Here is a 249534-nt window from a genome sequence, read left to right on the forward strand (position 1 = left end):
ATAAGGGTTATACAATATATACACAATAAGGATAATAAGAATCAGTGCAGAAGTCTGCAATAATGCAAATGTATTGAGACATCATTATAAGATGTGTGGTGACATGGGGAGCAGTTTTAAACAGTTCCGTACAGAAATGTATTGATATTGATTACAGATCCATTTACATGTACTCATTAGTTTAATGTAGCTGATCAAGAGGGTGCATGTCTTGACCACTTAATTTTCTGTTGGGTTGTAGGCTATAATACATATCTTATAGACTAATCATAGGTTAAGAGTACAAAGTACTCAGTAAGGTAAAAGTAGCACATAATACAGGCCACAATACTGTGACAGTAATCATTTTTCATTTAAATATATGTGATATTGATTAAATATCATTACAGTCACTGTGCATACTTGTGAGATTTGCTTAGGATAGCTCTCAATAAAAATGTTTTTAATTAGCTTTAAGGGTCTCTTTACATTATATAGCAGTTTTTAAAATACTACTCTCTCTTCTTGTGAGTAGTTTTGGCCTGTTCTCTTAATATATGACCAGGTAGAGGGGTCTTTAAACCAACATGGGTTAATTTTAAACTGTATGAGTTAGTTATGGGCTAAATAAAGCGGCAGTCACTGTGTCAACAAGGCCACCGTTGACCGAGGAATGCGCTTCGTCATCACAAGTTTCCCCTGGGGGTAAGAAGAAGAAGAAGGAGGTCGGGGAAGAAAGAGGAGGAGGGGAGTTCTCAGCAGGGACTTTCCTCCCTTGCCTCAAGAAAAAGTTGAATCCCAGGGCACCGTGCCGGAGATGTTCCCCGGCGTCGCCACGCAGGAGGTATGCGGACCTGGTGGGGCCGCGGTGGTGTCCTCCGCTCGGGAATACTCCTTCTCCTGATCCCGCCGTTTCTTTTAGCTCTCCAGCTCCTCGTCGTCGGGCCACGGTTGCCTCGTGCAGGGAGGGCGGGCGTGGAGGAGCAGGAGGTTGCCTTTTCCGTTATCAGCATCGAACCGGAGAGGCACTCACGCCACCGGGGATCCCCGTCCCGGCGTCCGGGTCTGGAGGATGAGGAGGAGGAGGTGGAAGATGGGGAGAGGAGGGAGGGGGCACGAGCTTATGAGGATGAAAACGAGATACTCTCGCGCCAGGTAAGTAAAATAACACGACACATAAAGCTTTATTGAAATGAGTGTTTGCACGGAACATATATTTATTGCATTACAAACTAGTTACAGACTTTGTGTAAAAAAAAAAAATCAGAATTCATTTTTCATCTTCACCTACAGCAGGCCTATATATTGAACTGATTTAGGTGAACCTATCTACCCAAGTTAATTTTAGGGCTGTATATTGGCAAGAATCTGGTGATAAAATAGATATCATGATACAGGGGATAGCCTACGATTCAATATATTATGATATTGTAGATAAGGCAATGTATCGCGATTTTTAATATAATTCTAGGAAAACTAGAATATGTAAAGAACACAGCATAATATGCAATAAATCTAAGTAAAAAGTCTACTTTTAAAAAGTAAAAAGTTGCTGTAACATCTTGTTTTTGTTACACATTTTTGTTATTTTTGTGCAATCTCTGCTAGAAATCTCTGTGTGTAAAATGTTAATAAATAATAAATTTGAGAATCTATAAAATCTTTTAAAAAAGCATAAAATCACAATACTAAAGTGTATGGATATTTTTTTACTCCCTCAGTCCATTTTATGACACATTGCTTACTTTAACGTCAATTAAACTTAATTTTAAATGTGCTGAATTTGAACTGAGAGTCAGTAGGAGATAAACACCGTTGCCCATAAAGTTAGAATATTTTGTTTTTAGACACAATCCTCTGTTAATAGTGATATGCTTGAAAGAATAAAGTTTTGAGAAGATATACACTCTATCTGCCAATAATAAATCAAATTGTCGCAATCAATCACATTCATAGAAAGAGGTAAAAAATATTTTATTCCAACTTCATGGGCGACCGTGTATAATTTCATTCAATATACTGTACATGCTCAGCTTAGGGATACAGATGAAAAAGACGACCCTGCTGCTGAGGTTTCCTCATCTTGTTTATTCATTATGCTGGGCCAGTTTGTGCGAAGCTCTATGAAACAGGTGAGGGCAGGAGGGTGAGCACAGTGCTGACCTCAGATCAGAGAGAAGTGACAGCTGTTCCCTCTTTGCCCTTCAGACGCACAGAGCTCCAACGTTCCTCTGTGTTTGTGTGTGTGGGTTCATCTGTCCTCTCTTTACCTCAAACTCCTCCAAACTACCTCTCTCTTTCATTCTCCTTTTCTCTAACTGTCTCTTTTTCTGCCCAAGGCTAAACTCTCTGACTCAGTCTAGTGATTCATCAACCCCCCCCCACTCTACTCCCCACCGGGGTTGCCATGGTGACCACAGGGTTCAGTCTGATTCGGGTGGGGGGCTTTGTTCGAGCGTGTGTGTGTGTTTGTGTGTTACAGTGCCTCAGGCAAATATGTTACCAGCAGGACTGAGGTCAGAGGCTGTGACCCGCCTACTCAGCGCTCATACCTGGGGCCGGGCAGCAGCAGACACTCACATTACTGTCATGCCTATCCATTATTCAAAAACCCTTTCAGATCCCTTTGAATCTGTTGGTATTCCTTGCACTGTCTTATCAATATATTGATATGTATGTTTGTTTTCCCAGATGGGACCCATAGCACTGGAGGTGCAGCCGTGGGCGACAGACAAGCCGTCCTTCACAGCAGAACTCGATCGTATCATCACGTATATCACAAGGCCACAGGTAGGACACACAGAACAACACCTGAAGCTCAGAGATGTCGTCAATGTGTGAAGTGTCTGAATGCCCCTAATATCATAAACATTACCTCATGCAATTTGGACAGTTCTGACTGTTCTGTTTCAAAAATGTAACTATACTTTACAGACTGCAAAATAATACAGATAAGCAGGAAGAAATAACAGGATGAACAATGAGAAACTCTGAGATTAAATTAAATTAAAAATGTAAAGCTAGTGGTAAAGCTTATTTTAGTTGTCAAAAAATTTCTCAAGCACCATCTCTTCAAAAAGGGTTTTGGACTTATTTAACCCCTTCAACCCGTCATCGATGCCCAAATTGTTTTTGTCATCCTACATATATATATGTTTATATATATATACATATATATATGGAGTGTATCTAAGTACATTTACTTGTACTTAAGTGCAATTTTGAGGTAATTTACTTGAGTATTTAGATTTTATGTAACTTTATACTTCTACTCCACTACATTTTGAGGCAAATATTGTACTTTTTACTGATAAAATGTAAATGCTGCTTACATGAATGCATAAATAATAATAATAATTCAACAATATATTTAGAATATATATATATATATAACAACCTGAGTGGGGCCATTCTGCATAATGAGTACTTTTACTTTTGATACTTTAAGTACATTTTGATGCTGATACTTTTGTATTTTTATTTAAGTAAGTTTTAAATGCAGGGCTTTTACTTGTAGTGGAGTAATGTCACAGTGTGGTATTAGTACTTTTACTGAAGTAAGAGATCTAAATCTTGAAACTTGATCTGGCTTGTGCGTGCATTTGTTTTGCAAAGTGAGTCAAAGGAAGATACAACGTCCTTTAATACTATTTTTCTTTTGTTCTTTGGCCAATTCTTTTCTCTTTTCTGATCTTGCTCCATTACCAGCTCTAACCACAAAACACATCGTCAAAAATACAATTCTCTAAAGAAAAATCTCCTTCTGCTTCCTTTTAACTGGTACTACTCGTTGCCAAACTTTGCCTGGGAAAATGCAAACTAAGGATCTTCTGGTCTGTGTGCCTTAAATCGTTTCCTGTGGCTCACAGGGAATTCAACCCCAGAACAGGCATTAAGAATAACGATATAGAAATAGTCAATCTTCTCGCTCATGGTCTCATTGCTCATGGAGACGCACAAGTATTAACTTGTTTAATTACTGGTTAAAAACTCCTTGTAGTACGTTTGCTTTTGATCGTTCATCACAGGTTGCATATAACACTGAGCTTCAAGCAACTTAACCAATATTTCCCTTTTCAGATTTATTTATTTAAATATGCTGTTACAGAGAGAAAAGAAGTCTTTGTGATAATCTTGTGACCACTCAGACTTATCCTGTGGCCCAGCTGGTGGTTGGGTGGCTCCTGACCGTCTGGTTGAGAACCTGACGGTAAAATATTTTGGGCCCTTCCTGAAAGTCTCAAGCTACACTCCGGCTCACAAGGGATCTACAGATACTGTAGCCAGGAGTGAGATCTTGCCAAGCGTTAAGAGTAATCAATAAAAACTTCACTTTTTCAACTACTTCAACTGCAGACTTCTAGTGTGGGGGTTAACATCGCAGTAATATGATCAGTCAGGCGCTGTCAGTATCCTGGCAGCTGAATTCTGCAAAATCTGAAGCCAGTGAGGACTTTCAGTTCCAGACTGGAAACTCCCATACAAGATTTAAGACTTATGTAACACCAATGCTTTGGAACTGGGAAGTGGAAATTATTAAACCAAGTATATTGTGTTGATTTTGTTGTGTAATTATTCAATACCTGCGAGAAATGATAATGACTCTCAAAGCCTCTGAAGTTAAATGACTATTTTCAGCTGAATCTCAAATTTAAACGCCATTTTTAAAATAATTTGCTTTGTTTAAAGGCACTTGGAGGCAAGACAAGCTTTCACACAACTTCTTCTTTAACTTCTTCTCTTTTTAGCTTTATGCATAAGACTTTTTCTCAGTCATCTATCCAGCCCCTCTCATGTGACCCTCCCCTCTCCTCCCCTGTCCGTCTCCAGCTGAACTGCTCCAGGGTTTTGTCTCCAGGTCAGGCTCAGGCATCCCAGCCCCCTGCAGATTCCCCCCACTGGCTGCTGTGTGCTGAGGACTGGCTGCTTCCAGCTGCAGATACACCGTGTGTTGCATACTCCTTTAGGTGCGCCCATAAGTCTGTACACTTTGTCCGTGTGTCTGTGCATGTGCTGCGATGCTTAGGCATTCATATCGCTGGCAGAGTTGAAATAAACAATGCAATGCATATTTAATCATGCATGCAATAATCTTCAAACCACCTCTGTGCTCCCTCTGCCTCTCTGTCTGTTTGTCTTTGTCTCTCTAGTATGGATAGAGGAGACGCAGACTTTCTGAAGACCGTGTCGGGGCTGGGATGTGAAGTCCACAGTTTTGATCCCAGCAACTCCAATGCATCTGGTGGTCACCTTGGCAACAGTTTGGCCAGTAACCATGGTAATGGAGGCGTCGTCAGACAGCACAAGATGTGGCTGGAGTGGCGAGTTCCAAGGAAGCGCAAGAAGACGAGAGGCAACCTGGGCAGTGTTTCTCTAACACTGGCAGACATCATGGAAGCTCTGGGACATCACACAGTAGGGCTTGGCGCGCATACACACACACACACACACACACACACACACACACACACACAAACACACACACACACACACACACACAAACACACACATTTAGAGAAACAGTGCCGAACAAACATACCTAAGAGTCTTTTCACCCCAACGTACCCAGAAAGCTCTCTCTCTTACTTGTATGTTCCCATAGCAACAGGGCTCTGCGCCATCCCTAGCTGCCATAGCAACAATTTAAGTGAGTGAATCACACAGTGGCCCAGTTACATCCTGCAGCCACAAGAGGGAACTACCCACCTATAGTTTGAATATATGTGTAGGTCGAGAATATACAGTAAGAAGTTTCCAGACCTCCATTTATAAATATTCAGTTAAGTTTTTCAATTATTGAATAGGGTTTTGTTGTGTTTTTACTTATAGATGTCACCATCAAGCTTCCCCAGTTTGTTATGAATCTTAAGGCAATATTTTTTTGCATTTCAAGTTTTCTGAAATTTTACATTTAGATATGCTAATGAGGTGTAAACTTGTTAAAAATGCCATAGTCTGCATCTATAATTCCAGGACATAAATCTAAACATTGGATAAAGCAAACTTCAAAGTTATAATTTTATTCTGTTAATTAATTAAATTAAACGTTTTTTTTTGCTAGAAAGAGATTTCATAATCAGAAAAGCCATAAAAGAATAAATTGTCGTCATATTTTAAGCAACAATATGTTCTGAAGGTTTTTACTGAGGGGTTTGTCTATATATAATTCCCACCCTGATTTATAGAACATTTCATATACTATATTATAAAAAATAATTTTGAGAAAACCTGCCTTTAAAGATTGAAGGCTAATTCATAGCAGCAATAATACAGAACATGTAAAACAAATTATATAGTGCATGAGAGTGGGAGCTTTCAAATGATGCCTGTGATGACGAGGTTTAGACTACATTTGCTGTACTACACGGATCAAATATAGTAAAATATACACCTAAATTTTTGTTTTGGATGTCTTCTTTCCACTATTCTGAAAGAAGACATATTGTGGGAGAAAAACAGCCCAAAACTTCCAAATTGACCAGTGCATGAAAAAACAATGTTTTTGCCTGTAGTGTAAGTCTAAAACAACAGTCGTAGTATTGAAAGCAGAAAGCTATAATATGTTGAAATCAATAATAGTAGCATTAATTGTCCTGAATATCAACAAAAGTTGAACAATGTTTGTTAATTCCAGCAAATGTCCAAAAAGATGCACAATGTTTCTAGGATGGCTGTCTCATATTAGTTTTCTGGTTTGGACATTTCAAAACTAATTTATAAACTGCATTGTGCTTTTTATTTTTGTTGGGAATACATAATTGTGTAGTCCTACAGGCCAATATTGAATCTCTTTTCTATATTCTCTTTAGGTTCACTTCCTGTATGTTGACTTGCTCAGTGCTGAGTGGCGTGTTTTCCAGAACTGGATTGAGTCAGGAACTCTGCAAAGTGTGCACAGTCTGGTTGCCACAGTGCACCTGCAGTGGGCAGGGTTTGAGGTGGGAGGAACCAATGAGGAAGTGCTCCGCTATTGGTTCAGTGTCCTACAGGGTCTCCAGGCTTCTGGACTCAAGCTGGTCCACAGCTCTGCGGGAGAGGGTCACAGTATCCTCAAACAGACAGTAGCGAATGGCCACAGCTCCTACAGACTCAGCTGGACCAACACTCGAAGATGACACTCACACATGAATGAACGGCCTCAAGAAGGAGAAGGTCAAACTTTTCTTACAATGTATTTTTTTCCAGCCATTTCAGACTACACAGTTCTTATGATAACATCTCCCTCTAGTGGAGATGAAGGGACCTTCCTTTGTTTGGCGGACATGCTCTCCTGTTTGTAGATAACACAGGCTGATTTGACCAAATATGGAGCAGAAGATGGGATCTCTAGTTTAACAGGGCAACAGCACAACAATATAATAATAAGATCTCCTGATTTGATTTTATCTCACTTGGAATATAAAAAAACAGAAGATAAATGTTTAGCAACAACTGCTGGATTGTGTCTTAAATAATCCTTAATACCAAATGGCTATCTGTCAGGTACCAACACACTTTCATTTCATATTATATCATACCATACAGTGTGACCCGTTTGCATTAATTTGATCCAGCTGTACTTTGAATGTAGATTCAGCAGGTTATTTAATGTATTTGTGTATCTCTGTTGGCCTTAAAATGCTTTTATGTGCAATATTTTTTTACATTGAAGAGAAGCTTAAATTATATCGACACTAATAGTGTGAAATTCGTCCTTTGTACTGATGCATTTTTTGCACTCCACTGTGTACTGTATAACAAAGAAGAAAACAATCAAATGGTGATAAAAATTTGCATTAGTACGACAATAAAAAAAACAAATGAAGTCTTTGTCTGTCCTTGCAGAAACCGGATAATCCCTGGTGTGTAAAACTTCTCAGATTTTGGTTATATATAACACATATACATCACTTGACATCCGTGGTATCTGGCAGAAACTCTTTCTTAGATGTGTATATGAGTTGAAAAGGGCAGTTGGATTAATGTTGAATGAAAGGAGGTAGATGAGCTAATTAATCATCCCTTTTCCTCTCTATAGAGACTCTGCACCTACATGCAGACCAAGGCAATTCACCCTTTGATATAGTGTTTATTATACACAGTTAAAACTCATGACTTCATATAGAAGTTGTTCTTTTTACGACAAATCAAAGATTGACATAGATAGAGGGGTATGTTTAGCAGATAAAAGCACAGGAAAATAATTGTAATTATGTATAAATTGATCCTAAGTGTAGGTATTTGTTTATTTCCAATAAAGTAAGTGTTTAAGTGTAGCAATTCAATTCTAATTTGTAATTCTCTTTCAACATATTTACACTTAATCCATATAGCAAAATAAAAGAAATGGCTGCAACAGTGTCTTACCTGTTTATTCCAACACAAATAAGTCTATTATGTAGTCACAGTACCGCAAGACAAGGCTTTAATTACTATGTTATTGCAGCATTCAAACAAACAGGTTGACTAATACACACAGAGTTGGGTATACTTCTTACATGTAATCGAGATTATGTAATCAGATTACAAAAACAAGTAACTATAATGATATTTCCCTATTACCCAGATTATATTTGACAAAAATGCAGTTGTAGTTACATTACAAGATAACTTGATTACAGTTTTGATTTTTTCTTTAAAATGTGGAAAAAGGTTTCCTTGTAAAACTGTAAATCCAAACATATTTAGATTAGATTACTTGTATTGTCATCCAATGGATTATATCACTATTTGAAAAGGTTACCATTCAATTTGTATTCAGTAACTGACTGGAAGTAATCTGACTCATCCCTAAACACATGTTCCTGTACATGGATAAATGACTTAACCTTTACTGGACACTGCTTCTCCATCATAAACCTTGTGCATTTTCCAGTTTGAGTTGAGGTGAAGGATGCACACAAAACCAATCAGGGCCCACATGACTGTTACTTATCTGCATAAGTGCTTCCCTCCACAGTGAGCTCTTGTGCATTAAGGCCAATGCCAGTCATTCCTCGGACGCGTTCCAACTCGCTCAAGCGGACGTAGGAATGTGCTTCAGCCGCCACCCTACGTTACGCAAATTACGCACAGATGTTTGCCACTAGTCAGGGTGGAGTTGCGCTTTTTACGTTGAAATTTCCACATCCTGTTCTTCGCAAAAACAGGCGACAGGCGCGACAGCCAATCAGCTTTGAGGAACTCAGTCGCTCGACCAATCAGAAGTTCACAATCCCGGGACCTAGGCGATCTGTTTAGCTCGTCCCTGTACTGTACCGCTTAACATTTCTTGTGGAAATCTTGAGACAGGACAACAACCAGACTATATAGAGAGAGTCTACAGTTGACAAATTTGACGGTAAGTAATGTGTGTTTAGTCCGTGTTGGTTTCACAAGGTGAATAATGTAAACATACTTCTGTTTGGTTGTTTCTTCGATTTAAGAGGCGCCTACAAGTTACTTCCTGCTCTGACAAGGCCGAGATCCCAAGTTACATTTAAGCCCATTTTAGCTAATGTTGTGGGCGTAAAAACGGACCGTTTCAGACTGTTTTGTTCTCTTGTAGATTCATATATAGGCAGAGCTTATCTAGGAAGATGTTAAACTTATTATGGGTAAACCATTTATTATTCTGTTGTGCCACATTGACAGAACGGTTAATGCCGAACAAGTCACTAACCACACAGTGCTCATCTGTTAGCTTAACCCAATACAGCTGTAACAAGTTCCACTTTTCATGACTTACAGCATCCTCGATTTATAAATACGCATAACCAGTGGTGTAAAGTAACTAAGTACATTTACTCAAGTACTGTACTTAAGTACAATTTTGAGGTACTTGTACTTTACTTGAGTATTTCCATTTTATGTCACTTTATACTTCTACTTCACTACATTTTGAGGCAAATATTGTACTTTTTACTCCACTACATTTAGCTGACAGCTTTAGTTACTTTTCAGGTCAAGATTTAACATAAAAAACACAATAAATTTAGGTGATTAGACACTTTTTAAAATAAACCTCATAACAGCATATTAAGTAGTCAATATGAGCCCTACCTTGAGAATATTAAAACGCTGTATACATAAATGCATCAATAATAATAATCTAATATAATATTTGGAATATATAAAAAAAACTAACTGGCTCCATGCTGCATAACGAGTACTTTTACTTTTGATACTTTAAGTACATTTTGATGCTGATACTTTTGTACTTTCACTTAAGTACATTTTGAATGCAGGACTTTTACTTGTAGTGGAGTAATTTCACATTGTGGTATTAGTACTTTTACTTAAGTAAGGGATCTGAATACTTTTTCCACCTCTGCGCATAACAACATGCTTGTCAACCCAAAGAGAAGGGGACACTTGAACCCACCTAGTACTGGTATTTGTATGATGACTTCACCATTCTCTGAAGCCCTAATGTTAACATAAAAAACTTGTAATTAGGCAACCGAAACTGGGCATAGGAAGCGCTGCAGGGTATACTTACAGTAAGCTAAATTTTGCCTGACTGTACAGTCTTGGTAGCAGAGAGTCTGCAGTCACTGCACATTTCTGAGCACCTATGGGAGTTGTCATTTTCTGAACAGATGCCATATGGCACTGTAGAGTTACTGCTCTGTGTGTGGGAGTCCACTGTGTTACACTCTCAATGTCATTTGTCCAATATAATCTGAAATATTTCCACTAAAGTTCCACTGACAATTAAATATGTATCTAAAGTAATCACACAAGTAAAAAAACAAATATACATATACAAATGTATAAATATAACTTGAAAATATGCATATGAATTACAGTAATATAATTTTTTTAGTCATTGCAAGTGTAGTGCAGTTCTGTAAGCGTAATGGTGCACAAATCGTTATCCCACTAAAGTTGGGTGTTTTCTGTGTGACAAAGCTTTAGTTTTGCTTCTGCTTTAGCTCTGTCTGGCTCGGGGTTTATTTATAAATGTGTGCTGGGGTCACATGAGCATGTGACTCATTTAGGGATAAAAGTAACAATTATTTTCATCATTAAGTAATGTTAAATGTTTATTAGCTTTTGATCAATTATTAAGTCTATTCTGAACAGTCTAAACGCCCCAAAAATTAAACAAAAAAGCAAAATAAAACAAATAAATTGCTAGACAAATTACTTAAAATAATAAAGATTTTTCCAAATAAAGGCTGTAACTCATGTTTACTTTTTGCTTTTCAAGTTTAAACTGATGTCTTCAGATGTGTAAGATTAACCAAGAAAAAAGGAAATCACCATATCTGAGAGGCTGAAAATAGCATTTTCTACCATTTTTTTTTTCAAATGAACCTCCTCTTCTGTATCAGGGTTGGGCCCCCCTACCCACAACACCCCACCATGCCTCTGGTTACGAGGAACATAGAGCCGCGACACGTGTGTCGTCAGACCATCCCTTCCAACATCCGCAGTGAGCTGGAATGTGTCACCAATATCAGCCTGGCCAACATCATCCGCCAGCTTGGCAGCCTCAGTGAGTGTCTATGTCTGTCATTCAAATGTGGTGAACTGATTAAAAACCCATGGTGACTATATCTAGCCTGTATAACATGTTTATGCAAGGTTTTATGTAAAGCTAGCTGTGAATAAGGGTGGCCAAGATTCTCCAAATCTGCAATTCTATGAGACTGTTTTTAGACTTTGGAGTCTTGATTCGTCATTGGTTTTATGCTCTGACTGTCATTTACATTTTCAGATGATTCTTCTTGCCATATTCTGTTTTGAAAAGTACCACACTAAAAATCGCCAGTCCTTCAGATTTTGATAACTGAAATAATAAATTGATATTCATGACACCCGTAGTTGCCATTAGGCATTTATTGTGCGTATGTGAGACGGATACTTTATTGAGGAAAATCATAAAACAATGTGTTTATGTGTGTAGGTAAATATGCGGAGGATGTATTTGGAGAGCTCTTTGTCCAGGCTGGAGCTTTTGCAACCAGAGTAAACACACTGGGGGAAAGAGTGGATCGTCTGCAGGTTAAAGTCACGCAGCTGGACCCTAAAGAAGAGGAGGGTAAGTACTCCCACATATTACTGTTACTACTGACGTTAGTCAGTGTGTAGTTTATTATTTTGAATATGGCTAAATGTAACTTAAATTCCTCCAGTTTATTTTAAAACCTGTTTTACTTATTAATAGAACCTCTTTCCTTTGAGCATAATAAATATTCAATAAAATTCTCTCTCTATGTCTGTTTCTCTTTCAGTCTCTTTGCAGGCCATCACTACCCGTAAGGCCTTCCGCAGCAGTCTGACCCAGGACCAGCAACTGTTCACCAGGCCATCACTGCCGATGCCTGTACAGGATACCTACTTGACCTGTAACCCGCCCCCACCACTCAACTACCTCAGCCAGTACCGGTACGGCTCAGCAGATGCACAGATGCATGACTATCATGTTGTGTGTTTGTGTAAATGAGGTTCAGTCCCCAAAAATACAAAATAACTTACTTAACCCTTTATCAGGCAAAGAACTATATTTGGTAACTTCAGGTAATATTTAGAGAAAAAAGTCGCAGATTTACTAGAAAAAAAGTTTTAAGAGATTTAAAGTGGCAAATCTGCGCGAAAAAAGTCACAGATTTACGAGAAAAAAGTGGGAAAAAAGCAACTTTTTTCTCCCAGATTCACCACTTTAACCCTTAATAGGGCACTCATTGAGATACTTGCAAATTCAAAATTTCAACCCTAGAGAATATTGGAGGATATTACATACTGCCAGAATGTGTAAAAAAACATACGAAAATAATATTTTGAGAAAAAAAATTACGAGGTTAAAGTGGCAAATCTACGAGAAAAATTTCTTGTAGATTTGCCACTTTAATCTAGTAAATTTGCAACTTTTTTCTCGAAATATTACCTGAAGTTACCAAATATAGTTCTTCACCTGATAAAGGGTTAATACCAAGAAAGTGTATAAAAATTTGCTGGTTAGTTTGTCCCTTTGTTCATAGACATGTAGCCCACTGCTCATTGAGATTCATTATGCTGATTCAGAACTTGTTGCTATTGTTTGTTAGTGTGCCAGCATGATGTGAAAGAGAAACTGATTTAGATCTCCTTATGTCCAGGCAGTTTTTGTTTTGTTTTGCTGTGTTTTAAAAAGCAAACATAACAAATCACGCTAAACTCAGACAAGTTTAATAGCAAAAAGAAGAAGTTCTGTGGAGAAATCAACCATATGTGTCTCAACCCACCTGACACTTTCTTGAGATCTTGAATATTTATCATGCACGTGGCATGACCTGCCATCGCAAGCAGGATTAATTAGAAACCAGAACAGAAGGAGGTTGTGTAATCAGTTACCACAGCAGCAGCATCAATAATAAGCAGAGAGGAAGTGTAAGCTTGTCTAGTTATGTTGCAAAGACTCTCTGAACTGGTTTGAATGTTTGTGGTTGTGGTTTTAATTGGACAGACCTTTACAGGCCATATAACATAGAACTTTTCTGCATACAAGGTCGTATGTGTAAAAAGAAGATGTCCTGTTTCTTTTGTCGAGCTCAAAGGAGAAGTGCTATGTCTTGTTGATATTTTGACACATATGGGAGATAAAGATCTGTCAGTGGGCCTTTTATGGTATTTACAGTATGTCTGTAGCCACAAGATAACACCAAGTGTCAATGAGAACCAAATGTAATTGTAATGTTTGTAAAATGGTTGTCTACAGGGATGATGGCAAGGAGGCCCTGAAGTTTTACACTGATCCCTCATACTTCTTTGACCTGTGGAAGGAGAAGATGCTGCAGGACACCAAGGACATCATGAAGGAGAGACGCAAGCACAGAGTGAGACGCATAAACATCCTTAAACACACAAAACAACTAACACAACAGTCACTAAGCTGGAACAAGTGGCCAGCCCTCCATGACTCCTTTCTCTCTTTCTGTTCTGAGTAGAAGGAGAAGAAAGACCATCTTAACCTACGGACACTCAATCCACGAAAGATCAAGACCAGGAAGGACGAATGGGAACGCCGTAAGATGGGGGAGGAGTTTGTGGTGCCAAAGAATGATCTGATGTGAGTTAAGAGATTGTCTGAGGTCAAAGGCCCAAGAGGCTTCTGGATGCATTTCAGTTAAAAAAAATAGCTTGAATTCCTTATTTCTCTCTCTAGTTAACACAGTAAAAGTAGAGAATTGACACTCATAGTAAATTCCACTCTGCCCAGTCTTATCAGCTGATCTGTACACAGTGATATGGGCGGCATGTCCTGTCTCAAAATGTTCTCAGGGGGCTGGGTGTCGAGTAAACAGAAAATTGAAGTCAACAAATGAGGTAGACCATTGGGTAGTGTTTCTCTACTTCATGTTATTTATTCTTCGGTGTTAATAAATGAAAGAATGTAGAAACAGTTAAATAACCAATACAGTAAAAAGTACATAAACAACAATCAGTTATAACCCTCCCCCAAGACGTTTCAGGGTGTTCCTGTCACATTTAACCCACTGTGGCCTTTTTTTGTTGTTGCAATATTTAAGTTCTGCACCTCTATTGAAACAGCATAAACATGGCTAGAAGTAGAGAGAACTAAAAATGTATTTCATGCAGTATTAAATGCCATTATACAGAATCTGGGGAAAAACAGAATCTATATACACAAAAACTTCCAACAACTGTTAGCAAAATTGAAGAAAAAAAAAGGAGGCTCCACATGCTACATTTTTACGACCTCTACTTGCAACCTCCCATGTCCTCTCCTCTCTGCTCTGTGTAACAGCCTCAAATTCAGTCAGTGGCTTCGAATTTTGTTACACTTGACTGTTGGTCGAGTCATCCACTGTCTCCCCGTTGCACTGAGGAGCACATCATTTTTTTATTTTACAGGATGTGGTTATTGCAAATGGTTCGGTTTTGACAAAATGTGGCGTAGAATGTAGTAAATTTGATGAAATATCAATTTAACAGTTGAATTGTTATTTTTCCAGATGAAAGCATTTGCCACACATGATCCATTCAAGGACCATCACAAATGTGAAAATCTAAAGATACATTCTCTTGTCACAGTTTCTGGCTGTGATAAATTGTATCATATTGGTATTTTTAAAAAAGTTTTTCAAATTTCCTAGTGGGTTATGGGGTTCAGAGGGTTAAAAGTGATTTACGATTTGATTTACTGGCTTGTTTTTAACTCAAGCACAGGCCAAGCACGATGAGAGAAATAGCTTTTAAGATAAAGTAAAAAAGTCAATAAGATTTAATTTCAGGCTTTTAAACTGAAGGACAAGCCGAACTCTTGATGCTGTGTGTGAGTGACTGCACGTTGTGCTCCTTTTTTAGCTGCGTGAACCAGTCAACACAAGTGTCAATGTCACTATTTGTGTCTGCTGCTTTACATGCATCTGTGATGCTCCTAAACAAATAAGCGAAAAGTACATGAGTCACATCCTCAAAATACAGAAGGTCTGTAGAGGCTTTTATTTACCAAGGTCATTCCCTTGTCAGCGTTTCAGCAAATAAAGATTATTTATTTTTGGACTGATTGTGATGTATTATATTTATTTTTAGGAATTCTTCTGAGGGTCTGAATGGCAGCATTGGATCTGGAGATGGCTTCAATTCTGAAGGCCTCGATCAGAGTACCAGCTCCTATGCTTATGATCCTGGCTCCCCTCTCTCTCCGCCTGGAACCGATGACTTCCTGCCTCCTCCACCTCCAGACATGGCGTGAGTAGCATTTTGCATATGAGCCCACACATGCTGCCGCCCCTGCCAACATGTGCTGAATCCTAAACACATTTGCTGGGAATCATAGGTTTCAGCAGTGACAATTAGATTATAAAGCTGCTGTTTACTGCCAGCCTCTTTAATGAGTCTTAGCTGTTGAGATTGCAGCTGCAAAGCAATTAAAGGTTGATTAGATGTGAATCCGTTTAGTCATTTCACCTCTCCTTCTCCCTAACTTCCACTCTGTCACTTGCAGGTATAATGACGGAGGATACGGAGCACCATCCCAGAAGCGTGTCAGCGTGCTGAGTCCCAATCACCCACCTCCTGCTCCCCCCATGGCCTCCTCCCCTCCCAACTCTCGCCCCAACCTCGCCCCTCCCCCTGCTCCTCCTCCCCCCCCTCCTCTCACTGGCTTAGGGGTCCCCCCACCCCCCTCTGGCTTCGACACCCCACCTTCCCCTCCACCGCTCTCCTCCTCTCCCTCTGCCTATCCCTCCCCACCTGCACCTCCTCCTCCACCTCTTATGTCCAATGTCTGTCCTCCTCCTCCACCACCTATGCCTGCAGGTGGTGGTGGTCCACCACCTCCTCCTCCTCCTCCACCTCCCCCTGGCCCTCCTCCTCCATCCACTGCCCACTCTGCTCCCCCTCCTCCCTCTGGTGGTGGGGCGGCACCCAAACCTCAGCCAGAGCCTGAGCCCGAGGATGATGCTCGCAGTGACCTGCTGCAGGCCATCCGCAAAGGTAATGGATCAATATAAATGGATTTATTTCACAGTTTAGGCTACTGGATACTTTTCAAATTATGATTTGAAAACCTCTAGTGAGCATATTAAATACAATTAATTTTAATGCAGTAACCAACAGTATATGAGATCGGCTCTACCTCAACTGGCACGACGTAAAGTTGCTGCTCACACATCAAGGCATCAATGCTAATTCTATAATATAATTTTAATATAAAGCTGATGCGGTGCCTGCTGCATTATCAGTACCTCTTGGCTGGAGCCAACATGTTTTTAGGCTGTCCCTCTGTTCTTCTGTCTCATTCTTGTGAATGAGATTTCTCAGGGAAACAAACATTAGCAGCAGCTTGGCTCACAGCCCCTACAGGACAATCCTGCTTGTCAGACAGCGTCAGAGAAACACTGACTTTTAACGGCTTTATTCAGTGTTTCTGACTGGTTTTAATCACCTGGTCAGTTTGTTTTTGAGAATAGGAGACCCCTTCAGACAATTGGGCTCCCGGTAAAAACCTCCTGAATGATGAACACTTGAGGCTGACTGCAACGACAGTAATGGTGGTGAAGACAATAACTCCCATGATCCGCTACGCTACTTCACGACATTACCCAATTCTGCTTTTTGTTCTTGTGTGTTTAAATTACATCTTTTATTGGGAGCGCAGTTTTCCACCTATGTTATATAATGAGGAAATATAATAGAGATAATCAATTTACTGTTGTCACACACTCACTGTAACTGTCCTCACCAACCAACTTTTAGGTTTCAACCTGCGTAAGGTGGAGGCGCAGCGGGAACAGGAGAAGAGGGATCACTTTGGCAACGATGTGGCTGCCATCCTGTCCCGTCGTATCGCTGTGGAGTGCAGTGACAGCGAGGACGACTCCTCAGAGTTTGACGACGACGAGTGGTCTGAATGACCGCCTTCCCTTTTCACCTTCACTACCGCCTCCGTTTCTTTCCTTAAACAACAGCCTTTTATTTCCATTCAAATCACATTCTTAAGCACCAGTGAAGCAGAGACCCACGTTCTGTGTCAGATTTTGAGTGTATGCGCACATTTTACTGTAAGTGACCTATAACGAAGCACATTCCTTCAACCATTTATTCTATTTATCCAAAAAGATTCCAATCAGAGGTGCAAAAGTCCAAAGATTGAGAAAGAGTCTGAGTGTGCCTGCTGGTGTCCCCATTTGCCACTGCTTCGGATGACACCGCGCTGTCTGTGATGAGAGAGTGTTGTGTGACGTAATGCACGTCTCTCTGCTGAGTCTGTGCGTCAGCACATCACCTCTGTCCTTATCTTTGTGTCTATTAGAAGCAGGTGCCCTCTGCTGTGGGCCAAATGTCTGATTTTATCTGCTTTAGTATATTATGACAAAGAGGGAGTGCACACACAATCTCCTAACAGTATTCGTATGTACTCAGCGGAAAGACACAATGTGTTGATGTCAAAACATTCTCGCTCAATCATAGATTATATAATATAAATGTAAAGTTTATATAACATATTGAATCGTATCTACTAAAGTTTAATGCAATCCTTTTACATCTCTTTAAAGCACAGGTTTTTTTTAAATCACTTTTCCTTTTTATATTCTGTCTTTCTTTTGTGGTTGTCATGGGAACAGTTGATTTGTGGATGAGACACGGTTGTAGTTTATAAAAATGAATTAATTATTGAGTATGACAGGGGAAGTGCTGGCTCATGGCAGACACCTGGGGTGTTTGATGTGTGATCACCATACTGAACATATGCTGACATTTAACACATATGATTCATTCTGTATTGTGTTTCAGATCTGCTGCGTGTTTCTTTCTACAGTTTTTTGTTTGAACTGTTCTGAGGATCAGTTAGACTCTGATGCTTTACTCACTGCACTCTATGCAGAATAAGTGCCTTTTTTTATACCGCATCTCAGTGTCAGTGCAGGTTTATTTTGGGTATCCACACTGATCGCTGATCAGCTTCTTCCAAAAATATAATCATGCTGTTGATGAGTCAGATGTAGAACCGACTGATGTTTAGTGTGGACCATAATTCTCAAGTGCCTTTTATTTTGTGTTAAAGCACAATCACACCGCATGCTTTGCCAAAGCTTCTCCTGCCTTAAATTTTCAAATGATTATAGTTATTTCAATAAAGGTCAAGTGAATTACAGTGATTGTTGAGAGTTCTTTCCTGTGAGAACAAAGTGTGTGTACGTTGTGAGTGTTACATAACAAGTTCCCAATAATGTCCAGCCCTGGCATCAGACTGCTCAGGCTTGATCCATGACTCATCGTCTTCATATCAGTGGTGGACACCTTTTCTCAGTGCTGACTGTGTAGGGAGTGAGAAAATTATTCAATTGGATTAAAGTTCTGAAAATGAGTAGGAGGAGAGAAAAACCTCTTGCATAATCATTTTGTCCTGATACCAAGGCTGCTTTGTAGATTTCCAAAGGACACAGTGGATGCAGAGTGATGGTAATAACATTGAAGATTGCTTTAGCCACCAAATAATTTAGGGCTCAGGAAAAGAACGTAGCAGTCTGTGCCTAATTGAGTTAAAGGGTGAGAGATGGAGAGAGACAAACACACTAAAAGCCTTAGCAGCCGTACGAAGAGAAGAGTGCTGACATCGTCCAGTAGAAAAAAAAGCATATTTATTATTCATCGGTATAAAATATTCATTCATTTCAAAAAAGGCTGTGCAACATGAACATATGGTCAGTACTTTTCAAAGTGCCCTTAACAGCATGTGCAAAATAGACTCAAAGATCTAGAACATTGTGTTTTCTAGACATTCAAGTAAATCAAATTGGGCTTTGGATCACATGTCATTACAATGTGATAGGCTTATATTTAAAACCCATCCCTTCCTCTCGTCTTAAAGTGCCAATGGTGATTAAATCCACTTTCTATGAGTGGGAATACATATAGAATCCCTGTGATTGTTTCCATTTGGGGATCCAGTGGAGCTACAATTGACTGAGGATGAGGCACAAAGTACACACAAGACAGTACGATAAGTCTTTAGTCCCAAGATGGCGGCGAGCCAGTACAGTCCAGAACATTCTGGTTTGCAGGAGGGACTTCATCTCTTTGAGAAGTGCTTATTGCATGTGTGGGAGTTTGTGTGTGTGTGTGTGTGTGTGTGTGTGTGTGTGTGTGAGACTTCATGTTCTGGATCTGGATGACAGTCAATGCAGCTCTGTGTGTATCTTGGCACACAAACAGTGATATGTCTGGCATAGATCGTGTAGTGGTTTGGCGAGTTTTGGCAGTCTACACATCAACAGGGTAGTGTATGTGTGTGTTCTGTGTGTATCTGTGCGGGCAGCAGGCCTGGAGCAGCACCTTGCGAATATCTTTGTTCCTAAGACTGTAGAGGATCGGGTTCAGCAGCGAGCTGCCTGCCGCCGGCACCAAAGTGGCATAAGTGTACAGAGGAGGGCTGGAGGCGTCTCCCAGCAGCCCCCAGAGGGAGAAAGGCATCCAGCAGCCCACAAACACGCTGAGGACCAGGATCAGCCGAGAGAAGCCCCTTCCACTGCTGTGTTTGCTTGCATATGATTGATTGGCAGGGAGGAAGTGCCTCTGGGTAGCGATGGCGTGGGCGTGCCGCCTCGCCACGCGGCAGATCCCGGCGTACAATTGCAGAGTTACCATTACAACCACCAGGAACCCACCACACAGCAGCGACAGGTATGTCCGGGTCAGAGGTCGTGCTACAGAACAGGAGTTTGGCTCTCCAAGACAGTTCCATCCCATCGCAGGCCCCGCCCCGATGACACACGCACCCAGCCACACCAGCAGCAGGAGGAGCGCAGCTCTGTGACGTGATTGGCTTGAACCATAGGTGAGGGCGTGGCTTAAAGACAGGTATCGGTCCAAAGCAACACCCATCAGGCTACAGAGCGAGGCAGTCAGTGACGTCACCAGCAGTCCTGAGATCAGCAATTCTGACCAAACACTGGGCTCCACGCAGAACAGGAAAAGGAAGTGCAAGATCAAAGCAACACCTGCCAGGAGGTCGGCCAATCCAAGGCTCGCCAGCAGCAGGAAAACAGGGGCACGAAGGGACGGGGTGGCCAAGATGGTCGTGACAACTATTGCATTTTCAGTGGCAATGAGAGTTCCTGAAATGCACAGGGCCACGCCCCACACGGTGAGGGGCGGGACTTCATATGCTGATGAGCTGTCCGTTTGGTCCAAAGGGAAGAAGGGGTCAGCACCCGAGGACTCATCCCAGCCCAGGTCAGTGGCGTTCAGTATCATGGCTTCTGAGCGGTCACACAAACACAACCTAAGAGAGAGAAAACAGGAGAAACATGTTCATTAGCTCTAATGACCCATTAATATCTCCATCTGTCCATTAAACAGCCTTTACTGGACCAGAAGCTGTGGTTTCAGATTGTGGGGCTGCTGGAGGCCGGATGTGGCATCCTGCAGAGAGGGAAGACTTAATGTGCTGATGGACAATTTAAGATCTTATACTCTTGTAATCTAAAGCAGTTAAGCCATAAAACGATAGATTAGCAGTAGTGCATAAAGTGTTATTTGTGATTGTCATGCCCTGTGCTCTCTTTTCAGAACACAATCCAAGAAATTTACAGTTAATGACAAGCTAAACCAATTATTTTAAAATTAACCATTTTGTAAATGCGCCTCTTGAATAATACTTATTTAAGCCAAAAATATATATAAATATATAGCCTATCTTTTATTTATTTTTTAAATATTTCAGTAATCCGGCTCGCTCCTGAAATGTCAGTGACGTCACAATTTGAGGGAAGTCACACAAATAATAATCAATTATTGATTTAATCAATCAATTTGCAGGCTTAATTGAACTCAATAGATGGTTACCAATACACGAATGCACAACGAGGCTGTCATTTTTTAATTATTATTAATTATTAATCCATATGTCTATTTTTAGCACGTCCCTCTGAGTGTCGTGTCTCTCACTGGCGTCCACTGTTCGTTTTTATCCTGCACACGTTTCAGGAGGTGTTCCCTCTTGTTAATGTCCAAACATGACCGGAGGGAGACCACACTGTGAAAGACAGATTCCTTATGCACCATGTAGAGCTTCATGAATAAGAAAGCCTGTGTTGTTCATTGGGCTTTATAAGGGATTCACCCGTTACAAGGTTAAGATGCTCTCTGGCATGTTATCTGCTTGTTCTTTAGGACATGTCAAACTGTACTTCACGCCTACTGATAGCAAATACCACATCGTGAGTGTAATAGTCTACATTCGTGTTATTTTAAGGATGATTTATTTTTTGCTTGTATAGGAGGAGGAGGGAGTCATTCATCCTTCCCTCTCTGGCATCTCAGTGAGGAGGTATATCCCACCTCGTGAGGACCCTGTTGTATAACACTTGCAGCTCCATTGCACCACAGAGGATGTCCCCAACACACACACACACACCAACACACACCGCACAGACTGTATACATGCATACATAATAGATTATTAATCTTACCTTATTAACGAGATTTCTTTGCAAGAGTTGAACAGATTTGTTTCCCTTCTCTTATAAGATCCAAGCCAAATGATGGAGCTGTGCTGATGCTGTCCGCAGTGATGCTCGGTGTGAATAAGAAGGACAGTCCCTGTGTGTGTGAGAGAAACACCGCTCCGTGCTCCCGTCTTCATCAAAGTTGCTCCAAACTCTCACTCGGCGTCTCTCGCATCTCTTTTTCTTCAATCTCCCCGCGGCGCTTATGGGAGGCAGAATGGATGCTCTTGCGCGCGGACTCATGCAGAAGAGAGCCAGTCTGACGTCAGTGACTGGGGGCTCGACCAATCAGGTGCCGACATAGAGGATGCGGGGAGGGTAGGGAGGGGGGGTGCACAGGGAGTAATTTCATTCAGAAAAATGCGGCATCTCTATCGCCCCTCCCACTGCGGTTCACTCTTGCTCTCATTTCTTGTAAATAATAGCCACCAATAGACCCCCCTCTTCTCTCCAGCACACATAGATTTTCTCAATCAAACCCAGTGGCCTTGTTAAATGAGAGGATATTGTTTTTTTGTCGGGCAGGGCTCAGAGGTGTCGAGCTGCGGGGAAAGAGCTCAGGGATGGAGCTGTCCACGGTGCTGAAACCCATCAGGATGAGTCATGGGGAGATGTCCTGCAGAGCAACAGTCATCTGTGTGAAACACACACTTCAGTGAAAACTATCCCCCTACATGAACCGTCAAGGACGTAATCGCCCCCTTCACAACCCAAAACCGGGCCAAGACGTATATCTTTACATATTATTATTATTATTATTATTATTATTATTATTATTATTATTATTGTTATTATTACCACCATCATTATTATTAGTGGTAGTAGTAGTGATAGTTTTTGTGTTGATAGTATCAGTAGCATTTGGAGTTTATACACAGGGATTGGCAGAAACAATAGTTACATAATCATAAATAATTGGATTTGAATAAATGTCAAATTACACATTTTTAACAATGTATAGTAATATAATAATGATAATAGAAACAATATAATATAATAGTATCAATAAATTAATAATTATTTATTACTATTATTTTAATATTATTTATTTGACTATTTATTAAAAATGTTCATTGTGAGGTACACACATGTAGTAGTAATAATAATAATAATACTTATTATTATTATTATTACTATATAATAATAATAATAATAATAATAATTATTATTATTATTATTATTATTATTATTATTATTATTATTATTATTATATAAAATAATTCTAACACTATAGAATAACTGAGAAATACACCCCTGTCTGTATGTTAATGGAGGAGTGCTTTCCAGTAAGGAAACAAACCCAGGAATGTCATTTATTTAGCTTGTAGTCCAATGTATCAATTATTCTTTTGATTGATCATGTTAACATACAAACACAGCCCTCCTCCCTGTCTACCTCCAGTATGTTCCCAGCAGCAGGGAATTGAAGGCTTCCCCGGTTTGATAGTGAGCGTGGGTGCTGCAGGACGGGCTGAACAGTTGTGTACGTGGTCGCGCATATCAATGCGATAACTGGGGGAATCTCGTCCGGCTCGAGCCATATTAGGACACATCCTGCCATTAACCGCCTCCTACGTCACAGACAGGATCTGAAGTGCAACTCTTGTCACCTTCAAAAATATCAAGCTTCTGCGAATTTATGCTATTTAGCCCACATCAGTTTTTCTTACCTGAAGACCTATTTTTTTTCATGACACGTTTGATGATCCCATTAAATGTATGTAAATCTGATTTACGGGAATATTTTACTTAAACACTAGACATTGTAATATATTCGTATTTTAAGCCCCTACACTAATGCGCAATTATTTCAGCTCTGACACACTAATACCAACAGGTCTTCTCCGCTGGCTGTAAATTGCAGCATTATCAACCAGTTTGTCGCTGGTGTATCGATTATTTGCCAGCAGTGGGAGCATCAGTGGAGGAGGAGATCGTGTCCGACAGTACTGCGGAATATCCCTTTGTGGGTTTTTTTTTTTTTAGCACGCCGACACACAAGACAGCCGCCCCGTGGAGCTGCACAGAGGCACCCAGACAATGTGTGAGAGAGCATAGGAGATGTGGGAGTTAGACATGAGCCACGACTGTGTGAGTGTAGGAGGTGGTGGTGGTACATTCATTGCATTAAACTGAACAGAGTGTCGTGATTCTGGACTCAATGCACCTGATTTTGAGGGTTTGCAGCCCTGGGGCTATGACTCAGTGCATTTACATCACAAAGCAACAATGTGAAGGTCAGAACACTTGTACTTTCTGTACTGGTGCATTTGCATGCGTGTGCAACTAAGTACATTTACTGCAAGTACTGTGAGCACAAGTTTAAGGTCCTCGCACTTTCCTTGATTACTTGATTTCCATTTTTTGCCTACATTTCACAGTCAAATATTTTTACTATATTATTAGTCTAAATTATTATCTGTTATATAATATCCCTTTAACTTTAGTTACTTTTCAGGTTCAGATTAACTATACGAAATATTATCAAAATATAAAATATTTTTGTTTGTTTGTAGTTTTCTTTTGTGAATGTTATATTTTTGTACATGTCTTGTACTATCAGCGCTCAATAAAAATAAATGTGAAAAAAATAAAAATAAAATATCATGTATTCAATCACGAGCTACCCAGCAGTATATATAGATAAATGATAAGCCCCATATTTACTAGTATTACATTAAATTAATGCACATTCTAATACAGACAATAGTTATGATTCAATTGCATAAAATACATGAGTCTTTAATGGTCCATTCTGCATAATAAGTATTTTTAATTATGCAACATTTAAATGAAGGCTGTCACAATTTTGGATTTTCATGGCCAAAAACAATTCATGATAGCAATATTATCATAATATCTATAGAAGATTAAATGCAAAATATTGTGGTTCTTATCAACAATTTTACCACACCTAGTACATTTCTTCTTGTACATTTTGAGTATTTTGTTCTTTTGTACTTTTACTTCAGAAAAATCTTAAATTAATTCATTTTTTTATTAATATTTCTTCACTGCAGCATTGCTACTTTTACTTAATTCAAAGATCTGTGTACTTCTTCCACCTCTGGTACATATGCAGGGCTATAGCTGGAGCCAATCCTATGTAATGCACTATGAGCCTGATCCTTTTAATGTCGTCCTGTTTCCTCATCACCATTCCACAAAGTGGAATCAGACTTCTAGACGTCGATCAATATAAATAATAGCCTTGTTCAGACTTTCTGTCTTGTGTCCAGTTGCTGTATATCCAAAGTCTGTCTAAAAAGTTGTCATCACTGGATGAAAGTGGCTTAATTAAACTTGCTAGAGAAACGTGTGGTGGTAATTTTTGTGCACTTTATATCAAAACCTTGTCTGAGTTGTTCATCAAGGCAAGTCAATTATTGATTGATTGACAAGTGACAGCATTTCAACACAGTCAGTGACACATCTGACGTGGCACTAGACTACTGACGCACAGGCTGTCCACTGTAAACGTCGACACATGTCAGTGTCGACAGTATAAATATAGCTGCTGTTATTGGAGTGAGTCACACAACACACATATTATTAACTGCTGTATGAGACACAACCCTGAATAAAATAAGCACCCTGATTGTGTTGATAAAGTGTCTTAACCAGACGTTTTCCAGCAGAAGCCTGTTTAAAAATGCATTTGTTGGAGTCTTTGCAAAAACAGAGCAATTTTGATTCCTGCTGGAACAACGGTTGCTGCCTTTAATTGGCTTGTGAGCGCTTAAAATTAAGCTACTTGACACCCCTTATCACAGGCTGTGGCCTTTGAGTGAACAAAAGATGTATTTTTCCTTCTCAGGGTGTTTAATTTCAAGGATTTGTAGAGGCCTGTAAGGTGAAAGTATCCTGTTCGTCACAAGAAAAAAAAGTCTGAAAATATTAAATGTTTTCTAACAGGAATATATTTTTAGACATGGTAGCAGTGGCACTCGCTGGTCCTCACTGAAATACCACAAAATCTATTGGATGAGATGGATTCGTAGTGCTGAGAAGATACATTTCATTTGAACTTTGATGCCCTAATGACTAGCATGACTATAGAGTAAAGAAGTCTTCCGATCCCTCAGATTTATCTTTAGGCCACTTGATCACTCCTGGGCTGGGACCCATTATCTTATAACAGACCCTCTTCTACGTATAGTGTATAATATTCTGTTGCATATTCAACTGAGTCTTAAACTGGGGAGGCCTATAGCACCATGTAAAAGCATACTTTGCTATGCTGCACAAAAATAAAACTTATTGACTGACTAACCCAAAACCAGTTGGTCAGTTGAGTCTCTTGCTCAAGAAGCTGTACAAAGACCCATTGTGGCTCACAATAATGTCCATACTGTTGCACACTTGAACAATAAAAGGGATTTCCAGGTGTGCATAAGTTCAAAATAAAGTTTACTTGGGTTTGGTTTCCTCTGCACGTATACACAAGCACATTAGCATGATGCTGCTCACTGTTTATATTTTAATTTGACATGCACGGTCTTCTTGACCTGTATAAACTTCATTTACAGACACTCTAACTTTACCTGATCAAAACTAGCTTCTAATGTGAAAGGACATAGTGCATGAGTTAATTAAATTAAATATTACAAAAATAAAATCAGGAACAAATGAATTAAATTCAGAGAATAAAATAGTACATTAACATTATAATGGGGGATGTACTCTTTTAACTGTTCATTAACATGACCAATAGTACTATGGGTCCCACAATACACTTGGGATAAAAATTCAGTTAATGGCCAATGTTTTCCCTGCAATAACCCTTAGGATCCCTTAGGGGTCACAGACCCCTTTTTAATGACCCAGATCCTAGAACACACACCCAGAATCTGAATTGTATGAATAGAAAATACAAAATAATGATAACATACACCTGAAGGCCACAAGCTATTTATATACAGATTATTTGCACATTAATATTCCAGTTTGTCTAACCATTATTTATGTGTTCATAAGAGCGTCTTAACACAGGTGTGTGTGTGTGCACTGCCTGCCAGAGTAAACAGGTGTCACTCCGTCCAAACTGGTGTGCATTTCAGGAGGGTTGAGGTGGGCCAGTCGGTTGCTTAGGAAACCAAGTTTGGGTAACGCTCATGTTACACAGACCTGTGTGTCTTTTCTCTCTGCGTCCCAACCAGGAGCCATATATCTTTTTGCAACTGTTGGTTTCCCTTTTGAGGACTCACAGAAGATATTTTTTATTGAAACCTTTTGTTGACACTAATACTTCTCCGAGTCTTCAGCTGTCAGTTGCAGGTGCTCTGTGGCTGTCAGGATGCAACAGCTGGTGTTCCTCTGCTCCACACTGCTGCTTCTAGCAGTTGTGCCCTCCGTGTATCCACAGTCAGGTACGTGTCCATCCGCATGTCTTACATTTATTTTCTTATTGTAATGTTGACCATCCTAGTGTATTTTTGTCACGTCAGAAACCTGTCGTCACCTCATGTCTCCTTTCCTTGACTCCGAGTTTCCACCATTTGTCTCTCCCTGATAACATCTTCTCTTAATAGCTATGATAATGTAATTCTCCAGCATTTAACACAAGCTGACAGTAACTAGAATTTGAGAGGTGAATGAGAATCTACTATCTTTTCTTTGGCATTACTTGCCAAGTTTGACTACTCGCTTTTGCTTATTCTGACTTTGTCAAGACTGGTGGGAGTCAGACATCTTGCAATAATCAAGCAGTTTAAATGTGTAAAATGTGGGAAGATAATTGTACGTCGGCCAATTAGCTGGTTTAAGTGACATTTCCAATTGATTGGCAGTTTGGTCCTTCCTACAGATTGTTCTCAAGCTGAGTCATGTGACCTGTGCGTTGGCAACTCCATTTACAACCTGACGGGCTGCGTCTGGAGATTTTGTCCAGATGGTGACGTTCACGCACACACATGCACACATGCACACACATGCACACACATGCACACACCCACACCCCTGACCTCTGATAGTAATTCAATCATCAAAGCTGCTGTAACATAAGCTTTACTGGTTTGTACAAGATGACTGAATTATTTAGTATGCCAGGAACGCACACATGATACACACACACACACACACACACACACACAGACACACACACACACACACACACACACACACACACACACACACAGAGACTAAAATGCCTGCTCTCTCTGTCCCAGGTGAAGATACGGGCACGTGTGTGGTAGATGAGGGCATGGTAGCAGACACTCGCTTGAACTGCAGCTGGACTAGAGTCACTGAATTGTGCACAGGTAGAAAACAACACACAATAAAAGTTAAGTTTTTGAATCTGCAAGCTCACTAAATCCTGTTTCTTTGGCATGTTTTCCACCCAGTGATAGAGACAGTAGCTTTGGACGAAGGTGATGGTGGTGACTCAGGTAAATTACCCCCCCCCCCCCCTCCCCCCCACCCTCCCTCCAGCTCTCTTGCGTCACACATTTATTGTTCCCATCAGAGCTGAGTAAAACGCTCCCCAATACTACTCAGTCATTTCCTACAGCAAGAAGAAAAACACTCTCTTCTTTCCATGGAGGACCATAAGTGTCGAGCAAATAGTAATAAGGCACTTCATTAATTTCATCTAATTATACAATAAAATGGGCATTAATAAATCCACTTACAAACAAAGTTATTATGTATAAATTAATAGACTAAATAACAAATAGATTTATGATGAAATACTTTGATGGGCAGTTAAAAGATTAATTATAAAGATAATTCTGGGTCTTGTTCATGAGTGAGAGTAATATGGAGTACAGCAGTGAAATATAACTAAGTACATTTACTTTAGTACTTAAGTACAATTTTCAGGTACTTTTTTTTCAGTACTTCCATTTTATGTCACTTTAAACTTCTACCCCACTAAATTTTGAGGCAAATATTGTACTTTTTTATTCCACTACATTTTACTGTAAGCTTTGTAAGCTAAGATTTGAGATAAAAAACATGATAAATTTAAAGTGATTAGACATTTAAAAAAAAAAATTAAACCTCATAACAGTATATTAAGTGGTTAAGATGAGAATCTTTACAGTTTTGTGCGTTGTCAGCAGTGATGCAGATGCAAAGCTCTCGATTTACCAGTCCATCTACATTCACCCTCACCTATGATCACAAGCTTCGGATCATCACCAAGAGAAAGAGATTGTGGTTACAAGCAGCCAAAATGAATTTTCGTAGCTGGGCTTTGCTTAGAGATTGGGCCTTGTGCTTGTCAAACAATGCAAAATTAGCCATGAGATGTGAAAAGATCTCTCTGATTGGCTCTCTGATAACCTGGTATGTCTCGCCTACTTTGGATGAAACCACGGCCACCTCTGTGTAACAAAAGTCTCAATGCAGTGTCAGGTCATGAGTATTATTTTTATAAATTCCTTTTAATCTAAAAATTATTTTGGTGATCTTTTTATTGCTAACTAAAATTACAAATGATGAATAACTTTGTAATTTAGTTAAATCTGTAGGAGGAGTTTGTTAATGTATGTGACATGGAAACGCAGAAAACACCATATTCAAATAAAGATGGCCGACTTCGTGTTGGGTTTTGTGTATGGCTCCAAGAGGCTTTTTGGTGTGTCTCCACATGATACATATGTGTACTAAATTTGGTGTCTCTACTTAAAACCTACTGCTCGGGCTAGATGTGCAACATGTTACTTCCTGTTTCCAGCGGGGGGCGCTATGACTATTTGTCAATATTGACATGTGGTTGTGTTTAGGGCTGGACCCTCATCACATGTGAGAAATTTGGGACCGATTGGACAATGTATGGTCAAGTTATACAGTCTCGTGTTTGTTTACAGAATGATATTTATTTTTAACACATTTATAAATGCCTATATTTATTGTACAGTTAGTGATTCATTAATTAAATGTTTTTTTTTTATACTTCCATGACACTCACGGTCCTCCCTACCCTGCTTTTATGTAATTTCACTTCAAACCTGTCAGACTCTAGACGTCCTTTTCTCTCCCAGCAGGTGGTGAAAAAAATGAAAATGACACACCAAAGTTATCCCAGGCCAAGTTTGACATGTCCAGCTTCATCGGAGGCATAATACTGGTGCTGTGTGTGCAGGCAGGAGGCTTCTTCGCAATGCGCTTCCTCAAATCCAAAGAGCAGAGCAGCTATGACCCCATGTGAGTTTGTGCACGTAGGTGTTAGAGGACAGAGAATTTAGCGTGACTGTATCAGTTTAAGTGTGTGCATGTAAATGTGTGTGTCATTGAGTTTAGGGGTGGTTTGTTGGTGTAAAAGCAACCTCTGGTGGCAGGAGTGATCAACAGCACCCAGTGCACCCTGTGATTCACCTTTAACATCCCTCAAGATTGTATTTGTTTGTGATCCCAAACCCCATCTGTTTAAATCAAAATGCTGCCTGTCTTCACACAGAGAGCAGCCACAGTGAGGACAAGAAGCAGGACGGAGAGGACGGAGGAAAAGCAGAGCAGTGACTCATCAAGTTCTGACGACAAGCGTTTTTTTTGTTTTTTTTCTGAGTCCCTGTCACTTTTGGTTTGGTCCCCATGTGTTCCCCTGGGGGATGGGTGTGTTTATGAGAGGACATTTTTCTCAGAATACCGCATTATGTAACGAGTGTCTGTGCATGTGTTCATTGTGTTTGTATAGTATTTATATTCCAAAGGCTGATGAACAACAAAACGGTTCTGATTTTCTCAGTCAGTGTTCCTGCACCTCTTCTTAAGTCAAATTCAAGCACATTTTAAAGCATCTTCAAGGTACATTTTCAATCTTTTGTTCAGTTATATACAGTACATATATATATATATATATATATATATATATATAGCATATGCTGATTATTTCACTTCTTCGTCACATTCAATTAGATGTTATTATGCTACAAACAATCAAATATTATGACAGCAAACTACACAAGTGTGATAAATTAAAATTTGATGTTTAACAATGTTTCACATCTTATAAAACTTCAATTTCAAGCAGTTTCAAGCATGCTATTCAAAATGCAATCAACTTTAAGCACCTCGAGCACTCATTGGAACCCTGCTCTGTGCTTTGCAGTGATTCATCTTTGTGACCAAACCCAACATACATTTTCACCATACAAAGTGTTTGCTGTCTTACAAACAACAAGCAGCTAGCTGTATCAAATGAGCTGTTTCAACTGTGTAAATAGTGCTGAGTGATATAATTTCAATGTAGACAGGAGGCCAGACAAGGTCATAACAGGCAACATTTTTCATGAACCTTAAAAAATGAGACTCTAAAGGATTTTGTCTATCATCTCTGAGGATGTGTGTGTTTCCCATGGAGTTGAATACTTTACTAGTATTTCTTGAAACCAAAAAGTTTAATATTTACTTTATGTAGGTTAGATTATTATTTTAGTTACTTGCAGTGAGTTATTTAGCTGAGGACCTCACCTTTGTCCTACTCTGATTTTTGTGTGTTTTTGTTTTGACTTGTCGATAACTCAGAATCTTTTTTTTTTTATAAATACATTTTGTTGTTGATTGCTCATATTTATATTATATACATACCAGCTGTGACCATTTCATAACAGTTGAAAGAAATTTGATGTGACCATGGATGGATTATTGAACAGGTCTACGAGGCACATGCCCAGAGTGTGTTAAAATAATTTGATTATTCTGCTTCTCTTTGTGAGTCCCTGGTGTATTTTCTAACAAGTGTCAGAGGCCTCCCTGGCCTGCAAGTACAAAATGTCAAAGAGACATGTACCAACCCTGAGAGACTCAAAATTACCATTAAATGACTATAAAGTGTTGCAAAACAACCTCAAAGCGACTCTAAATGACCACAGAGACAATACAACTACAGACAAAAAAAAATGCAAAAAGACCAAAACTGTTACAAAGAGACAAAAAACAACAACAAAGAGAGGCTAACCAGCTATAAAGTGTGTGTCTTGCTCCTGTCTGTGACTTGGGGCCTGTTTTTCTCATAATACGCCCATGGTTATTTACTCATATTAATGGCAGTTAAGTTCAATATGAGCTGTTTGATCCTTTTTTTTTGTGATGCCATTGGCAAAAAAAATGCTTAAAACGGTTGGCAGCCTGAATAAATTTAGGATTAACTGTTTCTCTTTGTATTTCATGTCTCCGTTCTTGCATGTAAATGAGGAGTTGCTAACCGCTAATCACAGTAGATTGCACAGTGTGTGTTGAGTGCATATTTGCCCATACCAGCAGAGTGAGTGAACCGATTCTGCTGTAATCTGGGCGAGACCAGAGAGCAGTATCTGCAGATAACAATCACTGTTTTAATTCTCACATATCTGGGTGTCAGTCAGCACCCAGCATGCAGCAGGGACAGGGTGCTGGTGGAGGCCTTTAGGGGGAGCAGCAGGATGGCTGGTTGGATGCACCAGATGCTGTCTGAGCCAGGACCTACACAGGCTTGAATAAACCCACACAAAAAAGTTTCCCAACTGGCCACTGAGTGTGGCTGTCATCCAAGTCTGTTGACAAAGGACAGGACTGAATACAGGTCTTTCTCACTCTGAACGCACCCTCCCCCAACACACACAAACACTTCCAGTGAGAAAGGGCCTCACAAACACATATTTCCACACTAAGGTTGAGGCAGGCTTCATGTGCTGCTGGCTATACTCCCTTTAAAGCAAGCAAAGATGTGTGTCGTGTTTGCATATGTGTGAGTAGGTGCAGTGTCAGAGTCTGTGCCAAATGTGTGCTTAACAGGTGTGGACAGCCACAAGAAGGAAAGTTACATCCCACCTCCACCCTGCTATTCGGTAAAACATCCGTGTGTGTTTATGTGTGTGAGTCATATCGCACAGTCAAACAAACACACCGTATCAATCGGACGATGTAACACACACACACACACACACACACAGAGAGAGAGAGAGAGAGAGAGAGAGAGAGAGAGAGAGAGAGAGAGAGAGAGAGAGAGAGAGTTATTCTCCCTCTCTGTGTTTTCCGTTTGTTCCGCCTCATGCTCACCTCCCAGCTGACTGCAGCCTCTGTGCGGACTGAGGGCGTGTTCACTCCGTTTACTCCGCGACACACACACACACACACACACACACACACACACACACATCGCTATCTGGACTTAAAAACTTTTCAATAAAACTTTTTCACACATGGAAGAAGCGGAAGCTCACAAGTAAGGTAACACAGCTCGGGTTTTACGTTTCTCTGTGTGTCTGTTTTCAGTGTGAGAGAGGGGAGTTCAACCTTTGAGCCAAAAAGGAGAAAAAGTGGCGACAGGTGTTTTCTCTCTCGCGCTGTTCATTATGAGGAAAGTGCTGCATGGGCCTATTTCCCTAAAGGGAAACTTCATGGAAATTATCACGAGAAATTTTAATTAAATATAACAGCCATATTTGGTTGTGTGACAAAAAAAGAAAGCAACTGTTAAACCAGTTTAGATTAGTGCATCAATGCAAACCTACATACTTACAGGAATATTATCATGAGGCTATACTTAACATGATCGGCTACACGCTAATATTGTTATTTTTGTTTGTTGTTTCAGGGGGAGCGTTTTGAAAGCTGTGGTTTACTTGTATGATATCCTGTTTGCCAAACTCCTAACCACAGGAGGATCGCTCTGCGCATGCGTTAATCACTCAACGGTAACTAGCCTCAAGGCGCGCGCGCGCGCGCGCGCACACACACACACACACACACACACACAGACGCAGACACACAAACACATATGATTATATTGTGGTGCAGCAGGTTAGTTTATTTGCCTACAGACGTTTGCTTTCCTCTTTTTTTTAAACACCATGCTCCTCAGTGACAAATCAAGTAATGTAAGCTAAAATAATGTTATTAAAAGGACAGTACACCTCAATTTAAAAAACAAAACATTTTTCCCTAACCTGTAGTGCCTTTTATCCATTTAGATCAGCTAGATGATGAAATATATTGAAACATAATAACTTTTTATTTCTAGTACATGAAACTGCTCACAACAAACTTTGAGGATAATCTTGAGTAACTGAGACATTGCTGTTTATTTTCTAACTTTTTGTAATTAAAGAAGTTTAGAGAGACTACAGTCATTAATACCAGGGCTATTGGAGGACACTTGATTTTACAGTGTATTTAATAGTTTAACAATGTGGAACCAGAAAATAAACTTCAGAGATCTCAAGATATTTTACAGGACTTAACACGTCTGCTATATGAAAAAGTGTATTATTTACTGACACATCTTTGCTTCTGAGAAACGTTTTTGTATCATACAGGAACATATTTAAAATAACAATGAATGTGTTAGAATTAAACTGGCCTGACAGTTTGGTTTACAGCAGGTTTCTGTTCTGCAGCACGTAAAAGACAGAATCACATTGCAATACAAAATAAAGAGACAAGACAACGAATAAAACATAACAGATACACAGACATTACAGATGAGAGGTGAAGTGAGCAAAATGTTCGTTTGAAATGTCTGATAGATGTTATTGCCGTGATATAATATGGGATAGCATTTTATATTTACTGTGTGTTAAAAAAATGACATATCACCATAATTGTTCTTGTTAAAGCTAGGGAATAAGTGCATGCAAAACTGATCTAGTGGTGTGTTCCTGTCTTGTGTTTAGGAGGTAGAACAGTAGGACAGATTTTGCTAAGTGTCTCGCCTTAAAGAAGGAATAATATACTCACAACTATTTGACATATTCGTCATATTGGGGCAAGTTTTAATTTTAAGGAGTTATAGGGCAAACAATTTTGGAACTGGTCTAGCAAGCAAAAATGTTCCCAATATATTAGTTAATATATTGTGTTATATATAAATATGATTTAATATTAATTTCTTGTGTTTTTACTGTCTTTTACTGCTATTTTGTACACTTTTGTACAGCACTTTGGTCAACCTGAGTTGATTTTAAAAGTGCTTTATATACAGCCTTCTGAGATATACAACTTGTAAATCCCTGCAACAAGAGCAATTTTATAAGGACATAACTGTGATATATATCATAGTAACATGTCATTAAGGATGTATGCTTAAGGGTTGTGGTTTTGGCTGTCTCTCAGGGATGGAGGGGGAGCAGGTCGACTCTTCTCTTGACTTGAGCCACCTGACAGAAGCGGAGCGGTCCACTATCCTGGAAGTTTTAGAGCGCGACTTGGAGTTGCGTCGTCGCGATGAAGGACGTGTAAGGTCAGAGGTGACTGTTTATCCTTTTTAGGTGCCAGTTTGGTCCAGTGACATACAGACAGTTAAAGGGTTAAATAAGTTAAATAAGTTAAAGGGAAGGCAATAAAACTCCTCAGTAGGTCTCTGTCTACGCCATTCTTACAAAAGAAAGCACTTAAATCACAGGGTTTCCACTTGTTTAAGACCCTGTGACTGCTTTACATCATATTCATTCTCATGGAACCACTCAGTGGGCCCCTGTGTACCCTGCAAATGAAAGCATTGTCACCCATGAGGATACATTTCTCATCTGAATAGAAATGTGTCATCTCTGGTTCAAGGCGACCTCTAAGAAGTATTGTATAATACATCCAAAGGGGTCGAGCCAAAGAACATGTTAGGATAAAATGCCTCATTTATTTTATGTACTACTACTCTCAGGATGCATCTGTATTCTTTGTATCATATTTAGGGGTTTCCTTTAATTCATCTCCTGTCTGTATGCTGTAGTTTAAGGCTGAAAAACACTTTTTGTACGACACATTTTGCTGAGTGCAGGTTTGTTCAGTGACCATTTGAAATGTGGACGTAGGAAACATTAAAGCTCAGCTGAAATAAAAAATATTTTGATGCAGGGATGCTCTTTAGTGTGAGTCAGGTTAAAATAAGATAATAAAGCATGCAGGACCCAAGGCTTTTTTCTTGTTGGTTGATATTGTGCTTTAATAATGCATGTTTCCAAACAAAATTTTAATTTATCAAATAACCACAAATAATTTGCTACGCTGGGGCTTCTGGGAGTCTGGAGCCCAGGAGCAGCTGCCCACTTTGCCTGGTTGGTAATTAAGCCTTGTCTCAGTGGGAAATGTCAAGAACCGAACAGTGAAATTATTTCTGCCTGCAGAGCGGAGCAGCTCCAGCATCTGTGAAAAATGATTAATCAGTGGTCACCACCACATGGTCAGAGAGCCTGCAGAACCTCTGATTTCGGTCTAATAGTTAACCTGTTGTCCACTGTTTGGCATATTTGTATTGATAAATGTTTAAACCAGGTACCATAAACTTTTAAAAATTTAACCAATTCATTGATTGACATCATAGTCTATGAAACCTCGGAAAATTCACAATTTCCTCAAACCCAAGACAGAGAGAAGATAATCTCGTTTGAGAAGCTAAGACCTGATAATATTCTGCACTTTTGCGTAACAGTCCACCTTTTAGAAAATAGCACAAACGTCCACTTGGACTCGAGGATGAATTGATCTGATTTTGCAGATCAAAGGTCACCGTGACATCACAAAATACATTTTTGGCCATAACTCAAGAATTAATATGCTATAACTAGAAGGGCACTTCTATTTTTAAATTGGGGATCTAGTTTGTCCTGATTATTTCAACATCACATGAATGCTGCACAAATGCTGTATCTCAAAATGTTAACGAAAGTGAGAAATAATTTATGTATCCACCGCATGATTTGCATCTAAGGAGAGCTGATCCAATATTCATCGGACGGATATTGGCCAAAATCAATGGATCTGATATCGAAAGAAAGAAAAAAGAAGTATAATCCGATCTATTAGCCTAAACTATTATGTAGATACTTCACTAAACTTTGGGCGACCTGCCGTAGAGAGAGGTGAGCAGCATGTGTCACGTGGACAGTTTGTGTTATATTGATTGTTTTAACAGCTTGTTTAGGGAAAAAGACGGTATCGGTATCGGCAGTTGCCGTATAGGCCTGAAAAAGTGATATCGGTCGGGCCATCCCTATTTGCATCGGCATGAACTTTTAATTTGTTCTTTCTTGGCCAATGCTTCACCCTTCCACTAAGTTCCATGAATCAGGTCTGTAGTTTTTCTGGAACCCTGCTGACAAACAGACAAACTGAAAACATAACAGAACAAAAGGTGATAATAATGACACAATTTCACACCAATGTCTAATGGGATGAAATGATGACATTTTATATCCATAAGTTCAACTTCACTGTGTCATCAGTGGAGTTGTGATCATATCTCACATTTGGTCAGATACTGAATAAGTGACACTAATCTTGGGTTCCCACCTTAAAGCTGTGGTGACTGTATAGAGAGCGCAGTAATTCTAGTTTATTAGTAGAATCAGCACGTTTTTGTCTTTTAACTGTTGAGTAAGTTACACGACAGTAGTGACTGTTTGGTTTGGAGGATGACATCAGCTGACTTTTGCAGATGTCTGTTTGCTGTTTAACATGGCTCCATTTTAATGCTGCAGGGCCCTCGAGGATACAGAAACAGACCCGACACGTTTGCGCTTCCTGTCAGGAGCGTGGTTCAGCGAGGAGCGTGGAAAACGCCATCACAACGGGACGTCGGTGTGCTCGATGGTCCACGCCACCATACGCCACAGGAAGACCAAGAACAGAGGTCAGTTTTCAGTTAAAGCAGTGCTACAGGTCTGTGGGGCTGTTTTTTTTTTTTATTGTTATAGGGACATCCCTGTGATGGATCTGTTGTTGTCATGGTAACAGATGTGCCCCTGAGTGGATTGTTCAATGGAGAAAAAGAGGAAAACACCGTCAACAACAACACCTCTCCTGAGGCAGTGAGGAGACTGAAGGACAGCGAAGAGGAGAGCGGAGGGTTAGTGAGGACGTCTGCTACAGGAAAATCATTTCACTTTTATAACATTTGTGTGCATTTTTCAACATCATGTTTGTGTTTTCAGGACTCAAGGAAGTTTGAAACCTGCACCCACACCCAGAACAAAAATCCCTGTAGGGCAGGTCTGTGTACATGCTTGTTTACTTTTCTCTTGCTTGAAAAACATATCGTCTAAAGATAACGAATCATATTTAATTTCAGGGTCTGCAAAGAAAAAGTTCCACATCTTCCAAAGGTATCCAAAGTTTTTCTCTCAGTTACTCTCTAGCTGTCTCTTAGTTTTATTATTAACTCATTCTCAACTCATTCTGCTTATAGAGTACGAAAAGAAAAGTAATGGCTACTCAGAGGAACATGAGGTAAATCATTTCTTCAGCTCTTTTAATGGTAGAGTATAATAAAGTTAAATAGTAAAGGCGAGACACTACAGGCAAAAACACATTTATTTTTTTCATGCGCTGGTCAATTTTGGGATTGTTGGGCTATTTTGCTCTCACAACATGTCTTCTTTCAGGCTAATGTAAAATATCAAAAATACACATTAAGGTGTTTATTTTATAACATACTGTCAATTTGTGTCTGAAGATTTCTTCAAAATTTAGCAAAAGTTAGCATCATAATTTATCATTTGCATATTTAAACATTATATTTTAGAAAACTTGTAATACAATTTTTTTTTGTCTCAATGCAAGTAATCAACTGAAGAAATGTCATGGTGATATCTATTTGTTTCCTTTTTTTACCCTATTTGTCTATAGTGTTGTACGTGTATGGAATTTTATAGTTCATATCTTTAAAAATAAAAATATTAAAAAATCATAAAAAATCTCTAAATCAGTTGCACTTAATACACCAAACTTTCCAGCTTCATTCCAATCTATATTCCGTATTCGAAGATTTCTACAGAGGGGTTTATTTATATATAATTCATAGATTATTTATCTAACATTTTATTCCTAAAAAACGTTTTTGTTAAATCCAAAATTCCCTTTTTAAAATGTTTTCTCTAATATGTCAACAAAATGAAACAAGAATTTTGAGTCGGGGCTTGATCATATGTCAGATTTCTGTTCTGGAAATGTATGCAAAGAAGCACATATTTAATAAGATAATGCCCCATTTCCATAATTAAACATACATTTTCAGAAAACTTGTAATACAAAAAAGTATTGTCTTCATGTAAGTTGTCAACTAGGGAAGTTTCATGGTGATATCTGTTAGTTAACATTTTCACCCTATTCACCTGTAGTGTCTTGCCTTAATGGACATGATGTATGCAGGGAGAGTGTCCCAGATGTTTGATGATCAGTAGTGACGCTGTTTCTGAGAATAATTGCTGTGTGCCTGCGTGTGCATTTAGGATGAGTATGACGGTCACAATGGAGACTCTGACTCTCTGAGCAGCTGCCTGACCGAGCCGGATCCAACTTCTCTGAAAACCAGCAGCTCCACCGGCAGCCTCCACTCAGGCTACACGGTACATACACACACACACACACACACACACACAAAGAACACACAAAGAACACACACACACACACACACAAAGAACACACACAAAGAACACACACACACACACACACACACACACACACACACACACACAAAGAACACACACACACACACACACACACACACACACACACAAATATATGCACACACATTTGATTAATTGACTATCCAGCGACACACACACACACACACATATACAAAGAACACACACACACACACACACACACACACACACATATACAAAGAACACACACACACACACACACACACACACATATACAAAGAACACACACATATACAAAGAACACACACACACACACACACACAAAGAACACACACACACACACACACACAAATATACGTGCATGCACACACATTTGATTAATTGACTATCTAGCGACACACACACACACACACACACACACACACACACACACACACACACACACACACAAAGAACACACACACACACACACACACACACACACACACACACACACAAATATATGTGCATGCACACACATTTGATTAATTGACTATCTAGTGACACACACACACGCACACACACACACAAAGAACACACACACACACACACACACACACACACACACACACAAATATACGTGCATGCACACACATTTGATTAATTGACTATCCAGCGACGCAAGATGACTCAGCTCTGGACAATGACGTAGGAGCTGATCTCTGTTCTGCGTTTTACAGCTCAGTGGAAGCATGATGAGTCTGTTCAGCTCAGGGGATTTTGGAGTGGTGGAGGTGAGGGGCCGTATCCAATTCTCATTGGTTTACGACAGCCAGAGGGAGGAGCTGCAAGTCAAAGTGTGCCGATGCGAAGACATCGCTTCCGCACGCAAGGAGCGTTCTGACCCGTGAGTGACAATGCATGTGTGAAAGTGCATCTTGCACAACGTCACATCCAAAATGAGTAAAAAAATGTCTGTATTTGCACTTTGCACAGATACGTCAAAACCTATCTCTTGCCGGACAAGTCGAGTCACAGTAAGAAGAAAACTGCAGTGAAGAAGAAGACACTAAACCCAGTCTATGACCAGACTCTCCGAGTGAGACTCATTTACATATACATAAAGTGGCAGCGACAGAAATCCTCCACCTGCCATCTGCTCTCCTCCATGTGTCCTGCAACATGCACTGCAGACACTTCCCCAGTCTTAGTCCCCAGTCTTGCAAATCCTGCCAATAAATGAGCAGATTTAAAGTTTATGTTGGTGGAAAACTTGTAATTCTTTGTCCTGCCCTTTCCTCTTCCATCCTTCCATATGCCTCCCTTGTCTCCTCTTTTATAGTATAAAGTGCGGATCGGGGAGCTCAGAAGCCGGACCTTGAACCTGTCCGTGTGGCACGCCGAGCCCCTGGGGAGAAACGTGTTCCTGGGGGAGGTGGAGGTGTCTCTGGGCCTCTGGGACTGGACCTGCACTATGCCACTGTGGCAGAACCTGCAACCACGGGTACAGAAGAGCAGACATTAATCATTTACATGCATATAAAGGCACATAAATTAGCATGCACGCTTGAAAACAATATTTACCAAAACACTATGATGTCTGGATCTACATTTGTTTTGCAGTGTTTGTGTAGCAGCACTGTGGTAGTTTTGTTGGAGACACAGAGTACATGGAGGAGTGTGTCTTGTGTCTGGGAGAGCTGAAGGGAGACGAAGACATGCTGTGAATTTCAACTAAGGTTTTATGTAACCTTAATCTTTTCCTGCCTCCACACTTCTGCCTCCCTCCCCCTCGATTTTTCTTTCTCTTGCATCCTCTGTCTTCTTCTCTGCCTTTATCTTTTTCTCGTTTCTATTCCCCCTTCACCCCCATCACAGGTTCTTTTGAATCCAGAATCCATCAGCAGCCGCGGGACCATCTTGCTCTCTATTAAGTTCATCCCAGATGGATATGAGGGTGAGCTGAGAGCACACATATCATTGATGCAGCTCATGTCCCACCATGTGTCTCATACATTGTGTGTGTCTGTGTGTGTGAAGGTGGTGGCCTGCCTCTGACAGGAGAGCTTCACATCTGGCTTCGAGAGGCTCAAGGTCTCCTGGGGCACAAAGGGGGCGCTATAGACTCCTTTGTCAGAAGGTATGTCAGCTCTGCAACATGTTTCCTGATATTTTGTCATCAGTTATCCTCCTGGCAGCAGTTTTACTTGTAAAATATTATTTGTGTAACAGGACCAATAAGTCACAATTCTTCCCCTTCAGGTGTATATTTATGACTCTTTATTTACTGTGTGAATTTAAGGTTTTGAACACATGCACACATTCTGTCCTGCAAGGTACAGAAGCATAGCCAAATGTTTTATTTAAAGGGAGACTTTGGATTTTTCGAAGTGCAGTTGTATGAGTTTTCTGTCCATAGTCATACAATAGATGCCCCCAGTTTGGAGAAGTACTAACACGGAAACTAAGCAATGTACTGCTGTGGATGGGGACAGCAGCAAAAAGTATTTTAACCATCTAGAAAAAAAATCAATATCAGTTTAAGTGTACAGTGTATGTAGAATATTTTCTCTGCCTTATCTTGCTGTCAGACAGCCTGACAGTTTATGTGGGGGGAACTAAAGCTGTTATTTATGCTGCCAGAATCCATTGACAAAAACAGTACTTTAAGCTCACAGAGCTAAGAGTTTCTGGTTTATCGCTGCCTCTATTGGTTGGTTTGTTATAGGCAGAAACAGACAGAAACAAACAGAATCAGCGAAGGCAGCTGTAGACCAGATACGAGATATGAGATAACTTGAACAGGTCTGTCTGACAGCAAGATAATGCTGTAATAATATTCTAAATATAGCAAACACATAAACTGATGTTGATTTTTTAAAGTTTTGCTGTTGCAACCGTCCACAGCTGTACATTGCTTAGCTTCTGTGTCAATGCTTCTACCTGCTTCTCTAAACTGCGGGTGGTAGATAATGCACTGACAATAGGTAAGTACCTCATCCAACCACACTTCAAAAAATCCAAACTATCCCTTTAAACTTCCAATCTGCATATACATACCCACAATATCACAATAAAACATAATCTAAATTTGGCTCATGATCGTTATCTCCACCCCTCAAGCTACATCCTGCCAGACGCCAGTCGGCAGAGTGGTCAGAAGACGCGGGTGGTGAAGCGCTCCATCAGCCCGACCTACAACCACACCATGGTGTACGATGGCTTCCACTCCAGTGACGTGAGAGAGGCCTGCGCTGAGCTGACTGTCTGGCAGCGCGAAGGGTTAAAGCCACACATCCTCGGAGGGATTCGTCTGAGCTGTGGAACCGGTGGGTGTCTCCACCCTGATGCACGCTCAAAGTCACAAGATGCTTTTTCTGGGTGTCTGGGTATTTTGTTCTTTTTATACAAGCACGCGAAAGTGAAAATTCTTAACCCTTTATATTTGCAACTTTGATCTCGTCAACTTTTCTACCATTAATTTGAGATTTTTTGGTCACAAATTTGGAACTTTTTTACCGTTAATTTAAGATTTTTTTGGTCATAAATTTGAGATTTTTTTCCTCACAAATTTGTAACTTTTTTACCAATAATTTGTGATTTTTTTGTCATAAATTTGTAACTTTTTTCTCAAAATACATATTCTATATACATATTACACATTCTGGCAGTATGTAACATCCTCCAATATTCTCTAGGGTTGAAATTTGGAATTTGCAAGTATTTCAATGAGTGCCCTATTAAGGGTTAAAGACTGCTTATGGCTCCTTCTAGTTTCAGTAAGCCTTCTGTGACAGAGAATATAATAGGCAACCTGACAGGGGAACAGTGCTGCTATCTTTGCCTTGTTCTGAAAGCAGCAGTCAGTTTGGTGATTAGGGACAATGTTTGTTCTCCTGTGCTGCAGTCCTTGTGGTCTATATAGAGGATCTTATCTTATCTCCTATCAAGTCACTTTCAGTTCCGGCCTATTGTTGGCTGTGTGCTTTTTATATTTACTCACTCTCTGTTTATCTCAGGCTGTCTTCTGGAAGTCATTATGTGACTGGAGACTCAGTGTGACAAAATGTTTGCAAGGTTACAAATAAAGTGCGAGCATCTCCTGTTAAAATTTCAGCATTTCCGAGCTGTAATTAGTGATTCAGTGCTATCTCACTGACATTTCTTAAGTCCGTGGGAGGGCAGCAGCTTCTGTGTCAGGAGATGACAAACTAAGGGAGTTGTTTTATTGTTTGCTTTACTTTATTATCAGCTTCGTAGAGGGTGTGCTTCATCTGCAGTGGTGCTTTGGAGTGGTGTGGTGACAGTATTCCCATCTGGTGCTTCATGTTTCATTTTGTCCTGTTGGCATTTCAGGCATTTCATATAGTCCTGTCATTTCTAGGTGAACAATGTTACTGCACATTGCTAAGTACAATTTATGGATAGACATGTTGGGTCAAATTACCTTGAAATATAGTTACTGAATATAAATTACATGTGATTAGTAACACAGTCCATTGGATTACAAAATATGTAATATAATCTGAATAATTAGGAATACTTCAAAATCAAACATTGAAAATATTGCACTTTATACTAAATAAATAAATGCAACCTCAGACATTTGAGTTCTCAAAACATTTTCAATGCAGTTTGCATATTCAGCATTTCCATTCAAATTAAGAAAACACTACCGGCACAAACTACAGGTGTACTGTGTGTATTCTACAACATGTGGGATGCTGTTTCTTTTGTTGCTGCTGTTTTTAATCAATTACCAAATGGAGGACTATGCTCTTGTAACATAAGAGGAGAACTCACTCAAAATGTTTATATTGAAAAGAAAAGGAATGATGAGTCCATTATCCATAAATAAATTAACATAAAAAATAAGTCACCATTCACAGAACTAGCAACTCAAGAAGAGTAACTTACTTTTATATATACAAGAAAATATTTTCCATTTTAAATTGGTCAAATTGAATTATCCTGTCAACAATTGTATATTTAAGACATGATCAAAAACAGAATAATCCTTGATGATATAACTAGAATCTAATCACAGATTAAATGTAATCTTCTCTGATTTGTTACTTTTTTGTAATCTGATTGCATAATCCTGATTATATATAATCCATTACTACCCAACCCTCTTGCTTAATATGTGAGCAGTTGTGGAAAACAATTCTTATTTCAGATAATTTAGTTGTTGAGAAGCACTTCTTAATAGTGTTGTTTTGCAGTTGGCGCTGGATAAGTAATGTGTCGAAGTCAAGGTCAGATCACTGATAGAGGGCAGCCTCTGTCTTTGTGTTTTCTGAAGGAAGATGGAGTCAGTGGAGTGGTGTGACCTGAAACTTTGATGAGGTTTTGTTTATTGTGAACAGACTTTGAGCATAAAGTCACAGTATTCAGAGGGCTGGGCATACTTATGTAGGCCTTGGTCATTGTTGTTATTGCTTTCATCTTGTGGTAGTAGATGTGTGTGTACTGGAACATTAGTCATTTTTTTAAAAATCTTCAACCTAAACAACTGTGTGTGTTTTTTTAAATGGCAGGTCAGAGTTACGGGGAGGATGTCAGCTGGATGGACTCCACAGAAGATGAGATTGCTGTGTGGAACTCGATGATCGAAAACCCAAACCGCTGGGTCGACGCAACACTATCAATCAGAACTAACCTGGCACCCCGGTCCACATGACTCTGATGCACACAAACGTGCGCTATAGTGGATGGACTGAAAGGACACCCCCCTCATATATATATATTTATATATATATATATATATACAAACACACTCAGAAGTTAGTAGTTGTGCAATATTGTAAATTAATGACATATATCATGAAATACTACCTTTAAAATATTGTACTTATATATATGTTTTATGTGACAAAATTATTGTAATCCATTGTAGTTTATTAATTAAATATCCAACCCAACTGATGAATCACCCAGAGTTCTTCTTTACTTGTTTTCTAGACCTCTTAAACTCTTTGGATCATGTCGGATATAATAGAAAAGGTCTACAGTTGCATGTATTTATTTTGATCCTTTTGATAGATTACATGACTGCCACCTTGTGGTGAGACTTTATACTAACTCAATACAGTATACTTTGTTCAGAAGATTACAGAGAGCACAATGAAGAATAAGTTAAAGAGCAAAGAAAATAAAATGTATATCTGTATGTCTGTTCTTCCTTTTAAACATCATACCAAACTTTTCTACATCCCATTTATCATCAACATGTAATGGAGTAAGGTATTAACCCTCCGAGTCGGAGCTCCTGTCCAGCAGATGGCGAACTGAGCATTCCTGATTCAGCCTGGAATGAAACCGGAAGTGAGGTCTTTTGAAAATAAAAGCTGCATTCCAAATGGAACATTTTTTTCCTTTTAACTTATATTACGTATTGCACGTGTCCTTACAAAGTAAGTACTGTTGCATTTAGTATTTAAAAAATTTAGACATACTTATTCATCATAACATGGTGCCTTGAACTTTGATCCTAGACATGCTGCACAGAGGACTGTAGCTGGTTTGCATACTAGAAAAATGTGACCTGATGTAGTGGGCATTGCAATTGACAAAGTTTTTATTGGGACATACTTAATATTTCTCTAGCATATTAAATAGACTGATAATGGGTATTGGAACACACAGAAGGTCTAGAGAAGGGTTTTGGTTTGGTCTGGTGTGATAAAGCTCTTGGCCTTTTTTGCAGTAATAATTAGCTGCACTGCTTGAACAGCAAGAAAATCTAGTAATTGCTTGCAGTGTTAATCCAATAGATGGTGGGAATGCAAGATTTTGGATGTCAAACCGTTATTAAAAACCAGAAGAGAAGAAGAAGAGGAGGTTCTGGGTTTATGGTTTTAACCATTGCACTGGATTAATCTCTTTAAATGTGAGGTCAAATATGTTCTTCTCATCTTTTTCTTTGACTTGACAGCAGACACTGACGCTCCAGTGTTTTGCCTAATCACGGTAATACCAGTCTTACATTATTATTATTATTGTTATTATTATTATTATTTTTATTAGTAGTAGTAGTAGTAGTTGTTGTTGTAGTATAAGTTATATTATTATAAATTATATTATTAAATGTAGTATCTTGTAAAAGTTTTGACAATAATCATTAACAACTGTTTTTAGTCTACTTTCACTGAATTTCTAAACCAACTTGCTTTCTTAATAATACTTTTATTTTGAAGTGTGTAGCCGGATGACGTGCCCTCGTGTTTCTGTGCAGCTTGACACAGACACTGATGGGCTGCGTGCTGTAGGTGAGGTTGACAGATGATTAAAATGTCCCAGATGCAGCTGCTGAGGCTGTTCATCAGTGAGCGGCTGCAGGCGGCTGCAGAGGAGATCTTCTCTGCGGTGCAGAGGACGATAACGGAGCACGAGGAGGAAGATGCGCGCTCCCAACAAGACGGAGACCAACATGGACTTAAACAGGAAGTACATTTACACAATGAAGGTTTGTTTTCTTTTCTATCTGTTCTTACGTCCTAAGCATAGACTGTATAAATAAGTTCGAAGCAGCCCTAAATGTCTGTATACGTGTCTCGAGGAGTGCTACTGCACATGTGAAAGTGCTGCTGAATTGTATCACGTTACTTCCCGTTTCTAATGTTTTTTCCCACCTCATACAGTGAAGGTTGACTAAATAACAGGGACACATGGAATACATTTAATCAGCAACACAAACTACATCGTCCAAAATGATCATAAAGTCTAATGAACACCTCAACAACAACTGAACATTATGACATTCATGGAAGTAGGTACAGTTGAAACCATAAGTTTACATACACTATGTAAGAAGACTCTTTTTTTTTTCTTCTCACTGTCTGACATGAAATCAGACAATCACTTATCCTGTTTTAGGTCCGTTAGGATTACCAAAATTATTTATATTGCTAAATGCCAGAATAATGAGAGAAGGATGTTTTAAGACAATTTTTTATTACTTTCTTTAAAGTCAGAAGTTTACATACACTAACATTATTATGCCTTGAAACAATTTGGGAAAGCCCAGATGATGCTGTCATGTCTTTGGAAGCTTCTGATAGGTTTATTGACAACATTTGCGTTAATTAATTAGTAACATCATGGGAAAGTCAAAAGAAATCAACCAAGATATCAGGAAGAGAATTGTGGACTTGCACAAGTCTGGTTCATCCTTGGGTGCAATTTCCAGATGCCTGCAGGTGCCACATTCATCTGTTCAAATAATTATACCCAAATATAAACACCATGGGAATGTCCAGCCATCATACCGCTCAGGAAGGAGACGGGTTCTGTGTCCCAGAGATGAACGTGCTTTGGTCCAAAATGTGCATATCAACCCAAGAACAAAAGCAAAAGACCTTGTGAAGATGCTGGCTGAAGCTGGTAAGAGTGTGTCATTATCCACAGTGAAACGAGTCCAGAGACATGGGCTGAAAGGCCACTCTGCCAGGAAGAAGCCATTACTCCAAAAGAAACATAAAAAAGCCAGATTACAGTTTTGTCAGACCACAGGACATCTCCAAAAATTAAGGTCTTTGTCCCTGTGGCAAAAAGGGAGCACAAGAGTTTTAGAGTGTACTTTAAAGACCATAGGCCATACTAAAAATTTCACAAGTATTTTTGTTTTTATTAGATGGTAAAGAGCTGACTGGAAATAAGAGGGTGCCATGAAACCAAAGCCCCTGGACCAAATCAAACCAGGACGGTTGACACTGCGTGGTCACAATCTTAAAACCATTGTGTTAAAGAATTATGAAAATTGACTCCCCCTATATCTTTTTCACACAAACAAAACTGGATAATACAATGTTTGAATAAAGGAAAAACTGTAATCCATGAACAAAAGTTGGCAAACTGAGTTTAATTTAATTTCTCCCCTTTCCCTTTAAACAGACACATCGCAGGTCTTTGTCTGTGAACGTGAGCAGAAGCAGTTCGGGCAGGAGTGGAGTCCTGACAGCTGCAACAACAACCCTAGTGTAGGCCAGGAGGACTGTGGACTACTGGTCCCAGATCTGTCCGCAATCAAACAGGAGCAGCCATGGAGCAGTCCAGAGGGAGAACAGCTACCGGATATGGAGGAGTCTGAATCCAGCACTTTGAAGTTGACACCTACCTGCATGAACAGTTGCATTTACCCAGACACAAGTGAGTTACAAACTCATGATACAGACAATGAAGACCGAATGCCTGTACCTCACACCTCAGCTGACCACAGAGGTGTTGAAGGAAACACTCTGATTCGCAGTGAATGTTGGCCTCTTTTGCCAGATTGTTCTGTCACTCTGAATACCATGGATCCTAAATTCGGTTTAGCAACATTGACAGACTACAGTGTCGGTAAAGTTCACACACAGAGTATGACAGGGAGAAACCAGCTGACTAACAGCTGTGAACCACACAGCCCAACTACTCCACCAAATAAAGAGACAAAGAGAATAAGCAAATTCTTCTGTCGTTATTGTGGCGAAGAATTCAGCCACATGGCACATCTGGCCACACACACTCAAATCCACACAGGTGAGAAACAGTTCACCTGTGAAGTGTGTGGCAAAGAGTTTCGACATAGCAACAGTGTGACAGCGCACATGAAGATTCACACAGAGGAGAAGCCATACCGCTGTAGGATTTGTGGCAAAGAGTTCCGTCATGTGGGCAACTTGAACGTACATACCAGAATCCATACCGGAGAGAAACCGTACGCCTGCACAGTGTGCGGGAAGAAGTTCAGTCGAAATAATCTGATGACAAAACACATGGCTGTACACACAGCCGAAATGAGTTTAAGAACGAAGAGCTTGTTACGAAGAGGTTCAGTTGGCATGCCTTCATGAGAGTTGGGAGCTGCTGTAATGGAAGATTAATATAATAAAATAGACAAATTTGCCCCTTCTTTATATAATTGGTAAAAGACATGATGGGTTACAATAAAAAGCTGTGATTTGTTTTTATACCCTTTTTTCTATTAATATTGTAAATTATTTATAGTACTAAACATCAAGTTATCTTTATATGTGTAAAGTCCTGCCATTTAATACATTTCAGATAGTTAATACTTTCCACCCCAATGTGTAGTGGTTCTTCACTTGAACAAATCTAACCAATGATGCAGAAATATCAGATTTAAGTGCCTGGCTCTTGTTAATAAACTCTTAACCTCGATTACAATGTGATTTTTTTTTTCCATTATTAAGTCATTATTGGCATCATAACTTTTGGGACAAAATGATTGGTTCTTTGCTTTTTAAAGAATGTGACAGACAGATTAATCAAATCAAATCAAATCAATTTTATTTATATAGCCCAAAATCACAAATCACAGATTTGCCTCAAAGGGCTTCACAGACTGTACATGGTACGACATCCTCTGTCCTTAGACCCTCACATCGGCCACAACTCCTTAAAAAACCCTTTTAGCAGGGGAAAAAGAAGAAGAAACCTCAGGGAGAGGCGGAGGAGGGATCCATCTCCCAGGACGGACAGACGTGCAATAGATGTAGAAGAGTAGAATAGAGTAGATGGAGAAGAGAGAGCAGAGAAAAGTGTGAGTACTCTGGGAAAATAAAAGCTTGTGTCATGTATTATTGGGACATCAGAGAGAGAGAAAGAGGGCCCCGGTGTATCGTGTCCCCCGACACATTGGGCCTATAGCGGCATAACTAGGGGCTGGTCCAAGGCCTCGGCCAGCCCTAACTATAGGCTTTGTCAAAGAGGAAAGTTTTAAGTTTACTCCTGAATAAAGAGAGGGTGTCTGTCTCCCGTACTGAGACTGGAAGATGATTCCACAAGAGAGGAGCTTGATAACTGAAGGCTCTGGCTCCCAATCTAGTTTTAAGGACTTTAGGAACCACAAGTAACATAGAATTTTGGGAGCGTAGTGCTCTAGAAGGGTAATATGGCATTATGAGGTCTTTAAGATATGATGGTGCCTGACCATTTAGAGCTTTGTAAGTAAGAAGAAGGATTTTAAACTCAATTCTGGATTTTACAGGGAGCCAGTGCAGCGAAGCTAGAACAGGAGAGATATGATCTCTTTTCTTGGTTCTTGTTAGTACACGAGCCGCAGCATTCTGGACTAACTGAAGAGTTTTAAGGGATTTATTGGAGCAGCCTGACAGTAAGGAATTACAGTAATCTAACCTTGAAGTAACAAAAGCATGAACTAATTTTTCTGCATCCTTTTGAGACAGGATGCATCTAATTTTTTTAATATTACGTAGGTGGAAAAATGCAGTCCTTGAAGTTTGTTTTATATGGGAGTTAAATGACAGATCCTGATCAAAGATAACTCCAAGATTCCTTATGGTGGTATTGGAGGCACAATGGAATGGACAAAAAGTCATGAGGGAAAGTTGATTGCTCACCACAGTTTACTCCTTTAATGATGTTTGCTACAATAAAGAAGGGAAAAAAGTTTTGTTTTTTTGGGAGGTAACTTTAAATTACATTGCTTAAAACAAACAAGCTGAGTGTCTGGTTGTGCATTACTGTGTGTTTAAGTGATAAATACCTTAATCAAATACTTACTTAAACAATTTATTATTTAACACATTTTTAAAGAAAATATGAGGAAGTCGTTAATGGGGACAGAGATGTTTCTCCATGGAATGACCCATGTATTTTTCCTTTTGCAAATCCAGCAGAAAAATAAGCCACTTCAGATTACTTCTTCAAACGCTCTACTAATTTCCTCTTGAGCAGTATGAGATAACTTTCTTGTTTTGGGGTTTACACGTTTTACTCGAACGGTCCAGTTTACGTCATGCTGCGTGGTTACCAAGGCGACAGAATATAAACACCACGCTCTGTCCGTCCCGGTGTGCCACCTCTAAAAATGCCAGAAATGTCTGCTATGAACAGAAAGTTGATACAAACTCTCGCTGAAACAATCTCAAAACAAGTGGAGCACTGTGAGTATTCACTTAGTTATCTTATGCTAAGCTACTTTTCTCCTTATTGTTATAAGGTTCACTTTCCGCTGTTGTTGTTTGTGTTATTGTTTTGAAATGACGCTACCAGCTAACGATCGTCGATCATGATATAACCAGTGGTGGAAGAAGTATTCAGATTCCTTACTTAAGTAAAAGTACTAATACCGCACTGTGAAATTACTCCACTACAAGTAAAAGTCCTGCATTCAAAACTTACTTCAGTAAAAGTACAAAAGTATCAGCATCAAAATGTACTTAAAGTATCAAAAGTAAAAGTACTCGTTTTGCAGAATGACCCCACTCAGATTGTTAAATATATTCTCAATATATGATTTGATAATTATTATTGATGCATTTATATAAGCAGCATTTTATTTTCTCAAGGTAGGGCTCATTTTAACTATTTAATATGCTTTTATGAGGTCTAATTTAGAAAATGTCACTTTAAACTTTAAACCGATCATGTTTTTCATGTTAAATCCTGATCTGAAAAGTAACTAAAGCTGCTGGCTAAATGTAGTGGAGTAAAAAGTACAACATTTGCCTCTAAATGTAGTGGAGTAGAAGTATAAAGTTACATAAAATGGAAATACTCAAGTAAAGTACAAGTACCTCAAAATTTTACTTAAGTACAGTACTTGAGTAAATGTACTTAGTTACATTCCACCACTGGATATATAACACCATGAACTTTAACAAAATGTAAAGCAGCTAACAAACAATGTGAAATATTATCCACTCGTCCAATGATTCCAGTCAACAAAACAGAGGTAGAGTGCCTTATTCGAGAGTTTAACGTACTTTTGGGAGAGCCGACTGTCCCCGGCAGAGCAGTGACCGGCCTGGACAGAGGGAAGTTCAGGAGCATCCTGCACAACACCTTCGGGATGACCGACGACATGATCATGGATGGAGGTAATCTGTCTATTTCAGATCGATGATATATTATATTCAGTGGCGGTTCTAGACCAGTTTTACTGTGGGGGCCAAGCAGGGGCCAGTGTTTAATCAGAGGGGCCCATTCAAAATCGTCAAAAATGATATTTAAGCACTCAAAACCTTTATTTTAGCTAAACTTCTCATATTTGGAAGAAATACATTGATTGAAGCAATGAGACTTACCAACATTAACAGTTATTTTTGTACGACAATGACATTTCTCATTTTTGTGCACAATTACTTTTATTTTATTTTGAAAGTGCAGTACAGTGAGAATGATCTTTATATTTAGCTTTTATTGCACAATTAAACTATTATACAATGTACACATTCTGGGTTCCTTTTGCGTACAATGAGATATTGTTTGAACAAAATATAGGTCAGAATTGTTCCGTCGTTCATTGTTATAAATTGATCATTTTATTATTAATTTGACACAGGAGCCACAGCAGGGGCCAAAGGCTTCTTCACAGGGGCAGTGGCCCCTGGAGGCCCCTGTGTAGAACCGCCACTGATTATATTACATTCATTGTATATATTAATATTTCATATTTGCAGCGGTGGAATGTTACATTTACTCAAGTACTGTAACGTTAACTTGGTAAACGTAGAATTTTTAAGGTAGTATTTCCAATTAATGTAACTTTATACTTCTACTCAAACTTATTTTTTTATGCCCGAGGGGAAATTCAGTTAGTCTGGCAATTCTGGAAGAATGAGACTGAGTCTGATCTACATTTAGAGATAAATTATGTAGGCTTACTTTTTACTCCACTACATTTAGCTGACGGATTGAATTACTCTTCAGGTCGAGATTTAACATGAAAAACATGATTTATTTAAAATTATTATAAATTAAAGCACAAATCAGTATAGTAGTAGTTAAAATGAACCCTACCATGACAACATTAAAATGCTGCTTACATAAAGGCATCAATAATAATAATCCAATAATATATTTGGAGTGTATAAAACAATCTGCATTAGAGTACTTTAGCTTTTGCTATTTTAAGTACATTGTGATGCTGATACTATTGTACTTTTACTTCAAGTACGTTTTGAATGCAGGACTTTTACTTGTAGTGGCGCAAATTCAAAGTGGGGTATTAGCACTTAAAGTAAATGATCTTCCACCACTGCATATTTGGATAACCAGAAGCAGTTTGGCTTCAGATTATTGTAATTGTTGTGTTCTAAATGTTGCTGATAATCTGTCCCCCAGTCTTTAGGACATTTGACAAAGACAATGACAGCTTCATCAGTATGAGAGAATGGGTTGAGGGACTTTCTGTTTTCCTCCGAGGGACCTTGGATGAAAAAATAAAATGTAAGCTCTTAACCTTACTTTCAAAGCTCAGACTTAGACAACTCATACATACAAAATCTGAAGCAATTATCCAGGTAATAACTCTTTCCTTTTTTGTGGTTTAGACTGCTTTCATGTGTATGACTTGAACGGTGACAACTACGTCTCCAGAGAGGAGATGTTTCACATGCTGAAGAACAGCCTCATCAGACAGCCCACAGAGGAGGACCCTGATGAAGGAGTCAAAGACCTGGTGGAGATCACACTCAAGAAGATGGTGAGGAGATGCATGCTGCTGGCCTATTATTTTAAATATCTATGCCTTGATTCACTCCTGCATATGTTCTCTGCGCCACATCTTCAAACCTCCAAACAAATGTCAGGTTTGATGAATTAAAACCATTTTTGTGTCTGTATTTCTCACTATTTATTGATAATATTGGCAACAAACATACTGTTTATTCTTGTAGGACCATGACCATGATGGCAGACTATCGTTCAGTGACTTTGAAAAGGCAGTAAGAGAGGAGAATCTATTGCTTGAGGCTTTTGGAACATGCCTCCCCGACACCACGGTAATCACAAATCAAAAGCAGTTGGAAAAACTGTGATAACAAATATTTCTTAGTCAGAATTTCTTAATCTTACATTCTTATTTTTCTCTTTTTTCAGAGTATTGAGACATTTGAGCAGCACGTATTTCAGGAACAACTGGAACAATGAAGAAGTCATTGGTATACAGTAGGCTTTAATAAAAAATGTTAATAGCTTTTTAAATTGTGGTACAAAATGTTTAAATAAAAACAAGCTGCCAAGAAACTGTTTGAATGGTTGTTTTCTACAGTAAAAGCAATATATCTGCATATATTCCAGCATCACGGCAGCTTGCTTCATCAAATCCGACGGCGTGGTTTCACCTTTTTCTCCACTGGTTTGAGGTCAGGAACTGAATCCACCTGAGAAAGATGACAAAACTGATTTGACTGAAAATAATATGTATAAAAGCTACAGTGAATATTTTTTGTAGTGAATTTCTATCAAAAACATCAGATGATAGGCTACCTGTTTCATTGTGTTTCTGATCAGCGTGACAGTTGTGTTCAGTGACACATCCTCCATGTCCAGTTTTGGAGGTTCTGGTAGCTTTGGCCCAATAAGTGGCTCATTGTTTCCAGTAACATCAGTCTGTGAGTGCGCTGCAGCCTCTTCTATCTTGCGCTTCCTGTTTTCCAAGTGTGCTGTCCTTGGGACAAATCGGGCTGCCGCAAAAGACTGATTTGAGGTGAGTCTGTGTTCTGTGCCTTTGTCTCTGTCTGAAGAGGTTTGGCTGCAGCTCAAACTCTGCGCTTGCTGCTGTTTTTTGCCAATGATGGCATTATGTAACGTCCCCATTTTGTCCTCTGTTGGTACAGCGCTGTGGTGATTTCTATGTCCGTAGTAATGATATTCCTGGGGAGGTAATGGCAGTTGAGGAAAGCCTGAATAATGGCTGATGTTTGAAGTCTTCCCTGTATTATGATTGTCAGAGGTTTTATCACAGCTGGTGGTGACGGTCTGTGATGTGGTGGCTGTGTCTGATGATGTGGGCTCCTCAATCGCGGCCTCCTTCTGTTCCCTTTCTCTTGCTTTGTAATAATAGAAGTAGAAAAAAAAAACCAAAGTGTCAATAAATACTTCAGGTTCATTTTTGTCATTCCAAATACAAAAAAAAGACAATAAAACATCTGCAGCATATAAAACCTTTAGTGCAACAAATGAATTGAGTTATTTCAAGTAAACATGCATTAACATTAGAATACAAATTAGACAGTATATTGTCTATATGTACAATGTCTCTATATTACATAGGACTGGGCAATATCACAATATATATCATCAAAACAATATGAACATTTCTGATATATTTTTCTATATTGTTTCTCTCACAATCTGATTTGCGTTATGTTTAGGCAATTACACAATGCTTCACGTTCTAATATATAGTATTCAAAAATAGGTATTACCACGTGGTCAGTTAATGTAGACAATTTATTTATTGAATTACCAGAACACATGCTTTATTGGGATATCTATAGTTATCTAGATATGATATTGCCTTTATTGGGATAAAATATGTTGGCCACATAACCCTAATATCACATATCATTTTTATTTCTTCAAGATTAAGTCTATGTTTGAGTATACCTTGATTCTGAACAGCCCTGATCACATATCTCCTCCTGTCCTGCAGCTTCAGCCTGGTGTCCTCCACAGTCTCATATTCTGGGACGTAGCACACATGCAGCACACCCCCGTAAAAACTCTTCTCATCCATGTTTCTTTTGGCTGCTCTGAAACACAAAGTTTAAAGCAACAATATCAAGAAAGTGTATTTGACTTTACCATGGCAGTATATCGTGAGTAGGTCAAGGTTATTATAGTTAACGAAAACTAACGAAATAACGAAAACTAGAATTGAACAAACATTTTCGTTAACTGAAATAAAAATAAAAACTAGAGTTTTTAAAAAAACGATAACTAACTGAAACTGTATTGTGTGGTTACAAAACTAACTAAAACTAACTAAAATTAGAGTGAAAATGTCCTTAGTTTTCGTTTTTGTCAACTTTTTTCATTCATAATTCAGTGTTTCTATTTGAACATGCAACACATGGTGAATATGTTTACTGAGACTGGGATGTCTACACTAGAACCACAATTCAAAACACCTAGAACTGTAAGAGTTAATAACCTTATTGGGGCTGAGATGATAAACCAAAGGAAATAAAGGAAACATTTATTATGACCTCTTTGAATCTGGCACCCAACAAATACCCCATTACAAAAAAACTACAAATAACACTAAAACTAATAAAAACTAAACTAAAACTAAGCATTTAAAAAAAATAAAAACTAAACTAAAACTAGCAAACTCACTCTAAAAACTAACTAAAACTAACTGAATCTGAAAACAAAAATTCACAACGAAATTAAAACTAAAACTAATGAAAAATCCAAAACTATTATAACCTTGGAGTAGGTACATCCTATACCTGGCGCTGGTGAGTTTTTGGAACTTGACAAGGTAGACCTCCGTGAACTCCTCAGCAGGGTACTCGTCCAGGGGCCTGTACTCCTCCACAGCTCCGTACAGGGCGCACAGTTGCACCAGCTCTGTCATCACTCCAATGGCTGGGACCCCTTGGACCATCAGGTAACGAGACTCTAAATTTATGGTATACACCTGGCGATGCACAAGACGAATTTGAGGACACATTATTATTATTATTATTATTATTATTTCGAGCGATATTTTAAGACACGTTATCCTCCAACCATGGATCACTGCATTATAGCTTAATATGGTGTTTTTCCTACTTATATTTAGCGCATTCTTACCTTAACAGCTCTCTCTTTCCTCCCCTCTCTATATTTAGGTCTAGAAATACATATTTTCCGCTGTTCGTGATGTTTATAAACATCTGGGACGGCCCAACAGCTTCGACTGTTGTTTTTAGGAGCCGCCATGTTTCTAGAGAAACATTTCCGGTTAAGACACTTCAAAATAAGAGCCAACTCTCTCTCGAATACGCATGGATCGATGGCGTGCCCATTTGAAATATTTTATTTTTTAAACCCGGTATCAGGTGCTTTGGTCTAGCTAGCCACACTCAGAGCACATCGATCGGCTATGAGTTGTTGCACATTTAATGCTAGCAAAGTAACCTGACTTGCGTTTACAGAGCTAGTCAGGCTATGTCAAAATAATGTTTAGCCATCAGGGTATTCAACCTGTAACTGTTGTTTTTAACAACACAAAAAACTGCTTTCTTCACCTCCCATCGAAGTTGATATCACACCTTTCCCTGAACGAGGTAAGTTAGCTTAGCTAGCTATGCTGTCAATGTCAGCTAACATTAGTATATTAGTTTGGTGAAACAACTTTCGAGGAAATATATATATGTATATATATATATTGGCTTGTCTGCAAAACAAGTTTCTCTTCGTTTGTGAGCACACATTCGTCGTTTTCCTTTATCATTTTTAAATACGGAATTAATGTAGCTGTTAAAGTTAACTCCAGTTGTCAACATTACACTGTTACTCAAGGCTAGCCTCATTAGTTCCATGTGCTCACTTGCATAAAGTTTTCAGTGACAAATGAAGTGCTCTGCCCAAGACGTCTTCTTTAAGACAGCAATCAGAGGATTTGATGTGCAGTTAACAGTCATAAAAATGCACCCGCCAACTTCAGAAAATAAGAGTTGAGTGTTGTCAGCAGTAGCAATGAGAGATTGAACTTGGATGGTTTCTACTTTGGTTTAATGACAAGCAGCAGATTTAAAAAAATAGTCTTATCAATGATGCCACTGATGCAGTAATTTGTATTTTCATCTTTTTCCTCATCGCCGTTAGTAGTAGTTCCCTTGCTGTCTCACTTGGTGGTGACAAAACTCAACATTTTAGATGGAGGCTGGGTAAATGCCAGAACATATTTATAAATGACTCAATGTTCTTCCTGTTTCCATGTTTCAGGTTTCATTGTAGTACATTTGCATCTTTATAAATCCACAAACAACACTATCTTTGAGATGATGTGAATATGCGTACATGAGATAGATCACATGGGAATTATGGGCTGAACAATTTTGAAAAATATTTATAGCTATTGTCATTTTGATGTGGATGTTGCACTTGTCGATATTGCAATTCTGATAAAATTCTGATTAATTGTTCAGCCCATGACAACTGTACAGGCCTTCCTCCTTTTCTGTTTGGCTGGTTGGAGTGGAGAATTATTGACTCAACATTCCTCTCCTCCAGGTTGACATCTTTACACAGCAATCTACCTTGAGTTGGCTGCATAATTGAAGCTGTGTAAAAGGCCTTATATGAGCCGAGTCTGTTTGCTCGCAGAAAATGGGGGACAATTATAATCCAGTTGTCTTATAAAGTGCCATGGCAATCCTAAAAGTACAGCAGCAAAACCTTTGTGTGTCTGTGTTCAGAACCAAGCTTTGGAGTTGTCCTGGGGCGATGGATCTCCAGTGTTCCTCAGCTGGACTCAAAACAGAACCTCCTTCAGCCTGGACAGCCATAAAGTAGAGCTGTGTCGACAACTGGGAGAAAAGATGGGCCTGAAAGATGGCGAACAGGTACGGTTCCTTTACGAGTAGTTTGTTCTGTTCTCCCTTTCCCATTGGGATAGTCCATATGCTGTTTAAAGTGTTTGTATTGACTGAGTGGTTGTGTGGTTATCTTCAGGGTTTCCTGAGACCATGTCACCAGGTCTTATCAGTACATCAAGTGTTTGTGGAGCCTCTGTCGTCTGATGACTGGGAAATTTTGGTGGGTAAACAGAATAGTGACTTATTTAATAACATTAGCAACATCTACTGTATATGTAAATGCATTTTCTGACAATCCTCCCACTAGAAAGGAATACTCTAGGGATGGACTTGTGACCCAAATTCAAATTAAACAATATTTAACTGTTTATTTTCTCTAACCGACACCCCCAGGAGCTCCACAGTGCAGCGCTGGAGCAGCAGCTGTTGGATCAGATCAGAGTTGTCTTCCAACATGCCGTGTTTCCTGTGTGGGTGGACAGCCACACAGTCATCTACATCCAAATAGGTCAGAGTTAATCTATTAATTATTATCTTTTTGTTGGAAACACATAGTCTGTTTAATCTGCCTTGTCTTCTTCCAAACCAGGAAATTCATGGGGAGAAAAATACAGATCATGCACTCTAATGCCTGTATGGCTTGTATCAGTGCCCTGAAAGGCACATTTTGAAAAAGTAAAAATTTTATGTTCGATTGTGTGATAGAACTGAGGAAAAAATGATTTTATCAATTAATTCAAATTCATGGTTTAGACTGATGTTTAAAAATGAAAATTTACTCTCACTTTGAAAACACTAACTTTGTTATTTAGCATGCAAATAACAAATGTTTAATTTTATTTATGAAAGTGTTGGGTTTTTTTAAAGGATACACTATATTCCTCCAAGAGGTCCCTTTTTAATTTACAGTTATTAGAAAAAGGTTAACTTTGGTGAAAGTTAGGTTTGCCCTGGTGAGGTATTAATCCCAATAGGGAAAATTATCATTGTTTGTCTACTTGTCTACTACTACTTTTGGTAATATTTTTTACTATATAAAATATATATGTAAAATATCAACAAATAAACAAGCAAATATTTGAAATGTTCTGTTTCTTTTGTAGTTTAGAAATGAAGGACGTGGTGTAAAAAATATAGAGATTGTATCTCTAGGCTATCGTGCTCATATTATATAGTAATCCTAAAACCTTGTGTAATGCTGTGGCTGCAGCTAGTTAAGCCTGCTTAAAAAAGCATTTGTTCAGCTCCTATTGTTTAAATGTGATGTATTGTTCATATCCCGGGACACTATTCATGAAAACAGTATTATCTGTTTTTATCTCTGTGCAGCATCGCTTTCACCATCTGCGCCCTATGGTCGTTTGGAGCAGTTTACAGAGCTTATTGTCTCTCCAAAGAACCGCCTTGGAATTCCCAACCTCAGTCGTTCTCCAGTGAGAAACAGCGAGAAGCAGCATTTTCACAGACAACAAAATATGGATCTTTCCTCCCACTCAGGACCATCATTAGAAAGTACCTGCCATGCCCCTCAAAGCCACCAGTGGGGCGGCATAGCTGACCTGAAAAGCCTGCTACGATATATGATAAAAGGTACCTATGACCCGGTTAAAGAGCTGCCAGCTGTACCTGACATCCCTGACCTCCTCACTGACTCGATCTACAGAGTGTGTGGTGCACCTCCAGACTCTCTTTGCACTATGAGTCACGTTGCAACTGCCGATATTCATTTATTTCCGTGGAGCCATGGGTTGAATGCTGGGCCTGCTGGAGGTCAGTCATCAGTGACTTATGGCCTGCTCTCCAAAGTTCTCTCTCCTAGAGAATCGAGGGACAGAGCCAAGCAGGAAATGGAGAAAAAGAAGAACGCAGGAGGTGCTAGGGTTGTCGAAGAAGAGGAGATGAAAGGAGATGAAGCTGTGGTGGTCAGGGTGGTGTGCCATGGTACTGAGAAAGAAAGTCACAGCAAGGGAGAGATCCACAGTGGAAAAGTATGGGTGAGTATGCTAATAATCTATCCATGTCAACCCTTAGATTAACTATGGTACTTTTACTGTAGCGTGCCCCCCTGCTTGTGTATATGCTGTCTCTTATAATAAGAAGCATCCAGCTTCAGGTAGAGCTGGGTGATATGGCCAAAATCTTATGTCCTGAAGAAACAGCTTTTAGTTTTTTTATGCCACCCATAGAGTAGCATGCTGCTGCAGCACCAGAGGCTGTACTTTCAGTACTGCATTTCTAGGGTTGTAGTTTTTCCGTGACACTGCCCATTATTCTAACCCTAACCCTAACCACTACAACGTTAAATGGAGTAGCTGTCATGAAAAACTAGAGTCCTATTAATATGGTCCCAGGGCTGAATTTGTAGCCTTCGGTACTGCAGGAGCATAATATCATCCCCACCTGTGGGACAAGCTTCATGATTACTACTGTGGCTTTCCAGTAAATTATACATTACTTATTTTTAATCTGTAACTATCTATTTGCTTGCTTTGGCTTTGTTCTTATTGCCCGTTAAAAGCAATTTTAATGTTTTCCTAATGCCTCATGTTTAATATATTTCTATGCCCCTGTGTAAAGCACTTTAATTTGCCTTGTGTCTGAATGGTGCTCTACAAATAAGCTTGCCTTGCCTCATAATCATTTTGATTTTCAGATCCCACAGCCCCTGGCCATCAGGTTGAATATCCTCCCACATTCAACAGTTAGAATCAAGCCAGTCAAATCAACTATCAAAATAGCCTCCTCTATTTGTCTACAGCCTCTAATACCACTGGTGAGTGCTGGAGTAGCTATATGTGCTTACAGTGTGATGTTAGTTTCTTTTTTTATATGATTTATTCAGCTATTTGTCCTAAAATTAGTAAATTGTCAACACTACATAAGATTTAATCTACCTCTCTCCCTTATGTCCACATGATCTTTGACATTCTTTCTTCAGCCCGAGGAAGACGATGAGATCCAGACAGCTTTTCTTGGTTGGCTGCACACTCAGTGTCATGAACCTTTAGCCTGTTTGACTGCACGGTCTGGCACCATCCTCCTACATGGGACCGATGGTGATTCATTTGCACTCCTCTTTTACAAGTTATTGTACCACCGATGGCACTATAATAAAAATGACTAATCCACTGAATAACAAAGGGGCTTAAAATCACATAATGCACACATCAGTTTTCCGTTTTACTTTATTAGTCATGTGTAGGTTAACACAGGGTCAACGGTACGGTGAAATGTATCGGACCAAAGAACGAGTTGGCTCAGCAATAAAAGCAATAAAAGCACTAAAAGCACATTAAAATAACCGTAGATTTACAGGACTTTTAGATGCAATAAAACATCACTGTTCTCTAACCTTTTTTCTTATTTATAGCAAAGTTGGAGTTTGCTTTAACTGTGCTGAAACCACAACCAGAGAGCGACCCTCCAGACCAGCTGTTTTCACTCACACCTGCTGTTCTCCAGAAGGAAAACATACAGGTACAAGCATGCCTGTCATGTAAATTTCCTTTTAATATTCAATTATTTAAAAAAAAATCTACATCCAGTTCTGTATCTTGAAACTTATGTGATGCTGCCATTGTTTCAAAAAGCTCTGTGTCACCCACAGGTCAACAGAGAGCCAGTAAAGATGCCAGCTGTGGACTCTATAGCTGAAACACCAGACTTAGAGCTCCCCTCCCTTAGTAGTCTTGGGTAAGCGTGTAGCTATTTTGAACCCATACTCCGTTAAAACAAGCACTCTCTTTTTAGCAGTTATTCCTCCCTAAATCTCCCGCTCCAACTCACTTCATCTTTCCCCCAGTGGGATCAATGAGCTTAGTCGGACTGGATTTGACTTCATCTCCCACAGCCTTCTGGGTAGTCCCCTCTCAAGAGAGCTTGGTACCACAGGATGTGGACTCCAAGGAGGAGCTCTGCTCATCACTGGTGCTAAGGTATCTCTTTACATAACCAACATATTAATACTGCTCACAGCATTGCTATTTCTACACTTCATGCAGATTAAATTAAAAGATCTTCAATAATTAACAACAACTGAAGTATTGACTCCATCAGCCTAAACTTGTCAGACAGACAACAGTAAACATGTATGTTACTGCATTTTTATCCTTAACAATATTGTTATGTTTATTACATGGGGCATAATGTAATGTAAAGCAAACTTTGACTGTAGTGAAAATGTTTTTGAAAGGCTAAATGCCAACAAACAGGGATTGGATCAAATGGGCAGACCATTTGATTTAAAAAAACCAAAAACATTTTAATAAACAGAAATAAGAAATACCAGTTTTAAATAAAGCAGCAACCTCCACAGCTTAAAAATTAAGTCAAGAATTGTAATTTCCTCAAGCGGTCACTTTAGGCTTGCTTCAAAATTGAGTCAATGCCTCATTGAGTGCCATGTTAAATTGCCCAAATTTACAGCAAAAATAAACATTATGACAGACTGGTATGTTTTTGGTCTTTTATAGCGAATTTCTCCATTTAGGACAATGGTACAGGGGGTGAATTCTTATAAAGCTTACCCATTTATATTAAATTGAGGCTTAAAGTTATGCATAATTAGGGACATGGCTGCTTCGAGTCACAGGTGGTTTGATGCTGCATTCAGCCCACCTCCACTCACGCTCCACCTCTTTGCCCATTTTTGGATGAGTCTGGAGTTAGAAGGAGTCAGGCACTGCCAAGACATTATATTGAGCTTCTTCTCTTCAGGAACCTATCGGTGACATCAAGGAAACTAGACTACATCCATATTTTATGCATATTTTTGTATTTATATAAAGTCTTTAGTTTAACAGAATGGAAATAAAAGCTGTGCAGCATTTGAATGTAAATGAAAATGAAAATGTTAACATCAGCATTAGTTTCAAACTGTTCATTATAGCCCTAATCTGTGTACCATATTCTGTTTTGTTATGCATCCTTACAGGGAAGTGGAAAGAGTGCTCTATCCCGAGCCCTCTGTAAAAAAGCTAGAGAAGATATGGATGTACATGTGGAGCTGCTGGATTGCAAAAAACTACAAGGTTAACACAAACTATGTAGATACTTTATATCAAATAAATCAAACTGAATGTATTTATTAGAGATACTGTTGTGTTTCAATTTCAGGCAAAAGGGCAGAAACGGTGAGACAGCTGCTGCAGGACATTTTTGAACAGGCGGAGTGGAAGCAGCCTTCAGTTGTTCTACTTGATGACCTCGACCATATAACCGGGGCACCAACCTCACCAGAGCATGAGCATGGTCCTGAGGCACTGCTGCACCTCTTAATTGCACAAAGTAAACCATGAATTCTTTATCTCGTACATGTGCGGGTGAATGTCTGCAGTCATGTTTGTTCACAGGCAGGATTGATGATCATCACAGGCCTTCATGCTGATTCCTCTTGTCTGCTTGTGGCTGCAGGTCTGATGGATGTGGTGGATGAGGTGCTGGTTCACTCCAGCCTGGTGTGTCTCATCATCACCAGCCAGAGTGAGCAATCCCTCCACCCCTCCTTGACCGAGGTGCAGGGGTCGCACTTCATCCAGGGCTTTGCACGCATCCAGCCACCGGACCAGGTACACTCACACGCACACACACACACACACACACACACACACACTGGTAAAAGTAAAGAGTAAAAATAATTAGCTACCTTGTTTGCTATCGTTTGTAGGCTCAAAGAGCAGAAATCCTGCGGTGTTTGATACTCAGAAAAAGCACCCTATCTGAGGAGACGCTGCAGACTCTAGACCTGGCAGCTGTTTCCAAGGAGACGGAGGGATACATGCCCCAGGACCTTGCACTACTGCTGGAGCGGGCTGTCCATGCAAACACAGTACAAAGAGGACACAGTGACCAGGGTAACAGATTTTTGTGACAGTACATTTCATTTCAATTCTTTCACAATTCATTCCAAGTTAATTTCCAGTTCTGTAACTTCTACTTTACATGTTTCTAATCAAGATATTTCTGGTTTGTGATGCCAGTTTCACACACTTTATTTGTGCTCCGTATCTCTCAGGTGGGTGTCTGTTGTGGAGGGATTTTGCGCAGGCCCTTAAGGGATTTACACCTCCCTCGCTGTGGGGTGTAGACCTCCACACCCCAAGTGGTGTTGGGCTGGAGAGGGTGGGGGGGCTGAAGGAGGTGCGCCAGCAGCTGATGGACACCATACTGCTCCCTGCTAAGGTCAGTGTCACCAGGTGTGTTTTCAGTCAGATCAAAGCAGCGCTGTGCCTTTCAAGACGAACAGAAGTAATAAAATAAAATAGTCCAAGTCAATTGAATGACAATTAATTTATCAGCAATTATCATTTTGACACCATAATTGCTATTTATTGTTGTAAGTGTAAATGGTAATTGAAGACAAATTGATTTTTATTAAAACAGAAACACATTTATTAAATTAACATCTTATTCTTATTCTCTTCCAACTCAAGTCACTTACTGCTACTTTCAGAGCCTCTGAATATATTTATACCATTCTGTTTCAGCCAGAGCACTACATGTGTAAAAAAAAAACCCGGTGGCACACCTGGTAGAGCGCATACCACAGAGGCCCAGTCCTCGTAAGCAGGCGGCCCGGGTTCGAATCCGGCTCGGAGCCCTTTCCCGCATGTCTTCCCCTCTGTCTCCCCCTATCACTCTCAATATCTCTCCTATCAATAAAAAGCTACAAAATGCCCCAAAAAAAATCTTTAAAAAAAGAAAAAAAAGAAAAAGTCTGTTGTTGTAAAAAATACAAAAAAATGTATATATTATATTCATTAATTTACATAATTCATTGTGGGTCTTTGGTGTGTTGCAGTATCCCATCCTGTTTGCCAATCTGCCTATCCGCCACCGTTCAGGAATATTGCTGTATGGAGCTCCTGGTACTGGGAAAACCCTGCTAGCCAGGGCCACGGCCAAAGACAGTGGCATGAACTTTATCAGCATCAAGGTAAGCACGGCTTTGGCTCTGACAGTCTTTCTTTATCAGAACGGCCTGTAAATGTGACTGACGCAGGATATTTTCCTCTCTTTAGGGACCTGAACTCCTGAGTAAGTACATTGGAGCGAGTGAGCAGGGAGTTCGTGATGTCTTTCAGAGGTTCGTCAACATTTACACGCCGTCACTTTCTTATGACTCCAGCAGCACTTTATAGCTGCTAGTTATAATGAGGAACATCAAATATTTATGGTAATTATAAGCTCCACTAACAATTATTCATGGAGATTCCTCTGTTTGCTGCAGGGCACAAGCTGCTAAGCCGTGCATCCTGTTCTTCGATGAGTTTGACTCTTTGGCACCAAGACGAGGCCACGACAGCACAGGTGTCACCGACCGCGTGGTCAACCAGCTCCTCACCCAGCTGGACGGGGTGGAGGGACTGCAGGGTAGGTCGTATGGCAGGATACTTTGAGTTCTGTTTATGGACAATCCACTTCAAAAGAGCTCAGGGCACAGACTCTGTTGGCATGTTTTACTAATCAGCGCTGCAGTCTTTTTTGCTTCCTTCCTGAGATTTAGATAAAAAGATAAATACCATTCAACTCTCTCCACAGACTGTTATTGAGCTTTATAGGTGCTGTTAGACTGAAAACAGGGGAAACACCAAGCCTGGCTCTGTCTGCCTAAGTCATAAGACAGCTTTTCAATTAATTATGTGCTGGATATCTGCTAAGACAAACACATAGAATGAATTTAATTCATAATAACGTTTCTTGTTATGGTATGACTTAAGAACAGGAGAAAAAATGGTCATTTAACCTTTTATTCATCTGTGTAAACGGGTGAAAAACAATTTGGTAGTTCAACTTTTGTATTTGTTGTTGTGAAACGCATTGCTGCCACAATAGGCAGTCTCGTGTTTTAAATTGGACTAAAAATAGTCATATAATAATATTCAATTTCTTCCATATGGGTTTTAATTTCTCCGTTTAGAAAGTTATAAAATATAACATACAATTACTGTTATGTCTTTTAATCTGCCAGAGGTTCACAGCTGGGATTTAGTTTCACCTGTTCTTAAACGCAGGAGACTAAATAATTTAGATTACACTTGGATCAACATGGATCAACAGGTTTTTTGCATGCCTCTCATGGCTTATGTATATTTCCCTAAATGACAAACTTTTATTTTTTATTGAAATAAATAAGACTCTTTAATGTTTGCACTTGTAGGTGTATATGTGCTTGCAGCGACGAGCCGTCCAGACCTGATTGACCCCGCCCTGCTAAGACCTGGACGACTGGACAAGTCCCTCTACTGCCCCCCTCCTGATCTGGTCTGTTGTTTTAAGGCACTTTTAATTATCTTCAATCACCTTTATTAACCCTACACTTTGTACTGGAATTGAGATATGTCTATGTGCATAAATCTATAAAAGAAACAAAATGAATGTCCAGTGATTATTGAAGACTTGTCCTTGGTAGTAAATCCATTATATTTCCAGGAGGCTCGTGTGGAGATCCTGAAGGCTCTGAGCTCGGGCATGGCTCTGGCCGCCGACGTGGACCTGGAGCAGCTGGCAGCAGCAACAGAGCAGTTCACTGGAGCAGACCTGAAGGCCCTGCTCTACAACACCCAGCTGGAGGCTGTCCACAACAGGGGCTCCAACACACCGCATGTCAGTCTATTGTACTAAGAAAGTCACTGAAAAGCTCATTTTGTGGAGCCCGGGTTGCCTGGGGCTAATAGAGCAGGAAGCCAGGGAACTGTTGGCCAGTCAATTTTCAAATTATTTATGGCTCATGCTGAAGCAGCCAAGCTCAGTTTTTTTTGTCCCTCTGGGCTAATTAAATGAGGAGTTTTGTATGCATCTCAGCATGCTCTACTTGTTATTTCATTATCAGTTTACAACATAATTCAAACGATTCCCAACCATGTTGACAAGGAAATGATTGAATAAGTTAAATAGCAAGGGCTAGCAGAGGCAGGACGAGGCCTAAATCAAAGCTTTAATAACACAGTGAAACCACTCTGCTCGTCAGTGTAGCACTACAAAGCCTTTTGAATCTCACATTTGCTCTTCTGTTTCTGTCTGATAATCAGGAGCTGACCTCTGGCTCAGACAGCGACATGAGCCTGTCCTCTATGATCTTCCCGAACAACAGCAGTGGCTCAGATGATTCAGTGGGGGAGGGGGACCCAGGCGTGGGGCTGGACCAGTCCATGGTTCTCCTGGAGGCCAGTGAGCTCCAGGCAGAAGACGAACAACATCACGGCAATGTCTGGAGACTTTACTTTGGAAGCTCTTACGAGTCAGAGTTGGAGAATTCACCGATTTCTGGACTGGTGAGTGCTGGCAAAAAGGGTTTTTTTGTGCATACTATAGGATTACACAGAACATTAACCCATAAGAACCCACGGTGACACGGGTGTCACAAACATTTTAAATGTTCTAGTAATGTTCGTGTATGTTTTCTCAAGTACATAAGTTTGTTTTTCAGTGTTCTACAGCTACAGTAGCTTGTTGAGAAGCCGTCCAATGAGGCAGTGTTATTTATATTTATTTATTATTGATTTATTATTATTATTTTGTTACTTAAAAACAAATCTGAAATGGAATTTGTTGTTCAACAACACTATTAATGTCACAATTTTTATATATGTTGTGGAGATGCAGAGAAAAAGTCAAATTTGTGTTTCTGTAAGCAGAAAATGTGTCTAGTCAATTCTATTCAATTAAAAATAAGAAATATCATAAACATAGATACCATAAATGCCCATTGTAATGTATATGTCACATTACAGATCTTGGGGGTAGTATTTTTTTTTTTTAAAACATCCCTGCTGGGGGCGCTGTGGAGCAGAGCATGGAGTAAGACGCCTTTCTCGGGGCTCCTGCAAAAATATCAATAAATCCTGACTAAAACAGCAAATATAACTGGAAAATTAATAATTGATCTATAGTAAACACCGTCGGAATACTAACAAACGAGTAGGGAAGCGGTATCAGCTTGCATGGCGGAAAAGTTAAATAAATACAAGTTCGGGTCCAGTGCGCCGCGGCCTGCAAGAAGCACGAGACAGACTACGCTAACGGCTAGCCCACCCTCGCCCACTCAGACGGAAAGTTCAGGGATGGCAGCCGACGAACTAAGAGCGGACATTGTATCATCCATCAGGGGAGAGATCTCTTTAATTATCAGAGAGGAGCTCAAGAGTGCGCTGGCGGAGGATTTCAAAGCCCTAAAGTCGGAGCTACAGGCGATGCGGTCGGACATCGCGAACAACACAGCCGCCATCCGCACTGAAATCGAGCACATGAATGTGGACATTCAGGACATGAAAGGCGGACTATCGACATGGTCAGACGAGGTGGTTTCACTGCAGTCTACGGTAACCAGTCTTCAAAAACAGGTGGTCTCCCTAAAAGACCGATGTGAGGATATGGAGGGCAGGATGAGACGGGGCAACATCAGAATAACCGGCATCGGCGAACAGCCGGACTCGAGCTCACCGACAGCTGTGTCAAAAGCTATTAGAGAAGCCCTGCAGATGGACCGGGACATCAAAATAGACCGCTCGCACCGCATCGCAACTCCCCGGACAACGGGAGACCGGGAGAAGCCACGAGTGATCATCGCCAAGCTGCACCATGACGGAGACGCAACGGAGATCCTTCGGAGGGCGCGGGAGAGAGCTCCGCTGATCTACAATGGAAACCGTATTGCCATATTTCCGGACTACACCTCCGTCGTGGCCAAGGCCAGAGCTGCATTCACGGATGTGAGGAAGACACTCCGGGGACGAAGAGGAGTCCGGTATGGTCTACTATATCCTGCTAGACTCCGTATTTCATACAAGGATGAGGACAAGGAGTTTCTTGACCCTATGAAGGCTATGGAGTTCGTCCAGAAGAAGGTTATCCCATTCACAGAGCCTCAGGTTTGAACATATCCACACATGTATGGATAATAACAGTATGGTGAACATTGATATCATTACTAAGACTAATACTAAGTATCACCTGTTATATCATAGCAATATTTCACTTGTTGCTCCAAGTTTTCAGATGTTAATGGCCTACTTATGTTGAACTTAATTATGTGTGTAAGTGGAGTCGCGATACTATATTAAGAAGATGCTGAAACTGTATTAGAGTTTGCAGGAGCCCAAGAACTTTTCTTTTTCTTTGATTTTTGCCCTAGTGTACCCCAAGCACAGTCAAATTCAACCTAGACGTGCACTTTTGCTGCTCATTTCTGCGGCTAAGGACTTGGTCCCACTTTTGTTCTACCAATGTTAGCTAGCTGTGGTTCCGTTAGCTATCTTGTTCTTTTGGTTGTTCTGGTCCCTCTGTTCTTTGGGGACCCTGTGACAAATACTGTGACAGCAAGGGCAGCAACTTTTTTCTACATCAGGATTCTTATTGATTTTGTTAATGTTGGAAATTGTGAATTACAGCTGTAGTTATTTCTTTCCACCCCCTCTGTACCCAACCAATATCACTGCTTACTATGATCCACATAACAATGCTGAAGAGTGATGTGCAACTAAGATATATATTATATAGACCTTATAGATAATGGACACACTAAAAGTCATAAGCTACAATGTTAAGGGTCTTCATAATCCTATCAAGAGAAAGAAGATTTTGCACCAGTTGAAACAGGTTAACTGTCAGATAGCATACCTACAGGAAACCCACCTGCCTGATGGGGAACATGAAAAGTTGAAAAAGTCATGGGCAGACAAAGTATATTACTCCTCACACCGTTCTGGGAGAAGTAAGGGGGTTTCCATACTTATACATAGACAAATCAACTTCACGCAAACGTTGGTGCACAAAGACACTGAAGGAAGATATGTTTTGGTCAACGGATCAATTGATGGCATAGAGGTATCCCTTTTAAACGTATATGCACCCAATGAAGATGAGCCAGGCTTTATCAAAACACTGTTTGATATAATATTACAGTATAGCACTGGGTTATTGTTGATGGGAGGAGACTTTAATTGTGTGATGTCACAGTTAATGGATCGGCAACCTGCCTCAAAAGCTCCCTTGTCTAAAACGAGCAGAATGCTTAAACATCTATCCACAGAGTCAGGCTTTGTGGATGTATGGAGGAGCAAATTTCCAAGAAGTAAAGACTTTACCTTTTACTCAAGTAGGCACATGTCCTATTCAAGGATTGATTATTTTTTCACGCCTAAGAACGAGTTTTTTAGGATAGTAGATATTGAGATATTACCTATTACAATCTCAGACCATGCACCCACTGCGCTTAAGTGGAATATAGGCCACAGACCAACCTCCAAGCAATGGAGGCTTAATGCATCTCTTCTGAACGATAAAGAATTTGTCTCCTACATCACAGCAGAGTTTAAGGAATATTTAAATACCAATACTTCGCCTGAAACATCACCACTGATACTGTGGGATTGCTCTAAAGCATATATCAGGGGCCGAATTATTTCATTCTCGTGTGCCAGGAAAAAACAAAAAGAGTCTAAACAGAGAGGACTGGAGGATAAAATAAAAGAGCTTGAACAAAAACACAAAAAATCGTCTTCAACCAGTATCCTAAATAATTTGAATGCAGCTCGTAGAGAACTTAATAGTTTACTATCGGACAAAATTGAGGGAACACTGAGATTCACCAAGCAGCGATACTATGAATATGGCAATAGGGCGAGTAGATTATTAGCATTTAGTTTAAGAAAACAGCAAGCATCTAATACGGTGCAGAGAGTAAAGTTACGGGATACCTTTGTTACAAAACCTGATAAAATAGCAGAATCCTTTGCAGAGTTTTATAAAGGTTTATATAAGAATACAGACACTTGCCTAGATGACACGAAACTAGCAGAATTTCTGAACAACATAAAACTGCCTGAGCTGACAGAGAGTGCTGCAGAAGAGTTAGATAGGCCAATTGAAGAATGGGAGATCAAGCAGGTGATTTCATCTCTTAAAAACAATAAAAGCCCAGGCCCAGATGGTTACATTAATGAATTTTACAAGACATTCAAAGACTTGCTATCACCGTTGTTACTGAAGGCATACCAGCATGCACTCGGATCAAGAATTATGGCACCATCCTGGAATGAGGCAACTATAGTGGTGATACATAAGGAGGGTAAAGATCCCACTGAATGCCAATCCTACAGACCAATATCACTGCTGAATGGGGACCTGCGTATATTAACGGCAGTCCTGGCCAGGCGAATGAATCAGATAATCACTCAAATAATCCATCCTGACCAAACTGGCTTCATCACTGGAAGATACTACGGAGATAATGTACGCCGCTTACTAAACATAATATCTCATCAACAAGATAGGAAATTAGAATCAGTAATTATATCTTTAGATGCCCAAAAAGCATTCGACCGTGTATCATGGCAGTATTTATTTCAAACATTAAATCGATTTAGGTTCGGCCCTAACTTTATAAATTGGATACAAACACTGTACTCGTCACCACAGGCTGCTGTTAAAGTTAATGGCTGTAGATCAGAGAGATTCACTTTGGAACGTGGATGCAGACAAGGATGTTCTTTATCACCCTTGTTATTCGCTGTTAGTATCGAACCGCTGGCCCAACTTATAAGAGATGATGATGATATAAATGGAATTGTTATTAATGAAGAGGAACACAAATTATCGCTCTATGCTGATGATGTAATTCTGTATCTGACAAAACCAGCGCTAACGATGCCACATTTAAAAAGGCAAATCTCGAAGTTTGGGTTTTATTCAGGATACAAGGTAAATGTGGAGAAAACTATGGCTATGGATATAAACGGCACAATCCAACATAGTGTAAAGCTTCAGAGTGGATTTAAATGGCCCACGGAAGGTATTAAATATCTAGGTATACACATAACCTCATCTCTTCAGAATCTGTTTGATGCTAACTATGGCAAAATAATACGGAGCATCAATAATGATTTAGAACGGTGGTCTATGCTCCCCCTGTCTCTGCTGGGGCGCGTTGAAAGTATCCGTATGAACATTCTACCCAGATTACTTTACTTGTTTCAGATGTTACCTATAGAAATTCCCAAATCTACATTTGATAATTTGGAGAAAATGATGTCAAGATTTATATGGCAAAAAAAGCGCCCTAGAGTCCGACTTAAAACCCTACAGTTATCTAAATCAAACGGTGGTCTTAAACTCCCAAATCTAAGATACTATTTCTGGTCTGCACAAATGAAGCCTATGATAGCGTGGCTTCAGAATAATATAGAAACATGTTGGCTTAGCATAGAAAAAAGTCTATGCTCGCTGAAATCTCTGCAAGACCTACCCTTCCTAGATGCTCCCATAAAGGAAATGGCAACTTGGACTAAGAACACTCTTAAAATTTGGGTTAAGGTACAGTCAACTTTTGGATTACCAACACAAATATCGCCATTAATCAGCATTGGATCTATAAAGAGCTTCATACCTAATAATTTGGACATTGGCTTCAGAAGGTGGTCAGAGTATGGTTTGGTTCATCTACATCAGTTATTCAGTCTTGGTAGTCTAAGAACATTTGGGGAGTTGAGAAACTGTTATGGTCTTCCTAAGACAGATTTCTACCGATATCTGCAACTTAGAACATTTCTGACAAAGCACAAGGAATGGGGAAAACTCACAAAAATTTCTCCTATCGAACAATTTCTAATAGAAACACAAACAGGAAATGGAGACGGGAAAATAATTAGTAAACTCTACAATATATTTTTATCTTTGAGTACACAGAACTCCTTACAGATAAAGCAGAGATGGGAGGCAGAAATGGATGTGGTTATACCACAGGAAGCCTGGGAGGAGGTGTGTAGTGAGGCACACCTGGTCACAAACTCAAATACATGGAGGGAGTTTAAGTGGAAAGTAATTGTTAGATTTTTTAGGACCCCAGAAATAGTGTCTAGAATGAGCCAGTCATATTCCAGTTCATGCTGGAGAAATTGTGGATCTCATACTGCCAACCACACCCATATATTCTGGTTATGCCCCAAACTAAAGACCTTCTGGGGGGAGGTATTTGATGCTCTTAAAGAGGTCTTTCAACAAGACATACCTCGAGATCCTACTGTGGCTTTATTAGGAGTGATGCCTAAAGGATTGAATGGGAGGTCCAAGAAATATCTTTTGAATATATTACTTACTGCAGCACTGAAGTGTATAACTATTAGATGGTTGAAGCCAACTCCCCCTTCATATAACACTTGGATCCAGAAGGTTTGGGACCTCTATCAGATGGAGCACATTACGTATGTATTAAGGCTTCAAAAGTCCATCTTTGCTAAGCGATGGGGTCCTGTCATGTCTTTATTAATACAGTAAGACTGGTTAGTTCTCCCCCTCTACCACCTCTTTTTTATTTTTATTTATTTATTTATTTATTTATTTTTATTCTTTTTATTTTTAATCTTTTTTGTTACATAATACGCACAGTGCACTAAATCCTGCTGGTCCCCTGGATGCCTATCTCTATATGGTTTGTGTATATATGAACGTTTGAATATGTATATTTGATTTGATTTGTTTAATGTATTTAATTGGGAGTGGATATTTGTTCTCGTTTTGTTTTTGTTTGTCTTATTTGCTTGATATCCTGATTTGGACATAATGTACAATTGTCGCCTACAGCTGGTTACAGAATGATGTTCGTACTGAAATGTTGTCACTGAAAAACTAATAAAAAATAAGTTCAAAAAAAAAAAAACATCCCTGCTATATCCCCGATAATTTTCCTTCAAGGATAACTGGGTCTGGGTTCTTATGGGTTAAGTCTGTATCTGTTCAACATTTTGTGGAAAAACTTTCATCCATCTTTACCTCGACGTCCAATAGATGTAGATGGTCAGTACCTACGGTGGCAACTCTCCAATTTACTTAAAGGAATAATTCAACATTTTGGGAAAATATACTGATTTACTTTTCATTAATGGGTAAGGTCAAATGTTTTAGTAGTAGTATTATATCTGTGACTATGGAGCTGTAATATGGAGGTGGTTAGTCTAGCATAGCATAAAGGGTGGAGACAGGGAAATAGCTTTGCGAAAAGTAAAAGAAACACCTTCCATCACCTCTTAAATTCACCAATTAACATGCTTTATTTTGTTTATTCCATACAAATACAGCATATCACTCCCCCTAAACCACAACTTATTGTTTTCACATTTCTGTTTTTGTACAACATATAAATGATGTAATTGTACAATTTTATGTTGCAATCTAAACTACTGAACAAATCTGGTTCAAGAAGTAAACCTGTACAAATTCTGTCTTAACTTACAGAGGCATGTGTTATTATACTGTATCTTATTTTTTTGTCTGTCCATTGTGTCTCTTCTGCCTTTTTTGACAGAATTCCCAGTGCGTCTCTGGACCGAACTCCATGACTCATGGAGCATCAGGTCGGGAGCCTGGCGGCTCGCTGCCCCCTGCCTACATGTCCTCCCTCCAGAGCGGGTACGAAGAGCTCGGCCCAGAGCAGCTGGAGCGCCTACAACAAGACATTGATAATATCAAGAACAACTACAGGAGAGCCAATGTAAGTGACAACAGTGGACATGAACATATCTAAATGTTGTTGTTTCTATTCTCAGAGTGTCCATAAGGTCCTAAAAAGTATTAAATGTTAATGTAATCAATTTTTCAACAACTAAGGCCCTAAATCTATTTAAAAGTATAACACTTTATAGCTTGTTTTCGATGTGTATATTTGTCCAAAGTGCCTCTATTCTGAAGTTCAAGAATTGAATCATTCTGTAGGCGCGTAGTAATTGTATACATATACTTTTACATTTTTAGGACTTTTTTTTGTGACATACTATGAAAAAAAATATATAAACGACATGTTAAAAGCATGTTATACTATGAATCATTTTTATGGAATTTTTTGTGATGTGCTATATTATATTATGACATTTTCAAATCAAATCAAATAAAACTTTATTTATAAAACTAATAAAAGCACCTTAAAATCGATCCTGGAACACACGGGGAGCCAATGCAGCGATTCTAAAACCGCTGTAATGTGCTCCCGCCCTCTGGTCCTCTACACGTGCAGCTGAGTTTTGGAGTAATTGTCTAGTCAAGTTATAGATGGTCTTTTTGGGAAGACCAGAGAGCAGGGCGTTACAATAGTCTAACCTGCAGGAGATAAAAGCATGCATCAGCACCTCCGTTAGCCTGAGAGAGAAACGGGCGGACTCTGGCTATATTCTTAAGATGGTACAAACCTATCTTAGTTACATTTTTAATGTGAGGAATAAAACTTAGCTCAGAGTCAAAAATGACGCCCAGGTTCTTAACAGATGGTTAAGGTTTAAAACCTTGTAGTTTTGATAAAAGTTTCTCTCTTGCCTTCAGGACCAATAACTAAAACTTTTATTTAGTACATTTTGAAAGGCATACTAGTGCCATACCATACTATGACATTTTAATTGCATTTTTTTTTACATACTATATTATGACATTTGAGATACTTTTTCCAGTCATAATATATGCCATGACAGTTTGATGGTAATTTAATGACCTAGTATAGTATGACATTTCTGGAGATTCAACACTGCATCAACCAGTGTTGTTATTTTGCTTATGTAAGTCACTTTGTGTATGATTACTCATGTACTTTGTATGCAGGAGGATTGTGTCCGGCTGCATTCGGGCTCAAGCCAGCCAGGCCTGCTGCTGTGTCTGGCTCATGTGAACTCCGCCCTGGCTGTGACTAGACCATCTCTCAGCAAAGCCGACTGGAACAGATACACAAAACTGTGAGTATGAGGACACCAGATTGGACTGCACTGCAGCAGTCACATCATTTCAGACTGCAGTAATATTGATATATCAAACCACTGTTACAAAACTGTTTGCTCTACAGGAAGTAAAGAAATCGTTTAACAGATGTTCATTTATCTTGGGAAAAAAATGAGCTTTTAGTGTTTCAATTGGCTATGAAATTTCTCAAGCACATAATGAGCCATTTGGAGGCTCACAGGACGAAATACAACATTTGAAAAATTGGTGTTTGGAAGCTGTTGCCAAGTCGCAGTTATGGATGAATATGAATAATTATCATAATCCCTATCATAATATTCAGCATTTTTTATCATATCAAATAACTCTATTGTGCAGTTTATAAAATCACTGGAATTACAGCTGAGCTGGAGCAGAGAAATTGCATGGTCAACTATATATAGCTGCTGAATCATCTTTCCTGTGCCTTGGCACAGGAAAGATGATTCAGGAACAAATGACTTATTCAATCTGGAACAACAAAAAATATAATAGATCATTCCTTGTGTTTGATCAATCTATCCAATCTGGTCTTTGGCATTTTACTGTAACTGAAAGACATAATGCATGCCATAAATAAACTGTACTTTTCTTTCTTCTGTTTTAGGTATTCAGCCTTTGGCGGTTCTGGAGATGGAAAATCTCTTCACGCAGTCACATTTAAACCTGGAGAACGTGTGACATTAGCTTGATCAGACATGCTAGTTTGTGTCAAATTAATAAAACTTGTGGTGCATTAATATTGTAACAATCAATTCCGGAGTTTTGAAGACGTGTAAATGTATAAAACGTTTGCTTTAATGTTTCCTACTGACTTGATTCTGTGTGAGACATGTGTCTACATAAGATGTAATTATTGTACATATGTATAATGCCAGAGAATGAATTATGTAATAATTGCTAAAATTAAAAATTAAATCTTTGTGCAAATCTTTCCTGCGCTTCTTGGTTGAACAATGAAAGTGAATCAAATTATTTTTTTTATTTTTTTTTACAGCTTGTGTCAAACATATGGTATGGTATTGCTTGACATATGAGAGGAAAGTACTTTTTTTTGAGAGGGTCATTTTTGGACATCCTTAAATATGGTGTTTTTCTGTTATTTGTGGCCATATTATGCTCTAATATATATCAACAGTCTATAATTGACCTATTTGAAGCATTTTTAGGCATTTTAAAAATATATAAAATATAATATAAATATATAAAATATAAATAAATTGTCCCAATTTCGACACAAATCGACATACTATAGTATCACTTTTGAGGGTGTTATTTTTTGACATCCCAAAATATGGTGTTTTCTGTAATTTCTGGCCATATTATGCTGTCATATGTATTAACAGCCTATAATTGACCAATTTCTAGCATTTTAAAATTTGACTAATTTTGACAAAAATCTCCATACTAGAGTATGACTTTTTTGAGGGGGTTATTTTTTGACATCCCAAAATATGGTATTTTTCTGTCATTTCTGGCCATATCATGCTCTAATATGTATTAACAGTCTATAATTGACCCTTTTGAAACATTTTAAGGCATTTTAAAATTTGACCATTTTTGAAAAAAATCAACATACTTTGTATGACTTTTTTTCTTTTTAGACATCCAATCATATTGGATAAATTATACTATAATATGTATCAACAGGTTTTAATAACACCATTTCAAGCATTCCAAAAATCTACATACTATAGTATGGCAATAGGTCCTATAAGGCCATATTTAGCATATCAGGACATTTTAAAATGTTATGACCCTTTAAAAAAAACATACTAGTATGGCGTTTTTTCTTTCTCAATTTTTGGGCATTCAATAATATGGTGTGTGTATATATATATATATATATATATATATTAATGTGTAAAAAAAGTCTTGGTATAGAATGCCATAAGAATGAATTGTAAGAAATGTCATACAGAGTCATAATGTAGCCTGTCATTACAAATTTCATAGTATTGACTAATCTTAAATATGTCCATAAAACGTAAAAACAGAGTAATGAATAAAGTACCATTATATTATCCATAATATTTTTTATATAGTTTGTCATACAAAATCATAGTATAGTATGTCAGAAAAAATATAAATGCATAGTAAGGCATGAAAAAGTCATACTATTGTACACTGTAAAAAAAAACTACTGTAGTGTGTCATAACATTTCATTAATTGTCTTACAAAGTCAGTGTAATATGTAATAAAAATGTCACAGTATAGTACGCCATAACAAAGTTCATTGAATGTTATAATGTTAAACAAAATGTATACAAATTTCATAAATATGTCATTTCACAAAAATAAGTCAAAAAAAGAAAATACTTCCGTCATAAGATTAATAAAAAAAAAAACATAGTTTAGTATGTCATAAAAACAGATGTCATTTAAAACTCGCAGTATGAAATCTCCTAAAAAATGCCATCATGTATTTCATAACAATGTATGAAAAGGGAGAAGGGAAAAAGAAATCAAATACTGCATGGGATGTCCCATTTAAAGCTCCTTTGCTGCCTCAGTTCTCCCCCTATCGGTCCGGATTCAAACCTTTAGAGCAGAAACTTCCTGTAGCTCCATAACTCTGACAGAAGGGTCCCAGGGCATCTCAAAAACTTAAGAGTCTTACCTGGGGTTGCAACAGTAATCTTCAGTCTGTTCCTTGGCTGCTGCAGCGAGCCATCTTGACAATATTTTCCTATTGAAGCGCTATACTTGCTGCCATCCTACACACACTGGCACTGGCAGCTTCTGCTGTGGTAAATATAGACGAACAGGGCTGCATTTGGCTCGCCTTAGTCTTGTGTCAATCCCACACAACGCTGCATGAGAAAAAATGGCCCAATGGGAGGTTTTTCAGTTTCCTCCTTTATCGATCTCTGTTTTTCTTTCCTCGAACATCTGTGATGAGACAAAGACAGAAACGTGTTACACTGGTAGGACATTCTTTTAAAATACACAAACGAGAAAGAGAGATAGATATGACTCTAATGAAAAGCATGTCTGTCTCATAGAACTGCCTGGTAGGTGAGACTACTACATTTTTGGACCAACTATGCTATCAGAGTTATCAGGGGACAAAAAGCAGGAAGGGTGATTTTTGAAATTTTTGTTGTATTGGCGAATTCTTCAAATCTTGAAAAGTGTAAAATACAGCGTTTCTGTGACTTTTTTTGGACTAGCAATGGTATCATAGTTATCAGGGGACTTTTCTGGGATGTTTTGGTGCATTTTAGACAAAAAGTAGGATGAGTGATGACTAAAAAAATCTGTATTATCAGAGAGAACTAGACAGACTTCAATGAGAGCTACATCCACAACATCATTTGTTGGTGTAGTATTGTGAGAGAGGACATTAAAATAGAGCTAATTTCCTGCTTAACATTAATTCCATCACTTTTTAAAATAAGTAAATGATATGGTTTTGAGCTGCTACTGTTCATGTTATGATTAGACTATGTTAATGTGGAGTAAGTCAAATTCACATTCCGAGTCTACTTTTCTTTTTTTTAATGTGAGATGCCATTTTAGCAACAAGGCAACTCAGTGTTTTCTGTGGAACACATTTCTGGGCAGGTGCGTATGCATGCACATACATAAATCCCCTTCAAAATAAAACTAAAAATAAAATGTACTGATTTCTAATTTCCAGGTAACCTAACGCGGGCCGGACAGGGACAGCCACTGGGCCGGATGTGGCCCCCGGTCTGCCTATTGCCCAGGTCTGGTATTGAGGAACAACAATGGTCATGTACAGCCGGGTAAATCAATAGTGCTGTCAGACCTGCAAGTTTCATATGCACACTGCAGGCCTAGGTAAGGCTGCTAATGTAGAATTCAACGGTGGCTGTCCTAGAGAGGGGCTTAGGGAAGGGTCAGTCAGGAGTGTTTCTCACTTGGTCTTGAACCCAGAAAGTCACACTACCCATCAGGCATTTGTTTCATTTGGTGCAGCCTTGGGTGGGGCTAGCAGTGGGGAAATCTTAAAGATTTATTGGTGCATCAGAGAGACATCCCCCGTGGTCTTCAGCACATCACCATCCATCTTTCATTCCCCCCACATGTCTTTTTTTTTCAAAGCCCGACACCGCAGAACATATGGTGACTTTCGAAAACTCAGGAGCAATTAGAGGAGAAAACCTCACGGTCCAAAAACAGACACCCGAGGCAAAGTTCAGCTCATTTGTTGTCTCCTCTTCATCACGTCCCCCTCCTCAGTGGTGCTCTTGCTCTTCAAAGCCATCCCGAGTGATTCATGGGCTCCGGTTTACAACAAAGTGCCCGTCCATTTTACAACATCAAGAGGTGTCAGCCTTCACCAGAATTAGATCCTGAGCGACGCAGAGGAGAACAAAACACTTTCGTATGACATGTTCACTTGCTGAGATGGCTTTTCACCCAAAATAGAACAAAAGATTTTGATGTGCATATGTGTGTATGTGTGAAGTATAAGTGGAAACAGAGGAGCGATGAAGGAGGTTTAGTGTTATGAAGAGAACATAAAAAAAACTATTCAGTGGTGGTTTTTGACTAAAATGTACACTTTTAAAAAAAAAAATGAGTGAGAGAGAGAGAGATGACAGGTGACTGTGGGACCATTTTAGCTCTGTTAGGTTTTGTTTCTTCTTGACAGGTGTGTTTCCTACAGGAATATGACAAAGGGTGCAAAAAAGTAAGGCATTTTAGAAATACAGACACCCTTGTTCTTTAGCTATTCAAGCTGCCATAATTAGAAGACAACACAAGTTCGGGATGAAGTATTTCCCCAGTTCACATAGTTTTTGATATGCACTTTTTAAAAATCTTATTCAAACTTTGACGAGGAAAGACTTTGACTCAGATATAGGGAGTTTGGTTTCCAAGGTCAAGAAGGAACTTTGAAAATGTGGTTTTATATGGAGTAAAATAGATGTCCTTAAAGTGCTCTAAAAAGGAAAGTTGAGACATTTTCTAATCCAGTGATATAATTGGAAGCTCCAGAACAGCTGTTGTATATTGTGGTGAGATTTTTGGCTGGAGCCGTGAATGTCAGACTCAGCCCTTTGAAAACCAAAGTCTGTCACCGAGGGAGTGACAAAGTTACAGCATTGGTCAAAGTGAGAGATGACGGTCGAGTTGGAGCTTCCCCCATCTTTCAAAATGAATAAGCATCAGCATAGAATTACAATCAGATAGAAGGGACATTTCATTGTTGACTGTAGTATTTGTTCTGTGGTTTTAGTTGGCATGGTGACAACACACTTGTGTGTCAGAAAAGTGTGTCAGCAGATTCTGAGTTACTGTGTTTTCTATTGTCTGTGTCTGGCTGCTCTCCCTCTACTCTCTGTGATTTCTGCGTTTCCTGATAGCTCACTGCTAACTGCTACTAACTTTGATCGTCAATGCTGCAAAACTAACCTTAGGTTTATTTTTGCATGTGTTCGCAACTTGCAGATTACTGCAGTTAGGCGCTACAGGGGTCACAGTTCTTTTCAATGGCATTGGTACAGGGGGGCGCCAAAGATCCACGGGGGTTCGCAAAGCCCTCTTCATTTTAAGGGGTGTAATAAATCTAATGGGTTAAATATAACTATAAATTTGAAGAAAAAAAAACAATCCACAAGCTCACAACACATGGCAAGGTTTCATGCAAGTTTGAATGTCTGTTTTTTTGCAAAAGTAAGTAATTTAGCATAATAAATTTAACCTCCGAAAAACCGAAAGTCCACACAAAGTTGGTCTTCTATTCTTCTTTTATTTTCTTCTAAATTTGACCATTATTTACACTATTAACATCATATTGTCTTGAAATTTGTTTTCTTTTACTAGCGATTGAGACCATAGCGTTGTCCTAAAAAAATTTCTGAGGAAATGAATCAAGTCAGGCATTTTCTCATTTTGTATTGAAATGAATGGACCGAAATGCTTTTGCAGCTGCCGTCAACACCCCCTGTTGGAATTTATAGTAGAATGCAGCTTAAGGTGCTTCCCGGTCTGCCTCACTGCTCAGACCAGGAGGTTGCCGCTTGATTGGTACACATAAGAAAGGTTGCCACTCTGAGGCACTACTGTGGCAATGTCATTACCTCTGTGATCGCAAATCATTTAGCCAATCCACTTTATCAATTCTTACAAACATTACTGGGACCACTACAGATGTACATTTAATATCTAGGAATTCACATAATTGACACCACAGTAACAATTTGGCCTCAATTAAGCACTTTGACAGGCTCTAGCCTTATACTAGGTTTTGACTTAGTCTTGTTTGCTCAACTTCTTTTTCCAAGGTGGAGAATAAGAAGAAAAGAGCTGTGTCTATTAAGCAATTGGTGACACAAATCAACTTGATTCCCTCCAGTATACAACAGTTTTTCCCTCATGCAGAGTGAATAGATCTTGGCAGACTACTCGTCTCGCCGCCCATTAGAAATGCATTAGTCCTGGTGTGCTTGTATAACTCTTGTAAACACTGACTGACTGCAGCAGTCTCTTCCATCAATCACCACACAACCACCAGCGAAGATAAGACTTTCGGATTCATTACCGAGATAGCTGAGATTAAGCAACTGTTGGGGTGGACATGGGAATCAATTTCTGAGTTGTATCTGTTTATCTAAATCACAGTTTCCCACTCTGCTGGGATGATCTTTGTCTGGGTTAATGCAATCATTTCGCCCTGCTAATCCTGGCCTAGGGCCCCAGGTGCTGCAGCTGGAGGAGCAGGCACAGCCACTGCTCATCTGCCTGTTCAGGAAATGTATCAACACTAGATTTATGCTGTTAACATGCAGCTCTATTTTGGCATTACTCAGCTGATTTACCCACCAAATTATCATTCAAATATAAAGTAAAAGGCACCATAAAAGTAGTCGTACAACAGAAAACTGAAAATCAGTGCTTCTAGCCGGTCAACAAGTCCTACAAGCTATCATCCCAAATAGGTTCTTTGCTCCTACCAGAGGGGAACCTTCAGGGCCTTCAGAGAAGGCCTTTAAAATTCTAAACCAAAAAATATGAGTATTAAATAATATATGTATATTTTAAAAAGCAAAACTATCTCATTTAATTTCATACAATACATTTAATACATTTTTCTCTCATCTATCTTCTAAAGTTAAGTTTACTGTCAAGTTCACATCAGCAATGAAAGGGTTACTGTCCTGAAACATGTTATCCAATCAGAATCGTCCGTCTCTATGGAAACCCGGTTAGCTCACTCATTAATTGGTTAGGACTTCACGAATCTCGGGGAAGGCCACGCTATGTGTTTTGGTTTGGAGAGTGATGGGAAATCACACTTTGACCAATTGACCAATTGGCCAATCACAGTTTGATTTTAAGTGGGCGGGACAAAGACAAAAGATCGTAGGCCTTCGTGAAGTCCGAACAGCGGGCAGAGTGGTGAGAGCGGTTGAGAGACAGTTAAATGGTGGAAGACGAGAGCGACGTAGTGGCTAGCTTGATAGCATCACCTTGGGTAAAACAGCAATTATGAACACTTCATGCTGTTTAGTTAATTTTTTTATTTCTTTTGGATTTTTGTGCGTATTATGGAGCCATTTTGGTCCATGTTTGTAAGTATTTTTCCCCACATGATTATATTTTCTAAAGTTGCAACAAGTGGGGATGGCGAGACTTTGTGTTTATTCGTTTTAAAACATGAAAAATGCAGAAACAAGAGCCGGTTGGACTACTGAAGGCCAAGCTGTAGTGCTCACGGTTCGCCACTGGTTCCTACCATCTAATATGACCCACCAGAGTGTTTCCTAAATGAGCTTCCCTACTGTTGGCAGTTCAACCTAAACACCCTCAACGATTAAGGGTATCCATTGACAGAAATGGCCTATGGCCTATGAGACCAGATGGAATGACTGACAGATATTTCAACAAGATCTCCAAAATAATCGACAGAATAAACCGTTTGTCAATACCACCGATAACGCCACATATAAGCGCTTGTCAAAATGACCCATATTATCGTTTCACAGTTCACGGTACGTACAGTTCGCGGTTATAAGTAGTATAAGCAGGCGTTATGAAAGACATTTTAAAAGTAAATAAATGTACGCAAATGCCTGAAGTGAAGTAGTTGCAAGTGTGACGTGAGCCATGGAAGCTATGTAAAATCTTGTTTACTTTGGTTTTCACATGGGACACGAACCCCGTTCTCCTGGGTGAAAGTCCACTATCTGTTCAACCCCTCCCTTAATCTCTGCATTGCTGTCAATCACTGCTATTACATCAACAGGTGGTGGCGGAGGACAATCTGAAACATAAATATAAGTTGTATTTTGCTGCCTGTACAAACACCCTATATTGACGTTTTTGAGGAGAGACCAGTCTGGACATTTGTAATATCAAATTACCAAAATACATTCAATGTTCAATGGACAACTGTGTTGTTCATAGTGACAAGTTGATAGAGACACTGGGTTTCCAGGGCCTTCCCTGAGTCATTCCTCTATTGTGTTTGGATCAAAACAAGACAAACATTTATGTGGTCTAAATCTGAGTTATTAATCAATAACTCTGCTTTGTTCAGCACCTAGAGGTGTCAGTCACATTGATGTAGAAAAATGCTGCACCCAGCAAGGTTCTGTCTGCTGCACACTGACTGAACAGTGTTGCTCTCGGGTCAGGTGAATAATAATGTACAAGGGATATGGATCTGTCCTTCCGTTAATCAATAACATTAGTGCAGCAGAGCTCCTCTCTGCGGTCTCTGATGGGTCCACATTGGACAAATGTCTTCAGTAATGAGAGACTCAGAGAGAACAAGCCGAGAAAACAAGTCAATACAAATGATGGGCAAGAAAAACTTAGAACAACTGCACACACATTTCTTTTTACCATCTGGCCCTTTAGCTGTAACTTTGCTACCATTAGATTTGTGATTTACTCCAGTAAGATGACATTTTGTCAATAACACCCAGAGGGAACAGCTGAACTATGGCAGTCGATAATAAAAGACGAGAAATAGCAAGTATAGTTTCTTTGTTTGTATTGGTTTTACCCTTAATCCTCCCCTACTTTGAAGATGGTTTGATGATGTTGCGTAAAATCTTTAAATGTTCACAAGCTTCCTGACCTTAAATGTGATGCTTCTATAATGCAGACGTAGAGGCAAGAAAACAGCAGCACGCAGCTCAAGATCGATTCTGACTTTGAGAAAATGTTAACATGTAACAAACAAAAAACACTTTCTGAAAGGAAAATATAAGATTATCTGCAGTTTTACATCTGCTGCCACCCCAATATGGAGAGGGAATTAAATTTTATATAATGCTAACACTGACGGCATTGGAATTTAGCAATGCCCTAACTAACAGCCCTCACTATCTGATTCGAAATATTGTCTTGTTAGAAAGTCGTTGTTGGCTAAACTGACCCTTAAAACAAAAATCGGTAACGCTTTATAATAAGGTCCTTAATAACCATTAATTAACAAGTAATAAGGCATTGTTCTCACTTTAGATCCGGTAGTTGCAAAAAGCATAGTTAACTGATAGTTAACTTATAATAGATGAGCAATAAAGTATATTTTAATATCAATAAGCAAACAAAATAAGATTAATAAAGGCATGGCAAAGACATAATGGGTGGGTCATGGGTGTTTGTAATGCCATTATTAACACTTATATAAGCTTATAGACACACAATAATGTTAATAAGCATCTTGTAAGGACTTACAAGGGCCTTATTACTTGTTGATTAATGGTTGTTACAAGGACCTTAATATAAAGCGTTACCCAAAAATCAAGTTGACACTATTGAGGGCAGAAGGCAGGAGGAGTCTGAATGTGTTTCCAACTTGTCCTCTATTAAAGTATGTGTGCCAATATAACCAGTGCCGGCCTTAATCTGATTTGATTATTGCGTCCTGCTGAACTAGGAGAGGAGCTGCACCATGCTGGCTAAAGCCCTCAGGCTGCTGTCACACACGCCGCATGAAGTCTCAGAGAACTCGTAATGAGGCCAGCCAAGTCTTTCCTCTCCTGTCTTTCACAGGCGAGTGTGCATGGAGACACACTAACACAAAAACACATGCACATACACACCTGAGAACTAGTACCTCAGGGAATCAAGATATGGTAAGTACATAAAAATAGCTACTTTGCATTGGACTGATGCTTTGCTAGGTTGTTTTCTCCAGGAGCTGTAGAGTATACACATTTACATACTGAATATGGATTTATAAAGCCATAAGAGATATATTAGCATTTGTCAGACACATCTGAATCAATATCTTGATAAAAAGGAAGGTTTACAGCGAGTGGATGAAAGAATAAACATGTTGTTCTGCAGTAAATATTTGTTGATACTGTCAAAGGGTTTTATAAAACATAAACATATTTTTGAGTCAGATCTTTTTTTGTATCTTGTTGCTTGAAGTGTCTTTCAGCCACTTTTGCATTATGTTGTCGTGATAATTTCCACTTTTCCTTCTGTCAAATACATTTGCAGTTCAGAACTGATGCAACAGCTGCAGGTATGCGGCTTCTTTTAAACTTTTATATTTCATGTACATACTTATTCTGTTCTGTTGATATGTAAAGTACATATTGGAGGTCAATATATTTATATTTATAAAGCTTTTTGTGGTGAAGTTGTCACAATCTCAAATGTATAATTTGGGTCTTTTTCGGTCATATTTTTCGGAGTACAGAAGACAGATGGGGTCCAGGACCTTTATACTGCAAGTTGTGTCTGCTGTTTTGTCCAAACACTAAATTTGTCTGACTTCTCTTAATGGGAAACTCTGCCGATTTTCAAACATCTGTGTGACTGCAGAGATGGATGAAAATCAACAAAGTTTCCCTCCCCTTCCCTCTTTCTTTGTCCTTGTTGTTTTTCCTTTTTCCTTTTTTCTAAAGAGCGGCTAATAGAGTTTCATCAGGGCCAAAAGCTCCAGTGAGTCACACCACAGCTTCCCCTCCCAGGACTGCAGTCATTTAAGTGTGACTGCTGACATATCCGCATGCTGTGTGTGAGCAAGAGACGGGGTGAGTGAATGAAAGACTGGGTGGCAGGCAAGAGAGAGTGTTTTCTTTTTTGCCCAAGAGAGTGTGAGACAGATGCTGTGAGGAACTGACTTACATTTCTAATGAGCACAGGGGCATCAGTATCCATTCGTGAGTGAACAATCTTCCCCTGAAGACGGAGCTCAGTGGAGGTTCCTGTGCTGGGTGGTAGATAGAGCCGTCAAGCAAGAAATGGTGTCACACACCGAGGAGTAAGGGACTGCTACGACCTGTGCACGGGGAAATAAATATCCTGTGACACAGCCAGGCATGTAATGGGAAAACCCAGGCACCAAAACCCAAGGACGCACACTCACAAAGACAAACCGAGCTAAAATATTCAGCAGGAAAACAAAAGGAAGCTCCTCACTCATTCTGGGTCATCAAATTAATTGTGTTTGACGGATTTCTTTCCATATAAATATGTAAGGAAGATGACAGCTTTTGCAGTGAGAATAATTTGAGTTTGGCATTTAAATACTCCTTAATTAACTGTCGTATTGAGATTCTAAGCACATTCTATTGATCAGACCTTTTTAAATAGTTTCTTCTGCCCACTTAAGTGTTAAAAATGTCAAATGTATGTATAAAAAAGATCTAATGAAACTGACAAAAGTGTTGGACAAAAGTGTTTAAAGACAACAACTGTAAAATGATGATATGTGTTGTTCTGACTGTTATGAAAATAATTTATGGGATTGTTTTTTAAGGTGGTTCTGGTCCATTAAGACCACAGGGGCCAGACTGGGACCATCACATCTTTCAGAGGAGCTAAATTAACACTTATTTTAGCAGTGACAAGGTTTAGGAACCAGGTCAGACTAGTCCCCAGACTTGCACTATCCTGTTGTGGTGAAATATGCCGAAAAAACAAGCATCGGAAAATGCATATATCATGACATGAGTTACACTGTACGTTTCTTATATATTTTCTAATAAACATTACTACAAAGGTTATAGAGGTACAGATCAACAGCATACTGCATATGCAGATTTGAAAGTTATGTCCACATCAAAAAGTATAAATGCATGTATCAACTACAGCTAAAGGCTCATTATACTGCACAACTTCAAACAACAAATCCAGGATGATAAGATAACTGAGAGCTACAAGCAAACCTGATTCATCGCAGAAAAAAAACACAACAGGTGAGTGAACAACCAAGCAATGCAAAAAAGTCCTGATGATACTCACTGTGTCTGCAGACATCAACAAAACACACAACAGCTTTAGTGTACAGGCAAACAAAGCACAGCACATAACAACATGAGCCACTGCACAGCAACGGTTAATACTCACAGACAGAACCACATGACCGTCATCATGACTCCAAATAATAACTGATGCACGATTGGAGGTGACACTGTTTAACACCAATACTATAAAAACAACTTGATAACCAATCACACAAATTAAACTCACCATATAAATGTTATTGACGTCAGTGGGTCACAGCTGCAAACCGTCACATCATGCTAGTCATCATGTGACGTCATCGTCAGACTGATGAGAGCCAGGTTACTTTATTTATAGCTTAACTATTAATATTTGTTGATCAGTGGCAGTTCTAGACCAATTTTACTGTAGGGGCCAGTGTTTAATCAGAGGGGCACATTAGCACATAAAAAAATGGCAAAGATGATATTTAAGCATTCAAAATATATATATATATATATTTTTTAGCTTATTTAAACATCTCATTTAAGTATATTTGGAAGATACAAATACATTGATTTAAATAATGAGACTCACCAACAATAACAGGATTTTTTTGTATGACAATATAAAAGTGCAATAAAATATTGTGTGTATATATATATATATATATATACACACACACACACACACACACACAATATTTTATTGCACTATTATACAATGTACACATTCTGGGTTCCTTTTGTGTACAATGAGATATTGTTTGAACAAAAAAAAGGTAAGAATTGTTCCATTGTTCATCGTTATAAATTGATCATTTTATTATTAATTTGACACAGGGGCCACAGCAGGGGCCAAATGCTTCTTCACAGGGGCAGTGGCCCCTGTAAGCCCCTGTGTAGAACCGCCACTGTTGTTGATTGTTCTTCTTGACAGGGCCCTGGACAGACAGTTACAAAAATAATAAGTACAATTAAAGAGAATAAAAATTGCCCTGACAAAGGAGACACTTTGAACCTCAATGGTTCCTCGTGCTTACATAGCGACACCTGTGTGATGTGTGTGACGAGGAGCAACCTAGAGGAGTCTTTGTTACTACAGACTGACTGTCAATGCAACACTGGGGCTGATTATTATTATTTTGGGAGAATTTCATTTTCCATCAAGTGTTGAAAGACTTATTTTAGAACTATATTTATTCTTAGTAGTGGACAATAATTGCAGTGCAGCCTACTTTCTATGTAGAGGTTTTTTTTTTCATAGGTGCTTTTGACATATAGCTTTGGTTTTAGATTAGTTATCAATTACCTGAAAGTGTTAACAGCTATTAGGGGGATGGGGTTAGGGACATGTGAACAGGGCATGATGATTAAAAGCTTAACATAAGAGTTTTTTAGTTAAAACAACAATAAGAACTTTCATTTAGTACTTATGTTTTGGCGCCCCCTGTGGAGAAAAGTGGAAGTGTTTCTATAAGCACCACCTCTTGCTGTAGTGGTCATAATTTGGCAAGTGTATGCTTTTATTTTGGAAGTTAGTGAGAGAAACAAGTCTTTGCAGTGTTGCACTTTGCAGTATGCAAGGCGATGAGGTAACGTTTTATATGTGAAATGAATAACTGTTATATGGGAATGGTGAAAAAAAGTAAACTTTGACACATAACCCACCTTGTCTTGGAGAAAAAGGGGACATTCAGGATTAGTTCTGAATCCTTTCAAGTCCAGCCATTCTCTCCATTTCTTGAATGACGACTGAGGTTGAGTCATGTTTCCACCTGTGCACTATCACTGTCCCTTTTTGCTTTTTTTGTGTCAATTCTTATCTTTTTCATTGTGATGATCCTGCATCAGTATCAGCCATAACCACACATTACAACATCAAAAATCTCACGCTTTCTTTTGACTGGCTAATTCACAACTCACTGCCAAACTCTACCTGGGAAAATGTGAACATAGGCTCTTCTGGTCTGCATAGCCTACCACAAATAGTTTCTTCTGATTTCAGAGGGGGCCTGACCCGGGTACAGACATTGTGAATTACTACACAGAGTCAGTCTTCTCGCTGATGGTCCTGATTGCTTATTTAAGTTTAAAGAGGCATCAGTATTAAAATGAGTCTGTTTCATAACCAGTTAAAACCTTGTTTCTGCTTTAATTATGTTTCAATTGCTTTTCTGTGAAAACAAAATTGCCTCTGGGATGATTAAAGTCCTAATCTATACACCATCTGCTACTCAACCATTATAGGGACATTCTGCACACACAGGTCTATTTGAGAGATTAATCAGCAGAATTACTCAATATAATTTAACTCAATAGTGGAAATCAAGAACTAACCTTTGACCTGCATGTTCAAAAACCCTGCTATGATCTTTTAAATGCACGTGGTTCATGAATAAAGAGAGACACAGAAGGAGAAAGAATGTACAGTTCTTAACTCTTTAATGTAAACAGCAGTTTTGAGGGGCTTTGAAAAATCCTAAAGAAAAAACATCTGAAGGTATTAAATAGGAAGGGGAAAATATATAAATCATACTAGAAATAACAACCATGATCTGTTTTTAAATTAAAAAAATACATAAACTTTAAATTTTGTGGCCATATAGTCCTGAACACACACAAAAAAATCACAACTTCCCTTGACCAAAACACTAACATCCCCTTTTTAATACCAACTACTAGGCAGTTTCACAATTTTAAAGTCTTATGACCATCTTACAAATGTTGAACAAAAAAAAAGCTCAAATATTGCTTAGGAATGTTGTGTACAGCAGTCATAACAACAAGAGAGACTCAAATGAGGGAGAGACGAGTGTGTTTGTATGCGTGTTTCACAATGGTGGTGATTTTACGGTTGTTTTTGGCAAAGCCACTGTGTAGGAGTGTACAATATGCAATAAGCAGCGGTGGGATGGAAACATTAACATCAGAATATTTCAAAGAAAGGCTTTTTACTGGAGTACAGTGCCTTGATTTTGAGGATCGACTTATTCTAACAGTCTTTAGTATATGTGTAGCAGGACAGAGCAGATATAAGAGACTCTTTCCATAAAGTATTCCTCTTGAAATGTACCTCAACCTTCCTTTCAGCCTCTTGGAACACATTTAGCTGCCACAAACACTGTAAGGGAGTATGTGACAGGGAATACTGCTGGAAAGGTGACGACAAAACACAGAACCCCGTCCCTCCCTGCTCCTGAACTACACAACCATCATCCCCTCCCCCCCACAGAAGCCCTGAGGAAAAATAATAAAGTAAACATAAAAAAAGGACAACAAGGAAGCTGAAATTCTACGCATTTGTCTACAACAATCTTCAAGCAAAATGACAGCGGGCGCCACGGTTGAGAGGAAGAAGAAGTGACTGTCTCAAAACATCAGACACAGGAGGAGAGTGAGAAAAAGATGCAGGACCACCTACGACAGGCCAAACAAATACTTCCTGGCTTCTCTTCTCCATGGCAACCTGATGACTCTGCAGCGAACCCGAGTCCCCTCAAGTGCAGCAAACCTATTAATATTCATCATTTTCTCTCTTATGAAGGTCTACCAAGAGGAAAATAGTTCTTTCAATCCTTTTTCTTTCAATCACAGTTCGGTTTTTATATTATATGGTTTCATTTGTTTTTGTTCCAGTTTATAAGAAAAGGGGATTGGTCCAGTGAGTACAGTAGGTGCTGGGTGGGTTCGGGCTCGCGGGGTCGTTTGTCTAGTTACAGTCGTAAACAAAGTCATAGTTGCTAGGTTCTTTAGGAATCGGGGGCGGGGCCTCGGGAATCTGGATGTTCTCTAGATCTAAGAGGCGGAGCTTCATCTCCATGGAGAGCAGGGTGTCCATGTCGGATTTGGTGTAATCGCTGGTCATCTCCTTACCAAGGAGGGCGTTTAGACCGTCTGTCCACACGCAGTACTGCAGAGACACGGACAGAGAGTTAACACAAATCAGGCTCGAAAATCTACAAACTATAATTAAGTGTGATGTGTTTTTGAATGTTGACACCAGCAGGCAGAGAAGAAGCTAACCACCAAGGAGGGAAGTTTGTGTACACAGTGACTCAGGAGAAATAGAGCAGGGACACCTTCTTCTCTCCTGTCCTACATACAAACTTGTAAGTCTAAAAAAATATCTACAAAAAGTTTCTGAAGTTACGCATCGAGAAAATGAAATGAAGTCTTTGTGTAGTGTAAGCATAGGTGTCATTTACACAGAGGACACTGGGGACATGTCCCCACCACTTATTTTAAATGTCATAATTCAATGTGTTTGAGTAGTATATATATCGGAGCAGTCTGTTATTTCTGACAATAGAATGCAGATATTGACCAATCAAGATAAGAGTATTCAACAAAGCAATGTAATACATTTTGATATGGTAGTATAGCATTACATACACCATGATGCATGATTTATCCATATTCTGGATCTCTGAGTGCTTCTTATAAAAATGACAGCATTTTAGCATTTTCCTTTAAAACCTGTGTAAAGTGTTTTATTTTATATTGCTGAGTTGCCCATAAAGTTGGAATAATTTTGTTTTCAGACACAATCTTCCGTTAATTGTTAATTTAATTTCATGTTTGGAAGAGATTTATTAATAAAGTTTTGAGAAGATATACACTATTTGTCAAGAATAAATCAAATTTCACAATCATCAAAAAATAACTTTATGAGCAACCGTGTACAAACATGTTTATTTCACTGTGTAATAAAACACCTAAATATGGTAAACTTATAATACACAGCATACTTGTCCACAAAAGAGAAATCTTTCTCTCTGTGTGATCACACATGTTCATTCTGTCTGACACTGTCATCAACAGCCGCAGGGTCCCTGATGATGGCTTACCTCATGCTTGTCAGGAGCAATAAAGTTTAAATACTCGTCCGACTCATAGAGGACAGAGAAGGCCAGCTCTAACACCTCCTGCAGAGAGGACAGAGAGAGAAAAGCACAGAGGGAGGAGGTGGGGGAGGAATATGTTGCAGAGAAGGAGTGGAGGAGGTGGGATGGAGAGATAAGAGAAAAAGAAGAAACAGGTGAGATTTACACCAAAATGCTGCCATACCAGTGCAATCTCCCGCTCCTCCTCACATCTTGTCACCATCTGTTACATCAGCTGCACATCAACTCATCGGGTATCAGCGAGGTAAGAGCTCAAAGAGAGAAATACCTGGATGCTCTCAGATGCTAGATATTGAAAAATGCCTGGGGAGGCTGGGAATATGATGTGATATGTTTTCGGGTGTATTCCCTCAAAATCCACTATGCTCTCCTGCAGGCGATGAATTAAATGCAGCGGGAGGACGGAACAGGTACACCCAGAGCCACATTTGTATACATGAAAGCAATTAATTAAATGCTCGCTTGCAATCTGTGTGAAATTAGCATCTGATTTAGTAAGGCAGCAGGTAATTACACCGTCAGAGACTGACACTGCAGCTTGTGAGGGAGAGCTTTAAAGATGGAGTTGAGTGGTGGGATTTGTCTCAGATCAGGATGCTGAACAGAAAAGATGGAGTCATGCTGAAATAGAAATACTTATTACTGAAGTAGAGGGAGTTCTAAATGTTTACTACAGCCACAATTAAATTAAATAAACACTTATTTTGACATGCATCACTCAATATACTTTGACTTTTCCATCCCATGCAAGTAGAGTGGCTGCAGACAAATAAGTGGGTGTTGATGTGGATGACACTGATACAGCCAGAGTTGTGATACAACTGCAACCAAATGCACTTTTGTAAATGAAATAAGTGTTGTCCCCACGGTGCATTATCAGCCTTGTTAGCAGTTCAACTTTATGGCCACAAAGCTCTTTATATGGTGTAATAAAAAGGATATTGTGCCTATTTATCAATGCTCTTTTTTAACTGTTAATTTTGGTTTCTAAACTAATTAAGTGCAACCCTCCTTTCTTGCAGCGGTTTCTCTATTGAGCTTTCAGTAAAATACTACTTAATTAAATCTCCTACTCCCCACCACAGCCTTATTTTAATACAGCTGCACAAATCTGCATCCACTCTTTAGATGCAGAGGATTTTCCCACACAAAATCGGACCCGTTGTGAATTGCTCGAACATTGGCAAATACAGCAGAACGTGAAATCATGCACACTTATCACATATCCTCCAGTCATCCTCCTTTTAAATGCATGTCCAGTGCATAAAGAGGAAAGACGTGCTTCAGTAATGAGATGCAAAATGCCACACAGGCGAGAGGCAAGCTGCACTTCCAGGTCGGTGTGCCAGTTTGCTAAATAACACACATGGCTTGAGGCACAGAAGGTGTCTGAAACGAGGTAAATATAGCGGTGCGTATGTGAAATATATGTGTATGGGGTAATTAGAGAATGTAATGAACAGCTTATGGTGAATACACTAGGAAGAATTTTGAAACACTGCTCGCCACCTCATCCTCCCGCCTCTGTCTGAGTGTCCCAAAAATGGTCCACCTGCCAGCTCTGCTCTGAAGCCTGTAGAGGTGACTTTGGCTGGCCTTGTAACAGTGAGTAATGAAATGTGCTCGTGTTCTCATTCACAAGGCTGGGACAGGCCTGCTAGACGGCCTGCAGACCACCCTCGGGTCATTCCCCTAGACCTGCGCTTATCGACAAGATAATAAAGGAGACAAAGCAGGGAGGAGGCGTGCTCCTTTGTCTTCATGGCTATTTATCCAAGATCCAATATATCAGAGTCCTGTGGGTGAGGAGGGGGGTGAAGGTTTGCAGAGGCAAAGTGCAAGAGAGGAAGGGCTGATGTGTACACAGTCGCAGACAGGCCGGCTCTTTCATCCTGCTTAAGGCACTGCCAATGTGTTACTTTCAAATTTAAACAGCAAAGAAAAGATGGCTGCACATTTGTGGCACCTCTTGTGAGATTTGTGTCTGCAGCTAAAGGACTATTCTGAGATTTTTTTCTCCACACTGCCGCTGATGGATACGTCTCTATCTGTGCTGAGCAATGAGACGCAAGTCATTGTGTTATTTCCCAAAGCAAAATTATGTAACTCACATCATGTTATGCAACTCTCACGCACACAGAACTACGTTCTCTCGCCTGGATACACACCCACCCACCCACACGTATGCACGTGTTCACACGCTTGTGCACGCAGACACACACACAAACACACACTGTATACACACACACACACACACACACACACACACACACACCTTGTTTTGCTTCAGGGCTCCCTTCTCCTTCATGTGAGGACAGTCTTTGCCGGTGATAACAGCTTTGATATCAGCCACAGGCACTGCAGAGAGGACAGAAGTGAGTTCACAACAACATCATCATCATCCTGTGACAACTGTGCCATCCCAGATGGGTGATTGGTTTAGTGATTTTAAAGTTAAAATTCTCCCCATGTAACTGTGAGCATTCAGAGGTCAGTGTCAATGACACTTTATGTATAATTTCAGTGAGGATAGACTGTAGGAAATACATATTTGAATAAAACATTCAAATACTTATGTGTCACAAGCCTGGTTAAGATAAAGATATTTGTGCATCCTTAGGGACATTTCTGGCTTTTATCATGTTTGCCCTATAGAGTAAATACATGCCATTTTCCTTGTTTCCATTCTGGATATTGCTGCTGTATTATAGAGCACATATTTGGAGACAAATTTGCCAAATCCCTCTTGCATTTACTATACAGAGTTTTATTTATTTATTAGATGTAAACAATGTGTTACTTAAATTTGAATTTATTTGGTACCTCAGTCTGAGTGGAAAATAATAGTATATCATTTTATTGCAGTTTCTGACAGACATTTCTGTGCTCAAAGTTAATGAGAATTTTTTAAGGGGATGTGCTCGGGTTAACTTGACACTCACGTTTGTCCTGCAAAGAGTCATGGGGCACCTCGCCCTGAGGGCTCTCCTCCAGATCTCCATAGTGCAGGACTTTATGGTTCGGAGACAGACGGCAGTACCAAAACTTATCTGGAAAAAAGCATGAGGAGAAGAGAGAGAGAGAGAGAGAGAGAGAGAGAGAGAGAGAGAGAGAGAGAGACAGAGAGAGAGAGAGAGAGAGAGAGAGAGAGAGAGACAGAGAGAGAGAGAGAGTTATGAAATAAGTCAGCGGCTGGCATAAGACATCATATGGGATTGCATGAGTCATCAACAGGAGAGAAAATTAGCGTGGCAAAAAATCTGTGACAAAAAAAAGGAAGAACAGCCTTGAGGAAAATCCACAGATGGGCCGTGATTCTCTGCATGAGGGAGGGATCTTAATGGGCAACAATAGACAGTTGGCCTTCATCATTTTTATAATGATTAAACAACAAAACACACACTGAAGTGAAGACATCCAGGGTGTCTCTTTACAGCTCAAACGAGGCAAAGATGAAACATTAAGTGTGACCATGTATTTTCTTTTAATAAGGATAACACAATTAAAATAGTACAAGGTCACCAGCAGAGACAAAAAACTCTATCTACAGGAAGCAACTATGGAAGCCCATAGGGGACTTAATTGACATTTTCTACATATGTATGTTTAATTTGCGTAAACATTTAAAAGAATATTGTTTACTAAACAAGAGGGTAGAACTTAAAAAGTCAAACTGCTTTTCCATTTGATATGTTCATAGAAGGCTCAGTATGTGAAAATGAAAAAATTGAATATTGCATTATCATTTATTTACAATATTATCAACTCATTTTAATTGTTGATTTTAAATTATTAAACTTGTTTTTTTTTATATGTGGAAAACTACAATGGTGTTGTAAAATGACACTTTTATTTTGAAGTTTACATTATCATTTTAATACCTTCCCTATAGCAGTAAATTGAGCTTAAAATGTACACTGATATAAATACAATGGGAACTTCTAAACTTTCATATCCACCTTTTAAAACTGTAAAAAAGTGAGGATGTAACTATTGTATATGGCCATTTTAGAGGCTGTACTTGATGGTTTTGAATCGAACAATGGGCATCATATTACAGACTAGAAAAAAAAAAGTTATGTGATGCAGATTTCTTCCATTCTTAAATGAGAATCAGTTTTAAGAGATAATGTTTTCGTGCCTTGGCAAGAATGAATTTTTTTTTTTTTAAATCTATGTGACACAGTTTCAGGTTTGAACAGAAAGCTCTCAAAATGTGTTTTATTTGACATTTTTTTATGGTCAGGTTTTGTTAGAAGCTGGACAGATTTTAAACAACATATCAAATACTCGAAAGCCCATAAACGCTAAACAAGTGTGTTTTTCTCTTGGCTGACGTGGTGTGTGATCCTCCAGCAGCCTGTAACTACCAGCTGTGTCTGTAAAGCGCAGCTCCACCGCCAGCCTCTGCGGCCAGCCTGGAATTCTTTAGTGGTTCTCTGCCAAGGTGGGTACCGAACTGAGCTGGCAGTGAGCGGGCACAGACTGGGGAGGTCCTCCTGGCGTGTGCACGGGTGGCACAATCCAAATCCTAATTGCTGAAAATAGACAGTTGGCGTTGCCAGGCCTGGTCCACGAGGAACGGACAGAGATGTGTGCGGCGGCTGCAAGGACGCCATCAACTGTTCAGCTTAACTGACTGATTTCTGTGTGCACGTGTGTCTATGCACAAGCACATATGTTCTTCCTTTGGCTTCAAGACGCTGCATCTCTATCTTGGAGCACATTTCATTATTGTATAATTTAAACTATAATTGTCTTGATTCTGCTGTGTGCACATGTGACAACAACACAGTAGGATTCAACAGAATGAGGCCAAATATCTAAGTTTACTTTTGCTTTAGTGCAACATTTACACAAAGAACGCTCTCTTGAGTCCCAAGTTACCTGCCAGTACCCTGCACTTAAAAGACTGAGCAGGTACTATTTCTTCCAAACTTCAAAACACCATCAACCTGAGCTTTTAGAGAGAAGCATCCCCTTGTAATGGGCGGAATGGCACTTTGGAAGGTAGAGAGAAGAGTCATCTGCACTGAAGTCAGCCAAATTAATATTTGATGTAGGTACTTGAGTCCCTGCAGGGTAGAGGACTTTGAAATAGTCGTACAAGACGCTGAGGGAGAAGTGAGAGAAGGAGAGAGGGAGGGAGCAGGGGAGCACATTTTATGTATGTAAAAAAAGATAGCACAGGACATATAAGAGTAGATAGAAGAAGAATAAGTGCGCAGAAAGTTTGTCTGGGTGCAAAAGACAAGAAAAAAAAATGACACTGATAAACCAAGTTTCAGCATTATGTATGCAACACACTGGTTTGGATTTAACATCTAATTTCATGTGGAGCCCAAGTGCAAAATTAGACTTGCTATAAGGCTCCCTTTACTCTTTTTCTGCTCGCTTAAGTTCTGCAAGACAAAGTGCTCTCCACATTGTCAATGCATGTATATACCGCATATAAGTGGAGGAGAGGGAGGAAAGGACTGACACATAAGGGCAGAGGAAGAGAGTGAGGAGAAATAATAAAAAGGTGGTTCACACATGCACAAGGAGAAAAATACAAACAAACAAAGAAAAAAAGAGTTTAGTGGAGAAAAAACATGTCCTTGACTCCTTCAGGAGTCCTCAGAGGCAAAGACAGCTCTCTTGTAGCAGGCAGACGACTCCCCGATAAGTCAGCGCGCTGTAGCAGCAGATTAAAGTCAGTGTAACCCTACAGGCTACTGTGCTAAATTAGATCCAGTGAGGCTCATGAACTGCTTTATATACGACCGTGTGCGGGTGTACTGCTCCTCAATGGCTTTATTTCTCTGTTTAGTATATGTACTGGTGCATGCATATGCGCGTGCATTCTCCTCTCCCTTTTTTTTTTAGGATCTCCGAAGTAACAGCCGTGATATGGTAATATGAGACTATTTCCAGCATGTCGCTGCGTAAAAGCCAGACAAGCATAAATCAGCCGACCACACACACAGCGAGACGATCAGATACTCGATCTGGGTGATGCTTTCCACCTGAACATCTGTCCTGCAACATCGTTTCTGCTTCTGCATTTCTTTTTAGTTTTTCTATAATCCAGCTTTCATGACATCTGGATGACAGCTGCTAAAAGAAATCGTTACGAAGCTTCCAAACGCCAGAATGAATCGGTGTCTTTAGGACAAACTCCACCTGGTTGTGCTCAAATTGATTCGACTTATTGGAAGTACAGCTCCTGCAGGGAAGCTGGTGACAATAACAACAAAGTAGCTCACATCCCAGGTGCGTCAGTGTTTTTTTTACTTCATGCATTTGTATATGCAGACAGAGAGGGGTGAAGGAAAGTGCAAGAGGGAGGACAGGAGAGTGAAGGGATCAGGTCTCAACCAAATTAAATCCTCTTTGACTGAGGAGCAGTATATTATAGAGGCTAAATGCTGCTGCTGGAGCTCCTCTCTTCCCTTGCTCTTTGCTTTCTAGTGGCAGTGAGTGTGAAACACGATATTAGGCAGAATGATTCGAATATGGCCCCGTCTAAGCTGGCTGCTGCGGTTTTCACTTTCCTTCTTCCACTCTTCTCCACTGTATCGCTGTGAAGGAACACCATACATAGTAACCTTACACTAAATCAGGTTGAAAGAGTAGAGCCCCTTTTCCACCGCAGGAACTTTCCACAGGGACTAGGGACATTTTGCAGAACTCAATGCATTCGACTGCAGGTCTAAATTGAGCTACAGGATCATTTTCCAACACATTTTACCCCCAAAAACGGCCGTGGTCTGGGAAGTGCTGAAAGTATAGAACATTTCCAGGTGTGGTTTGCAGGGATTGGTCAAACACACAGCAAGGCAGCTTCAACCTGTGTCCCACTTCATTCATAAAACATGGACATACTCTCGGTTTGATTTAGGACATTCCTGAGTCGTTTAAAAAAAAAAAAACAGAGAGAAAAAGAGAGAGATCATGTGATTGTGCTGAGCCAAGAGAGCGGAGCGAGCAGTAGCAGAGAGAGAAGGACAGTGTGATGGTGCTGTGATGAGAAAGCCAGTGAATGACAGAAATTAAATGTTTTGTTTTTATTGTTTCACATCAGTTACGTTCTAAAGGACAAATAAATAACCATCAAACAGTCAACAGATGATTTACTATGGAGACAGATGCCCTTAGTTTCATCTTTCTCCTCTGTATCTCATTCACCACATCCAACATGCATCAGTGAGGTTAAATACTCTCTTAGACCACTATGAAAACAGCAAGGTCTTAAAGGAACCTACTATCTCCTTGAGAAGTAGTCCTAGCACTAAAATGACCAGGAACTTCTTTCTTGGAAACACAGCTTCGCTGTCTATAAATGCACAAAACATTTGCTTCCAACATATCATGGCCTGCATTTGAACGTCTCAAAATATCCTCTGAAGCAGAAGTCTTCGACATCCAGCTTGCCACAAATGATCCCACTTGTTTTATGTCTCAGCAAAGCACACACTGCTTTATCATCTCACTCCACTCCACCCCTCCATACTGTATTTATTGTAGAGCCCGGGGTTACCGCAGTCTGCTCTTTTGTCATTCTTTCATTTCTCCTCTCAAAGTGTTCTCCAGAATTTATCCTGACAAGCGTGTATAAATGTGTGTTTCGGCTTGGCGTATCTTTGTATTTCTTTGCGTGCCGTATATCTGTGTATGCAGGGGCAAACCGATAAGTTCCCTTTGTGCATCTCAGGACGTAAAGACATGTGTACTGCATTTCTGTATGTATTCGAGTAAAGGAGGCAGCGTGTCGCTATATGTCTCAGGGGCTGACAGAGCCGGAGAAATCTGTGTGAACTATCATGACAGTAAATCCACAGCGGCTTCAGAGATCTCCTGTGATACACATTTCCTGTGGGATTTTCGTAAGGCAGTGGGAATAAGGCGTGAGCTGTGGTGCAGAGGAGGGATGAAGAACAAACAGACTCTGGAGAGAAAGGATTGGCCTTGGAACACAGCATGTGAATTTCCAGGATGTGAACACATGTATGTTTATAGGAAGAGTGTGTTCATGTGTCTCACCTTGCCTCCTGCGACTACTGATTTTCCTGAAGCAGGTTCCCTCACACAACCTGTTGAGCCTCTGCTGTTTGATCAACTCCATGATCTCGGGCTGGATCTTCTCTCTCAGCTCCCTTAAAAGAAACACATTATTGGTTTAAGATAATTATCGTAATACATAATCCACACCCTTCCAGATGTGGAAAGCAGAGTGACAGCGAGGTACAAGATGCTCCGAGATCTGGAAGTGAATTATTCTACATTTCCCGGCTTTCTGGCAGCGTGCAATATTCATCTTACTGCCAAAATCCCCAGGATTACGACTGTCAGGAGGGAACAGAGAATGCCAAACACACAGCTAGACTCACACACGTGCATGCACATGAACACACACTCAGAAATATGTCATATAGCGTCCCAAAAAGCTGATCAGTGGGACTCTATGCTGCTTCAGCTCGCCCTGTCATTTATTCATGCTTCTACATGTATGTGAGTCTGTGTTGCATATGAATGTGGAGCACACAGCACTAGTCAACATTAATTATGTATATTATCGGCCCGAGCACTGCCGCTGCTCCCCATCTTTTATTTCTCATCATTATAGTTGAGTCTTTTCTCTTCCAATTTACCCTTTTATTCTTTTTTTTTCTTTAGAAACATGCAGCCTTTTACAGGATTTCAGGTTCTCCAGTCACATAAAAGATCCACATTTCTATTATTTTCTTGCATTTCTCCTTCGTGATCACATTTTTGTCCTCCTTTCTCCTCCGTCTCTCCTTCAGGCTCATCCGCTCTCGTCTCCCTTCATCTATCTCTCCCGCTCACCCTTGCTGTCTTATGTGCTTGCCTCATCAGTGACTCCAGTCATTACATTGATCTGTGGTCGGACCTTTACTCTGGCATCTTTAAAGAAGCAGCTAGTGGGGAAGGCGTGGCTCATCGCTTGAAGGATGGATGATGATGGCTCGGCTTAACCACCTCGGGTGCTATCATTCTGGCGGAGGCAGACACATGTGAGACTGTTCTTGTCTGGGAGTTTCAGGTGGTTTGGCTGTGAGGTTTTCTTAGGAAGCAGCTCTGGTTTCAATTTAAAATGATTATTTCTGGCAAATGCAAAAGAATCATAGGCAATTGAATTAAAGGGCTGAGGCGTTGTACTGGTAGACCTCCATAAAGGAAGCACTCTGGTTGGTATCAGGTGTTCAAATGATTAAAGCAGCTACAAGGAAGCTTCATGTTGTGTTGAGTTTAACGGCTCTTTGGGACAAAATCAAGCGTTTTTAAGAGCACCAGACTCTTAGAAAACCTCTCATTTTACTGCAACAGGGTCTGACAGCCTACTCTGTTCAGTCCTGGTTCTGGTTCTTCTGTGTTTCCCTTTAGCGGGGCCAGCAATATGGTGTGAGTCACTAGCCACATCGTTACATCACTGTATACGTCTGTATATGTCTACCCAAGCATAATAACAACAATGGCGGACTACATCGTCTCTTTACAAATGTTGCTCCTGGCTTTGTGAGCCAACATTGGCAGCCAAACATTACTGGTACAACATATTTGTTCTGCTCGACTTTAATGTCGTGGACAACGATAACGTCCTTATTAACACTGAATGAAAGATGTTAACGTTAGACTTGGTTTTAAGCTAATGCTAACATTAGCCTGCTTACATTAGCACACTAACATTAGCCTGTATCAATCACATTGCAGTTAAATAAACAAAAAAAATCAATAAAATGATTGATACACTTAAAAGTTGGTCTTGTTGGTCAAATAATACAGTCCCCATCCCCTGACGCTAGTGGTTTGTGGTTTCGAGACCAGCAAAGAGTTGGTGCTGAGCGCTCTGGAACCAGTTTTCCTGGCCGGGAGCCAGTTCTTTGGCTGTCGAAACACTAGGTACCTGTACCTAACACATTAGGTACAGGCTCTGAACCGCCACTTGAGCTGCCTTGTTGGTAAGGGGCATCAGTCTCCTGTGGAGCTGCGACTGCAGTTTGAAAGCAGCAGAGAAGTTGTTCAGTTCTGTCCACTGTGGCCTGGTCGCTGCTGGAGGCCTCGCTTGAGTCTGAGCTAAAAGAGTTTCTTGTAAACCTGCATGATTTTGTCTGATTTTGTGCAATAGATGTCACCATTACAGGCGTTAAAAAAGAACCATAACCAGTTAAAAGTTCCTTGCAGCTGCTTTAAAAAAGTGAGACACAAACACCCATTTCCAGCTTTGTATAAAAGCAAAGTAGCTACCTTCACAGTATATGAGTAAAATATTTAAGCAGTGGTGGAGAGGCGAATCAATAATGAATTACGTTAAAACCACTTTTCATCCTAATTTTCTGGGGACTGCATTAAAAATAAGTTCTGTATTAGTATTTTCTCACATCCTCAGCAGTTCTGAGTCGACCTGCTGCATGAATTCTTCACGCGTTTCAGTTTTTTTTTTGTAAGCAACTTTCAGTAAATAAAAAACTTTTCTCATACTTTGCAAAAAACTGCATTTTGCTAATTATAGCTGATATACCTCAACAAGTCGACATGATATAAGGTAAGAAGACGCTCTGCAGCAGACGCAGCTTTGATCTGGAGCCATAATAGCTCCTCTTCACCTCCTTTTGATGTCTAAAGTCAGTCTTTACAGTAACTGATAGCAGAAAACTGGCAGCACTTGTAGATACAGAGCTCCTTTAAATCTGTGGCCTGACATGCTCTGCTCATTATGTTTACAAGTCATGACTATGCTGTATTGATTAGAGGAAAATTCCACCTTCGTGTAGTCGGACACTGTTGAAGAGACACTCATCAGCCTGTGATGTTCAATGCTTTCCAACAATCATTCTGTGATAAGATGTTTAAATGGGCTGTTTCATTTCACCATTTAATTCATCCTGAGATTAAGTGTGAACTGGTTGCGTTCGGCTAGATTTTTCTTGTTAATGCAGGAAATTTAGTGTCTTATACATAATAAAAGAACTGTAAGCTTATTTTCAATGTGAATAAGATATCAACATTGTTTAAGAGTTCATTTTTTGGCAACTTCCGTCCCTTTTGTTCTGCTTTGCCCAATAGGATTAATTGGCTGCTAAAGTTTGGTCTCTACCCTTCCAATATCGATTCAATAAGCCCTTGGCTCAGCATTGATTACTGTTCAGAGGGACAAGCTCTCTCTGTGAAACGATTTTCCAATAGTGCTAGCTACTCCATTAAATACAGGCAGGACAAAACAATGTTCTCCATTACAGGCCCTGCATCCATGATCAGTCAATGAATGATCTATTACAGACTAGCTCTCCATGCTTAGTGAGCTGGAGGGTCGTTAATGGAGTATTCACTGGGAATGCCATTTGCAGACAATTTGAATTTAATGCATATTTTCAATCATGAGAGGAGAGTGCAGGTGCAACCTGCTTCATGCCAGTAGCTGGCATTTGGTTGACAAATGGGAAGCAGAAAAAAGAAGCAATTACAAGCATATTAATGACCACGGCTCTTTTTTGTAGATGCAAATTATGTTCTCATTTGAGTCTTAAGACATAATTAGGTAGTGGAGGAAAAGGTAATATCACTGAGCGGTTCCTCCAGCTCCACAAAATGTTGTACACTATTCAAAGTGCATTGTTCTCTAAAGAAAGGTTTCAGAGCTGCAGTATGAATGAATAAAATGTTTGTCTATAGTATTCACATGAATGAGTAGTATATTCAATGTATTCACATTACAGTCATTGCAGTTAGTTATTCCTTTAGGTTAGGATTCCTTCAGTCTTCACTGTTCAGGTCCCGGAGTCAAATTATCTGTAGACCAGGTGAACCAAAATAAAGCAGTTTCACTTAAAAATAATCTGTGTTTATCCGACACTGTTAGGCAACTGCAAGCAAGCTGCTGCTTAAGTCTGCTCAGCTCGTCTCTCTGATAACTCCAGACGTTCAGGAAGTTTTTACCAGGAGCTGAATTATCCACAGAGGGCTCCAATTCACCAAAACAAATGGACCCGGTGATTTAGAGCAGTAAAAACACTGAATGAAGTACTTTTATGTTAAATGCTCATAGGCTGTTCCATATTATGCTGTTGGAGGGGCTGCAAGCAGAGCTGATGTCAATGTTTGCTCAGCTTGTTTCTCAGATAACTTAAGATTCAGACATCTGACAACAAATAACTGTTATCCGGTTAAAATATACAGTTAAAAATAATGAACATAGAAAAAGTTTATGGTAAAAATGTGCTTAAAAGTTGAAAAATAAGTCAATTTATGATAGCTTCTGGCAGACAACCACAACGCTAACCCGTAATGTAAGTACACAACTCTTCAAACTATATAACAAAGTTCTAGTCATTTTTTCGACATTTTAAAGCAGAATTATTATCCGTCTATAAATTAAATATTACACATTTAAGTTCAGCATTTTGTTGCCATCTCAACTTCCCGACAAGCTTCTTTAGGACACCAAAATAACCCTTTCTAAAAACGTGTCAGCATGATACTGGTGATTGACTACTTGACTCACAGGATGGGGCGGGACTGGAAGTCTTCCTGATTCATCCTTTCGGACTGGCGTATCTTCAGGATCTCTGTGTAGCTCAGGTTCTGCAGGCGACTCTTGAACTGGTCCAGAGAATTAGGCTTGAGAGTCAGCGCTCGCATGATCTGCTCCCTCACCACCTGCATTACCTGCAGAGGAGAAGAGGAAGAGGAGGACGTGAGATCATGGAGCCATACAGGATGTAGAAACAGCCACAGATAAGTCAGTACAGTCAGGAAGTCAAAACTAACCCCCTCCCTATTTTGGGGGGTCAGGGGAGCATATAAAATTCTGTTCAGTTCCCCACAGGATTAATGTTTTTTTCAGAGCCTGTAATCCAGTCTGGTGCACTGAGCCTTTAGAGGAAAAGAGCAAGGCAGAATAATTCAATGGCGGCTAGTCAACTGTTAGCCTCAGTATCATGCATCAGTGAAATGCATGATAGAACTTGCCTATAATACCCCAGCTAGCTAATACCATTAGTCTGGCTGTGGCTGCAGAAGCATGACATAAGTGCTGTTCCAAGTCATCAATCCCACTCGAGGGGTCTTTGTGATCAACGGAGGTAAGAATACAATAGGAAGGCACTCCACAGCAACACATAAAACACTTCGCGCATGTCTAGATCAATTAGCCGGCCGTGAATGCATTGCTGTCAGGAGATAATTAAAGTCTACACACAGAACTGTGTGTGTGAAAATCAAAAAGCATCAGCAGCAGCAGCAGTGAGCAAACAACATCAATTCTGTCAACTAACACACTGGGAGTGAGATATCATCTTACTGTATGTTAATGTGGATAAAAAGGAATAAAAACAGTAGACAGTCGATGAAAACTAACAACTAACCTAACTAATAATTAATAACTTTTTAGTTTTTAGTTCAGATTTAAACAACGTCCATACTGCTTCCATTTCTTAATGATGGTTTAACTGAACTCTGTGGGATGTCCAGTGAGCTGGACATTTCTTTGTAGCCATCTCTTGATTTATACTGTACAATGAACTTTTCTCTGAGTTGCTTTGAGTGTTCTAGTGATGAACCAGAGACTGGACCTCCCAGACACAGATGTTTTTATACTTTGATCACTTGACACACATCAGCTGCACTCAGCTGATCTCCATTTCACTAACTGTGACACTGCTGCATCAGCTAGCTGGAACTTTGTTGAATTAAGTCAGTTACTTTAAAGGGTATGAATACTTATGCAATCATTTATTTTACCTTATATATTTTTAATTAACTGATACTATTTTGTAAAAATCTGTTTTCACTTTGATATTAAAGAGGGTTTTTTTGCAAATTATTTTTTAAAAAGTCCAAATTATATTGACCATGATCATAACAGTTGGCACCTAATTGACTAGTCAACTAATCGCTGCAATTCTAGATGGACCAAACAAAACAAGGGCCATAACTGAGCAGTGCTTAAACTTATAATGGTGTGAAATGGAATAAAGAACTAGAGCTACTTTGTGACGCTGATTTTTACACAGTTAATAAAGCATTAATTCTTACCAAAGTAAAAAATCTCCTCTCCTCTTCTGCAAATACACTTGAGCCTCCGTAAAATGAGTCCTAAACTGAAATTTTCAGTGACAGCTGCTTCCATTTAGCTTTGCACTCTGACAACCTGATTTGCAGTCTGCATAATTAGAATTTGAACACTAATATAACTCAAAGACAGATTCTCTGTTTGTGAAGGTGTTCAGCCCACACACAAGGGACATGACTGGCAGCAAACATAATTTCTAATGTGCTGAAATTGTTCAAACACAACAGGACATCACCTGCAACAGTGGTTTCCCCTCAAATCTGAGAGCAGAGCTGGGACAGATGTGGGCCCGGAAATCCTGCCGAGGGATATTTGGCTAAAAAAGAAACTAGACTTGGCTTTTCTCCGGCCGGGTCGAGCGAAGCTGTTCTAGTTAACTGCAGACGGTGTGATGGTAGACGTGACAAGCAGCTCTGATTCTGGATCAGCCTTGTTAGCGGCCACCTCCGGGCCTGCAGATGCTGATTCACTGGATCAGATCATACCGAGGTGACAGAAAGAAATAGACTGCCTTCTCTTCTGTTCTTTTTGATTTGACTCTATTGTATTTCTCTTTCTTCCTGCATGCCTTGTTGATCAAATGCTTAAGGACACAGAAGTATTTCCAGCCTCTGCAAACACTTCCTCGCAATGTGTCGACTCTATTTTAACAAGAGACAGTGAGAATTCAGGATTAGGAGGGTTTTTTTTTTTTGCATGTTTGTACTCAGAAGAGGATGTTTTTGGACTTTCCTTATAACTGGTGTGCTATTCTGTTTCATCTGGGCTTCTCACCCTTAACAACCATGCCAAAACCCAGTGAGCCAAGATCCCAAACATGGTCTTATGTAATATTTTTCTCGCTGTTTGCGTTCACTGCAAAGCGATTACTCATCAACTTGCTAACCTCCGAACTCTCAGCAGTCAGACTAAGCCAGGGGTGAGAGCATCAAAAATAGACGATTTGAGCTGCCAAAAAATGAAGTATGAACAGCATAAACCTCCACCCGGCACCAGAAACCCAAGACGACAAAGGCAATCGAGGATAATCCTCTTGGATCAGCACTGCATTCACCGTGTAAAAAACGCATTAAGAAGTGGTCTGTGCTCAAAGTCCCCTTTTGTGACACTGTGGCTGTACAGTAAGAGCGCCACAAAAAGGAATTAACCCATTTCTGCATATCTGATAAGCCCCGGAGGTAACACTCCCACCACACAAAAATACTGGAAAAAGTCATTTTCTCACTGATTACACAATTTAATCCAGGGATAATCTTTTGGAATGCAAATATGCTCAGAGGTGGTAATCACAGTGTATTTCCAAACAAACAGGCAACAAATTGACCTTGGAAAATAAACACATGACATTGGCAACAGAAAAGAGGCAGGTTGAGTCAAACGGAGGGGTTATTTAGAGAAGCAAGCATGTGGCTTTCTGGCACCAGCTGATTCCCAAAATAAGCTTTAGTAGGCATTAGTGACCAGATATGCCAAAGCATTTCAAGAATCACATGCAGAGTCGAGATTTCGACCCTGAGTAGCACATGCTGTCTGATTTATGTCACTGCAATGCTCAAGGCCCAAATGCACTGAAAGCAATATATATGTTCCTGCAGTGGCAGAGGCTGCACTGCTAGGATCATAGTTTTTAATGACACTGCCCAGCATTTGGGCTGTAAAGGAGTCAGTTGACTATATATATATATATATATATATATATATATATATATACTGTTTTGTACTTTCTTCAGTTGAATTAAAGAATTAGAAAATCCAAATCGGGTAAAAAGTAAAGTATTGTTCAATAAATGCATGATGTTTCTAAAGTCAATGACTCATTTTGTTAAATGACAGTGAACTCAACGTTGACCATGATAATCATGATTATGATTTTTGTCATAATAACTAATAGCTCAGCGCTATTTAAAGAAAAGCAGCAGAACCCTCCTTCCTTATAAAATACTTTCCATGAAATGATTGTGTCAACATGATTTATTATTGACAGATATTGTATAAACATAAGTGTATATATTCTCAAAACTGAATTAATCAATCTCTTCCAAACACATCACAATGAAAATGAAACCACAATTAATTGTGTCTGAAAACAAAATCATTCCAACTTTATGATCGACCGTGTATGTATCGATCTTTTCCCAGAATACTTCCAGTTCTGTGATCTCGGAATTCATTCATTCACATAATGAACAGAAAATCAATGGAATCAACTGTAATATACAAACATTTTGCCTCAATAGTTTCCTAAAATACTGCCATTTTCTTGTTGTTGGCATTTCAAATCCGATGCCTGCAGTGCGCCATAAAGAGGCATCAACTGACACACGTCACTTTCAGTGTGTGTAAAGCTTCAGACAAAGACTCACATCTGTGCTCATGAGGTCTTCTTTCAAGTGATCCAAATCTAAGTGGCATTAAGGTTGATGCAGAACATCAGTGACTCAGCACAAGTACATCCTTCAAATCCCCTCTGACAGAGGCAGACAAAAGTAAAGATCATGATCTTTGTTGTTTAAAAAGGAGCTCTGCTCTTGGCCCTGTGTTCAGATTATAAACCTTTTGGAAACCAGTGTGTAATGGTCACAGAAAACCACTGACCGACTATTAGAGGAGGGGGGACATTTTCCCTTTCTGTCAGTCAAGACTTGTTCTAGCTGACTATGTGCAGATACTGAAATGTAGGCTTGTGGTAGCCAGTTATATGAAGGAGGACTTTGAGTTTTTACTCATGTGTCTGTCTCTTCTCATCCCTCCATCGGTTCATCCATCCATAAAGACAGCTGTCTGTTTCCCCCTCAGCTGAAACAGCTAGAAACATATTTACGGTAGCTCTCGACACACATCGGCATCATCTCCACGGAAGGCTGTTTTTCTGTATCCTCTCTGTAATATGTACGCCATATTGTCATGGGGAGAAACAGGTGTCCAGCTAACAGCAGATTTACAACCCCCAGGACCGGCCTTTCAGCCTCCTCCTCCTGTTTCGGCTGAAAAATGAGCAGATAAATGGGTGAAGCCACAGCTTGCAATCATGCTACTAGAGATTCATCACTCCTGTCCACTACTTTTAATCACAACTGCACAGAGTTGCCTATCATAAATTTTCACACACATACACACTCCTATAATCCTGATAATTAAGTCTCAAATTAATTTATTTTCCCATTAAGATTATAAATGGTCTGTCAGTGTGTCTGGAAGGAACATTCTTCCCCTGAAGGCGAGACACTACAGACAAAAACAGTGTTTTTTTCATGAACTGGTCAATTTGGAGATATGGGGCTATTTTGCTTCCTTAACATGGACTCTTTTAGATTAGTGGAAAGAAAACATCCAAAATACACATATTTTACTGCACTTTGTCTTTTTGCATCTGTAGATTTTTCCTAAATGAACCAAAAGTTAGAATTAGATAATGCCTCATTTCCATATTTAAACATAAAATCATCCAAAACTTGTAACACAAGCAAATAGCATAGTATAAGTAATTAACTGTAAAAGTTTAATAGTGTTAGTAGTTAAAACTTTTACCCTATTCACCTAGTGCCTCCCCTTATAAAGCTACTTAAAAATAAAAGGAAATGATAAGACTTTACCACATAGAGTGAGCTTTGATAAACGTTCCAAAATGATCCCTGTGTCACAGAAACTGCAAAAAAATTCTATTTTAATTTTTTTTTAACATAGACGTCGTCACCTACAGCTCGCTTTCCACCCTCCACGAGCGCCACCCAGCCCGGTGTTTCAGCAGAGCAGTCCCAGGGGAATGTTCATTAATATGCCTTGTTTGCAGTCGTGTCTCCGGCAGGAAAACAATTCTGTTGGCCCATGTGGCTGCACTCATGCTAATTAAAACCGTGAATATTCATCACATTTAATACGAACACATGGTCCTTTCACAACAGGGCGGAGGGGCATTATGAATATTTTATGTTCATCCTTCTTTTTCATCTGCTGATTGTGCAGAGAGCACCTTGGTAGAGGTGAGGTGACGTCACCGCTGGAACAAACTTTGCAGGCTGAGATCACTCTCTGGAGAAATTAGGTTCAGTTTTGTACCGCAGTCGTCTTAGCTGATCTAAGTGCGGAATCGTTCACTGCCCGCTGTTGATCCAAGATTTATCTCCTCTATCTTGTCCACCTTTATTTCTCTACATTCCCTCTCACACTCCCTAATCTCTTCCAGACAACAGGCCATCATTCTTTCTTGTAGCTCTTTGGAAGGGAAGTTAGACAGCAGAGCAAGTGTCAGCAAAAGTAATTAAACGCCATCCCATGAGCCATCTAGGACACGTAATGAAGAGCTGGCCACACAGACTTGTCTGCCACACTCCCCTCTTCCTCTCAGTCCGTTCTCAAACAGGACAGTCGGGCACTTCCTCGTTCCTGAAGTCGGCCAGGCCATCCATCATCCACGACGCATCAGCCGTAACAAATTACCCCCTCCCTCGCCGACCAATCGACTATCGCCGCTGCTCCATTTACCTAAGAGGATGCTAATGGCATCATTTACCAGCTGTCAGTCAAATGCTCACCCGCCACTCAAGCCTGGGTGGTGAAATCTGGAGATTGCTGGAGAGGCACTTTGGTTGGCAAATAAGGCGGTAATCACAGAATAATGACTTTGCTGATACTCCCTGAAAGCAGTCAAAAAGTCTATCTCACATGGTGATAATGGGATCGTCGGTGGGGTGTGTTACTTCATTCAAAGCCAGAAAGCAGACAAAACATGCATGTGTGCGTACATATCATATAAAAGGAAGCAGTCGCACACATGTTCTCATCTGTCAGATTTTCTTCATATGCAGCAGGAAAAGAGAATAGAGGGTATCCATTTCCCTGTGATTGAAATGGTAATCACATCTTCCCTCCCTGCCACCATGCTCCATGTTCAATTAATAATCATCTCCTTCAAAGTTGACCATGATGTCATTAAAAATAAAACAATGCCACAGAGATGGACATGAAAGGATGCCTGTCTCTCATCACGCTGCACAGAGAGAGGAGTGCTGCCACGGGCTGTATTAAATTTAGAAGCTGATAAAAATGCATTGAATAAAGATGAAAAAAAAAAATTGTTTTGGAAGCTGATAGGACTGAAAATATGACAAAGCTGTCGCAGAAGATTTATGGCTCTAATGCCAAACTTGAGGCAAAGCTGCCCTTGTCACTGTTAAATCATTATATATTCTGTTGCATCAAACAATTGGGCTTTCAACCAGCAGTACAGCGACCAGGGTGGAGCGTAATCGCCAGGGTTGAGGAGAGCCTTGTTTGTCCACTCTCTGTGTAGGCGGCAGATACTGTTGACTTCTGGTTTCTGTTAATAAAATGATAGTGACACTAATCTATGCCAACAATGCCAACTGGGGTGGATTTTGCCCCGTGAGGTCTGAGTGAGAGGACGTTTGGGGAAGCACAACAAAACACAGATCTCAGTCTGACAGCACCACTACAGCTCCACTTTGGTCACAACACAGTGTAGCGCTTCAAAGGCTTCACACTTTGGCTCAAAGAATTTGTACGGAGTAGGGATGTCAAGAAAAAAACACAATGATGGACAATGATATTGTGGTTGGGGGGTCGTCTTATGGCCTACTCCTATAAAGGTGCTATCATTTTAACTGACTAAACTGTGAAGTTTGCATTCAAACATTACATTAATGAAGAAATATTAAGGAATCTTGTTCCTTCTCGCTGCACTTTTCTATTTGTTCGGCTGTGGCTCAGTTGGTAGATCAGTCAGTTGGTCGGCCACTGAACGGAAAGTCGTGGTTCGATCCCTGACCATGGCAGCCTACATGTCGAAGTATCTTTGGGCAAGATACTGAAGCACAAATTGCTCCCGATGCTGCGTTCACCAGTGTATGAATGAATTCCTGATGGTGGCAGGCTAACCCTAACCCTAACCATTTAGAGTAGCCTCGTCCACCAGTTTGAATGTGTGTGTGTGTGTGTGTGTGTGTGTGTGTGTGTGAATCAGGCGGCAATCTCCGTGTCTGAGCATGGAGGCCAACCAGGAAGTGCCTTAAGCCTGCAATCCACCGAAATATCCAGTAGGGGGCGCTAAGTTTGGCTGCAAAAAAAATCTGCCCATTCATTTCAGTGCAAAATTTGAAAACTTCTCACTTGATTTATTACCTCAGAAATTTTTTTCAAGACAACACTATGGTCTCAATCGCTAGTAAAAAATCATCTTCAAGACAATTTCATGTCAATAGTTCTAATAATGGCCCCATTTAGAAGAAAATAGAAGATTAAGAATCGTATGATTTGGGGCGGGGCTACCTTTGATTGACAGGTCACTGACAAGGCGAGCTGTCACCAGGAGAGAAGCAGAGCAATGCGTATCCACGGCAACGAGTCAATAAAGTTATATATAATGTTATATAGATAGAAAAGAGGACGTTTACCGATTTGGTCTCATAACTTTGACCCTTTCACTGTATTTTCACTTAATGACAGTTTATTTGAACGTTTTGTTCAGTAAAAATGTCTTGTTCAGTGTTTGGTTGGACTAACAGACACGGAGTCGCTGTTCAGTTTTCTGAGGTAAAAAACATAAATTTTGTTTTGTTTTTTATTAGGGTATGCACTAAAAAACATTGCCAATCGACATTTAAGGACATCACCCTGGAGAAACTGGGACCAGACTTTTGCACTATAGACCAAATGATTAATGGAGAAAATAACCAGCTGATTAATTGTTAATGAATATTTGCTGCTTTTGATATTGGGCAGCATAAAAAAAAATCAGCATTGCTTTTGAATCTAATCTTTGCACACACAATTAACTGATTCCTCTGAGAAATTTGCTGATAGCTAAAATTTAATTTTTTTCCCCCCATTTTATATAATTGTAAACTTTTTATATTTGAGTTTTAGATTGTTAGTTGACGAAAATAAGTAGTTTGAAACATCACCATGGACACTGGGGAAAAATATACTCAGCATGTTTCATTAGTTCCTGACATTTCATAGACAAAATTATTAATCGATGATGAAAATAATGGTTAGTGGCAACCCCAGCAATGACCTTTCACAGAATAATGCTAAATCTTTGCAGTTCTATCTCAGACATTTATGTGGCGGCACCTTCACACCGCTTGAAGTATTGTATGAAATGCCAAACAAGAGACAGGCAGAGTGCCATTTCATAGTGGGTGAAGAACGAGAGGTAAACGCTGCAGACAGATTCCCGGAATATATTTAGTATATTCAGCTTTTTCTTGTTAGACTCTCCTGACAGCCGCGTCACAGCTCTATGTTAAGTCTGCTGAGAGCAACTAAGTGGAAAGGCACTACTTTCATCCATTAAAATTTCAATTATGCATCTACCCCCCACGGCTGGAATGTAACGAGTCACTGTATCTGGGTATTTCAATAAAACAAAATCGGGTGGTAAGGGGTAAATGTGACTCTAAAGCACAGTGAAAAGCAGCTCTTTTCTCTCTTAGTGAAAGCCTCAGGGACCTGTTTGACAGCATTACTGCACCACAGGGAACAGCACATACTGTATCGGTGTCAAGACAGATACGCTCTCTCAATGTAGACACTTATGCTGCACACATACTAATTCATTCCCTCTTTTACATGCATTTTACAGTATGAACAAGCAGCAACGCACACAAAGCAAAAATGTAAATTCCCAGTCTTCCCATGCACACACATCTGGAGAGCTCCCTCTATCAATCCTATTCTTCATTCAGTGTGAGTGATGCAGAGTGGACACCGGCTGTTGCTGCTAGCTGTTGTTGCCATATTTAGAGTGCTAGAGCTGCATGCCCAGACAAACTGTCAGAGGAGCTCTTTTTCAACAACCGGCTCCACGTGTGGTGCAGCGTGGCCCATATGGATGACTGGAGAGCAAAGTCGCCTGGGAAATCGCCACTTACTGCGAGTCAAGAAATGCTGATGAAAGCCAAGTGCTGACCTTGGCTTGTGCACAGCTTTGCATTAATGAGTGTTTTATTATGACACGGTTGTTGCAGGAAATATGAACATTCTGCATTAATTGTCCCTGAGGGATGAGTAAATTGGTTGTGATTAAACATCCATTCAAGGACATCAAAACAGGTATTATTTCATTATATCTCGTGTAATAACTCCCATCAGGGACGATCCCTGTGCTAGAGTGTACTCATAATGTAGGTTTTTATCTGAAAAATCAGTTTTAATACCTTTTTGGATCTGATTGAAGTTGTCTGAAAAACTGAAGTCAGTCAAGTTCTCATGAATAATGCAGACAGAACCCATTTAGGCTAATTAAGGAGCTTAAATGCCATTTTTGGCGATGGAGAGAGCTTCACAAGCCACATTACTCAGATTTTTCATAAGAGGTTCCATGCAATTGAAGCGTCTTCCACGGTTAAGGTGCTACCTAGCTGCTTTGGTACGTCTACCAAGGATGTTATGCATTCGGTTTGGTTATGGAGAAACCAATGGCCAAATTTGCATGAAACCGGGTCAAAGAACAAACCATTACATTTTGAAGCTGATCTGAATCACAGACGGTCACATAAATTCATTTTCCCTTTCATGAACATAGTGAGACAGGGCATTCGTGTTGCATTAATGTGATGTTGGAATAATCCGAAAATGTTGTGCCTGATCAAATTTCATGGCTCACATGATCGGTTTTCTTTACCCGTCGTTGTCACACAAATACTTTTAACAGCTTACAACAGCTTCTTTTTTTTTTTTAGGTGCAGCATGCGATTTTAAAATTATGATTGCTGACTCCCATTTCCAGGTCATCATATCTAAGGAGCACCATTAGCCTTTTGTGTGTGCCCTCTGAGTGACACTCTACTATAATTATGTGCTGCTCTTATTCTACACACTACATCTTCCTATGTTGAGCCTGACACACTGATGCAAGATTCAAAGAGAGTAACTTAATTTATACAAGTGTGGCTTTGGCCCAGCCGACCACTTGCCTTTTAGCTGTTCTGTGAAGGAAGGTAGACCATCGAGAAACACCATAACACCCAGACAGAAAACTACTGAGTAACAGATATCTTCCTTACATGCGTCATCGCCCTCACACTGACAGATGAAGTGCTTCAAATTAAATCCAGATTCGAGCAGTGATACATCAAATTATCAGTGATACTAATGATGAGGCCGACAGCAGCCGTATTCCAGCGCGTATCCACAATAAGTAGCACACAAGAGCCTTTGTGTGGACTGCTGTGCACAAAAATGATTAAACGCACACATTTGTATCACAGAAATGCACGCTCACTTAGACTTACACAAACAGATGTAAATAACTGAATAGATTGATGAATAACTAAATCAAAGGACAAGAAAACTCGAGATAACTTTTCTTTTCCCCTGATGATTTGCAGCGAGCTGCTGTGAAGATGAGACGACGGTATCATTATGTCGACACACAACAAAACAAAATGTTAGCTCTGCATCTCTGCTCATGCAACTCTGATGGTTTGATGCTAATGGCTGTTGATCTCTCTGGTCTGATTAGTGAGCTTAGCTTCTGTGTTCTGAGTGCGAATGGGCCAACGCTGCCTGAGATCAGAGACCCCCCCCTTAGGCACACGCACACAAAACAAACATGAAAAACGAATGCACGACAGAAGAAAAAAAACAATAAATCCCCGCGTAGACACAAAGCTCAGCATTCACACTCTGCTCTTTCTACACACTCATCAAAAACCCATACAAACAAAAACAAACTCATAAAACCATGCACACACCCCTACAAGGACTCAAACACACCAATTTGTTGTGGCGCATGTACAAACACACATTCACGCACTGTCCGAGCGTGCGTACCCTCGTGCAAAAACAATAAAGCAAACCTTGTTAAGGGAGTGGGAGGTGAGGCAGCCAGGCAGAAAGATATAAATAGCCTGTCTGAATTCAACAATAGAGGTGGAGGGGGGTCGAAAAGAGGGAATGAGACCACAGGAGGGAGAGAAAGAGAAATAGAAAGGAAGGAGAGAAAGATCTAGACTGTTGTGGAGGTAAATGAAAGCAGTATGGAATAAGAAAACAGCGTGCCTCGTTGCAGGAGAGGAGAGGAGAGGAGTGGGGGAGGGGCTGTGTACTGTGTCCAGATACCAGTCATAGATGTACCGCTTCATGCAAAGCACGACAGCAGCACTCACAGTTGTTGGCATATGGCAGCGTGTGCAGCGCTTGCACCAACTGTCCCAAGCTGCTTCATGGAATCCAAACATGGCATCCACCCAAAACCTTTGGCACCTGCACTCACATTATCATTGTCACATCACTGCTGACCGGACACACGAGCACCCATTTAATTAATCATGTATGCGTGCATGTTAACCTTCTGGCAAAGAGGAGGAACTGTCCCGTTGTTAAAGAGCACAGACAGAAATCATTTGCATTGATTTGCATTAAGTGTTCTTAATTGATTTGCAGAGAGGAGCCTCAAATAAAACTATAATAGCGTCTTAATGCAAAGTTATATTCTTTAATGGTAGCGAAACACAAAGGGATGTGTGATGGTTGATGAGGATCACACTGCTGCTGCTGCTGCTATGAGAAGAATCCCACATGGGACTGGTCCGTCTTCAACACGCTTGAACAAAGCAGATTATCTACTATCCTCTGCATCACCTCAGGCCAGAGCAGAAAGGTCAAACACCACTAAAAAAAAGGGGGTTTGCTTTACATCTGGTTTATTCAGCTGAAGTACGAGGTGACCAGGTTCAAGGTCTCTGGCTCAAGGGCACTTTTACAGGACACAGGCAGAGACAACAATGGGTTCCTTAATGATTGCTGATGAAATGAACTACCGTACATTTTTACTGTTGATTAAATGAATAGTTTGGCATTTTGGAAAATACACTTGTTAGCTTACTTGCAGAATAAGAATGATACCATTCTTATATGAGAGTGGCATCAAAAAGTGTCTTTTTCCATCCATCTGGACATTTTTCTGTCCTTTGATTTTCCCAGACAGTCATTAATATACTCGCCTTCACATTTGGCAGGTGTATTTCTGAGGACCTTTGCTCTTTAATCTACAGGACCTTTTAGCACTTCGTTATGTTAGGAGTTAAGGGTTTTTTGTTGTTATTTTCTTTACCACTTTTCCTTCTTCCCCTTTCCTTTTCTTTCTGGGCTTGTTTTTCATTTGAGAGCTGGAGGTGAGGCTGGTTAAGTGGAGTGCACAATCCCTGAAGCTTCAGAGAGAACGCAGCCCGGAGAGACACTAACTGTTGGAGACACCACTACTGACACACCCGACTTCACACTGTTCCAGCCCATGGAGTTTGTTGGAGCAGCTATTTGTTTTAGTGGACACATCCAGCAATCCAAAACCCAGACTGGACAACAGAGACCAAGTTCATTGCCCGCAGAGAATGGAATCAGCATCGGCGCCAGTTGCCAACTGTTAGCGAGCCAGCTTACAACAGCCGGTAAGCTAACCCACCTCGGCGCTCTCTCTGATCTCTGAAATCAGTCCTCTTATTTGAGTTTTTACCATCATCAGCTCACTCCAGGTTAGGGCCTGTGTCAGAGCCTCATCTTTAAACCCCAAGACATTACTAGTGTGTAACAGTTATGTTAATACCGTGTACTGTATTAAGAGTGGACCCCAACTGTTACACTGCAGGACGGCAAGCTGGGTACAGTTTGCTCAAACTCAAGAAAAGATGTAAAAAGAGAGACTGAAGAACATTTTAAGCATCTGCGATGTAACTCTTGGAATAAATGATCTTGCTCCTGAAAGAAGCCTGGTCCCAAATAGCTAACTTTAAGCAAATGACGTGCTGTTGCTGCAAGCAGTAATACTGGAGGCAAGCAACTGGCTTGTTTGGAATGGGAAACTCTTTCCTTTAATGTCATTTATTTTTGTTTTTTCTTCAGATGAATCAATTATTTGTTTATGAAATGTCAAAAAATATAAAAAATGGCCAGCACAGGTTCCAAAACTTTTCAATTTGTTTTATATCATTGTAAATGCAATGCAATGCAGAGAAAAACACATTTACACAATTGACAAGCAAATGTTGGACACTATTTCTGCACTAATGATTCAGGACTTATCAAAAACACTTTGCAAAATTAGAGGGTTTTTTTGTCAATCGACTGACTACCTGGTCGCCAAGACAGCGCTCCTTCCTTCAAAACCAGGCTCAAAATGACTGTAAGTGGATTCAGTTGTACAGTGTATTGCCCAAAACAAATGAAATCAGGTCCTGGCAGTATTTCACAGACTCCGGCTCTACGGTCCGGGGCTGACCCCACTCTAATCCTGTGTCAAACCCCTCTGGCTAAAGCACTGGTTGAAGCTCATCCAAGGCTGAGAGACACGGTGTGGAGTGGAGGAGATCAGTAGTAGTGGCATCGAATTCCTCTGGTGACAAACGGTGGGTGTTGGTGATGTGGAGTAATCCCATTCAAAACAACAAAGCCCAACCCCCCACCACACACACACACACACACACACACACACACACACACACTGACACACAGACACACACACTGTACCCTGGAATACAGATGCCCAGAGTGTGATGGGGGGTAGGTGGTGCACATGTGGGTGTGCATTGGTGAGGGTGCAATTGTAATCTAGCAGATTATGTGTGTGTGACTGAGTGTGTTTGTTAATGAAAAGGCTGATCTGGGTCCTTGTCTAACCTGCTTACGCCTCGCCGAGTCTACACAGCCCCATCTGTCCCCCCTCTTTCTCTTCCGCTCTTCCCCTGTCCCGTCTTCTCCATCCCTGCCTTTTCTTCTCCTCTCCTTCCACTCTCCATCCTCCTCCCTCCCTCTTCCTCCTTCTCCTCCTCCGCAGCCAGGCAACAACACAAACAGTCTCCCTTCCACCTTTTACTACCACCTCCCCTCGCTCCCTCCATCCATCCATCCATCCATCCATGCTAATTGGAAACCACTTTCTCTTCCTCATTTCCACCCTTAGTACTTACATGTCACCTCCATGTTTCCAAGTGTGGTGTGATACTCTCCACAGTGACTGGTGAATCCTCGTGCTTTTGCCAGAGAAGGAGTTTTTTAGCGCCCGATGGGAGACAGGGATGGATGGAAGGATGGACAGAGGAAGCAGATGGCTCCTTGGAAGAGCGGTCTAGCTGATTGTGGACAGTTAGCTTTTAGCGTTAGCCACAATAAGGGAAGACTCGTCTGTCAACACAGCTCGTGCACCTCCTCCTTTTGCCTTTTCCTTTCTTCCTGTCTTGTTCCTTCAGGTTCCCTGTTTGATTATCTCTTTTAACAGATTTCTTTTATATATACATAAAAAAAAAAAAAACTAACAACAAACTCTCACTCTTTCTTCTTTAACTCTACTATGATATTTCTGTATGTCTCTCTATCTGCCTTCCTCCCTCCCTCTGTGACTCTAAGAGCATCAGCCAGGCTGCTCTGCTTCGCTTATGTTGATCTCCGGGCTTATGCCCTGATTGGACACACGCCACGATCAGAGACGCCAATGGTGATGCAGCAAGTGGATCACATGATAAGTGTGTGTGTGTGTGTGTGTGTGTGTGTGTGTCTGTGTGTGTGTGAAGGGTGGGGGACAGAGAGAGAGGTTTAGACGGAGGGGGAGGGAGGGATGAGAGAAGAGGAGGAGAAGAAGGAGGAGGGGTATCGTGAGTGGCTGCAAGCCGCTACATCAGTGAGGGATTTTTTTTTTCCTTTTTCCTCCAAGCGCCTGAGCAGACAGAGATGGAGTTTTTTTTTATTTCCTCTGGTGGGGAGGTTGAGGAGGAGGAGAAACTCTCAGCACAGACGTTTGGATGAAGAGACAACAGGCAGCCGTACAAGAAAGAGTCTCTGATAGACGCGCACAAGCACTGACGCATATAAACACAAGCATGTACACATGCAGCGCAGAAGTGGCTCCATCTTACCGAAACAGAGCCAGAGTAGTGCAGCACAGCAGCGGTAATTGGACAGGGGTTGCTATGGAAACAGGGGAAACGGTTGCCTGACGGTCGGAGCTGTGCCCTGGGAGCATCAGACTAGCCTCCATTAAACACACACATACACATCACGTACACACAGCACACACACACACACACACACACATACTTCTTGTTCTCACTTCTTTTATTAAACACTACATTCAGAAAGCAAACAAGGCAGAATGCATACTGGATCTACCATGCTGTGTGTGTGTGTGTGTGTGTGTGTGTGTGTGTGTGTGTTTGTGTGCGTGTGCGTGTGCGTGTGTGTGTTTCATTGCCACAGTGTTTTTAAGCTTCATTTAAGCCGGTGTGCCTTTGTCTTTAATGAGCATAAATTCATGTAAGCGCCTGTGTGTGTGTGTGTGTGTGTGTGTGTGTGTGTGTGTGTGTGTGTGTGCGTGTGTGTTTGTTCATGTCTTTGTGTGCAGGGCCGATGCTCAGTCAGCCATGAAGAGCCAGCGGCTGAGAGAGCCTTCAGCGTTTAAGAAATGCTCATACACACACATTTGCAAGCCAGAACACCGCACACATCCAAATATCGATAAAACCTGAACGAGGCGTTTTAGTATTCCACACCTAGGAACGCTCTGTGCTGTCGGTGTTTGGCAGCGACTGCTGGAGCTGAAGGGAAATCTAGCTGTACAACTAGCCATGCTTTGAAGTGGACGCCCTCAGGATTATCCGTCATGACGCTTATTATCCTTCCCCGCAGCCTGGAGAGGATATATCCTCATATACTTTAGGCACATGAGGAATAAAACGCAGCATTCACATTATTGTTACACACTCGTCCTTTTACAACACAAGTCTGTTAGATTGTTGCTTACCAAACACCAGAGCATATTTGTCAGTGTCAGCGTGACTATTATTTTCTTCTGATGAGTAATGTCGACTCATTCTTCATCAAGGCTTCATAAAAAAAGAAATTTCTTAGTCGACTGACACCAATAACCAATTACATGAGTGATTGCCTAAGACGAGGCTACAAAGTTCAATAGTCCAGTTTAAATGACCAATTGGTTGCAGTTAAAAGGACAATAACTATGCTTCAAATCAGTGGAAGTGGTATGGGCAGTATTACTTTTATGTATCACTGATCCTAGACTCAGTTATGCCTCCACCATTCATCACCAGGCGAGTCAGCACTTACTGTTAATACGGCTCAATATTATCTTTGGCATTATTCATCGAAACTTGCAGAAATGCAATAAATGTTATGAAAAGTCAGTTTCATCCCTTCAAGTTTTATGTATTCTGTCCTTTCAAATGATTATTTCATTATTTCCTTCTTTTTCTAGTCCGATCCCTTATAGATATATGCCCCTTTGTGGAGCATTTAAACTAAAAATGAATCGGATTGGAACCCAAAAAAGTTGGTTTTCAGTAGGGATAAAGACATAGCAGGTTTTCCTTGACCTAAAATGCAAACCGAAGTGGGCGTGTCATATTCTACAGACTGGAATTTGTAATAACAGAAATAAAGCTCACAGGTAATCAATGTGATCTGCTACTACTGATTAATTCCATTGTGCATTGAGCGAACCCCTCCGATGATCCTTGGTTACAAAGGTTCCACTCAAAACTGGTGGAAACCTGGGTTAGTTCGCTAGATAACACCAAGGTTTCAAGAATCCTGAACATCACCAGTTAACAAGAGCTAACTTGGTGAAAAAGTGGTGCCAATGAACTAAAAAGCACATTTTCTAAGTTCTAATGTCTATGTCCCTCTGTTTATTGTTCAGTTATCTGTTGGTATTTGCCACATATATGTAAAAAAAAGTTTTACAATATCTCTCTTTTCTGTGCTTTTAAAATGCTGAAATACTTCAAATGTCTCATCATTTGGGAATATACATACTTTATATTCATGTATATTCATTCAATCAAACATAATAAACTCTGTGAACCCCAGAGATGTCAGAGGCAGCAGAAGGTGAATTTCTGTTGGTAAAAACTTTATATTTTTATTTCCAAGAGAGTTTGGTTGTGCTCTTATTTATAACTATAACAAGTGAGTCCCAACTTTGGTTCAATCGAATGTGAAGGATTTGATCAAATTACATTTTCACTCTTCCAGCTACCAAAGCTAGGCTTAAAGATGCTCTGACTGCTGTTCTGTGTTGATTTTTGTGATTTGCATTTTCCTCTTTCCACTCATTTGATTACACACTTTACTGAGCCACTACTATTTTGTCATTTTTATTTGCTCATACTACTGCTCATGATTTAGTGAGAGTTACACTGAGCCTCCCCATCTTTAGGAAATCTTCCTCCTCTCCATCTTGTAGACATTTTGTCTTACGAAATGTGCAGTCAATGACTGTTTCACTTACAGATAAACAACTCAGTATCTTGTTGACAGTATTGGGTACAAAATGACAACTTTCAGACATCATCAGAGGGGCTGATGTCTCCAGAGTGCTTCTAAGTTCACAGCGAATACGAACTGAGACACTCAGCGTTCGAGGCTGGAAGCGCAGAGCTCCGCACGCACCATTTAGCTGATAGGAAGCCCTGGAGACCAAACAGTCTCACTATCGACAAGCTGCTGCTGAATTTCAAACTCCCAAGGTAGCGTGTGATGAAAGATGAGGTCGGGGAGGAAGGAGGGGAGAGGGAAGGGAAGCATCATCTATCCCAACTCAATCGAAACTGACTCTCGCCTTCAAGGGAGGTGTTTGAAGGATGGGATTGGATAATAGGATCGCTTGCTAGGGGAGGTGTGTGATCGGTACGTGTGCTGAATTCTCCCTCAAGATGAACCAGAAATACAGCTTAACATTCCAAGCCTATTAGAGGTGGTCGCATCACTCCCAGCGATCACTCTATCATTAAATAAATAAAGTTTCAGTTCATTATTACAACATTTAGATAATGAGAGAAACAGACATGACACTTTATCTTGTGTCACAATAAAATAATCCTTTTTTCATCTCTCCATTAAAGCTTAGAGACCCACATAGAGCTATTTTTGACTTTTTAGTTGGGGATCTTTAGGGGAAGATAGCAGGTTAACAGAAAATGCCACATAGAAGTGATGTACAACATCTGAAAGCTTGAAACCTGGAGATTAATTTAGGATGTAGCGCAGCACTGTGTGTCAAGTTTTTCTCATCATATATCTGTAGCACACATTGTGTTATGGTCAGGAACACATCTATATCTAAATGCTGAAGTTTAGAGTGTAAAGGGGTTTAGAATATTGTTATATAAGTATATGGAGACCGTTGAATCCACAAGAGTCTCATTTCCAATCATACCCAATTTATGCAATTCCAGGACTGATTAGAGACTAGAGGTGGGGAAAAAAATCGATACAGCATAGTATCGCGATATTTTGCGTGGCAATATTATATTGATTCATGGCTGCCAAGTATCGCTATTTAGCGTTCCAATTTGTAATTCATATGTAATTTATTTATTTCAAAACAGGGACAGCGCACAATAAAACATTAATCTTGTACAACAAGAGAATATGCATTGTGCCAGGTTCTAGCAGATTGCTATTTTCCACCTGTAGTCCCTGGGCAGGTTGATGGAACAATACATAAAAAAATGAGTATTAAAAAAAGAAAATGATTAAGTAAAATGCAATCAGTGCGCCGTCAGTATTTTCTTCTTTTTTTTTTTTTTTTTCAGAGGCCATAGCGGAATAACTTTTAGGAATGTACTGAAGATACAGATGTCATATGAAACTATAAGATGTATGGAATTTATAGGCATCATGTGCATCAGGATATCATGTCGTGGGAGTTCAAAAAAATTCAGAGCAGTGAAGCTTAAAGTTGAGGAAAGTGCTGCAGTTGTTATCGTCCATACATGTTTGATATCAGTTCAGTTCAGTTTGACTGAACAGTTTGTTGGTCGGTCTGTGGGTTTGACTCTCATGTGGAGAAATAAAAAGACTGAAGTGAGATGAAGAGACGGAGAATTTTCTCTTATTTGACAAAACAATTCTTGATTTGACTTAATAATATGGACATAAAATGCAGGTAAACAGTTAAATTGCAATATATTGTATCGCAATACTCATCATATCGCAAAATGCATAAAATAGAGACCCAAGTGTGCAGAAATATTCAATACACCACTCACAATAGGTGAAAATAGCAAATTTTTACAGCATGAGAAAAATTGTGGTTTTGTGCCCAAAAGCTGCATGGGATTTGCATAAATTGGGCATGTCTGTAAAGGTAAGGCTTGTGATTACTGCAAGAACCCATTCAGACATCATGAGGTCAGAGGTCAAGGACAAAATTGAACCTTACTTCGGAGTGTTATTTAGGTCATGACATGACCTATTTAGGTCATGACATGACCTAAATGGATGGATTTAACCCACGTGGATTCCTTGGATCATCTAGTTTCATATGAGACCAGTATCGTCACTGTTGTATAAATACTGAGCCCTGAACTACAGCTTCTTAAAGACAATAATGTCGGCTCTCAGCCACTTAGCAGGTCTCTGAGGGTAAACCAAAAATAAAATCTTGCTCAGAAATGATTCCACAACCAAAGTTTTTTTTTAGTGAGTGGCAAAAGTAGAAACACAGATGGTGTTGAGGATTACAATAGACTGTAGGTGGATTCAATAACGGCTACAAAGGATCACTACATTTTTCAGTTTTTCCTCTCGACTACAATATGTTATGATTCTCCAATTGTAGCCTCCTGCGGTAGACCAAAATGCTATACCAAGTCTCAAAACAACAACAATACATTTCACAATCACTCAGTTATTTCCTTTGCGAAAGCTGAGACCCAGACTTTATTCACAATCTTGCATCCCAGCACAAACTTCTGAGTGTAATAACAGACTGGCTTATGAAACCTACACTGCTGTCTTCCATCATTTTACTCATAGTGAAATAACAGAGCGTGATGCAACTCCAGCATCACTTCTTTAATGCATATGAACCGGCACTCCATTCACAAACAAAAATAACATGTGCAAACTGATATTTCATTTCGTGCTGTAGGCTGAATAAGCAATTACAGTGTCACTTTCATGTTACACAATATTTGCCCATTTACAGCAGTGTGACATATTGGAGCTGCAGAGCAAATGTAGAGGCGAGGAGCGGCTCCTTTTCTAATCAAAGCCAGCAAATATTAGAAAAGGATTCAGACCACAGCTTGGACACGGGGTGGCTTGTAGTTTGTGTCAGTCTGGTATTTGACACCGTAAGATAATCATAATTTGTTTGACAAATCAGGGAAAAGGGATACGGCGTCTGCTACATCTGATGCCCAATTGAATACACAACATACAATATCGGTCATAAACACCTCATTACTATCACCGTCTGGCAGTGCACACACACAGACTTCCTGTGTGAGCTGACTCAACATTAGCCAGCTTACAGGAAGTTTTTCATCTTCATCCAGACTCAAATGAGCTCCAAATGAAGATGTAGTAGCTTAATCAGTAGCTCAGCCAATAGAGGCAGCTAATGTTTCATATCCGAGAGAGAGAAGGGGGGAAAAAAACAATGTAGAAAAAATTCAAATTCTAAAAAGCCCCCGAGATGTGTATGCAGTTCTTGCTCTGACTCTGCGCCCTTAAAAGAAAACGCCTAAAGCACGTTCATCTGTGCAAACAGGGAAAACACATTTCCATGTCTGTGAACCTTAATCAGGCCTGCTATTTGCATGGGACTCTCGGCTATGCCATTCTAATAACTAACAGAATTTGAGATATGATTAATACCGCTGTAATTAAAAGTGAGCTGTTGACTCCTGCCAGTTTCAACAACGACACAAAGTCAATGAAGCATGACACAAATCTTTCTGTGCCATAATTCTTTGTGAATCATAATTATTCTGAAAATACACTGTCTTGTTCTCAATGTCTTCATCTATTCGGTGTCATTTCAGATTCTTAACTGAAGCCCAGATTAGGGAACTGTACAAGACGATCAAAACAAAATTTAAAGGTATACTATGCAGGACTTTCCGAATAAACAACCTGTCTCATTTATCCCTGATGACCCACTAAATGTGGAGGGACCCTGCCCTCTGCCTGGATCTTCTTATTTTGCTGTGTTCTGGACGTTTCTGGTCATCAGCCTTTTTTCATATACATATACCTCTTTTCCACAAAGGCAGTTTGAGGACTGGTTTGGAGCTGATGCCTAATCTTGAACCAGTTCCTCACTTTGACAGCCAAAGAACCGGCTCTTGGCCAGGAAAGTTGGTTCCAGAGTAGCAGCAACTCTTTGCTGGTCTCGAACCAGGAACCGCTTATGTCAGGGGCTGGGGGTGGGATTATCTGACCAGTAAGACCAACTAAAAAGTGTATCATTCATTTTATTTAATTTGTTTCATTGCAAAGTGATTGATACAGGCTAGTGTTAACGGGCTAGCTGTAACCTACAACAAAGGCTAACATCAACATCTTACGCTCAGTGTTAATAAGAATGTAACCACTGCCCAGAGCATTCAAGACGAGCAGCACAAAAGTGTTGCATCAGTCATGTTTGGGTGCCAGTTAGGCTCGCAAAGCCAGGAACAACATTTTTAAAGAGACAATCCCAAACAGGTTCTGAGACAGAACCAGCACCAGCCCAGCTGGTGTAGGATTGGGTTGGTCGAAAAGGGGTAAATGCTATGGTGTGTTCCACTCTTAATATAGCATTTATCTTTAGTAAATGTGCTTTTGTATAAGGTTTCTCTTCTTTGGCGTGAAGATGTAATCCTGGCCAAAATGTTCATTCCAGATCTGATAATGCACAGTGTATTGGTCTGAGTGTTATCATTCATTTGTAGAACAACCAAACACATCCTATCTTGGCACTCGTCTCTTCTCACTCACATTTCCACTGTTGTCTTCCAGAAACAAGTCATCTCTCGTGAGGTTTCAAAATGTCACTTTCCAATATGTTGTCAGAGACTTACAATCTTCGCCTTTCAGTGGCAAAAACAAGCATGTTCAGCTAACGTGCATTGACACTGCCAGTTGGCCCGTGTGATTATATTTTAGCTGCAGCACTCTCTCTTAATACTGGACCAAATTCAGTATGAGTTATCCTCATTAGTCACTTAGACAGAAAGGCATCGGGGAAATAGGGTCCAAGTTTAAAATGACAGAAATTCCCCTTCAAAAAAAAAAATGGATCAGAGACACACGCACACTTAGTTTTATCTGTCCTTTTGTTTTAATCCTGATTCTATTTTACCAGCTTGTTTGTTTGACTTTTTAATTTATATTTAAGAGCCAGGTACAGAGCTGCAAATTAGCTTCAGCTAGATGCTTCTGTTCTGTTGTGCTGCTCATCTGTATATAACAATGTTTATCTGTACGATAAACACATAAATAAGTTATTTTCCATCAAATAGGAAAGCATTTACACTTCTTAGATTAGACGTTTCATTTTGGATTGTACAAATATTCATGCTGTGATTTTTTCTTATGATGTTGCATCTTCCAGTGTTTGGTTCTTTTGACATTTTTTAATTAGTCAAAGATATGAGCTGTGTCCCAAATAAACACTGTATTATAAAAACAACTCCCATGAATCAAACTGGGACTTTGAAAAAGCTACTGCCAATTTCATATTTGGAAAGGTATAAAATGTTCTTGGAGCAGTCTCATCTGTGTCTACAGTGTGTTTTAACGTTTTCCAGCTGTGAGGAGTCCATCAACAACAAATCAAACACATTTAGTTTGCATACTGGCATCGAGTGAATGCACAACAAACTCAAAACCTAATTATGATCAGTAGGCAGCATGGAAATGGGACACAGTAATGTTTCCTATACATCTCTTTCTATCTCCCCAAAACACATATATTCAGCGTACCTTGTTGAAGTCTTCACTTGTTGCTCTCATCTCTTTCCAGGTTTTGTTGAGCAGCTGAATGCAGATGCAGAAGAATTCCTCGAAGGAGCGATCGTGGGTGAAGAACATGGGGTGGAAGTCGTGGCAGTTTTCACTGGCTGTGGACACAAGAGAGAAAAATTGTTAAATAAAAGCTGATACCAGTGCATTTACTGAGTGACAGCTATTTATTATGACACTTAATTTAACTCAAAACAAATTACTTTGCATTTCATTTATTGGCTATTCATTAAATAGTGGTTAGTGCCCTTAAAAATGCTCTAATGAATGCAAAAATAACCTTGCATTCATACTGCAATTTTTAGCCTAAAATGTCTTATTATTAAAACTAAGCACCACTATAAAATGATTTACTAAGTAATGGGTCAGCAGTTGGTTTCATTATTAGCAGTCACGTCTGCCACAGCTCCACAGCTGCTGCAGTTTTTAACAGACATCAATTTTGTGACCACTGATGCATCTGAAAATCCATACTTATGTGCTATTTATTGGGTTAAAACAGTATATCATATAGTTTTTCATATGTTAAAACCAACCAACCAACCAGTATGAAACCAATAGACTGTCCATTGCATATTATTGCTGGGGAAATGCTGTAGAATGCAGACACTGGACTCTAAAAGCAGACCACAGCAGCTCTTCTGTTTTTATAACACCCAAAATATTCCAACAGAGGTGCAGAAAAAAAAATAAGGTTCATAATTCTTGCTGTCAGGTATAGAGACAGAAAAACCACGCCTCTTGAGGGGGAAAAGCTATCGCCACAATACACAATGGGCTGAAATGCTAACAAAATATTGGATTTAAGCATCTCATATGATTATTTTAGCACTCTGTATTCCAGAAAGGACAAGTTAGCCGTTGGCAATCTATATGTTGGCAAGCTAAGGCACTTAATACTGCATAGCTTACTGAATTACCACATTCTACTACAACACAGTTACATAGTGTTGAAAGCTTAACTTAAATGTAGTTAGCTTTAAACTTCCATTGGATATATGCACTGCAAAAAAAGAAAAGTTGGGTGAACTCAAAATGTCAAGGCAACAAACTTCGATAACATTTTAAGTTGGATAATTAAACTAAGTTTTGTTTTTGAGTCTGCTCAACTCTGAATTCTGATTTTTGTCAACTCAACTGTAAGTTGTACTAACTTATAATTTACATTGTAATAACTTTTAATCCTTACTTCTGCTAACTTCTGCAATGTGCTGAATTGGCACGATTGTAACGCTGCTATGAAATGTCAGCTAATGTCGCGACCACAATTTTGAGTTAGCATTGATACGCTAATGGCTACTCTTCTAGCTGTAACAAGCAGCGCCGCTAGCATCAGTTAGCCGCTAGCTTTCGCTAATGAATTTCACCGCTTTCCCGCGTTTCACAACAAAGAAATAAGAGTTAGAAGAACTTTTGTCCCTTGTTTTGAACCCCAACTTAAAGATATAAGTGACAACAACTCACAAACTTGTTTTTGAGCATACAACTGGCTTCCTTTGTTGTGCTAACTTACATTATTGCCCTAAATGTCAATAATTTATATTTCTAAGTTTTACCAACTTAAATCACTGTTTTAGGCCAAAAAATACAAGTTGGCTTTTTTGCAGTGTGACTTAATAACAAAATGCACTGCACAGGTAAGCTAACTTTAAGTACACTGAGTGTCAGGATCACACAGCTTTAGTAACAGCTGATGTCTCACGTCTGTGTCCACTTTTATCCTCTTCTAAGTTCAGTTTTTTGGTTTGTCAGCTTACAAAAAGTTAGTTATGGGTTATTTTACCCTATTGGTAATGCATTCACCATACTACAGCTTTTACATATTTTACTGTTGTTTGTAACACTATGGATTGTTTCCCCTCCAGTGGGGGCGGGGCTTAAATGTGCTCTGTCTCTATTCCAGAGTGGAACTGAGGTTGACACCACTGCTACAGTTCTCCAACCGGCAAGGAGGCTCTCAGAAAGTGACATATTTAGTGCAAGTAAATATTAACAACTCCCCAAATGTCTTTGTCGGATTAGTACGTTTTCTTTATTAGCCTATAGTTGTTTAGCGATTAGTGATATGTGAATTGTTGGTTTAGTTTGTCTATGTTTACTGCTCTAAAATAAGCTGCCTGAGGTTTGTGTATTACTAATACAACACTCTAAGTGACTACTACTCTTTACTTTACTCTTGGAGACTAGAATAAGTAGTAGTAGAATTAGTAGCAGCTAATTGCTATGTTGTATTTCATTGGATAACTTAAAGTTGATCTAATGTTGAACAAAAAAGCATATTTCCTAAAATGTAACCCCTTCCTTTATTGCACATAATGTGTCAGAGACTCATCTGACCACAATCTGGATTTTTTACTTGTATGTTAGCACTGATCCCCTTCGTCAGAGAATAATAAATCTAATCTTAATAAACCTGATCCTGACTCACATCCACTACATGTCCACATACACCGACACATAGATAAAAGAAGAGCCAGTTGGCCTGCAAAGGTCCATTTACTTTTTACTCTCTCCTCCACTGAGCCACTCATGCCATATGGTGGCCTTCAATTTATAAATATGCAATTGGGCCTGAAGGAATGTGGCCCCCAGGCTGGACCCGAACACCTGACTAATGCACAACAACAGGGCTGAGCAGCCCACACACACAGCTACTGCAGGTAAACATCACTTAGCTAGAAAATGTTACGGATGAAATCATCAAATAACTGCTGCTGAAAGGTTCTGCATTACATTTAAAGTGACAAATGATCATTCTGACACTTCAGCATCGAAGAATAAATCATCAGGCTTGTGCATGCTAGATTCATATTCATAATACTGTACAACATTTTCCAGAAGATAGAGTACAGAGTAATATGAGATGTGACGGACTGCTCATAAGAGATAATCTGATTCTGTATTTCAAGCGTTCTAGAACGTTGATGTGTTTATAGTTTATTTCATAGAAACAGCCGCTGAGAATGAGATTCAGTTCCCCTACAAAGCAAGGCCGTGTGTTATTGAAAATTTAGCTCCTCATCAAGTTCAAACACAAAATACCCCTCAGAGACAAATTGTGACCAGCAAACACTGTTCCAACTGGATTAAGTTGAGATTTTTCATTTTCCAAAGCCAGAGGTGGTTTATTTTCTTTATTAGCGGAGCACTGAAGCGCTTCAATTCCCCACTATTTGTGTGAGAGTGTGTTTGAAATAAGAATGAGTGGGAAGAGGAAAAGCCAGGGCTCTTGAGTGCCCAAACCATATTAACCAAAAGGTAGAATAACAAGGCTTGACATTCATTTGAACTAAATTCGTCTCCCTCTCGTCGTCTGGCTGAGATGAGTGGCGGCCTTGAGCCAAAGGTTGGTTCATTTAAAGAGTCTCAGAGCAGAGCAGCAGGGGCACTCGCCCACCACGGGCAGCCATGAAATTGGATGGAAGGGGTCAGGCGGCAATTGAAACTTCACAGTATAATGAGTGATGCCCGCAGGCCATGGGCACGGCGACCTGGGCCTTGATTTGGAGCGATGGATGGGAGATTAAGGGGAGGCTGAGGGGGAGAAATCCGGGGGGATGTGCCACCGGTGCCGGTAGTCAATCAGGAAACTAATGGAGGTGAGCCAAAACAGATGCTGACTGGCTGCTTAGTCAACAGTACATTGCCCTTCGGGATGAAAAAAAAAAAACAGGAAAAGATGAAGAAGAAAGCGTGAATTTAAAAAAAAAAAAAGGCAAAAATCCGACTGGTAAAAGTTGTCGGGAAGGCTGAAGTTTGCAGTGACCTCTGAGCTAAATGGGCTGTTTATTGATAGGACCAACACAGCCCTGAGGTGGCAAGGTGAGGGGAATTACATGTCAAGGCTTATTTGGGAGATACAGACAGTGAGCAGTCTCATGTGGCTCTGCAGAAATTTCTCCATCCTCAGGTTTTGCAAGGCATGCTGAGTCGCAGACAGTTTTATTACCTCTCGCAGGGCTCAGCAGGACCTGAAGCAGCACAGCGATGAGGCAAGAAAAAAAAAAACATTACAGTGTGTTGATGCTCCAAATAGTTCACAAACAGTGTTCTGCATTGTAATACTCCTATTGCAAATGGTTACAGAGTGCGGATCACTGAATATTTCATCAAACAAACATAATTCATCCATGCTGAGGAAATAATTTAAGAAGGGGAAATATGGGCGCAGCTGCTCTGCATTTTAGACTCCTGAGATGAAAACGCAATTGTATGGTGGTGTAATACTTTCATCTATGGGAAAATATAGTATTACACGAGATTTCAAATGACTTGTGGATATTTTATTCTCACCATTGGGAGTATGTATAAAAAAGCTAGAATTTCATTGATTAATAAAATGTGGATGCAAACACCTGAAAATTTCAGCTGAAAGTCAGCAACTTAGCCTCAGAGTTGCGGCTCCAGAGGAAATCAATACTATCCCAACACTTACAGACAGCACTAGATTTCATCAAGCCTTTAAGAGAATGAATAGTTTCTGCAAAAGAATAGTCCACATGGAGGGGGGGGAATCAACAATCTAGTGCTTTCCTTTTCAGCATTTCCGCTGCTTTCCAGCTAGCTGAAATGTCACGTCTGAATCATTCTCACCACTGCACAAATGCACTAAAAAGTTTCTGCATGGACGGACATGGCACTGTGTGAGTGCAAAGTCATGTTAGTGTGATTAGGTAACTATTGCTTTAAGCCTTACAAGCATTAAATCTGCCCTTTTTGTTGTTGACCAAAGCGACGCTTCAGCATTATTCTGACTGACACAATTAAGAAAGAAAACATCTGCTATATAATAAAATACTGCACCACCCATAACACTGACTGAAGAAAGCCACACAGTTCCTCTTTACTCGGAATCGTTAGGCTGCACACAACCTTAATCTGGGGCTGACCGCAGTCATCCTGGGTGTGTATGTTTGATAACAGGAAACCATTAGAAGACTCCTTTTGATAACACGAACCATCATCACTGTCTTATATTAAGGACGACTGAGTAGTGAAGCTGCCTCATAGAGATGAGTCTATACAGAGACACATACCGTATCAAACATTCAGAAAACTTGAGGTCTTCCTCCATTGTGCAAAAAATACAAAGATCTTGCCTTTGTCAGGACAGCTGATGTGCTAAATGGGAAATAGAAAAGCTTTTGCAGAGAAAGTTCAAACATTTGAGTCGCATGTCTGATCAGCTGTTTCCTCTGTTGTGTCTTCCAGGATATTATTCCCCATTACATTCATTTTTTGTTGCCTCCGGACAGCCCAATTAAAACAAATTCCATCATTTGTCTCTCTTAGAATTTTTTTGACAGCCAAGGCTACTCACTTTGTTTTCCGTTCACAAACTGACAACCTGCTGACAAAAAGGGCTAAAGCCTAGTTTATTTGCTCCAAACCAGTTTTGGAAATGTGCCTAATTTAAATATCCAAAAGTTCACTTAAAATTCACTCGACAATTATGAAACACAACTAATGGTTACACAAAATGATAACTGACGAGTGCCTGAAATCACAGTTTACTGCTAACTGTACGGCAAACTAGTGACTGTATAATTTAAGGAGCAGTGAATGAGTAAATCAGTAAGTATTTTGTCTTTACATTTAAAACAGCTGCTGCAGTGTTGCAGAATGAGCGGTACCATAGACAGAACAGTCCAAGAATCTGTTCTCTTCCTCATAAGTTCAGCTGCATTTGCCAGCTCACAGCCCTTTCTACTGGTCTTTTTCCACTGCTGTTGTTACATTAAATTCTCTTTTTTTCTGTGTGAAAACTAATAGACATTGAAAACTGCATTGTGCCATGGCCCATGTCCTTAAAACAGGTTAAAAAAATCCTGAGGCTAAGCACTCCTGAACGGCTGTGAACTGGACCATTAATTGGTTGAAACAGGTTATGTAAAACCTCTCTGCCGTCCTTCCTTTCTACCGAGGAACAGCCTTCTCTTCCACAGGCAGGCTAACATGGTCATGGAGATGGGGTGGGCGACTGGACACATCAAGAGCCTGAGGAGTCTGACACTTCTCGATGGATGAGTCACACAGCCAGGGACACACACACACACACACACACACACACAGACACACACACTCACAGCTTGTAGCTGGATGACATGCCACAAAACAGCGGGCTAAATATGAACTCTCTCTCTTTAAATCACAATTTATGACTTTTTTCGGCCGAGCATATGGGACCACAGCAGACCATTTAGATGGATAGAAAATGGGCTGTAATGAGTTTTCTTTGTCCTGTATGCTTTTCATCCATCTGCACAGCCAGATGTTCAGCTCCTGTACCACCTATGAAGTCGGTAACAGGACACTGGGACGACCAGTTCTGGTGATGCCGGACCATATGCCCATATGGATCAGCAGAACAACTTTTTATGAAAAAAGTGCAGTACTTTACTGACCATATGTCAACAGAAAAAGATGAAAAATAGATATGATTTTGTGGTACAACTGCTTGCCTTAGTTGTGACACTTACTTGATATCAGAAACTACACAGCTTGTCCCCGGATATGACAGGAAGTAAAGACAGATACAGATACACTTGAGGTATCAAATTTTAAGTTAGGTAAAGCCAAAAAAAACAGGAATTCAATAAGTTTGCATGCAACAGTGACAATGTTTCAGATGCATAACTCTTGAATCTTTTGTCCACACTAATGCTAGATTAAGACAATGCCTGTGGGACTAACAGTTCAAACATTTTTGTCAGTTTCCCTAACTGCTGGACTTGTATTCAAGGCTGACGGTTCATTGACGGGTGAAACCTGATGCAAGCTAGAATGGCTCCAAGGCCAATGGTGCATTCATTTGCTCCTTGGGTAGTCACATTTTCCCAGTTGGGAAGTAGTTTTTCTGACTTAGTTGAGTTCATGAGCTGTAGCCTTTTATAGGGCACTCTGAACATTTCAACCCAACCAAGTGTTATGGGAGGATATGACTTTTTTCAAAATGTTTCATTTTTATGTTTCAAGTCAAGGTCAACTGAGATATTATTATTATATAATTATTATACTGATTGGTCAGATGCCATGGGGTCACTATCTGTGACATAGCCTGATCTTCGCTGATTAGCTGGGAGAAATCCATATGGTTCTACAACCTCAAGGAGAGCCACAGGGATCCCATTTGGATGTCAGCTGAAGTTACCAAATATGGTTCTTAAGTCGTAATGGGGAGACAATATGGACGCAACAAGGAGGATGTGCAAACAACACATTGATAGCCGTTTCCTGTATTTGCATGGCCAAAAGACACTGATGATGTATGCCATGAAATCAAAACCTTTTGGACTTTTTTTTGAGGTGTTGTTCTGACATGAGGGATAGTTTTCCCAGGAGGGAACTCATTATAAGATTACGCCAACACCACATGAATGTAGCATAAATGTTTTTTCTCTCAATTTTGAACAACGAACACTGAACGGAATTACAAGGGAAGAGGCTGATGATTTGCTGCCTCAGGTGATTGTGATTACAGCCTGAATGATGGGATGTAAATGCGCCATAAATTCTGTGGGCACAGAGGAGTTTCATGTCCATTCCATCCCTCATCTCCTGGGATGTGTGTGCCCGGGCCGAGGTCAGGGGTCACCCTGGAGTGGCTCCGTTTATGTGAATGTGAGCGTGACTGAGTGTGGGACAGCTGTCTCCTGTCACGCTCTTATTAGAGTCCATTCAACGCAAGGGCTCTGTGACGTCAACTGAGAACTAATTACTCAACTGGCCAGCGTACAGATGAGTCCTGGAGTAGAGGTGACTAAGCTTGTGTGGTAAAAGTGTGTGTGTGTGTGTGTGTGTGTCTTTGTGTATGTGTGATAAGAAGAGAGAGAGTTGTGAAGGCTGAATGCCACCCTGACATCTGTCAAGGTCCAGTGTGTATTTGTTTGTGTGTATGTGTGTCGGTGAGTGTGCACAAAGAAAGCTAAACAACCCCTAGAGTCACCTTGCAGCTATGTCACATGATGAATACACAGCAAAAAGTGTCATCCTCACTCTAATTACAATACCAGCATGCTCTGATGTCCAACTGTGACAAGGCATGTGTGTGTGTGTGTGTGTGTGTGTGTGTGTGTGTCCAGCAAGCAGCGTCAGCACCATCTTTCCGGTCCAGTCGCTGTTTGCGTGTGTGCAGGATGCCAAGGCAGCAGGTACACAGAGATGCAGACCACGGCTGGCTGGATGACTTAGCAGGCTGACTGTGTACTTCTCATGCTACAGCAAACACCACCACACATATACGGCCTAGCCCAGGTTAAAACAAGCGTAGAGTAAAGCCATTTATCAGAGAAAAACAATCTATTTACTGTCATTTTCACTGACTGTGCTGCTCTAATTGGGAAAAATCTGCGGATCGATTTAATCTTTTTGCTATTCTGAACCAGAGTGGCAAAGAAAATCCTGCACGTAGAGCTGTACATCAAAAATGATCATAATTGCTTAAAATTTCAGGTCATGTGGCCCGGGGCCCGGAAAACCTTTTTTCATAGCAAAAAAGAGGAAACAAATAAGATTTGTTGTCTGTCAAAAACACTCAGAGTCAGCGAGGAAAACAATCTAACATGAATGTATGAGCGTGTGCACCTGGAGAGCAACTTTTATTGAAATAAATGGGGCACTATATGGGAATACGATATCAAGTTCTCCGGGAGAAAACATCGATGGGTTCAACGCATGAAGAGAGGACTCGCCCAGATGCTCACTCGGCCAAACAGATACCAAATTGGCTAGCAGTGCGAGAACCTGCACTATAATTAGTGGAGTTCAGCAGGGAAACTAATAAGCTTACAAGCTCATTTGCATCTTGATAACCCTGTTAGAATAGATCCTGGGCCAAATATGTCACATTAAAATGTAATGTCTTTGAGTTTGGAATGTGTGAAATGTGAAATGATTTATAATGTTTAGGTCGACCCAGCTGGGCTGCTGGGATGTACTCGCTCCTCCAGTTCGAGGATCTCTAGCCTGAAACTAATGCTCATTATATAAGGATGGCAGGAGAATGAGGTCACTGGTTCAAGTTGAATTGCTGTAGAAGGTAAGATATTCGTCCACAGTATCGAATCTGTTTTTTAATCTATTTATACCAAGTATTTCATTTCAGGGAGGAAAAGAAGCATATAGAGAATCTTGATTCAATGAGGATGAAAACAGGGAAAAGTCAAAGCCTTATTTCCTCTGTGGTTTTCTAATTACGTAACTAAACCATTTTAGCATGCAGTCCCCAACAACGGTCAAGATGCATTAGAGGACAGAGGGAGAGCGAGGGAGAGCAGAACGGCAGATGGAGGGAAAATCAGAGGAAGGGAGGCATGTAGCGAATCCATCAGCGCTTTGGACTCAGACACAACAAATTTAGCAGAACATCTACTTTCACAGACTCAAGTTTTCTCAAATACAATCAGGCTTGTGCAACTGCATCTAGCTGTGGGGTTTCTACGAAGTCAGAGCTGTCCCAGGTTGCATCTATTAAACACACCAATCATGTCTCAGCACATCAGGTATGGGAGCGACAATACGGAGTACCATATGCACATCATGCCAGACTCTTCTGAAGGAAAAATCTCAAATCAAATCAGTGCGAGTTTCGCTTCTGCAAACAAACACACAAGCTGTCAGTTTGCCCAAATACATGAAAACTGAATTGCTTGATCATAACAATACAACAGAAAATTCTGCACATATGTGTGCATACACACTCACACAGTCTGTGCATGTGCATACGTGATAACTGTATTTCTTAAACACAATTAAACACAGGTAATATTAAGTTCAAGCAGAATTACAGATTTCAAATCATTTTGATGCTACACAGAATTGTAATAGGGAGAACAGTGCTTTTGTCATTCCCCCTGTGTTCCCTGTATGCCTTTCCTTACACTGTGTAACTTTGGTGAACGTGTATGAAGTCCAGTGAGAAGTGGCTATATGACACAAACCAACATGATCTCACAGAAATCCGTGAAATAGCCACGGATTTCGCTTAACTCAAAATCCGTGGAATAGCCACGGATTCGCTCAAATTTCCGTGAAACTGACACGGATTTCGCTACAATGCAAGTTAATGACATAGTCATATCCCGTGGCTATTCCAACATACAAAGTGATTATGTACATTCACTGAGTGAATATTTAGAAAATAAAACATACATTTCTCGCTACAAATGTGATCAACATCCATTTTTATGCAGAAACTAAGTCAAAATATTGATTTTTCACTAAAAATGAGAGAACTGTCCGCCATGTTTTTTGTTCTGACCGCTGGGACCTTGAAAGTCACGTGACTTGGAACAAACCAATAGCCACGGGATATGACTGTCATTAACTTGCATTGTAGCGAAATCCATGTCAGTTTCACGGAAATTTGAGCGATTCTGTGGCTATTCCACGGATTTTGAGTTAAGCGAAATCCGTGGCTATTTCACGGATTTCTGTGAGACCAGGTTGACACAAACACACCACCAATTACGTCACTGATTTTGGTGAAACTAGATTATATTTTATGGAGAAAACTTATTCTGGTCCTTGTGTACAGTCTGCAGCCATGTTTCCATTAAAGTAAACGCAAACTTGGAAGTGACATTTTAAAATGTCAAATATAGTGAATTAGGAACGTTTCCATCAATGGTTTAGAGCGAATAAAGAAAGCTGCATAAATGTACTGTCATCAGAAGATGGCAGTGTAATGTATTAATGTAGGCTAATCCGTCAGTAAACAGTCGAACAAGAGGAGAGAAAAAACAACAACAAAAAAGAGGTTGCTAAGACAACTTTGGGCACGCCAGAGAAAAGTCTTTAGGATTCAATTGAGCAACTTATAATTGTTCTTTCATGTCAGCTCTTCTTGACCGGCAGGGCGGAAACAGCTGATCAGTCATGTGAGTTAAATGTTTGATGTCAAAAAATTATGCAGAAAAATCGTTTCAATCTCCCTTTTAGCGCAGTAACTATTTTTTGAAAAAGACAAGAAACATCTCAAGCAAGCGTAAAAACTTTTATAAGCATTTTCAATTTTTTAAATCAAATTTTGGGGTTTCCATCTAGCTTTTCTTCAAAATGCACACAGAAATATGCTGATGGAAACTGCAGTTACTACTTATTTAGCACACTTGTTGACTTACAGGTGTGCAAAAGTTTGACTTATTGTTAAAAAAAGTCAAATAAAAAACTTGATACAAAAAAGAAAAGGTACATACCAAAAACTGTATAAAGAGGATTTTCCCAGGTGTGTGTGCTTATAGAGAAAAGCCTGCGTTTTGCCTGATTTCACCTCTGACAAGGTCTGCTAGTAAGGGGGCCTTTCGGGAAAACAGCTTCAGTTTGTTGAGAGCACGGTGTATAGTTTCGGAAAAAAGTTCGAAGACGACAAGTTGGTGAGAGTTTGATGGTAAATTACATCCAAAGAGCTCAGAGTATGGCAGCAAGTGGCAGCGCTGTCACGGGCTGGGCGATGTTTCATCCACTGCACCACTTCAATCCACAGAGGGTTGCAGAGAGTTGACAGGGGACAAGAGTGTCTGAAAAACTCCAAGGATGCTCGAAACTTGAGATTCTCAAGCACCCATCTGTCAAGTTTGTTGTTATTTGTGCACTCCAATTTAAAAAACCTTTCGCTGGTGTATGCCTGAGGCTACGGAGTGGAAAACCCTGAAGAAGGCTCCCCTCCTTTAACGCAAGGCTGCAACTGACAACTGTGTGAAGTGGTTGCTGACTGCCAAATAGATCCTCGTGTCACGACTTGAGGGATACTTGGGATTCCACACTTGGCCTTTCCTCCCCTCGCCATCATCCACTTCACTCATGAATCATGGAAGCAGACCTGCGGGAGGGATTAGCAGCTAAAACCTTGAGACTTAACGAGTCTTTTCAAATGGGATCAGTTTCCGAGCTAATGTTCAGCTCACACTAATGTTGGCATGCTAATGTTTGATGTCGGACATAAATTCTCATCCCAATGATACTTCATTAGTGGATGCAACTGCTTACAGAGGGCGCTCGCTGAAAAAGATAAATGAGACGGGACACAAACAAATCACCAACGGAGGAATTTCATACACTATCATTCAGCCTGCCCTTCCTTCATGTTTCATAAAACTCTTAAAGAAGCTCCAGTCGTTTAAAAACAAATATGGAAAATTAACACAAGATTTATGAAGCAAATCTTAGAAATATATTCTCGTTCATAATTTGCCCGGAGAAAAGCTCATGCATCATATTAATTACTGGAAAATGTAATGACTTTTCAGCACGTGGGAGAAACTTCTCCCTCAGTGGGTCAGAAATGTAATTAATCCTATTAAAATGATACTTTATTCAAAGTCTGTTGAGTTGGAAACACTAACCCCCCATAGGCCTGAAATGTGGATGTTTTTACACAGTTATATTTAGTTATAATGTGGAGTTGCAAGTTTTTCATGGCATAAAAATTGAAATGTCTCAAAATAGTCATGCAGAATAATGTACTTATCTGCAGTACACTAGTGATAGAAAGTTTGGATCCACATAATCATATTTTCACAAAGTCATGTGTGTTTGACTGCCTGTACCAGGGAAACCACGTCTTAAAGGGGACGTATTATGCTAATTTACAGGTTCATACTTGTATTTTGTGTTCGACATGATCATGTTTATATGCTTTAATGTTCAATAAATATTATCTTGTCTGTCTAAATATACCTGGATTTACAGAAATGTGACACTTCAGCACCTGTCTGTTTCACCCCCCTACTGATAAATTCCAGTCTGCTCTGATTGGTCAGTGTTTACGTGTTTTCTGCACCTGTGGTCAATCATTGCAGCCAGAGAATGACTGTAACTGCGAACATGGTCTCACAGGAATCCGTGAAATAGCCACGGATTCGCTTAACTCAAAATCCGTGGAATAGCCACGGAATCACTCAAATTTCCGTGAAACTAACACGGATTTCGCTACAATGCAAGTTAATGACAGTCATATCCCGTGGCTATTCCAACATATAAAGTGATTATGTACATACACTGAGTGAAGATTTAGAAAATAAAACATATATTTCTAGCTAGAAATGTGATCAAAATCCATTTTTATGCAGAAACTAAGTCAAAATATTGATTTTTTTTTCACTAAAAATGACAGAACTGTCCGCCATGTTTTTTGTTCTGACCGCCGGGACCTTAAAAGTCACGTGACTTGGAACAAACCAATAGGAAAAAATATCCATGGAATAGCCACGGGATATGACTGTCATTCCTGTGAGACCATGTTGGTAACTGCACTGTAGCGGCACTTTCTACTTTAACATAGTGTACATAAATCAGGGGAATACTGTAAGTAAACAAGCTGCCATTACTGTAAAATATGTCATTTGTTCTAAGTAGATAAGTCTAGTCAAATAGGCGGTTGTCAGTGTGATTGCCATGCAGTGGTGGGAAAGCAGCTTAAGTTACGACAAGCAACCAGTGACTGAAAGTTAATCAGGTCACTCATTAATCCAAAACACTGGCCCGTAACAGTGTTTTTTTTAAGCATGGAGACCTTGGCAGATAGTCAAAAATGTCCACATTTTCTGTCAATCATACTACCCTGCTGCTGTCACTGTCTGCAGCAGACAGAGTCACTATGACTTGACACACAGTAATGGCGGCACCACACAAAGGGGTCACTGTATTTTTCTGAGGTTCCAAAGTCCTGATGGCTCGTTTAAAGGCACAGTTTCTGCATATAAACTGTGTGTATTTCTCTGTGAATTGAGCATTTTGATACTTTTACAGTGTCTATATAGCACCTAGACATGCTTTATAATCCAAAAAGACATTAACATCTCACTTTTATAATCTGCCACCATTTAAATAAACATATTTTTATCTTAAAATTAATGAAAATGTTGCATTTCAAAATGTTGAGTAGTACATGTTAATTTACATTATGCGCAGAAACCCTAGACTCATATTCAGCTTTACAGAGAGACTGACTAAAGAAATGTTAATATAATGTGATGCAAAACTATTTTTAATTAAAAGACCTCATTTCATTTTTTGCCCCTTTAGATTGACACATTTGATCACATCTCTAAAACTTATTGCACGGAGCGACAATCTGAGACGTGACATTTTCGGTTGCTATTTACTCTTCAACCCCAATGTATGACTGCACGCCCAAACATGACATTTCATTTTGACCGTGACTGAGTGTGGACATTAGGTGTCAGTGTGTGTGTGTCAAAACTGCATCTCGGTGACACACGAAGGGCCAGTCCAAACACATCACGCCATTTCAATCTCACGCTGTGCCATTTCTTAGATGTGGGTGTGTGTGTAAATGAGTTTGTGTGTTTGTGTTGTTGTTTTTATCGCAGCACAGCGGGCAACTTGCGAATGTCATTACAGTGGGAGTTGTCCAGTTAATGAGTTTGGATGACTCCGAGTCCCCTGCTGTGTATGGACATACTGTATACACACATGCTCCAACCACACAGGTGCACACACACCAAAATATTACGCCTGCATTTGACCTGCAACACAAAATGAATGAATGTACAGTAGGTTCACTTCACACAGGATTATTGGAGTCCTTCACATAGTCAGTGGTGTAATGTAACGGAGTTCATTTACTCAAGTATTGTACTCAAGTTCAATGTTGAAGTACTTGTGCTTTAATTGAGTATTTCCATTTTATGTAACTTTATACTTCTACTCCACTACATGTTTGAGGCAAATATATTTTTTTACCACACTACATTTAGCTGGCAGATTTAGTTACTTTTCAGGTCGAGATTTAAAATAAAAAACATGATCAATTTAAAGTGATTAGACATGTTTTTAATTCAACCACATAAAAGTAAATTAAGTTGCAATGCAAATGCATCAATAATGATAATAATCCAGTAATATATAGAATATATAAAACAAGAGTGGGTCCATTCTGCATAACAAGTTCTTTTACTTTTGATACTTTAAGTACATTTCGATGTTGATACTTTTGTACTTCAGTAAGTTTTAAATGCAGCACTTTAACTTGTAGTGGAGTAATTTCCCAGTGTGGTAGTAGTACTTTTACTTAAGTAAAGGATCTGAATACTTTATACCACTGCATATGGTGAACTGCAGAAGGGAAGGTGATGGGTCATATGAAGGGTCTCAGACATACACTATTACTCGCTAATGTCAACAGACAAGGTGCTCTGTTAGAGTTAGAGTGACCTCTGCCCTACTTAAATCTGTTGGACACAGACTCAACCTTTACCCTAATTTACAAGTAATTCTAATTGTTTAGGTTCATCAGACAATAACAGCTCACCTCCAAAGTCGATCTGTTCTATCTGTGTTCTGTGCAGACAGAAAGGTGCTTCTTGGTTCACACATATTCAACGACTAATCCAGAGAATGCAAAGGTTTAGGAGCCATATTTGGTAATATTTTGACGAACTTGACCCCTAACATTAGCATAATGATGAAAATATAGATTAACAGAAGTGTGCAAAGCTGTCACCAAAACAAGAATTAGCTACTGTAAATAATGTAAAATATAAAACATATTCAGTTTGTTTTTCTTTCACTTTTTTTCTACATAATTATTTGTGTTCTTTCATAGTTTTGATGTCTTCAGTATTAATCCACAATGTATTGTGTTAAATATGCTCTAAACATAATAAAAATAAAGAAAAACATCTGAATGAGAAGGGTTGGACTGGTACTGTATATATCCCATTTCTAACTCCGACTGTTTCCGACGGAAAGCAACAGAGCTCATCAGAATTTTAACATTAAGAAACAAAGACACAATTGGCATAAGATTACTGCCATTACTTGTGTCAGTTTTTATCTCATTTATTTATTACACTTACATTATTGAGAAATCGATATATACAAATACTATATACAGGACTTAAATCACAATGCCTCATTTATAGATCTGCCAATACAATTCTCTCTATTTTGATAGATGCAAGCCTTATAAATAAGCAAAAAAAAAAGAAGAAGATATAAACCTTAATGCTGCCCTTGAGAAGAGACAATATATGTATAAAAAAATATCAATCAATACACCTATATAGAAAATAAAGCCAAATATTCTGCATGATGTTTTGCATTAGTGTACTATGATTGTGAGCTCAGATGTAGAATGGAGCTGTCTGTGGTGCTGAACATGACCTTTTGTTCTGACCTTGGCTGACGGCTCTCTGATGGAAGACACAAATATGAGGACATCATGTGACAGTCAGACTGGAGCCTCTCTCTCCCTCTCCCTCTCCCTCTCTCTCCCTCTCTCTCTCTCTCCCTCTCTCTCTCTCTCTCTCTCTCTCTCTCTCTCCCTCTCTCTCCCTCTCCCTCTCTCTCTCTCTCTCTCTCCCTCTCTCTCTCTCTCTCTCTCTCTCTCTCCCTCTCTCTCTCTCCCTCTCTCTCTCTCCCTCTCTCCCTCTCTCCCTCTCGCTCTGTGTGTTTCTACATGCACAGGTCTAGTCTCTTTTTCACTTTCACACGTGTGTGTTAGTGTGTACGAGTCCGTGCCCGGACCTGCCACGGTTCACCACCCAGCTCTCCATCTCAGCAACGAGATGCCACACCGTGAATCACCAAGCAGGGCCATTACTCACGATGCCTGGCCCTTTTCTAAATAACTTCATAAATATTCCATGGGCCCCGCTTAAACAGGAGAGTCTGAAAAGTCGCGGCTTGGCACCTCACCGACGCAGATTCCATTAAGCTCCGTGTTGCAGCAGAAACATGGTGGGGACAATTAATCTTTTAGGATCTGAGGCAGGGCAACAACAAATGTATGAGTTAGAGAGAGAGAAACAGAAAGGGTAAGAATTAATGGAAGGAGGTGAGAGAGAGGGGGAAGTGAGAGGGAGTGACACCTGGATGGTGTTATGAATTATGTAGAATGCTGCAGCATTGACAGCTGATTGAACCAAACAAGCTCCCTTACCTCCTTTCTCCACACCACAGCTGCATAGAAATTAAATATCTCAACAACAAGCGAAAGGGAAAATGTCAAAATGTGCTTTTGTATTGGTGTCATATTTTTGTCAAGTTCATGGGGTAGAAGAAGAGAAGACCAGAGCATGAAAGCATGAGAAAGGATTACAAGTCTGAGAGGGACAGATGTTCTTCAGACCCACTGAGAGGGGGAAAAAGAGCCTGAAAGAAAGGGCATGAAAAGTGAGAAAAATTAAACTAGAGAGAGAGAGAGAGCAGGGAAGAAAGGCAACTTCAACAGCCACTGGCAAATCCAGAATCCCTCTGTGTTTCATCCCCGTGAGAAAACAAAAAGAGAGTGTCTGGCCATGCTGGCATTTCACACAGACGCAGAACAAATGAGCCACTAAGACATCAACACCGTCAGCATTAATCAGACGTCTCTCTCTTCTGCTTTCATCCACTAAGAGACGATGAGGGACAAGGGGGAAATTTAAAAAAGAAAAAAGAAAAGAAAAAGCTGAAATGAACTTTATTTTCTGCATCAGGGACTGCTTTCATAGAAACAGAAATACATAATGCTTGCATTCTGATTTGCTTTAATGTTGTTTTCGATGTCCACCGGGAGATTTGCTCCACACTGGTAAACATTTAAAGGCTGCAGCTGCCCCAGCACCCTCAGCACTTACAAGGCTGACGGTAATGTTGGTGGTTTTGCAGGTATTTGGTCGTAAAGTGTTCAACAAACTTACAAAATTTCACAATGATTCATCCAATATGCCTTTTTCACAGAAAACATTTGACATGTTACTGTAGGAAAAAGAAAAGTGCAATCAGAATGCAGATCTCAGCTGTCTCTTCCTCTCCGATCCCAAACAAAGTTAAATCTCATGAACTATTCCCTCCCAGCTCCGTTACACAAAAAATGGATTTATTCATCTCATATATAGTGCCTAACTTTAGTGGATCATAATCAGGTACAGAAATCTTCTACACAAGCTAGGGTTCTAAAACAGTCCAAATTGGTTCATGCATGTCAGTTTTTAAGACACAGAAAATGACAAAATGTGGCCTTAACTGGTTGTTTCCTACCGACCGGTTAAGAGGATATTATTGGATAACTGTATTCTGCATCCATGTAGCTGGAGTGTCTAACCAGGATGATTTTGACTGGGTTAAAAAAATATCGTCTAGGTAAGCACAACAATAGATATCTGTAAAAATAACTAAAGGGCAATCCATCCAAAAGTTAACAACCGACAGGCTAAAAAAAGATTTTAGGGTACTTCATATGTAGAACAAGAGCCTGAAATGTCACTGTTAAACTTCAAGTGATTGGTGAAATAATGCAGCACAGTTTCTAAAATTAGTCCGACTCAAATACCACACTATCAAAACTGATAAAAATGATACAAAGCCACAGACACACCTCCCAACATCCTCGTTAGTGTCAGGCATTTCATTGTTGCGCTGTTGAAAGGTCACCGAGTGATGACAGTCGCCATAGAGGCTCATTTCTCTCCGTGCTTTCCTCTGGGAAAACACACACTCATGCCCTTACATCACACACATACACACTTACACAGTTTTTCTAACGACCAGCCGTAACTCACCAAGCATTTACTACACCTGCCTGGCCCATGTTACATCCATCCTACTCATACATTCATTAGTGCATGTTAATATACGCAAAAATGCACTTAGCTCTCCACAAGAGAAGATGCATTGCAGCTTATGACTACTCTGGGACACGCTGGCTTCCTCCCATAAGGACCAGATGCATATAATGCTCTGTGAGTGCAAGTGTGTGCAAATATTTACTGGAAGTTGTGACAGAGATGGATGGGAGCTTTAGGATTTGGGACGCAGTAAATATGAATATATCAAAAAGCCGTCTTTCCTCTCCTGTCCCCTGTGATTTCCTACAAGGGATTTGTTTTGTTTTATTCCCTTTGCATAGAATTTTTTAACTCTGTGCCCGTAGATGACCTACTTGTGTATACGGGAATCCTGTCATGTCTTAAACCAGGTGTATGTGCTGTTATTGTGACAGCAGACGGTATCTCATACAGATAAGACATTCTCTGCAGGTTATAGATTCACCGTAACAATTCTTATCTTTTCCCCACATTTTTCGCTCTCTCTCTCTCTCACACACACACACACACACACTACCGCATCATAAATATTAATAGTAGGTTCAGTCTCCCGGGCTAACAGCCTCAGTAAAGAGGACAATATACAGCCATTGGGAATAAAAAGGACCAGAACTATGAGTCAAGGTCACTGATAAAATTCAACTCCATCATTCAGTCATGCAGGGACATTTCAGTACCATAACATAACATAATCTCCATCTTCAGGAAAATAACAATAATAGGAACAACAGCAGCAACAACAATAGTAATAATAAAATAATAACGATTAAAATAAAAGCTATTTTTCTGGCCTTTCAGTAGCCTGATTTGCCAGTCTTTATTATTATTATTATTATTATTTTTACTATTATTATTATTATTATTATTATTTTTACTATTATTATTATTATTATTATTACTTCTACTACATTTATTATTAGTTTTAACTCACATTTCTTATTTTTATTCTTTAACCATTGATTTTAATTATTTAATTAATTAATTGATGGGTCGGTTTTAACCCTCTGAACCCAAAACCTGCCAGCAGGTTTCAAAGGCATGTTTTCTTTGTTTATCTTTTTTACATGCCAAAATTACAATATTTGTAGTAGCCAGAAACCATCAAACTGAAATTATCATCAGACTGTTACATTTCTAATGTTCCTTGAATGATCATTCTGTGATGAATGGTTCAATCAGGAAAAATAACTTAATTCAAGTTGGAAATAGTGACACTCCATCAAATTCACTTTAGTCTACATGTCACAAAAAATAAATATTAAAATCTGTGCTCTTCGGTGCAGCTGAGAAGCCATGAATAACTGGGCTAAGACCAATGGTCATGTGAAAAAAAAAAAAAAAAAAAGATTTTTTAAAAATCAGTGAATCTCTGAAATGAACTGCAGGCTATTTACACAGAGCAGAGAGGAGTGGGCAAGAGAGGTTGTAAGTAGAGGTTGTAAAAAAGTAAAAAAGGAATATGTAAAGCTGTGCAGCTTATATATATATATATTGGTAACACTTTTGAGCACTTGAAAAAAGTGTAATCTATATAGTATATGACATTTGACCATTATTTTCTGTGATTTATGATATTATAACTGTGCAGTATTATAACTTATTCTGCCCAAAATACAGAGTTTTGCCTACTTCTAGCCAGGATTGTACCATTTCCATAAAGGTGCAGGACTGCTATAATGCAGTGAAAAACAAGGCCATAGTGCATCAAATGTGACAGGAGGAAAAGATGCCATGACACTGCCTGGGCTTCAGAGGGTTAATTATGTTTACTTATGTCTCATGTTTTATCTGTACATTATCCACATAGTAACAGAGTCACACAAAGGGTCGTGCTTCCACCTGGAACAAAATGTGTTGTATGAATAAAGTTTGCTTGCTTTGCTATTTGCTGATGGGAAAAGTTTTGACAATTCTATTATGGAAACCAGGAAGATTACAATATGTTGGAGCAGAATTTGTAAGTTGGGTTGCATATTCTGTTTATATCTTTTGAGTAAGTATATCTGAAATCCTGCACACGGCCCAGTTCTATTTATTTGAACAAGCAAGTCTCTCAAAAACAAAGTCTTATTCATAATGATGGCCTTGCATTCATCCCGGGGATTTAGCTCTATTGCATAAGCCTTCAACTACATGCTTACAAAAGCCTTAGAGATAAAGATGTTTCCCCACTTTGGGACAACTCTGGCTGCTTAATCTGCATTTTGATATGAACGAGGTCAAAATGATATTTCTAAGAGAGGCTAAAGGCATGCGATTTCGGTCCGCTAAGAGAAAAGATCAAAAGGGCATGTGCAGTGGAGTACATTTGGATAAAAACTAATGAGACCCTCTAAGTAAAAAGTGCTGCCTGAGACACAGAAAATAAACACTCCAGCCTTCAGTAGATGCACAGAACATAGAATTAGGAAGACTGTAATATGGAAAACAAAAAAGCTCAAAATGTGTGTTCATTTGTCATGCACACCTGGGCTACATCCCTCTTCTCACCTGCCCTGTCTCCCCAATTCAGGACATGACTGCGGGGTAACTACGTGTGAAATAAAGTAGCACAGACAGCATGTTTGTGGTTAAACTAAAATATCTAAATCCATTTGCCTTGGCTGACTATGTGCTCAGAATGTGATGTGAAAGGTAGAGATATTGTGCATTAGTCTGGCAGAGATAAGAGCATATTAAAAGAAGGACAGGAAAATTATAATATACTTAGAAATGTTAAAAAAAAGTATTATTGCACCTTCTTATCTTGTATTGAAACCTAGCCTGGCACCTTTATCAGCAGCGTTAAGGACGGACGAGAGAATCTGGATGACATTTCTCTGAGCATTTTTTAAGGGCACAGATACAGGAGTGGACACTGTTGGAAAGTCTAATGTCCTTCCCTGCAATGCAGCCAAGTCTAAATCCCCCATGAAAAAAAAGACATGAGCAGATGAAAAGGGCACATCAGTTTTAAACTGAGCTAAGAATGCCGTCTCCCTCCCTACAGGGAGCAGCAGGGGTCAGTCTGGAGCGGAACTGAGACCAACTCGCCCATTTAAACAAGTAAAGACAAATGAAAAGGGCACATCAATTTGGAGTGGACGTGGGCACAGCATCTCTTTCTCTGCGCACTGTGCCTCCCAGAGGCGGTATATTAGGCTGAAAGGGGCTCAATGGGGGCGAGGTGCATCACTAAATAATGAACTCCTGGCGGCACAATTACTGAGCATAATGGCTGCTTTCATCCTCACGGGGAGACGATGTGTGTATTTGTGAGTGTGTGTGGTTTGTTTTTTTGTGCACATAAGTATATGCATCAGTGTGGGTAAAGCAGTCCCTGAGCTAGTTCTCCTGCCGTCTGTGTGCTCGTTCTGGAGACGAACTATCAGCAGCAGTGCACTGAGAGAGGAAGGAAGGTGCGTGTGTCTGGGTGCTGATGAAGACTTACGAAGCTCGCCCACTTTGAGAATCTCACAGAGCATTTTGGTGAGCTCGATGCTGCTGCGGCCAAACGGACACTCGTGCTTGTCTTCTCGACTGCTGTTCTCCAGAACGATCTACAAAGCAGACAGGAAATATCAGCAGCAAACCTCCACAGGGTTCCCACATGGTCAAATATCTGATGACAGGCGTTGTGTATTTACTCTCTGAATACAACATCATGTTACTGTACTTAAACTCCTAAATTTCAGCAGCTTTAACCCTTAGTAATGCAGACAAAATGTGTATTTTGTATTACTGTTTGTCATGAAAGTGTTTCACACTCTCATGTCCTGTTACTGAACACTACTAATTCATGTTTGGCTCACTTTTCTATTCATTTTAAGACTATTATTTGTCTCTTTTATATGATTTATTTTTCATATTTTTGCTGTCTGTTGCTTGTGCTGTTATGTGAAACCTTCTATGCTGCTGTTTGGCCTTGAAAAAGAGATTTTGAATCTCGAAAGGAAAATATAATAAAATAAATGACACATAAAAATAAAATAAATAAAGCATGTTTGTGTATAAAAGAACTTCAGATTTGTCCTTAATATGTGATGCCACTTTTTCAATGTGGGTCAACTGCAGCATTCAGCAAGTAAATTGCTGTGACTCAGTGGTTGAGTGAGCTCCTAGTATTCCTGAAATTAAGGTAATATTAAAAATAGCACATAGATCTGGATCCAGTTGCAGATTAAAGCCTCTCTGTGAAGAATCTCTATGTGGTATTGCATCATGGCACTTTCATCTCATTCATTCTCACTGTCACCAGCTGACAGAGCCATGCAATACTTTCTGCCACTGTACCTGTTTTGACACTATAAGTAGGAGCTGCCAAAGAAAGAAATGTTAAAATCCTACAGGCAGCGGCTTTAAGGCATCCAGTCATTTTATATAAAAGTTAGGGCTGCATAATATATCTTTTTATTCTTCCTTAATCATCATCTCAATATCAACTTCTATTACAAACATCATGAAAGTTAGTTGAAAGACAGAATCAGTCAGAAAGTGCACTTTGATATGTAACTTTTGGTTTTTGTTGTTTTTTGTTTAAATAAATGCTCATATTGTTTAGTAAAAGATTGTTTGAAGGCATTTCCTCTCATTCAACAAGCATTTGATATGTTTAAGCAGTATCCTGAATGCAGCAGAAAGACAGAACTGAGTAAACTTTCAAATCTGTTTATTTATTGCATGTAATATCATTGCAATATTCAAGGTTATTGCATATTGCACATTTTCCTCACGCAGTCCAGTTCGAGTCAAGTTAAAATGACAAATTTACACATATTTAAAGCCTCGGCTGAGGTATGCACTTAGAGTACTTTGTGGTTTTAGATGTACAGTATGTATAATATATTTGCATTAATTTACAGCGGCTGGCTTGTCGCACTGAAGGTCATTTTACTTAAACATTTCCATTTTGGCTGAAACTATTCGTCATTATTTGACCTTATCTGACCCTCTAAACTATCTGCTTTGAAGCCAGAAAAACATAAATGAAATCCCAACAGCAAAAATATTCACTCTAATTATGTGGATGGTGGCAGTGCGCCATAAATGAGGCCATCAAGGTCCCAATCATTTTAGCTGGTGACAGTTTAATTTGGGAAATTGGAGGCAATGTTTCCTCCCTCTGGTCAACTGATAAGGGCTGAGTCGGCACTGCTGAAACATCTTTTTTCTCGCATTCAAGTCAAGGGACTCACACACTAACATTATGACAAGTACACACACACAGATTTGCAGGTGTGGTGATTAAATGTGTGCAGTTGATACAAAAACATAAAATTTTCATTATAATAGAGTGCTGGACAGCTGCCATAAAACAGTTCAAACTAACCTGGAAACTGGAACACAATAATCACCAAACTAATGAATTCCATCCCATTACAGACAATCACTAGAGTTATACTACGTCATATGAATCTGAGACAGGTGGCAACCTCCCGATCTGAGCAGTGAGGCAAACGTGGAAGTTCCTTCAGCCTGCAATTATTCAAAAAGTCCAACAGGGGGCGCTGACTGTGGCTGCAGAAGCATTTTGGTCCGTTCATTTCAATACAAAATGAGAAAACTTCTCACTTGATTTATTACCTCAAATTCTGATCACAACACTATTACCACATATGGTCTCAATCACGAGTAAAAAATCTTCTTCAATGATGTGATGTTAAAGATGTTAATTGTGTGTAAATAATGATCCAATTTAGAAGAAAATAGATGATAAAGAATCATCTGATTTGGGGAGTGGCTACCTTTGATTGACAGGTGGCAAACAAGGCGAGCCGTCATCAGAGAAGAGAGAAGAAAAGCAATGCGTATCCACGGCGCTGTATACATCTAAACAGCCGTGAACTTGTTTGTCGTTGTCCGTGTTTTACTCTAAGAACTTTGACCTTTCACACTGTATTTTCACTTAATGACAGTTTATTTGAACATTTTGTTCATTTTAAAATGTCTTGTTTAGCATTTTGTTGGACTAATAGACACTCCAAGGAGTTGCTGTTCATTTTTCTTAGGTAAATAATGTACATTTTGTTTTTGTTTTTGCTAGCCAAAATGAACATCCCAGTTAATGCTACATTTAATGCTAACATGAATTAGCAGCGACTTCGTATTTCTTTTTCGTATAAGTCTATGCTTAGCATGCGTAGCTATGAGCCGGGTGCAGTCAGGTTGCTGGTGTAGATGGTGTGTAGTGCAGTGTCCTCAGCCGTCAGTCAGATCCACCTCTCGCTCCTCCACGGTGCAAATATGTTCTGCTGCCAGTTTCCAAAACCAAGATGGCAACGGCAACAGACAAAAAGAAAGATGGCGAAGAGTGTAACGCTGAACTCGATGCTTCAAACGGGCAGTCTACAAACCAACAGGTAACGTCACGGTGACCACGTCCATTATTTATATACAGTGTGTTCAGAACTTTGATCATTTCAAGTGTGTTTTAAGTTCATGAAAATTCATTTGAACATTTTGGTCATTTAATAATTCAGCGTTCGGTTGTATTAAAAGACACTCCAAGGAGCCCTGTCCAATTTTTCCGGTAAGTAACGTACAGTTTGTTTCAGCGTTAACAGTTATACACTAGAGATACACTATGCCATACACCCACCCCTCTTCAGTCCAAATATGGTCTCTCCCAAAACCAAGATGGCGATAATGTTAAGCAAAATGGCGTCAGCCGTAACACTAAACTCGATGCTTCAAACGGGCAGTCCGCATACCAACGGGTGACGTCGCGGTGACCATGTCCATTATTAATGTACAGTCTATGGTTGCAGGATATAATACTATAAAAATACTTAAAGTCATTACACTGTTGCTGTTGAAATGCAGTTTTATTTGAAAGAAAATTTGGGAACGAGCCAGAAACTACAAACAAGTGAAGCTGGAGGGAGGAAGGTTTGGTAGGAAGCAGAGGTGAGGAGGAGAGATTTTATACCATAAAAATGTCTGAGCAGTCTGTGTGTGTGTGTGTGTGTGCGTGTGTGTGTGTGTGTGTGTGTGTGTGCACGCTCACCCTGATGTAGGCGTCCTGGTGGTGTCTGGCTAAATACAACATGTTATCCAGAGCCAGCATGCCTGGAGGGATCTGGGTGAAATCCACAGCTGGATTCACATGGTTCTGAGAGACAAAGGCGGAGGAGGGTGAGACATGTACTTAAACACTTTCCACATCATCTTTTTTTTAACCGGCTTTATTCTTCTAGGTATAATCCACTGAATGTACTATTTTTCACAGCACAAAGCAACAATCGGGCAACCACACTGGGAGTTACACAGTACAGCCTGTTTCCTACTAGCAGCTACAGCAACACAAAGCCTTATTTTACTGTTTTGACTTCATGAAGAGCACCTTGATATTTTCTTGGAAGAGCTAATCTATCCTGACTCATGTTGTGGGTGTGTTGCATGGTAGCGGTATCCTTTTTTAAAGCCCCTCAAAACTTCTTTTTAATCCTCTGGTTTTATTTGATACTATTAAATATTCATAACAAAACAAGCAACGATCAAAATTAAAGTAAAGAAATTAAAATAATCCTTATGTATTATTTATGAAGAATGTAACACTAATCTTCTTTGTCAGGACTGTGTGAGTATTGTTGGATCACACTTGATTGACAGTGGCACCTTAAGTAATCTGATAGACAAAGATAAAAGCAGAAATACAGAAATCTTTCATGTTAAATAACTGATAATGTTTAAAATTTGGCTTAGTGTTTTGTGTAGGAGTAAAATTCTAATTGTGAATAGAAATATATCCTGATGGCCCTGAAAATATATATTTTTTGCAGTGTCCATGCCTTCTGTTTGTCCTGTTTTAATCCTTTTAAGCGTCTCTAGGTGTCAAAATGTCCTTAAATGCACCTCTTTGGGGATTTTTCTAAAAACAATCCCTGCTTGAATAGCTATGATGAAATAACTGACTTTATAAAATGGCCAGAAATTCTTCACTGTGATAGATGATCTATTGGTTCTGTGCAGGAAAAACATGTTGATTTATAATTGGCATTTTTAATTCTGCTGAAACAAAAAAGCGAAACCAATTTGGAATTGCCTTAAACTTGCATTCTTTATAATGTCCAGCAGGGGGCGACTCCACTGGTGGCAAAAAAAAAAGAGTCAGATTTTATAGAAGTAAATGAGAGAGAAAATGCCCCTACATCTCATTTATTATCTCTGTAAATAGTAAGTTTATTCTTTCTTCTTTTATACAGTCTATGGTTTTAGGCACCAAAAGAATTGAGAAAGAAAAATTCTTTGAATTATTAAAAGGGATCATTGCCATTTTGGAAATGCATGGTAAAGCATGATTTTCCTTAACCCTGCTGTTATGTTTTTTTTTTTCAGGAACAGCAATAACCCGAGGTATGTTTAGTTATCCAAATGTGTCAGAAACTAAAAAAATCCCAATAACAATGTTTACATTTTATTAATAACTCAATTACTAACAATTTCAATAAATGTGAAATGGTGTTCTTTACCCCTCAAAGATCATGGTTCAATTCACTCATTTTTAATAAAAAATGCATGTTAAAACTTTTTTTAATGAAAATTGGAAATACCTATATATACAATACAATGGTTTTACATGACATTGTTTTTTTTACAAATTTTATTTAGCATTTTTTCTTTTTTTCTTTTTATGAAAAAATACTTTAAAGTATTTTTTTTATTTTGAAATGGGTCAATATGACCTGCAACTCAAGAGGAAGGTTAAGTGATGTTATCTTCCAAATGTGAAGCTTTTGGAAGTTGATAACATAAATAGAAATTGATGGTGACCTAGAAGGTGCTACAGTTAAGTTGAAGTCTATATCTTGCATTGTGCACTGCAAATGCTCAGATAAAAAAAATTGAAAAACCCAAAACTTTTCACTAACATCCCTCACATTTCTCCAGCCTCTACCACCTCCCAAAACATCTGAATATTGTATGAGATATGCAGATAGATGCTGTCAGTGCTGTCACAGTCCTTCATACTTAATTCCTCACAGACGCTGCAGAGAATCCAGCCGACTAATGATTAAATTCATGGATACACATGCAAACACATCACTCTGAAGCTCATCTTGAGTTTAAAAAGGTGAGACAGGATGTTGAAGAGAAACGCGACAAGGAAGAGGAGGAAGGAAAGCAGAGGATGAAAGAGGAACGGAGGAGATCTGGCTCATCTGTTTTGTAATTCTGCTTGACAGGAAGCAAACTTATAGGCTTAAAACAACCACAGACACGTGGGGACATACATATCTTTTTAAAAAATGGACAACTGAAAAATATTCCAGGATGTGAAACAATCTCTAGTTAAAGAACCTGAAGGCATTAGAAGGCAAACAAATTATCTCAGCAGTGATAAAGTCTGTCTAGAGAATTGAGGCTTGTGTATATGTGTGTATAGTGTGTTTGCACGTCTGTGTGTGTGTGTGTGTCTGCAAGCTGTCAAGCATGGAAAGCAAACTAAGGATTTTAGGGTGGGTTTCCTCCACACTAGTGGAAACAAGGCAGTCCAATTGTCCTTATCTTTAGCAAGCACACTGCAGTGGGAGTGTGGATGGGAAGAGCCCTGAAACAGCTCTGGGCTTACACCAAGCCACATCGGGTTTAGTTCAAGTTCTTATGCTATAGTTAGACTCTTACACACACACGCACACGCACACACACACACACACACACACACACACGCACACGCACGCACACGCACGCACACGCACACACACGCACACACACGCACACACACGCACACACACACACACACACACACACACACACACACACACACACACACACACACTTCTATCTTTGTGAGGACCCTCATTGGAACAGTGAATTCCCTAGCAGGGTTATAATCGTTTTGAATTTTTCATTAGTTTCAGTTTTAATTGGGTTGTGAATTTTTGTTTTCGAATTCAGTTAGTTTTTAGGGTGAGTTTGCTAGTTTTAGTTTAATTTTTTTTTTTTTTAAATACTTTAGTTTTTGTTTAGTTTTTATTGGTTTTAGTGTTAGTTTCAGTTTTTTGTAATGGGGTAATTGTTGGGTGGGAGATTAAAAGAGGTCACAGTAAATTTTGCCTTTAATAGCCTTATTTATTTGCCTGATCCATCTTCATTATGTATGAAAAAAGTTGACAAAGACCAAAATGAAGGCCATTTTCACCATAATTTCAGTTAGTTTTGTAACCACACAATACAGTTTCAGTTAATTATCATTATCATGTAACCTTTAACCCTTAAAACAAAGTCTCAAGAAAGCCCTTAAAGAAGTGAGGACCGGCTGAAATGTCGTCACTTTGTTGGTTAAAAACATGTTCCGGTCCTCACTATGTAGGAAGTACAAGAACACGAACACACACACACACACACACACACACACACACACACACACACACACACACACACACACACACTAAAGCATGAATGCTTGAAGGTAGGTAGACGAGAGACAAAGAAGTGAACAAAACACATTTTAGGGAGTGAGAGAAGATTAAAAACCCCGAGGAGCAAGTACAGTACAATAGGATGAGTAAGAGAGAACTAGGGCTGCCTTTCAGTCCATTCACTCAGTACAGCACATATCGTGTAGACTTTTTATAGAAGTTAGAAGTTATAGTCATAACACTTTGTTTTTCTCTGTTTTATGTATGTTAACACAGTGGTGAAAAGTAACTAAGTATATTTACTCAAGTGCCAAACTGATTAATTTTGGGTTACCTGCAGATGTATTTTAACCCTTTATCAGGCAAAGAACTATATTTGGTAACTTCAGGTAATATTTTGAGAAAAAAGTTGCAAATTTACTAGATTAAAGTGGCAAATCTACAAGAAAAAAAGTTGCAGATTTAAGAGATTTAAAGTGGCAAATCTGCGCGAAAAAAGTCGCGTTTTCTCCCAGATTCACCACTTTAACCCTTAATAGGGCACTCATTGAAATACTTGCAAATTCCAAATTTCAACCCTAGAGAATATTGGAGGATATTACATACAGCCAGAATGTGTTTTAAAAAAAAACATACGAAAATAATATTTTGAGAAAAAAGTTTACGAGATTAAAGTGGCAAATCTACGAGAAAAACATTTGCAGATTTATGAGATTTAAAGTGGTGAATCTGGGAGAAAAAGGTTGCTTTTTTTCCACTTTTTTCTCGTAAATCTGCGACTTTTTTCGCATAGATTTGCCACTTTAAATCTCTTAAATCTGCGACATTTTTTCTTGTAGATTTGCTACTTTAATCTAGTAAATTTGCACCTTTTTTCTCGAAATATTACCTGAAGTTACCAAATATAGTTCTTTGCCTGATAAAGGGTTAACTCTACTACATTAATCTGACAGCTGGAGTCAATACAGTAGTTACTTTTCAGATTAAGATGCAAAATGTTGACTAGATTTAGAAAAATGCAACACATTTTTAAATATAAAACCAGTTTCCCTTTTTTTCCCTGCACCCCTCAGATTTGTCTTGTGAACCTCTGCAGGGGGCCAATGAACACCTAACAGAACATAAAGTAGTCAAAACTAGCAACATTAAAATGTAGCGTATGCATTGATGCAGCAGTATTACAACCCTAATACTAGAATAGTTGGTATGCTGTGTAAAATATATATTTACAAAAGGTTACTCATAATTTATACAGTCTTTGTACAGTTTTTAATTACATATATGGCACACAGGATTATTAAATGATCACATTCTGTGTCCAAACTTTCTTGGAATCAGGGTTGTAACAATGTATGAAAGAATCTTACATAAAAGAAGATATCCGTCACATTTCTGTAGAATAAGTACTGTTTCTTCTCATACTTTAATTATATTTTGCTGATAAAGCATCACATTTTACCAGCTTTATTTGAAATTGTTGCATTAGTACTTTAACTTGTTCTATGTAAAGGATCTCCACTGTACAAAGCTGCGTTCTCTGAGCATGCACGCTTTAATCTGCACATTTTGAAGCGAAGGACAGCCGTCCCATGTGGACAGACTGGCTCATGTACTTATCTCTGATCTCAGTTTTAATTTGTGTCTGTGTGTGTTTTGTGTGAAGGAGCCAGTCATCAGAGAACAAGTGAATTTATGAGGCCCTTTGAAACACATGCCAAACTTACAATGAAGCCGAGCTTCTTGTAGTCGCGGGTGTACATGGACTTGCGTTTCTCGATGCTGCCGCTGTTGTTGGGCTCCCCCTCCACGTCAAAGGCAATCCTCCGCAGCTCAAAGATGATGTCCCTCTGAGCCTGCACACGCAGAGAAGAATATTAAAGTGCTGCTCATAAGTCCATCTGTCTTTTCTTCCTTTCACAATTTTATAATTTAAGAATGCTTCAGCCTCATCTCCGCTGTCTGGGGTCTTTTAGTGCCCAAGGCAATCTGGCCAGCAGCCATGTCTCTCCACTGTCTTATTACTTGGCCAACCTAACACAACTTTTTTTTTTTTTAACACAGCAAGATCAGGTCCAAACTGCCCACAAGTGCCCCTTTTAATTCTAAAACAGTTTTCTTAAGTTTTTTGTACAATGCAGGCTACAGTCAGAGAGCCCTGATCTGACTGCTTGTTTCCAAAACCAACAATGAATTCATCTTCCTAAAATGTATTGTCTGTGTAGCCAAGATGTGATGAAGCTTATTCCTCTGTGCCACACAGTAGCACTATGAGCCACGTTCCTTCATGATGATGAAAATGGCTGGTGTAGTTTATTTTGAGTCAATACCACATACACTGCCTTGGCATCAAACATTCCCACAAAAGCACAAAATGTTTATCAATACACAGCTGAAAATAGTTCCCAACAAATATACCACTTCCTACTGTTTGCTGAAGAATACAGCTGTTTAGGAAATGACTCAACCTTTTCTAAAAATAAAACTCTGTGTCTTAATCTGTGACCCATTTTTTTTTTATTTTTTAGATGTGTTTCTTGCAGGAACGAATAAGAGCAGGTCTGAAAGCATCAGATTGACCAGGAAGTCCAAAAGTATTGAGAGACAAACAGACTAAAGTGTGGGTTTATTCTGTTAAATAGGATATGTTTACAATAACAGAAATATAGAATATTACCAGCTTTACTCTTTCAGTTTGAACACAGCATATTACTTAATCTTGTTGTGTCATTGATTCAGTGGTGGAATGTAACTAAGTACATTTACTCAAATACTGTTCTTAGAGGTTCTTGTACTCTACTAGAGAATTTCCAGAAATGTAACTTGTATGTAATGTATATTTCAACTTCACTATATCTTAGAGGTAAATTTACTCCACTACATTTAGCTCACAGCTTTAGTTACTAGATAGATTTCAGCTCGAGATTTAACAAGAAAAAAATGTCAAATTAAAATGATTATGCATGTTTATAAATTAAACCACATAACAGTATATTAAGTAGTTTAAAGTAGATCTACCTGGACAGGTATATAAGAGTAAAATTCTGCCAACATGAATGCATCAAAAATAATAATACAATAATATTCTTGTATCCATATATATATATATATATATATAAAACAAGTACTTTTACATTTGATATTTTAAGTACATGTTGATGCTGATACTTTTGTACTTTTATTGAAGTAAGTTTGAATGCAGGACCTTCACTTGTAGTAAAGTTATTCTGCAGGTAAATTCCTTAAAGACATGTCTGTAATATAAAGTGGCCAACTAGTGACTCTACTAAATCTGTGTTTATTCTTTGTGTTAAAATGCTTTGATGATAAAATGCTAATGCACAGTCCCCCACCTGGTCCTGGGGATCCATCTTGGTCATCATGCGGTCCTCCAGCAGGTTGAAGGTGAGCACCTGCAGCACGTACAGCTGGTGGGCCATCTCATCGTTGATGGGTGTGGGGCTCCGGATCACATTCTACACGGCGTGGAGGACAAATAGAGGAAGAGAGAGGAGGAGGAGGAGGTAGAGAGAGAGAGAGAGAGGGGAGCAGAGGTGTTAGATGTGCAAAGAGAAGGCGAAGGTGAGAGGACGGGTTTTGGGGTCAAAAAGACGAGACGTGGATTTTGGAGGGAGACGGTGCAAGATAACAAAGGAGAATAAGAGGATTTGGGAGCGATTCACGAGGATTAGAAAGCATAAGTCAGATGAGGGAACAGGAGAGGGAGAAATGAGATTTAACAAAGGGAGAGGATGAAAGAGAGAAAAGGGAACAGGTGTGAGATAGTAAGTACAGGAGATAATAACCAGCGATGTGAGACAGAGGCAGAAGTGGCAGGTGTCATTTTCCTTTCTGATATCACACCGGTGCAGAGGCATAAACCCGAGCAGAGATAAAGACAGAGAGTGGGAAACACAAAGAAGGGAATACACTGGAGAGGTAAAGAGGAGAGCGTGGTTACACTTACACTGAGAATGATGGAGCGCAGCTGTTTCTGGGCAAGAATATGGGCCATCTCCTATAGAGGGAGAAAGAAAAGGAGGGGGAAATAGAGATGGAGAGAAAGAAAGAATACAGGAAGAGCAGAGAGAGAGAGAGAGAGAGAGAGAGAGAGAGAGAGAGAGAGAGAAAGGAGATGAGACATAATAATATTCCAACAAAAATACATATTTTTAAGTGTTTTCTATGTTGAAATGAGAAATGAATGTGGGAAAAATAAACAAAAACTGCCGTCCGGTTGTAGAACTTAAGAAAGCCATCCCAAAGAAGAACTTAATCTTAAAAAGGGAGACTAAATGCACTAGCTGATGTCTTCTACAGTGCAAACTACAAAGTGTGCTAATCAAGGGTGCACTTACTGTCAGGGGACAATTTAGGATGTCCACAATGTGCTCATCAAACTACCATATCGTGTGCAGTGAGGAAACAAAGTCAGAGACAGAGAGACAGAGAGGGTGAGTGAGTGAATGTGGAAACAGAGAGTTTGAGAGAGGAGGTTAAAAAATTCATTTTCTGTCAGTGGCGCAGCTTGTGGAAGGAGGGGGGGGAGAGGCATCGGAGTCAGCAGAATGGCGGGAGACTGGGGCGTCATAATAATAGCTTTACGGGTCCTGACCACGCACACACATGCACCGTCGTCTCTCCTGAGAAAATAAATAAAACTGGGAACCAGAACAGTGTCATTAGCCCCTTGCATGTTTTAAAAATGTGTCCTCTGTGATCGATATGCGTATAAAAGAACCAGGTTCTATCCTGTGATATCACATTATAAAAGTGCATCTCTGCAGAAATGAAACGACCTCCTATAAAACTATATTACCACACATGCCTGCACAAGGAGACATTGTTCACTTATCTAAGACAATAAAGTTGTTTAAATTTGCAGCCGACCATCCACATGAATCTGACTTGTGCAGACTTATCAAATTTACAAAATCTGCATATTTGGCCTCAGCAAAAACAAAAACAAAAACAAGCACTGCAACATCTGAGTGTGCTACAATCTGTATGCAGCACTGCTTTGGAGCTTATTCCTGCCTTCAACTTTGTATGCTGCATAGGAGAAAAGCTGTGGGTTAGCATCATTCATTATTAATGTCAAAGCACATCGCCGGACCCTATGGTGCTGATTCAAGGGATCATGTGATTGGCTACGGGGCGAAGCGTGTGATAGGTGAGAGAGCGAAGGAGAGAGATGGGTGGAGGAATGAGTGGAGCAAAAATGTCACTTCTGCAGAGAGGAATGGAGAGAAAAAGGGAACGAGGGGGGTTTGTTGGGCTTTTAAACTTGCTTAAATCACTATTGTTCTACTAGATTTGAATGTTTCACCACGCTGGACAAGGGTTATAAACACAGGACACAAAAATACACACAAAGTACAAGGTTACAGTATAAAAATGCTGATGTGAATGTACATGTAAAGCTGTAGATGTACAGTACAGTGTGTGCAGTAAATGCTGTGTGTGCACACTGCAGCCTTACCTGTCTCTTCTCCTCAGGAGCTTTGAGGAAGAGAGCGTTGATGACAGCGATAGTGTAAGTCTGAATGTCTTGATCAGTCCTGGAGTTAGAAAATAGTACAAGCAAACAGACATTTTTATTGTCTGTTTTTACTCTTATTTTTTGTAAAGCACTTTGTGTTATATTTCTATGTATGAAAAGCGCTATATAAATAAACAAAAAAAAACAAGAATATAAACTATACGAAAAAGAAGCTCATTAAAACCTACACATGTGGATTGAAATGCATCTATCAGCCTAATTAATGTTGATACGTACAGTACAGCCTACTGATCCACTTACCCTTGAAGATGTGGGATGAGCTGTCCGATGGTGATCTCCTGCGCCACCTTGTGGTAGAGATCCTGACTGTTGAGCACCATGGACTCCAGGATGGCCAGGGACCGCTGCAGCACGGCTGTGTCCATGGCAGACTTGTTCACATAGCTGGCAATCTGCAGGAAGGACAGAGAGAGAGGAGGTAAAGAGTCTGCAGCAAACATTAAATTATTTATAAGATGTAATGCTTCCAAGAGATAGAGATTGTAAAAGGTAACGGAGGACAGCTAAACAAAAAACTTACTGTTTTACTTACTGGTCCCTAGGAATATACAGTTAAGGTAATTAATTAAGGTAAGCTAATTATGCATCTGGGCTGCTATTATTTTGGTCAATATTGAGATTGGATTAGATAACATGATAACCCTTTTTTTTTTCTTTTTTTTTTAAACTGAACTTTAAATATTTTTCAATCAAAAACAAGAAAATGCTTGTAAAAAATCAGATAGATGAATGAAATAATTAAGAAAAAATATATTAATATATAAAGCCCATGGGCTTTGCCCGTAAATACATAATATTGTTGTTATTGTTTTTTATTCTCTGTAGCACTTTGAGATTGTTGAAATGTAAAGCTCAATACGAACAAAATCTATTATTATTATTATTATTATTAATAATAATAATAATAATAATAATAATAATAACAATAACAATAACAATAATAATAATAGTAATAATAATAATAATAATAATAATAATAATAATAATAATAAAATAATAATGAAGCAATTAAATTTGATCAAAAATAAATAAATAATATTGTGTGGTAATGTTTGTGCACATCTACAACCAACTGAAAACTACAAAACATTTATTCAATATATAAAAATAATAAATAAAAATACATTTGACCAAAATAAACTAGATCAAGTATGTTATAGTGTACTGCCACAACTTGCTGTAAACTTCTGAACATATATTTAACATTTAGGTAAACTATATTTAACATATTTTAGTTAGTAACTAAGCAAAAACCTGCAAAAGCATGGTGCTGTAAAAAACAAAACAAGATGTAATTAATTTCTAACACGAGACAAAATAATCTCAAAATAATTGTTCCATCTTGATTAACTTGTTTTCATAATTGTTGCAAGCCAAAATCTAATTAAAAAAATAAATTATTTTTGGGGGGCACAGACGGGAGCCAAATAGTATTTTGTAGCTTTAATTTCACTAAGATCATCCACAAATTATTTAAATACTTTAAAAAAATGCTACTGGCTGGCTTCATGACTCAAATACTCCACTTCCAACCTTGTAATTTTTTCACAGAGACCCTCAAAGACATCATGTGATTGTTAAATCTAAACTTTTCTGCAGCAAATATGCAGCACAAGAGCAGGTTTATACAAGTCCCTCTTAAATCCCTGCCCTGTTAAATGAGACGTTTTCTTGGCTGACCTTCTTGATGAAGGCCACAGAGAAAGTGTCCCAGGAGACAATGCCGTGGTCCATCAGCTCCACGAAGGCCGTCAGAGTGAAGGATAGCAGGTCGCCAAAACTACAAGACAACACACACACAGAGACACACATAGACCATAGGAAACTTCTCTCCAGCAGATGGCTTGGAGCAGTGTATAGCTGCAACGCCCAGATGGCTCGGAACATAACGAGGAATGAGCGGTCAGCGGAGACAGAGAGAGGTGGCGGAGAGGAGGAGAGGGGACATAAGATCAATGCTGCAACCACGCTTGCTGAAAAAAGAACAGAAAAACTAAACGGAGAGGAAGAAATGGGCAAGGAGGTTTGCGATGCAGCGCAGACAGACTGGCCTTCAAGAAACAGCGGGGGCCGTCAGAAGGCCAGCAGGAGCCGGGCAGCACGGTGCGGCGTTCAATCAGGACCAGAAAGCTACATAATAGAGTGAAGTCATGCAGTTACACAAATATCAGGAGAAATAAATCACTCTGCAAGAGTCACAGGAGGCCAAAGCAGGGAAAAAACACTAAACAGCTGTTTTATCTGTGACATATTACTGCTGGAAGTACTTAATGAGAAATCATAATAAATTAAAGAATTGATAGCTTGTACATATGTTGTAGCAGACTAGATAGTTTGAAGTTATTTCCACGATTTGGGTCACAAACCTGTTAACTTCAGAGTGTGTGATATTTTAAGGCTTTTCCAAAAGGTTTTACAATACTGACCTCTACTGCTTAAGATTGGCATTGCAGGAGCGTCCTGCAGGCTTCTATTGGCTCATCATTGATGCTACATTTTTGTTTTTGCTGTTGTGCTTGTATTTTGTGGAAAACCTATGGTGTTATAATCAGGTAAATTTATTTCCAGCAAATATCTTAAATCTAAACAATAATCTGATGGGGAAGTTTTGTATTACATACTGAATTTTAAAGGAATACTTTAAAATACACCCCAAAAATTATCATTTGTACATCAATTACTGACTCCCTGTTACCTTGACTTTTTTTTTCTAGCATGCCTCCACAGTAAACAAATAATCTAATAAAGGAGAAAGCTCTTGATGAATCAACCTTAATGGGGTCTGCGTTTAAATCTTGCAGTATAATCCATGTCTCATTTATCCAGTAAAGTGCTCACGACTTGCTAAACACATGGATTTTTGCTAAAAACTTAGGTGGATTTGGATTATACTGCATGAGATATGTGAGAATGTAAATGTATGAATACATTAAATATAGTTTTGCTGTTAAAATGCAGCCCCTACTTACTTAATTCCCTTAATTCATGAGGGATTTTCTCAGTTTTTTGGATGTTTCATTCACTTTGGAGGCATGCAAGAAAACAAATTCTCTTCATCAAAGTAACAGCAAGCAAGTAATTAATAAACAAATAATCCTTTTGGAAGCAAAGCATTCCTTTAAAGTTAGTTTGCCGAGATGAAAAACCATTAAATTCAAAGAAATGCAAACATAAATGATAAGAAAGTGATGATTATAAGCTTTCAGGACACAAATATTACTACAGTGGATCAACAGAGAACATCAAGTGTTGCTGCACGGTCGGTGATTAGTGAAAAGTTACATTTTTAAACCACAGGATGAAAAAGACTTTTGCAGATGGTACTGGGCATTTAGATGACAAACTGTAGTTAACTACGAAATGGGACATGAAACCGTAGACGTTAGAGGACAGATTGGATCGAGTAAAGAAGCCTTGTTGATGGGTGGATGATGTTCCCGTGGTGATAGAGACGTTTGACTAATAATGTTGAAGAGAAAGTTTGAAAAGTAGCCCACAGAGAATCCCCTCACCCTGAGCAGAAGTAGTTTTGTAAAGAACACCAAGATTTATTATTACAAGAAATAACACATGCAGCTGCACCAAACAGCAATTTATTGGTTTTAATAAATGTCTTATTTTATTAGGTTTTTAGAAATAAATCTTGGCTTTCTTTAAGTCTTTAAGTGTTGAAGAATTAGGAAGTTGTTTAAGTCTGTTCCCCAAAACCACATGCAAAAAAAATTAAATAATCACAAAGCCTGGCTGTGGCTGTGTTATACATAGATATGTAATTTCCCATAAGGCACTGGGGCAAGAGTCTTAATCATGCAGACTCGGCCAGCGGGTTAGGAAGAGCACAGAGCCAATGATTACCCGGCCGGGGGGAAAGGGGAGGGGCTTACCAGGGCTTCATTATCTTCTGTAGTTTCTGATAGCGTCTGCAAAGATTTGAGAAACTTTGGTGTCACAGGTGGGAAACAAACAACCAAAACTTTCAGCCAGCACAGAGCCGGGAACAACACATATCACAGTCTGCCGTCACGTTAACACTCCTGAAAGAAGAGAACGGACTCCAACAAGTCCAATCTATTACACATTATAAACAGGATTCAGACACAAGAAAAGTTAAATTAAATGTCAATATTTCATTTTCACAGTGAATACATTTAACCAGTCATGAGACATTCAAAGCATGCCAAGCAGAAACAGTTGAAAAAGCAGTTTTCTGCCAACCGTACCGTCACACAGCAAGCTTCGATGGAGATGACAGCGCACAGAAATGATCAAACAGCACTTTCATTTAGCAAAAGAAAAGATATATATTGCTTTAGAAATGAAATTCTGCAGCAATTAATTTACACAGGGATGAAAACAATGTGAGATTAAAAAGCTAGGCTGTGTATGGAAACACTGTTTTCATTGGGACTTTCTTTCTGTTTTTTCATTGAAACAAAATCTACCTCCATTTTATTGGGTTGGCAGCAGAACCCTCAGAGACAGACACCTCAAAATACGTGCTAATACAACCCAGAGCTCGACAAGCTCAGACAACGGTGCATTGGAGCCACTGTAGGTTTTAAATAAAAATGAAAAATATAGAGAAAAAACCCTCAGAATTTCTGGGATTGATGTCATAAATTTGTTGGGGAAAAATATGTTTTTTTGTCAAGGAAGGTACAATCCATCTGAGATCACAGTCACTGCTGCTTGTATAGTATTGTATGGCTGACGCCTGCAGTGGATGCAATCAGATTTAGCAATGAGGAAATACTTTAATATATATATATTATTTATATAATTTTAGCCCTAAATAACTAGATAATTATAAACATCCAGACTTTGAGGAGACATGGCCATGAGTTGGAGATGTATATATATATATATATATTTGGAAACAATATACTGGATTTGGAAACAATATACTGCTTTGAATGCAGTGATTATTGATGAGGTGAGGTAATGTTTTGTCCACCAGGAAATACAACACAACAAAAAAAACATTTGAGAGTTCTCCTCATAAATGTACCACATTAAACGCATTCATTTATTTAATTTACATTCTTGTAATTTTATTCAGAGAACATTTGAGGATTTTTTACTCTGAAATTTAATACTTTAATTTGAGAGAATATACGTTTATATTATAAGGTTTTTTGCTATTTTTTTTTTTAATTTACCACTTTAATCTCTGATTTATTTTCTCATAATTTGGTAATGCTTTATGTTAAGGTCCTTGTAATAACCATTAATTAACAAGTAATAAGGCCCTTGTAAGTCCTTACAAGATGCTTAATAACATTATTGTGTGTTTATAGGCTTATATAAGTGTTAATAATGGCATTACAAACACCCATGACCCACCCATTATGTCTTTGCCATGCCTTTATTAATCTTATTTTGTTTGCTTATTGATATGAAAATATACTTTATTGCTCATCTATTATAAGTTAACTATAAGTTAACTATGCTTTTTGCAACTACCGGATCTAAAGTGAGAACAATGCCTTATTACTTGTTAATTAATGGTTATTAAGGACCTTATTATAAAGCGTTACCCATAATCCCCCCCCCCCTCATTCCTTATTTTGTTACCTGCAATGGACTCAATACACTGTCATAGGTAAGTGAGTAAAAACATGCTTTTTTCTATTTGGTGAACTTTAAAACAACAACCAAAAATCTCTCTTACCATCAATGGAAAGTAATAACGCCTGACTGAAGTTGCACTGTACATTCTGAACACCTACTGAGTCAAAGCGCATCAGATGTTCCACGTTTTAGTCAGTAGAGGGCGATATCTGCCTTTACCTTGTGCTGCCTGTGTGGGCAACAGCAGCAGCCTGCCAACTTATTTCCACATGAATACAGTACAACATCTCTGGCAGAAGCATCAGATCACAGCACCGCTCTGCCCTCGAGAGTCTCCAGCACCGAGCCTCTTGAATAATTACAGTTCACCAAGTTGGTTGGCAGGCACACTAATGAGCGTGTGTGTTCGTGTGTGTGTGTCAGACACTGATACCTATCTGCGTGTCTGTCTGTGTTTCATAAGCTCCTTCTGTTGAGATGGAAATGCAGCAGAGCCACTTGCTCCCTCTCTGCCGCTTACACACACAGACACACGAGCCGCTCTCGAACTCTCCAGTGCTGAATATCTGATGTGATGGTAATCTACATAAAAACATATTTAATGAAAGAGCCGGGAGCAGAGAGGAGTCAACATCAGTGCTGCGGTGACGGCTCCTGGCGGTGAGATTAAACAAGGGTCAAATATTTGCTAATTTCAACATTACATGCAAAAAGGAGAAGAGGGTTCAATGATTTCCTGTCAAATAGTAAAAGTGAGCGTAATGCTAGAGGCGCTGCTGCTGCTGCTGCTGCAGCGGTCTCATACCCAGAAATAGGAGATCACTAAGTGGCTTCTGCTGAAGAGAAGACATTAAATATCTGACCGGAACTTGACCCTTTATGTACATAAAATACAAAACAACCTAGAGCATTAAAAAAAGAAATGATTCAGTTTTAGAAAGGGTTGTTCTATTTAAGAAGGTGCAAAAATAATGCAAGTGTGTCTTGTACTTTGTTTTTACTGTGCCGTAGTAAGAGCATATTTGTCCTTGTGCATGTGTGCGTTTACAACATGAGTGTGTCTTTGCAGCCAGCTCCTTATGCAAGCAAACAATTCTTCAATCCATCTCTTCTCTGGCTGGGTAAGAGGGATGAATAATGAGAGTTGCATGAGGCAGAAAACGAGAGCGTCCCGGACGGCTGGCTGCTGCTGCTGCTGCCCTCCCTGCCAGTTTGCACCGCCTGTCTGCGTGTGTTGCTCTCCTACTGTAACTTTCCTCTGGGTTTTTTACTCTGGCCGGAGCCTAGCACTCACACAGTATGTTATTGGGACACACACAAATATAAGCACACACACTTCCCACAGGCATCACGGCTGAGAAATTCCACCTCAGCGAAAAATGTCCTCGCTTTAACCTTCAGTTGAGACGGTCTCCCGGGCCTTCCGCTCCCAACACACACACAGACACACACACGGTGAGTTTTTAAATCTGCTGAACAGCTAAAAAGCATGGCTCTCTTCTCAGTTGTGTGTAACATCACAGTCATGGTAAAAAAAAAAGAAAAAAGGCAAACAGGAGCCCCCTGGGCATGTTCTTCACAAGACAGTTCTTCTCTTTTCAGCTTCTGGATGACACCTTTACAGTGTGTTACAGCCTCTAGGGCAAAAAGCCTTTGTACCTTAAACTCAACTGGACATAGTGTGCAACCACCAGACCGCGGAGGTATTACATGGAAAGTACTGTGTACTGGGTTAGGTCAGGCTCCTTGTATTTTTACCATACAATCACCTAATGCCGGTGCAGCATCAAACAAGTTGAAGAAAAGCTCACTATGTAATTTTCTCATTAAATATACTTTTGATATCTAACAAAAACATTTATTTCCACGCCAAAGCAGTGGAAGAATGTTAAATTACTTTTGCTATCATGTTTGCACGGCGGCAAATTTCTTCTCTGCCGCGAGACGGGACAAATGTTCCCATTATCAAACAAAGTCACAAGGTGATTGTAAGAATGGAAACAAGATTACTCCAGGAACACGGTCTCGATAATGACACATCTTTATAGTGTTGCAGTGATGCCACCACAAGCTGTAACACCTGATGCAAAAGCAGAAATATAGTTTAATGTGATGGTTTGAGGAGTGTTACTGAACTGAGAGCAGGTCAGTCAGCTGAGATGACTTGGGTATATATTTTTTTAAAATGCATGTTTTTGTATACAAGTGACTAATGGAGATATTTTTGAATTTGTCCAGTATTAAGCGAGATTGTTGAAGCTGAAGCAACAAATGAAAAAATCCCGCTGTATAATTACGCCCAGCCAACAATACAGCCACTAAATGTGCTTTTTCTTTTTACCACTGACAGGCTCAGATTGTTATAATAAGCAACTAACAATATTAAGGAAAGGACCCTGCAGAGGAAAAAAAGTGCTTTTCATTACATTTTGCTTGCTCTGGTCATTTTGTAACTGTGTCTTACCAAGTCATGTTCAGTCAGAAATATCATTCGGAAATCACGTGAAGTGACTTATTGCCTGAAGACAATGGTGGGGAATAGGGATGGGCATTTGGAAGAAACCTGCCAACTCGAGCATCTATAGTTAACGATCAATTAATCGATTAACCGCATTACTTCAGTATGTATAGAAACATGCATACATGGTCAACATAAAAGATATATACAGTACTATGCAAAAGCCTGTTATGATAACTGACGATTTTATTTTGAAAGGGCGAAAAGAGACTTCCTCAATTGAGGTGATACTGTAAAAATAACATCAAGGAGTTCAGTGTTTTATGTTTTAGCCCCCGAAGAGGCATGAGGTTAGTTTTCACAGTAATATTGCATCTTTAAATGTGTTTTGTGTTTAAATAATTTTTAGATAAAATTAAACTCAGTAATTCATGCTAGCAAGGTTTGATACAGTAAGCTAGTTTTGCTCAAATTAATACTCTTGTATTTCTGTGTTTTCAGTTTAAAGACTGCTGCTTTATCCAACTCAATTCTCAGCTCATTGGCTTATTCATGTATGGCTGCAGAACTGAACGCTCTGCCATGTTTCAGTTGAGTGAGTACTGATACACAGTCAGAGATAAATGAAAAAATACACAGATCGATTAAAAATTCCACGTGATCGACCAAATTCTTAACGACCATTAATTGATCATCAATGAATTATTCCCATCCCTAGTGGAAACTTGGGAGAGTAGGAGAGAAGAAGAGTTCGACGTGTTGGAATAGATAAAGTGTAGCTTACTGAAATATACAGATGTTTCCTCTTTAACCAGTCAGAATGCACAGTGCAACTCCAAAGACACCCTGGATTCTAACTAAGAGCTCGACATTCATTGGACAAACAATTGACTCAAGTCAGGTTAAATCAAGAGCTAAGTACAGGAAAAACTATACAAGAAATCTATATTTTTTCAATCTACCAGCTAATAAGTTACACACAAAGAAGAACGAGAAACTGTCTGAAGGGAGGAAAACACTGCAGCGACGGAGGAAATCCAAAAGAGCAAAGAGACGGACGGACAGTTGACTTACTCAGTCCCACTCTCCACCATCTGAGTGAGCAGGGAGATGCCGTCCAGGTTGATGAACTCTTGGGCGAAGGTGATGTCCCGCGACGCGTTGGCCAGGTCCTTCAGAGACTCCAGCTTGGCGTCCATGCTGGACGACTGGATCCGTTCATGCAGCTGGACTGCAGTCTGGTACTAGAGTGGTGAAGTAAAAGGGAAAATAATTATAAAGAGGTCTTGGGATAATGAAAAACTAAAGGTTTATTTGGGACGATTTGCAAAGAAATCAAACTTACAGGAGATGTGGTCAAGCGCAGGATCGATCCATTCTTAATGTCATTACGATTCTGTGGAGATTCACCAAGATAAATACCGTAGTGAGCACTTTCTTAGTATTTAGAGGTTGGATACTGCTGCCTGCAGTTAAAGAACAGTTCATCAAACCTTTTCTGTGATGTAGAAGTTTGTGGCATCAGCAATCTGCAGGGCAAAGTTTTCATGGTTCCCCAAGGACCACCTGGAAGTCATTGGACAGAGAGAGAGAGAGACAGAAAAAGAGAGAGAGAGAGAGAGAGAGAGAGAGAGAGAGAGAGAGAGAGAGAGAGAGAGAGAGAGAGAGAATAAAACATTGCATAATTGATATTAAAGTGGAGACCATCTTGTGTAAAATGCAGCTAATAGGATTTAAGTATGGAGATGGAGAAATGGGGCTTTTGCAAGAAGCCCTCAGAGAATTATATTCAAATCCTAAGGCATGCACATTTACAAAATCCGATGCCGACTTACCCTTCACACACTTCTTTAATGATGGCTGAGAGAGGCTTTTTCTGTGGAGAGAGGCAAAACTACATTTAGTCTGCAGTCCAAGCTCCGGTTTCCTAAAACAGTATTCAACTCAGAGTGAGCTGCAATTATTTTATATGACAGGACTGGCACAATGAGAGGCTGTTCTTCAGGAGCCTGTATTTAAACTGTCCGGCGGCTGCTGCGGGACTACTGACCACGTCTGTTGTCAAACTGCCTCCAGATCAGCCGCCGTGATGTTGTGCTCTACTGGTGGAAAGGAACTAAGTAGCTTTACTCTTTAGAGGTACTCCTACTTTATTTACGCTTCTTTACTAATCTCTACTATATAGGAAATACTGTGTTTTTCTCCACTGTGATGATTTTTAAAACAAGATTTTCATATTATCAATAATTAACATCACATAATAAAATGGTCAGTTTTGGCAATAAATACAGTATATGATCAAATGAATAAGCAAAAAGGAATGTATGAAATATGAATATACAGATATGGTGATTACAATGTGCAGAAATCTTGAAGAACACACAGACTACACTGCATGATCTTACTCCCCCCACCAATATGGTTAAAAAATTCTCCAGATATTTTTTATTAACTGCCAGCTTTGCTTTAGTAATGCATGTTAGTTTTTTTCATAATAATACACATAGATATATAATTTAAATATACAGATTCACACTTTGTTTTGTTTACATTTTTATTTAGCAATTACTCTCTTTGTCTGTAAGAGACACAAGTCTGATAGAACAAAGTCACTCTTCTTAGTAATAAAATCACTTGCATGAATTCCCAAAATGCAAAATTCTGGCCAACAAATGACTTTCAGTTTTCTTCTTTTAACATTGTTTATTTGAAGCTTGTGTCTATCATATTGGGATTAATGTGAAGTAGCTTTGATGGTGTAATATATGGTCTTCAAATCCAATTGTATTGTTGCAACTTCAGGAGAAGACTAAGGTATCACCATTGTAATGATTTAGCAGATATGGTTAAAAGCAGTGGTGTAAAAAGTATTCAGAGCCTTTACTTAAGGAAAAGTACTAATACCACATTGTGAAATTACTCCCCTAAAAGTAAAAGTCCTTGATTCAAAACAGTTAAAGTTTAGTTAAAGTACAAAAGTATCAGCATCAAAATGTACTTAAAGTATCAAAAGTAAAAATACTCATTATGCAGAATGGCCCCACTCAGATTATTTTATATAATCTATTTTAACTCCTTAATACAGGAGTTCCCAAACATTCCATGCCAAGGACGCCCGTACAAACATACAGCTTCTTAATATATTTTCCTTTTTTTAAATTACTTATTAGTCTTTCTTCTGTTATAAACATTCCTTGTCACTTTTGTCTTATTATTCAACAATAATATTATCAGTATACATATTTTGTTTTAGTATTTTTCTCTTTTGTTTGGCCTATTTGTTCATTACATGCAGTGTCTTCTGTTATAAAAGACATATACTGAATAACATATACCAATGTTTCCGCACCCCCACTTGGAAACAGTGACTTCATTTTTAATTTAAAAATATATCTAATCACTTTAAATTGTTGTACAATATTTGCATCTAAATGTAGTGGAGTAGAAGTATAAAGTTAAATAAAATGAAAATACAGAGTATATTAACACTGTCAACCTTCAAGTCACATCTCAAAGCACACCTGTTTAGACTAGCTTACCCCTAATATATTCATAATTTTAAATTACAATTTTTTCTCTGTACTGTTTTAGTGTTGTTCATTATTTCTGTCATTGTTGTGTTTATTGTTCTAATTTGTAATTGTTTTATTGTTGTTTATTATTACTGCCATTGCGGTTTTATTATTATCATTGTTGTTTTTAATAGTTTATTGTAAGGTGACCTTGAGAGTCCTGAAAGGCTCCTATAAATAAAATGCATTATTATTATTATTATTATTATTATTATTATTATATAACAGTTTCTAAAATAGCACCTTTTTTTAAAACTATGCAGAGGCTGGTTATGATTTAAATATTTTTGATATCTGTGCCAATATGATACTCGAGTTTGGGTACATATTAAACTCTTATTTTGTGGATCCTAATGTTTTAACACCCTTTTTAATAAAATATGCCAAACTTCTCAAAGCGTCAGTGCACTTCCACTTGCACTGTGGGAAATCCAGCATTTGAGGAGCTCGACCCATATTCAGTACTAAAAGTCTGGATGGCCGGCCTCTGCTGCTCCACTTCTGTTCAATCAAGTTATTTTTTCTGTCTTGTGAGTCTCTCGACTTCTATCTCCAGAGTCCTCCTTTAAAACGGTAGTATATTGTAGCGACTTCTACTCAAGTGAAAGATCTGAGTCCACCACTTGATGTTAAGAGCCAGCAGAGTGTTTAAGGATGTTTGGGGACTCTCATTCACACTGTGCCAAACAGAAGCTTTTCAAAGCACACTGGCACAAGCATGTGCACAAAACTCACCCGAACGTTCGCACAGAGCAATTTAGTGAGCGTCTGTATACAGCCACAATGTGCGAAGCATTGTGAGAGGCGGCTTCAAAGAGCAGGAGCTCTAGTGATGAAGATTTACACAGAGAAGATAATGGTGGCAGGATGATGGCCATACAGTAACGTGACAGGGAGAGAAAGGCAGAGAGGTGACAGAAGAAGAGGCAGGCTTTTATGTGAACAGAAGAGAAAAAAAGAGAAATATGCAGACTGAAGAAGATGAAGGGAAAACAACAGCAAACACAGGAAGGGGGGAGCGGGTGATAATAGTGAGAGAGAGCAGGAGAGTGACTGCTGAAGAGAGGAAGACGGATTAGAGGAAAATGAAGACACACACACACACACACACACACACACACACACACAGTTTAATTTTAATACATTTTTTATACATGTTACAGTTATACACGTTATACTCTGTTTGAACAAACATCACTATGAAGTGTAGTGGTAGCAAATTATCTGATGTCAAAATCATGTCAGAGAAGAGATGAGAAGTTTTGTTTTGAAACAACATTTTTAAAAAAATGTCATGTTGGTTTTGAAAAAGCTGACTCTTCAGAATGAAACAGATAATTTTACCTGGAATTTAATTTTAGCCAAATTAAAATTTAAAAAAATCATCAAATTATAAACAAAAACAATACATCTATATGTCCTGTAGAATGGTGTTGTATAATATAATACCATATATAATCCTCTGATGATAAAATGGTGATCAAATATGAAAATTATGCAATAATATGCTTTACAAACATGCAAGAAAATTAATTATCTAGACTTATATTGCAAATGTTGGACATTTCTTAGTTCTACTGTCACGTTTTTATGAGCAACTTACTCATATCTAAATCATCAAAGTTACATCAAAGGCTTGCAATATTTCATATAATATAATTAATATAATACATTAAAAGACATTAAACTACTTGTGCATTGCTCGGAGCTATTCCTTTTCACATACATGATCAAAGCTATTTCCAGTTTTAAATTGTAATATTAATAAACTAATGCATTTAAATTTGTGGCTACTTAAATAATATAAAATGTTAGAATATATTATCACATGTGCAAAGCTGTTCGAAACGTGTAATAAGGAAAAAAGGATTTAAATCTTTAAATGTCTTGCATCTGTATTGCTGGTGCGAACCAATCAAACTATATTCTCTAACTCTGATATTGCACCAATATAACTATGCAAAAGTAATAATATTTAACATTATTATCAATCATACCTACAACGTATTACATTGTCAAGTGAATCTAGAAATAAACACTGAGAAAATAAAGAATAAGCAAAAAAAAAGTTAAATAGTACTGTTTGTTCTGTATCAGTCAATTGCTGACCATTGAAAAAAAAATTGAAGCTGTTTAATATATATATATATATATATATATATATATATATATATATATATTTATATATTAAACAGCTTCAATCACTCCAAGCTACGTTTTTTTGCATTAAATGTACTATAAAAAGTTTCCATATCAGCTCATATCTGAAAATATATAGGGCCTTTATTGGCCAATAAAATCTACAGTGCTATTTTAATTCAAGTGCTACAGTTGAAGCACCTCAATCGCACATGTTAAAAAAAATATTTGAATTATAAATATCATCTCACATAGTCTGTTTTACTTTATAGTTTATTACGAATGGTTTGGTTTAATTTAGATCTAAAAAATATAATAATTAATTTGTTTCTCCGGCTATCCCTTCCACAACTCGTTTCTCTTCTCCTCCTCTAATGGCTTCCATCTGCTCCTTTTATCTTATTACCTCTGAGCTCTAAAGGCACATTGCTTTTTCCTACCCTTACATCATCCAGGAGTTACACCACCTCCACCATCCATCTACTCCTCTCTACTCCATCACATCTCCCTGTCTAAACTCCCACCACATCTCCCTCTCCCTTACTGTTGGCTTTACTAAACTCCACTACTCATATTCACATTGTGCACATGCAGAAACGTGAAAAATAAAGCTGTAAACTGTAATATAATAAAAATGATATATTCCATGTGATGTTTAGTGATTCTATATCATCTATGAGCTCTTAAGTTCCTGTTATCTGACACAAAACTCCTTTCTACCAGGGAGGATAACAAGTACACTTCATCTTTCTCGTTACACAGCAAACCGACTTCATCAGCTCATAAAATATCATAAAATATATAAAAGTATTTTGAGAAAAAAATTGCAAATTTACACTATTACTAAATTTATGAGATTTAAAGTGGTGAATCTGCGAGAAAAGTTGTTTTTTTCCCCACTTCTTTCTCATAAATCTGTGACTTTTTTTCCCACGCAGATTTGCCACTTTAAATCCCTTAAATCTGTGATTTTTTTTCTTGTAGATTTGCCACTTTAATCTAGTAAATTTTCAACTTTTTTCTCAACCCCATTTTGATATCCACTGAAGCTACCAAATATAGTTCTTCGCCTGATAAAGGGTTAAACAGACATTATAAACCATTAATACACAAAAGGATACATTTTATTACATATTTATTTAATTTCTTTAACATTTTTAATTTTGCTGCTATTCTAAGTCAATGCATGCACTAAAATTCCCCTGAAGAACCAATAAAAAAATAGGGTGGTGAATAATTTTATCAATATTTTGGATTTCTGCAGCAGTAAAACAACTTATGTGTTATCCTTTGCACTTTGCATATCAAAAAATGGACAACAGTACTCCATAAATATACTAACTATAAGTTATTAAAGAAGATTATTAGAAAAACACATTAATAATAATGAAAAAAAAAGCTAAATTATGCCATGGACAAGATTTTCCTTAATGCTAATCTATATAATGTAATGCACTCCTGTAAGAGAAGTACATTGGAAAATGAAATCTAATAAAAGAGAAGCAGGCCCCCCAACACTGTCAGCACTAAGTTTATTAAAGCTGCTAAAACCAATGGTTTTCCAATATTATTAATGGAACCATTAACTATGTTATGTAAAAAGTATTGCTCATAGTGATGCACCCTCAGAGAATTATCACTCAACTCTGCAGTTTCCCTACACAGCGTTCATCCTATTCATTTTTCATAGCTATAGTGTTTTGATTTACTGTCTCTCAACGTTTTCATAGGGCTGTAATGAAAAAGCTCTAATATACCCACACCTCAACACCTGAAGGACAAAAAATAGACAAAAGCATTTAGCAGCTGAGAGTTAGACTTCCCTCAGGAGTTGGTGGAGAACAAAACAGAGCTAAAAAGGAGAATGAAGATTTAAATTATCTGGTGGCCCCAGACATAACTCTGAATGGATGTTAATGTTGCTCTGTTACTGTTGGGTGAGTGATATAAAAGGTGTAACTGTATATATAGCACTGCTTGTTATAGCTGTGGTGTATTGGTTAGAACTCTGGGTTGGTTAGCACTCTTCCCACACAGCAAGAGGCACGCCGGTTCAACTCCGGCCTGCCGCTCTTCTGTGTGGAGTTTGAATGTTCTCCCCGTGTCAGCGTGGGTTCTCTCCGGGTACTTCGGCTTCCTCCCACAGTCCAGAAACATTCACTTAGGTTTAACCCTTTATCAGGCAAAGAACTATATTTGGTAACTTCAGGTAATATTTCGAGAAAAAAGTAGCAAATTTACTAGATTAAAGTGGCAAATCTACAAGAAAAAAAGTTGCGGATGTAAGAGATTTAAAGTGGCAAATCTGCGCGAAAAAAGTCACAGATTTACAAGAAAAAAGTGGAAAAAAAGCAACTTTTTTCTCCCAGATTCACCACTTTAACCCTTAATAGGGCGCTCATTGAAATACTTGCAAATTCCAAATTTCAACCCTAGAGAATATTGGAGGATATTACATACTGCCAGAATGTTTTAAAAAAAACATACGAAAATAATATTTTGAGAAAAAAGTTTACAAGATTAAAGTGGCAAATCTACGAGAAAAAAATTTGCAGATTTATGAGATTTATAGTGGTGAATCTGGGAAAAGTTGCTTTTTTTCCCACTTTTTTCTCGTAAATCTGCAACTTTTTTCGCGCAGATTTGCCACTTTAAATCTCTTCAATCTGCGACTTTTTTTCTTGTAGGTTTGCCACTTTAATCTAGTAAATTTGCAACTCTTTTCTCGAAATATTACCTGACTCTAACTACCAAATATAGTTCTTTGCCTGATAAAGGGTTAATTGGTGACTCTAAATCGTAGGAGTGAGTGTGACTGTCTGTCTCTATGTGTCAGCCCTGTGAAAGTCTGGTGACCTGTCCAGGCCCAGGTGTACCCCACCTCTCGCCAATGTCAGCTGGGATCGGCTCAAACCTCCCACAACCCGAGTGTGGATAAGCAGCTAACGATTATGAATTAATGGATTACTTACTACTGCCCCCCAGTGGCTAAAAACTAAAAATCGGCTTTAAAGAAGCTATGTCTTCTTCACAAAACTTTGTCAGGCATGACAAAGACATTTCTGGAACCATCAAGATTTTTTCCAACAATTATACAACCTAACACAACACTGTATAAAATACAATCACAGTTTGTTTCCCTTTAGTTTGACTCAAATTCTTTTGCTTGTTTCCAAAACTTTTCTACCTGCAGACACCTACGGCCCCTCCACCTTGTCCTCCTGTTCCTGTTCTCTATTACATTTCCGACAAACAATAACAATAAAATGCTTATTACAACTGTGCACTTGTACCAATTCCCCAGTGTTCTGAGACAAATGTCGGACTTTCCTGCCTACGGGGCATTGAAGGTATTTGGAGAGATACACAAATTACATTGTGATGTATGCACGCACACACACACACACACACACAGATGTATCTAAACTCACACTGCTGAGGAGCACAGACAGAAGCCAGAAAAAAAGCATATGAATGCCCATACAAATAGATACAAGTAGACACACATACGCAGAGATGTTGACGTCTAAGCACACACACATGCCTGAATAGTAACAAGTAAACCTCACAAACACGCCCACGCACATTTTCACTTATGCAGAGTTGCACCCACGTAAACAAACAGAAAATGTGTACAAAATCGCACCCATACACACACGCAGAGACAAATACACACTTTCTGTGGGTCTCAAGACGGCGTGAGCAGCTGAAGCCCACTCCCCATCGCATGACTCAGACAGCCATATGCTGCTGCGGGGCCTATTGTACAGAGGAGATGCAGAGGGAGGAGGACGAGGTGGGGGCCGACGGCGGAGGACAAGAGAGGAGGAGGCACAGCGCAAGTTTCACAGTTTCAACAAAAGATGGGGAGGAGGAGTGAGAGGGAGAACAAACACAAGAGAAAGTAAAAGTGGACAAGGAGGAGGAGGCAACAGAAAGGAGGAACAAGAGAAGGATGACAGGGAGAGATAAGAGAATTAAAGGAAAGCGGAGGAAGGGGAGGAGGAGAGGTGGCTTCCCTAAAGATAAAAGAAAGACCAAACTGGAGCTAAAGACGTTCAGACAGCTGATTCGGCGACGCTGAATAGCAGAAACAACATCCTAAATCTACACCTGAGTGCCTTAATGACCTGCTGGCAAACCCAGAAGCACATGTACTCCGTAGTTCAATGTTTCATTCACTGGTTCATCCATTGAGAAGGGCAACCGTAGCTCCGGTGACTCACAGCTTGTACAATCATTAGCCCATTTGTGAGTCACGCACACACACACGCACACACACACAAAACAGGCCATTTTACACACTGTATGTGTAATCACACAACATAACAGTAAACATGTCACCACCCCCACACGCACTGCGCATTGTTTGGACTCATTATTTCATTAGCATGTCATTCGGCTGTTTGTTAGACGCCGCTGATCGCTGACATACAGCGTGACCTTTATCTGTGGAGTTGTGTTGGAGCTGTGTGTGGACACACACACACACTCCCCAAGAAGCTGCTACTCAGGCAATCGTGATTTTAAATTAAATCAAGTCAAGTCAAAGTTTATTTCTAGAGCACATTTAAAAACAACCTCAGTTGAACAAAGTGCTGTACAGTTATTAAAATAGAATAAATCATATATAAATAGGTATAAATAAAAACAATGAAAACAAAATACTAAAACAGTAAAACAATAAAATATTAATAAAAACTCAATCCAAAACAGAGTTAGAGTTAAAAAAGACAAATAAAAGGGTAAAAAAAGTAAAAAGAAAGCTAAGGATTCTTACTTACAAGGATTGTAATACTAGAGATTGCATTAAAAATATCACTGATATTGTTGAAAATATTCCCAGTTGCAAAATTATACTTACAGAAACGTTTCAGAATGTGAAAGTCATATCTGGGTTTAGTATATTAAGAGTCTTTATCTCTGTGTCTGAGCCAGGCAGTGGTGGAAGAAGTATTCAGCTCCCTTACTTAAGTAAAAGTACTAATACCAAACTGTGAAATGACTCCACTAGTAAGTAAAAGCAAGTAAAAGTACTGCCTTTGAAACTTACTTAAGTAAAAGTACAAAAGTATCAGCATCAAAATGTATTTAAAGTATCAAAAGTATCGTTATGCAGAATGGACCCCACTCAGATTGTTTTATATGTTCTAAATATATTATTAGATTATTATTATTGGTGCATTTATGTAAGCAGCATTTTACTGCTGTCAATGTCGGGCTCACTTTAACTATTTAATATATTTAATGTGGTTTAATTTATAAACATGCGTAATTGCTTTAAGTTGATCATTTTTTTATCTTGAATCTCAACTAAAGCTACATTTGCCCTTAAAATGTAGTGAAGTAGAAGTATAAAGTTACAAATGTGGTAATACTCAAGTAAAGTAAAAGTACCTCAGAACTGTACTTAAATACAGTACTTGAGTAAATGTACTTAGTTATATTCCACGACTGGAGCCAGGTAACTGTACAAAGAATTAAGTGGAGTGAACACTTCCTCCATAAAAGAGAAGTGGGAAAGTGAGCATGACTTTGTAACGTCAGTGGAGGAGTGGGAGAACTTAAATGCTAAATAATACTAACTCCCTGTTTTGGAGAGAGTTAAATTGGTCAGATTCAAGCACTAGAGTATACAGAGAGGCAGAGAGTCTGCGGCTGTGAGAGCAAATCACTATCATGTATTCTGGGATTGTAGCGAGTTTGGAAATCAATCAGAGACAGCATGGAAAACGTTTTAGTAAGATGCCACCTCATCTTCCTGGCTTTTCATGTACATGTGTTCATGTGAGTAATGCTGCTGGCCAGAAAAGAACCATAACAGAAAAGTGGTTATGTCACCATCCACCTACACCAGGAGACTGCTTTAATGTGATGTATGGAATCTTTGTAATGGAGAAACATTTAAGATGAAACTTGAGAGTGATGCATATGTATATGTTGGAAAGGATGGACTGACCCACATGGTAAAGAGTTTAGGTAAATGAACTGTTGAAGGATTATGTTAGTAGTATATATTTGTGTATTTTATATTTTTTCTTCGCTAATATATATATATAAACAAACAAACCCTGGTCAATTTTAATATTTTCTTTTTTTTGTTCATTTTTCATTTAAAGCGAAGATCAACTTATCCAAAGCATTTTACACACACACATATATGTATGTGTGTAAATATATATGTGTATATATATATATATATATGTGAATATTTATGTGTGTTCGCTTTAAATGAAAAATGAATTTAAAAAAAGAAAATATTAAAATCGACCAGGGTTTACAGCAGTTTATAATTTTAGCACTTATCTAAGTAAAGTAAAAAAACATCAATTCAATTTATTTCTGTAATCCAAAACTGAAACACGAGGTAGCCTAATTAATGTTTACAACCTGTAGCTACAACTAGAACATTAGATATGAATTAATGAATAAATATGCATCATTACATTGCATTAAAAGGTGAACACTACTTACTTATACAGCTCATCTTTTATGCACTACATTGCCTTAATACAGGAGATACAGAATGAAATGTTTTGGCAGATTTTGAGTGTAAAATATCATCTTCACATCCATAAAAGTTTAAGTGGGAGATTTTCCTAAAGTTGAAGCATTAGCTAAATTGTTCCTCCTTTTCACTTACAAATTATCTCTGACTGCTTGCAGACAACAGCCAATAAAGTAAATTTTAGCCATTACGTAATTAATCTTCTACCTGAATGTTTCGTACATTGCTGTTCTAGGCGAGATTTGTTTGCCTCCAAGCTTAATGACTCCAGGTATTTTATTACATCCAGGATCCAAAATGGATCTTTTCTGATAATGATCTAAACAAATTGGGCATGGCTGATCCACAAATAATGTAACACATAAAAAAATATTTCTTGGTCACTTTCCTATAAAAACAAAATTCTATAACTTATGGTGCAATATTAATGTTACAGTCTCAAGATTACCATTTCATTCTCTTTGGTGGCACCAATGGCGATAAGTGGTGTGTTTTTGACTCTCACTTTGTTTCGTTGCGTCATTGCTCTTTTCTTTTTCATTCCGCCATAGAAACATTTACTATCATGTCGGCAAAGACTGCAAAAAAGACAAGCTTCACACAAATGTGAGTTTAACAGAAAATCTGTTGCGATAACTCCTCGGTGGCGGATCAACTGCCGCTGCTGGGTGTGCCTGTTGAGCTTTCAGTAATTGGCTCAATCACCGTTCTGTTACCTCAGTCGGTAATAGATAGTGACTCTACAGACATTTATTTAATGAAAATCTTACAGATTATTTACTCCAAGGCCATTAATCACAGAGCCTCCTCCATCACACGCACAGTAATGTCTTCAAAGTTATGTCAATACTGTGGCTGTGTTGCCTGTTAAACATCTTTAATTAAGGCTCTTCCTTTTGGTAATTAGTATAATTGTTAGCAACAAGCAGAGATGCATCATGCCCTGATCACATCCGCCTCCCCCCTCCAGACACACACACACACACACACACACACACACACACACACACACACACACACACACACACACACACACACACACACACACACACACACACACACACACACACACACACACACATTTTAACCACGTTCACTGTATACACAACAGCAGATTACTGCACAATATTGTTTTCAGACAACTCATGTACACGTGCCACTATAAAATGTTTGCTTGCTTTTGTCTTGACTGTAAAGCAGGGGTGGGCAATTAATTTTCCCAAGGGGCCACATGACCAATATCACGAAGGTTGCCGGGGCCGGACCAAAACTCTGAACTAAATTCTGCTTAATATTAATTGAATTGCTTTATAAAATACAGTAAATTATCTGGTTTTGAGCTGCTACTGATAAGAATACATGTTATGATGAGACTGTTAATGTGGAGTAAATCAAATATAGCAGTAAAAAATAGTAAAAACTCCAATCACTATATCACTTTTACATTTATTTTAAACACAACTGTAAATTACCTTTAACAAGGTTCCTATTGGTGTATTTATATGATACAGCTTGTTTTTCATGTTTGTAAATTTTCTAGGTGTTTTACAATGTTGTGATGCTTTTATTTTGAAAAGGCGTGAAACCGGTGCTTTAATTTTGAAAGGTAGTGACAGGAAGTAACAGGTGGAACGGTAAAAGGAAAAACTAACTGTTAATAATAACGAGTGTGTCGAAATTAATTTAAAGTTGATATAAAGTATCAAAAAGGCTTCTATAGTGGCTGGCTGACAGGACACAAGGTTTGTTAAAGTTTATTTTCTTCTGTCATATATATTAGTGGCTATATTTGTCTTAACTATAGTAAAAGTGCTTGTTAGCTCAAGTGCTAATGCTAATGTTTGTTATTGTTTTCCACCTCGTAGCTCTTACGGTGGATTCACAAGCTGACCAATGAATGTCTTATTTTTATTTTCATGGAGCTACGATTTTAAATAAATCTAGTGAACTATCAGTTAAAGAGTCGAGTCTTTGCAGGTGGGTATGCATGCAGGCACATATACGTAAACAACCTTCAAAATAAAAGCACTGCGGTTGTATTGATTTTTTATTTCTGGGCCGCCCAACACCCAGGTCTGCTGTAAAGGGACATAAAATGTGTTGTTTTACACCTACCTGGTCTATTTCCATGAGCTTGGGGAAGGCCCCCGGCCACTCAATGGCCACCTTGACGATGTCTGCCGGCGGCGGCATGGCTGACGGGTGGTGTGGCTCTCACTGCCTCACACCTCTGTCACTACAACTGGAGGAAGCTCATTCAAACCTGCAGGACACGAGTGAAGAAGAAGCAAAGAGAGGATGAGAGAAAAGAGAGAGAAGAAAAGACAGAAAAGGGGACACATTAGTCAAGAGTTTGGTCTGGTTATTTCAGTTGTTTGCTTGCATTAGCATTCTCCAAATGCAAAGAATAATCTATATGATTATGGAAACAGGTCAACAAGGGCACTGCTGAAAAATACATAAGACATGAGTACAGTGAAGCACTCTGGAGACAGCTCATCAGCAACTAGTACATTCACATTGGCAGGAGAAGCAACTGAACAACGGAAACCAATAATTCACTTTCATACAACATTTAAAGGTTTACTGTATACACACTATCAACATATATCATCATCACCATCTGAGGTCAGGTTCCTCAGCTGCAATGCATAATGGTCTATCATTAGTGCTAGTACAGAAACCACACATGCATTACCTGCCATGTCTAGTCATTAGCCTGCAGCGAGAACACGCTCCCCGCTTGTGTCATGTTTGACCTTAACAGCGTCACACTTCATGCAAATACCGGCGCTTAAATTCATATTAAAATACAAAAATCAACATCCAACACCCACTTATTATACAAACTGAGGTAACTTTTTCCAGCAGTAGCCTAATTTAATTTGCAGTTGTTGACACACAGAACATTAGGATGTGCCGGTGGGGCAGAAACACTCGAGAGCTTAATTCAAATCAAAGTTTAACTGCTAATGAGGTCACAGCAGGTGCGTGAATTGAAAAGTTACAATGTTTTTTTTTAAAGATCCACTCGGTTTCACGAGGACCTTGCCTCAGTTCAGTCATTTAAACGCAGCGGAAAGACACAAACCACCCAGCAGCATAATGTTGTGACTTCCAGAGTGAAGTATCTGACTCCTTTTAGACATTTTCACAGTAATAAAAGTGAACGAGTTCCTGCAGTTTGAGAGATAGGGGAGCTCCATCTTTCTTGCACTGAAGTGATGGAGCAGCACTTTAGCCACAGCAGCTAGTAAATGTGCAGGACAGCAGCCACTAAAGCAGGTTTACTAGTACAGAGCTTCATCTTCTGCCAAATTCCACTAGCTTAAAGGAGTCTTCCTCCAATTATACACATAAAGGTCACTTTATTCATCACGGGGAGCACAAAACAACCTTTAAAAACATTTTTGTAATGTCTTCAGTGAATCAGAACAAGGTTTGTCAAGTCTAAGCAAAATGACATTACCCACATATCTCATCTTAGGTTTGGAGTAAAGCTTAACATAAATAAGCTGGACTAATATACCCCTATTATTATCATAGACACTTCATATGTCCGTTTATAAGTCGATATCATGACAACAAGGTTGGTTATGTAATGTTACCAATGCGTAACCCCAGATTCACAGTAAAGGCATATTTTGGTCGCCTAAAAAAGGTGTATGGTTGTACTAAAAGGTATATAATTGCTATCAGATCCTTGTTAATTCCTAAATAGAAATACTGGTATCAGCCTCTAAATCCAGAATCTGTCAGGCTAAAGTTTAGAGACTGGAAGCTTGCTTTATAACAAGATGCATGTTTGATAGGAGTGGGTGTTTATCAGGCAGTGAGGGTCTTTTTAAAGTAACTTTTTTTCTGACTTTCAAGTCCCCCAACTTTATGGTGCAAGACCAAATCAGTCTTTCAGGGTGTTTTGATAAGTCAAAGTTTAATCTGTCTCAATCGAACTCTTGCATGGTTATATCCTTCTTAAGCTTATGAATGATCCAATTGTACTCTGGTTTGGACCAAAACAACCAAACAAAACCTAGTGCAGTTCGATGGCACTGTGAACGTAATCTGACCCAATTACAAGAAATGAACTAAAAAGCAGTGGATTATGGGCTACTTACTGAATAAAGTCCACTACAACAATGACGTTTATAAAATCATTCGAGAGGAGGAGAAAAGATTTGTGCGCATGACAGATCAGCGCAGAGTAAAGGTAAAAAAAATGTTGACAGCAATATTTCATGGTGCATTCAGCTCCATGTTGCTTTGTTAATTACCGTGTTTACATTTTACAACTTTCTAATCAATAAGAATTAACACTGCAAATCTTTTTTTTTCTTTGGTCCGCTTACATTTCTGAACGATGAAAGCAAACCAGACTTAATAGAAAAAAACCTAAAACTAGCAATTTCACTCTGATTTGGACAAACTAAACTGATTTGGGTTGTGAAAGTGCTCTTAAAAAATAAGGGAGTAAAAATATAATGCAAAGACACTTAAGAAATTAAAAAACAGGAAGCAAAGTCTTGGCCAGAGAGAGAACAAGGAGGGACAGAGTGGAAAAGTGAGATAAATGCATTTGTTTGACATTCATTTTCCACTGAGTCACAGGTACTAAGACGCAAGAAAAAAAGACTGCCATGTCTTAACTGGTCAAAACACAACTGAAATAAACAACCATGCTCAACAGACAAAATTATGAGGTTCACACGAACAGCTACAAGTGCACAAACACTCCCTCCTCTTCCGCTCACACTCAAATATTGAACCTACTCCCCTGGGTGGCCCCGCCTTGTCTTCAGTCCCTGTGCGGAGGACTGCTGTGATATCTGACAAAGGAACAGGCACACGGCTTGCCCTGAAATCCCGTGGCTTTCTAAAATAAGCCAGTTAGAAGTCCCATGGTGGGAAAACAGCCAAATCACAGTCACTCTAAGCCACACAGGGGGAGCAGGGTAAAGCCACTTTCTGTGAGCTTGCAGGGGGTCTGATGAAACCCACAATCACACAGTTATCAAGTGGAAAATGTGCCATAGATAGCCCCAAAACCTACTAAGGAAAGCATCAATTATTTACCTCCCTAGCCTGTCTAGAAAGCTTGGATCATCCTAGCTCCTGGTTTAGAAGCCTGTTTACATATTTAATCTCAATCCATAATGCAAAAAGACCGGCTAGGGGTAATTCCTGAGAGAAAAGTAGTGAGCAGAATAGTGCAAGTGCTGATATCCACAGCATGTGTGCATGAGTGATGAAATGTATGTGCAAAAACACTGATCAGAATTGTTTTTGTGTGCATGTTTGGACTCTATTAATGCTGTTGTACAGTGCAAACAGCACTGTGGAAGTGTGTGTGTGCTTGATGATCAAGGAATAATCTAAAGATAGTTTACATAATGAGACTGGCCTGGTGTTGTGTGTGAGTCACCCCATAATGATCCACATAGCCTTTTTTTTCGAGGGCCCGTTGCCATGGCAGCCGCTGCATCAATAGCTTGAGATGCATCTTTCTTTTCCGAAGCATGTCATGCTCAAGTCACGTTTGTCACAACTCCCAAAATATGACTCACTCCACCCTTCTGCTTTGAATTTCTATCACTGAAATATGACTGTGTATGTTCATTGAAGATTAGAGTGGTTTTGTAACATATGTTAAATACTTTGTGAGTGCCTTTGCCTTCGGTGACGTTCAGTGCATGCAGCTCTGAATTTCTCTCTGTTTACGTCTTCCTCTGCAGCCATATGCAGAGAAAATATATATATATATTCTTGGAGAAGAAATCTGCTGAATAAGATGTGAGGAAAACACTGAGACAGATGCATCAGGATAAACACAATAATCATGGATAGTTTTAAAATATCAGCAGCACCATCCTGTTTATTCTATGTCAGAATAAAAACTGACAAAAAGACGTACCGTTTGTTACATACATACAGAATGTGTGAATGAGTGATTCATTCAGTGCTATTCTACATATAACATATTCAAATTTAGACTATTCCTTGACAGCCCTATTACAGCATGTTAGTCATCTATGCACAGATTATCCACCTTCTCAATACTCAGCTAGAAAACTGCCACTCTTGGGACAGACTGTCAAGATTTTTTATTTTTTTTTACCCATGCTCTGTAGATTTAATTGTCTTTTGTTCGATCTGAATATCTCAAAAGCTTCAGAATGGATTACTATGAAATTTTGGACGGACCTTAGACTGTAAAAAACTATGTTTTTGAAGTCTTGAGTTTGGCATTTAGGTCATCGCCATCTTGGTTTTTTTGGAGCCAAACAAACCAAATTTGGACAAGAGAGTGAATCTTGAAAAGAGGAGGCCAACGCAACTCACTAGCTAGCTTGGCTAGCAAGGCGCATCCATAATCCTCCTTGGAGTGTCTTTTAGTTCAACGCCAAGCTGAACTACATATTTTAGGCAACCTAAAAGTAACTATTAATTTACATGATCTCAAAACACATAGAAAGAAACAATAGGTAGCTACCTTTCAATCACAATCATGTTATATTTAAGAATAACCTCTTTAAGAATGTTTTTTTACTGTGGATGTAAATCAAGTGAAAAGTAGGCAAATTTTCTCATAAATGTCTATACAATCTGACTTAATTTGCAATCATTAGCCTGCTGGCCAATAGAAAGAATGCAAATATAACGAACTTCCACACTGACTTCCCTTTTCTACCCCGGAGGTTGCCCCTTGGTATAGGTGGTTATGTTCCCCCTCAGAATTACTTGAAATAACTGTGGCACCATAATAGCTAGTGGCACCGTGACGTTCACATTGGTGGTTCTGAGTGAAATGTTCCATCAGCAACAACAGCCATTTGATTCAATTTGGTTGTTGTGAAATTTGGTGAAGACATTCACATCTCGCATTAGCCTCAACTGCACTTTGTGTTTGGTGCTTATTTGTAAATGTGAGCATGCTAACACCATACCAACAACTAATATAGCCAGTAGACAGTCTATGGTTGTGAGATTCTACCAACTTGGGTGAGTTCATGAGATGTGGAAACAACATTGATGTTATAAAGGTGTGTTGCATATTATTGCTCAGAGCATTGATAGCTGTTTCTAGTACTTGCTTGACATCAAAGAGATTCCAAGATCAGGTGAACAATGAAATATGATCTGGAGCTAATTTTTCAAATGAATGCAAACTGCTCCATCTTGCCCTGTGATTGAAATCTGCCCCAAAATGTAATGGGTTCATCCTGGGCCCACTAGATTTTCCGTAAACCAGCTGAAAGACACACTAACCGAGCTAAAAACATGACCTCCTTGGTGTAGGTAACAAACTGACTGGGATGACACATCAGTCGATATATAAGCTTATTACGTCAGAATCTGTTGGCAGATGAGTAACGTGAAACTGTAGTACAGAAAGTCCGAAGATATATCTGAGAACAGTGACGCCATTACCCAACAGGGAGGTTGGTGTGCGATCAATGTTGTTGTGTTCCCACATTACAGCAACTGCTGCGTGCAATACTGTCATAAGGGAAAAATCATAAACGTCCAAAAATAAGCCCCAATATGTAATAAAAATGAAATTTCACTTTACAGAGAGAGGAAAGTTTGTCTTTGTGAAGTCAGAATATAAGGATATCCTTCTGACTGAGGATTGTCTTTTGTTTTGAGTGTGTGTGTGTGTGTGTGTGTGTGTGTGTGTGTGTGTGTGTGTGTGTGTGTGTATTCCGAGCACCTTGTCATCATCTTCCGAGAAGTACAGATGACTCAGAGATGGACGGCCTTGAGGCTTATTGATGGACACACACACACACACACACACCTATCTCGTTGCTGAAAGCCACAGTAAATCCCTTGAAAAATGGGCTCAAATGTAATTGAGAGACACAGCGGTTCAACACACCAGCACACCATGAGCAGGGCTACAAATGGTCCAGCACTCATTGGATCAACATGTTTTTCCTCCAATCGACACACACTACCGCTTCAGGGAACAACTTCAGAGCAACAGCGTCTCACACAGTCTCTCTCAGGTGTGTGTGTGTGTTTGTCTTCATATATATCCTCTTCATGTCATCATGACTGGGTACTATAGCCTGGAGGGCTGTGTATTAATTCCCAATCTGTCGCTCTGGCATCTCCTTCGTAACCTCCTTACAGTGTAAATGGAACCTTGTTATCGAGCGAGCTGCTGTCAGAGCTCATCATGTACGAGCAGGTGATTTGCTGCAACCTGGTTCAGTTGAGTGTGAGTGAGCGAGTGTGTGTTTATTTTCCGCTCTGCCGGAGGGTTAAACAGGCTAACGGGACATGGAGCTCACTCCATCTTTTTTATTTAGAGAAGAACAGTTTCAGGATCTAATCCCGCTTCCTTATTTCCTTCCTCTCCTCTTTTCCTCTGCTCATTCATTTTGTCGACCACATCTGACGTTTCTCTGTTCCTCGCCAAGTCTCTTTCTCCTCAGAATATATTATTTCGCAGAATTGGACCGCAAAGAACATAAATCAGACATGAAAAACTTTAAAGAGAATCTCTTGTTTCATTTATTTGACACACATTTATGATCCTTCCATTGTTTAATTGCACTAATGTACTGCAATAACATGCTGCCAAAACCATCAAACCACTAGTTGGTGGGCTGCAGTCCAGCAAGGTATTACAATCTGTCAGTGTGTACATGTGCAGCTTATCTGTCTTCAAGCTCTCGCCCACCTGCCGCCACCAGAGAGGCACGTATACCACGGGGTTACCGCGGCCACAAGTCCTCAGGATTAGCTCCAAAAGAGTATGAAAAAACTAAATCTCAGGTTACCTTGTGATCCGATCTGGTGCCAGAGGTCAAAATTAAGGAACAAAACCATCAATACAGAGGGTAGAGCGGGTAAGAGGAGAGAAAACAGAGAAAGAGAGAAGGCCTGTGATTTGTCGGGCAGCAGAGGAGTGCTGGGTTTCGCCTCAATAATTCATGATGTGTAATGTGAGGGTCACGTCGTCCGTGGAGGGAGGAGGGAGGGAAAGAGAAAGAGAAGAGATGCAGCGATGAAGGTGAGGAATGCTAGTGAACATGAGGAGACAGACAGAGAGGAGAGGTCAATTAAAAGATGGCAGACAAGAACAATTACATAAAAAGTAGATAGAGATAAACTGAATTAATACAAGAGGACACAAAAGCAAGCACATAGAGCAGGGATGGGCAACTTAAATGCTGCAGGGGGCCACAATTTTTCATGGCCACTACCACAGGGCCACATATAGGACTGTGCACTTAACCAGATATGATGAAACTGCAATTTTAAATATGTTTACAGTGCAGTAACTTAACATTTCATGATAAAATGCATGTATAACAGTATAAATAGGAATACAAAAGGTTTGAGGTGAATAAAAAATAACCACTGACTGTGATTTTTTTTTTTTTCAGTGCAAGAACAGCAGACCAACATTAATTAGAAGAAGTAATTTTGTGCATTTTTCACACTGCATTTTTAAGATTTCATGCTCAAATGCATGTAGTTGTACTAAGGGCCACTTCAAGTGAGGGTGTATGCAGCCCCCGGGCCTCCAGTTGCCCATCCCTGACATAGAGAAACAGCAAGAAAACAAATAAAAGATAAAAAAAAAAGTTCAAGGACAGAAACAAAGAAAGAGCTGCAACAAGTGTGAAAGTCAAAATTCCCTAAACTTTCCCTGAATTATCTATCGTATCTCGGATGGATGTGCAAAAATAAATTCAAAAGGTGTGCTCGTCATATCCTGCAGTATAACTTTTAACAGTGTGTAGCATTTGCCTCATTACATTTCCAGTTCTGCTAAAAGAATCCATCAGCACCCTCTTTCTAACAGCATGCAACGACTTTCAAAGAATTTTAATTAAAAATTCCCGGCATAACATGGTGAAAAAATGAAGATGGATATTTGCTGTATTTAAGGGACTTTAACACTTTGATGTCTAATTAAAACTCTTTAGGGACTTACTGATGGAGAGAGAGAGAGGAGACAAATGAAGGGAGACTGAGGGCATGAATATCAAGGGGACTAAGTAAAGCACATCCTTTCCTGCCAGCTCCTCCTGGGACCTTTTACTAGAAACCCTAATGGTGTGAGAGAACATGAGGCAGCAGTTTTTACAGACAATGGCAGCGTGACCAACGAGCGCCGAGCCTTTAACCTCATGCTTTGAAGTATAAAAAAGTCTTTAGTTAAGACATTTACTAAACTGTTATTCTTCCTCTCTCTTTTTTTTACTCAACATTAAAATTGGAGGTGATTTTAAGATGACCTCAGGCTTTTTCATTTAATTGTCACTTAATTTGGAGCAGCCTGATGCGTGCTCAGCACCACACTCCAGAGCCTGTGATCTCCCACGGGCTCTGCTTGAGTCATTTCTTGACACATAGGATATATGTCAGACAATAAATTCATTTTATTGATACCTCTCTGCCCCGCTACCTTCTCCTGTCACATCAACTTTACTGCACCCAGTTTGTCAGGCTTTCATGCATCTCCCATCACCTGTGTAAAAAAATCTTATAGGGACGTCACAATTACAGCCTGATGGATATGGGATTTTTGAAACGGATTTTAGACAGGAAAATTCATTGATAACCGATATTGCGGTCAAAATACTCTTTTTTTTTATTTTTTATGTGGATTGTGCACCGATTCTTCCCCACTCTGAATGTACCCAGAGGGATACTTTACTTTCTCAAACATACCATTTTATTAACATTGCTAACTGCTAACAACATACAAGGCCTTCACAAAAAAGTTGAAATTGTGGCTTATCAACACCTACAGCTGCCAACACTAAAAGATAAGCCTGTTGTGTTGTTTTGATGTTATGATAAAATGTTATGTTGTGATGTTGTATTTTTTCTTAATCATATCGTAAGTGTTTGTATATGTATTTTGTATATTGTACGTATTTTTATTATTTTATTTTTTTTGTTTGTTTTTGTTTTTTGTTTCGTAATTCTCTGCTTTTTTACATCATGGCCAGGGGACTACAGATGAAAACTAGCCTTCTGGCTAACTCTGGCTTTTTTAACCATGTATAATCATGTGCTTTATGAAATTGTACTGTCCCCTTTTAAATAAACTAATAATAATAACATTTAACATTATTATACATTATTATAAAATTATGTATCACATTGTCAGCCAATTCGATGAATGATAATTTAAATTTTAGAAATAAAGAATAAACAGGAATTAAATAAATAGCATTACTGCTCAGTGTCAGTCAATTGCTGACTTAAAAAAAAAAGAAGTTTAAAAAAAATCAAGCCAAGCGCCATTTTGCTGCATTATATATTGTGTAAAAAAAGTTGTCACAACGGGACATATCGGACAGCATATACACTGATACTGATATGCTTTTGATCAACAGAATCTGTCGGGCTCTCGTCGTCACAATCAGTTTTTAAGGCTCTGATCCTAATCACAGTCCTTTAATACTGAGTCCGATCTGATAAACATTTGATCAACATTCAGTAAAAGGGAACAAAGTTCCACACTCCAGCTTTAAACTATTGATATCATGTGAATGAAAGTTTAAAGGAAAGTTACTGACGCTCGGTCAAATATCTTTCAACTCATCTCACTTCAACAATTTCAAAAATAACAACCACAAATTTGATGCAACCTCAACCTCCTACAGCAGACCACATAGACAGCTGCCCCAGCCATTTAAAACAATATAGTCCAGTCACTTCTTATGAAACCCTGACTCACCCTGACTTATTATAAATTATTTGTATAACCAATTCAAGCCGTAATTATCATAGTTTTGAGAACATTTCAATCTATTATCGTCATAAACTGCAACATCATATGATTAAATGTGGGGAGCCAAAGTCATTTTTAGCCCCTTTGACACACATACCATCTTTTTTCAGTTAGAAAATGTATCCTCTTGAAGTCCCATCGTCAGTGCCAAGGCTCTCGTGTTCTTAGAGTGTGTGAGCACCATCAGGTTTCACAGTATGATTTTATGTGTATATATTCATGCTCTGGTATATGCGGATGTCTGTGTCTGTGCCTGTGTGTGGGTGTGTCTGTATTAACCTATGTGCTGGGTGGATTTCAAAAGAACCCCTTCCAGCTCTTCATCTGATGCTTCTACAAAGGGCCCGCCTCGCCGCAGGGGCCTACGTGTGTGTGTGTGTGTGTGTGTGTGTGTGTGTGTGTGAGTGTGTGAGTGTGTGAGTGTGTGAGTGTGTGAGTGAGAGAGAGAGAGACTACAAAAAGAGCACCATCCTTTATCTGAGAGCGGATACAAAAGGCCACCGACATGGCGCTGAGGACTAAGTTATTGTTGCTCCGAGCGCGACGCCTTCACACGCCTACACACACACACAGCCACAGGATGGTCGTGTTACACCCTTGAGGAGAGGTGTGTGCTTGTTAGAAATACACACACACAGACACACACACATACACACTTCAAGAGTAACTTAACACCAATCTGAAAAGCCGTGTTTTACTCTCTTCTCTGGTTGAAAGTTTAGAACTTGTCTGATGTTCCTCTTCAGCCGTCCAGATGAACACAAATACTGCTACAACCCATAATGTTTCCAATGTGTTGACTTGACTTTTTTTTATCCATTACTTTTAAAAATATCTTCACCACATTTATTTTTAGAAACATTTTTAATCTGCTTATCCATAACATTCACCTGTCCATTTTAAACCCTTCTAGTTGTATTCACATTATATGACTTCATTCTAATAAAAAAGCTGCAAGAAACAACAAGTGATGTAAAGCTAACTTGCTAACTAACCATTAGACGAGTCCCATGCAGCTACTGCAGCTAATGTTATGTAGCAGATTCAATCATGGGGTAACCTATAGTGCTGTTTTCCATGGTCAAACAAATTATTCTAAATAGACTCCATGAGCGTATTGATTCTTGTTGTACTGTTATATCATAGTACACATCAGCTCAGTGATTGCTATGAGCCACTTGTCATAGGAGCACATTTGAGTGGATCAATATGGATCCACTCAAACGGAAACTGGATCAATAGTGAAATATATCAATAGATCTCTTCGGAATTACGGTGTTGCAAAATAGCAGCAATTATTGCAAAATTATCCTATGTGGCAGAAAAATGTAAATCATTCACAGAATTCTATTCACTGTAACAAATTGCTGTAAGAAAACAGCCAAATCGTGACAGTAACATACTTTTTTCCATTAAAAAGGTATTATACTGTAGAAAACAATGCATTCTGGGCAATATTTGTAGGTAGCTTGCCGTTTCCCATAAAATACTGTAATATACCATAAATTGCATTGCATTCTGGGAGTTATGGTATAATCAACAGCGGTGAGGCAGAGAAAATACGGAAAGCTACTGTATTTCTAGAGGAGACATTCAGCCAACTCTGGTCTTTCCTTTCTTGGAACATCCATTTTAATCCTGCATTTCTGGAGCAAATCACAGGGTAAGTTGACCGATGTTTTATTTGTTAGATTATGTTTGCAGTATCAGTATTTTACTGTCAAATCAAGGAGATACAGGATTGTACTGTAATTCAGTATGTGGTTTTATCCCAGTAACATACTGTAAAGTAAAATAACAGTAAGGGAACTGTAAAATTAACAGTAGAATGCTGGCAACCCTGCTGCCAGTATTCTACTGTTAATTTACAAGACAATTGTTTACAGTGTTCAGTAGGAATACAGCCATCACCGTCTCACCTGATGCTGCAGCAGAGCTGCTAGTCAGACCAAATTGACAGACGACTAGAGTTGCAACAATTAGTCAACTGATCAATTGGTCAATCGAAAGAAAAATAATCGCCAGCAGTTTTGGAAATTGATTAATCATTGAAATAATCATGCAAAAATGGCAGAAAATGCCATTTTCATTTCCAACTTTTCTCTGTTTAATATTATATTAAACCAAATATCTTTGGGTTTTGGACTTGCTGCCCTACAGGTGACCAAATGAAACAGAACGTTACATTGAATTAAACATTTAGAATAATGTGAGTATATAACTCAACAAGATATATAACATATAGGTCTAGTTGTTTGAAGACATTTTAATGGAGAACTAAAACATATTATACTTGTCCAGGTGTTACAGATGACTCGATAAGTGGATATTTTCTTTATCAAATTCTGTTTATTCAATTAGTAGAAATACTTCTTTTCACTTACCCCCTGAAAAAAACTGCACAATAAGCCCCTGGAGCATATGTGTCCCTGGTTGGGAATCACTGATTTATTAAAACAACAACACACCATGGTCCCAGTAGTACAGCATGACAGCAACAGTGGAGTGAAAATGAGAATTTTAAAAATGCTATTGTGTTACTCAATCCCTCCCAAATACACACACATACCCAACACCCAGCCCACAGGAAAGCTGCTGGCTCTAAGACAAAGAGCTGGCAAAAGTAGCTACAAATAAAGGAAGAAGACAAAAGGAAAAGGGGGAAGGCTGAGGTCAGGGTTTAGAAATATGGCTGCTAGATTTAAGGAGGAAGTGGCGTGCTGTGAGAGACTTAGCATGCATGTGGATACAAACTATTTACCAAGAAAACACCAAAAAATGTTCCCCAAATGACAAAGAAAGCACAAATTTTATTCAGTACGGCATCTTTCAACATTTGCAGATTGGCCTGACAGGCATCCCAGCAGCCTGGTGACGTCTCTGCGTGTGACTCTAACCGGGTCTGTGTGCCTCTCAGCAGGCCTCTTTGTGTCACAAACTCGCCCTGGTTCTCACTTAAATGCTGCAACCAGGATATCCTGTCAAATGTCGATACCAACAGCTCGTAACGACTCCCAACAGCAGCCAACCGGCCTCCCGCAGAGGCGTGAGACAGCTCAGAGTGCACTAAGCGACTCTACTGTATTCAGCTAAAAATCTACTGTATGTGTGTCTAGATGCAGAAATGTGCACACGCAGGAGAATGAGTGGAGCGTGGAGCTACACAGTATTGCTGAACAAGGTACAAGCGTAGCCTAAATAGTGTGTTTTGAGCAGAGCAAGCCAGCAATTTGAGGTAAACAAGTGAGTCAGAAACAATTAGAGGTACTTGGATGGCATTCTGCAAACCCAGATAATCAAAACACTGGAACATTTAGAGACAAGAATACAAAAAAAGAGGATACTTGCCAGAGGAAAAGAAACTACAAGGCAAAATTAGGCCCGGAGGCACACAACTAATCTATATTGTGTATTGTGAAGGAACCTTCATATTGCCAAGTAATTACTTTCCAACGCAGCGGATTTATCAGCAGTGTAAGTATGCTCCTTCTTTATCCTTGCCCAAATCATAAACTACTGACACCGCATTTCCATCTCCCCCCATAACCATGAGGCCACAACGCTCAACTGTCTTAAAACACATCCGTTCTTTGACATTTCCATTCTTCACTGGTTAGATGTGGAAAACCCACATATAGTCCCATCTCAGATCAGCCAACAAGCATGTACAGTACATACCAAGTCATTTACTACTCCAGCCTGCAAACATCTAACCACAATGTCCGTGCCCACTGGTGACACACTGGAGAGGAGAGGAGGCAGGAGAGTGCACAGAGCCGCACCCTGAGGCCTACTGCATCCTGTACAGCGTGAAGGAAGAGCAAAAAACAACACCATGAAGTCGTGAGGACTCACCCGGAAAACTTGACAAACCAACAGACTCGCTGGTTCTTCTCCCAATCAACCTGCTTCTCGTGCAAACAACTGCTTAAAAGCAGGAGAGAAAAGGAAGCTCTTTTTCTAAAGCAATTTTAGTCTGAGTATCTGCCTGCAAGTGAAGTGCCTACAGCATCATAAGCCATAGACAAAGACTTCACAACGGTTTGTGCAGTGCTTCGCCTCAGGCTAAAGAGAGTGCTGAGAGAGACAGACAGAAGGAGGAAGTAGGCGTTTGTCGAGAAAAGAGGAAACAGGCCTGTCAGTCGAAAAAAGCGGCAAAATTTAAAGATAAGATGAAAGAGAGTAATAATTGAGCCTAACAGTCTAATTCACATGCAAAGAAAGAAACCATGCATCCGTCGCTAGAGATTAAAAACAGACTTAATTGAGCTGATTGGATAAATTAGAAGTAATCATATCTTATGAATATCTCATTAGAGTTCCCCTCCCCCAATGCATTGCTGTGAGAATAAACTACTAGAGCCTTGGGCAGGTTAGCATAGCATTACAGAACCGTGGGAAACAGCTGTTCATAAAACACTGTGGTTTTACTGTTGTTATGTCACAGACTATTTCATGGCCAGGCACAGTAACTTCCTGGAGCAACTTGTCATTTATACACCTTAGGTTTTGTATGAATCAAAGGAAATATTTGTTATTTGTGAGCTTTAATGGGCTGGCAGGTGGATTTTTGTTACCTTTGCATTGCCAGACCTATCTCCATAGGGCTGTGTCAGCACTGGAGAAAGGTCTGACAGCAGCCATTTACATTCTGAGATAAGGAAAAAATGCCTGGGCGTGTTTGTATATCTTTAAAGCAATCACAATCGTCTCGGGTGGTGCAAAGACCAGGATGGAGTGATGGTGGCCCTGTAAAATGAAAAGGGATTGGAGAATGGGGGGAGAATGCTGTCTGACATATGTGGCCAATAGCGGGCTTATCCAGTGAGTCTTTATGCTAAGCTAAATTAAGCTAACAGGCTACTGGCTGGACAGATTAGGGTAAATAAGTGTATTTCCAAAATGTCGAACTGTTATGTTCAGGGTCAAATTGATCTGGAATCTAAAAAAATAGTTAAAAGTATTTTTTGGGGATAAAACTTCTTCTGCTTGGGTTAGGGTTAAAAGAAAATTTTCATTTCACATATCAATGTCATTTAAAAGTATTGTATTATATATAGCTGCTTCCAATGTACATAAAAAAAAGTTTTAACATGCATTTTTTAATGAAAAAAACGAGTGAAATATCCTCATTGAACCATGATCTGTGAGAGGTTAAGAACACCATTGCACTAAATATTGATTGAAATGGCTAGTAATGGAGGTATTAATGAAATATAAACAATGCTTATTGGGTATTATTATTTTTGGTCAGACACTTTTGGATAATTAAACATGCCCCGGGTCAAATTGACCCACAAACATTTTTGCTGTTTCTGAGAAACAAACATAACAGGAGTGTTAATGACCTAGAGAAAACTAATTCCACCCATGTCTTATTCCACACTTGTCACAGCAGACAGCTAACCTACAAGATAAATTATGTACATGATAGGGGAAAGGCTCAAGGGGAAAGGTCTAAAAAATTATTTCATAATATTCTATAATTTAATATGTTTTTGTTCTTTAATCCATTTATATTGGCAAGAGATTGCAAAAGACATAAGGAACACTTTTGGAATAGAAAGCTGATTGCCCAGGATGAATATCTTTTTAAAGTACTTTTGGCTGCAAGCAAGAAAGTCATCACACTGAAGGGGCTGCAGGCAAACCCACCATCAAAGGAGGACTGGATCGCAATTGTCAACGAAATGCACTCTATGGGGAAATGAAATGAAATGTATAAAACAAAAAAACTGACTACATACTCTGAGGGTTGTGGCCTGCTGTCTGGGTTGTTGAAAAAGTTTTCTCTGTACCAAGATGTGGCTCATAACAACCCTTGTTCTTTTCATTTTCTTTTTTAATCTTCAAGTGCCAATAAAAAGAAAGTTTAAGGAAATATACGCGTTCAACTTAGAATAAGCATTGTCCCTTTTACAGCCGCGTTAGAATCAATGATGCGTTTAATACTGCTGTTCAAAGACTGCCAGAGAGCAGGTGATTACCACTAATGTAGCACAACTTTCACTTCCCCCCTGGATCACCACTGATTCAACAGACTTGGAACATTCTCCAACAAGGCCATCAGAGTGAGTCAGCCGGTTTACACACGGTCACAAAAGACCACTGGTCATGAGCTAAGAGGCTAAATGCCCAAATCAAACATTTACTGTGTAAACAGGGCGATGACATCTTCATTTTCAGACGGAGAGCTCAACAGGCCATCTGTATAAGTGTCACACAAAAACAGATGTTTACTCCACCCATGCTGAGGTCAGCTCTGGTTCGTATGAGCCTCATAAACACAAGCATCCAGGATTTTTAGTTCTGACTCCCATAGAGCCTCAGGAAGACAAGTATCCAAGAAGGAAAACATTGCAACACAGCAACACCAATGAAAACACAACAAGCTGATAGAAATAGATCAAATCCTTCTTGTCAAATCCTTCTTGAGGGCCGGCCCTCACGTGATTTGAGCTGTCATGTGTTCAGGTTTCAAGACAACTAAGTGTCACAGTGACCTGAGGAAGTGAAAAAGTCTTTGTTTCTAATGACTCCTTGCAAGACACACAATTGTCTGTCATGGAAGCTTAAACAGAGTGACGTCTGCGGAGTGAGAGAGCTCATAAGGGAGTCTGCACAACTCCATGTCAGAGCTTTAATAATCTATCCAAACTATCTCAGCTCCCTGGTGAATATCCTTCCGCTGTGCTCTCCGTCAGCCCCGTTGACCCGTCCAGGATGCTGCACTCCGTTTCAGTCGACAACCCTTCAAAAATCTCCCTCATCATCCTCCTTTCACACTCCCCACGTCAGCTGCTCTTGTCAGAATTAAAATCCTGTGTGTTTGGGTCAAACACTGCTAAAGAATTTTCATCCCATCACATTTTGAAAGCCATAGTCGAACTGACATATTTTTCGAGTCTTGACTTGATTGTACGGACATACAGCAGAGACGTGAATTACATTATGTTGTACCAGGATTTTAAAAAGTTTATACATGTCTTGCAGTAAATTCTGTTTATTAGTGTTTACAGTTGTGCACAGTATCTGGTCCGGACGTTGTCTGGAATTGTCCTTTCACACATGTAGAAGAAAACAGGAGAATGTCTGTGTAAGAGGCATTCTCGCTTACTGGAAATACTCCGTTTTATTATTTTTTTTTTTTCTCTCCTTCTCTTCTTTTCTTCTTTAACCTATAGCACTCCTGTAGCAATGACAGTTGGCTCTTAAAGTTATGTACTTACTTGATTCCTGTGGTCTATGTCTAGTACCATCAGGTTGAATGCACTTATTGTAAGTCGCTTTGGACAAAAGCATCAGCTAAATGACATGTAAATGACATGTAATGAAATTAGTGGGGCATGATGCAAAAGTATGATGAAACCATAGACATAGCCAGTTTGCAAATTGGTCACAAACTGGGCTTTAAATTAACTTTTTTGATCACCAGCCAATATGGCTAGTACATTTTTAAAGTTACCAGCCAATCAGAATTTTCTCTAGCCAGTTTTTTTCCCGTTTTAAAAGTTTCTTTTGTGTAGACACGGCAATCCTTACAGTACATGTTATTCATTTCTTTGTCAAATACTAACCACTCACGATCCGACAGCCATTTCAAATTAAAAGTCCTTGTTTTCTTCTTTTCCCCTCCTCTTTCATCTGCCTGTTTGTTTTGTTTCACGCCGTCTTCTCCGTATCAGCTTAGATTGATACCATGCATGCTATGCACGTAGACAATGGTCGTATGACACGTCACGACAAAGTGTTCATGGGAAATATAGGATTAATTCTACAAGCTGAGTTGCCAAAAAAAGATTACGTTTACCAGAAAAACACACACAAAAGCTCCCAAGTTTCTTGGCGGAAAACAGACCAATCTGGCAACACTGACATCTCATTGTTTCTGCAGCCTGGTCACAAATAACCAGTCTCTTGCTGTTTCTTGAATTTGTCCAATGATTTTTGGCCCTTAGTGGCAGAAGTTTGCAAATATCTCTCCAATTAGACATATTTATTGTGTAAATTAACCTTCTTCTTCACCATTGGGTGTTTGTATTCTCCCGGTTTTGCACAAAAAGAAAACGTTTCTATAGTTAAAGCTGATGACTACAGAACAACTAATTCTGCCTTGTTCATCCTCACATACAGCCCTTTTAGGGGTAATGGTAGATAAGTTCAGGTTTGCAGTGCATGCATGAAAGGGACTTACTATGAGGAACAATTTGTTAACAATTCGAGCTGATTGCAGCTGTTATTCTGCATGAAAGGGGATCAAACTGCCAGCAGTTAGCAGCCAGCTTAAAAGCCGACAGGTGATGAGTGGTTCATAGCAGACATATAGATTCTGAGTGGACCATTGAGTCTCTTCTCAGACTGCTAAGAAGTGGCTTGTAATCATGACCTGCTGCTATGCTTACATGTGCGTGATTTGTTCATGTTTTATAAACTCCATCAGTAGAACTAAATTATCTTTTTCACTCACTTGAGCAGCAGATTGTTGGTCAGCATGTTAACCTGATTTTAAAGGCTGTTTGTTGTTCCAATCAGGAGCTATTCAGCCTAAGTATGCGAGGCAGATAGTGTTGAAGCACTGTTTGAAAGAAATGTTGGGACAGAATTACTACGAGCAAACACAGAGGCTTAACTTTTGGAAAATCAGATATTACTGACTGGCAAAATAGGGATTCTTACATGGTGGTATACCAGTGATTTGGAAGTGACAGATTTATTTACAAGGCAATAAAATATTAAAGCTGTGCTGCAATAAAAACCGTGGTGTACATAAATAAACACTGTATAATGTGAAGTGTAGTATACTAAAAAATTACTGTATTTTAGCTTCCATACAGCTCAGTGAAGTTAAAATAAAAAGATTAGATGAATAAGTAAGAATTTTGTGTATCCATTCTCAGTTAGAAAGCAGCAATTTGTAAGATTCTGATTACTCAGCAACAGTCTGACTAATTATGAAAATGATTGATTGTTGTTATTGTTTGTACTATTCAGACTATTATCAGCTGTGACTCTGACACTGGCCCACATTACTACCAGATGCTTATAATGTTGATGATTCAGAAATTTGAGCCTATGGTTACATTTAACTCTAAATGGCTCTAGATCAGAGTGCCAGCTGAAAAAAAACCCAAAATGTGAAAATGTAAATGTAGATGTTGGATAATAATATCAGACAGGTGTTGACGTCATTCGCTCTATTAGTGTTTCATAACCCTTTTTTTTCTTATTCACAGATTTTCTTTCCCATTTTTCTAACATGAAATGAATCTGCACATTCCCACAGTCTGTATGCAGAGGAGGTTGTCAGGCTAAGATAATTCCACAACACCTCAGGGGATCATCTATTATTCAAAACCACGTCCAAATTTATTCCACTTGAAGAGGAGTAACATGCTTTACTTGTAATTGTCAAACTCCAGTGGTTATGATCCATGCATTTCAACACACAGTGGACTGTGTTACACATGGTTACTGCAGAAACTCAATGTGTGTTGGCTGTTTTCAAATTGCACAAACAACACCTCACAAGTAGGTGTACCATCACACAATCATCTGCTTTCCAAAACAACCCCAGCTCTCAAAACAGAACAGTAACTATCTCGTTTGGCCTTGCGAAAAAAACAACTGCCTCTGGCTGGCTGGTAAGTTAACATATGCTAGTTGACTTCATACAAATGAATAAACACAAGCTATTAGCCTGTAGAATAGCCAGTGTCCCAGTAATTCCAAAACTAAAAGGACACTGGAGAGAGCCTGACTTCCTGCTTGGAAAAGTCTGAGCAGGAAGTCTGAACTGGATTAGGTTTAATGGGGGCCTATATGTAATGTAATTATCATGAGCCATATGTAATTGGAGCGGAAGATTTCTCCATCATATTGCAGTTTAGCGTCCAGATCAACAACATTAACACACGCCTTGTACAGGCTTGCTCTGCAAACCATCAAAACATACAGTAATGTATGATTACATTAAAAATATGTCCATTATAAACAATATAATGAGAACATGACCAAAGAGTTTTCCAGAAATTGCATGTGGCAGAATTCTCCTACTGAACAAAACGTTGGACAAACAGGAGTTAAAAACAGACTTCCTCCTGTAAAATATATTCACCTGTAAACAGACACAGCCTGCAGTGAAGCCCACAGAGGCAAATACATAAACTGCTAGCTACAGCAGCTACTTAATTGGACCAAACACTCCTGGGTCTATCTTACTGCATGAAATGTCAAGTAGAGTTACACTGTTAGTTGGGTCTCACTGCATGCCCACGGGTTGTGCAAGTATCCTCTTATTATACTCAGTGATATTTTATAATAGTCATAATTGGAAAGCGGTCATACAGGCTAATGTGCTGCTGACTCCCTGTTTGTCTCACAGTAGTTTTACACCACATTGTTTCAGTGAATAAGCTATAATGAAAAAAAACTAGCCCGGCATTGTGTACAGGAGGCAACAAACAGCCTTAAACAGTGAGTTTATACTGACTGTGCCTCTGCAGGGAATATTATGCTTGTGTAGTTAGCTTCCAACATGCTAATTCACACAATAATATCACATTATTACTTCTATTCAGGGGTTAAATTAAAAACATTTTGGGAAGCATTCTCACTCAGTCATCTGCTAAGAGTTAGCCTATATGATAAGATTCACACGACATTTGTGTCTGTACGTCTGTACACTAAATATGTAGCTGATGCTAGCTGGACAGTTAGCCAAGCTTAGCATTAATACAGAAACAGCTAGCCCTACTCTGTCCAAAGATAACAGTATTTGCTTTAGTGCTTCTAATGCTTAGTAATTTGTCATTTCTGACAAATTGACATTTTTAAAACTCAATTTTAAGACTGAACTAGCTACATTTTGTGTGCTAATCTGGTAGGTGGCTTTGGTTACAGTTCAAGCTTTTGTGCTAAGCTAAGCTAAGTTAACTGGCTCCTGGCTCCAGCTTCACATTGGTAACTATTCATCTAAGAAATATGATGATAACAATACAAAAAGGCTGTAACAATGGTGAAACTCAGGGCAGTTTGTTTAAAATAATAATTTGCCCAAATTACTAATATTTTTTGTTGTTGTTTAATCATTTTTGTTGCCATGTATTACCCTGGTCCTGCTAATAAAACAAAGTAATAATAATTAATTAAATTAATAAAATTTAAATTTAAAAAACACAACTGTTTTAAAATGACAGTTTTGGACAGAGTGCCATCACAAATAACCAACATTTAAGTGCAAAATGGATGTGACACATCAGATAAACATAAACATCAGCCTGTTATTGGGCCGATGGCAGTCAACAAGCCATATATTGGCCGAGGTTCAGCTGATGAAAATAGGTGCATATCTAAACATCTAAACAGATGTTTGGTGCCATTATCTCATTATTGACATCATGACTGATGACTGAATTAATATGGATTTTTATTCTAATTGGGTGTTTACAGCATCAAACATCAGAGATACAAATGGTGAGAAGTTCGTAATCAAACATGGGGACACATTGTTCACAAATGCAGTTCATCACTGCTCGCTGATCAATCAACTCATGATATTTCGGGATATTTAAGTGCTTTATGAAACATTACCTGTACCATTAAAATACCCCGGTGTGTATATTTTAATCCTCTGCACTCACAGCTTGTGTATTCAAGAGTGTTATGTAAGGCGACTATTACACATGTTGTTTTTTCCTCCATTGCCTCGCTAACTGAAACACAATAGGCTATGTGCTCTGTTCAAACACAATCTCCTTTCTCTTTAGATTTAAAAATAACACGCCATCCTCCCCCATTACATAACTCAATATCAGTCAGCATCAAGGTCGACAGTGAGAGCTTAAAAACAGAAAAGAGGAGCACAATTAGGTGTTTACCCTGGAAGCCTTTTCACTGCCAGTTAGGAAAATATAGTGTGTGTGTGTGTGTGTGTGTGTGTGTGTGTGTGTGTGTGAGAGTGAGAGTAAGAGAGAGCCCACAGGCTTTGTGAGTCACTGACAGCGTGACCTTCTGCTCTCAGGCTTCTTAGCCCTGTTGGAAGCAGTCTATCCAGGTCAAACACTCACTCTCCACGGCTTATTTTTCCCCAAACTGACAGATATAGGAGGAGTGAGTTAAGGAAATGATTTAATGATGTCTTCAAAAGTCGGAAAGTTTTCTGCAGCAGCAGGAAACATTGCGGGAAATGTTGGATCCTAGCTGTGATGAGAGCAACCAATGTACCATATTATGTACATGCTGACTTGTGCAATCAGCAAATAGACATTAGTATCTATTTTAGTTGTCGTCAGGCTGGAATCCCTAGAAATAAGGATTTGGCACATCGTGAATGCAGCTAGAGTTACCATGAAAGACACAGCACCATCACAATTTCCCCCAAAAATTCTTCTCTCAACCACTCGTCCATTCTGATTTCACCAGAAGGCTTTTATGGACCTCAGATTAAATTCTGAGGCTGATAACAGCGGTTTCTAAACCTTAAATTACCTCAGCTAGAGATGTGGGTTAGGGAGATAAAAATGTCTGCTATGCTATGTGCATCCCCAGAAGACTCCACAGTGGCTGGTCTGGCTGCAGGCCCGTGGGGCCTCTGCGTAATCAACTTACATAGCTGGACCATTAGGATGGGGCTGGAAAGAAGAGGCTGGATGCTTTAAAGGAACAGTGACTATCATAATACCCCAAACAGCAGCAGCGTATGAATCTAATCACCATGCAGGCTTTGAAGGGCATTCAACCAATTGATTATTGTGGTTGAAATTTACTCCAGGGCTGGATCTGGTACTATTTAAGTGTTGTGTTAGAAAAAACATTTCTTATAAATCATCACTAACAGAAAATAAAGGAAAACAACTATTTCCAGATCGGAAAGTAGTGTGAAACTTTTCATGCTCTCTAAACTGAGGAAATTCTGAGAATCACCATGCCGCACACCAACTTTTTTTTAACGATATTTATAGCAAAGAATTTCCTACCATATTAAAAAAAAGGGTATCAAAGGAATACCCTTATGTGCTTTCTTACAAAATCTTGAAAACTCTCATATGTTTGTTTAATGTTGGTGTACAGGCAGCAGCTGGCTTAGCAAGAAGACTGGAAACAGCGGGAAAACAGCTGGTTCCATCTAAACAAAATCCACCTACCAGCATCTGGTGAACCCACTAATTAACACGTTATATCTCAGTTGTTTAATCCGTTCAAAACCAAGGTGTAAGAGAGTGACAAGTTGCCAGGCAACCAGCAGACACTCAGATAAGTCACTGCACCCAGCCAAGAATAGTCCAACTCTTAACCCTGCAGAACCACAACGTGTTGTTTTGACAGTTCACGGATTAAACAAACAAAATATAGCATGTTAATTAGTGAATTTATGGGTTCTTTTTTCCCTGTTTTCACTTATTATGCTAAGCTAAGCTGCTGCCTGTAGCCTTTTACTGAACAGACTGATGATTCACACACAACCCCACAAACACTAGACCTCCATGCCGAATTTCAGCTTCCTATAGGGCAAAAAACCTGTGATCGCCAAAGGATGGAGACATTTTAGTGGACTGACCAACCAACAGACCAAGCTATAGAGCTGCTGGTCACAGCTAAAAACTACTCTCTACTCGTACCATTAGAAGAGGAACTCTCTGCTGAGACACAAGAGTTTACAACAAACAGTTAATGAATGTGGTCATGGTACATGAATCAGTTTAGAAGTCCCATTGCCACACCATCTTTTACAGCCAACAGAGAGAGCCCTACACATAAACATCCATCCATTATTCTTAACCGCTTATCCGAACTTCGCTAGAGGGCCTGGAGCAAATCCCAGCTGACAGTGGATTGTGGGAGAAAGCCGGAGGACCCGGAGAGAACCCACGCTGACAACATGCAAACTCCACACAGAAGAGCCCCAAGCCGGATTCGAGGTGAAAGTGCCAACCACTACACCACAGTGTATTCATTAACATATACAGTGGCATGAAAATGTATGTGAACACTTTTTTTGCATTAATTTGTCATAAAATGTGATCTGATCTGCATCTAAGTCCCAAAACTAGATAAACACAATATTTCAAACTTCAATAAAAAAACTCTTTCTTTCTTAATATTACCACATTGAAGATTCAAAAGATTAAAGAGCAGTAAGAAATGAATTCACTGTGGGATCTTAAACTTTGCTGTCTTTGATATCAAAAGCAAAGTAGAAGTCCTTTTTTCCAATATCAAACGACTAAAAAACTGGAACGAGCTCAAAAAAAGTGATTGAAACGCAACAAAAGTGTGCTTTGTTTCCAAAGACACAACAGTTTGTGATATAGGAAAAAACACAACATCAAAGTGCAGTTCTTCAAAAGCAGCAGGGAGTGTGTGTCTGTGTCTGTGTCTGTGTGTGTGGTGGTGGTGGTGGTGGGGGCGAGTCGGGAATGGGTTGACCAGTGCTTCCCCCTGACTGATCACGGCAGACAATGATTGGAGCCTCGCTTCAAGGAACAAGCCATCCTGAAAAAGTTCACTGGACCCTTTTTGTGTGTGTGTGTGTGTGTGTGTGTGTGTGTGAGAGATTGAGAGAGAGAGAGAGAGAGAGAGAATGTATAGAGGGGATGGGTAGGGACCACACAAAAACCCTGCCAGGTCATGTGACCGAGGCGGGGATGAATGGAGCTTTTTGGTTGGTCGGAGAGAAGTCATGGAAACAGGTCTATAGTCCCATTGTCTAACCGTGAAGCCTCTATGCATGTGTGTGTGTGTGTGTGTGTGTGTGTGTGTGTGTGTTTGCTTCTGTGTGTTGGAGGAGGCGGGAGGCGTTGTAGCATCAGGAGGGACCGGCGCTGCATTCTTCATTCACAAGCAGAAAAAAAACGCCTCCATCATAAAGTGACCTTGACTACTCTAACAGAACAACGAGCGCATCAGAGCATCTCTCTCTCTCTCCCTCTCTCTCTCTCTCTCTCTCTCTCCCTCTCTCTCTCTCTCACACCCCCTCTCATTCCAAGTGGGTGCATTTCAGAGAAGGCAAACAACCACATAAACATAAACCGGCTTTTGTGTAGAAATACACTGACACAGTTCATGTTGTGAAGCTTGGCCTTCATTGAAAAAACAGACATTAAGTTATGACCAGTTCACACATTGTGTAACTAATCAAACTGTGTTACTGCGGGCCAAATCAATAACTCCTCTCCAACGCAGATAAGCATGTTTTATCCAGCACATGCCTGCTAGTCTGTTACTGAAATAAAACAGTTGCAAAATCAAACTGCTTTATGTTCAGTTCTTTAAAGGAAAAAGGTAGGAATAAAAAAAAAAAAATCACACTTATTAACTGTTTGAACTGTCCCTTAACGTTCAGTTAAGCAGGGTCAAGAAACAGGTCTTTCTCAAGAGTTTAGAAATAGAGAAAAAAAATCCCACTTCCTCAAAGTGCTAAAATTACACCCCAGACAGCAGGAAGGGGAAAAACGTACCAGACGAAAGGTTATAATGGAAAAGATGCTTACACAACCACAAGTGTATATAGAAGTTCAGGACTACAGACCTAAAAACTCCCCTCTGCAGGGCTCCTCATTCATAAAACACACACAGTGGTTATCACATCGCAGCTAACCCCATACAGCTCTGGAGGGATCTTCCATCCCTTAACTGGATTAGCGATGTTCACGAGGAAGATAATGATGGTATGTCTTATGTGTGCTAATTGAAAAAGCAAACAGGCAGGTGCTTTGGGAAGTTACTTGCAACACACCCACGAAACCCACAGAGCACTCTGCCGACTGGGCATGAGTTGTGTGGAAGTCCCAGAATAGAGCAGTGAGGATTATGCAAGAACAATACTGTAGCTAAAGGCTTAGTTTCACCCATTTAGGAAAGAAAAGAAAACTTTTCTATGGCAAAGTGCAGTAATTACTCAAACTGTTAGGCCTCAAATGTCATGGTGCTCATCCTGTTTAACACATTTCCTTTCAAAATGAATGAACACAGATGAAAATGCTGGGCTTTTCTATACCATGAGAAAAACATGTGATCACTGTATGAGTGATTTCATATCGTTGTAACATGCCTACATCCCCACTAGCGTTGAATACACATCCGAGCTATTTCCTGTTTTCCAAGAAATAGAATATTGGAACAACAGGAAAGGGTAGTTATGTTCTAGGAATAAACCAAGTAGGCTGATGTATCAAAAATATCCATATAACAGAAACGGCAACCAGAAAGTTGCTTCAATGACCTCTGCCACTGGAATCCAGGCCAGCATGCACCAGCAGCCTCTGAACGCCACGTTTGGAGTCCACGTCAGCTTAATAGAATGACTTGAAGATTGCATTTATACAAGAAGAATTGTAAAATTATCACTTCCATGAGGCGTCTCTCAGCAGGCAGATCACCGGAAAACTTCATATTTCTTACTATACTTGAGTTCAAGCTACATGCCAAGTTTGTTATATTCACAAACAACATACACTGCAAAATAAGAAAAGTTGGGTGAACTCAAAATTTCAAGGCAACAAACTTCGAAAATTTTAAGTTGGACAATTAAACTAAATGTTTTAAGTTTTGTTTTCGAGTTTGCTCAACTCTGAATTTCTCTGGCACGATTGTAATGCCGCTATGAAATGTCAGCTAATGTTGTGACCACAATTTTGAGTTCGCATTGATACGCTAATGGCTACTCTTGTAGCTGTAACAAGCAGCGGCGCTAGCATCAGTTAGCCGCTAGCATCAGTTAGCCGCTAGCTTTCGCTAATGACCAAATTTCACAACAAAGAAATAAGTTAGCAGAACTATAGTCCCTTGTTTTGAACCCCAACTTAAAGATAAGTAGCAACAACTCACCAACTTCTTTTTGAGCAGACAACTGGCTCCATTTGTTGTGCTAACTTACATTATTGCCCTAAATGTCAATAATTTATATTTCCAAGTTTTACCAAATTAAATCACTGTTTTAGACCAAAAAATACAAGTTGACTTTTTTGCAGTGCACACGGTCACCCATAACGTTTGAATAAAATATTTTTGACCTTGTTCCATGAAATAATTGTGACAATGTGATTTTTTTCTTAACAGATAAAGTGTATATCTTCTCAAAACTTTATTAATCAATCTCTTCCAAACATATCACAATGGAAAGTGAACCACATTTAACAGAGGATCATATCTGAAAACAAAATTATTCCAACGTCATGGGCGACTGTGTAAATGGTGTTCTTTTGCCTTAATAATGATTGATACCATCAAATAATAAACTACAGCGGTCAGGTCAGGAACCCATAGGTAAATGCATATTTCTCATTAATGCATAGTGTTACTTAAAATATGACGAATATATTTGACTGTAGCTGAAGATATACATTAAAAACATGTTTTTTACAGACTTGCTGGGATGTGTTTCTAACCTCAGGGACAGAAAATATCCATCCTTAGTCCCCTCCAAACAAGAAAAATTGTTATTGTTAAAAATTGAATTCAAAGCTGGCCATAAAAACAAGAATAATTAGATATTCCAACATGAAGACTGAGCAGCAAACTTGATGATCCAGCCCTCACTGATGCTTATCAAGGAGGCTGCAGCATCTTTCCCCTACAGACATGTCTAAAGACTTCAGACGCTGTGGAGTTTGTGTCTGGTCTGGGTTTTCCACAAAAAAGTTAATTTTGCATAGTTTTAAAATCCTTAAACTACATCTACCCTCCGTGCCTCATTAAAAAAGTCAGAATCTATGAATATGTAAATGTTGTTCATTTCTAAAGTTAAACTAGAAAAGATGTCTCCTCCTTCACAGTGTGTGGGCTGGAGGTTTCAAGTTTCCACAGCACGCTTCAGCAACTTGAATATCGGAACCACAGTTACGGGTCCAAATTAGTTGTGATGTCACATCTTAAACTGAGATTTAAGCACAGAAAAACGTTCCTCCTTCAGAAGATGAATGTGACAACAGGCTTCTGGCGTCAAACTCTGTGAAAGTCAAATAAAGAAAAAGGAAAACTAAGTGATGGAACAATAATCACACCATTTTTGAGTCTAGGGGGATTTAAGGTTTAACAGTTAATAGTGTTATACAGTAAATTCAGTAAAACATTGCATTCATTTTTATTTTGACCTTCACCTAGGAGGTCATGTTTTCGGCTCATCTTATCTGTCTGTCTGTCAGCAGGATTACAGGATTAAATTACGGGCGTTATTTTTACAAAACTCGGTGAACGCATGTAGCGTGGGCCAAGGAAGAAGCCATTAATCTCTAAGAGTGGATACGAATCACGGGGCGGATACACGTTTTATTTTTACACTTTCTGTAACATTGCAAGATAGGGCATTTGTGCTGCATTCATGTGCTGTCAGAATAAACAGAAAACGTAGTCATTGACTGGAATTCACGTGAAGTCCTCCTCAAGTCAAAATAACAACTCAGAGAGTCGGTGAAAAGACAGTGGATCCTTACCTTCTTAGATGTTGTATACTTGGAATTATCAACGGCCCGTATCCATGGAGCTACTGAATAAACTCTATCCATATGGCAGACAACAGCTGAAACTTTGAAAGGCTTATTAAGGTAACCCTATGACCCTGTGTGTGTGTGTGTGTGTGTGTGTGTGTGCGTGTGTGTGTGTGTGTGTGTGTGTGTGTGTGTGTGTGTGTGTGTGTGTCCGTGTCCGTGTCTTTATGTAGGTCTGTTGTCTATATCATTTGCACTATGTTTTCGATGCATCCCTTTGCATACAGGCAGGTTTGCATTGGGCTGCTTTTTCATTTCATTTCATTTTTCTTTTCTTTCCATATTACATGTTTATTGTTCTGTTTTGGTTAGATTGATTTGGGTGGGTGGGTGGATCATCATTGTATTTCTACGTCACACAGCTGTGCTATATTTTATAGAATTTTGAATGCATAGCCTACTTTTGTAACAAACGGTGGACCTTTCACTTTTTATGCCCACTCAGTATTGCATTGTATTTTTTGTACTTTGCCCAATGGATAAACATGTGTGTACTTGCCCAATAAAAATTTGGTCACAAAAAGAAAGTTGGTGAAAACGATGATACACATTTCATAGTTCGGAAGAATGACTTCCTGACTTCGGAAATGGTAGAATCCCAGGAGCACATGAATGCACCACTGGCCTTGGACTCGGACGTCTGTGCTATAGTTCTAGAGAAGTTATGTTGTATGGTAAAGTCATGGAAACAGCTAACAAGGACGTTTTCAATGTTGTTTTTCTACAGCTTTGTAGATACATAAAGATGACTTGAGGTATCCACTAGAGGTGGGGGAAAAAAATCCATGCAGTGTTGCAATACTTTGTGTGCCAATATTATATCGATTCATGGCTGCCAAGTATCGATATTAAGCGTATTTTTGTTTTTTCCGGAGGCCGTAGCGGGCTCATTTTAGGAATATACTGGAGATACTAGTGTGAAAAACTGAAAGATCTAAGGAATCTTTAGGCACCATGTACGCCAGGATGTCAGAGCAGTGAAGCTTAAAGTTGGGGGAAGTTTGATAAAATGCTGCAATTGTTGTCATCCATACATGTTTGTTATCAGTTCAGTTCAGTTTGACTGAATACTTTGTTGGTCAGGTTTGTGGAAAAATAAAAACACTGAAGTGAGATGAATAGACTGAGAATTTTCTGTTATTTGACAATATAATTCTTGATTTAATTTAATTTGGACACAAAATGCAGTTGAGCAGTTAAATCGCAATATATTGCATCACAATACTCACCATATCGCAAAATGCTTAAAATCACAATAACATAATTTTGTGACTCAGGTATCAGGATAAAACCGTAGCGTGAGGCCTCTGCTGAATCACACCTCTAGTATCCACCAGTCACCATTATTTGCTGAACAAAAATGAGATGATACATTTAGCAAATTTCTTGTTCCAGAGTATTAGAGTTATACCTTCGCTCTTAGGTTTAAAGCTAAAAGGCTACTGATTCGCCGATTACTAGAGAGCTTTTTTAGACATGCTTTGTTACATTATAGGAGCTTAACTCTCTCTCTCAGTGCTGGCAGGGCTGGCATGTGCTCCATCGAGTTAAATGGGATGTGAAGGATTGGGCATCCCGGGTCATGGAATTTCCATTGCAAATGATTGCCGAGCCACCAAGGCCAGGCTTTCATTTTGTTCAGCGTTTAGACAAACACACACAATCAGGATTGCTTTCAGACGGTTTGGTATCAGAGAGAGCCATACACCCGTACACACAGGAAGGTGCTGTATATTATGCCAACAGGGTTTGCATTGCAGTGCAGCTTTTCCCATGAAACTCAACACACAGAAAGTTCCTGATACGTCTGGGGCCTATGCGAGAAAAGGGTCAACACAATATGATGAGGTCTACACAAACACTGCTGCTAAGCACGGCTTCAACATGCTACGTGACAGGAATTAGATTACAGGTTTCTCTCAAAACATTGCTTGCAAAGTTTTAATGTCATCTTCATCTTGAATCCAAAGTACAAGATGACCCACTTTTTTGGTACAAGCACAATGTTTTTGTCAGAAATGGGGTTTCATACAATTGTTTCTTCTTCCTAAAAGATTAACCAGCAATTTCTCTTTTCTTCTCTTTTTTTCCCCCTGAATTGTCTTTTTCTTTCATGTCTCTCTCTCTCTCACGCACAGAACTTCCATTTTTGATTCTGCCCATTCTGAATATGCAAAGCTTGTCATGCGACAACAGTTCTGCCCCATAGTAATTTAACTTTGGGGGAAATTAGGAGCGCTTGTTTTAATGCAATGGAGCTCCCTGCTGCTCCCTGCATACAGTGCAGAATCATTTCCATGTAAGAATAAGATAGCAAGGCATATGAATAGAATAAAAAAACAAGTCAATCACAGCCCTTGTGTGTTTAATTTTATCATCAATATTACGGCTGAAGCAGTAGTATAAGTTGTTGCAAAAGTGAGCTGATGCTGGGAGTTTCAAAACTGCAGCCCTTTTAAAACTATGAAATAGGGCTACAACTAACATTATTTTCATTATGAATTCATGTCACAATAATTTTTTCTCTATATTATCTGGTCGATAAAATGTCAAAGTGGTGAAAAATGTGCATCAAGTTTCTTAAAGTCCAAGGTGATGGCTTTAAATGTCTGTTTTTTCTACTCCACAACCCAAAGATATTCCATTTAATGTAATATGAAAGAAAGAAAATCAGGAAATCTCCATAGTTGAGAGGGCTATAAACAGCATTTTAGTAACAATAGTTACCGGGACCACTACGGATGAACATGCAGTCTCAAGGAATTCACATTATAGACCCCACCGCTGGCTACCACTGTAACAATCTGGCCACAATTAAGCACATTGACAGGCTCTGCCCTTAATCCAGGTTTCAGCCAAGTCTAGTTCGTATCTCCAAAAGAAAATGTTTTCAAAAGGCTGGCTTGTGTAACATGCTTGCGGATGATCTGAAAGGATGAAATAAAATGGTAAAAAACAGTAAAGAAACACCCTATATAAAAAGATATCTGAAGATCTATGATTGCTCTTTTCCCGCCTGCTGCTGGTGAGCACACATCACTTTTCTCCTTGGCCCTGCAGGTCTTGCTGTGCCATCTCTCTTGTGAAATCACACAACACTTTACAGTATGTGACATCTCTGTGCTGTCGATAATTTGGTCTGCTGTGAACTGCTGCTGCAGTGTTGTACACGTCATATACATCTCTTAATGGAAACACGGTCTCCACTTAGCTAAATTCAATAGCTCAGAGGATTACCATCTCCGCTGAAGCATGTAATAACCAAAAGGTCATATCATCATCATAACTCAACAAACCATAATCCGCCGCTGCCTCTTTAATGGCTTTTAAAGTGTGTCAAGGCCCCGAATCACTGCTACCAGTCACATTTTTAATGAACATGGCCTCCTCTAAAGTGCCAGTCTGCCAGTCATTCTGCCCAGCTTTGAATGCCGTTGTCACTCTATCCCCTGCTGGATTGTGCTAGCCTAGATCGAGAAGTGCGAAGAGCCCGAGAACATTTGGGATTGATTTGTGGCTATTTTTACTCGTCCTACTTGAACTAAATGGTTCAGATACTCAGAGAGGAAGAAGTCAGGAGCTGAAAAGGCTTATTGAACTCCTGAAAAAAAAAAATTACTGGAAAGCAAAATGGTGCTAAGAGAGTGGCCGCTTCAGTGTAGAGCTTTTAGAGACTAAAAAGCATGTTTTAATAGTAGGGAGGAATAGAGTACATCCTCCATCCATTGCTCTATTATTTACAGGCTACTGGCATTCTGAGGAGTGGAAATTAACGTGCTGGGAAAGATAAATGCCCATGTGAACATGCTCACCAGACAGGTTTAATAAAAGCAAGGTGGAGTAAGCTGTCTCAGGTGACCTTGCACCTTGACAGACTCGCCACGTTCCACACAGGACCGCTACACACATACGGCGCAAAAATTACTCCTCTTATTAAACCATAACTCAGGAGAGAACACAGGCCCCCAACAACACTCATTACCTAAGCATATAGCGAGCCGGCTACTGTTCGATGTTGCTGGCGCTACAATTATGTTCGCACTGATGACTATCATCACAAGCGTAATAAGTGCTCTACGGGTGCACTGACATTACGGAAGATGGTTATGGGCCATCTTGTGGAAATCTCCTGCTGCCATTGCCAGCTCTCTCTGTGGTATACAGTCACACACACACACACACACACAGGAGAGAGCTCGTGTAATGCTGTGTATCTGGTCTAGGTGCTGTGAAAGGATTCACTTCACAGATCAGCCATCTACTCGCTGTGACTGGCACAAGTGAGTGGGAACAAAGGAGTCACTGTGGCTGTCACACTCGCTCCTCGTTACACTCACCCTTTGCTCTGCCAGCTGTCTCTCCGGCCCCTCCCACAGCCCCCCCCTTCTCCCCCCCAGCTGTGGCTATACATCAAGCTACCCTTAATTCCACGCGTGCAAACACACCCACCGCCACACATGTCCCGGGTGGGCTTCAGGACCCGGTTTCACCGCAGCGCTCTCTTCCCCCCTGCTGGGTGCCTGTCCGCCATACTGACTGACAGCACTGTTGGCGGCACGATGTTATTCATCAGCGGCACGACCAACGGCTCATCAGTATCACACCACTGCACATAGCCACAACACATGAGCTCATGCTTGCTACGAATAATATACTGGCGCTGATATTCAAAATATTTTATTCTCAGTCTTTTCCTGCCTTACTGCCTCACAGACTTGTGTTATTGTTCTTTTGCTCATTCCTGCCTACAACCTCGCCTTCGTCCATGCCACACCCTTTCACCACAACGCCCTCCCCTCTCAAAGACAGATGCCCCATGTCCAATCTTTGGGCTCACCCATTCATTTGCTAACCCCTAAACACTGCCCTCAGCCTCTCTTCCTCCACAGCATCCTTATTATTTATTTATCCCTGTGTCTTTTATTTAACCGTATGCTACACCCATGCCCTCCCCTCTATATTTACCCACCGACAGGCTCTAGCCCTGCCCGCCTGGTCAGTCGCGAGCCAGTGCCGATGCCAGCTCGGCCTCCACCCTAGCGTTGTGGTGACTGGGGCTGCTGCTGAAACGCTTTCATCCCTCCTGCGTGCCTAGCCCGACTCCTTTGGAAGCCATTCAATGAGGCTTTGCTCGTGGTTGCCTTATTATTGTCAAGTTGTAGTAAAACTGTGGGTGGGGGCTTCGCTTGTGGTACAGAGGCAGCAACAAGAAAATGAGGCTGAAGTCGGGCTATTTATGGACTGGGGTAAAGGATTCAAAGAAGTGTGTGTTTTTTTGCCTTTTATGGGTTAATTGCATGTAAACCACATTTATGTGAAACAGAGAGATGGGGAGAGAGGAGGGGGGTAAGAGGGAAAGAAAAACACAAGTGGAGGGCATTCCTCCGGCCAGGCTTTCATTGCTGTGGGTACGATGTCATTGGATGATGTAATCGGTGCATAGCAGCCCCCCATACATCTCTTCACTAAGTACATGGAAAAAGACATCAGACATGACATGTTTCACTTGTCAGCCTGCCCTGTAATTAATACTGAAAAACATTAAGAACATAACCATGTCACATCTTGCTGTGCCTGCACCTCTTGACCTTTCTCTACACAGTTTGTCAACAGGAAATAGATCTGCTTGCAGGAAGTGGCTCACCTTCCACCTTCAGTTGAGAAAAGGCGTGTGCATTTGTACTAAAAATCTGCTTCTGAAACCTCCCGCTTCGTATGTAAAAAACCTTTCACCACATGTCTTAAGACTGTTATGCATCCGGTAGCTCTCCAGTTGTTGTGAAAATGCCATTGGTATTTCCTGTGCCTTTCTTCCGTGGCACTGTCTGGGCTGTAAAAATGCTGCCAGACACGTTGGACACGCACACATACACAGAAAAATACAAACAGAGTGTTAAGCTTCCCCTTCAGACAACAAAAGAACAGACACAGCAACAAGCCCCGAAGGCAACATTAAACCCGGCTAGCCCGCCATTACAATACCGCTCTTCTCTCAACAGAGAGCCATGCTGAGCCCAGCTGAGCTGAGCTGTACCATGTTATTCAGTTTTTAACATAGCTGGGAATAAGATAAGGGCTAAGAATACTGATGACGTGCAACATCCACAGGAAATGGAAAACAGTGATGTGTGGCCAGCGTGGACTAGCTGGGTGACACGGGGTGAGGCAGGTGGTTTACAGATGGGAAATCTGCTCAGGCCACAAAAAGCAACAGAATCCCGAGCTCAACACAATGGTACTACTGAGTCTGAGAGACAACAGAACACTGCTTGATGTTTGGTCCCAGATGGCGGGAAAACCTGTGTCTATAGACACAACAACAGAGCTGGCAGGAACGACAAAAAACAAAAACAGTGATAAGCACTAAACAGAAAGGAGGAAGCTCAAACCGGTTTTCCTATGGGGGTCTTCACAGCAGAAAGACTTACTTTTTACTACATCGTGTTTTGCTTTGAATCGAGCCAACGGCCTCATAAGTTGTAGCAATTACTCAGCTCCCAACCTTATCAGGCAGAAAAGGGACAAATTAGGTTTGATAAATTGTCTGTATGTTTATAATGTGTCTGACAGGCCGGATAAGGCAAACACCCTGGGAAATTAAAAGAAACTCATTTGAAACCCCCTTTTTCAAACATTGTGGATACAAAATAGACATAAGGGCAAGTTGAAACACAGCTCCTTACGCAAAGTAAAGAAATTATGATCTATGAACTCTCTGGTTCACTCTGAAAGTCTACAAAGAGACGGCTGGGTATCGTTTCATATTTTTTCCAATTCTGAGGTTATTCTTTTAGTCACTAACAAGTGTTAGACATCATATGATTTCCGGGAACCTACTCTTTCTTTGTGGTGCATTGTTAAGTCACCAACATGCAAATGCCCACACAAAAGGTAGTGCATGTCATTAAAGAAGCCAAAATCTTTGTTTTTCTTAAATTACTCCATAGTCAACTGGGTCATTTTTGCTTTTTCTACATGAAAACTTGAATTTAGGTGTTTTGGAACTTCACATGAAGCTTGGTGCACCCTTTACTCAGTGAGTTACAGCCATTTATTAAATTTGTTCCGCCCATTGTTTTAGTAGACAGTGTGACAATAATATATTTTGCTGCCATATTCATATTTCAGTCAATACCACCATTCAAATTGCCTCAGAAAGCCAAGTCTCTTGCATAAACGGTGCCAAAGTTATTTCATTTTTTTTGTCGAACATGTATCATCAATGCTACCCATGCTGACCTGTTGTTCTTGGAGGGCATCAAAATCCTCCTGAGGAAGAAGAAAAAACGTCTTCTTCATGCAGTGGTTGTTATCCAGATAAATTACCCAGCCACAGATCACATTTACTGGTTGCCAACAGGTGATGAAAGGCAGTGTCAGGGTGTGAGAGTGATTACAGCTTGTTTTTACTGGCTGGTTGGAGCCAACGGAAACACACTTCAGGCTGCTACTGAGCTGAAAAGCAGCAGCAGGAGGAGAGGCAACCACTGGAGCCTTGTGTAGGTCGATATATTCCAGATGCCCTGTTGAACACTGCCGCTGCTGCTGGTCAACGTGTGGGCAGCGAGGGTCAGGAACTGAGCGATATGTAGCATTTAGAGTTGTTTAGATAGAAAGTTCTGGTGAGAATGTATAGATAAAGGCTGGAGAGGAGGCAGAAACGGTGATGAAGGGAGAAGACAAAAATGATAAATGAAGGAGCAACATGGTCTCACAGAAATCTGTGAAATAGCCACGGATTTCGCTTAACTCAAAATCCTCGGAATAGCCACGGATTTCGCTCAAATTTCCGTGAAACTGACACGGATTTCGCTACAATGCAAGTTAATGACAGTCATATTTTTCTGGCGAGATCTTCACCACAAAGTGATTATGTACATTCACTGAGTGAATATTTAGAAAATAAAACATATATTTCTCGCTAGAAATGTGATCAAAATCCATTTTTATGCAGAAACTAAGTCAAAATATTGATTTTTCACTAAAAATGAGAGAACTGTCCGCCATGTTTTTTGTTCTGACCGCTGGGACCTTAAAAGTCACGTGACTTGGAACAAACCAATAGCCACGGGATATGACTGTCATTAACTTGCATTGTAGCGAAATCCGTGTCAGTTTCACGGAAATTCGAGCGATTCCGTGGCTATTCCACGGATTTTGAGTTAAGCGAAATCCGTGGCTATTTCACGGATTTCTGTGAGACCAGGTTGGAAGGAGTGGCATCAGGTAGTAAAGTCTTACATGGGAGACATGAAGACAGCAAAAGGAAAGACGAGAGAGAGAGAGATATCAAAGTGTCGTGTTTAAGAATGTCCTTCTGTGTTGTGATTTATTCAGAGACTCAGAGGCAGCCCCGACATAAAGCAACACACCTTCAATCCAAGGCTTGCAGTTCCCCAGTCAGAGAGAACGAGCGAGCTGGTGACCTTGGGATGTTATGGGAGGCCCTCCACTCCTCCTCAATCTCCTCTCTCTAGAGGTAGCCTTGACTAGACTCACGGAAAACACTGCTGCGCCACGTTGACATCATGGAGGCCTGCGTCGTGACAGAATGGGTTCAAATCCTTAATCTCAGCCCATGCAATTCTTTTTCATATGCATTATTGCACCTTTCTCTTCAGTCTACCCTCCTGATTGGAATAACTGGAAATGAACACGTATTTAAATGGTGTGTTTTTATAAAGAAGCTTGCGAAGTAACACCACCATCAAAAATATCAAAGATAACACACAGTTTGCCAGGGTCTTTCGTAGGGATGGGGGTTGGAAGAATCCTGCCAACTCGATTATTTATAACGGTAACGATCAATTAATCAATTAATCACTGCATGCATACATCCACAAAATAAAATATATATACAGTACTATGCAAAAGCCTGTTTTGATAAAGGACGCTTTTATTTTGAAAGGACAAAAAGAGACTTCCTGTCGATCGTAAAAACTAACTCAAGTGAGGTGATACTGTAAAAATAACATCAAGGAGTTCAGTGTTTTATATTTTAGCCCCCCGAAGAGGCATGAGGTTAGTTTTCACAGTAATCTTGCATCTTTCAGTGTGTTTTGTCTTTAAATAAGTTTTGGAGAAAATTAAACCTAGTAATTCATGCTAGCAAGGTTTGATACTGTAAGCTAGTTTTGCTCAAATGAATACACTGTGTGTTTTGTAATTGTTATTGCAACTTTCAATTTGCAAACTGTAGCTTTATCCAACTTAATTCTCAGCTCATTGGCTTATTGATGAACGGCCGCAGAACTGAACGATCGGCTGTGTTTCACTTCAGTGAGTACTGATACGCAGTCATAGACACAATTAAAAAATACACAGATCAATTAAAAATTCCACTAATCGACCAAATTCTTAACGACCATTAATCGATCATCGATTAATTATTCCCATCTCTAGTCTTTTGTGTATTCTTGCTTCCTTTCCAGTCACAGCAAGGAACAAATCAAGTCATATTCTAACCAATACAAAAATCTAAGCAAATTGAGGGTGCATAATCATTGCTTAGATTGAAGGGGGATAGAAGAGGGAGATAGCGTTTTGGCAATGAAAGGTAAAATAAGAAACAAATAGGTTTCCTAGAAACAGTGTCGCCTCCCATACCCGGCAAAACAACAGGCTGGTTTTATTTCCGGTCCACCTCACTGAACCTCCAGTCATCCGTATGTGCTGTCCACTCTCATCAAGGGACGGCGTTGACAAGATCATCGTTGTGCGAGACGACACGGGGCCGACCTCTGATAAGACCCAGGCTTCAACATGTGACTCAGAGCTCACAAACAGTGAGGGATGGACACACGGGGAGCTCAGCGGCAACCATCCATATATGAAGAGAAACAGTGAGATCAAGCGATGACCCATACTCTAACACACCACCCGAAGAGCCGAAAGACACACATATCTCTCTCTCCTGTCAGATCAGAACACAAAACTGAGGCTACAACAGGCTCTGTGAGATTGGACAATTGAAGATTGGAAAAATGTCATCTGGTCTAATGAGTCTGGTTGGAGTGTAAGCATGGATCCATTCTGCCCTGTGTCAATGGTTTAGGCTGCTGCACTGTAAAAAATATTTGTAGAAATTACAGTAAAACACTGTCAAATTGCATGAGAAATAGGGCGTGAAATAAAAAATTGCATATCACCATAATAGACACTTTTAATAACCTAATATGAAGGAATAGTACAAAACTTTTGAAAAACTTTTTGAAAACACAGTTTTACTGTAAAAATATTTTTTTTAAATTGAATGTAAAATTAATGGAGAAATACCATAATGCCACAAGGACACAATTACCCTACAAATAAAGGGACTACAGGGGTCTAAATTACAGTTTTTGCTTATGTTTACATTTAAATTTACAGTAGAAAATCCCCTCACTGTATTTTTTACGGTGAAATTCAACTACAGCTGCCGGTATTTTACTGTAAATTAAACAGACTTTTTTTACAGTGTGCTGGTCGTTTCATGGTGCAGGTGAAACCTTCTTTTGGCCACTTAGTACCAAATGAGTATTGTAGCTGACCATGTGCGCATGCAGGAGGGTGGAATAGCATTTTGTGACCATGTTACCTGGGCAGAGGCACTTATGTGGCCAGTTAAAGTGTGAGGCTAAGGTGTGTGTTTGCAGTTCATATTCTTGACACAATGGCCCTATGACTAATGCTGCTTTATCAGTTAGATGGAAACTAAATCACTCTGGCCATGATCAAACATTATAAATATTCTTTCCTTTGGTTTTCAATTTAAATTCCTTGTCATTCACATTTTTTACATAAGGCTACGATGAGTTTTTGGTAATTCCTTTGGGTAAAGTCTGCAGCATTTACAGAAAGGGCACACATAAAAAGGCTCCAAAAGTCAGCCAGAGAGTCCTCAAGCACTTGCTGATTTTACAGGGGGACAGCCCTAAGCCCTCAAGGACTTATCAGGGCTTCACTAAAGTACTCTTTATTTCCATTACTATAAGGGCTGACACACACATCACCGGAAGCTCAAAGGCACAAGCATAGAAACAGTTATTCCACCGGTTTCGTAAACTTGGACAGTTTAGAAAAATGTTCATCATTATCCTCTTTTTAATTTCAAGCATTTTTCTTCCTTGTCAAAACCTGGCGCCAACATTACCCAACATGCAACCCAACCGCCGACAGTTGGAGGTTTGCGTGTGTTATGCTTGGAGCAGCTAATGTAGCCTCAAGCCGACATGAGGAGTGGGCTAAAGAGGTCTCGAAAGCTCACTTAAACTCATCACCACCAGATTTTTTTCATTTTGAGGTAGTTATCAGACCTCGGTCTGCTCTTTCTGAAGCCACAAAACACTTAACTCAACTAGATTCACATTTGCAGTCGTTCAGCTCAAGAGAAGTCAACAGACTCTGGCACCTAAAATTGGTAAAGTTACCTTTAATGAGTTTACATCAGTGGTAAGATGAGGGTAAAAGAACCTGTTACAAAACAAAAATGTTGTTTTATGTGAGTAATGTAGGTGAAGCGGAGAAGTTAATCTAGTTTCCTACTTTGGTTGTGTTTTTTTTACCTCTATATACTGCAAAAGGTGTGCAGGTATTTTCTGATCTGCTAAAAAAAACAGAAAATCTCTGTGACATTTCAATTTTTTTCCCAGCAAGCAAACATCATAAAGCACAATATAAATGCTCCAGGGGACATGACGCCTCCTGCCTGCCCTTATAATCTGATGCACATCATTTGGGGGTAAGTTACTGTTCAGCTCACACTAACAGTTCATAAACTTTCTCTGCAATACACAGTGTGAAAAATTACAAATAACACTGCGGCAATGGCAATGTAGTGATAGAGTGCTTGAAGTCTACACACACACACACACACACACACACACAGTTCATAAAAATCCCTCTCCACCCTCAGATCAGACATCAAACAGAAAACTCCACAAGAGATGAAAACTTCCATGAACTAATGGTTCAACATGGGTGCACACTTTGGGGAGAGGAGTGCTGTAAACTAGGGCATCTCCATTCACAACACCAACAGATCATATTGTCATAAAGAGGAAGAAGGAGGAAAAAAGGCAACGGATGCATGGATGGATGGATGGACTCATGGATGCATGGATCAAGAGATGAACAGATGGATAGATGATGGAGTGATGTGAGTGACATGCAGCCGAGCTTGACAGCAACCATCCATACATGAACAGAGACCGAGATCAAGCCACGACCCATACTACACAGCATCTAAAGGCCTGAGAGACATGCATGCACACACAGACACATGCACAAGGGAAAAGCTATAATTAGGTTAGCACCTGGGTCATCCTGAAACACCAGCATGCAGTGCTGTGCTGTGATAATGACGCAGGCAGTGCTCGGAGAAAAATAAAAACTGACACAGCACTGAAACTCGGCAGATCTCTGCAGCACATGTGCAAACATGCCATAAATCATACGCCGTGTGACGCTAACGCCACTGACACACACACACAATCCTACTACAACAGCTGCACACGCTTGAGTAGAGACCTAAACACGCGCGCACAAGTGCACAATCCTTACAAAGTACCCTACTCTAAGTGTTAAGTCAGCTCAAGCCTCGTGCACAGCTAGAGCGGGGATGTACCGGTTAGACCGAGGGACTACACCTAACCATTTATCCCACCGGGTCAGTAGGCTCAGCGCCTCTTAGCCGAGAAATGCTAAACACCGCAAACGCACAGGGAGCAAGAGAGCTGGCTAACCTCTCACTCAATATTTACAGAGCTCTGCGGCACTACCACAGCTGGAATGCAGCGGGCAGAGCGAGCATGCAGAGGGAACCGTATCAGTTTCTGGGTCATCTAGGGCTGCTTCGCTCCGCATAAAGTCTAGACTTGGACTGAAAAACACGCCAGCGGATGCTCTCCGCTTAAACTGATTCACATCCTAAGAATGGATGTGCCGGAAGAACAAAACATATACATTTATAGAAGGACAGGGTAAAAGTTAAAATACATTCATGAAAGTATTCCCAGTTTGTCATAAAACAACAAGTTTGTCCATCAGTTTTTCTTATTTACTGCATATTTCTTTACAAGTGAAAGAGCTCGGCTTTGAATTCAGCCCAAGGCAACAATCAGTAAACTAAAGAGCAGAACATGGCAGCAGTACCTATGAGATCTCTTCTCACCCACCTATGTCTGTCTGGCTGTCTGGCACCTTCCCATCGCACCTTCAGTACCTACCTGCTGTTTTAATTAACTTCGTACCATGGGGAGCAATTATGCAAGGCAACATTCATCTCATTTGAAACTGCAAATTAATCTAACCTCAAGCTGCCAAAGGACAGGCGCACCAGTTTGTACCGCAAGGAAGGATTTCAGTACAGTAAAAGGCAAATCGTCTTTTTCTATAGGAATTCTGAGCGGCTGTTAAATATGAAGACGTAGAAAGTGGCAGAGAGATGACAGGAAACTTCAGGCCCTGAAGTTTTTGCTGTTACTTTAATGTTGCAACAATGAGCTTTTAGGAGAAATAAGGGGAAATGAGTTCATTAAGATGGACAGATAGCAGGCCGGGCATACATCAAGGAGAAAACAATTTACATACCTCCATTTCCCTCAGGGAGTGAGAACTGAGAGTGAGAAAGTAGATGGGGGAGAAGCGTGCTGCAATGTGAGAGTGAGCAAATGAGAAGAAAGTGCAAGAGATGGGGACAGAGAGACGCTAAAATGAGAGAGACAGTGAGAAAGCATGCACGAGAAAGCGAGTGTAAGAGAGTAAGCTAATGAGAGGGGGATAAAAAGCTGCGAGGGGAGGGAGGGGGCTCTGACAGGCGAGAGGAGACAGAAATTGGCAAGGTTGCACTTCAGGAGGTGGTGAGAGGATGCCAAACAGTCAGCAGTGGCAAACACATACAACACCACGATCTTTTGTGTGTGATGCAACTCAATAAGCGAGGGCAGGCACACATCCTCTCCCAGAAAAGTACTCCATCTCTGTCTCTTTCCACTAATCTGATTTCCTGGATTATGTTTCAGTGTTTAAAACGAAACACTAAAGTTTAATTCCATCAGTTTATTTGTCTTTTATGATTTATGGCTCGAGTCAAGGCTGCTGTATTTTACCTCTTCACTCCTATGTTGCAACACCCCAGTTCTATCGCTGATTTTTACCATACTGTAGGGATGGGGGAATATTTATTTAGGCAAGCCAGTGAACAAAAAAAAAGGGTTTGCTATGGCTAATAAAGCCTGTTTTCGCTTGTGTGTGCATTCCTTTTGACATGTAGGTCCCTCCGGTAGCTGTAAAACTAACTCTTCTAGCACGCTTCAGTTCTGAACTGGACAGCTACTGCACACACTAAACTTCACATACCAGTTTAATGGGAGACTCGATTAAGTTAGTGGTTTATTCCAAAGTATGAGTTGAAAATTGCGTTCCTTGACTGCTAAAGCTGTGCCAGACTTGAATCTAAAACCAAACATCAATCTCTAACCCACCATCAACCACAGCTACATAGACAGGGTGCACATATAGGCCAAAACCTCACAATGCAACCAGAATCTCTTAGTTTAGGTATGTCATCTTGACAGAAACGCACATGAAAGAACACTTTATCTTCATATACATCTACAGATAACCCTAGACTGCCCGTATGTCTGTGTCTGAAGCATGGCTGAACATGTGTTTGTGCTCCTGGATCTGGGCTATGTTTGTCTTTGTTTACTGTCAAATTGACACAGTGATGCGTGCGGCTCCATCACAACAGGGACGTCTTCTGTGGCTAACAGGGCATGTAAATGGGCTCTCACTCCATCAGAAGGTGCCTGGAGGGGCAGAAGGACCCCCAGCTGCACTGATAATGTGAGGAGCACAGAGAGCTGAGGCACGCTGTGTGCCACAGACCAATGCTGCTGTGGTCTCTTACTGGTTTCTGAGTGATCATAGAGGATATATGGAGCAGTGGATGCCACTCTATGGACTACTATGGAGCCAAAGGCATAAAGAGGCATAGTTTGAGTTCCTCATCCATAGCAGTTATTCCCAAGAACCACTTCAATGGATGGGATGGATTCATGAAACAGTTTAAAAGCATTTCCCTTCTGACAAAGCACAGTGGCTGTGGTGGATTAGTGGCTGCACATGTGAATCCATATGAGACATATAGTGTAAATCCTGGAATTATAAATGTTTATCCTTGCTCTCCCTTTTCCCCCTAGTATGTTTGGACATGTTCAAACTTTCAACCAATCAGGCATCACTTACGGCTATTGATTTGGACTTTTCTGCTTGTTAGCATAAAATATTTGACAAACTCTCAAGTGCAGCATGAATTGACTCAAGTTGTTGGTGGGTGATCTCAGAAGCCATTGGCCGATATTTCTATGATTCTGGTGTAGCCGGGCCAAGACTTCCTCTTCCATGAGCTGGTCGTTGTTTACAGTCTGATTAGCAACTTGAGACTAGAGTTGGATTTGGGAGATGACGTCTAGGACAGATTTTTAAAAATCCTAAAAATTGTTGTCAGACGATAGGTAATGGGTGTCGAGATTGCACTTCGGCCAGTGTTTTCCACCTCTTTTGCTCTCACATGGACTGTTTATCTACATCCAACCAAAGTCGACTTCATGATTATTGGTCAATACTGCTTGGACAACAAACAGACGCCAGAACGCCTCGATACCAAAACATTTATCCAGCATCTTTAGATTCCCTCCACAATGCAAAATGAATGTGTATATTGAGATAATGTATGCTCTTATGTGTGTTTTCTATTTTTTATGACATGTCCTATGGTGAAACTGAAATCAAATTTCCACATTGTGGACCATAACGTTTTCATATTCATATTCATATGCAGATATCAGTTTATGGATATGAGGTGGGAAACTGGGCTGGTAATTGCTGTAAGCTTATTGTGGCAATAATTTAGCAAAATTCAGCATAACATCAATTTGTAATCCCATTTGCATGTTCATTTTCCTCCCATACTCAAGAACTTTCTTCCACTCAAATCATTTTTTTTTTCAAAATTAGTTTAGATACTCCACAATCTTTCCATGTAACAGTAACAGCAGAAGTACCCCCTGGGGTACACCTACTGCTGGGTGGAAAACACTGATTTACAGTGTTAATATTTCTGGGATTCTCTTAGAATAAAAAAAACATCCAAGAAGACAGTTACTTGGGTCAAAATCTTTTCAAACTGACTTTTTTTTTTTTTTTAAATATTGATTACTAATTCCCAGAAGAAGAAAACAGTCTTTGGTTAACTGGATTGTGCAGATGCAACATGTGTCATTGGGTCACAAGTGGTCAGTCAGTGCTTTGTTTTAAAGCATTACAAGCCACAAAAGTTAACAGTGAAAACTTTTAGAAACACCTTATGACCGGTGTGAAAAGAGAGGTTTCATAGACCTCAGATAAGTAGCTGAACTGTTGCCAGATTGCAACACATCTTGATATGTTTGCTTTCCATTCAATGGAGGAGAGTGCAGCTAAAACATTGCATTTGCTGTGTAGCTCTCTCCTAATCACAGGGCCACACTGTGGCCATGCATGCTGGGCAGGAGGTACACACCGCACACCGTTAAAGCAGCTCTTTAATTAGCAGTAGGGGGAAAACTGAGGCATCTATAAACGCACCACTTTTTTTTTTTTTTGCATCAAGCGAACAGCATGCACTGAACAAACACGCCGGTGGAGCAGCAGCAGCAGCAGCAGCCTCAGCAGACACACAGTACAGGCTATGTATCTGCTGCAACACAACTTACAGCTTTAACGCGCACTTGTTTAACAAACCATAACTAAATAAAAGAGCGCAATGAATGGATTTAGTGGCAGTCTGATTTCCACTGCAGCTCAGTGTGTCTGAAGCGGAGTGGGCTGCGATGCTTTTAATCAGACATGTCAATAAAAAAAAAAAAAAGGAACAGCGCCCAAAGCCGCTAAGGCCACTTCACAAAAGTAAAGACAGGCAGGGAAGACAAAAAGGCGAGAAGAGACAGAAACACAGTATTGTCTCGCTGCAATGTAACAGACACAGAGACGCTTGCTGAGGCAGCGAAGCCCCCAAACATCGTCAACATTTCGCTGAAAACGCGAAGGAAGTGAAGCTAAAATACCGCTCAACACCAACATTAGTGCAAGAGAAGAAAGCGTGCTTTGACAAACCTGGCGAGGCGAGGACACTTCTTCCACCAAAGCGCTGATGTCCGGAGTTTGTGTGTGTGTGTTGTGGATGTGTGTGTGTGAGAGAGTGTGTCACTCCGTGGTGTTTTCTCCCTCCCTCCCTCTCTCCTCTGCCGTATAGAGATAGTGCTGATGTTTCCACTTCCTCTTTTCTTCTTCTGCCGTCTGCTGGCTGGCTTGGTGATGCCAGACAGAGGATGCATGGAGCTGCACTCACTGAGTCACTGGTGAACGACTGGACGGTGACATGTCGTCACATTTAAATTAAGAAGTCACTAGGCTACTTTTGTTTTTGCAGCTCTGAAGTCTAGCGTGTCGTTTCTCACTGAGGACTGAATTAAAGGGGACATATTATCCACATTTTTATATTCATACTTGTGTTTTTGGGTTTCTACCAGAACACGTTTACATGATTTTATGTTTTAAAAACATGTTATTTTGTCATTTAGAGACAATATGTCTGTCTAAATATACCCACATTCACCTCCTGTCTGACACGCTCCGTTTTAGTGCCTGTCTCTTTAAGTGCCCCCTTGCAAAAAAGCCCAGTCTGCTCAGATTGGCTTATTTTAGCCGTATATCTGGACATGCAACAAGTTGATTACTCTATTAACCCAAGCCACCAGAAAGAGCACCTTGCATTGATTCCTATTTGACATTGGGGCAAATGGTGGAAATACAACTTCTACACGTGCCACGTAACGTCATTGTTGGGCTCAGAAAGACTTCTCCCTTACATTGGTAAAGAGACAAATCAACGGATATTTTTTCTGGACGTCACAATTCCCATAAAATGACTCGTTTCACTAGCGGAATGTGATCCATTGGGTCTGAAAACATTAGGAAAGTCTAGAAGAGCTGTAAGATTAAATAGTTTGGTAACGCTTTATATTAAGGTCCTTGTAATAACCATTAATTAACAAGTAATAAGGCCCTTGTAAGTCCTTACAAGATGCTTGTTAACATTATTGTGTGTTTATAAGCTTATATAAGTGTTAATAATGGCATTACAAACACCCATGACCCACCCATTATGTCTTTGCCATGCCTTTATTAATCTTATTTTGTTTGCTGATTGATATTAAAACATACTTTATTGCTCATCTATTATAAGTTAACTATAAGTTAACTATGCTTTTTGCAACTACCGGATCTAAAGCGAGAACAATGCCTTATTACTTGTTAATTAATGGTTATTAAGGACCTTATTATAAAGCGTTACCAATAGTTTTATTCACATTCAAGTTAACGGAGTACTAAACCGAAAGTAGCCAGCGGAAGTCTTTGGTGTGTACGTCCTTTGGGCCAATAGATCCAAAAGAGAAGCGGAAGATCCATGGAGGCTATTTTGCATTCAAAGAAGTCGACTTTTTTGGCATCATGCTCCACTTGCTAACTTACCTCAGGAAGAAGCACAGCCCGCCTCCCACACTGTATCGAGTTTGCATTGTATCCATGTATTAACTTACTATGAGAAACATAGAGTAAGGTTTTTGTTTCAACTCAGTAATCAGCTCTCTCTCTCCCAGCCCAGAGCCCAAAAACAATCGTAGTGGAGGTAGAAGGCAAATGTTTTTTAAGCCTCGCAACCCCATGACCTGTTTCACCATCAGAATTGGATCCAATTGAGCCGATGACATTTTAAAAGTTGCAAAATAGAGCCGCACAATTCAATTATTTCATCCCATTCAAGTTAGCCAGCTCAGACAACTTGAAAACCCAATTTTCTTTTATGTCAAACAAACTAAAGTCAGTATAAGGAGTCAAAGAATCAGTAAGTTAGTGGGAAGAACTAACTTACTGATGATAAGATCGTCGACATAGGTTAATAATAAAACATAGCAAGGTAACTCATTCATTTCACCAAACACGTTCTGTAATGCAACTTCAACATTTTGCATATATAGATGTGTAATTAAGTTTTAAAAGAATAAATCATTTTTGTCCATTGCTTTTTAATGATGTGCAAATGTAGTAAAATGTAACAAGTGACGCTGGGCTCTCCTAGTGGATAACTGCCTTGACTACACTGTCGCAACAAATGTAGACCGGTGAATAAAAGCGATGTACAATAAATTCAATCTTAATAAACAAACAAACAGCTGAAGATGCCACGTCTGTCCTCTCCATGATGGGAGACACAAAGACTGGACTGTCTCTAATCTTGCAGCCAGGAGGGGAAGGCAAACAGGAACAATGACTTCAATAATTCATAGTTATTGAACGCTCTCTGGTCTCCTCACAGAACAGTTTTGAGGGGAGGATTATGACCACCTCATGTTAACATTGTGTTGGGAAGCATTTTTAAAGAGCTCAATAGTGGTCCCACACAGCATAATGTTTTAGTTTCATTAGATTTTATTGTAAAGTACAGTATGTTGGACTATATCACAGCGGCACTGAGCCACAAGAGGCCACTTGGCTGTAATTTGCTCACTGATTGCAGACTGTTTCCGGTATTAAACCCAGAGCTATGAGTAAAGGAGAGTGAACAGTGTATAGCAGACAGTCCTGCAGCTCATCCTTGTCTCCACTCAGCAGGAGCAGCAGGAGGAGGATTAAAACAAGAGCCCCATCCGTCCTGATAAATAATCTGGAGCGGCACACCCAGCAGAAATCTCTCTCTCTCTCTGTTTGTTTTTCTCTCGGTGAAAAAACACAGAATGCAACCCTCTGTCAAGTTAAATTACAGTCTGCATCCTCCGCTTAATTGTTAACTTGACTATGTGCATGGGCTGTGAAGGTGAGCAGGTCTCATGCAAAAATAACAGAAAGCAAACTGATCATTTCACTCAGTGTGACAACAATTAAGTGTGGCCAGACATTTTTGATGGTAAGCAGTCAAAATACTAGTCTCAAATGATTCTTTTAAACCCTTGAAGGTTGCATTAGAGGGCGGTTTAAACACCCAAACAACTGAAACAGTGCATTTATCATTTCTAGTCACTTAATTGAGGGTTCAAACTTTCCAAAAACCATATTCAAGCAGTTTCGGAGGTGCATTTTTAAGCTTTACCAGGACCTTACATATTTAAATAGAATACACAAATACTAGTTATACTTATTTCACTCCCTCATCACATTAAACTGGTTGTTTTTATACTATAAACGCCTCAAAAATATGTTTTGTGACAGCATTCTACAATAGGGTGAAAAATTTAAACACAGGAAAGTGTTTCAAAATGTGTCACCTGTTTGTAAGCAGACTTGGCATCCTATATCACTATATATAATATAAATTATAGAGTTTCAAGCACTTTATTCAAGCATAAAAGCACTCTTCAAACATTGAAAACCCCACATTATCTTTCAAGTGTTTTCAAGGATTTCCAGCACCTTTAGGCACCGTGTTAATTAGAACACTGGCAAATAAACACAACTTTTTTCCTTTGCTTCTCTCGTCTGTTCCCGTCATTGAGTTACGGTGACTTTTTCTATCTCCAACTCGAGCTTCAGAGCGGTGAAAACAACATCAGAGAGCTCAGAGAGGATGTAATCTTTTTATCTGACACTGCAAAGAGGCAGTGAAGTGGTATTAAGCCAGCCCATATGGTCAGTATATGGTAAGTACTGCATGATGCATCCAATAAAGTGCAGTCTCACAATGCAGCAAAATATCCCTGCATCCAATAAAACGCACAGTCACTCTTGCGTTTTGTTGCATCTCACAAGCTTATGCATTGGAGTTTTACCTCACTTTTACCTGGCTGCGTAATTCATTTTTAACACTTCTGGTTTGTCACCCTTAGTACCTCTGCTGTGAAAATATCACATTACCAAAAAAGGAACAGAAACCTTGTTACTGCTTTGTTCCCATTTGGAAAAAAAAGGTTATTATTCATGAGTTAAGCGCAGCGCTGTGGTCATAAAGATTTAATTATGTCGTTTTCTGCAAATATGTTCAGCCTCTAACACAATCTGCACAATGAGGCTGGCCTGGCACTCAGTCCGACCTGTCCCTTGTCCAAGAAGACAGAGTGCTTCAATAAAGTCTCTCTGCTGACCAAATTCTCTCTACGTGGCACCACCTCCCTCTGAGCAGCTTGTGACTGAATCTCATCTGGGAGATTCATTGTTCTACTCAGACAGAAAGAGAGAGAGAGAGAAGTCAACGTGGAACAGACTGTTTCAATGAAGCTGATTTATCTCAGGTTATTGGTCAAAGCACCAGAAAAGGGATGGACAGAGCTGCCAGGGGAAGAAGATGAGAAAGAGGAGAGTAAATAAGCTCTCGATCAGCAGCTGAAATGCTCTCATGGCTGTATAATTTGTCACTCTTTGATGGAACTGTACTTTCTCACGTAAACACATACACTCCCTACAGCAGAAAGCTTAAGACACAAATCTAAATGGAAATCTAGTTTGCTTGTTCCCCGTAGGTCGACTGTAATTGTCTCTCTATCAGGGTCATTAGGAAAAGAGAATGTTCCAAGTTCATTTCCACAGGGAGACATGTTCAAAATGTGCAGCTCGTGAAGAAGAGAAGCACCAGACTTCCTCAAATGTGGCCTAAAGGGCAAGTCTTGTGCGAGGTACCTACTGTGAGCTGCTGGTCTGATTGGTTATTGACGGCAGCTCAGCACAGAGAGGGGAGAACCGCTCTGCATTGTGCAAGTTACAGATTGCGAAAAGATTTTTGAGAAACACTGAAGTATCCTCAGACCGCTGGCAGGGCAAGATCAAAAGAAAACCGGTCTTCCCCTCTTAGGAAGGTCACAGCAGTACTCTGCCGCGCACTTTTTTAATGATCAGACTTCTGCATGTGGAGTCTCGCTGCACGGTCCTCAAAAGATTAAGTTGTCATCAGTATGAAAAATAGTCTCATACACATTAAAAGTCAAGGCCGGAATTATTAGCATCTTTGTTTTTGCAGCCTTGAGCTGGGTAAACATTGGAGAAGAGAGAGCCATCTTTATTCTCAGAATAAGGGAGCATATTCACATACATTCTTTCCCCGTCTCTGTAACGAGCATATTCCAACCTCAAATCATTCCAAATATGTATGTACAGTCATAAGCATTCAAACATTCAGGCTTGTGTGGAAGACAAATTCTAACTGTACTCCAACATTTTATTTGGACTATTTTTTTTCCACCTCTGCGTTTAACACACTCTACAATCAAAGTATTTAATACCAGCGAGATGGCAGGGGTACAAAAATATGGTGGAAAATACAATCTCTTAATAGCACAGTGTATTTGCTGACATGCTATCTCTTACACCAGCGGGCTCATTTCGTATCACTTAAGATTCATTACCCATGCAGCTAATGCTTTTTGACACACATATGCGCCGAGGCACACGTACACACACTTACTGAAGCAGCTGTGCCACAAGACCCGGTGCTGTACGGCCAAACAGAGAGGATGCAAATGCAAGTTGTCACCCTGGAGAGAGTGAAACGGCTGGGAGAAGTCGTGCGCAGTGGACTTACAGTTTCAACCTGCAGAAAAAAGGCTTAGAAGGTCCTCAGAGTGCAGTTCTTACTGAGGCACTCTGCAGAACACACTTCACTACTGCATAAGATCTGCTACTTCATTCAGTCTCTTCCTCCTATATATATATATTTATATATATAAGCATGTTCCAAACACTCAATCTGAGTCTGAGCAGTCACTGGTCTTGGAGGACTTGTGCTTCCGTTTCTGTTTTCTCCTCTTCTTGTCTTTCTTCTTCTTGTCCTTCCTCTTTTTCCTTTTCTTGCTGCGATGGTGGTCGGACGAGGAGGAGGAAGAGGAGGAGCTGTCAGAGTCGGAGGAAGTGGTGTCCTGAAGCATCTGCTGCAGCTGCTGGATCCTAGAAACCGGAAGGGCAGGGGAGGAGAGGAGAGGAGAGGAGGTGGGATGAGAGTCAAGCACAGGGAGGAAAACACAAATGATGCCGGGGGTTGGCAGGCATCTCAAGTGTCCTTGAGCGAGACTCTGTCTTTGTCCTAGTAGCGGCATTTCCGGACTGTTAGCCAAGTGCCTACTTGTGTTACATATTTCCAGTAATTGCAAACGGTGCCAAAGTACCTGTTAAAACTGCAGGTGTGTGGAGGATTTTTCAGAACATGTCTGGATAATGGGATCATCCTGTCGCTTATATATGAAGCTCAAGCTCAGATGACTAAAACAAATGAGATAAAATTCAGCTAAACCTCAACATGGGGCAAATAACAGAAGCTGTACATTCTGCTTGTTGTTTCACCAGCTAGGGAGACGTCAATAAGGTCGCTTCTTTAACATCTGGTGCATATCGACTTGTCCACGACCAAATAAAGATCAAGAAGCACATCAACACATCACAGAATGAGCGAGGAAGCGACTCACGGCTCATTGTAATATAAAACATTTGTTAAAAAGGAAGGAAAAAGGATCCACAGTTTTGCAGGCTACTGAATTACATGCCCTTTAATAAGCTCATTGAAGTGAACCGACACACAGAGAGTGATGTCAGAAGTCCACATTTTTTAAAGACATCTAGAAACTGTTAACTATTCAGCCTTGAAAGTGTTTCTCTGAGAAAAGGTTGACATGGTCTTGTTAAGTGTCCATCAGGCCTCATTATGTCGGGGTAGATCTCACAGAGCAACATTATCAGGGGGGCGCTGGGGATGTCATGCCACTCTTTAAAAGTGTACCTCTCATCCTCAGAGTGAACTCCATCATAAAGGCACTTCATAACCTAAAACTAAATTATGAAAATGTCTTTATTCCTCAGCTCAAATACTTTGGTTTCCTCAAATGCACTTTCAAAAGAAACAGGTAAAATTCCTGCAAACTGTCAGCAATGAGTTGATTAGCTAGTCAGTGTCCAAGTCCCAGAACGTAGTAACTCACGCAATAAATTCACAATGTACAACAACACATCTAGCTGAAGGCTGCAATACCCAGAAAAAGTGGGACAAACTCTTAAACACCTGAGAATAGTACCTCAAAACAATATAAACAAATGAAAACGGTTAAGAAATGTCCAGAAGATGAGATGGTAAGGGCTGCATAATTAACTGAATATTTAATTGTTTAAAATGTGCGTCTGCTCACAGAAAACAGCCGCTTATAAAAACAAGTTCTTCCTAAACTGACAGCCAGCCACAAGGGGGCGATCAGGATATTTTGGCTTCTCGTCCCTTGGAAACAGATCGATTGGAGGTATTTCAGATTCAGGGCGAGTGATATTAATGAAGAACAGATTATATGCAACAAATGCATGAAACTTGTTTCTGTGCTGCAAAACAACACAACTAACTTGTTCAACCCCCTGAAGAAAACCTCAAACTGCACTATGATAAATGCATGAAGGACAAGAAAAATAGTGTCGCCAACAGTACTTAGCTAAATCCCTGTCAGTGTCAGCACAGGTATCCATAACAGCAATACTTTATGCATTTACGTAATGCATGTGTTTTTTCATTTATTTCAATATTTCGGTACAATTTTCTTTATAATTTGCTTCTAGGAGCTGCACTGCAATTAAGATTTGTACATTAGTAGGAATGTTGCACAACATGAACACTGCATATTTAAACATGATGATGCAATAAAAGTTATTTCCCTAAAATGAATAAATAATATCAATCAAAAGGCCCAAAACAATGCAAAAAAAGGCATTTTGGAAATGCATATTAGAAAACAACTGGTCTTAGCGCATGTGCAAGGAAAAACAAGCTTCCATCTACAATTGCATCATTAAATCTTCTCAAGGACATCTTGAGACACAATACTGTAGGTGCAATTGGAAAGCAAGCTGGAAGAGGTTGGACTGTTTCACTTCCCTTTCAAAGAAGATGCCAAAATTAATGTGGCACAGACACGCAACTCAGACTTCAAAGTGCCACTGGCCTTTGAATAACCTTTTTGTAATGCATGCAAGAAACGCACACACAAGTGTCGGCTGCTCTGCGCATACACACACACACATACACACATATACACACACACACACACACCTACAGCGAGCCTTCATAGTAAACAAACCTCAAATTCAAACACCCCTCGCGTCAAACACTATTTGCTAGAAACCGGTACAAAGAACCAGCCACCAAGAAAATAATTTCCAGGTCATCTGAGAGTGTGCCACTCCGCTGTGGGAAAACTCAAGTGTCTGATCCAACTGCCTGACAGCAACCTCAAAACTGTCTTTTGTCTGTCCTTTCACTCTTTTAAAGTAAGAAAAACTCAGTCTTATTCAGAGAAAATTATATTAAATTATATGAACAACACAAATTAACCCTAGTGCCTCACTTGGGATATTTTTGCTCCAATATTTTTGATAATTAGTTAATGCACATGCCATTCATTTTGGCAAGGGGTGTGAGGTTTTTTTTTTTTAATTTTACTTAATTTTGGAAGTTCAACCTCAAATCCTATAATAACTCTGTAATGAACCGTGTAGCCAAAATACAGACACTTAAGGACAATTAAAAATGTCCCTAAATGGAACCCATGTAGAGAAAATACATGCTAGTTTTAGTTTCTACTCAGGTTATTATTACTGTATTATGGAGCACTGCAGTGTTTAATGCAATGCATCAAAATCAATGTTGCTACTAATTGCTGACACATCCCAGACTGTGAAAATCCCATTTAATGGTGTTTACATGTTACTACAGTGGCATTATGTAAACAAACTGGCATTTAAATGGTTAATATTATGAAAAATAAATTGATATTGGGTAAGTATAATCAAGACTGATGTTGGTTTAGAAAATAATCTCAGCAGCAAATAATATGAATGCATAGCATTTTATAGCAGTTTCAGGAGGAAGACTTTTTTTTTTTTTTACCTCCAAGGTAACAAGTGGGAGTTTAATTTTCATGCTTTTTTATCATTTGTAAACAAACTGGCATTTGGAGGATTTAATCTCTTAAAATTAATTTATATTTGCTAGTTATGATCAGGACTGATGTTGGTTAAAAGATTGAACTCAGTGAACATGAAAAATAATATTCGTATAAAATTTTAAGGCACTTTTTTTGTTATCTAAAGACAAACCACAGCAACTTCTTAATAAAGGTGCAGCACAAAGGTCGAGGAGATGAGAGTTTGTACCTGGTTTCTTTTTCATTCCTTTTGTTTTCCCGAATGATGTCGTACATTGGGTCTTCATGAGCCTAAACGACCGAAACACAAGCTGTCATTACCTTGGAAAGGAGAAAAAAAATCATACCCACTTACAATAAGAGGTGCTGCTATTCACATTAGATCCAGGAAATTATCCCCTCAACACATTCAGACCATTGTACAGATTTTACCGTCATGTCAGCATTTTTAAAAACATCCTTGTGACAATACGAGGTATGAAAATATGACACAGTTGCATTTATGGTAATCATTGCAGAGGCTGTGTGTTCCTGCAGTGGGTATTACACGCTGGAAGCGGCTGTGTGAAGCAGTCTGCTGCACACATGTTCCTCACTGTAAACTAAATATGCCCCAAATATGTTGTTAACCTCAGCCCAGCGCCCAGACACAAACGCTAGTCTCTGTCCCAGCTCCTTGACCTTACCTCAACCCAACCTACATTCTTTAACTGTGGATCATTCTTTGATACTTTCTCTAAATAACTATGGGTGGCCTCACTTTTCGTCTAAGCAGTTAAAACTCACCACTCTGAACTGCTCTAGTTTCTGGTTGCCTTTGATGAAGAAGGGACACTCCCTGTCTCCGGTCCTGTGGCCGTAGCGCTTGCATCTCCAACCTGTGACAAAGGAAGAAAAAAGAACATCTCTGTAGTTGGGAAAGAAAATTCTTGAACCTTGGGAATTGTAGTTGAAATGATCTTAACTCAAGCAGCACTGATAAGCTCTTTCTTGAGCTATTTCAACCACATCTTACAGCCTTGCAGGCTCTGTTGTTAGTTCATTTTCATATACAACTATACATACAACATATACAAATATGACCCCCTGTTATCATATGACTTAAGTTCTGTACAACTGAGCCAACTCAATGACAACTGAGGAAACTGTTCAATGACTCCACTACAAGTAAAAGTCCCACTCAGATTGTCATAATCAAATAATATATTTAATATATATATATATATATATATATATATATATACACACACATATATATAAAATATATATATTTTATATATAAATATATATATTTTATATATATATAAAAATATAAAATTATATATATATTTTTTTTTTAAATATATATATTTATATATATATTTTTATATATATATTATTTGATTATTTGTATGATGCATTTATGAAAGCAATAAGCATCGATTCAATTTTGTAAAGATAGGGCTCATTTTAACTACTTAATATACTGTTTTTCATGTTAAATCTCGACCTGAAAAGTAACTAATATAAAGCTGGCAGCTAAGTGTAGTGGAGCAAGAAGTCAAATATTTGCCTTTAAAATGAAGTGGAGTAGAAGCATAAAGTTACATAACATGGAAATACATAGATACATAGCAGTACAGTACTTGAGTACTAGTTACATTCCACCACTGGTTGAAAGTAATGGAAAAAGGTAGTAAGTGAACCTTGAGTTAAGATTTCATCCACTGTGGTCTCTTTCCAAGGTCATTAGTTATGTAAATATGTCGAACCCTCGCACTTTCATAAAAATAAGCTCTATTTTGATGCTTTTTATGCACATTGTCACCTTATTTACAGTCAAAATACAAAATAATTTCCCATTGTGAATCTATTTATTTTCATTTTCAGCAGGCCACCCAGCATCCTATCGTGGGCCAGATATTTTGAATTGAATTTTGTATTGAATCAGGTAAAGAAAAAGGTTTCCTTGTGTTTATGTACTTTTAAAAAGTCAAAGGAAGAAACTTTGGCGTCACACTCAAACAGTCCCGTCATGTAGTGATGTGTTGCAAAATGTAAGGCTTGTTATTAAGAGACAGCCCTTCAGGCACAAATCTCAAATCACTACTTGTGGCTTCACTGAAAAAATGTGATTTGTGTCAAAATCTCACACTGTTTTAATGTTCAACACTAAAAGTGGCAGTGTAGCTTCTGTGAATAACTCAAGTCTTTGTAAAGTGAGACCACACAAACTCTGCTGATCCTCTAAGAGTAGTGTGTGCAAAACTGTTTGCTTAGGTTTTCCATGTCTATATCATTCACTGTGGCGTCTCTCCATTCCTTCAAAGAGGATGACATATTCAAATATTTTCTCAAAGGATTAAGCAGAGCGGCCAATGCTCAGATTCTGCAGAACAAATGCCAACTTGTGTACAGGGCCTGTGTGTGCGTGCTGCCTCCCTAAGTCCCATGCTGCTGGTGCAGCATGAGAATGAGTGGGACGAAGGAATGAATAGATGGTGAATATAAGGACAGTCTTTGTCTGACCAAAAACACAGAAGGTACGCACCATCAACACCAGTATTAATCTCTAGTAGATTAACAATAAACGTGGTGGTAATTGTCGAGTTCTTGTGCTTCCATTTGTCACCTTTAAAGACCGTCTACTGCCTTCACATGGTGGATATTTACTCCCACCTGCAGCTCCTGAACTTTCCTCGCTGCTGTTACTCCTAAAGCCGATAAGAAACTTTATTTGTATAAAGTGTGCCTTGGAAAAGCATTAGTCCTGTTTTAACTACCCTGCCCAGGCTCCCCATTTCTTTAAGTATTGATTTTAAGGTCCCTTTACTCACATACAAAGCTCTTAATTATATAGCACATTCTTACATTTTGGACTTTTTAATTCCTTATTGAGCAACAAGAGCCCTTAGGTCCTCCGATACTGGTTTTTAACTGATCCTAAAGTAACCCACAAAAACAATTGGGGAAACTTCATTTATCTCTCCCTACACTCCCAACTCAAGCTCTGCTTACCATTAAAAATCAACTGAAGACTTGTTATTAGTATAAGTTTGTTTCTTCTTCTACTACTACCATTTTTACTACTTTTATTGCTCTGCTGTTTATAATATCTTTTATTTTTTTATGAACTTTTATATCTTGTGTATTTGTTTCCTTTGTGTTTTGTTTTTAAATGCCAGACTCCATGTTTGCTTCATTTTATGTATGAAAAATGTGCTAAACAAACAAAGTTTATTATTATTAAAGTAATAACAAAGACCTTTCTACATCTTTTTCATCAAAATCAACAAATATGAGGAATAAATGCAAATGTGGACCGATGAGAAGACACACTGCATATTGTTTTAATCCCAGCAACTCTTTCTTGAGTTCTACATCTTAAATAAAAGATTAATTTAAATGCATTAAAAACCATAAGGGATAAGAGTTAAAAATCGAAAAGTAGCACTTTTCAAAAGAACAATAAAAAAGCCACATAAAAGTCAGAGTCATAGGACAGATTTCCTTCTCTCTTACAAATGTGTGTACTTAAAAATGAAAGCTTGACCTCTGACAACCTGTGTCTGTATGTAGTGTCCCAGAGGTTTTTGGGATATGCAGTTAAAAGGAATACTTCACAACTAAATTGATCATTTGTTTATCAAATAGGGTTAAAAATATTTGTTTATCAAATAGGATTCAGGGTGACTCAAGCTGTCACCCTGAATCAATTAAGAAAACAGAGACAATTCTTTATAATTTGAAGAAAATATGGGCCAAGATTAACAACAGGAAAACTATATCAAAACATCTGTTTATAACCTCTCACAACTCGTTCACACAAGTATAATCCAAATCTTATTTATCAAGCCGTATATTTACAACTTCCCAAACAAAGGCATTTTTGCTCAAATGTTACGATACTAGTGAGTCTCACGCTTGGATGAGTAGTGCACCTGCACAAGTGTGAAGCTATTTTGTATGCGTGTTTAAACAGTAAGGTTCAAGCCAAAATAGTAGAAGAAATAGAAGTCTTGAATAAATAACTGGCTAAAAGAGATTTGGATTAGAAGTGGACGAGTTGTCCTGGACCTGGGGAGACTTCTGTTGGAAAAGCTTAATTTGTTTTTTCATAACATTTCCTAGCAGAAGTCCAAACAGACGGGAAGTGGCAAATATCTTTTCAAAGGTTCTATGTTTCAATATCAATGTATCATTCACAACTCTCTAGCATGAAAATATGCCAGATGGATTGAGTAAAGCTGATATTTATCTTCTTAGGGTCTTGCTGGCTGCAAGGGAAAAGGCCATCACAAAATGCTCGCTCCAAAAAAATGCCCCCACTACAGATACTTTTGTTAATATTGTAAAACATTGCATTTTTTTAGAGCAAATTACTTACTCAATCCGATTTGAAAAAGACCTGGGTGAAAAACGATGGCAGAAATGGCATGGTCATTTGGCCAATGAGTGAGACTGTTTGCACGTGCAGTGTATGATAATTTGTCTTTTGGATATACTGATCCCCCCTGGACCTTGAATATGTGTAATTTAATCAATGTTTTGTATTTGTCCTTAGTTTTACCTTATGTTTCTTGTGCAAAAGATGAAAATGATCTATAAATAAAGTTTTTTAAAAAGAAAGAAGTGAATGAGTTGTGTCAGTTTGTAAACACATTTTTGGACATTTGTTTTTCTGTTAACCCCAATTTACTTAAGTACTGACGATTTGCTCAAAATTGTTCACCATGAAGGTGGAAAAATATAACTTTCTTCACAAATTCAAGGTAAAACGAGGTGAGTAACTGATATACAAACGATCATTTTTGAGGTTGTGGTATCCCTTAACCCTATAAAGCCTGAACCATGAAATAATTGCCAGAAATTTTTTTTTTTTTTTTTAAACCGAGTGCTTATTAACCTGCTGACGAATTTTAAAAAATAAATAAATTGCATATATGAATATCATATTTGATACATCAGGTCTTTTTGTGCAATTTGTTGCTCACAGATTGTTTTTCTTGAACTAACAAAAACATATAAAACCTAACATTTTTAACCTATTAAGACTTTGACTTTTCCTTTTTCCTCAAACATGCAAAATACATATTTTATCCATATAACACAACATCATACATCTGCTGATATGAAGTTTTTTAATGCAGCAATAACTGATCCACTCGTGGAACCTGCATATAATTTTTGCTACATCTGATATTTTTGTGCAATTTGTTGCTCAGTTTGTCTATCTTCAACACATGTATACATCAGGTTTTTGATGATGTAGAGGTCTCAAAAATAACTGTATCTAATATGATACACTTGGCTTTATAGGGTTAAGGATGACACCTCAGGTAAACAGCAGTAAGCAGGACATGCCTCTCTCATTGCAAACTCCAGCTGATATTATTGATCAAGTGTCCCTTTACTCACACTGCATCACCTTCACCTCCTTCCCCAGAGGCATCCACAGCCCTCTGGTTGGGGCGTGAGCCAGGAAGCTCCTCGCTTCTTCATTTCCTGGTTCAGCAGGAATACAGTCCTCTGGTTTGTCCTCATGCTCCTGCAGCAACAACACTGGTGTCAAGTCCCAAACAACCTGTCTCTGGAAAGCTTCTCAGCATTTACTGAATGTCTTAATGTGCGCAATATTACCTTGATGAGTCCTGGTGGAGGTTTCTCATAGCTGCATTGAGATAACACTGACGTTAATTCTTATATAACTGCAGAATTAATTATGTCAAACTCAGCCACAATTCCCCAAAACAAGCTAACACAAGTAAACATTTAACTTTTCAAATAAGTCTTTAACCCTATAAAGCCTGAACCATTAAATAATTGCCAGAATTTTTTTTTTTTTAAAACTTGAGTGTTTATTGAACCTGCTGACAGATAATAAAAAAAATAATCAAAAAACAATAGGGATATATGATTCTAATTTGTATCATATTTGATACATCAGTTCTTTTTGTGCAATTTGTTGCTCGCAGTTTGTTTTTCTTGAACTAACAAAAACATATAAAACCCAACATTTTTAACCTTTTAAGGCTTTACTTTCTTTTAACATTTTCCTCAAACATGCAAAATATTTTTTTCCATATAACACAACATCATACATCTGCTGATATGAAGTTTTCACGCAGCAATGACTGATCCACCAGTGGAACCTGCATATCATTTTTGCTATATCTTGTATTTTTGTGCAATTTGTTGCTCAGTTGTTGTTTTTTTCAACACGTCAGGTTTTTCAGGAAAGAAATATCACACTGATGATGTATAGGTCTCAAAAACTTGTGTATCAAATATGATACACTTGGCTTTATAGGGTTAAGTTACGATTACTAAGCGTGGAAATTAGTTGCAGTTACGACAAGAAAACTGGTTAATTACATGTATAATTGATGCACAAGTTTTCAAGTTTAAACAGAGAAGGTGTCAGTAATATAACTCACAACGTCTCGACGTGTTTCAGTTGTTTCACTTCTTGGATGAGTTTCTTCGTGTTTGTTTTGAGTTTCTCCAGATCCTGTTTGGAGGACTTGTGTCTCTTGTGGTCACGTCGTTCCTCCTTCTCTCTTCTTCGCTTTTTGTCCGACATTGCTCCTAGTTACTGGCAAACAGTGCCCCCGAAAAATCATTAACTTATCAATAATGCTGCATATAATGGAAAGGTGTTAGCTACACGGCGAAAACACGTCGGACAACGTGCTAACATGGTCTCTTTGGTGCTAACCAGCAGCTAACCAGCAGATATTTCTGTGGCGCTGCTGTACTTCCTGTGCAGCTGGGTTGGTTAGTTAAAGTCCAGCGCCACCTGCAGGACAGAGGCGGTAGCACAGGAAGGGCTGGAGGACTGGAAATCTCTAAATACCAGCCAAGGTTATTATAGTTAACGAAAACTAACAAAATAACGAAAACTAAAATTGAAAAAACATTTTCGTTAACTGAAATAAAAATAAAAACTAGAGTTTTAAAAAAAAAAACGATAACTAACTGAAACTGTATTGTGTGGTTACAAAACTAACTAAAACTAACTAAAATTATAGTGAAAATGTCCTTAGTTTTCGTCTTTCTGTCAACTTTTTTCATTCATAATTCAGTGTTTGTATTTCAACATGCAGGAACACATGGTAAATATGTTTACTGAGACTGGGATGTCTACACTCCAACCAAAATACAAAACAGTTAATAACCTTATTGGGGCTGAGATGATAAACCAAAGGAAATGAAGGCACATACCCATTACAAAAAAACTAAAACTAACACTAAAACTAATAAAAACTAAACTAAAACTAAGCATTTTCAAAAAATAAAAACTAAACTAAAACTAGAAAACTCACTCTAAAAACTAACTAAAACTAACTGAATTTGAAAACAAAAATTCACAACGAAATTAAAACTAAAACTAATGAAAAATACAAAACTATTATAACCTTGATACCAGCGGTAGAGATCCTTTATTTAAATAAAAGCAGAGGTGGAAAAAGTATTCAGATCCCTTACTGAAGTAAAAGTACTAATACCACACTGTGAAATTACTCCACTACAAGTAAAAGTCCTGCATTCAAAATGTACTTAAGTGAAAGTACAAAAGTATCAGCATCAAAATGTACTTAAAGTATCAAAAGTAAAAGTACTTGTTATGCAGAATGGAGCCACTTAGATTGTTTTATATATTCCAAATATCAAATTTTATATTATTATTATTATTATTGATGCATTTATGTATACAGCGTTTTAATTTTCTCAAGGTAGGGCTCATATTGACTATTTAATATTCTGTTATGAGGTTTATTTAAAAAAGTGTCTAATCACCTAAATTTATTGTGTTTTTTATGTTAAACCTCGAGTGAAAAGTAACTAAAGCTGTCAGCTAAATGTAGTGGAGTAAAAAGTACAATATTTGCCTCAAAATGTAGTGAAGTAGAAGTATAAAGTGACATAAAATGGAAATACTCAAGTAAAGTACAAGTACCTCAAAATTGTACTTAAGTACAGTACTTGAGTAAAAGTACTTAGTTACTTTCCACCACTGAATAAAAGTACTAATATCACACTACAAAAATAATCTGAAAAAGTAATATTAACGTATTTAACCCTTTATCGGGCGAAGAACCATATTTGGTAACTATATCAAAATGGGGTCCCCATGTCTCTCTGACTTCTCAAATTTACTAGATTAAAGTGCCTAGTCTACAAGAAAAAAATGTGTAGATTTAAGAGATTTAAAGTGGCAAATCTGCTTGAAAAAAATTTCAGATTTATGAGACAAAAGTGGGGAAAAAACAACTTTTTTCTCGCAGATCCACCACTTTAAATCTCATAAATCTGCACATTTTTCTGGTACATTTGACACCTGAATCTCGTAAACTTTTTTTCTCAAAATGTTATCCCTCTCTCCCGGGTCCGTATGTTTTGGGTTTTTTTACACATTCTGGCAGTATGTAGGGTTGAAATTTGGAATTTGCAAGAATTTAATTAAAGTGTGGAAGTATAATCAGGAAAATGAACTGAAAATGAACAGAAAAATGTCACCTGTGATCACGGATGTAATTTTTTGGGGGGACACAGGGGACATGTCCCCTGCCTTTTTTTAAAAGGTCCTTTTTGAAAGTGGACATAAGAGACTTCTTTAGAAGTCAAAGTGTAAATTACTCAGATTACACCATCCTGCAACTCCCAATAAAGCAGCATCCACTTCAAGATCCTCCTCATCAATTACAAAGCTCTCAATAATCTTGTAAAGTGTCTTTGAGTTTTAAAGTGGAAATAAATAAAATGTATTAATATTATTATTTTCAACTGTAGAACCTCAGCAATGCAGAGGTTTTTTTTTTTTAAAAAAAAGCTTATATTTAATGGCAAAGAGATACACTTTTGATTATTTTTATTCGTTATTTTCATGTGTGTTGAAAGGCAGCAACTGTTTAAAAAACACCAACAATTAAAGATTTTGGGAAAAATACAATTAAACCTCAGATTACAAATGTGATTTTATACATCCATACTCATGATAATTGTGAAACTAAGTTTTTTCCTCTATAACCATAACATAAAAATTGATGATTGTTACATTGTCACATTGTTCATCAATATATTTTTGTAGAGTAGAGATGCAGAAGGAGAGGCGGAAGGAGAAATAGGTCAAAAAGGTCAAACCAAAAAAGGGAACAGTAAATTTAAAAGTAACAATAGAAGACTAGACGAACTACTAGAAAACACAGTGAACTGAAAGAGTTTGAGTTTTATTAAAGATAATTGTGCCCCCTCCCCACCTCTAAAATCAAAATTTCGTCCATGCCTGTGATTGTTACACTTTTTTTACACAGTGACCCATAAAGTTGAAATAATTTTGTTTTCAGACACAATCCTCTGTTAATTGTGGTTTCATTATCATTGTGATATGTTTCAAAGAGATTGATTGATGCAGTTTTGAGAAGATGTACACTTTATCTGTCAATAAATCACATTGTCACAATCATTTCATGGAAAGAGCTAAATAACTAATATTTATTTATTCCAACTTTTTTCATGTATTAGGTTATTGTTACTCATGCATTAATGTAAAGGCAGC

The 249534-nt window shown here is 39.3% G+C and overlaps 11 protein-coding genes and 1 long non-coding RNA gene across 18 annotated transcripts; 7 read left to right on the plus strand and 5 right to left on the minus strand.

Annotated features, from left to right (window-relative positions):
- The first annotated feature begins 733 nt into the window (after window positions 1-733).
- On the plus strand, window positions 734-7944 carry LOC131984284 (probable methyltransferase-like protein 24). The gene is made up of 5 exons (XM_059349140.1): window positions 734-1134; window positions 2671-2769; window positions 4810-4946; window positions 5130-5394; window positions 6789-7944. Exons 1-5 carry the CDS (start codon window positions 826-828, stop codon window positions 7092-7094), a joined length of 1116 nt encoding a protein of 371 aa, XP_059205123.1. The 5' UTR covers window positions 734-825; the 3' UTR covers window positions 7095-7944.
- A 1231-nt stretch (window positions 7945-9175) lies between these two features.
- wasf2 (WASP family member 2) lies at window positions 9176-18547 on the plus strand. Its single transcript, XM_059350716.1, has 9 exons — window positions 9176-9298; window positions 11277-11440; window positions 11852-11986; window positions 12180-12333; window positions 13643-13760; window positions 13872-13993; window positions 15481-15639; window positions 15896-16386; window positions 17149-18547. Exons 2-9 carry the CDS (start codon window positions 11308-11310, stop codon window positions 17304-17306), a joined length of 1470 nt encoding a protein of 489 aa, XP_059206699.1. The 5' UTR covers window positions 9176-9298; window positions 11277-11307; the 3' UTR covers window positions 17307-18547.
- Window positions 18548-19027: 480 nt separating this feature from the next.
- On the minus strand, window positions 19028-22080 carry gpr3 (G protein-coupled receptor 3). The gene is made up of 2 exons (XM_059350314.1): window positions 21867-22080; window positions 19028-20677 (listed from the first exon to the last, which is right to left on the minus strand). The coding sequence occupies exons 1-2, from the start codon at window positions 22037-22039 to the stop codon at window positions 19657-19659; spliced, it is 1194 nt and encodes a 397-aa protein (XP_059206297.1). The 5' UTR covers window positions 22040-22080; the 3' UTR covers window positions 19028-19656.
- A 4965-nt stretch (window positions 22081-27045) lies between these two features.
- On the plus strand, window positions 27046-30691 carry cd164l2 (CD164 sialomucin-like 2). The gene is made up of 6 exons (XM_059350424.1): window positions 27046-27271; window positions 27709-27795; window positions 28070-28162; window positions 28247-28291; window positions 29894-30053; window positions 30307-30691. The coding sequence occupies exons 1-6, from the start codon at window positions 27199-27201 to the stop codon at window positions 30320-30322; spliced, it is 474 nt and encodes a 157-aa protein (XP_059206407.1). The 5' UTR covers window positions 27046-27198; the 3' UTR covers window positions 30323-30691.
- A 2230-nt stretch (window positions 30692-32921) lies between these two features.
- On the plus strand, window positions 32922-45496 carry sytl1 (synaptotagmin-like 1). Of its 2 annotated transcripts, XM_059350001.1 has the most exons (16): window positions 32922-33056; window positions 33424-33523; window positions 34941-35067; window positions 37301-37452; window positions 37557-37668; window positions 37754-37811; window positions 37891-37924; window positions 38008-38048; window positions 39050-39166; window positions 39925-40091; window positions 40181-40283; window positions 40527-40688; window positions 41063-41141; window positions 41225-41324; window positions 42308-42513; window positions 44725-45495. In XM_059350001.1, exons 3-16 carry the CDS (start codon window positions 34943-34945, stop codon window positions 44865-44867), a joined length of 1599 nt encoding a protein of 532 aa, XP_059205984.1. In that variant the 5' UTR covers window positions 32922-33056; window positions 33424-33523; window positions 34941-34942; the 3' UTR covers window positions 44868-45495. The 2 variants fall into 2 exon arrangements, with proteins under 2 accessions (XP_059205984.1, XP_059205985.1); XM_059350002.1 differs by lacking the exons at window positions 32922-33056; window positions 33424-33523 and having other exon boundaries at window positions 34940-35074; window positions 44725-45496.
- A 932-nt stretch (window positions 45497-46428) lies between these two features.
- Window positions 46429-49348, plus strand: LOC131985146 (zinc finger and SCAN domain-containing protein 22-like). Its single transcript, XM_059350195.1, has 2 exons — window positions 46429-46652; window positions 48080-49348. Exons 1-2 carry the CDS (start codon window positions 46469-46471, stop codon window positions 49018-49020), a joined length of 1125 nt encoding a protein of 374 aa, XP_059206178.1. The 5' UTR covers window positions 46429-46468; the 3' UTR covers window positions 49021-49348.
- A 1626-nt stretch (window positions 49349-50974) lies between these two features.
- clxn (calaxin) lies at window positions 50975-54095 on the plus strand. The gene is made up of 6 exons (XM_059350080.1): window positions 50975-51096; window positions 51874-52032; window positions 53279-53383; window positions 53488-53639; window positions 53833-53937; window positions 54035-54095. The coding sequence occupies exons 1-6, from the start codon at window positions 51021-51023 to the stop codon at window positions 54083-54085; spliced, it is 648 nt and encodes a 215-aa protein (XP_059206063.1). The 5' UTR covers window positions 50975-51020; the 3' UTR covers window positions 54086-54095.
- On the minus strand, window positions 53969-56871 carry rbm48 (RNA binding motif protein 48). Its single transcript, XM_059350079.1, has 5 exons — window positions 56741-56871; window positions 56395-56585; window positions 55547-55692; window positions 54425-54987; window positions 53969-54318 (listed from the first exon to the last, which is right to left on the minus strand). Exons 1-5 carry the CDS (start codon window positions 56867-56869, stop codon window positions 54256-54258), a joined length of 1092 nt encoding a protein of 363 aa, XP_059206062.1. The 5' UTR covers window positions 56870-56871; the 3' UTR covers window positions 53969-54255.
- Window positions 56872-57022: 151 nt separating this feature from the next.
- Window positions 57023-77117, plus strand: pex1 (peroxisomal biogenesis factor 1). The gene is made up of 24 exons (XM_059350698.1): window positions 57023-57216; window positions 58351-58497; window positions 58607-58690; window positions 58864-58978; window positions 59800-60464; window positions 61124-61243; window positions 61409-61526; window positions 61841-61947; window positions 62078-62163; window positions 62273-62405; window positions 63404-63500; window positions 63586-63756; window positions 63883-64037; window positions 64136-64322; window positions 64484-64650; window positions 65270-65404; window positions 65490-65554; window positions 65699-65841; window positions 66629-66732; window positions 66901-67074; window positions 67500-67742; window positions 74768-74953; window positions 76048-76178; window positions 76808-77117. Exons 1-24 carry the CDS (start codon window positions 57109-57111, stop codon window positions 76890-76892), a joined length of 3726 nt encoding a protein of 1241 aa, XP_059206681.1. The 5' UTR covers window positions 57023-57108; the 3' UTR covers window positions 76893-77117.
- Window positions 77118-78641: 1524 nt separating this feature from the next.
- LOC131985541 (uncharacterized) lies at window positions 78642-88575 on the minus strand. The gene is made up of 3 exons (XR_009395639.1): window positions 88496-88575; window positions 87272-87425; window positions 78642-79093 (listed from the first exon to the last, which is right to left on the minus strand). It is a non-coding gene; the product is annotated as an uncharacterized LOC131985541 (long non-coding RNA).
- Window positions 88576-90778: 2203 nt separating this feature from the next.
- Window positions 90779-231311, minus strand: elmo1 (engulfment and cell motility 1 (ced-12 homolog, C. elegans)). Of its 6 annotated transcripts, none has more exons than XM_059350699.1 (23): window positions 231175-231311; window positions 185908-186055; window positions 173409-173449; window positions 173067-173139; window positions 172919-172969; window positions 172648-172817; window positions 167429-167464; window positions 165225-165324; window positions 163785-163936; window positions 163464-163542; window positions 162340-162381; window positions 161949-161999; window positions 161335-161457; window positions 159709-159837; window positions 154630-154734; window positions 151075-151183; window positions 129055-129191; window positions 105760-105923; window positions 101283-101395; window positions 96200-96307; window positions 95533-95615; window positions 93201-93278; window positions 90779-92263 (listed from the first exon to the last, which is right to left on the minus strand). In XM_059350699.1, exons 2-23 carry the CDS (start codon window positions 185983-185985, stop codon window positions 92063-92065), a joined length of 2223 nt encoding a protein of 740 aa, XP_059206682.1. In that variant the 5' UTR covers window positions 185986-186055; window positions 231175-231311; the 3' UTR covers window positions 90779-92062. The 6 variants fall into 6 exon arrangements, with proteins under 6 accessions (XP_059206682.1, XP_059206683.1, XP_059206684.1 ...); XM_059350700.1 differs by lacking the exon at window positions 231175-231311 and adding an exon at window positions 199412-199568; XM_059350701.1 differs by lacking the exon at window positions 167429-167464.
- Window positions 231312-236041: 4730 nt separating this feature from the next.
- On the minus strand, window positions 236042-246733 carry rp9 (RP9 pre-mRNA splicing factor). Its single transcript, XM_059350774.1, has 6 exons — window positions 246413-246733; window positions 245616-245646; window positions 245394-245523; window positions 240783-240874; window positions 240226-240287; window positions 236042-236988 (listed from the first exon to the last, which is right to left on the minus strand). The coding sequence occupies exons 1-6, from the start codon at window positions 246556-246558 to the stop codon at window positions 236787-236789; spliced, it is 663 nt and encodes a 220-aa protein (XP_059206757.1). The 5' UTR covers window positions 246559-246733; the 3' UTR covers window positions 236042-236786.
- Window positions 246734-249534: the final 2801 nt, after the last annotated feature.

The sequence above is a fragment of the Centropristis striata genome, chromosome 14, assembly GCF_030273125.1.
Source record: "Centropristis striata isolate RG_2023a ecotype Rhode Island chromosome 14, C.striata_1.0, whole genome shotgun sequence".
Classification (NCBI taxonomy): domain Eukaryota; kingdom Metazoa; phylum Chordata; class Actinopteri; order Perciformes; family Serranidae; genus Centropristis; species Centropristis striata.

Excerpts from the sequence above, each read along its gene's own strand:
- LOC131984284 (XM_059349140.1), top strand. The coding sequence starts at position 826 with ATGCGGACCTGGTGGGGCCGCGGTGGTGTCCTCCGCTCGGGAATACTC. Across the intron at positions 1,135-2,670 it reads ACGAGATACTCTCGCGCCAG|ATGGGACCCATAGCACTGGA; the intron begins GTAAGTAAAATA and ends TTGTTTTCCCAG. Across the intron at positions 5,395-6,788 it reads AAGCTCTGGGACATCACACA|GTTCACTTCCTGTATGTTGA; the intron begins GTAGGGCTTGGC and ends TATTCTCTTTAG.
- wasf2 (XM_059350716.1), top strand. The coding sequence starts at position 11,308 with ATGCCTCTGGTTACGAGGAACATAGAGCCGCGACACGTGTGTCGTCAG. Across the intron at positions 13,761-13,871 it reads AGGAGAGACGCAAGCACAGA|AAGGAGAAGAAAGACCATCT; the intron begins GTGAGACGCATA and ends TGTTCTGAGTAG. Across the intron at positions 16,387-17,148 it reads GCTGCAGGCCATCCGCAAAG|GTTTCAACCTGCGTAAGGTG; the intron begins GTAATGGATCAA and ends ACCAACTTTTAG.
- gpr3 (XM_059350314.1), bottom strand. The coding sequence starts at position 22,039 with ATGAAGACGGGAGCACGGAGCGGTGTTTCTCTCACACACACAGGGACT. Across the intron at positions 20,678-21,866 it reads AAAGAAATCTCGTTAATAAG|GTTGTGTTTGTGTGACCGCT; the intron begins GTAAGATTAATA and ends TCTCTCTCTTAG.
- cd164l2 (XM_059350424.1), top strand. The coding sequence starts at position 27,199 with ATGCAACAGCTGGTGTTCCTCTGCTCCACACTGCTGCTTCTAGCAGTT. Across the intron at positions 27,272-27,708 it reads CTCCGTGTATCCACAGTCAG|ATTGTTCTCAAGCTGAGTCA; the intron begins GTACGTGTCCAT and ends TCCTTCCTACAG. Across the intron at positions 28,292-29,893 it reads AGGTGATGGTGGTGACTCAG|GTGGTGAAAAAAATGAAAAT; the intron begins GTAAATTACCCC and ends CTCTCCCAGCAG.
- sytl1 (XM_059350001.1), top strand. The coding sequence starts at position 34,943 with ATGGAGGGGGAGCAGGTCGACTCTTCTCTTGACTTGAGCCACCTGACA. Across the intron at positions 39,167-39,924 it reads GCCTCCACTCAGGCTACACG|CTCAGTGGAAGCATGATGAG; the intron begins GTACATACACAC and ends TGCGTTTTACAG. Across the intron at positions 41,325-42,307 it reads ATAGACTCCTTTGTCAGAAG|CTACATCCTGCCAGACGCCA; the intron begins GTATGTCAGCTC and ends CCACCCCTCAAG.
- LOC131985146 (XM_059350195.1), top strand. The coding sequence starts at position 46,469 with ATGATTAAAATGTCCCAGATGCAGCTGCTGAGGCTGTTCATCAGTGAG. Across the intron at positions 46,653-48,079 it reads AGTACATTTACACAATGAAG|ACACATCGCAGGTCTTTGTC; the intron begins GTTTGTTTTCTT and ends CCCTTTAAACAG.
- clxn (XM_059350080.1), top strand. The coding sequence starts at position 51,021 with ATGCCAGAAATGTCTGCTATGAACAGAAAGTTGATACAAACTCTCGCT. Across the intron at positions 52,033-53,278 it reads CGACATGATCATGGATGGAG|TCTTTAGGACATTTGACAAA; the intron begins GTAATCTGTCTA and ends TCTGTCCCCCAG. Across the intron at positions 53,640-53,832 it reads AGATCACACTCAAGAAGATG|GACCATGACCATGATGGCAG; the intron begins GTGAGGAGATGC and ends TTATTCTTGTAG.
- rbm48 (XM_059350079.1), bottom strand. The coding sequence starts at position 56,869 with ATGGCGGCTCCTAAAAACAACAGTCGAAGCTGTTGGGCCGTCCCAGAT. Across the intron at positions 56,586-56,740 it reads GGAAAGAGAGAGCTGTTAAG|GTGTATACCATAAATTTAGA; the intron begins GTAAGAATGCGC and ends GTGCATCGCCAG. Across the intron at positions 54,319-54,424 it reads TCAGAAACACAATGAAACAG|GTGGATTCAGTTCCTGACCT; the intron begins GTAGCCTATCAT and ends CATCTTTCTCAG.
- pex1 (XM_059350698.1), top strand. The coding sequence starts at position 57,109 with ATGTTTAGCCATCAGGGTATTCAACCTGTAACTGTTGTTTTTAACAAC. Across the intron at positions 65,842-66,628 it reads CGGGGTGGAGGGACTGCAGG|GTGTATATGTGCTTGCAGCG; the intron begins GTAGGTCGTATG and ends TTGCACTTGTAG. Across the intron at positions 66,733-66,900 it reads ACTGCCCCCCTCCTGATCTG|GAGGCTCGTGTGGAGATCCT; the intron begins GTCTGTTGTTTT and ends TTATATTTCCAG.
- elmo1 (XM_059350699.1), bottom strand. The coding sequence starts at position 185,985 with ATGCCGCCGCCGGCAGACATCGTCAAGGTGGCCATTGAGTGGCCGGGG. Across the intron at positions 161,458-161,948 it reads TGCGCTCCATCATTCTCAGT|AATGTGATCCGGAGCCCCAC; the intron begins GTAAGTGTAACC and ends CACGCCGTGTAG. Across the intron at positions 154,735-159,708 it reads ACAAGAAGCTCGGCTTCATT|AACCATGTGAATCCAGCTGT; the intron begins GTAAGTTTGGCA and ends TTTGTCTCTCAG.
- rp9 (XM_059350774.1), bottom strand. The coding sequence starts at position 246,558 with ATGTCGGACAAAAAGCGAAGAAGAGAGAAGGAGGAACGACGTGACCAC. Across the intron at positions 245,647-246,412 it reads CTGAAACACGTCGAGACGTT|CTATGAGAAACCTCCACCAG; the intron begins GTGAGTTATATT and ends ATCTCAATGCAG. Across the intron at positions 240,288-240,782 it reads AACTAGAGCAGTTCAGAGTG|GCTCATGAAGACCCAATGTA; the intron begins GTGAGTTTTAAC and ends TCGGTCGTTTAG.